Genomic DNA, 287,171 nt, shown 5'->3' on the forward strand with positions numbered 1-287,171 from the left:
CATCTTGTGATGTTTTAGAGAACAGGACATGATCTCACATGGCGAGGAGCTCTTTACTTTCTTAATCATTTCACGGTTCCTTCAGAGGCTTTTTTCCACCTAAAACGTTTAGTTTCAGCTCAGTGATCAGCTGCAAAAGCTCGGCGGGGAGCGGAAGAGTTGAATTATTCCAACCTGCGAGAGCTCCTTAAAAAAATAAAAAAAAAAAAAGAAAAAAGAAAATAAGAAGAAGAAAATAAAGAAAATAAAGAAGAATAAGAAAGAAAAGACGACAAGAAAGAAAAGACAGGAAAAGAGAAAATAAAAAAGGAAAAGAAAGGAAAAGAAAGAAAAAAGGTAAGAAAAAAGAAAAGGAGAAAACAAAACAAGGAAACACGAGGAGAAAAGAAACGAAGAGAAGAAGGAAAAAAGAAGGAAAGGGAAGGCTATAGCAACACGACGTGGAAACTTTTCTCGCTGCTCGTCTCCCCAAGCCCCGACAACCCGGGATGGAGTTGGAGAAAACCTACGGGACCCCCCGGGCTGGCCGCACAGGTGGGACGCGGGCTAGAGGCCGGGGGGGGGGGGGGGGGGGCCGTGGCGACGCCGAGACCAGCCGCCGCGGCCGGTTACGCGTGAGCCGCCGCCCGGGGCAGGGTCGGGCGCGGCGGGGCCGGGGCCGGCTGCCTCTGGGGCATTCGGGGCTGCGCGGGGGGGGGCTGCCGGGACCCGCCGTGTCCCGCGGAGGGGCCTCGCGCCGGCGGCGAGGGCCGCCTGGGTGTCCGCCCGCCGGCCCCGCGGCTGGGGCCGGGAGAGCGAGGGCGTCGGTATCGGAGACCGGCGAGAGGGCCGGGGAGAGCCTCGTCCCGGCGGGGAGCGCGGCGGCGGCGTGGCCGTGGGGCCGGCGGTGGGTGCGGGTGCCGAGGCGGCCTCGCGGCGCAGCGGCGAAATGCAATTCCGAAGCAATCGATGGGGACTTTTATTAGTTAAATCGCCTGAATAATCGTTTAATCGATAAAGCATTTCATGGCGGCGCGCCGCACGCCCCGCGCGGCGGGAGCGGCCGGGGGCGAAGAGGGGGGGCCGGGGGCGGCGGTACCGGCAGCTCAGCCCGGGGCGGGCAGCGCGGCGCCCTGAGGCCTCTCCCGCCGCGGGAACCGCCGGTGCCGCCGCATCCCCGCGGGGTGTCGGTCCGGGGGGAGGCTTCACCCGTGGTGCCCCGCGCGGGGGGAGAAGGAGGAGGGAGGCCGATGAAGACCAGGCGGGGGGGGTGCCGCGCCTCCCGCCCTCCTCGTTCCAGCCAGGCCGGCGCCCCCCCCCTAGCCCCCGCCCCAACCCCGACATCTCCCTCGGGTCGAGGCGTCGAGCTGCGGGGGGGGCGGGAGGGTCGACCCCCGACGGCTCCCGGCCCGGCCGGACCTCCACCCCCCACCCTGTCCCGTCCCGTCCCCGCGGCGGCGGCTGCGGCTGCACGGCCGCGCCCGGGAGTTTCGCGTTCAACGAAAACTCGCCCCTCGCTCACCCGCCCAGCGCCGCCGCCTAGGGGGGGCCCGGCCCGGCCCTGCCGCCGCCGGGGCCCCGAGGACGTGGGCCGTGGGTGCAGCGGCGGCGGGGGAAGGGGGCGGCGCTCCCCTGGGAGCGGCCGGCAGACAGCGCCTTCCACGGCCCCGGCCCTGCGGCGGCTGCCCGGGGAGACGGGACTCCGGCGCCCTCGGCGGGGCGGCAGGCCCCCGGCGGGGCCGAGGGTGGGGGATGTGGCTCGGCTGGACTCTGCCGTGCCCCCACGCTGACCCGCGGCGGGACAGACGCGGACAGGGGGAAGAGACCCTGAATTTCTGGCCCGGTCCGCAGCCACCGCAAGCGGAGGCCGGCGCAACCGGGTGTCAGGACCCGCGTTTCAGCGACCGGAGCGGCACACCTTCGGCCCCGGAGGCGGCGGTCTCCCCCTAGGGCCGTCGGGCCCCGCCGCGACGGCGGAGGGAGCGGGCGGGCGGAGACCGAGACCCCGACACCAGCCCCCGCCCGCGGCCTTCTGCGTCCTCACCCACTGCCCGGGCTGCCGGGGCCGGGGGCCATCGGGGACACACGGCCCCTGGACGCGCCGTCCGGCCGCCGGGGAGACCGACAGCCTCGGGAAGCTCCCTCGGGCTTGCCGGCTGACTCGCGTTCGCGGGACGCGCCGTCCCGCCGTCGAGGATCCCCCAGCCCTGGGATGCTCCATCCACCCGTCGGGGGTCCCGCGCCCACGGCCCCGGGAGGCGGGGCCCGCCCCCCCGGAGCCCTCCCCCTTCCCTCCACGGTCTCGCATGGCTGAGCCTCCGCCCTGCACCGCCCAGTGGGGGCGTGCAGCCACGCCCCCCGCCCCCATTGGCCCCTCTCCCGCCAATGGCCGTCGGCGCCGCCCGGCGGCCAATACGGGGCGCCGTCAAGTTAACTTTTGCGATTGGCCGGGGCGGTGAGTGACGGGCGGGCGCCGCCCGCTGCCGGCCCGCCGCTGTCCAGCCGGGCGGTGCTGAAGCGCCACCCGCCGCGCCGTCTCCGCGGGCGCGCTGAGCCGCGCAGTCCGGTCGCGGGGCGAGGCCGGGGGGCGGCGGGGCGCGGTCCCGGGGCGGTGCCCGCGGCAACCGGCGGAGCCCCCCGCCCCGCCCCCGCGCGCCCCCGCGCCGGCCCGCCCCCGCCCCCGCCCTCCTCGCCCGCCACAACCCCCGCCGCCCGCCGCGGGCCGGCAGCGCGCCGGGCGCACCGCCCGAGCCAGCCAGGCGCCGCGCCGCCCCGGCGAGCCCGGAGGCCGACGGCGAGCGGGGAGGGGCGGCGGCGGCGGCGGCCCCGCGGCCCGGCGGGCGGCGGCGGCGGCGATGGGGATGGGCGCGCCGCGCCGGCTCCCCAGGTCGGACGGCGGCCGCTGACGGGGCGCCTCGGTCCCGCGGGGCCGCGGCGAGGCGAGGCGAGCCCGGCCCCCGCCCCGCTCCCCGCCCTCTCGCACACCTTCCCCCGCCGCTCCCCTCGCACCACCGCCGCCCCGCCCGGCTCCGCGAGTTGCTGCGAGCGGCGCGGCGGGGGGCGGCACAGGCGGAGCGCACCGCCGCCGCCCCGGGACCGAGCCCCGCGGACGGGACGCCCGTCCCCGCTGCCGCCCGTCCAGGCCGCCGCGCAGCCGCTGGTGCCGCCAGCACAAAGAGCCGTCGGGCAGGGAGCGCCGGGCTCCCGGTCGCCGGACCGAGACGCCCGCCCCCTCCGCGCCCAGCACCGCCTCGGAGCCGGGAGGCGGGTGCTGCGGCTCGCCGGTGGCCGCCCGGGGAGCGGCCGGGGGCATAGGCGCAGTCCAGGGCGGCCGCTACTCGCCGCCCCCCCCTCCCTTTTCACCCCCCTCCCCTCCCGAGTCCCCGGACGTGGCGAGCGGCGCGGGGAGCCGCAGTCGGCCGGTGCTGTCGGATACCGCGACCCCGCTCCGGGCGGGACTCTTGGGGCTTTTTTTTTTGTATTTATTTTTGCCTTTTTGGGGGATTTTTTCTTTACTTTTTTCTTTTTTTTTCTTTTTTTTTCTTTTTTCTTCTTTTTTTTTTTTTTTCCGGTCTCCGGCTGTTTCCCCGCGCTTCCTACCCACCCCTCTCCCCAGCCCCAAACCCGAGCGCCGCCGGCGAATCGAAGTCTGCTCGGCGAGGCCGCCCCGGCCCGGACCGCTCCGATGGAAATACACTGTAAGCACGACCCGTTTGCAGCAATGCATAGTAAGTAGGCTGCTAGTTCAACTTCTCTGACACGGCTGCGACGGGCCCTGCGCGATCGCGGACGGGGCCACCGGGGCCACCTCTCCCCGCCTGCCCCGGGGCTCCGGACAAACGATGGTCCGAGGCTGATGCTGGCTCCGGGGCGCGGCGCTGCTCTGCCGCCTCCCCCCGGCCCCGGGTCACCCGCCTGCAGCCGCCGTGGCCCTTCGGGAAGGCCGGCGGGGTGTCGGGGGTGGCTTTGCCGGTGGATGGACGGCGGCGGGATGCTGAGGGGTTGTCCGAGGTTTATTTTCCCGTGCATAGATAGGTGCACACGCACGCTTAACTGCGTGTGTCTGTGTATATGCACGCATGCTTTTGTGTATATATATATATATATGTGTGTGTGTGTTTTGTTTGTGTGTTGATTTTTTTTATTGTTGTTGTTTGGGATTTTTTTTGTTTGTTTCCTCCTAAATCGAATATGTGGGAAGAAAGCCACCCGGTATTTCCGAGGAACGGAAAAGTTTGCTATACGATATGCTCTCTATTTCAACATTTTGATATTCGTTAATTAAAAAAAACAACAACAACAAAAGGCAAAAAAATGCGAAGAGCACGGAGCGGGGCTGGAGGGAAGAGTTTCTTTATTTCTTTCTTATTTTATTTTTGATTTTTTTTTTTAATCACCCAAAGAAAAGCGTAGCAATCCCGTGGCGAGCTCCGCGTCGGGCAGCGCGGTGGCAGACGAGCGGGCAGCAGAACTGGTTAACAGGTCGTGCGCGACGGGCTTGCCTGAGATTTGTTGTGCTTGAGAGGTCGGGGAAGACTTATCCATTAGCACAGTGTTATGCGAAATGACATCTTCTCTCACGGTGAGTTAAACGCTGCATTACGGCGAAAGATTGCGAGGAAATTTAAGGTAGAACTAACCTCATTTCCTGGTGCGCCGCAGCCTTTTAGCTAAAAGAAATTTGTTTGCGAGATAAACCAACCAGCATAAGGGCTGGAAATCTCCCTTCCTCCGTCTTCGCCTCGATCGCTGTTCATCCGGCCGCTGCCTTCTCCCTCCGTCCGTCACACGGTTTCGGGAGGTATCCGGGGCCGGGATAGCAGCCGGTAACGGGCATCTGCCGCCCCCGTGCAAACGGACTTTCCTCCCCGCGCAACACGGCGTTTTAAATCCGCGTTTATTTCTCTCCCGTCGTTGAACCCTATCACGGCTTTTTTTGTGTGTTGAATTTATGTATTTATTTTTTTTTTTTTAAAGGCGAACTTTACGGACGGCAAGCCCGCCGTGCGGGATGCGTGGGGGGGAGGGGGGGCGACGCGGGGCACTCGTTCCCGCCCGGTCGCGGGGGACGATCGGGACGCGGCGCTCTCGGACCCGGGGCCCGCGGGGGGCCGGACGCCCTGGGCGGGGGCTGCCGCGGGGGTTTCAGCGGCGCCCTGCATTATGGCCAGCCGTGGGAAATCGATACCTTCCGCAGAAATTTCGGGGCAAAACAGAAGGGAAAAAAAAAAAATCCCCAAACCAAAACGCCGGTCTTCGATCTGGGCCTCGGCCGCAGCGGGGGAACCCCCGGGGCCCTTCGCCGTCAAACGATCTCCGGAGCCGCGGCTCCCCGGGGGAGTCGGGGGTGGGGGGGGGAAGGGGGGAGGCGACCCCGGTGAAACGCGGCGGAGGAGGGCGGGGGAGCCGGGGAGCGGCGGGGGGCTGCCGCCGGCAGGGCGAGCGGGGCCGGCGGCGCAGCCCGGGGCACGGCGGCCGGTGCCCGGTCGGTCCCGAATGGGACCTTGGCCCCTTCTGGCACCCCCGCGGTCCCCGCGACTTCCTCGTCCCGCGTGGGCACAGCCCGGGCCCACCGCCGTCCCGGGCGCTGGCGGGGGGGGGGGGACACACGCAGCCGGGGCAGCCCTGACCCCTCCGCGGGCGGCTCCCCGGAACCGGCCGCCGTTCGGACACCCGCTTCCCTGCCCGCCGCAGCCCCGGGGCTCCGGCCCCTGCGCCCTCGGGCTCGCCCCCCGCCGGGAAGCGCCTCCGGCTCTCGCCCCGTCCCCGCTCTCCGCGGCGGGGCTCCGAGCTGCGGAGGGGGGAGCGGAGCAGCGCAACGACCGCGCTCCCCCGTCAGTGCGGCGGGCCGGGGGCTTGAGCCCCGTGCCCCCCGCCTCGCCTCTCGAAGTCCCCCGGCCTGACGGGGACTCCGGCGGCCGCAGTCGTCCGGGGAGCGCGGCAGCTGGTGAAGGGGACCCCGAGCGGGCGGGGAGCCGGCCCAGGCGCCGGGGCCGCTTTTCGAGACGGTGGCGGGTTTGTGGAGGGGTCCCCCGGCGGGAGGGGCGGCGGCGGCCCCGGTCTTTGTTCCCCCGGCGGCTGGAGGGTCAGATGCTCTCAGCCTGGGCAGGCCCGGGCTCCGCCGGCCTCCTGGGGGCTGAGAGCTACGGGGTGAGAATCGGCCCTTTCCCTAAGGAAAGACATGTCTTAATGCTTCCTTTCTTTTCTTTCCGTCTTTCCCTTTCCTTTCCTTTCTTTCTTTTGCTTTCTTCCACTTGCTTGCTCTTTCTCTCTTTCTTCTCTCCCCTTCCTTCCTTTCCCATCCCTTTCCTTCTTTCCTCCTCTTCTTCCCTCTCCCCTTCCCTGACCTCCACCACCGGACCTTGCCGGTCAGATTGAATGCGCTGTGCGTGATTTTGTACAATCAAAGCCACTAGTAGGGGAGAAGCCCGAGGTCTCGTTCACTGCAGCGTTTCGGGGCTGCTCCTCTTCGCCTCTGCCGTTGAGTTGTCCCGGCTCCAGCTGCAGCATCATCCCAGCCCCAGCGTGGCCTTGGGCAGGGTGGCTGAAGGCAGCCTCGGTGCCCGGGATCTGCTCCCCTGCTCTCTGGGACTGCAGGAGGGATGCACGAGCCTGGGGTCAGCTCAGCCACTGGCAGAGGTCTGCATCTCGCATTGATGAAGGCAGAGCAGACACTTGTCTGCTTGCCACAGGCTTTAGCTGGCTTTAGCAGTCATGTCCTTCATGTGGATTTCATTATGTGTTCTGACAGTTATAGAAGGTGTTTGCGAAGTTTGACAGCGGTTTATCAATGGTGAAATGACTGCATTTAAATAAAAATAGGTCTATATAGTAATTTTTCTTTTAAACACTGAGGCATTTGGCTTGCCAGCCTATTCAAGCCCTGTGCAGATAGATTTTCTGTATTATTTTTGTTTTGGAATTGGCATCCATATTTCCCCTATTGCTTGTTTTCAGCTTCTGCACTCCTCTGTAATCTAAGTAGTTTGAATGATTAACAACACGAGGGTTAATTAAATTACCTCACTTGGTATGTGGGATTATGGCGTGTTCATGAGTTTTACACAGTTTCACTCCTATTCAGGTGGGTCCCGTTTTCGCCAGATACTTGATTCACCTTGCTAAAGGTGAACAGTGCAAATCTGCTCAAAAAGGAATAATATACCGGGCTTGCCTGACTGTTCATGTTTCATTTGTGGGATCATAATATCTTCCAAGACTGCTGTAAATTGTAAGAGCGGAAATCATGCTTTTTTTTTTGTTGTTGGTTTTTTTTTTTTTCTCGATGAAGTCAAGGCATCTAGAAAAAAAAAAAAACCCACAACCCCTATGTATTTCATTTCAGGTAGTCTCCTTCTGTGCTCAGACATAAATAGCCTGGAGTCTGAGCGATCACCCAGCCTTATTTTCATCCGATTTCCTCACCAGAGGCTCCCAAGCAGCCTCATCTCCACGGGGCAGCACCAGGCCTGCCCCTGTGGAGCCCACAGTCGGGCCAGGGCAGCTGCTGGTTTTGGGATGCCCACGTGCGGGGAGCTGGGCATGGCTGCATGGTTCCCCATGGCCATTTTCTTTCCACTTGGGGCTCGATCTGCCTTCAGGCAGGAGAGTCCTCCCCTCCGGCGAGTGGCATTGCGGCGGCGCAGGCAGCGCGGCCATGACCACCTCTGCGCGTCGGGTCCTGCAGCGCCCGGGGAAAAGCAGCCGGAGGTCGGAGCAACGCTGGGGAAACGATGTCCAGCGCTGGGGAGTGCTGGGTCTGGGGGTTCTGCCCTGAAATTCTCACACAGCTCTTCTTCTCCTGCCCTTTTCCCCCCTCCCCTGTGTGTTTCAGGACATGGAGGCGTCAATCAGCTGGGGGGTGTTTTTGTGAATGGCCGCCCCCTCCCAGATGTGGTTCGCCAAAGGATCGTGGAGCTCGCCCACCAAGGGGTCCGACCGTGTGACATCTCCCGGCAGCTCCGTGTCAGCCATGGCTGCGTCAGCAAAATACTTGGCAGGTAAAGGGGGGATGATGAATCCTTCTGTGTCTGTCAAGAGAAAAAGTGTCAGTGCCGGTCCCTGAATTGAAGGCTGCAAAGAAATGGACAATAGTAGAAACCTCAGGAAACTGGTCCAGTGAGGAGAGGGGCTTCATGACCGCTCACGTGGTTTTATATGCCTGGTGTGGGAAAAAAGTGCCATCATTCATACGTCTGGTTTGCCCCTTTCAGGGTTTCTCATAGGTAATTGTAACAGAAAGTGCAAAATGCCATGTGGGGTATATTTGCTATATATATGGCGTATGTCCTGCACCTGTCTGTTCTGAAGAAGTAGAATAAATCTGGGAGTCATCTTTAGTAAAATGAAAAAAAAAAAAAAAGTTGTGGAAGTTGCTTGTTTTGCTTTCTGAAGAGGACTCTCTTTTTCGCAATAATACCTTTATATATTGCATCAGCATTGCCATGCATTCATTCCCACAGGCTGTTCTGCAATCTGTCCCACTGTTTAATTCAACATATTTTTGCACTCTTGTGCTGGAATATGTTCTTAATTAGAACACAGAACACCATGAGTAACTGTTAACCATCTTAATTCTGGCTATTTAGGGAGCAGCCCTCTGCTCAGGCTGCAGCTGCTCGAACCACTATGGCAACAGCAAATTAAACTCTAAATTCATGTATTTGCCTGATTTCATTTTAAAAAGTGACAGAGATTCAGGTAAAAAATGCCATGCTTGCTTCTTTGTATCTCGTGAACAAATCTGAACATATTTTTTGTAAAAAAATATATGTGTTAAAAGGGTTTTGGACCCCAGGTATTCTAAGGTACTTGGGCAAGTTATGTTAAGGAAAACATTTTTTTTTTTTTTGTTAGAATATCTTTTTCTTGATAATCCGGAAAAGTTAATTCCTGAACTATTTACTGAACTTTCACAGTTAACTTCATTGTTTGGCATTTTACTCTCGCTGTTTTCATTTTTACAATCTTTTTCTTTTCCAATTTTGACGCACTTCGCTTTCCTGGACATAGCATAGCTGCAAAGCCTGTTAAAGCAATTTTTTTGGGTAGTATCATGCAGAGGATCTGCTTGGGTTAGCAACATTTATGATCTTGCAATGGCCATTTAAGTGTTCAGCAGCAGACTGACTTGGCACAGCACAGGCCCCAGGTTTCGTAGCTCTTGGCACTCTTTTCTCCATAGCCCCCTCCTACCTGTACTTGCCCTAACTGGGAAATGGAAATCTGCCCGCACAGCCCCGCATGGCATGATTTTAGGGAGCCGCGTGGTCCAGCGTGCCGGTTGCTCTCAGTATCCCCGCTTTTTCTCTCAGGCCTTCATTTACAGGGGGATAACGTTCTGCCTGCAAGCTACATGCGTTCCTCCCGGCGTAGGTTTGAGGATGCTGATGCATTTGCTATTCTAGAGAGGAAAACTTTCCATATCTGAAACCTGCCTGCCCATCATGGGCTGTTTCACTGGGATATTGCTTTGCATCTGCTGCCGGCATGGGCTCCTGCTCGTGGCTGGCATGGCTTGGCTGGTGATTCTCTCTGCTGCACCAGAATTTCCACTGATCGCCGTCAGGACCAGCGCACAGCTAAGAAACAGGCAATTTATTTACCTACCAGGCAAATGTCTGATGGTTTTGCTTTTGGTAGTTTCCATAGGTTTACTGTTAGATATATTTGCACTATAGAGCTGGGAGTGAGGCTCCAGAGCTTTGTCATTAAAGTTGTCAACAATAAATTGGAATTTCATAGCTCATTATTTTCATAACTAATAATTACAGTGGGTAAAATGTCACTGTAATTGCAGCTCTGTGTGTGTGTGTGTTTTCGTGTGTGTGAAAAAATGAGAATCATAACAAATCCTTACGTTTGGAATGTTGTTGGTGGGAATTTTTCAGGTTTTGGTACAGCCTTAAAAAAACACTCAGGGGCAGGGAACCGGTAGTTGCAGTGCAAGCGAAACTCACCCCTCAGAAGAGGGTAACGCCGGGGTGCCCACTCTTCACCTGCACGGGGAACTGGCTGGGAGCAAAGGGTCGGGCCCTGATGTGCGTAAAATGAAGCCAACTGCGGCTGTCCTTGCCTTTAAAATGGAGACGGGAGTCAGGGATGCCCATGCTGTGCAGCCAGCGGGCCCTTCGACTGTGCCTAGGGTCATTGCTAGGGCGAAGAGGGGGGGGATGCCAGTGCCGTCGCTGGGTGACGGTTGTCCCCCCCTCATAGCGAGACCTCTTGGCTGCAGGGGATGAAGGGTCTGGGCCCGATCCTGCATCCTCCCGCTCAAGGCATGTCTCCCGCTGGTGTGCGCGTGCCTTTGCAGGGCTCAAGGTGGCGAGGACGGGTGCGTAGGCAGTGGTTAGAGGATTTGGGGGTGGAGGTCTTGCTGGCCAGAGGGTACCAAGGGCTTTGTGTCACCCCCCAGTGAGCTTGCCACTGCTGCGGCACGGTGGTGGCGAGGGATTTTGTCATCATGGCTTAACTACAGCAGTGAGTCAGCTGTGGAAAACACGCGGCCACAGCTTCCCGAGCTGCTGGCTGATGTGACGCTCAGCTGGGCTGTCCAGCATCGTGAGGCAGTTGCCACCATGTCACAGCGCAGTGAGGCCCTGTTGGAGAGAAGCACCCCAGAACACTTGCATGTTTTGACTGGAGCTAAGTAAATTGTGACTTTTTGTTTGGTAGCATTCCATGGTATTGTCTGGCGTCCTCCTACACCCTCCTCATGGGAGAGGTGCCAGCGGTGAAGGTTTTGAGGCCAGGGGTGCAAGTTTCTAGTAGGTTTACGGTTTGCGTTCACCATTGTTTTGTCGTGTCCTCAGGAAGCATGGGGGGAGCTGAATCCTGCCCTCAGGCTAGGCTGTGTTTGGGGACACCTAAATGACTGCACGATTCTGTACCGGGAGGGTTAATCCATCTCGGACACTTGATGCTTTCCATTACTAGTATTGCTTAAACGGCTTGTGGAGACTGGTGGAGTCCACACCTGCATCCAGAATATCTGAAAACACGCAAACGCCACGGTAGCGGTCTCTTTAAAAGGAATTTAAGGCCCTGCACACAGAGCTCTCCTGGAACAATTGAAAACTGGTAGCCTGGCAGGAATTTCATGAACGTGGTTGCATGTTACAATGCGACAGACTTTGGCTGCGCAGCCCGTTTGTGTTCTGCTCACGCTGGAAAGATTGGGGAATGAATGCTTTTTTTTCCCCATGTACTGGGCATGTCGAGTAGCTGTGGAGAAAATACGTTAATAAACAGTCTTTATGTTCTTCTTTGGGAGTCATTTCTGAGCTCCCGATTAGAAATACAGGCACAGAGTGTGGAGTGGACATGTTGAAGCTGCTGAGACTGTGCAGCTCAGTGGGTGTCTGGTTGAAAGGCTCACGGTCTGCGCTGTACAGAATGGATGTGCTGGGTCCGGGCAGGTGGGGCAGGTAGGCATGGGGTTTATTTTTCATGCGGTCATGCGAAAATTCACAAGATATAAAGAAGCGCCTGTCTGGGAGAGCGCCTCGTGTGCTGGGCTTCCTGACAGTGCCAAGGAGCACAATCTCATTTCTTGGTCTGCCTTCCGTCCCTCCAGGGATCAAAAATGACTTCTGCTCTTAGCAGCGTTTTCAAAGCTTTGTTTATTAAAAGGGGAGGTCGGTAGGACGTGGGATGTAGCTGGGACATACTGTTGCAATGCTATCCAAAGCAGTTCCTCCTGTGTGATTTACATGTGAAGAAGCCTGGCGGGTTGCTGTGGGTTCAGGGACCCAGGGCTCTGCCTTTCCTGGCGTGGTGGTCGGCAGAGCTGCTGGTGTGGGTAAGGATGCTGTTCCTGAGGAAGGGCCACGGAGTGGTCACATAAGCTGACCTGCACACCGTTGGGACCCCTCCAGAGCAAGGGCAGCACTCTTGTCCTTCAAATCTGTGCTTGAAACTACTAGAAATGTTAACGTTAGAAAGGATGCAGTTTGAGAAACACTTAACTCTCAAAACTGTGATATGCGTGCTAAAACCATAAAATGGGAAAAAGTTATGGCAGCATGTTTATCCCAGAGGTGCAAATAAAATACAGTACCTAACTTCATTTCGCTATGAAATGATAACAAGACGTAGATATTAATGACAGAGAGTTTCTGTAGAAACAGTAATTTGCTACAAAAGAGTCCAGCACAAAAAGTGGTCTTTGGTGTGATTTGTTTCTATTATTGCCGGTACTGCTGATTAATAACACACATTTTCAGTTAATTTTGGATCCTGGCATGCCCTTTAATCTTGCATTGTTTCTTTTGTCTTGCTATTACAGAAAAACATATATTGTATCTTGAGGCCCAATTCCAATTACTATAAGTTAATCTGTTAGGTGATAAAGCACTACATAGGCAGAAAATGTGTATGTGGAAGTGAAGATGTATCTTAGGATTTGCTGGGGTTTGGTTACCTTGAAATTATTTTCTCTATAAATCTCGAAGCATGTTCTCTGTCTATTTGTGATAACTAAAGCTTTGTTTTGGATGTTGTCCCAGGTATTATGAAACTGGGAGTATTAAGCCTGGAGTGATTGGAGGATCAAAACCAAAGGTCGCCACACCCAAAGTCGTTGAAAAAATTGCAGAATACAAACGCCAAAATCCCACCATGTTTGCCTGGGAGATCAGGGATAGACTCCTTGCTGAGCGAGTGTGTGACAACGACACCGTGCCCAGCGTCAGTTCAATTAACAGGTAAAGAGATCTGTCTGATCCCGGGGAGGGATGCTCCTCGGAAGCACTGTCACTGAACCCTCATTTAGAAGTGCAGCTTGCCTGGGTTTCCTGATGCATTTGGGGTTGGGGAGCAGCTGTGGGCTCACCTTGGCAGCCAAAGCGTTGCAGGTGATGGGCATTTCTTGGACTGGGCAGGTTCTGCAGCTGGCCTTTGCTTCTTTCCCATCCTTTTCTCGGTCTGTGAGTTGCAGTCCTTGCCAGTGATGATCCTGCGTGCTTGCTCTGAACGAGACCTTTGTTCTGCTTGATGGGGTGGGGGTTCAGCAGGATGTTCTTCCCCCGGGGAAAGCTCAGATGGCCGTTGGGTGGGCTAGCAGTCGCCTGGGGAAAGAGGGGGCCAGGGTGCCTGGAGGAGGGAACCCAAGGCACAGGTCTGAGGTACCACTTCTGTCTTCCTGATGCCTGCTCAGTGTTGCTGAAGGTGGCACCAGAACAGTGCTGGCCGTTACTGTCAGCATGAACATCACTGGGAGAATTGGGTTGGTAGCTTTCAAGTGCCTCAGCTGTCTGCTTGTTACATGGACGCACTTAAGTGGCCTTGAATTGCTTTTGTAAAAATGCAGGAGAATCTCATTTGGAGACTCAGTTCCACGTTTGGGAGTTTTGCCATGACCTCGCTGGGCAGGGGCTCACAGAGGGGTCTGGAGCTATAGTGACCTACTGCTATCCCAGTTACACCTGTCCTTGCCTGCTTCCTTCTGAGTCGAAGAATGTCTGAAGCCGGTGTTAAAAAAAGCCCCAGTGAAATACTCTGTTATGCCTCCAGCCCTGCCAGACTGATAATAAGGGATTAATACTTGGAAGGCAGAGCACTTGGGCAGCCTCATGCACACCCACACTCCTGGCAAGCAGAGTCCTTTCATTTTCGCAGAGGATGCTCTGCGCCGGGCTTCGACCTCACCACGCTGGTGAGATGGTTTTCACTTGTGCGATTGAATGCAAATTCCTTGAATGCAGCTAGCTATAAAGTCCCATCTGTGTCCATGGACGTGAAGTAAATTGATGCAATATTCTTTTATTGGCTATCCCAACCTGATTTGCATTCATGGAGTTGCCGCTTGAGTAGCCGGAGTGGCTTTCCCAGCCTTAGTGGAGAGTGGTGTCTCTGCCTTGTTGAACAGAATGTTGAGTCATACGTTTGCGTGTTTAAGAGCAAAAATGGGTCAGTTCACGTGGAGCCTTCGCTGCTGCCTGGGAGTCCCTGACTCACTGAGGCTCCGGATCAGCATGCGGTAACCCTACGGACATGGCATTTTCAGTTTTAAAAAGGATTTGAGAAATAATGTAGACAGCAGGAAAACCGAAGGAAAATACAACTCTGCCTGACCTCAGGTAACTGAGGGCAAGCTCTGCTTCCATAAAGTCAACTTGAGCCCTGCCGTGTGAGAAGCATCGCTCCTGTGAGCAGACCTGTGTTTGTGCAGTAGGGCTTCAAGCATCCTCCAAAAAACTACCAAAAAGGCAATCATAGCTCCAGGGAAAAGAGAGATCAAGTAACCTCCAGTCATGTTTTGACACAGTTTCCATATTCTGCCTCTTGCTGTGTCCTTGTGTGGTTCTGCACTGATAATGTCCACACACCCACTGCCACTGCATTAGAAACCTGTTTCTTAATTCGCCACAAAGTGGTTTTTTTTGGCCGGAAATCTCATCCTTTCTCATCTGCTTGTGGCCGTGGCTAAGATCTTTCAATTTTCTTAAAGGTGTGTAATCCCTTTTTAGAAATACAAGCAATCTTTTTGAGTCAGTCTCTTTACCTGGATAATTGTTTTGGCCAGCCCGGGAGCACATCCTGAAAACCCGGACCAAACTGTCATGACAAGAAAGCTGCAATTCACGTCGGAACACTTGGCTTTACTGCGAAATCCTGCCTGTTCCGTGTTGTAGTCCCTGTGTTTTTATCTTCACGGTTAAAATGAAGGGTATACTTCAAGGCTTTGCTGGTGGGGATGTCACACATCAAGGATGCAGACCCCTGCTCACGATGCCTGTATCCGCTGCCGAGATGCAAAGCCGGGGCTGCCCTGCCCCCATGGACCTGAACTCAACCGAAATCGCACAGCGTGGTTCCTGTCCCACAGCAAGGAGGGTGAACCCGAGGAGCTGGCGTTCCTGCGGCGGAGAGGGTGGAGTAGCCACCCTGCTACCCCGGCCCCAGCCTCCCTGCTGAGGAACAGGGACGCACTGGGGCTGAGCTCTTCCCTTCATGGGAGCTGTTCTGGAGAATGTCAGGACTACTGGGATGAAGTGCAGTCAACACATCCCTGCTGCTGAGGGTGCCTTTTAGCAGATGAATTTGAGCTGCTGCCCCCACATATGAGTGAATAATAACTATTATTATTAATTAATAACATTCATTAATATTAATAATAGGCCACTCTTCCACAGCAGGAGCAAGTCTGTGTGATTAAGGCTTAATTAATCATTGCGATTAGTTTTGCTCAAATAAGCTGAGAGCTGCCCAGCTGCTTCGAAGTGCTTCAGTTCTCCATCCCTCTAGAGATGAAGATGTTTATGTGTCAGAAGGCTCCGGACATACTGCCCTCGCCACGATGGCGATGAGGCCTTGTGCTGGGGCTTGTTTCCACCCCTGCTCACACAGGGTCTTATGCCTTCGGCTGCTTTTCCCCACCAAAGCTGCGTGCACAGCTCCCTCTGACCCCCATGCCAGGTTGGCTGCTGCAGCCCGTGGCCGGGGACCCATCCACTGAAGATAATCTGGTACCCAGCGGCTTTGCTCTGGGGCTGGCAGCTGGATGATGGCTTACTAACAGACCAAAATCCTGCCAGCCTCCATCATATTTGTCAGAGGGACAGCAGTGTGTCTTCTTCTGGGATGGGGCCAGGTGTCAGCAGTGGTCGTTCCCGTGGTAGCTCACAGGGTGACTTTTTTGTCCCTGTGAATGCACCCCCACGAGTGCACCCCCACACCAGCTCCGTCTCACGGTTCCCTTCCTTTCGCCACTTCCAAATCCACAGCAGGCAGAAATGGAAGAAGAGTTTGTTAGGCAAAGAGAGGAGACGTGTTTACTGCAGCATCACTGCTGCAAAAACAGGGCATCAGGCAAGGAGTTGTGCGGTGAGCAAGCAGCGTGCGTCAACGAAATACCTGTTTCAATTCTGCTGCAGTCGGTGGCAGAGCGGTGTTGTCTCTGGAGGTGCTTCAGACCCTGTCTTGTCTTTTTTTCACTGTGCATCGGCAGGCAAGCACTTGGTTTTGCATGTCCCCAGCTCTGCTTAGCGGCTGCCCTCTGTCCTGCAACACAACGCATGCCTTCTACTTTATCTGCATCTCTGAATTTTTCCTGGTTAACAGCACTGTCCCTCAGAGCAGAGGCTGTCCCCAGCGATGACGGTTCGTTTATTCAGCTTTTAAAATTTGCATTTAATCCAACGCATTTTTGTTTTAATAATAATTTGGGCAGGCAGGTCCTTTTCCCAGGCGTCCCATGTTCCGTGTGAGTACTGTACATGGGGTGGTCTAGGGACAGCCTTTTAAATGGATCCCAGCACCCAAGGGTGCACATCGCAGCCTGCTGGGACTCAGAAGTGTCCAGCCCCCTGAGGAGGGGGTGCTGGTCCCAGCAGGTGCCCAAATAGCTCTGGATGTCCTTTCCTGGGCGATAAGGACTAGGCCCTTAAAGGCACTGAAGCACCAAACACTGCAGCATCCTGAGGAGCACGCAGTCATCCCAGTATCCCTAATAACAGGGGTCGGGGACAAAAACATGGCCGTGAGTCGACCTGCCAAACTTTGATCTTGCAGCGGATGATGAAGGGATAATTAGCGGAAAGGCATTTTCGCGTTCATGCAGGTACCCTGAACTGAAAAAAAAAAAAAAAAAAAAAAAAAGTGTCTGATGCCCCCTGCAATTGCGTGCTTAATGCTAAGTAGTCATTTCTTTTCAACTGCGCACAGGATCATACGGACGAAGGTGCAGCAGCCACCCAATCAGCAGGTCCCAGCCTCCAGTCACAGCATAGGTAAGGAGAACTTATTTTTTTTTTTTTTTAAGATTAAAAAAATAGTGTAATGGATAACAAATATTCTAAAGAACTTTTAATCATTCTTATGGACAGATAATTCTGCATAAAACACTTCAGCACACGTGCTAATGCGCCTTCTTTGTCATTCTCCAAGGGCTGAACATAGTAAATGAATTTTATAAATACTGCTAAAAGGTTTTGAATTTTACTGATTATTATGATAAATAGCTTTCACCATGAGACAGAAAATTGAAATCTAAACCAAAAAACCCCCACTAATGGGGGTCTATAGAATGTCAGATAATTAAAGTAATAAATCAAGAAAGGGATACTTATTCATAACATTTTCTGCATCATTAGTCAGTAAGTAGTTTTGAATGTGTTTTTTTTCATCTATCAACCATTCCTTCCGTAATTCTTTGTGCACTTGCAGTCTTGAGTGAAGCAAAACTTTCCAAAACTTTATTTCAGCCACAGACCAGCAATGCTGTGCCCCGTGGCAGGCGATGCTGGCAGAGGGGGTCCCTGGGAGGGGTGGCCCGTCTGCTGCGGCATCTGCAGCCCTTCGTGAGTTTGACGGTGTCTTTCTGGGGGGACTGCTCTGCCGTACCGCAGCAGGGATGGAGGGGCTCAGTCTGGGCTCAGGGATACTTTCTAGTTCTGTGAAAGCTGCCAGGGCATGGGTAGGCAGAAGGGGGGGTGGGATGGGGGCCCTGGCTCCCCTCTGCTTTTACAGTGGCGCTTGTGAAATGGGGAAGTGCTTGCTGCTCCCTCCCTGGCGAGGGTGGGCTGGCACTGAGACCCAGAGCGTGGGCACAGAGCTGCATGAACTCTTCGGGCTTGTCAGAGAAATCACGCTGCAGCCCCATGTCCTGAGCCTTTCCCCCTGGGAAATGCCAAAAGACTCTCGGAGGGGAAAGCATCCCTCATTTCCCTGTGATGGCTTAAAGGCTGCCTCTCCTTGAGGAAAACGAAGGCAGAGAAGAGAAAACTTTCTCAGAAGTTGGGGTTGATAGAGGCAGCAGCGGTTCCAGACGCAGGTTTGCTCCCTGTGGGCTTTGGTTGGGGGTGTGGTGCTGCAGTGGACCCCAGCCCATGCTTTGGGGCTGGCGGGGCTGTGCCAGCGCAGGCTCAGCCTGTGAGCTATGGAGGTGAGAGCAGTGCTCCCTCCTCTGCCTGCTTCCGCGCAGCTTCGGGTTCCCGCAGCATCATGTGGACACAGCACCCCTGGCCAGCGCGTCCTGGCTTGTGCCAGCCGTGATGAGTGACCCCCACCTTGGCTGGGCACAGCTCGCACCCTTTCCTCAGGGCTCTGCCAAAGCGAAGTGGATTTAATTCCTATTTCGAGGAGCCTCAGGGCCTTTCCAGCTGTGTAGCACACAGCTGGCCATCCCTGGGCAACCCCAGATGTCTCTGGGGATCTTCGCTGGCTGGAGCCTGGTGGCTTGGGCCAGCAGGATGCAGGCAGCAAACCAAGCATAGCGAGCGCAGGCTGCTCTGCTCCCGCAAGGTTCCTGCCCCGGGACCTTGCTGGGGACGCTCCTCTCCCTGCTCCGTCTGCCTTGCTGCAGTGGCAAGGCTGGTGTGTTGTCTGCCAGCATCCACTGGCCCAAGCAACGCGCCTTCCCACCGTGCCACGCTCAGGATGGGGCGACCAACTGCTAAAGAAGAGCATCGCCCATCCCGCAGCGCATGGCCCCAGCCCCTTGTGAGAGGGGTGATGGGTGCCCATGCTCCTGCTCCCACCCCTGCACAGGGCTGCTGCAGCACGCGGCTAGGCTGGGCTGACTGGGGTCCTTCCAGAGCCGGGGGGGGCCACGGTGGCCGGCAGAGTCCCAGCCCACCTTGGTCATGCTGTGGGTGCTGCTGGCTTTTGGGTAGGCTCGCGCTCGTGTTGTCCTGCCCGCTGACCGCCTGGCCTTGCCTTGCAGCCTCCACGGGGTCCGTCACCCAGGTGTCCTCCGTCAGCACTGACTCCGCTGGCTCATCCTACTCCATCAGCGGGATCCTGGGAATCGCCTCCCCCGGCACTGAGAGCAACAAGCGCAAGCGGGATGAAGGTAGTGGGAGCTGTTTTCTAGTCAGGGGGGCATGCACCACTGCATGACCAAGAGGGGTGGGATGGGACCGGGGCAGATGCTCTGTGCATGTGATGCGATGGAACCGTGGATGTCCCCCATCACTGTCTGCTGCGGTGGGGTTTGGTCCTATTTTGGCTGGCCTTTAGCAAGGTCACAGCCAAGCTGGGGATGTTTGGCATGAACTGGTGGCCAGAGGCAGGACCTCTCCGAAGAGCAGGGGCTTGTCTGTGTGTTTCAGAAAGCGTAGGTTGTGTGTCAGTTTTGAACCAGACCCTCCTCCTGAGTGGGGAACATCTCCCTCCTGCCAGAGAAAAAGGGAAGAGTCACCAATGTGTTGACTCTGTGGCTACTTGAAACATAGAATGTCAGGGAGGCATCTCCATCCAAAAAGAGACAGACAATTGACAGCAGAGCTGTCTGCTGGTCTGCAGGTCCCCCTGGCACCAGGATGCTTTTTGTCGGTCCAGAGGTGGAAATGAGCATGGTCTGGTTGGGGTTGGGTATTGCCAGTGCTCCTCAGATCCTGCAGGGTTTCTGGTCCTGTTTTTGTTCTGCGTCCTGGGTAGTTTCCTGGTGGAAGCACTGCTTTGGAGAGAAGGGAAAAGAGGAAAAATTCTGTGTTGGTGCCTTATGAAAGCGCCTTTAACCTAGAGCTTCCCTTTTGTTTAGTAAGGGCTTATGGAGGCGAGTTGAGGCCGTGACCGTGGACACATTTGCAGTAGCAGAGGGGACACCGGAGCCTTGGTGGGGATGCTGTGGTTGGGGCTGTGGAGAGCACCTGGAGGAGGGATGGCTGCCCACCCTGTGGCAGCACCGGTGGGCTGGGGGTCCCATTTGTGCTTGGCAGGGGTGGTGCTGTCCTGCCTGCTTGGTCAAGCTCCTGCCCCTTGCTGTGAAGCAGCTGTGGTCCCTGGCTCCTGTGCTGTGCGTGTGGGTCCAGCGCCGTGCTGCAGCCAGCGTGGGGCTGCATCCCTGTGCTCCCTGTGCCCCGCCCCCCCCGCCACTGCCTGGCCACACAGGGATGGAGTCATGGGCAAGCAAGTGGGCAGAAGCCGTAGCGGCATTAATTGAAGCGGTGGGGAAGGCTGGCTGAAATGGGGCAAGCAGCCTGGCGCAGGAGCTGTGCAAACAGGGTTGGGTGTCTGGCTGCACTGGTGGAAGTGCCCAGTCAGGTCATGGAGCAGTGCTTGTTTTACTTCAACTGGGGGAAAAACTTCAAGAGGTTTGTGGGGCCAATTTCAACCTTGGGGGGACTGGACCGATGTTGGGCGTGGAAAACTCGCTCTGTTCAGGTACTTGCTGAGTATGCCGTTGTTGTTACTTAACTCTGCGATTGTACGTCTGGTATTTTTTTCCAAATCAAGGCCCCAGGTGCATAGATAAATACATGCGTTCAAACAGGTAGGGTAGAATTTTCTGTTTTATCAGCCAGTTCAGGAGAGAGGCCAATCTGTGTTGAAACCACATGGCTCTGTCACAGCCCTGTCCTGAGGCACTGGTTCCTGTGATTACAGAAGGCTCTGGTTTAATGGTAGAGCAAAGAATGAAATATTTCCTTGGGAAGAGCTGAAGCAGAGCTGAGAAATTCCCCAGCTTTTGCCAGTTCACATTGAGAAGGGAGCACGTGATTTCTAAAACAACCGCATTGTTTTGGCAGGATGACTCATGATTTTCGAGCGCATAAGCTGGACAGTAATGCTGTCCTCAGCAGACCATTTAAACTGCTTTTATAATAGGCTCAGGGCTACAGATTTGGAAAGGCGAAGTATTAAACAGATACTTCGACACCTTTGTCTGTTTGATGGGATCCCCGGGGGGGTCCATAACCCCTCCCTTCCTGCTCAGCACAAGGTGCCTCTGCATGGGTGGGCGCAAGGTGCCCACGGAGCCATCCCAAGCTCCAGTGCTGCAGGTGATGGAGAGGTGGGTCACACACGCTAGCCTCTAACGTGAGGAAGGGAAGCACGTCATCTAATTATGGCCTGTATCATGATGCAGATGCACAAGGGGGCAGAGTTAACTTTACCATTTGCCTGACTTTGGAGAGCTGATAAGAGACTACACCACCTCGCAGCGTCTCTTGCGATCTCGTGCTGTTTCTCGGTAGCTGTTGAAAGGTGCATGCCCGCTGCCGTACTTCCCTGTGTACATCTCTCGGAGCCCTGAGCGGTGCAGCGCTTGTCCTGTGGTCCTGGCTCCCCTTGGCCAGGGAGCGAAGTGGGGTGGACTTGCCCCGCTAGCTTCCAGCTGCATGCTCGGTGTGATTCATGACTTCGTTTTCGTTCTCCTCACTCTTGCCATTCTTTTAGCAGATGTCCCCAGTCTTTAACCCAGTGGGGAGCTCGCTGGGTAGCAACAGGGGCAAACCAAATCATACAGTCTTTATTGGTTTATATAGCTGAAGGTGTCATTTTTTTTTTTTTCCCCTGTTGTAATACGGACTTCGAGCAGATGTGCCTTCGTGGGGGATCGGTTCCTTTCGCTTGGGGTTAAAGGACATGCTACTGGAGACTGACATAAGAAGCAGGCTGCTCTGTAACAAGGCAGAGAGATACAGTCGGCCACTGCAGCCTCGAGCAGCAGAAGCTGCTGGGCAGCAATCGCCCTGTTTTGCAGAGCCCACCCCTCCTTCCCCCTTCGCTCCTCTCTCCCCAAGCCCTGTGGGCTGCAGAGCTCTGCAGGTACTGGGGAACTGGCAGAAGGGCTTAAGCCCAACAGAGCGATGCTCCTGGCATGTTCATGCCACCCCACCCGAGAGGGACCCTGGAACAAGCGCACGTGGCAGAGGCACAGGACGTGGCTCTCCCCCTGAGGTCTCATCGTAAGCTGGTGCTGTCCCTCCAGCGTCTCTCCATCAAAGCAAGGCAAAGCCCAGGGCTTGGCTTCCACGACAGCTCCGTGCTCTGGAAGAGGCACACTGTGTCCGCTGCTCCTTTCTAAGCCTTTTCACCCCCCCTGGAGCGAGGGGAGCATGTGTGTGGGGGTGATGCCAGCTGCTGCAGGGACAAGCGTGGGCACCGCTCCACTGCTCAGCTTGGGTGCAGCCACGATGGCACGGAGGGTAAGAGCATTTCCTCTAAGGGACACAGGCTTTGCTAGACCAGTCGGTCTGTTTTCCTTCCTCGTGGAGGTGCAGCTCGTTAGGGCAAAAGGCTGCGTGCAGCAAATACTGCAGACGGGCAGGAAACGCTGTCAGAAGCAAATCGAGCAGGACACCCTCCACAAAGCACCGTGCAGGACGTAAAGTGGCTGCTACCCACCCTTTCCTTCTTGCTGCAGAAGAGTTTTGGCAGATGGAGATACCTGCACCTAACAGCTGCACAGACCATATTTCAAATTCACTGCTGTGGAGTCTTCTCACTGGTGGAGGCTTTTGGGGAATTGAAACCGGACTAGCAATAGACCTTCACTCATACAGGTTGTTTTGTTTCCATCGTCACCAGTCATAACCCTGTGTTGCTGTTAGCATCTGGTGTGATGATGTAGGTGCTTGTGTTTTGTTTTCTCAACTGAACTCTTTGAAAAATGCCTTGCCTTTAAACGCAGACTTGGTATATTTAAAGGCTGTTTGTGTCACAGTCTTCTGCCTGGGAGGATCAGCCTCCAGCAGGGACAAGGAATGAGAAGAAACTGGGGGTGGCTGCAATCCAATGTCTTATAAAACCGCCTGGTGTTAGAAGCACCATGTTTTCACACAGTGATGCCCCAGGCTGGGCATGCCCTGGCCATCCCAGCAGTGCTGACCTGCACAGCCAGCTGGAACTGGTTTTCGGCTGACAAAGTGTTTTGCACTGGTGAAAGTGGGCATGAGCTTGCCAAGCCAGCGATGGGTCGGGGGGCAGAGAGACTGGGAAAAGCAAAGCAAGCACGACTAAACACGAGCGAGAACTAATAATACGGGTAGTGTTTCTGCCTTTTGTCTCTTGCCTCCACACCAGGCCCATGAACTGTGTTTTCCCAGTGGGACAGAAACAAGCTTCACTCACAGCTCGGTAGAGACTTGCTGGGCTGTGGGCACAAATGACCTGGAGGCTGCATGGCAGATGGTCAGCAGCCTCAACAGGGTGCTCAGTGCTGAGTAGGTGCTGCCAGGGTCTTGTGTCATCTCCCCTTGTGGCTGAGGGACAACGCGGCTTCCAGGAAATTTACTCGAGGAGGCTGCTGCTTGTAAAGTATTTTTTCCTGTTTTTACCTCCGCTTCTTTAAGCGTCGAACGCCAGAACCACAGCTGGTACCCAGCTCTGTGGAGTGTGGTCAGGTGCGACGTCCACAGCTCTGTCCCCATCTGAGGTCTGCCTTGTGACCTGCAGCTTATTCGTGCAGCGCATTAATCGTGTCTGGGGCTCCTGCTCTCCTCTTGTCTTCTTGTGGTGGAGGCAAACGTCTGACCATTCTGCCCTCTTGGTCCCGCTTGTCCTGCCCGTGCGCTCCATCCATCCTGCCAGCACAGAGCTCCTGCCTTGTCACCCAGCACCGTGCTATGGTGATGTCCTGGCTGGGCTGAAGCCCAGCATGGTGAGAGCTGCTGCGTCAGCCTGAAGCTCACCTGGAGGGGTTATAAGGAGACCCCTTCCAGCCAAGGGATTAGTTGGGAGTGTGTAAACCCCCTGTCCAGCCGTGGCTTTCCAAGTCTTTCCAATTTCCAATTTCCAAATGCAAAGTAGATCTCACTGTAGGTACCCTGACAATGGAGGATCTTTATTCTTCTGTCTTTTGACGGTTGGAGTTTGGGACTGCTCTGGCCACCCATGGGCCCCTCTTCCTAGCAGCCAGTGTCCTGGCTGTGCGGATGCTCTCAAGGGTACCACTCTTCCTGGGACACCTCTAGTGAGATACTGCTCCGGCGTGAAAGCCCTCTCCTCTCCTGAGTAGGGGTTGGGATCTTGTCCCACTCTGGACTTACTTCTTGGAGTTCCTTGAATAAGTTTAGGTGCTTTTTGTATGGTGGGTTTGAGTCTCCCAAGATTGGGAAGGACTTGCTGAATGAGAGGTCACAGCACGCTGGTCATTGGGCGGTCACTGGTGTGGGAGCGCAGGAGGTGAAGGAGCCCACAGACGTACTTGCACTGCCTGTCCATGCTCTGGGGCATTGTAGGAAAAGAATACGTGTTGCAGCTAGTGGGTGATGGAGTTCAGTGCAGAAATTAACCATTGGTGAGGTCCTGCGTGGACAGAAGTCCCCGTAAATCACCCCAGATAAGGTCCTGAGCCTGACAGTACATGGTGGGCATTGATATTGTCTTCTGCTGCTCTTCCTTGGGGTCTTTTGCACAGTGCAAGTGATGTGCAAAGGCCTGAAGCCTTCGGGGATCCGAACTGCAAGGGAAACAGTCAAAACTAGAAGGGCTGCGAGGGGGAAAAAGTAGAAGGTTATGGACAGAAAAAAACCCACCTGCCAACAAAAACTGGGACTTTATGGTGCTGAAGTAAGTTGTGGGGACTGACTGGGGAGGGGGTACAGAGCAGGACTGGCAAGCGAGGGGAGAGACGGGCTGGCCATGCCTCCTAGCTGTACTGCACGGCAGGGACAATGCCTGCCTGGACCCTGGGGGGCATGTGTCTGTGCAGAGGTTAAAGGGAAAGAAATCGCCTGCAGCATCCCGGGGAAGTGCTGTGGTTTACTTTCGTAATTTCTAAGCCCACTTCAGCGGCGCTTACCCACTGGAGTGGCCTTTACTCCTGGGGATAACTCCAGTGACTATAATGAGACGAAGCCTTTGCAGGGAATGAGGTTTCACAGGGTCAGCAAGTGCTGATTTGTATTTCTCCTGCTGGTTCAGATTGTCCTCTGAATTCAGGGATCCTTTCCTGGTGTTGCGAAGTGGGGTGAGCTGTTTGTCCCATTGGTTTGTTAGCTCTTCGAAAGCCGTGGTTTTCCCTCGCTGCACAGGCGCTGAAAGCATCCTTTTAAATAGAGTTGGATCTGGACTTTGCTAGTTACGTTGAGGTGGTGGCTTTATCTACGTTACATCCAGTGCAGTGTATTGTTTGGTGGAGATTTCAATTTTTTTTGTGTGTCATTGAAAGCTTTTTTTTTTTCCTGAGTCCTTGGATGTAATTTCCCACAACACGGAGGCCTTTGTTTTGTGTCACTCTTTGCACTCTTCGCACAAATTTACCTTTTGTGCACCTGGCACAGGCCATTCTGAATGGGCTGAAGTGGCAGCAGCCTCTGGCCATGCTGGCGGTTTGACACCAGCACAGACAATGTTACCTGTGGATGGTGGTGGTTTGACACAGGTAGTGACGGTGTCATCCGTGGATGGTGGTGGTTTGACACGAGCAGTGACAATGTCACCCGTGGGTGGTGGTGGATGTGTGGAGGAGGAGTTTGACTCCACCAAGGCGTGCGACTAAAATGCTTGGGTGTTCCCAAGAGCCACCCTCTGTCTGTGGGGCTATTGGTGCTGAGCTGGTCGTCCCAGACATTAGTAAGTGGAGCTCAGCTGGCACAGGATTTCTCTTTTAGAGGAAAAGAGAGTATTTTGACATTCATCATGAAATTCTAGGGAAAAAAGAATAAATGTACGTCAATTCAGATCTCAGCTACGGCAGCATTCAAAGGGCGTAATCTGGGCTTCTGAGAAACTTCTGCATGTCCAAATTAATGAAAACAAAATGAAAAGCCGTTTCAGCACCCAAACCAAGCTGTTCTGGCATATGAGGGCAGTGCATTCCCACCAGTGCTGCTGAGGCCGCACAGTGTTTGTGGGGAGGGAAGGACCTCTGCCTAGCCAGGTGATGGAGACTGCAGGCTGAGGTCTTCCTGGGACAGGTCCTTTCAGCTCTGTAGGACAGCGGAGCATCTTTTGCTCCTAGCCGTCCGTATGCTTCCCAGCTTCTCTGTGACCCCCTTGAGCTGTGAGCATGCTGAACAGCTGGGGCTGCCTGCATCCCTGTACTCTGGGGTACCAGTGCCAGCAGATGACCTCTTCAAGGTCCCTGGAGGTGGACATCCCCGTGCCCTCATGTCTGAGGGGTTTGGAGGGATGGGGTGGTTCTGCCCCGGCAGTCAGTGGGTGATGCTCGCCCATGGGTGGTTTTACATGTTCACAGCTCCATGTAGGAAAACTCCCCGCCAGAGCAGCTGCCCTTTCTGAGTGAGCAGGTTACCGTCTGTCTTGTGTGCACGTCAAGTGTGTTTGTCACTTTTCTCCTAATGCAGTCCCTGGGGCCCCTATTTTCTAGAGAGCTCTCTTCCAGCTCCAGGGTGAAGCCCTGCTGGTTTGCCACCGTCTCTGGCAGAGCAGGGATTTTCCTGGAGCTGTGTTAATGAAAAGCCCAGGCTTCCACTGCTCCTTACAGCCCTGCTGTAGCTCCAGCTGTTCTCATCAGGAGCTGTCGAGTGCTGGATGCTTTTCAAGGAATAACCTCTTCATACGCATTCAGCTAAAATCCAGTTTATGGGTAGATGTCTTGTCAGATTGTCTTGATGGTGCCAGTACCGGGGCTGGCCAGGATTCTGTTGTAGGAACGCATTTTCCAAAGAAAAAGCAGGTTTGTAGAAGAGCAGGACTTGCCAATTTTGGTGGATATTTGTTACAAATGCTAATATCAGATCAACTAGAAAGGTCATGAGCAAGATGAATCATTCTGATTTTATCAAGAAATTGGTAGAATCGAGAGGGGAGGAAATACTGAAGTGCAGTTGCAGTGTGTGTGTGTACGTATGTACTGCTGATGTATTTATTGCCTATGTATATCTACAGAGAGAGGTCACCCAAGTTTTGCCTTAGGATGGATATATTATATTATTCACAGACCTTCACAATTCGCTTTCCACATCATAAATGATGACAGGGATCTTGGAGAGGACTGAAGAACAAAACCAAGAAAAGATTGTTGTTTGGCTTTTCCTTGGCGTGCCGGTTATTTTTGTGATTTTCCTTGAAACGATGTGCTCAAGTGAGGTGTTTCTGTGCGAGGAGGACTGCGCACTTTGTGTCACGATGTGCGTGCTGGATTTCCCCCTTTTTCCCCCCTCTGCATAGATCTGCATCGCTTGGGTCTGTCAGAATATGTCCACATTGTTAAAATAAACGCTTCATTTGCAAGCGTGTAAGGGGAGCTCTGAGGAGCTGTGGCTGGCTCAGCCGGCGTTTACCCTGGAAGACAGAGGTTTGGCTTTTGCAGCCGGTGCTTGGAGATACACAAGGTCCATTCCCACACGAAGGATCTGATGCCAAAGCATTAAGTAAATGATTTGGCACCTCCACGGGAGCAGGAACTCCCTGTGTATCATGTATTTCTGTGTCAGGCTTCCCCATCGCCTTTGCTTCATGTTTGCTCTGCATGCCCCGACAACCACCTGTGCTGGGGCAGGGGTCATCCAGGGTCTCGGTCCCACCTCCTGGGTCTGCTTTTCTTCCTGGGGGAACAGTAAACTGTCCTGTGGGTTAACTGGGTTAGCTGCTTTCTCCATGGCTGCACAAAATGCAGTGATAGTACCAGGATTAGCATGGAGGACTTGCAATCTGCTTCTGGTGCCGTTGGCGCAAGATTTGATGCAAGTTTATTGGAACTGTAAGGTCGGAATTATTTTCTTGGCTGAAACGACAAATTCCTGAAATCCTGAATGATAGCCGCTTTTTTTGTTAGTGCTTTGGGGAGAGCCCGAGTTAATATTTTAAGCTGTGATTGCTGTAGTTGCCAGTTGGGAAGTTCCTGGTACGTCGGCAGCGTGAAATCGGAGAGACACAGAAAATGGAGGTGGCCTGAAAACTGGAGGTTTTCTCCAGTTCGGTTTTGGTCTGCCATGGGCTTTGTGTGTACTCTTTGCACCAAGGGTTATTTCTTGCTAGAGGTGGTTGTGCAGTATTGAGTGAATCCTACCGATTTGGGCCTCTCCTGGTATTTTCAGAATAGTCCCATTGTTTACAAATCCGTCACATTACCGAACAAAGGTTGGAAGGAAATGCAAGGCAAGCTAGGGATTATTTGCAGCAGACTTGGTGGCTTGTTTTTGCACTTTGTGTGGATTTTTAGCCAATTGCATGAGCAGCTGGTGATGCTGAGGTTGCAGAAGTATTGGACTCGTGCCTGCAGGCTCTCCGTATTGTCTGGATGTGCCTAAGTCAAGAAGAGCACTTTTACAAATTTGTCACGGCATAGCGACCAGGATACAGCAGAGCTCGGAGAGAACTGTAGTACTTAGAAAGGACAGCGGCTCTCTGGGGCCCCGGACACTCAGCAGCCCAGGCAGAGCACCATCAACCACCATCAGCCATCAGCAGGAGCTTTGAGCAGGTGGCAGGACATGGAGATGTGCTGCACAGCCAGCCAGATCCCTCTTTTTATTATTTTTTTTTTTTCCTGCTTGAGCAGACTTCGCAGATGGAGAAAGAAGACCTAATCGGGAAGAGCCAGAGATTTGTTTCCCTGCCGGCCCCGATAACATGTACATGTGTCTGTAGTATTCCACTGGTGTTTTGCTGAACTTTCACAAGAAGACGAATGTCAGCCTGTTTCCCCACTTCATGTTCAGCTAGGTTTTTTCTCTCCCTGTATCTCTGGGTAGTTGCCCCAGGTGGTCTGAGATTTGTTCCCCTTCACTCCAGCCCTCCTGTTGTGACAAGAGCGAACGCAGCACTGGTGCTGATGCCCTGCGCTGGTAGCTCTGGAGCAACTTTGCATAAGCTTCTGCTTGGAGGCAGTTTCACAGCCTTTCATTTATCTTGTTCGCTTCGTGAACCTCAGCTGTGGAGACTGGTGTGTAATGGAGGTGCCTGCACGGCTGCTTCCTTCTTTTTGTGTCTTCTTGCTTCTGGGGCAGTGACCATCCACCTAATGATGCCCATGGCTTCAGAGGTGGAAAGAGCAGTTGAAGTGCTTGGACTTCTGAAAGCAACCAACATCTTTTGTTCTGGCAGATGCCTGGAAAAATGGAGTGTGGAGCTTCCCCATGTTTCATCTCATCTGAGAAGCTGCTGAGAGATACTCGTAGTCAAAGTATACTTATGGCAATTACTTTAAGGTTACGGCTGTAGCAGGAGACTACTGATTTCTTTGTGCTGCTGCAGTTCCATGCTGCAGGTGGAGGTTAGAAACCAAGGATCTTTAAGCCAAGGTGCTTCATGTTGAAAGGAAATCCAGTTAAAATCTCCTATCAGCTGGGCACTGAGCTGGCGGATTTGTAGCATGGCAAAAGAGATGTCTACGGTGGAGGTCAGGGTATTGGAAATCTGTCAGGGACTAACATCAGCGAAAAGCGACGGCTTTCTGGTCACATGGACGTTTCATCTTCATAAAACATCCTCCCTGTAGCTGCGCCCCAGGGTGCTGAAGCACCGAAATGTCTGAAGGCTGCATCTGCTGCTCTCTGAATTTCTTTGGGCCCAGGCTGGGTAAGGATGTGTGGCTGTTGCCAGCACTTGGTTCGTTCAGAAACTTTCTGCAGCCCTGTCACGGTGGTACCGCACCATCTTACAGGTGGGCAGCTGAGCCAAGAGAAAATACTGTCCCTTGTAGGACTTCAGAGATGCTGATGAGCAGAGCAGGACAAGTGCTCTAGGGCTGCTCTTCTTGTTGGAATGGTGGCGTCACTGAGATAAGCTGCTTCTTTCAGATGCTTTTACACAAGTCCTGTCAATTACCAGTCAAAAAAGCGAAGAAAGCAAACTTGCAGTGAGGAAACATCTGGAAGAGCAACTTTGCTTGAGTGGTGGCCACCTCACACGGCAGAGCTTGGTTTGGCCTTGTTGCAGCACTAACTGGTGGGGCACTGTGTTTTGCCTGGTGGGCTGTTGCGTTGCCCTGTGGCAGCGGGTGCTTGTTTCACCTCCACACCACCACTTCTGCTGGCTGGGGTGCATCTCCTCTTCACCCGTTTCGGTTCATCGTGACAGAGAGAAGCTGCAGCCCCAAAGGAAAAAACTGTGAGATGGTTGGTGCACAAGTCTGCACATTGAAGGCTACAGGTTGGCTGAGGATTTTAGGTGGAGCCACCAGCATGTCTTAACACTGACTAAACACGTTTCAGTGCTTCCCCTTCCCTTGCAGTCCTCAGCAATTACTGAATTACTGTTGGGCTTTGCAGTCAAGGTATTCCTTCTTGTTTCACTTTCCTTGCAATATTATTTTCTGGAGCTGCTGTCTCTTGAGTCATTTACATGTCTGATTACTCTTCAGAAGGTCTCATAAGGAGCAGTTGTAGAGCATGGTGGTCTGCAGCTGCCTGACCGCCCTGAATTTGGTTCCTTTGAGTTGGAGGGATTTTGTGGTGGAAGCTTTGGAAAGATTCCTGTCCTTCAGACATGGCCCTGATTTCGTGACGGTCTGATACAAGGGCTCAAAGTGTGTGCCTGAAGGGAGGCAGCTGGAAACCTTTCAGCGATGCCCACTGGTTTGGGGTCAGAGCCTAGCGGTGCAGGGCTGGGTGCTGTCCTGCTCCCTCTGCTTGGCCCATCCTAGGCTGGGGGTGAAGGAAAGCCCCCAAACCAACGGAGTCATCTCCCTGGCTCATGCTAGCTCCTGCAGCTGGAGAGAGCTCAGGAGCCTCCCACCATGCCAACAGGGCTTCTCTGTGTTTCCTCCCATCCCGCCTGTAATAATGGATTTTACACGTGAGTGGTTATTTTTGGTGGTACAATTCCTACCTGTCCCAAATGGGACATTTTGTCTCTTGTTACAATTCACAGAGCTAGACGGGGCTGCTGGTTTCATGCTGTGCAGCATCGACACATGATGCCCTTGTAAACATTACTGTCAGCAGTGGCAATTCCATCTCTATTGTCCCAATAAGATTTCATGCTTGACAGTGCCTGACTTTTTTTTTTTTTTTTTTTTTTTTTTTTTCGCTAAGTCGACTAATAAGAAATAGTCACGTAGCGGGTTTTTTCTTCTGTGACTCCTCGGTTTTCCAGTTGCTTCCCTGAGAACTGGGACCCCGCTGTTCTCTCCCCTTTCTCACCCAGATTTCCTCCCAGGCAGGAGGAAGAGGGAGGCGGCGTGTCTGGAGGAGTGAAGTTTAGTGACACAGCAGAGCCTGTCTTCTCCTGCTTAGCCCCAGTCAGGAGGACAAATAACAGTCCCCATCCATCACGGCCTTGGCTGGCGATGGGGAGAGCGGCCACGGCCTGGTGCGGGTGGTGCAGGAGGGGAGGGAGATAATTACAGATGTGCCTGAATCCGAGAAAGGGGTTTTTTTGCAACTGTTCAGGTGTATAGCTGCGAGTTTTGAATTTGTGCAACTCTTCAGTTTACCTTTCCTCCCTCTTTTACACCCACATGGTCCTTGTTGCAGAGGGTCACACACTTAAGGTGTGTGACCACCGCAGCACCTTAGTGGGCCAGTTTACTTTAAAGAGGGAGGTCAGGGTGCGGGGATGCTGAGAAAATCTCTCCGTGGTTCCCCAGGAAGCTGGTGTCCAGTGTGTGAAATCAGTGTAAACCTCTGGGACCTCTTGGTCTTGTTCCTGTGTGCTGGGTCACTCTTCCAGAGCCTTGTCACGGCTGAGTTCCCGACTGTGCTCCCTCCTGGGATGTCATGGATGAAAATGGAGTTGTTGAGTTGGTGTCTTGGCTCTGGACCATGAAACTGGTGCCACTTCACCACTCTGTGACTGGAAAACTTGTTTGGCATTGGGATATCCATGCATGGCTCCCCTGGCAACTGCTGGGATGGGAACCCTGGCTGATGGTGGCCACCAAGGATGAGTTCTCACCAAGCTTCCCGAGATGCTCATGTCCTCTGTCCTGCCCCTGGGCCCTCTCCTGCAGACCAGTGTTTCTCCCCACAAAATGAGGGCTGTGGACACTGTGGGAGGAGCTGGTGCAGTGGCAGTGGTGGACAGGAGAAGGGGAGTGGGAAAGGGGGGGGGCTGCTCCCTGCACATTGCTGCCATGCAGAGTGGACCCCTTGGACAGCGGTGAGAGTGGGGATTGCTGACCAAACCAGTCTCACTACACTGAATTTGCCAGCGCTGTCCTCGCTTCAGGAGAGACACAAATCTTCCTGTGCAAACTGGGAGCTTCAGCATCGCCTTGCACCACCAGCCATGGCACCACGCCTGCTGTGTACCTGTTTGTCACCTTGGAGATGAAAACAAGCCAAAATCATCAATCTCTCTTCTGTCCCGTGGCTTGCCCAGCCGGGAGGCTCTCCTCGCCTCTGATATTTTAAAAAAAAGTAACAGTGCTGCTTGAATTTGCTTCCTGATGCCCGTGTTGAGTTTGTAAGCCGGTCACATCTAACCAGTTACCACAAAATTGAATCTGGAGTTTTCTGTTTAGAAGCCTGCAAGGTACATCCCAGGCAATCACGCTATCTCCCATCAGGCATGGAACGAACCGGTCAATAATCACCATTGCAGAGGGTGCAGAGGTCTTTCCTGTTACCCTGGGTATTTTTTTTTATGAGCATCTCTACGTAGGGAATAGCTGGATGGACGGACAGGTGGATGCCCTGCACGTGTATGCTTACCGTATGTGTATATGTGTAGAGGTAGTTCTAGGTATGTATGCGCCCACTGGTGTGTTCCTCATAGCTCATTCTTTTTTCTCTCTGAATACATCATTCAAATACATGGGCCCAGATTTTTAAACCAGCTGTAGCTAAACCCATACAGCTTTTCTGTCCAAAACCCTGTTCTGGAAATAATCTCGGTGATCAGTCTGGTAGCTGGCAAGCCCAGAATCAACACAACTGCGTTTCTTTAAGGTGCCAAAGAATTTTTGGATGTGCTACAGCCAATTTATAACGAGTAGGACTTCGCTGGTAGGAGATCCTTGCCATATTATGTATTCAGTTAGAGCGTCCTCACTTCGCCGGTGGGGAAACTGAGGTACCAGGGGCTGGAAGAGCCTGGCTGCAGGCTGCAGCAGCACTGTGGAAGAGCGAAGGCTCCGAGTCAGGTTTGTGAAAACCCAATTCAGGGCCGCCCTCACGAGCATGGCGCCATGCCGACTCCTCTCTGCGTGTTGCATCATACAAGGCAGCCGTAGCTGAATGTCTCCTGCCTGCTTGCAGGAAGGGCATCCCTCGCCCACATTGGCCCCGCACGAAGGAGAAGCGGTGGCCAGACAGGCAAACCTATGTCTGTTTTCAGATTGATACGATCCATTCCCTTTTGGCGAGCGTTGTGCTTAGCTGGGGGACCGCGTGCGCGCGTGGGGATGTGTTTGCTCTCGTGTTGTACCTCTGTGCGTCCTGTGCTCCCCACCCACTCACGGACCAAGCGGTGGAGATCTGTGTGTGAGGGGTCTCTCTGCATCCGGAGAAGTTGTAACTGGTTTTGTTGGGCCATTTGGACGGGCTTGCCCTCTGCCCAGCTTTTCTCTGGGTCATCTTACATCCTCTGTGGGAAGCTGAAGGTGGTGCGGGCATGGCAGGAGGCGTTTGGTCCTGTGCTGTGCCCATGGATTGGGTGCGCTCTGCATCTGAGGGACTTCATCTCTTCATTGCTGATGAGCGCCTGCCTCTTCATTCTGATTGCGCTCCTGCTCTGCTTTCCCTTCCCGATCACCCTCCAGATCCCCCCGTGGCTGTCGATCTGTGGCTGGCTGCTAGGGGCATTTGATTTTACTGCTGATGCTTATCTGCCAGCCTGCCGCTTATAACCTCCAGCAGCTCTGGCCACCCCATCACCTCCTGAAATACAGCTGTTAGGGAGCTGCAGCCCCAGCTGATGAGGGTCTCTGCCGGTGGGACGAGTGGAGATCTCCGTCAGCAGCTGATGAGCATCGTGGCCACCGTGGGAAGGAATAGGGTGGGCACGCCATGTGAGAACTGAAACCTGGCTGTCTGGTGCGTACCGGCAGCTATTCAAAACAAATCATAAATGGCAGTGCCAGATACAATTGTATTGAGATAGCAGAGGTCCTGAGGAGTCCCATTGCCTGCCGATAGTCAGTTGAAACAAATTGCCCAGTGCTGTGATACCTCAGCTCCCAATAACAGAGGGCAAATGGCCTTCCAGGGGGAGATATAGATTTTCCTTGGAGATACGGAAAGGGAAATAAATTAAATTATGTTCGAACATCAGGTTTTCTTTCTCTCTTTAAGAAAAAGAAGGGCAGAGAGGAAGGAGGAAGGGAAATGGGGGTAAAGAGAAAGACAGAAAACAAGCTTCAGCAGGTATTTGCAATTTAATTGATATTTGGCGGCAGGAAGCCAATCAGTATAAGTAAATTGACGTTATAAGATAAAAATAATCACCTAATGGGATGCATTCCCCCACGGCTGCGGCAGGCTGAATAAATACAGCATCGTGTGTCGAAGCAGCGTGGTGGCCGTTCCTGGGCACAGCCTGCTGCTGCTGCGCTGGCGGGGCTCGGCGCGGGCTGCGGATCATTTTTATGGCATCTGTCTCCACTCCCCGAGAGCAGGCAATGAGGGGTTGCGCATTGATTGCTGCTCCAGCCAACAGCGGCTGAGGGAGAGACTGTAATTAATGGCTTTATTTGCTGGAGCACCGCTGAGAACAATCAAGTGTGTTACGGTAACGACTGGTGCCCACGTTCCGGCGGCGTGGGGAGGCGGTAGAGCCCGGTGGACAGCCCTCGGCCATGGGGTCCAATGGTGGGCGACAGCCAGCGGTGCTGGAGGGGCTTGACTGGGGCAGGTGGGCAGCGAGGGGACGATGCCAGGCACAGGGGTACCAGCGGTATGCTCCTGGCTCTTCCCGGTGGTGGTGGTGGAGTAGCCGCTGGGTTGTTAGTCTGTCTGCAGCTTCGGGCAGGGATGCCATGCTGTCTTCAGGGAGAGGGAACTGGGCAGTGGATGCTGGTGCGCTGGCGGAGGGAACCCCTTGTTTCCTACCAGGTGGGGGTGACATCCCCACCCCCTGCTTTGCCACCTGCTCCCTGGCTACGGCCCTTGTGCCTGCTCTGCCGTGGTAGCAGCGTTAGCTTTGCACGTTACAGGTTTTCTTTCTTTCTTTTCTTACTCTAAAAAAAAAAAAAAAAAAAAGTCACTTTCAGAGACTCCACGCCGAAGCAGTGTTGCAAACCGGCCGTTTTTGTGAGCTCTATGTGGTTTTGCCTGGTTGGCACTGGCTTTAGCCGGGGTGCGAGAAGGTGGTAGGGGCTTTTGCAGAGCATGCCTTGAGAAGAAGCCGTGGCTATCATTAAATGTTGATGTATATACCTGTGTGCACATGCGAGGAAGAAAAACTTGAGGCAGCATGCATCCTGAGTTGCTTCCTTTCTTTCTAAAGGGAATAAAGTCAAGAAGAGAATTGGGGAGGTACGCCCGTGAAAAATTATAATGAACGCCTCCTAGAGATTCTGTAAATCTTTTTAAAAGAGAAGTCCTTCTCTTTTACTTAACTATTTGTTGTTCATCAAGTACAAAGGTGGACATATTTTCCTAATTTATCTTCAAAAGTTTGCCAACTCCCCCCCCCCTCCCCAATTTTTATGTTTTGTTTTAGACAAAAGCTACAACGAAGAATAATCATGCCTTGCACAAGCTGTGGAAAACAATTTTTAGAGTTTGCTTACAGCTTAAACCACTGATACTTCTTAAATACGTGTTTTGTTGCCCTGGTTGTACAGACTGGCTGTCCAGACTCTTGGTTTGTGTATGTGTGCACTGACAATGAGGAGAATGCCTCAGAAGGCATCCTGAGCTCCGTGCGATGCACTGCACCACAGGCACGGGCAGCAACGTTCAGGATTTTCCCCAGTAGGGCTTTGTGTGACAGAGTTTTTCAGAAATGGTCCCTGCTTGTGAGCAGGATTCAGTTTCAGTCAATCAGTGTTTTCCTATAGAAGAAAAAGTAAAAAAATTCCCCATCTGCACTGCAGTTTTGCAGGTTTGCAGTGCAGTCAGAATCACATCCCCTGCCCTTGGCTGCTGCAGCACTGAGCAAACCCAGAGAGGCAAGACCTGTGTTTGTGACACCAGGTGTCTGCTCTGAGAGCAGAATTACCGATTCATGGAAAGTATTGGTTTGCCAGCAGCAGCCTGTCGGGAACAGAGAGGGAACATTCAGATACGGGAGTCTCGAAAATTCATGTGCTAAGCTCTAGCCATATATATATTTTTATTATTATTTTTAATTTTCATTCCCCCCCCCCCCCCCCCCCCCCCCCCCGGAGGAGTCATCCCATTAGATCAGAGGGGAATAAGTGAGCTTAATGGAACTGTTGCAGGTATGAGTGAGAGGGCAGGCTCAGCTGGTGGCGTAGGGGGGATGTTCCCAGCATGTTTGTCTCAAGTGAAGCTGCAGGAACAGGCTCTCCCACTTGAGAAAGTGTTGGTAGAATTCCAATGGTGTAGCCCAAAAAGTGACCCACTTAAAAGCAGGTTTTGAAATAACAAAAATTAAGTGCAGTGAGATTCTCCCATGCTTGCTTAATAAGGGCATCTTGTGATAAGCAGTCAAGGGAGTCGTAGGGTGGATTGCTGAGTTTACTGCAGGATAAATAATTAATGTTTAGGTGGCACTGATTAATTATGGTAATTAGCAAAGAGCTACACTTTTTTCATTATAAGTAAAATCTTGGCTGATTCATTTTGTTCTGTGTCCAGTTTAAGGCAGAGCTGTAAAATACAAACATATACAGGGAGACGTTTTCATTGAGTCACTGACTGCCTTTTTCATAGAATAACAGAATGTCACGTTGGAAGGGACCTCAAGGGTCATCTGGTCCAACCTTTCTTGGCAAAAGCACAGTCTAGGCAAGATGTCCCAGCACCCTGTTCATCCAAAACTTAGAATTGCCCAGTGTTGGGAATCCACCACTTCCCTGGGGAAATTATTGCAATGGCTGCTTGTTCTCATTGTGAAAAATTTTCCTTTTGTGTCCAATCAGAACCTCGTCAGAGTAACTTTTACCCATTACCCCTCACCTTTTCCATGTGACTCCTTGTAAAAAGGGTCTCCATCTTCTTTGTAGCCACTTCTAAAATACTGGAACGTGGTGACAAGGTCTCTCCTAACCTTCCTTTTCTCAAGGGCAGACAAACCCAGTTCTGTCAGTTTTTCCTCACATGGCAGGTTTCCCAGTCCTTGGATCATCTTTGTGGCACTTCTCTGGACCCTCTCCAGCCTGTACAATATTTTTTTATGTAGCAGGGACCAAAACTGAACAGTGTTCCAGTTGTGGCCTGACAAGTGCTTAGTAGAGCGGGATAATGACTTTTTCATCACTGCTGGTGATGCCCCTTTTGATGCAGTCCAGCATCCCGTTGGCTTGCTTTGCCACAGCAGCACAGTGTCCACTCACATTGAGCTTGTCGTCCACCAGCAACCCCAGGTCCCTTTCCACGGAGCTGCTCCCCAGCCGGGTAGATTCCAACCTGTGCTGCCCTCCTGGACTGTGTTTTTCCAGGCGCAAGAACCTTCACTTGTCCTTACTGAATTTCATAAGGTTCTTGTTAATCCGCTCTTCCAGCCTATCCAGGTCTTCTTGCAGGGTGGCTCTCCTTTCCGAAGTGTCCACTTCCCCACTCAGGTTTGGTATCATCAGCAAACTTCAGGGTATGCTTGACTGCATCATACGCATCGCTTAGAAAGACAGCAAACAATTATGGGCCCGGTAGTGATCCTTGGGGGGCCCCACTTGTGACAGGCTGCCAGTTTGAAAAGGAGCTATGGTCCATGACCCTTGGTGTGCCTTTTCAACCAGTTCCCCACCCACTGCACAGACCACTTTTCTAGACCATAACACATCAGTTTCGCTAGGAAGAGTCTGTGTGGAATTGGTATCAAAAGCCTTGGAGAAATCTATGTGGACAGTGTCCACCACTCATCCCACATCAACTGAGCAGGGTACTTTGTCACAGAAGTCACTGAGGTCTGCCAAGCACAACTTGCCCTTGGTGAATCCATGCTGGCTTTTCCCAGTCATGTGCTTCATTTGAATTGCGATAGCTCCCAGGAAGTTTCGTTCGATAGGGATGTTTTCCCAGGGACTGCAAGGTGGGTCTATAATTTCCTGGATCATCCTCTAAGCAATTCTTGTAGATGGAGGTGGCATTAGCCTTCTTCCGGTCTTCTGGGATGTCCCCAGTTTCCATGACTCTCAAAGGGTATGGAGAGCAGCTGGCCAGCTCGGTGAGGCGGACTTGAAACTGCAGGACTTGTGGGGTGAGGTCCAAAGTGGCAACGCTCACACCATCACATCCAACTGGGAAATAAGCCAGGCCCAACCAGAGCAGTGACAGATGTTCCTCAGCTGCCTCCCAAGGTGAACACCAGAAGACCAGCTGCTTCAAGTGCATGTATACCAGTGCGTGCTTTTTGTTGTCTTCTGTTCAGCAATTTTAAAAAAGCCAAGAGTGTGGAGGAATGAATACATGCAGAAAGCTGAAACAGTGATAATAAAAGCAAACATGTTGTTTAATTGCTGCACTCCCTGTTGTGGTTTAACCCCAGCTGGCAGCTAAGTGCCGTGCAGCCACTCGCTCACCCTCCTTGCCACCCCCAGTGGGATGGGGAGGACAGCTGGAAAAAGGTAAAACCTGCGGGTTGAGGCAGGAACAGTTCAATAACTGACATAAAATAAATAACAATAACAATAACAAGAATTTTAATGAAAAGGAGGGGGAGAGAGAGGAATAAAACCCAAGGGAAAAAAGGAACGTTGCGCAGTACAGGTGCTCACCACCCGCTGACCAATGCCCAAGCCAGTCCCCCAGCAGCAAATGGCCTGGCCCGGCCAAATCCCCCCTGTTTATAATAAACATGACGTTCTGTGATATGGAATATCCCTTTGGCCACTTTGAGTCAGCTGTCCTGGCCATGCTCCCTCCTGGCTTCTTGTGCGCCCGCTCCCTGGCACGACATGAGAAACTGAAAAGTCCTTGCTTTAAAGTAAGCACAACTTCGCAACAACTACAGCATCAGTGTGTTTGTCAACATGATTTTCATCCTAAATCCAAAACACAGCACTGCGCCAGCTACTAGGAAGAAAATTAACTCTATCCCAGCTGAAACCAGGATGCTCCTGTCTCTGGCTAATAGCTGCAGATTACATCAGTGGGATCCAGAAACCGGCTCAGCATCTCCCCTTCGGGAGCTGGTTCAACGGACCTTTTCCATCATCCACCTCCACTTGGAGGGACAGAGCAGGGGGAAATGCCGTGCTCTGAAGGTGTTGCCGAGCTGAGTAGATGGATGCTGCACAGCTGGCGGTAACTGCAGCATGCCTGGCAGCACCCGTGTCCTGGCCTCTGTGCTGGATGCTGTTCAGGCACAGAATGGCACGGGGGACCCAAGCCCAGGGACGCCTGCAGTTTGTGGCCAGGGCAGGAAAGCGTAGCTGTGTTCAGGCAGACAGAAAGTGCAGCTGAAGGAAAATGGGTGCACAGATGCAGTTCCTGGACGTGAGATGTAAACAAGAAATTCTCAAGGCGTAGAATCCCACATTATGTAGATGTGGAGGATCTTGAAAAGTTAATTTATCCCAGCTAATGCTTGTGGATGATTTATATATAAATACTTTTTGCACTTTGTGTAACATGTAAAAATCTGTATGTGCATATTATACTTTTTATAATGGTGCTTTGTTAGTCTATTTTGCATTATGCCTGTAAACCATTACGCTGAAGTCGGTTGAGACATTTCTTTGCTTCATTGTGAGCGTGCACGTTTGCAGGCTTGAGACCACAGTTCTAGGTTTTGTAAAATGAGTCTGTATTTAATTTATGCACAGGAAAAGTCTGCAGGTATGAAGAGCTGTTTGTGAGTGCTGTTAAATCCGACCTTGCCACAGGTTGGTGGTACTGTCTGAATGTTTTGCTATGAGTCTGTGTTTTAGGAGGAGTAGCGTTGCTGCTGAGGAGTCTTCTGCACTTCTCAGGAGCTTTGTCAAGGTCTTTGTCAGCGCGGTGGAGGAAGGCTCTCCTCCCCAGCAAGAGCTTGCCTGGGGTTTGCCAGCAGTCAGCCTGCTGGGATGCGGCAGCGCTCTTGGTGCTTGTGAGTTCAGCTCATCGAGTGGGTAGGATGTGGGTGAGCTCTTCTCCACTTCTGTTTTCTCTGGGTAAGTTTCCCAGGTGGAGCTTCATGAAGAATCCAAGACGCTAGGGGGAAATTCTGCTTTGCTGTTTTAAGCTTGCATGGAAAGATTAGTTTTGACCGATGGCAATTTAATCGCCTGTATTTTTCTCATCAAACGTCCGTTCCCGTGGAGGGAAGAAGTTTGGCAATTTCTGCCAGGTCCACACTGGCTGTAGCTCTTGCAGGGTATGTAATGCAGCTGCTCGTGATGTGCCAGCCTCCTGGTGGCTCCTGCAGGTCCATTTTAAGCTGAAAGAGGGTCAGTTTAGATTAGCTATTCAGAAGAAATTCTTTACTGTGAGGCTGCCCAGAGCAGCTGTGGATGCCCCATCCCTGGCAGTGCTCAAGGCCAGGCTGGACGGGGCTGGTGGAAGGGGTCCTTGCCTGTGGCAGGGGGTTGGAACTAGATGGTCTTTAAGGTCCCTTCCCACCCAAACCATTCTAGGATTCTGTGATTCTGCTCTGGTGTATGTTGCATTTCACTCCACCAGAGTAACAAATGCCCCAGAGTTATCGTACCAAGTAGTCACCCCTTTTGGCACGGACCCTGTTGGGCTGTGCTTGCATGTCTGTTACCACTGCTTTTCCTTTGACTGTCAGATTTCAGACTGTCAGTATTTTTCAGAGCTGTAAATCCTCTCCCAGTTGGTCATAACCGGAGGCCAGTTTGGCTCTTCCAAAGCTATGCAGAGCACAATTTCATTTTCAACCTGCTTTAGTCCACGTCACCCAAGTATAGCTAGAAATGATTTTTTGGAAAGAAATGACAAAAGGATGTGTTATGGCATGGTATGGAAGTAGGTATAAACTATGTTAAAATTGCTTCAATGAGCTTTTAACAGCCATTTAAAAACACACTTTGAGCTGGGAGTGCATGACATAAAGTGCATGTCTCCACAGCTGGCTGCCGAAAACAGCTTACAAAAACACGATTAGGAAAAGAATCCGTTTCTTGCAATCATTTGTTAATAAACTTGTCATGACTTACACGCTGCAGTTACATCTCCCCTTAAATATCATAAAAGTCATGGAAATATAATTCCATTCCTACGTTACGCTGCAGCTGGCCAAGGGGTCCTCCTGCCCCAGGGGCTTTTCCAGGTGCCCACAGTCCCCCGAGGCCCTGGCTGCTGTGGTGGGCTTGCATGTGCCCACCATGTGTGAGCCAGGCTTGCTCCACCCCACTCCATCCCACTCAGTCTCTTCCTTTTAACCTTCTGGATTCCCCCTCCGAGGCAGGGGGGAGGGATCACTGACATGATTTTTTCCTGCTTTTTAAACACAAAATTGCATCAGAAGAGCAATCACAGCAGCTCCGTCACTCCCTTTAGCCATTCTTCTCAGGTGACCCCTGCCCTGTGGTGGGGCCAGCGGGCATAGACATGACCATGGCTCCTCGAGGGTGCCGCATGGAGGCTGGTGGGTCAGGTAGGACAACAATCCGTGCTGCTCAGAAGATTGCTGTCTCCCACATGCCGGGACACTTGCTGGGGTGGGCATGTCTGTGTGGTGAGCTTCGCCACTGCCCTGGAGTATCACGGGGGGGTCGTCCAGAGAGCCCCCAGGGTGCCTGGCTCCCCTCTGCCTCCACAGCCCTTGCTGGAGCTGCTGGGTGACAAAGTGGAACCCTAGGATGCTGTGACCTGGCTGGAAGCCCCTAGCACGGCAGGCAGGCGCAGTGGTGGGGTTGTGGCCTGTGCATGATCCAGCTCCACTCAGGGGCACCATTTGCACAAGCGTTTTCGTTCAGATGGGTTGGCTGTCAGGTTCACCAGTGTTAGGGTTGCTGAAGGTGCGAGGTCCCACCATGCCTTTGCTGAGCGTTCTAGAGGGAAGTGTGGGATGGAGGCAACTGCGGCACTTCCTGAACACAAACTTGGAGACACGTCTATAACATTTCCGTGGGGCTACTGCAGGATTACAATCGCTGTGGGAGGAGATGAGCTGTAATCTCATGAGGAATCCATTATGTTAAATAAAACTCCTTTTTCAATGATGCCTGTAACCAGCAGGGTGGTGCAGCTTTGCAGCTATGGAGTCGCAGCCCAGGTGTGAAGCAGCGCTGCAGCGTGGTACCTTGTGGGTGTACAGGCAGAGCTCCAGCTCATATACATCAGGGAGGACCTCCAGCTGTCCTGGAGAGCATTGACAAATGTTCTCACAGTGGAGAGGGGCTCCATCACTTCTCAGTAGAAGACCAGGGGTGGCTGGCTGATGATAAAAGCGCTAATTGCTGTGCTGCTGAGCGTTTTAGGAAGAGCAGCACTGACAGGCCAACGATGCAGCTCAGCTGCTTCTGTCTCGCTTCTTCCATTTCCCGGAGCCAGTGCAAACGCAGCGCTTGGGTTTACCGGCAGCTGCCTGCCAGACGTGCCTTGCACAGGTGCTGCTGGCAGTTGTGTGGCGCGGTGAGGGTTTGGCACCGGGAGCCAGGGAGATGCAGCCTGGTTTGCGAGACTGTGCATGGGATGCAGGCAACCTGCCAGGAGCTGGGGACCCCTCCTGGCATGCCTCACTGCTGGCAGTGGAGTCTGGACAGCCCTTGCTACAGTAGTGCCAGGTGACTGTGCAGCATAAAAATGCAGGCCGGGGGAGAGCAGGGCGCGCTCCCACTGGCCGTGCATTGAAATGGGAGGTGGGACATGACTGAAGAGCCCCCACCATCCAACGCTAGCCACCCGTGTGGTGACCCCCTGGCCAGCCCTGCTCGGGCGCACGGTCTGCTGATGTGCCGGACAGTGTCTGGCCAGGGCCGTCCCCGTCCTGATGGCGTGTGCAGAGGCCAGTTTGCAGCTTGTGCCGTACCCGAGGGCTTGGAGCACAGATGTGCCACAAACCCAGTGTTTTCCTTCCTTGTTAAGCTGGTGATCGTGTGGGGTGGATGGGAGGTGGCGGGAGGTGATGAGAGGGCGGGGGACTCGGGCCGCTCAGGCTCCTCGTGTCTTCACACCCATCCCAACTGCAAAATTGTTAAAATACCTGTAAAGACAGAATGCAAAGGTAGGAGTGTTCAGCAGCAACCCTCTCCCCTCCGCCGCCGAGTTTTTCCAAGCCTGGAGGCAGGATGATGCCCTACCATCAGCAGATGCTGGTCTCTGTGTCTCCAGGAGGAGCAGAGCTGGTCCGAGTGTATCTAACAGGTCAAGCCTTGAAATGGAGAAGCAATAAGCCACTGAAATGGTACTATCACCGAAACATGATTGATCAATTGAATTCTATCAGAGACAGTGGGCAGTGAGATTAACTCAGGCCTGATGGGTTCAATGAGTTAAAGCATGATGTTCATTTCAGCTTCATTTCACCAGTCTTTGCTTGTGAAATTGGTCAATCAATAGAGGTTGAAGATCATATATATATATATTGGTGACCATCTTATAGGGAATATAATCTAGCGTAGTCAGCTCCTGACTCGGGCTGCCTTCGGTGGGTAATGGAGACAGAGCAGAGACTCTATCAGTGCCATCGAAATGGCCTGATATCTTCTCCAAATGAAAAGTATTTTTGGACCTCTGATGATTTATCTTCCCTCCCCCCGCCCCCCCCCCCTTTGATCTATGGCAAAACCCATACGCATCTTTGTGAAATATAGTGATTTCTCTTGAAAATATTTGTGTGATCAGCAGCTATATGCACTTCAAAATATAAAGCTTCTTTTTAGTGATACTGTCCTTTGAAAAAATAAATAACAGTGCTTAGAAAACTCAGATATAGTGTAAATGCAAAGATCTCTCACCATGAATGGGGGCCCTGAAACTCAGTGTTCTTCTGGGAAGAGCATGAGGCTGCTGGCTGCCAAATGCACGCAGTCCCGAGAAGGTGGCAAGAAAATTCAGTTTACATTTTAAACAAAGCCTTCCAAATGGTAATTAAACAAAGTCTTTATCTTCTCTGGACTAATTTACAGGCATGATACAAGGAAACAAATCACCTTTTTGCCTCCTGGTAATATTTCATTTGCTTCATAATGTTTTAAATGTGGTGAATAACATCCTTCCTAATTAGTCTGCATTTCCCTATAAGGTGGAGTAATTAGGTATGATACCAGGTAATGAAGTTGGACAGTACAAATTAGAGACAGAAACCATGTCCTTTATGAATATGGGCTGTTGATGGTACTAGCTATTTACATCCTTGATTAACCCTGTAAAACCACGTTGCTTAGAAAAAAGGAACCTGAAAACCTGAAGCTGGAAAATTTTCTTTTTCTTCAGAAGAGTACTGCATCAGACAGATGCACTGTGGATGCGTGCGCTTCATGGTACATCATTTTTATTAATAACCCTGGAAATATTATTGCAGCTGAATTTGCGGATAGGACCCATTTCTCAGCTGCTGTCACCAGGCTGAGATCTTTGAGTGGAGCTGCACTCCCTCAGACCAGGGTAGGGTCCGTCCCGTGCTATTTCACAGTGGCACTTCATAATGCAGTAATTGCATTGTACTGTTGTCTGAAGTCATTTAAATGAAAAAGAAAAAAACAAGCACCAAGTGAGAAAAGACTGAATGCAGGCATTTCGTTGAAAAGAGTTTAGCCGCCTACAGCTGGTAGAAAGGCTGAGAAAGCCAGATCCTGATAAACAGCTGTGTGCAACTTCCTTAAAGAAATAGCCTATTTTACACTTTTTTTCATTAACTGCCCCCCTTAAAAGAGCAAGGTTCATATTTACTGATTTGCTGGTAGAGGTGGAAGAGAGAAAAATGGTCGCAAAGTAGTAACATTTTCAGTTTTTCACAGGGAAATCCTGTGTTTTCTCCTTGGGTTTCCGTGAATCCAAGGGAGTTCACTTCAGAGATCTAATAATGGATTTACCGTGCTTCTGTGTTAACGCAAGGTACTGTAAACGGTAGGAAGGTAAGTATAAATAAAGAAGTAAATAATAAAAAACCCCAAGGTGGAGCTGATCTTTTTCTTTATTTCGGTGGTTTTTTTACTGATGTGTTTTCGTATTTCGCTTTTTTTTTTTTTAATGCTGTGCTGCAGAAGAATGGCTGCAGAAGCGTGGCCTTAGAATCTCTGAAGATCTGCACAGTGCAGGCCTGGTATTAGAAGAGGCCTGTAATCAGAATTGTACTGAAGTTGCTGTGCTGAAGTTAACAAGAAAGGTAGCCTTGGGCTATTCTCGAATCCTGAGACCAAGTAATTATGTTGTGCCAACAGGCCGTGGCTGTAACAAGCTACAGCTGCTGGGAAAGCAGGTGCAGGGCCAAGAAAGATAGGGAGCAGCATGGGAAAATAGGGAGTAACAAACTACAAGGCTGAAGCACAGCAGCACAATTAGCTACATGGATAGAATGCTTATTTTAGTCATGATAATTAGGGGTGTGAGAACCGCGCGCGTTTAGAGACTACTAACCAGTTATATTTCTGCTTTACGAATGTGCATGTGTATCGGTTCTATGTAAGTAGTGTTAGAAACTAAAAAAGTTGAGCAAGATGCATAACTCATATTGAGCGTCTTCTTGACTCCGGCGAACGCTTCTTCCAACACTGTGCTTCAGAGCTTTTAAACATGCTCTAGCATTTTGTGGAGGCAGGGTCTAGGGTCCTTTGCTCTCCTTGTTTTGGCCCATAGTCTTAGAAATGTACAAGCCAAACACTATTTTAAATCAAGTGAGTTTCGTGGTATCACTAAAAATCTGTCTTAGGCTTATTTAACAATTTCAAATATTCTCCTACTGTTTCAGAAAATGTCACGGACCAGTAATCAACCGTAAAAGTATGCTAAAAACCGTGAGATCACAATTTATCAAATTCTTTAAACTGATTTTGCCATTTGCTTAGGTCCTCAGAAAATAACTTGCTCTTAATTAACAAAGATGTAATGTTTCTGGATGATACCCTTGTATGTAGGGAGCCTTTTGTCAGCGAGACCGTGCGTGGTACCTCTTCTCAGAGGTGGATCTGTTCCATGCCTAACTCTTCCTAGGCTGTTCAGACTTTGACTAGCTATACGGAATCTTTGCTAGCGTGTCAAATTATGTTCAAGTCTAGCCAGTTTCTTCAGAAAAGTGCCTGGCTTTTCTTGTGAAACCATGGGTCACCTTATCTGGGTGGGATGCAAACAGAGAAGAAGGTGTCCCGTGCAGTTCAGAGTGAGAAGTGGTTGCTGTTTTCTGCACCTAGCAAGTCCTTGCTAGTGGCTTTGGGTGCGGAGAGCTGTCACCGGGACTGTGCCCAACACAGCAAGTCCTACAGCTGCAGATTGCGAGTGGGATCACTCACCGAGCTTTGTGCACTTGAGAGGAGTGGAGTGGGGTGTCCGGATCAGGGCTGGATGCCTGGGAGGAATTCGGGAGGCAACCAGAGCAGGTCCGGTGCTTGCTGGAGCTTAGTGCCCGCACAACGGAGGCATGGGCTCTCCCTGGGGCATCGGGACAGGTCTGGGTGCAAGGGCTGCCAGCGCATCCCCAGGAGGCCTCGTGCAGGGAGGGAAGTGTTCAGGAATTGTGTTGGTCTAACGGCACCATCCTGTCCCATCTGTGTAATCTGCTAGAGATAAGGGATGACACATTTGGCTGAGAAGAATGTCCTCTTCTGCGTTAAGCAGAGTATTATATCTGTGCTCTTCATTAGCATTTCTGGAAAGATGCCATTGGACTGGGAACTAATTGTTTTGCAGAGTAGGTAGGTACACACGTAGTGCTACTGTCAACAAAACATAACCCTCCTAGGTGGATGCATTGATTATATGAAAAATGTTTTTACCACTCCCTGGAGCCTATTTATAACCCAAACTGTTTCAAACCTGCCAACAGTATTTTAATTACCGAAGATATTCTAGTGTATTCAAACAATGCATAATGCTAATGGTAATTATCTCACATTTATATAATGTCTAACAGCCAAATGCATCCTAGAGACCTTTCAGGTGTCATGTATAGTGTATAGAAAGTATTTTACTTGTGCAGTGAAATCCAGCATTTACTTGCAATTAGTCCAAGTTTGGGAAACCGACTGAAAAAGTACAGGTATCTTTTCATTCACAGAATGCAGAGAGGGAGTGATAACAAGAGCGAGCGAGGTTTGGGTGGTTCCCAGATGCTTTCCACAAAGGTGCTGGATTCTCTGGACAGTGACAGCCATCCCAGTGGTCCCAGCCCTGCCCCGTTCCTGCATGGGTCCCTACCCGGCAGCACCGTGCCAAATCACCATCCCTGAGGGTGTTTAGGAACTGTGTAGCTGTGGTGCTTAGGGACTGGTTTAGTGGTGGGCTTGGCAGTGCTGGGTTAACCGGTTGGACTTGACGATCTTAAAAGGCCTTTTCCAACTGGAGTGGTTCTATGATTCTATGAAATCCTCACCTTGAAACCAAACCCTTCCAGAGTCCCGCCCTCACCTCTGTGTGATTTCGTCCCCTGCCATATTGCCCAGCACCGTGCAGCAAGGCATCTCATCCACTGGCTCCCTCCGTGTTTCTCTGGTCTGGTGTTTGTCTGAGGATTTCCCATGTAGCCAGAGATCTCCTCCTCTTCCTTGTATTTCTTGGGATGCTTTGATGGCAACACCCAAAGGTGGTCTTCTGCCTCGCTGCCCTTGGAGGATGAGCAGCCGGGATGAAGGTGGCTGAGCCAGTGCCACAGGCACTCTGTGGTGTCTCTGTCTGTGCCCATCCCAAGCCCCTCGGGATACCAGGATCTGGGATCTGAGATGGGAGCCCAGCTCCCAGCATGGTGCTGCCCCAGCCCCAGCCAAGGCTGCTGCAGCAGGCTTCGCCTTTGGCTGGCTTATCTTCTCAAACGTATTCACCTCCCCCCAAAAATCCAGAGCTGCATGCTGTAATAAAAGTGCTGCTGGTGAAATGCAGGCCAGCAGCTCCGTATTTAAATATGATGGGGTCTCATTATACACCTGATCTCTGCGTGTATAAACAATGCACAAACTGCACTGATGTCGCCAAGAAATTTTCCAGGTCATGCCACATCTTGGATCATTTCACTGCTTTTCATCACCCCCTTTAGACCAAAACTGCATAAAGCTTTAACTTTGATGCCAAATAGTGAATAACATTAGTTTAACCTGAAATTTAAAGCCAGTGTTTCCGTGCTGCAGAAACAGGGTCTCCCTGGCCCTTTGCTACCATGCAGCTAGCAACCAGAATTTTAATTTTATAAGCCATGGTTGACTAAACCCAGCACTAGGTCTATTAGATATTATTTGATTTAGAATAGTAAAAAAAAAAGGAAAAGATTTAAAGATACACCGCTTTCTTATATTGCTTTGTGTTTTTTCACAGCTCTGTACACACGCTTAGACTTTCTATTCAGAGGACAGGCTGAAGGTATTTTTACTGTGTGGAATAAACTGATCCTTGCACTTTACAAAAGCCGACATTGTCTACTCTTGATTTAAGTTGCATGACTTTCTCTAAAAAGGTAAATATAAAGCTGCTGTTGCCTAAATTGCTGAACTAAAAGTTAGAAGGAGGTTTCCAGCATTAACTGCTAACATCAAATGCCTGTTCAGTGGAAGTGCTTTGTTGCAGAGAGTGACCTAGGCTGAAAAAGTATTCTTGTGCATCGGTCCCCCAGTTTGGGAGATCTCTCTTAAAACAGCCTGGTTTCCTGGATACATGGCATTTTCCACTAAATCCAGCTGCACTGAAGATGATCTCAAATCAGTAGTCCCTTGTGAAAAATCTTGTCTACAGTGCATCGCCCGTGTTACCGATGGCCAGCGCATGTCCATGGACAAAACTGGTGTGTACAGCAGCAGGGTGTCTTTGCACAGATTGCCTCTGTACTTGCCACCAAAAAAACTTGACGCAGAATCTACCAGAGAAGATCTGAGTGATGTTATTCCTCTGCAGGCTACTTGGACAGTAGGCCACTGCAATAGGCATGAAGATCTTGTTGTTAAGGATGCATTTGAATTCTGCTCCTCAAAACTATCTTGGCAGCAAGTTTCTATTTTTAAAACATTTCCTCCCTCTGTCTAGTGCAGTGTTGCCATCTGGAGAAATCTGATATTTACTGTTGTTCTTGGAGTTCCACCTCCTGGAGTCCTGGGAATACTGCAGACCTCAGCTTTCAGTGCATAAAAGATACATTTCTGGCACTGACAGGTGAAGGAAAAGTAGAAAACCACTGTGAATCTGCAGAAAGCAAATTGAAACAAGCCCCTGTATTGCAAGAGTCTTTTTGAACTGCCAATCTAAACATTTTTCAAACTTGTCTCAGGGCTTTTCAGCCATGGGCAGTCACTTATGACTTCTGCTAAAAATCTCTTCCAAAGCGGGGAGAGAGAAAAATGTGCCTCGGAGCCCAGGCTTTCATTGTGTCAATAAGCTTAAGAAATACAAAGTGAAATGGCAGTGCAAGGACGACACATCAGTTCAGGCCTTGCTGAGGGTGTTGCAGTGGTTGCTGAACCTCAGCGACATCCCATCTCGACACAGTGCAGGAAATGTCTGTGTTTTGGAGGTTGCCTGGCCAGCTGCTGCCAGGGGGACCTGGTGCTGGGTGGAGAGCCTCTGCTTCTCAAGATGGGACGTGCCATAGCTTGAAGCTCGGCACAGGATGGAGCTGAGAAGGACTTGCAGGACCTTGCATATGGGCGGTGACTGGGCAAAGCAGATCTACCGGAGGTAACCCAAGTTGATTGTGACTGTAGCATCAGGCGGTGTACTTAATCCTCCCATGTCCTCCTGCATCCAGACAGGTTTTCAGGTGGTGCAGTAAAAGAGGTGTGACCAAAGATGTGGCCATTATCCTTTGTCCTGCCTTTAAATTATGTGTGGGATCATTGATTGTGAATTGGATTGAGGGTTGGCTGGAATGGAAAGGAATGGAATGCAATGGTAATGTAATGGAAGACCAGTCGGTGCGTCTTCTGGGAATATTTATCTTGCTTGTAACCTCCTCTCAAAGAGTCTTCGTGGTGTCATGATACTGGTATCCACATATAATCAAGGGCTAAAATGAGCACTCCTCTGTAGGTGTCATGATTGCAATGACTACTTATTCTCCATCTTCTCTCTCCTCTTTAAGGTATTCAGGAATCTCCGGTACCAAATGGCCATTCTCTCCCAGGCAGAGATTTTCTTCGGAAACAGATGCGAGGAGACCTTTTCACCCAGCAACAGCTAGAAGTGTTGGATCGAGTCTTCGAGAGGCAACATTATTCTGACATTTTCACAACAACTGAGCCCATCAAACCAGAGCAGGTACTATTGCAAATGTTCGGTGTTTTCCTGATAATGCTTTCTGCTGGCAGTGATCTGTTTGGTGGACATCACCAAATGCTTCTCAGAGTCTCAGTAGAAAAAGATGGAGAAACAGCTGTCATGTAAGCTGATCTCAGCCAAAGTGCATGTTAGCCATAAAAGACCGAGTATTAAAAAATGAAGAAAAAACACTTGTTGTGTAAACATTAGCAAGTGTTTGCTTACGAAATTACACCTGGTCTGAACCAGTTGCATCAAATGAGTCCTTGAACATCACAGCTTTTGATGCTTTTGTTAGATCAAAAGCAGGCTATGTAACAAGAAGACCTGCAAAACCCGGTGCCTAATTTTGGTTCATAGTTAGCCTGATGGCGCACACAAATTGGATTTTGTATCCAGGAATGGCTTATTAGGCATGTAATTGGCCATTTGCTGAAAGAAACACCCAATTAGTATCTGAAAGTAAATTAGTTGCACCTACAGATTAGCAGCGTGTTTGAGAAGGACTTGGTACTAATTTTTTGGGAAAGTTCCATTTTTGTAGGCACAGTAGAGAAGCACACGCTAAAACTCGTGAACTGGGTCTCTCTGTGTTCTTCTCCTTGGGCAGCAGCCTTTAATTTAGCTGCTGAGAGGGAGGTAGAAATGAAGATATCACTTTCAGCACTGATACTGGTCTAGCTTGGATGTATTTGGCCATTAATCTTCAGTGTTCTTCATATCAGACCTGCTTTTTGTCAAGGTGGGTGGACTTCTCAGACTGCACACAAACACTGGATTTCTCTTGGGGAAATCTATACATTTGAAAGCCACTGGAGATTATCTTACGGTAGCCTACTACCGTCGTGGCTCCAGTTAAGTAATAGGTATCGGTGTAAAATTCTTGGGAAAAAAAAAATTAGTTACATGTGCTGAAAGTCTGTCATTTGGTATTTAATTCGTAGAGCCATTTGCTTTTCACCAGCTTCTGCTGATTTCGTGGTTTCCCTTGGTTTGTGTTTGCTGAGAAGCTCTGCGGATTGGAACTCCAGCGGGAAAAAGATGGAGAAGGTGCTGAGGTCAATTTGGTTTTTTGAAACGCTCCTTAGGAGTGCCCAAGTGTCTCTGCAAGGTGAAATGGCCTTCACGTACCACTAGATGGTGGCTGTCCCATCTGAACAGGGGTGACGCTGGGAGAGGACAAGCACTGTGTCCCACTCCTACAGCAAGCCTTTTCAGTGTCGGTCACTTAGAAGTTGTGCGGTGTTAGATCTGTCCCTGGGAAACTTTTCCATGCCAAAAAAAAAAAAAAAAAAAAAAAGCTTAATAAAGAGAGCAGTGAGGAAAGAGGATGGTTTATTCGTTTCTGTGTTCCGAAGTCTCTGAGTCATGCAGAACTGTAGCTCAAGGGAGGGAGTGCAGGAGCAAGTGAACGCTTATCCAGAGATGAATTTTTACCGGTTTAATTAGGAGAATGAGAGAATTGCAGAAGGATGTTTGCTGAAGTATTGTCCTGATGGTCAAATACGGGATATCTGGCTGTTGGTGGCGCAAGGATCTCCTTGGGTCCACGTAAGCAGCTGTGTCTAGGCTGGCTGTGCAGTCAGTTTATTGAGATCGGAGATACGGTGCTATTGATTTGGTTAACAGGCTACTCTCTCTGCATGCTCTGGGAAGTCAAATAGACGCTAAGAAATGTGATACTATGACGTAAAAAAGGTGCTTAGCAGAACTGCCTCGCTTAGGCATTTTTAAGTTTGATTACAAATGGATTTTGTAGCTATTGGCTTTCATATGGGTCAGAGCATTGTTTGCTTTTGGAAGGCTGGGCTATGGTTAAAGGCTCGTGGCAATTTGGGGTCGGCTTCTGCTTTTTGGTGTCATGTAGAGTGTGACCTTCAACGTGAGTGTCATGGTCTGTATGATTAGCTCTGGTTCACAGGGATGTGGTATGGTATGAGCTACACCCCTTATCGAAGCAGTCTTGTCTTACCTCTTTTGGTGACTCAAGCAAGGCTGTCATGATACTTAACCAAACTGGAGAAGCTATCTGGATCAATTCGTAAGGCCAAACAAATCAATGAGGACAAAATACTGAGGATGTGACTTGTAAGACCAGAGTTGTGTCCGCAATAGATTGTCACAGTCAACCAAGACCTGCCTCTGGCATCTGGTTGTCCAGAGTGCTGCAGAACCCAGATGCAGTGATTGAGGAACTCAGTCAGCTGTGGATGTATGGAGTCCCGAGTTCTTTCTGTAGAGGAAAATACGGAAAAGGTGCTTCTCCCTATAGAGACAACGTGTGGGGAGAAGTCTGGTAGGAGCTGCTGACCCACTGCTTATCTGTTTTACTAGAATCTTGGGCCAGTAGCAGCCAGATGAATATCCCTAGTCTTACCTGGGCACAGAAACTTGTTGGTGTCCCTGTGCTGCTCACCTAAGCAAGGCTCTGGATATTTTACCAGAAGAATTGCTATGCGCTAGCAATTTGTCTCCTTTTTCTCCCCGTTTTGTGGTGCCTGTCTAAGTCTTCCTCCTTGCTTGTGCACTGAGAACAGTCCCTTGGCCGTGGTGAGCTGTGACATGGGGGGACAGGTCTGCACAGCAAAGATTTTGCAACCTCAGCATGCTCTGTCCCCGCTGAAGGCTGGCCTCTGCCGCCCAAAGTCCTCGTAATAAATTTTCTGGACAAAACTTGGGCTTGCCTGTTGAAAAGCGTGCATTGCCCCTCCTGCAGGTATATGTTTTGATGGGATGTGTGGGGGTGCTTGCTCATCACTGCCAAACCCTTTACTTTTAAGTTCTTCCAATCTCTTTCCTTTACTTTTCCATCTTCAATGTTTCCCTCAGCTCACCTGTTTAAAATGGAGAGTTATTTCTCAGCTCGAAACATGTTGTGTTCTTGACAAGCATCACCTGAGTTTTCACAGCTGCTGTAAGCTGTGCCTTCTATAGAGAGACCCACAGGGAATGAATACTTGTCTTTGGGGAAGGGCTTATACGACGCTGAAAGAGAAGGCAACCACTGGACAATGACAGGAAAATAAAGTATCAGGCAGTCCTTTGTTCAAAAACAGTGCCCACTGCATGCACAGGGTGAGGCAGGGATTCCACCTCGTATTATTAAAGACTGCGTCATCCTGCGTGTATTGGGGGACAGAAATAAGGCATCTCCTATTACGTGCCTCATTTTGCAGCCGAATGTCCAGTGGTGCAGCTGTGCATGCATAGGTGTGTACTCTGCAGCGTGGGTATGTGATACCTGCACGTGCAGAGCATGAGAAACGTTGGATGGCAGGTGAGGTTGAGCAGCTGGGAGCTGGGAAGCCCGAAGCTGAGCCTTGCTGTGCAAACGGAGTCGAGTCCTCTCATGTCTTTACGTTACGGGGGAGTAACCAAGGCATATAGTCAGCACTTTAGAAGCGCCCTGGCCTGCTTCCCCTTGACAGAGCCCTGCTGCAAAAATGAATTCTTGTACGAAATGAATGCCTTTTCCCTGACGTTCATGCCCTTTTGTGCTCATTGTTTGCAAACAGCCTGTGATCGAATCGCACTGCCTGCTAATGTTCGCGGAAAACTGGTTTCATGTATTCGTGGGCATGGATTTGGAAATGCAGATAGCGGCATGTTTGCAGTGCTGCCATTGTGCAGCCGTTCTGCTTATGGCTGCTGGTCGCCAGCACCATGCAGCTCTTTCATCGGCCGGGACAAAGCTCACAGCTTGAAATGTCACATAATCCTCAGGTCTCAGAGAAGGAAAGCCGCCACAGCATCTGCCTCCTGGATGGGTAGCAGTTCCCTTCTCTCCGTGCATCCTGGTGCGTGGATCTGGTGCTCCTCCGTGCGTTAGCTCTGCAGTGCGGTTCCCTGTGCCCACGGGGAAGGCTGTGGGTGTTGCTTCCACAGCTGACATCCAGGCTTCCGTCGGAACAAAGCCACTACTGACACAAGGAGCGGCTTTTCCCTGCCTGCGATGGGGTTGTGCTGTACGGCTACGGCCGTGGCAGATCAACATGCTGCAGCCTGGCCCCTGCCAGGGGCAAAACCCCACCTATCGTGATCACTGCACTGGCAACTCAGATGTTATCCAGAACTGGCACTCATCCCATGCCCTTCCCGTGCACAGAGCTGCTGTGCCGAATGGTGGGATTTTCTGGTGCCTGGTCGTAGAATAGAATCATGGAATCATTGAGGTCGGAAAAGATGTTTAAGTTCATCAGATCCAACCGTTAACCCAGGACTGCCAAGTCCATCACTAAGCCGTGTCCCTAAGCGCTGTGTCTACGTGTTTTTTGAACATCGCCAGGGACAATGACTCCACCATTTCCCTGGGCAGCCTGTTCCAATGCCTGACCACTCTTTTGGTGAAGACATTTTTCCTAATACCCAATCTAAACCTCCCCTGGTGCAATTTGAGGCCGTTTCTTCTTGTCCTGGGAGAAGAGACCTACCACACCTTGCTACAGCCTCCTTTCAGGTAGTTGTGGAGAGCAGTAAGGTCCCCCCTGAAAGTCCAGTAGAAGCATCTAGCTGGAGGAACTGGAGGTGCTGGCTGTGCTCGGCAAGCCCCTCTACGTGGCCGTGAGGCTGACTGTCCTCTGCTGGTTTCCCACCGTTCCAGCCAGAGGGATGGAGGAGCTCTCCCCAGCTCTGTGAGGCAGCCATCCCGGGCTGGCCGAACCTGCGGGATCGGTCGTGTGAACCATGCGTTTACCAGTCAAAGCATGGACGGGAGATGTTCTTGGAGATCAAGACCTGGGAAACAGCCATGAGCTGGAGGGCTTCAGGCATGGGAGGCTGGACGGGTGCAGGAAACACCGGGGTTTGCAGGCTGACGTGCTTTTGCTGACTGTGAGAGCAGGATTAATGCTTGCACAGGGGAAAACCGGGGGGTGACGGATATACAGCAGGATCAGCTTGATAGGAGCAGCAGTGCATTAATTTCCTCCGAATAAAGAAGAGAATTATCTGTGCTCTATTTCTGTCCACAACAGAAATGGATTCTCTTGTATTTTCAGCTTCACACTTGGGTCCAATCGAATACTCATTGAAGCCAAGAGGAATATTTCCATTGACTTCAATAGACTTTAGATCAAGGCCATAATGAGGCATAACATGATGTGACCAGATTCAACACTTTGCAGGTCACCAACTTGGAAGAGAATTGCTTGCTGTTAATAGCAGATAATTCCCAGGCCGTTACTGATGCTTTCCCATTGCTTTTAGCTAGAGCTGAACTGAGTATCAGTTCTCGGATTAATTTCTGGGTACAATGTAGTTATTCTGGGCTTAGGTAGAAAACAGTAACCTGGCAAACTTATACTAGTGTATGTATTCATGATGTGCAGCGCAGCGAAGTCTGAGTCTGGAGATAAGCGTAGGCAGATGAAATGTGGATAACTAATGAACATGAAAAAAATTATTAGTGAATTGGTGGCAAAAAATTGCATGAAGTTGAAACCCGATTGCCCTCTATTTTGAAGAGTTGTGATGAAGGAGTTCTCTAAACTGACCAAGAGGGGGGGCGTGAAGTCCTTCAGAAAATCCTCAAGCTTTACTTTCTATCCAAGTGTGCTGCAGCTTTGAAAGAGGAATCTCTTTTTTTCCACTGTGAGGAGCTGTGTTGGATGGTGTGTTTGCAGGAATGCAGCCTCCTGAGAACACCCCTCCTTACAATATTGGAGTTTAATCTTCAGAAGTAACAAGGCAAGTCCTACTTCAAGCCAGAAAGTGTGACCCATTTGTGTGTTTTAAAGTGTGACTCGCTCACTCTCCGAGGGCAGTTGTTGGAGAGGCAGAGGGAAGGAATGAACTGCAGGAGTGTGTGCTCATCCTGCTCCCTGGAGCGTGAATAGTGTGTGGGTTTTTTTTTTTTTCTGGAGGGGCACTGCCTTTGGGTGGACAGAGGCTGCTGTATACTCTTGATCCTTGTGACGAGAAATGCAGAGCTAGTATTTATTTGCTTGTGGCTTCCCTAGTTGTGCAGTACCAGTAACAAGTCACCAGTAACAGTGGCAATGCTGGAACTATCTCATGGCTGTATGTGAACATCCAGAGTCAAATCTTTTCTTGATCTGCTACCTGAAGAAGTGATGTGAGCATGTAAACGCAAGCTCTTACGCAAAGGCTTGTGTGACAGGGTGCGGTAAATGAAGAGCAACTTAAAAAGGAAAACAAAAAACTGCACAGCTTGGCAAATGGATGCAAATGCTAAAATTGAGGGGGAAAAAAAAAAAAACAAACAGACGGACAGACAAAGGAAAAGGAAAAGCAGAAATCAGCATCGATCTGCCAGCTCTGCAGACAGGTCTGCTCCTCGTGTGCAGGAGTCTGGCAGAGCTGGGTGGGAAGGCATGTCCCTGCTGTGGGCACCCTGTGCCGCCGTGCACGGGGGTCCATGGTGCGGGATGAGTTTGTGGGCAGCTGTGTTACCCCGGTGCCGTCTCACGTATCCCACTCCCACCAGCAGCTGGTCCCTCATCCCATGCCGGTGGAAACTGGCCAGGGTGGGCAGCTGAATGGGGCTGCTGGCTTGCTCCCGTTTTGCCTGTGCCGTGAGCCCCTCCACCTGCAGAAACAGGCAGGTGAGGAGCCGGGGTGGCTCTGTGGTTTTTACAGCTGCGCCTCTCCCAGCTGAAACCTCCTCTGATCAGTCTGTGGCTTTATCGGTGGGAGGGGAAAAAAAAACAACTTTAAACCCCAGCATAAGAGAGCACATCAGGAGAGGAAAAACCTTCCCGTATTTACTCTCAGTAGACTATTAAACAACACTAGGCTATTAATTTGGCTTTTGAGTCTTCACTAAAGCCCATAAAAGCGCACAGTTGTCAAATGGAGTTCATTTTAATTTCCTTTCAATCACAGTAAATTATTCAGGTGATAAATCAGCTGGGGCAGCCTCCTGGCTGTAATAGAAACCCTAATTCCTGGCTAATTATCCAGCCCATTGCTGCCAGCAGATCAATACCCCTACCGAATGGAAAGGGCGCGGGGTCTGAGCGGGTAGGGTGGCGGAGGGACAGCAGCTGGGAGCGTGGGCGCCTGGGACCCCCGCCCCGTGTGGGGGCTGCAGGGGGTCAAGCTGTTTTCCGAAGGGAATTCTGAAGGGAATGCATCCCCACCCCGGGGCTGCAGCGTGGGCAAGGGCAGCCGTGGCTCAGCCACCCGCCTGCCTGTCCGCCCTCGCTGTGCTCAGGCCCGTGACGGGGCAGGAGCAGGATGCGGTACCTTGCGCTGGAGGTGGGTGACCCTGCCGTGCTCACACAGTGGGATGCGGTGCTGGCTGGTTCTGGGGATTGCCTGGCAGCGGGATTTTGCTGCCGGTTCCAAGACAAGCCGTGCTTGGGGGGGGTGGGAACGGGGGTGCTTGCATCCCAGGGGGCATGTGTATGTGCTGCGGAGATGTACTTGCTCCTGGTGCTGCCCGTCTCTGCTAGTGGTAAAAATGGGCAGAGACAGGGAGAGCATCAGTCAGAGGCTACTCAGAAGGAGCTTTCCGGCTGGTAATATTTTTTCTTCCCGAGTATTACCTTTCAACAATGGTGAAATTTAGAGGGACTGGAGAGTAGCAGTGCTCAGCCATAACAACAGAGCTTGTCCCTGGGAGGGAGCAGCAGCTCTTCGGAGACGACACCTGCGTGAGGTGGTTGTTCAAGCGGTGCTCCATGTGCAAAGCCCTTTGAGCTAAGGCTTGCTTTAACAGGATGCTGCCAACTGCAGCTTCTGGTTTCGTGGGGAGCCCCACCAGATGGTGGTCAAATAACGGGTTTTTCTGCAGAGGTGTTGGATAGAGCTCTGCCATCTTCCAGGACCCTCTGGCTGTTCCAGGGAGCTCATTGCTCTGAACTGCCCTTGGCTTCTGGAGGCTGAGCCTTCAGTATGCGAAACTTTGTGTAGGATTCCTATTTGTGTTCACTACCACTGCGACTGTCACTTACTTGCATTACAGTGGTACTGGGAAGACCCAGCAGGCAGCACAGGGCTAAGAGCTTTGGGCACTGGCTAGCTGGGGAGGACCAGTGTCCCCCAGGGTCATGCTGTCTGGATGGAGAAGACAAATAATGGCTGGGGAGGGGAAAGCAGTTCCACCAGCAGCGCAGATCAAGGTAGAGCAGCCACATGCAGTGACTTCTCTGCGGTGCCATGGAGGGGCTGTAGCCTCCTTGGGACAGAGTCTCTTCTCCCATCCCTCCATCCTTCCATTGCACTGCCAGGATGGGATGGAGACAATGCACCACCTTCTGCGCTGTTTTACAATCAAGAAGGAGAAAAGAAACCTGCCATGGTGTTTCTTCCTGCTGCAAATCAACTTTTATGAGTAGAAAGCCTTTTTCTTTACGAATAGCAGCAGAAAGCACAGTTCCTTGGGCCGACACCTCCCGTTTGCATCCTTGCCGCTCTGCCCTCCTGTACAGGCGTTTTTTTTATGCGTGAGCTTCTGAGCACTGCACAAAACTCACCATGTGCGCCGCCTTGTTGTGACATGTGTTGGGTGGTGACAGTCACAGCAGACTGTGTTGTATGACACCTGGTATTTTGCGTGACAGTGGGGCCATGGCAGCAGGGAGTTTGGTGGGGAAGCAGCATGACAGGAGCTGTGTATCCTTCTAACGTCTCTCTGCATCAGCATCATCCTTTTAAAAAGTGCCCTGCAGCTTGCGTGAATACCTGGGGGTGTCTGTCTGAGCAGGGCTGGAACTGAAATGTCTGGTCTTTGGGTAAGCAAAACAGGTGGGAAGAAACCCAGGTGGGATAACGCAAGGGATGCCCACTGTTCTGTCCAGGCAGAGAGCTGAAGATACCCTGTGTCCCCACCTGAGCTCAGTGTCCCTTCCTGTGGGTCCCTGCCAGCGGGAGCAGGCGGTGACTGGCTTTCCTGCTTTGGAAGCAACAGGCATCTTGGGGGGTCAGGATTTCTGCAGACTTTTCCAGAAGGTGGTAGGGAGCGTTTCCATGGGTCTGCAGTGCCTAGCGGGCAGTGCCCTGGGACTGGCGCTGGGGTTTCACCGCACTGACCCTGCTGTGCTGGCAAAGCGTGGAGGTGCTTGTTGTCACGTAAGGAAACCCACAAGCCGTTTCTTGTCTTTCTGGGTCTCTCCGTCTCAACTCAGCTGCAATGAGTCAGAACCTGAAGAAATGGACCAAAAGGAAAAAAAAAAAAAAAAGAGAGCCACTGGGCCATGCCTCCTTCTTCCCTCTCCTGCCAGCAACATGTGGCCAAATCGGTGCAACCAAACCAAGCTGGGGGAGGACAGCAGCGCACGGGTCCTGGGGATTTCAGGGTGTGTTTGAGCTCTCCCAGTGCATGTTACTTTGTTGGAGAAGCCCCAGTGACAGCCTGGGTTTACGCTGATGCTGCTTCCCTCTGCGTCTGCCGCATAGGGCTTGCTGGGGCTCATCCCCCTGCTCATGTGGCTTCACTGGGGACCATGTCTGGCTCTGGCAGGGCAGCGTGTCGGTCTGTCTCCTACTTGGAGGAGTCCAGTTTGTTGCCTCCTCCCCTTGCCCCAGCAGGGACTGAAGATCCCAAAATACAGAGGTAGATAACAGCTTCAGGAGTTGCAGTGAATTCCTGGTTTTTAACAACCCCTTTTTTTCCTCCTGACTGCTCTCAGATATGACCGTATGTGAAAATACAAATTCTGAAGTTAAGGGAAAGGCCAGCCTTGCTGTGTCTGCAGCGCTGACATCTCCTTTGTCCTTGTCTCTTTGCTCTTTGCTCTGTACAGATGCAGTGGGGGATGTTTCTTCCCCCAGGCAGGCTGCCCAGGTTGTGCACCGGCTCGTGCAGAGGGACTGTCGGTGACATGTGGTACAGTGACATGGCTGAGGCTCTGGCGTACATGCACGACTGAGCCTGCAGGAGCTGAGGTCCAGAGCCTGTGATGTCGAACTGGCTTCCTGGTGTTCAGACATGGCTGGGAGCTCCTCAGGGACTCGAAATGCCATCGAAGAGGAGTGTGGTGTGCTTTTTACTCAAGGGTCTGGGGAAACCGTGTTTGGAAATTGCAGCCTTAGCACTGTTTCTGTTGGGTAACACCACAAGGGGATGCTTTGCCAGTCATGGTTTCACCTTAGCACTTTACACCAGCTTTACACCTGCAGCTTAGTGACAACAGTGGAACACAGAGTCTGCAAAAGGCAGTGGGTGATCTCGCTGTGGTTTCCATGTGTGGTACAGAGGTGGGAAATTTAAGAAAAGCTTTCCCCTCTTGTTACCTTTCCAGAGTGTCCACATTTCTTTGCAGTTTGGGCACCGGCTTTGAGTGATTGTTCATCACGTGTTTTGCGGGAAATAGCTGATTTTTTTCAGTTCAGAGAGATAAACTAGGTCTAACATATCAGCAAGTTTTAAATAATACCCCTCATCTTTATCTTCAGTGGAGTCTTCCTTCCAAGGTTTCATGTCACCAGCAGATAGAGGGTCTGTCATTACAGAAAAAGTCACAGAAGGTAGCCAGTCAAACAGCAGATTCTGCCCAAGAGCTGACGGAGATGAGTGATTTACTGGCTGCCCATTAGATTTTCAATAAAACATCAAAGTGTAATATATCAGCAAGATGAGTAGACTTACAATTGCTCATGTAGTCTCTGTCCCTTTGAGAAACAGTAGGGGAGCCATCCGTGCACATTACAGCAGTAGGTGATGCTCCGCTTGCATAGGAAAATAGATTTGGGATTGTCCTGAAGCTGGTTTTCTCTGTGGAAGAAGATAACGTCATGCAACATGCAACAGTACTAGTCAGCCAAGATCATGTCATAGCAAAATTGAATGACCTCCTTATGTCTGTGTTAGCCCTGCAAGAGAGGGAGGGACAAATCTGTGAGTAAACACACTTGCACGTTGGTTTGTTTAATGCCTGGCATGCTCCTGTTGTATTTGAGGGGAAGGGCTTGCACCGGCATTTGAAGAATAGAACAAGACTTCTTATTCCCCAGTAAACGCCTGGATCCCTCAGGCTTGCTTTGCACAGTTGCAAACACAATGCCCACCCTTTGGTTCAGAAATTACTGCTGTTTGACACTCGTTCTGTAGGCTTTCCCTACGTTTGTCCATCACTTTAATCCACAAAGATGAGTTTCTCAAAGTACGTTCCCTACACGGCTAGTGAACACCCGGAGATCTTGATGGGCTGAAGCATCTTAGAAAGAGCCAAACGCGCACACAGTGCGAGTAGAGGAGACAGGGGCCATGAGCTGAGGCAGGAGAGGCTCTGCAGGGTCCAAGGGAGCCCTTCTCCCTGCCCCAAGGACAGGCAGGCAGGGCAGAGGTTACCCTCAGAAGTTACGCAGTCTCCATCCATGGTGGTTTTCAAGACCCAGCTGGATAAAATCCTGAGCGACCTGTCTGGGCCCAGTAGTTGGCCCTGCTTTGAGGGATCTCTGGAGCTTCCTTACAGCCTGGATTATCCTATGACCCTAATGTCCAGTTACCAGCTGTTCTTTCCAGCTGCTGTGACGCTGGGGAAACTTCCGTGTGGTTGCAATGGAAAATGTAAAAAGCACGGCTGGAGTGGGAAAGCAGGACCTGTTTCACACAGCGTGCAGGATGAGACGGAGACCCATCTGGGATGAAGTGGCCAGGAGCTGTGCAGCTTGCTCAGTGCAGATGCTGGCTTTTCGGAAGAATGCTGTAGTTTTGGGTTGTCATTTGTTTAGAGGGTCAGCGAATGAGACAACCTACAGAACCGGCTGTGTGACGACAAAAAGCCGTTGTGGAGATAAGCCAGAAAAAAGGGCTCATTTCATAATTCCTCTCCGCTCATATGAATAGCAGCTGCTTAAAAATCTGGTGGCGGCAGAATTCACTGAAATGAAAAAAAATAATTAAGTCTGAAAGGAAGGAAGCTCTTACACTAAGAGAGCATCTTAACGTGTGTGTGGGGGGGGGGGGTTACAGCCCTTCTCCTCCCACCTTGAAAATATAATCGAGTAAGGGCAACCTTGGAGAGGCAGGGGTTTCCTCTGCTCATTCTCCGTGCTCTAGAAGTTTCCTCCGGGCTGAGAGCTGACCTGAAGTATGAGTCAGTCCAGACAAGTCACGTCCAGAGACGTACCCGGCAGGCTGGGGGAGAAGGAGGTGCTGGAGGCGGCAGGTGCCTTTCCGAAATGGGGGCTGCAAAGTGGAGCCAGGCAGAAGAACTGCGCTCATCGTACGCTGCGTTTGGCTGAGAGCGTTGGACCGGTTATTAGGACCTGCCTAAATAACTAAAAGGCATTAAGTAACAGACAGAATTAAGGTACGCAAGAAATTGTCATAGGATTATGTGCCTGATGAGTGGTTTTCAAGCACTGCCAAGCTGGAAGGCTTCGCACCAGTGGGAGTTTTTGTTGAAGGCACAGCCCCCTGTCTGTGTTTCCCCTCAGGCAAACGGTTGCCCTCTGCTTCTTGTGGCTGTGGAGAAAAAAATTGAAAATTTAACCCCAAATACACTTCTGGCATAAGAACGGGGGCAGCTGTCAGGGTGGGGGGAGATGCTCGGCTCATACCTGCAGTGGGTTCCCTTCTGGTTGTCTGACGCTCTTTACTCATCGTGATGTTTTACTGCATGTGCTGTGCCGGGGTGTCTCCAGCTCAGCTGACGTTTGAGCGGCAAAATGATGGTTCTTGAGACAGCAGCGTGTCTGCCTGAACCTGTTTTTGATAAAACCTGAAATGTTTCACCGAAACTCGGGCTCTTTGATGGTTTTTCTGTGTAGAAGGTCCCTCGCTGGAGCCTTTCATGATAGGGAGGATGTCCAGAGCCTCCAGCAGCAGCAGGCTGTGGGTGTCATTAGACAGTCTCTTTACGTGGAACCACCACCCTGTAGGCACCCTGTAGGTACCATACTCATTGGTTAGCCTGCCCCTGTTTTGCTTCATTTTCTGTACCTATGTTCAGACAATTTCTGATGTTTCTAGGTGTTTTTTCTGAAGCTGAGGAGGCCTTTTCCCTTCCTCAGAAGAAGACAGAAAGGAGGAAGCATTCAGCTTCTCAATCATTGTCGCAGCAAAGAGAGCACCACGTAATTCCCCAGATTTTCCCATTTTGTCCTGCCTGGGGTTTTCACTCACACAAAGCATGCCTGCAGCGTGTGCGAAGGGGAAGGGTTGCCTCACACTTCTGTATCCTCCAAAGCCCTCCCTGGCACCCTTGTTTGCTGCACAAAATACCCTGTCCGAGCGATCCAAGCTGGGGGAGTTGCATTGCCCTCTGTTAGCGCATGGGTTGTTCCCCATGGAGATCAGTTCCTCCTGCCTCTGTAGCTCCACATCCCTGAGGACTTGTTACTAGAAAGTGCTTCGTAAATCTTCCAGGAACAATGTTTTTGTCCTTGTATTTTTGGCTTTTTTCGTAAACATGCCGTAATGAAAACTGGCTTGCAGTATTGTGGTCCTTGCCATTCCAGTCTTGGGTATAGGTGAAGACACGAAAGAAAAAGTTGTGCTGTTCGATTTGGTTGTTGTTTTTTGGTTTTTTTATTGAGCTCCTTTCCACGTTGGGGATTGGATGGGAAATTCACATCACATTGTAGGGAAAGTTGCCACCCCCAAGATAGAAGGCAGAAGACTCCTGACCCCCGTAGGGTCACCAGGCTCCCAGGGATGCCAACAGGAAAAGCGAGTCTTCTGGAAAATGAAGGACGTGTGTTTCTGTCAGTCTTTGAAAGTCCCTGAAATTTGGGAGTTTATGGGTTGATACGGATGTATTCAGCTTGAACTTTGCAACATGCCAGAAAGCACAGCAAAACTCCCTGGCTTGCTCTGTTGGCTTTCGCCTGGGTAGAGATTTGCGGCACCCAGAGCTGCAGCAACTGCAGAGGCGGTGGCCACTCGGGAGGCTTGGTCCATCGTAAATGCTGCCTGGGGTGCTCCTTTAAAACCAGTTTATTGTACACGATACATAATATGATACAGAGAGTGTTATCAAACAGTTCTTAGAAGGCGTTCGTGAAACACCTTCAGATAGTTGGTCTGAAAGAGTTACAGAAATACAAAAGTTCTTGCAAATTTGCACAAGACTTCTGAAGTCGTGGGAGCTGTCAGTAGGATGGATTGAAGGTTTGGCAGTATTGATGTAAACTTCATGCGTATTCCCAGCGTGCCTTCATATTTCTGCTTCATATTTCTCTGTAGGGAAATACTTGACCGGGCTGCTGGTTGTGTTTTTGTCCCTGCTTACCCGTGCCAGGTGCTTGGGTGGAAGCAGTGGAGCCACTTGTGATGGAGTATCATACATTTGCCCTCCTCCTGTGGCTGAAATTGTTAATGTTGCGGGTGGAAGTGTCCAGTTCCTCTCCTGAGAAGCAGAGGGTCTTAGCAATATCTTGTGGCAATGAGTGGCACAAAGGGGTTGTGCTGGGTTTACAAAAAGCAAACTGCTTTTTTCCACCAGGGTGGGATGCTCTGTTTCATTTTGCTGTATTTCAATTGGGTGTCTTATGCTTTGTTTTAATTGGGGTGCCCTTGTTTTTAGCGTTGCAGGTGGGATGGTGAAGGATGCCCACAGAGCATCAAGGTGATCGATCAGTTTGCGTTGGGGTGAGAAGAGCCATGGGAGGAGAGGGTGGGAAGGAGGGAAGAGAAGAAACGCCCTGTGCGAATCCGTGGGAAAAGCTGGAGAGGAGGAGGTGGGGGCTGTCCTGGGAGGAGGAGGAGGAGGTTTGGGAGAGGAGAGGTTGGAGGGGGGGCTGGGGGTAATGCCATTTCAGGGAGGAGACGCCTGTGTAGCCTGCTGTGGTGCTGCTGTCAGGATGGGGTGAGCACTACCGGCAGTGGGAGGAGGCTGCTGCAAAATGGATCGTGCAGTTTCTGTATTCCTCAGTAAACTGAACTGGGAGCTTCTGGCATGGAAACATTGGGGGAAGAGCCCATGCAGGGGTCAGCAGTGCTGACCAGGGTGGGTGGGAGCTGGGGTGCGTCGTCATTTCATTCCGTGGCCTGGAGGAAACAGAACAATATTGATGCTGAGAGGGGAAGGAGCTGTTGAGGATAAATGCGTGGATGATGAAACAAACTTGCAGATCCTGTCAAAACCAGAGGGCAGCTCTCACCACCATCATGCTGTTTCTGGTCATCCCAGGTCCTTGCTGGTGGCCTGGTGAGGCTGAAATCTGGAAACCCACCTCAGCTCCCCAGGATGTGTACCTCCCTTGGGATGGCCTTACCATGATTTTCTACGGAGGCTTCTGCTTAAAAACCAGAGGAAGAGAGGCCGCTGGCCTGCCCTGGCTCAGCCGAGCAACTGGGATTGCACTGGCTGGGGAGAGGCTTGGTTGGAAAACAACTGCAAGCGTCTGCGTGTCTCTGCTACCTTCCCACCAGACCTTCCAGGAGGGGTGCAGGGACTGACGGATACGAGGGACGGCCAGCCAGGGACTGGGCAGACTTACGGGGCCACTGTCCCTGTGTACACATCCCCGGATACCACGCAGGCTATTCAGCCGTTGCTCTCAGTGTACTAGCTCTGACTAAGGAATGCTAATACTACTACTACTACTACTACTAATTAAAAAAAAAGGACAACTGCAGCTGCAAGTGCAGGCTTTTTTCTGTGCTGCTGTTTCATGGGGTTTTGTTGTTTGCCACAGGCAGCCTCGCTGGAGCGTGCGTGTGTGTGCACACGGGTGTGATTTACTGTCCTGTGCAATGCCACATGTCTTTAAAATTGCAGTGCCCATTTCCCGCTGAAATAATTTCTACAAAGAGAGGCTCCTATTACAGCAAGAGAAGCGTGGACGTCATGATTTATTATTATTTATGGTCCCAGGGCCTTGTTTATGCGCGATGGGTTAGGTGCTCAGGATAGAAATGCCATTATGCAAATGACATTGAATGTCCTTACTGAGCCTAAATAATTTTTGTGTTGGACGATTAAACCTCATCTGTTATTGATATGGGCTGCAGTCGGGCTATTAAAGAGTCCCAACAGTACTTACTCCCAGTAATGGGAAAATTGAGAGGAAGAGGCTAAACAATTGCCTCAAGTGTGCCGTGATTGCCTGGTAGGAGTGGAACATAACGAACCCCCTGAATGGAAATCGTGTTTACTACTTAGGGATAAATAAAAAGGGAGAACATGCAATAAATTACGCTTTGCGATGTGAATCGGCGCACCAGAGAATTTGCGTACTTTCAATTTATTTATTTGAATATATATATATATATATATATTATTTTTGGAGGGGTGGAATGTAGATATGTGGAGCAGCCAGGAAGGATTCCCGCAGCGCGTGCCCCTGGCCGGGCGGCTGGGGAGAACCTTCCTCCTCGGGAGCTGCGCCGCCACCGCGCTGTCCGCTTTGACACAGCTGTGCGGTCACATTTTGATCAGTGTTGATAGCTTATGAATTCCAAAATTGACAAAATTTACAGAAAAATGAGGATAATCCATCTTCCTTAGCAGCCTGTCAGGAGCTGGCTATACTTCATAATCTTCAATTACAGATGCTATTTTCAGACATTTACATGCAGATATTAGAACAAAATGAAAATGAGAAACAAAGAGCGAATGGAAATGCAGCTATTTATATGTATAAAAGAAAAACAACAGGTAAATTCGAGGCATTTAGATTGGATTTGGGGGGGGGTGTCCCTTTGGAAAAATCTGAGATGCCTGCGTCCACTTACGGATCGCACTGTGGAAATGTAAAATGTAGCATGTTGTTTCCCACATGCAGATAATCTGAAGACTGGGTCAAAAACAGGTCAGTTATTCTGAAGCATGAGGGTAAATGTGTTCATGGCAGGGTGCCCTATCTGATACCTGCTATCTTCAGAGGAGTCTCTGGAGCTGTGCACAATCCTAATTGGATTTGGGCCAAAACAAAGCACAGCTGTTAATTTAAAAAAAAAAACAACAGACATGTTTTGTGAAAGGGAGATTCAGAAATAACTCCATTTAAGCCCAGGAAAAAAACATTGCACCACCAAAAACAAACTTCCATGCCACTGTGAGACAGCAAAGAGCCCAATGTTGCTGATAACAAAGAGAAACTGGGGTTTGGCCCACTTACCTGTGTAAATAGCTTTTACTCCAGAGCACAATTGGTTTCAGTGGCTGTGGTGGGCAGTGCAGGGGATGTCACGTAAATTAGGAAACGGAGGGGTTGCTGGCAGGTGGCAGCGGTGTGGCTTTTACATATAGGTTTTCGGATGCCTTTCCCATCCAGATCTGAGGCGGCTGAGGAGGAGGGCATTAGGATGGATTTTATGTTCCCATAAAATTTCAGGCAGAGCAGCACCGGTACCCATGCAGCTGCAAGTGGCGCTGGGTTTCTGAAAGCCTGGGGAGATTAATTAGAGCTGCTTTGGATTAAGCTCTTTGAACCATAGCTAATGTTACAAATTTCGTCCCTTTGTCAGTTTGAGGTGGGAGCTTCCCTAGACAGCCTGCCTGGTGCACACCTCTTCTGCCTTTACTTATTATTTTTGAAGTATTACGACACAATGACTTGGAGATATTACATATGAGGTGTGGCTCGCTGCTGCCGTGAGGGGCGAGCGGTGGGCTTGGTGGTCGTGACCTGGGGGACGGCACTGCACTTTCCGGAGACTTGAGGTTAACGGCTGGCTTAGAAGAGGAGAAGCGCTGTTTCTGGCAGCGAAGGCGCTCTGAGCACTGTGTCTGTCAGAAGGGAGGGCAGGCAGCACACGTGGTCGGTGTGGAGGCAGACCAAATCTCGGAGCCCCGACACTGCTCTGATGGTTTGAGCCCCTGTCGCGCCGCCGCCGCTGCTGCTGCATCCCGAGCAGTGCTGCGGGGCTGGGGCTGGCTGTGCCAGCAGCAGGAGGGCACAAGAGGTGTCACTTCATGCCTGCCTGGTGCTTTGCAGGTGTGATTTGGCAAACCGAGCAGATGCAAAAAAAGCAACACGTGTGATTCCCAAGTGGGCACCAGCTGGCTCCCTTTGATGACCGCTTGCCCAGCGCAGCAGACACTCTTTTCTGTCTTTGCTTTGTGTGGTCCCTCGAGAGGGGTGCAGGGTCTGTGCTCTGTAAAAGGGACAGAGCAGGAGTGGGGTGGATTTGCCTCGTGCTGGCTGGGTTGGGGTGCTGCCCAGGGCTCCCCTACACTGGCATCCCAGGACCAGGCTGTTTCAGGGAGCGGTCTTGTTCCCCACTGTGCGTCTGTCTTGCCTGCCACTTAGGGATAAAATTCCAGGTAAATGTCAAGGAGAAAATTGCTGTACATGTAGGGTGGGTTGACCTTTCGGTAGGTTATGGTCAAGCATCTTTGCTAGGAAAAGCGCAGGGTGAAGCCGGTGATGGGCTGTCTCACCGCTCGCTTCGCTGTAGTGCAGCCAGAGACGGCAGAGCCTGCCTCCTGCCACACCATGGAGATTGTTTGCAAATGGTACCCAAACACTCCTGCACTCCTTTCCCCTCCGTCTGCCCATCACCTGCCCTGCCCCAGGGGTTAATATTTAGAAATAAAGTTTTTTGTGGTAGAGGTGGATGTGAAACTTCACTCAGTGCAGAAACCTTCCCATTTGCTCCCTGCAGCGAAGGCTGGTGGGGGAAGGACCGTGCAGACCCCGCTGCCTGTGAGAGGGAGTGTGCTGCTGCCCATGGGCATGCAGAGACCACCCCTCTCCTCACCACCCCCCGCCAGGTGCTGTGCCTGCTGGGAGGCCCAGCCCCAGCCCCCTGCCAGGCCCCCTGGTCCCATCCACCTGAGCCGAGCGGGATGGGGCAGGGGGAACACACAAGACCCTGGCTTGCCCCTCCTTTTGGTTTGTCCTTCTCGGTCTCTCCTTTTTATATTCCTCGTTTCACGTGTCTTGTGTTTTCTCTCCTCCATGCTATGGCAGTGGTGCTCCATGCTGATGAGACAGTGCGTGGTACAACCGCAGGCAGTCATTTTTCAGGTAATTTCTAGGGTACTGAACACCCGACTCTTGCTTTTTCACCTACTGAGCAGCAGGTCAGGCTTCCCGCTGCGCGGGGAGGGACCTCTGGCCATGTCCATCCATCCCGGGCTGCTCCTCGCTGGCGGCAGTGCCGGCTCACCGGTGGAGGAGCCAGATCTGAGACCCCTTTCTGCTGCCCCTGCTGAGTGGCTAGAGAGGCTTCTGGGGAGGGTCGGCAGGAGGGTCTCGATGGGCCCACGAGGTGAGGAGCTGCTCCATGAGTGCTGCCTCCCCCCCGGGGTTTCTTCCCCTCTTCTGGATGGGGTGACTGGAAGGATGAGCTCTGTCTGGGGGGAGCGGGAAGAGGGGATGCCGCTGTGCCCCTCGCGAGCAGGGGAACACCCGGTGCTGCAGACCCATGGCACCAGCGAGGGTTGCTGCTTCTTCTTGGGGTGCTGTGGTCTCCCAGTCCTGACGCGGGGGTGAGGAGGGCTGCAGACAGTGCCCACTGGTCAGTTCAGGGGGTAGAGACTCTTCCGCTCTGCACCCCTGGCTCCCCACTCTTTGGGGGCCAGAAGGTGCCTTCTGCTGGCCCTCACCTCCCTGCCACCCCTCACTGTTGGCGGTTGGCGCGTGGTTGCTGTGGCTGCTGGTGGCTGGTCACTGGTGGCTCCGCGGAGGGATGCAGGCAGAGTTTTGCCTTGGGAAGAGGGAAGCAGCTGGAAAATCCCTGAAAACCGCTATTCTAACCTCTGGGAAGAGAGGTGCAGCTCCTGTTTGCAGCAGGCTACTGTGACTAAAAAGTGGGAAGGGAGCCTAAATCTCTGTTTCCCATGCATCTTGTCTTCTGGAGCCCTGCAGCAGTGCTGCCCAGCTGTGGACCCTCCCTCCGCACTGTGCTGGGCAGCTGTATCACTTCTAGTCCCTACGGCCTGCAGAAGTGGTTCTGCTTTTTGGGGCCATACCGCTGCATGTGCCTTCATCTCCTGGTAGCGAGGTGACATGGATGAACACGGGGTACCACCATCCTGGCCCCTGGTTGGGTGTGCTACACCTTAATAGCTGCTTGTTTCTGTTACTGAAATGGGTCGGTCCCTCTGAGCTTGAAGGGCCAAGCTCATGGTTTATTGACATAGTGCTTCCAGCTCGTCGCAGTTGAGAAGTGAGACCTGGTCCTGCTTCCTCCTAGGTCAGTTCCTCGGACCCCAGAAGGGAAGCAAGCGGTGGTGTTTTAACATCTGCAGCCTGCTCCAGACTCCCATGTCTGGGGTTTGCAGGCAAGGGCTTGCACTGGTTCCAGCTGGATTTTTGCAAGGAGTGGCAGCCCTAAAAGCCATTTTGGACTGTGGGTGCAGATGTGCACGCCCTGCACCAGCCCCAAATGTCACCCAGCCTGCAGCACAGCTGCATGCTCCCTCCCAAATCACAAGTGAGCAGCTGCCCCTTCGTAAGCTGGAAGCCACATTCGCACCCTGCCTGTGGGGAGTGGTGGATTGGGGTGCTGCGGGAGGATACAAAGAGGTTTTCTAGTCTGGATACGGTGTGGTTACAGCTTTCTTACAGCAGCAGAGGTGACATCAGGCATCCTTCCCCAGGGAGTGGTGTGTGCTCTTCTCCAGGCATCAGAAATACTGAACAGCAGCACGAAAGGGCAGCGTTTTCCTTTGCCGTGCTACAGTCCCATCCCATGCCACTCGTGCATCGCCAGCTGTCCGGGATGTCTCTGCAGGGCTGCAGCCATGCTGTTCCTCCAGTGTCTTTCAGATCAGGGCTTGGGGGAGTGAAAAAACCCCCAGTGGTGCCACTGCATGTGTGTATACCCAGCACAGGGGGAAGGTGCAGCATGGAGTGGTGTGGGAAGGCTGAAAAACGCACCTTGGTAGGCCGCAGAATGAGAAGAAGGAGCTTTGGTTGCACTTGTGGGAAGGAGGAAGGCTGGGACCATTGCTGGCATCCTCCACAGCGGAGGGATGCTCCAAGGGCTGTCCTTTCCAAGGTGCAGCAGTGGGGCTGAAGCAGAGGCATGCGTGTCTTTGAGGCAGCGCTGGTAGGAAAGGGGCTGGGTGCACGAAGGCCAGGGCTGCATGGAGGCATGGGCGGCACCGGAGGGGGAAGAAGCTGGAGTGGCTGAGGAATAGGTCAAGTTTAATGCAAAGGTTGGGCAGGAGCATGGGGGAGATGGGTTGTGGCTGAGAAACCTTTGACCGAGAGGACCCTGTAGTGCTGACCTGTGGGCCGGGTGAAGGGACAGCATGGCCAGCAACTGGTCTGTGGCAAAATCTATTTGATGTGTTCATCTGCAAGAGGTTTGTATGGGGGATCCTTCGAGGTCACAGGGTGTACTCATGCCTCTCGCAGGTTGCATCTTCAGAAGAAGTATGTGTACGAACACAGGCCTGCTAATACAGGGTTATCCACGTAAATTAACTTCTGATGGAGTGAGAACTGAGCAACAGAGACACGAACTGATATGTCTGACCTGAAGTGCTGAGCTTGTGGCAAATACCAGATCGTGTGCTGGGAAGAGCGAGAAAGATGTGTTCACTCAGACCAGCTTTTCTTTCTTTAAATACCCAACAAGTTACGTTTTTTATTTGGTCACTCAAAAAAAATCAGGGAGTCTGGGGTTCCCCTACATTGCTTCAGTCTGCACAGCTTCTGAATTGACTTTGCAGAAATGCAATGGGCATCAGCCTGGGAGCGCTTGTTCTTCAGTTTGTCTGTTCCTGTTACTGTTCTTCACTCGAAGTCGTCATCCTCCAGTTGTTACAGGCAGGACTACAATCTCACAAATAAGGGATTAAAACGTAAAGCGCACACAGCAACAGGGAAGGGAGAACTTTGAAAGGAAGAAGCTTCCCAGTTTTGTGTGAACGATCCTGACAATAAGAAATCATGGAAAAAGGCAAATGAAGATGAGCTTTGTGCCATGTATACGGGAGTCTTTTTGAATGTATGGATTGGCCTCACCTGCTGTAGACTGCCAGATCTACCTGGACTTTTACAGGGTTATAGGACAAAACTAGTCTGATTTCTGAGGACCTGTGCTCACTTACTGTAGCTTCAGCTAATGAGATTAGAACATTCCCATGTGAGATGGGAGAGCATCCTTAAACCAGTCAGGTGATTTTAGTTTTAAGTAATTTGGACATAGAAACAGTTGGCTAAAAATCCATCCATAAGCAAGCAAACACTCATTTATGTGAACTTTGTTTCTTGTGAAATGATGAGGAAATGCAGCATTCCCAAAAAAAGGGGGGAAATGGGACACCCTGTTTCCAACTGCTCATTAGTGCATGTCTGTTCAGGTGCCACCCCTGAAATCGGGAGGTTTCAGGTTAACCGGCATGAACATTTTTTCTCTAACAAGCAAGTAACGTGCACTCAGCAGTTACAGCGCCCAGTTACACGACAAAACTTCCTCTTTAAGGAAAGCCTTGTTACTTGTTCATGAGTTTGGCTTTGGTTTTATAAAGAAAGCCCATTTTGGTGTTCTCTGAGAACATTGGTGTTAACCACAGACCCACTTATTGAGCATTTTGAATGTTTAACAGCCCTGTGTAAATGTGTGTCACCTTTAAAGCTGACTGAGCAAAGGATTTTTGAGTACTACATTGCATCTACTTTTTCTCATACGGGCAAAAGCTCTTGAATAGCAAATTTGTTATTGCTAAAATGCCTGTTGTTTCCTTTTCTAGGCAACTGAATACTCAGCCATGGCATCATTAGCTGGTGGATTAGATGATATGAAGGCAAATATAACCAGCCCTACTTCTGCAGATTTGGGAGCGAGCGTTCCTGGGCCTCAGTCATATCCTATTGTCGCAGGTAAGCAATTTTACAACGCTGATAGGTGGTGTGAAGTGTGCGAGTGTGCTTAGTGCAGCGTGATGCCCTTCAGGGAGGAGTTCTATCAGCTGCACAGTCGTTTGCTCAGACAGACTCTTTTTAAGTGTGAGTTCATACAGCTCTATTGCAAGTCAGGTGTATGGCCTGTATAAACTAGTAGCCTTCACTTGGAGCTGACAGATGAAGCATCCATCCCTCTTGTGCAGGAAGGGACAGGTGCCTCCACCCCAAACTTGCGTCCTGAGTACCAACATGGAACCAAAAAGTGAAATGCCTGCCTCTGCTTTTGGGCTTTGTTGCTTGTTTTTCATAAAAGTGCCCGGCATGTTTGGCTGGATAGGGTTTTTATGACAGTTCAAACTAGCCTGATTTTTTTTTTTTTTTTGCTTTTGATTCCTACAAATGATTGTGTTTTCTACCGTTTCTGGAACTGTAATTGTGCAGCAAGGCCAAGTGTTTAAATGAAAAGCAAAGGTGGTTTGTTCAAGGAGTGCAGCATCATCTGCATTTATTTAGCAGGCATAGGGTGAGAGTTAAGGCACAGCTAGAATTTGATGAATGCTTTGCTCACCTAGTTAGTTGGGACTGACCCCAGTGCTTGGAAGCAGATTACCCAAACGGTAAGAAAATCACAATGTTGTGTCCCAGATGAATTGTGGGAATTGGAAAAAAAGGATTTTAAAATTTAAGGATGTAGGTTTCACGTATGTGTTTACTTCCATCCTTGTGTCTAACCTGTGCAGATTTCATCGTTGGATTTTCTCCATTTTGCCCAAGATTGGATATACTGGTTTATTTTGTTGCTAAAAGGGAAGGTGATGCTGTTTTTAGTATAGTACTATCATACCTTGAAAGCTTTACAATCTCAGCTAGCAGGAGAGCAGTTTTCAAAATGAATGTTAGAAAATTGATGTAACCCAACATGGTGTCAGTCTTTGGCTCTTCTTGCCAAAATGTTAAGACTATTGAAGAGAAATCGGAGAATGAACCGTAAGGAAATAGATATTTTTACCTTGAAGTGGGAGGGCAGAGATGTCGAGAAATTACCTGTCTGGTACTGGGTGGATGGTTCAAGTGGTAGGCTCATAGACAAGAAAGGTGTCTAGGGGTGGCTGGATGGACAGAAAGAGGGATTTCTGGACATGTGTGGCTTATAACAGGTAGGGAGATAGAGCATAGTTACAGAGATAGGGAATATAGATACGTATATAGATACAGAAAGCACAAAATAGAATCTAAAAGAAATACAAAAGCAGGAAGACGTTTAGGGTCATAAGCCACCCATACAGCCTGTGAAAATTCAAAAGAAATGTCTTTCTAAGGCAAATTACTCTGTAATTGTTTGCTTTGGAGCTCCTTGCATCTTTCTTTGAAGCCTGAAGTGCTGCTCATTGCAAAAGACCTAGGCTGCTTCAGCACATCACAAGTGGCCTGTTGCCCTTTGTTCATCTTCTGGGTGTTTGTCTCTTGCTCATCTGAGTCTGTGGCCCTGTGATAAAGCTGATGTCCTGCCAGAGACATTTGTGCTCTGCTGATGAGCACAGCCCAGCAGCACCTTGGACTGCACAAGCGGATGCTGTGGGCATCACTTTCTGGGGTTCTCCCGGCTGGGAGCATGCACAGATCACAGTGCAGGATTGGAACTGATGGGAGCTGTGTCTTGAGGGAGAGGCAAAATAGCAAGAAATTGCTGAGCTGCATTATCCTGGGGTGAAAGTTAGGAAGGCAAGAAGATGATTGAGAAGCTGAATGCTTCCTCCTTTCCGTGTTCCTCTAAAGAACTGCATATCCAAGATCTGCATCTGGCCAAAACGAGGTTCAGCCAAGAGCTCTTGTTTTGCAACAGTGCTCATTCTTTTTTGCTGGTTTAAGCACTTGTGCTTCTTATGTGACTACTTCCTTAGACTTCGGTGAGGTGACGGATCACATTCGTTAGAGCAAAACTGACTACAAAAGTGACGCTGTGGAGCTCAGTATAGGTTTTGCATAGGTTCTCCCTGTGATACTACCTACACTTTAGCAAAAGTTCCAAGTGTTCGATTTACTAGGGCTCTTCGAAAACATGGAGCAGACTTTATGAGTAGCAAGTCTAGAAAAAACCTGCCATTGGTCTTAAATGTGACACGGTGAGAGCTATAACAGAACACGTTTTTCAAGGCAGTAGGTATTTATATCTTTGATTTGATATTGCTGTAGAGTTTTCGAACGCCTGCATTCATAAAACAGATTTACACGAGAATATCAAAACCCTTTTAAAACCTATGCCTTTTGATGTATTTTCGGAGGACACTGACTGTGTTCTTCACTTTTCATGCCATAACACCCATAGCAACTCTTTAGTGCTGCTTGTGCTCTGGGAACGCCCAGGAGCCCCCGGCGTGATCTGGGCCCCAGGGTGCTGGGCACACACTATTTGTCCGTGTCATGCTTCCTACCCCGCGGCTTTCCTTAGGAGCTGAGGGGGTGTGCAGACCATCAAGGGCAGGAAACTTTTAGCAGCAAGCCGTATTTTATCATGTGCAAAGCATGTAAGAGACGGCACGCTAGGTGATGCACTTCTCGCCATAGAACCGGACGGACTTCTATCCAGAACGAACTCGTTTTTTCCGTCATGCCTCTTTTCTGACCCTGTTCCCTTGGTGGGACGGGGGATTTGGAAGAGGAGATGCATTTATTGACCCTTTTTCCTGTGTAACCAAGAGGTGCATATTGCTACAGGCCTTTCACCTGTAGTATCACTGAAAATCAGGAGCTGGGCAGTGATGCATGACAGTGGTTATGAGTGCGAGGTCCAGCAAACATTTGCTAACACTTCACACGCTCCTCCTGCTGGGAACTGTGTTGTTGCCTGTGGTCTAACCAAAGGTGTGGTAAAATCCAGTGGTTTAGTGTTCTTAAACCAGCGCTGGGTTGGGCGGGTGGGAGTAGATGGTAGGTAAGGAAGGCAACACCTGGAAGAAGGTTAGCTTTTTATCAGCCCAGCTTTGGTGGGCAGGCACTGACTGATAAGAGAAGTCCTGCCAGAGTTAGGTCCTGAACCTCAGCCCCTTGTCTGGCAGGCGGGAGCCTGAGCATCCATGATAGCATTTCTTCTGTGAACTGCTCCTCAGTTGGAGGAGGGATGGCCAACTTAAACTCCAGTCTTTTCTTGAGATTCATGAAGTTGGGTTGCTTTTAATTTCTGCACCCTTTTTGGAGGTTTCCATTATTCCTCACTCCATGCACTCTGTCCCATAGTGCATCCAGGCAAACTCAGAGCTGGGGACTGAAAGCCTTGGGGGACGACTTGTTTCAGTCATGCTACGTAGTGTATTTCCAACTGTCACAGTGAGGGGAGACTGGATAAAGCTCTGCAAAATGTCTGTGTCTGGTGGCTACCAGCCTCTACTGGCTTCAGAGGCTGACCTTGACTTCTCAGTTGACATTCCAGATCATAAACACTTTCGTAACAGCTTCACTGTAATGAGACCAAGAGCTGCTCAAAACACTGGCAAGCGAGGCGTAGTATCCAGAATGGTTTGTTGGTGGGAAATGTCATTTGTATCAGGAACTCTGCCAGTGTGTGTGAAGCAGAGCTGTGAACGTGTGGTTGTGTGACAGAGTGGGGCTGTTGGTGGGTGTAGGGAGGAAAAACCTTTTAGAGGCAGAGAACTTGAAATATGACATAGAGAAGTTGGAGCCAAGAACACTTAGGTCCTTTTGATAGCTGGTATCTGCTGTTCAAGCTTAATCAGTTTTTATGAGAAATTGTGGAGACTTTCTGGGCTGCCCTGCCGTATGCGAAGAAACCAAAGTCTAGTTCATCTTGTTAGCCTTAAGTCTGTAAGAGAGATTGTAAAAGAATTTAATGCAAATAAAGGTAAGAATGGAGGTCTTAAGGGAATTATTATCACGGTCTTCCATTGTTCTTGTTGCTGGGCTCTGGTGTGGGTGGCAAAGCAATGTTGAGGGTCGACATGCAAAAGAGCCTCTGTGCAGTTGTTGGTAGAAAGTGTTTCTATTTCTTAGCAAGCTGGTAGATCAAAACATTTGGAATATTTCTTGAAGGTGAAAGAATTGCTTAAATACTGGCAATTGTGCCAGTACTCGCTGCTAGAATACGCCTAAGGCGAAATTTAGTTACAATTTTTGGTACCGCTTCATCCACCAGCTCCAGCTAAACCTCTGATTAGAGAACCACTCGATTTCTCTGCATCATTTTTGTGCCACATTAAATATTAAGCTTTTTAAAAAAACAACCTTCCCTTACTGTTTGCTGCCACAGTCCATAAGTGCTCTCTCCATTTACAAGCCGATGACATGTGCCCAGCTCATTGCTGCTGTAGTCAGCAGTTTCCAAGCATCCCGTGATTGTTACTAATTACCTGCAGGTGCGTTTTCCCTGCTCCAGCTTGCTGATTTCAGCGTGGTCGGTATCACTTTGAGAGGACAAAGTCATGCTAAATTGACACCTTTGCGTGGCTCTCCGACACGGCGCTGAGGGCAGATTGACAAACCTGTGGGCAGCCCTGGCTGCGGCTGGCTGCAGAGTCAGTTTGCATTAGCAGAGCCAGCAGCAGCTGTCGGCCAGCCTTGCACAGCAGCCAGAGAAGCACGTTTCACCGGAGCAGGTGATCTGACGCGAACTCTGTATCGCTCTGTTAAAAGAAGCGGCGCAGAGCAAAGCGTTGGCAGCGGGCTTTGCTTTTGTTCCTCTGGCAAGTGTTGGGAGTGGCGGAGCCTGGTCCCCTCCCATGCTGGGGCATCTCCGTCATCCCTTGCTCACCCGCTGTTCCTCATTGCTGCCAGGGCACTCGCAGTGCATTTTGCAGCTTACACACCCGTGCAGGGAGAGGCTGAGGCTCTGCCAAATACGGGCAGGTTATTCTTCATCCTCTGCACTCAGCCTTGTAACCACGCCACACGAGGTGTGTTACCTTACGTGCTCCTTCACGAGGTCGGCCCTGGAGATGGTGCTCCTGTAGGGCCAAGTGCCTTGGCTTTTCCTGCACATTTCATGTTCCCATCAAAAAGGTGAGAAGAAACAGAATGAAACCAGGAGCAGGGTCAGTTTGTCATCTGGAGGGATGGGGAAGGAGGGACATTCTCAGTGGCTGTCACCTTAAGTTACCTGCTCTGGCTTGCATTGCTGGGCTCAGCCACTGGACATAATGGATCCCAGACTTCAGGCTGAACTGAACGTAGAGCAGGTGGGGCAAATGCATCTGGCTGAGCAGATTCCTCCACTCCTGGAAAGATCAGGTTGACTTTTTCCTCAGTGTGGATGCATCCAGCACCTTAGGTGCAGTGTATTATGCCCGGTAATTTCTTCACAGAAGGCACGGGTTTCTGGCTAATGCAGGCAACAGCAGTATGTTTAACCATCCATGTTCCTGCATATTCTCTGTATTTTACATATGTGCAAGGCCAGGCTGGATGTGGCTTTGAGCAACCTGGTCTAGTGGAAGATGTCCTTGCCCATGGCAGCGGGGGTGGATCTGGCTGCTCTTTAAGGTCCCTTCCAACCCAAACCACTCGATGGTTCTATGATGATTTGATGATTCTATGGTATTTTGTCAAGTTTGTGTAAGTTAGGAAAATGAAAATGCTGAAATCAGATAAAAGATGAGCTGTTTCTTGCTACTGTTCTGCTGTAATGCACGGTCCTCAGCTAGCCTCTCAGCATGTTTTTTCTTAGGAGTGCTCAGTCTGTTTCCTGACATCATCCTGCTTTGTTCCTTCCGTTGTGCTGTGACTGCTATTTGTGAGCTGCTGTTTCGCCGGGTTTTGTTGAATGGCAGATACTGTTGGTCACTTCCGAAGCTAAGCATGAGGTGGTGGCACTGCAGTCCTTGCAGTCCTCGATTAGGCAGGGTCAAGGCCTTTTTGAGCTGATGCTAAGGAGGGGTCTTTTGCAAGGGGCAGGACTGGAGTGCACCAAAGAGAAAGCAAGAGTGGGAGCAGCTGGCAGGTGCAGCAGTTTGTGCAGAAGGATGCAGAGAAGGGGGCCAGAAACTTCGTATGCATGCTTGGAAGTGGTGATGGCGTGCCCTGCGAGAGTTTGGAGTGTTTGGACTTAGGAAGGGGAGGTTCACAGAGGGAGCCTTCCGTGTGCATCAGTACGTGATGGAGGGCGAGCAAAGCAAATGGAAGCAAACTCTTCTTGATGGTGCACAGTGACTGGGCAGAAGGCCACAGGCGCAAACTGAAACATGGAAAACTCCTCTTACACATGAGAAGAAACCTTTCTTCCGTGAGGGTGGTCAAACACTGGCACAGGTTGCTCGGAGAGGCTGTGGAGCATCCATCCTTGGAGATGTGCAAAACCTGATTTGACATGGTCCTGGTGACCCTGCTCTGAGCAAGAGGGTTGGACTAGATGAACTCCAGAGCTGCGTTCTAACCTCAGAAACTCTTTCTGTGAGAGGCACGGTGCTTCCATATTGCTGGGTAGGAGCTGTGTGTCATCGTTTCTTTGGTGGCATTGTGCCCAGGTGGTTCTAGACCGTCTGCAGTCTATGGAGCTGGGACCACTGGTACCTTCTGAGGGTCTGCCTGTAGTGGGATGTGCCTGAAAGTGGAGTAGGTGGGGGAGGAAAGTTTCTCGTCCATTTATTTTGCTCTATCTGTACATGTGTTTAACAGAACATTCTTTAGATACCACAAAACATGGAAGAAAGGATGGATATTTTGCTGGTTTCATTTCATTTGGGATTTTTGGTGGTTGTTCCCCCCACCCCCCGCTCCCCCTGCCCTCTTTTTTTTTTTTTTTTTTTTTTCCCCTGTTCTTCCTCATCCCTGGCTCTCTACCCACCCAGCAAATATACCAGCTCGTGAAAGCTTTCCCTGGGATCCTTGACCTGACTGGATCTCTCTGATGAACGCTGTAAAGGCTGTGTCCCTCTGGGAATGGCTGAGAGAGTGTCAGGAGAAGAGGGGAGATCGGCGCTGTTTACGTGGCTTGGAATCTGGCCTATTTATTTTTGTGGCTTTGGATATTAAGTGTCTGAGGGGCGCGCTAGGGAAACCAAGAGTTTAGTCTTAGTAAGAAGCTGCAGGCGTGGTGTGTGGTGAGGTGTGTGTGTGTCTAGGTAGAGTATTTAATCAGTGTGGATAGTTAAGGTGGGAAACTGTCATGGGCTGAACCCTTTGGTGAAGGTCCACGTAGATCCTGAGGGAAGATGCTGCCCTCCTCAGCCGTGGCTTGGCAGGATTCTTGGGTGCTCGTCCCAGATCAAAACCAAGTCACCGCTTCTTTCGAAGTTTTACCTTCTCTTTGTTATTGCCAAGCTGAAGGCAGATGTTTAACTGATAAGCAGTGCTCTTCTGGTGCTGGAAGGAGCTAAGAAAGGGCTGCTTCTTTCGGCGTAGGCCTCGTTTGATCTGCCTTTCATGGACCAGTTTTGATGGTGATCTGAGACAACCAAGTACTTTTTTGTGTGCAATAGAAACAATAACCTGAAGCTCAGGAGCAAAAATAAGATTCCCAGTACATGCCTTTGAGGAATGTGCAGTGAAACAGGACTTTTCACTTTTACTTGCATGCCTGATGATCACTGTGAAGACAGCTATTTTAGAGATGAAGAAATGTAGTACAGGGTCAATGTTTCTTTCATCTGAAGTCCAAAAGTGCCTTAATAATGCTGGGAAATGCATTGTGAAATCTGCCATTGGCGATTCCTGGGGGAAAAAGAGGATGTTTATTTTATTTGTTTATTGCTGTGTATATATATATATATATGTATTCTTGCTGTATATATATATATATATAGTGTATATACATAGTGAAAAAAAAATTAAAAAATGAAGCCATCTGGTTGATTCTGCAGTTGTGGTTTGTTTATTGTTGTGAAGTTCCAGGTCTTGCTGACCACAATGAAAGAACCTGGTTTCATTAGGAAACCCTATTTGACCCTTAAATGCATTTGCTACTTTGCATTTTCAGAATGATGTGGCAGGGGACTCTCTTCACTGATTCCTCACCATTTTATGAGGTCAGTGGCTGGTCATCCCTAGAGCAAGATCTCCAGGTGGAAAGGAGAGTGCACCTGCAGGACATGACTTATTCCATGCATTTTTGGATATAAAATTAGGGATCTGCATCAGAGGGTACCTGTTTCTTTCCAAGGACTGTTGAGGGAGCAATGAGCACTTAGCTTAAGCCAGACAGACCCGCATGGGTGGGATGGACCTGCCCCACAGAGGGGAAGGAGGGTTGGATGAAAGTCCTGGAGGGAATCGTTATCCGGGTGATGTTTGCTGAAATATGGGTCAGCAACAGTTTTACAGCTGTGTTTTCACTAGCTGAATGAAAGGATTTTGATTATTTTTGTTTCCAAGTAAACAGTATTTGCAATTTTTTAATGAAAAGTAGTTTCAAAGTGAACAGTGTATACTACCAGTTCGAACTGTCTGAAATAGAGAGTAATGTAACATTTTCAGAATTCCTTCTTCCTTTTTCCCTCTCTTTTTTCCATAAAATCCACACAGTCTTGAAGAAAGTAAAGAAAGGGTTTGGTTTTGTTGGAATTGCTTTTTCTTCTGGAAAAATGCTTTGTTAAATTTTTTGTTGGCTAATCATAATAGCAATAACAAAAGGTCTTCTGAGGCTGTTATGTTTTGGTCATATAATCTCTTTACGTGGAAATGTTGTTCAGTGTTTAAACATTATCACCAAATTATACTTTTAATTTCTGTGGGTCTGTTTTGAAGTGCAAATTGGTGTTGGTAGATGGCTGGTTTCTAGTGCAGCATAATGCTAGATTTACAGCTTAGTCTCTACATTTAATAGATAAAAGTGCAGATGCATTTTCCAATAATCTATTCGTCACTCCCCATAGGGCCTGTCATGTTAAAGACTTGAAAAAAGGCCACATAAAGTCCCGTGGAAAGGCAGCCAATCTGAAAAACAAAAGTGTCATTTTTAATGATAGGACAGAGTCTAACTGAAAACACCATTGAATTTTTCCATTTTTATGAATTCTTATCTTGCCATTAAAAAAGAACAAGCGCATTTGAGAAAGCAAACGAGGCCACTTGTACCCCACTAAGACCCAAGCTATTAACTGCCTCTTTTGATGATGTACAGCCTGACTCTGTTGGGAGTTTGGCTGTGGATTTAAATGTTGAATTTAACTATGGTAAACATGTTTTGGTGCAAAGCATGTATAATAACAATTTGCATTTACATAGCATCTTTTACTTAAGGACTTTGCTATCTCTAATTAATTAAATCTGTTTCCCCCTGCCCCTAATACCACTGTGGTATGGATAATAAATACAATTTCAAATCGAGCAGCCGTGGCAGGAGGATTAAGACAAGAGGGTTCTGGTACCCCCGTGCTGGTCCTGATTGTGGCGGGGCTGGGGTTTGCTGTGCAAACACACCGAGCAGCCTCGTCTGGTGCTCACCCCCTCTGAAACACTCAGATAAGATCTGGACATCAAACCCACTGAGCACAGGTGGGTAGAAAATGCCCTGCCAGCTCCACCTGCGGCATCTCCCACTGGTGTGTGTGGGTCCTGGGGATACTCACCCACAGCTGTGCCGCCACCACCACGGCAGCCAGGGCTTTGGGTGCACGGAGCCGGCGGGGTGGCTCGCCGCCTCATTGCCTTGCTGCTTTTTAGGGCGTTAATGGCCAATTCAGGCCACAGGCAGCATTTTTCCTTGCCAGAGAAATGCTGTAAATCTGTCATAGATTTCCAAATAGGAAATTAAGAAGAAAAAAAAAGAAAAAGGAAAAAAAAGAGAAAGCAAACCACTCCAGTTAGCATAAATGCTTCCAGATTATTTTTTTTTTTTGGCCTGCAACAACAGCAAAACATCTGAGAGTGTCTGCGCAAGGCACCAGAATGATATTTCGAGGTGGGCAGAGCAATGTGTTGGTTTCTGTGCATATGCACGAACAAAAATAAAATCTAGTGGCAGTCTGAGTCAGGCTACAGATACATACCGTTTCTAGGATGAGGTAATTGGTTTGATGACAGTGGTTGAAGATACCTCCAAACTTGCTGCACCACCTTAGCTGGCCAAATATGAGTCACTTCTCATCTGATACCAAACCAGCTGGGAGATTCTGAATTGTCAGAGGGGCAGTTTGGGAAGTGAGCAGAGGGAATAGTAAACCAGAGACAATTTGGGGGCTGTGTGCACTGCCAGGTGATGGAGAGCGTGCCACGAGGATTCTTGCTGTCTGCTATCAGCTCCCACTGTCAAACTGTCACTTAGAAATCATGTCTTTTCTTTTTTTGGAAATCTCAGAAGAGAAACTTAGGAAGACTCAAGAAAGAAAAGCTGCAAAATATAAAGTGTCCAAAACTGCATGAACAGCAAGCCTGGTGGGTGATGCTACCTCCAGGTGCTGAGCAGCTTCCTGAAAGGCTTGGCTCCGAGGAGGGGCCCTCAAGGAGGCAGGCTCCCCAACTTCATGCCGTGGTCTCCAGGAGGCCAGCAGAGACAGCTTGGGTGTAGAGCCAGGACGGGGAATGAGTTGGTGCTGCCGGAGCTCTTCACAGCTCCATGCCACCGACAGCTCCTTGCTGTTCCCAGTCAGGAACTGGCAAAAGTGCCCATTGCTGAACCAGAGGAGAGGAAGCCAAAGGGCCTGGATGTTTTAGTAATGTTGCAGCATGTTTTGGGAGAAGGGGAATGTCTTCTGTTGCAGGGGAGGAAGGAAAGCTCTTGCTCATTTTTCCTACTCTCTGTGTTGAAAGAGCTCTTCCTGTGGTTCTGGCCCTGGAAAACACTGTGTAATCTATGAATAGAGATTTTATAAACCCATTTGGACCTTTTTTTATAGTGGACCATTGTTTCTTTATGACTTTGTATTACATGGGGCCAAAAATGTGTGAATTTCAGGTTTTGAAGTAATCTCTCGTAAAAATGTTGAACTGTAATAAAAAAAAAACCAAACAACAGAAAATACATAAAGCAAAATGCAGTGGAAAAAAGAAAATGTCACTGGCATTTCTTCAGAGTACAGGGTGCCTGGTTTTGAGCTGCTTGATGAAACTGGAACATCTACCAACAGCGAGGAATATCACTTGTGGAAATCCCACGAGAATCAGCAGGGACAGGGACTGCCTGTGCTGCCAGGGACTTGACACCTGACTTGTGATTTTTCCGTAGGTACGGCTGAAAAGTGAATACAGTGAGGGCGTGGAAGGAGGATCCGTGTCCCACTGGAGTTTTTCTTCTTTTCATCCTACATTCTTTGCAACAATTTAAATTCTTTGAGCTCAGCCCTGTGAGGACAATGTATCTTTTCTGAGCTAACTCCTAAAATAAGGCTTGTGCATCAGCAGTGTCGCTCTAAAGAGGGGGGGATATATGTGGGTTATCCCCTACCCAGCAGATTTCATTTCTGGTAGCTGTGGATCCAGACTTGGTGGCCTCACCAGAGGTGAGCATCCTCTGTGGGAAGGCTGGTCCTGGACCATCGGGGCTTGAGGATCTTCAGGTGAATGAAGGGTTTGGAAGTTTGAGGTGGGAAGCCATCAGATGCTGCTGCAGTTGCAATAATTGCGAAGTCTGTAAGAGAAGTGTGGGAGGTTGGGGGATGTGGATGAGGCTCCCTTTGTCAGCAGATCTGTTTCTTGGTGCTGAACAGAGGGCTTGCTTCTGCTCCTTCTGTCCTTAGTAGTATTGTAATCAGGATGGAATATGGACACAAACTGTTCCCAGGCACTGATGTAGACTTGAACAGGTGTGGTAGCAGTTTGCTGCGGAGCAAAATCGTGCCCTGTGCTGCCTGACCTGGCTTGGTCCCATGGTGGTCACCCAAGCTTGCGAGACAGGCACTGGATCAGAACTAAGTGAAGCTAGGACTTCACCCAGCCTAGCCTGGGTGGCAGAGCTTTGTCCGGACCCTGAGCTGGCTGAGGAGCATTGCCCTGTGTTGCCCTGCCGATCTCTCCCTGTGGAGCTGCACTGGCCGCTCCCCAGCAAGCAAGGGGCAGACACACGTGAACCAGCGATCACTGGTGATAAACTGTGTGCCAGGGATGCGTGGGACGAGTGTCACGTATGTCACACACCATACATACACGCGTGGTGTGCAGGGGTGCAGAGCCGTACTTCTGCTCTGCATGCCCTTGCCTATGGCTGTGGAGGTCACACCAGAAGATGCTCCACGCACCTCCCATGTCCTGCCCCAGAGCACCTCCATGGTTTCATCCACCCTGGAGTAGCCCGTGTTCACTCTGGAGTCAAACATTTGTGCAACCACCTCAGCATCGCCAAGCCCAGCTGCTTTCCCCAGTGCACAGGGGGTGCTAGCTGCTGCCATGGCTTCTTGCTGTGAGGATGCACAAGGCTGCAAGAGGCTCGTCAGGTCTTGCAGAGGTGTGCAGAGGTGGGATCACCACCTCACAGCCAGGCACACTGTTGTCCATTGTGTAAGAGTTCATTGCTGCTTAACAGGCTTGGGGCTGCACTGCTGCAGGCGGCTTTGTGCAGCTCACTGCTCAGGAGACAAATTTTGTCCGTGTTTTGTACTGGGTGTTTACCATCTGCAAGTCTCACCAGCCCAGGTTTTAATGAGGGAATCTTTTTAAGTTCATAGAATCACAGGATGGTATGGGTTTGAAGGGACCTTAAAGACCATCTAGTTCCAGTCCCTCTGCCACGGGCGGGGACACCTTCCACCAGCCCAGGTTGCTCCCAGCCCCGTCCAGCCTGGCCTTGAGCCCCCCCAGGGATGGGGCACCCACAGCTGCTCCGGGCAGCCTGGGCCAGCGCCTCACCACCCTCACAGTAAAGAATTTCTTCCTGATATCTAATCTACATCAGTCCTCTTTTCATTTAAAACCGTTAGCCCTTGTCCTATCGCTGTGTGCCCCTGTAAAGTTCTTAAGATAAGAGCGGGATATTGGTGGGCCCTTCTGTGACATGGATGAAGTCACTCTGTGATGCTCCTTGGGTGTGTTATGAGTGATGGCTTTGGTACTGAAGCAGCGGTGGCCTCATCGGTGTCTTTGAGCGTGGTGCGGACTCTGAGGAGCAGGAGGTGGCCCTGTGAGCCCTGACAGGTATGCCTGTGCTGAGCACTGCGCTGCCTTTCATCTCCGTCCACCAATGGGCTCATCCGCTTCTGGAAATGGACCCATCACCCATTCCCCGGGGGAGCTGCCTCCCCAGCCGCTCAGTTCCCTGTGGTGGGCAGTGGTGCCTGTCTCTGTGCTTGGCCCCTTGGAGTGATGCTCTGGTGCGTCGCATCATCTGAGGGTTCATAGACAGCAGGGTTACCTCTCTGCTTTCATCTGCAAGGTGTTGCCCGCAGACCCTCATTGAAGTGCTCCCTTTCTTCAGCTACTCTGAGAGGTCCCCTGGCTGCAGCAGACCTCAGGGGTGTGTGTGGGGTGTGTGTGTGTGGGGGGGCTGCACACCAGCCCCATCCTGCTGCGGGAATGCACGATGAACCTGCAGCCCTTGTGGCAGGGAAGGCACCATGACTGCTGCGAGACGGTGCTACAGGGCAGCGTCAGACCCTGGCACTCCTCACCCTTCCTCTGGCCCGGCTCTGGACCCGGCACCTCAGTTGTAGGCAGCGGGGACTGGCGGTGGCACCATGCAGGGGGCTGGAAAGGGGTAGCATAGCACTCGCTCACCCTTCCAGGACACGGTCCTGGCTTCTCCTCCCCCGTGGCCCCCTTGGGGTGGTGGGGATGCCCCGCAGCTTCGCTCAGCATCACACATGCCCTGTGGAGAGCCAGGCAGCTTTGCCCCATCATCAGAAGCACTGTCCTGAAGGGACTCTTTTCTCTGACCTTTGTAATTATTCCTGTCCAATCTTTCTTCGTGTTTTCTTTTAATTATTTTTCCCTTTCTTTTCTCCCTCTCTTTCCCCGCCCCCTAAAACTCTACCACTCCTCTCCAGTGTATTAAGGATGTGAGTGAAATTGATGGCTGGAACGTCTCAAGCCTTTATGATGATGAATGACTTTCACTGCCAAAGCTTTTATTGTCTGTGATTTGGGAAGAAGGGGAGCTGATTTATTGTGGCCGACTGTCACGCCATTTAATACAGTTATAAATCCTGACGCCGTGACGGGCGCTGTCGGCCAGAGACCTCCTCCGGCCACTCTCCCACCTTGCTTTTGTCTCCCCGCTTGCTGTCCTCAGTGGTGCTTCTGGGAGGGGAGCAGGCAGGGAGGAAAGGTGAACCTGGAGCTGCCACGTTGGAGGGTGGTGGCCAAGGGCTGGGCAAACCCTGAGCATCTCACCTAGAGACAGGCAGGCTGTGCAGCCCCCGGCTCTCATGGCGGGTGGAGATGCCCAACAGCCCAGCCCAGGGCACCATTGCAGCATCCCCCGGTCTGGGGGGCCAGCGCTGGTGGGGCTGCTCTGGTCCTGCTTCAACGTGGCAGGAGGGGAATCTCCCACTGGGACTTGGGAGCAAAATCCAGTTCCACATCTCGTTCTGTCCTCTGGTCAGAACTCACTGGACGACACTTTCCGTAAAGTAATCTGTACGCTTATTGTTTTCTGAACTACCTGGTGCATCAGTTGAGCTACACATCTGGCTACATTTACGGGAGATGCTATCTACCCACCGGGCAGCTAAGGAAGGACGTGGGACTTGGGAGTATGAACTCGGTCCTGCTGCTTCACAGGGCAGATGAAAAATCAATTGTGTCTTAAAGCGATTTCAAATGAGGTGTGCCAGGTTCTTTCAACTAAAGAGAATAAAATATTGTGATTTTAAAAATTAGAAGTATTTTGATGGAAAAATACTGCAACACAAGTATGTCATTTCCACAGCTTCACTTCTTCAATCACAGTATCCAGGTAAAACGCCTGATTTCATCTTTCCATCTTATTCCAGGATAAAAATAGTGTTATTGAAATATCAGAAAAAAACACACTTGTGTTGTTGATCTGGACTTTGTTGAGCCCTAATTAAGATGTTAAAATCTAGGGTGTAAATATTTCTCTTGTGAGGAGCAGAAAACTGCTGATGACATTAGCAATGATCCTTAGATTGGAAATGTCTCCATCTCAGATTAATTCCACATGCAGATCATAAATATTGATTCTTGTGAGATGGAAGATTTCAGCATGGGTTTAACCACTCTGCAAAACAGGCCTGTGAAAGCTGTTGTTTGGGTGGGTTTTTTTTCCCCCTCTGTGCTTATCTATCAAGCCAAATAACTGATTAGCAATATACTCCCTTCTTCCCATTCCTGGATGTGCTGCTGAGCTAACAGGGTTGTGCCCACTGTGTCAGTGCTCGCAGGGCTCCCGGGCACCGAGAAGTGTCTGTCTGTCTGGCAGCGGATGCGACAGTGAAGCCGTGGCTTGTCTGGCATCTCGCTGAGCTTTGGCAGTCCCCAGTATCCTGCTGCCATCGGGTGTTCCCAGCTGCAGTGGTGCCCTGGGCCAGGCTGGATGTGCCATGGCCCCGAGCGATGGTGAGACCTGCCAGCACATCACCCGTCTTTGCGGTGGGCATTGGTTTCAAGGGTCTGGCCTGGGGCAAGCAGGATTTGCACTGAGGCATAGCTCCTGGGTTTCTCCTGCTCTTACTGCTCCCAAAAGCCCTGTGGATGTCACTGCTGTCCTTTGCAAGGTGACTGGAAACCCGTGTCCTTCTCTTTCACCTGCTCACTTGGCTGGGTTCCTCCAGGCTGCTGCTGGACCACTGGCCTACTCTCCCGTGCCAGGCTGGGGAGCACAGAGCCCCTTCCCCCACAGTACTGCCCCAGCCCAGTGGGTCATGACAAGGACCCAGGGCCCTGCAGACCACCAGCAAAGGCTTGCCCGGCTTCTGGGACTGTCTACGGAGCCCCACGCACAGCCCTTGGACCTGGGCTGGCCAGAGGAGGTGGGCTGCCCTGCCTGCTGCCACTGGGGATGCTCTGGAACATGGGTACCAGCTGGCTTGTTTCGGGCAGGTGGCTCATGTCACAGCCTGGCATCCCCCAGGTAGCAGCAGCCCTGCTGCCGGTGGGGGCAGTACCAGGTGGCAGCAGGCAGTGGTGGCCACCACTGTCCTGCTCCTCAGGGAGCGGCAGTGGCAGCAGATGCTGGTGGAGATGCTGTCACCGTGCCTTTCCTGAAGCACTACTGCGGTGCCAGGGAAGGTTCTGGAGATGGCTGTTGGCTGCACTGCCCAGTAGTGGGTAAGGGAGCTGCCCGTGTGCTGTTCCACCTGAATTGCCTATGGACAGCAGGGTCTTCTGGCCAGGTCTCCGAAGTAAATCTGGCAGGTCCTCGCCCTAAAGGATGCTGTCCCTCGTGAGCAGCTCTGCCATCCTCAGGGCAGCTCCTGGCCTGAGCAAAGGCTTTTGACCCAAGCATTACATTGGAGGACACGAGGTATACGGGACCCCCCACCCTCCTCAGGGCTCAGGGCTGGCTCTGACGTGCGTGTCCTTTTTTGTTCACTGCTAAATACTTGCTAAATGGGCTTAACGTGAAAACATGCTGGGTTTTCATTTCTTGAAGAGGGCTAAGTTAGAGGCCAGCCACCTCTCCCCATACATTAGTTTTCAGGAGCATCCATGGCTCCACAGCGAAATGCTACCAATGCCCTTGTTTTCATCCCGTAGCTCCTAGCATTTTTTTCTTGTCGCTCCAGTGGCTGGACCCCTGTTACAGCTAGAGGAGTCTGTCGTTCTTCATAAACTGGTCCTAGTTTTCTAGTCCTCTTGGTTGCAAAAAAAAGGCTAGAAAATAGCTTCTGGGCGTATGCAAAAATCCAATCACTGGAAAAGAAACAAAAGGGAAAAATACTTTATTTAAATTTCTTGTGATAACTCAGTTCCACTTGCTATTTTGGTAGCGCATTGAACAGCTAGCCCTGAATTTGCAAGGACAGGGATCCCTCGGACCACAAACTTTTTGAGCTGCAGATCTTGGTCATCTTGCAGCTTTCCAGCAGCATAGCGATTACAGTAGAGACAGTCTCACAGAGCCTGCTGTGCTGCTCTTACTAGAAGTATTGCTGTGCTGCAGAAAGGAAACAACAATAAAGGGAATATGTTGCTTCTGCATGCGTTAAGAGCACTGATCAAACCACATGAGATCCCATTTCAGACATAATGTGCATTGGAGGGCAAAATTAGATTGAGAAGTAAATGGAGCCTAAAATTTCCATAGCTTTATTCGTCAGAAAGCTGTTTCATTGCGTGGTTTAATTCTCCTAGTTTTTTTCATTCATTGCATGTAGTGTGCTAGCTGGAGTACATTTTAGAAATAATGGGATGAAAAAAAACCCGTCTTTAATTTGGCAGTGGTTGTGAGGTGTGTAAGGGCTGTTCAGACCTGAGATGCAACGGGATATGAAATGCAGAAGCATGTTGCATGGCAGCAGAAAAACAGCCAGATTGGCACTTTCTGCATTTTAGCAGGAAGAGGCATTTTATTTGGGGAGTTTTTTGGTTTTGGGTTTGGTTTTTTTTTTTTTTTTTGTCGCTTTTAGTTTTGGTTTCTTTTGCGTTTATTTAAGTTCTGAACTATTTGAAGTTGTTTTTATGATTCCTATTTTAAAGCAAAGTATCATTTCATTGCTGCTTGTAAAATACACTGCACAATGAACTGCACTTGTCTGAAAAATATTTTCAAGGCTAAGACCTGCCATGGTGGTAAGCCCATTATTTTTATGTGAGATTTCTTTTCTCTCCCTTTTTAACATGTCTGTTTGACAGGAGGAGGCTAACTGGTCTCTCAGATAAGTAGACACATGGGGTTTTTTGCCTTTGAAGGCAACACTTGATGTCATTTCCAAACTAACGCAGATTGCCAAGCAGAGCAGTTGATGTGCAGCGAATGAATCCTTTTTTGAAACAGTGAAAACTGCAAATCGGTATAATTGACACCAGTGGTATGACCAGAGCTGGAGGAGAAGCCTGTGCACGTCTCTGTCCCGTGTACACCCTTGTGGATCCATGCTTCCAGGCTGCATTTACCTGCAGAGTTTTCCTTCCAGAGCCCGTGGAAGCTGGCTTGGCTTCCCTCACACTTCTTCATCAGTTCCCATGCAGTAATTGTCTGCAATGTTGCCTCTCCCCATCTTGCGTTATGAGCTGTGGAAGTGCAAATGGGGAGAGGTGTGCATTTGGGGCTGTTTTCAGCAAAGTCCCTGTGCCCTCCTTGTTGTCATCTGGGACAGAGGGATGCCAGTTCTCACCTTTATCCTTTGATCTCCACATAAAGAGAAGGTGTGACCAGGCACAAAACTTCTTTCAATATGCCCATCGGTTTTCGTGTTAAGTATGTTGTGGTCTTGTCTTTGAGATCTCATTTTGCCCAGCAGCAGACCCCGTCCTGTGGGGGCCGGCACAGGCCGCCTTCCCCTGCTTCTGAAACCTGGGGTCCAGGGAGATGCTTCTCCATGCTGGTGGAGGGACTGAGCCCTTGTCCAGGTGGGTGGTTGGGTCCTTCTGCCTCTGTAGCCCTTTTTGGGGTCCCCACCTCAGGCTGAGCACATGCAGGGCCCAATTCCCCTTGTCTGTGGCCGAGCCCAGTGGACCCAGCAGCTGCTGTTGTATGCTGAGGTGTACTCAGAACTATCGACTGCAGGGAGTGGGTTTTCCTGCCTTGTGAAGATATTCAACATTTTGACATTTTTCCTGGTCCCTGAAAGCAGCAAACAAGGTAATGACAGTCCAGAGGCAGTGTGCACCTCTTGTCTTCCCTTGGACCACTTCTTGTGTCTGTCCCCAGTAGCCTACATTTTACCAAGAAAAGTCATCCCCAACTTGAAAATTATTTTTTAAAAAACATTTTTGATTAAAAAAAATCAAGTTCAAAAATTTAAATTAAAAAATTCAAAAAATTTAGAAGAGATTAAAAAAAACTAAAGGAAAATCAAATATTCTAATATCTTCAAAGCTTTTCCCAAAAGCTTTCAGAGTTAAAATACCCAAATGAGCAGCCTCTCTGTACAGTCCACAGTTCAAGTGTGGTTTTGGCATTTCTGTCTCTTTAATGAAAAGGTTTCGTTAAAGAAGGTCTGGGCTGGCTCTGGCGTAAAGGTGAACTGGATGGCCGTGGTCTGCTGCGTACCCCTCACCGTATGCCAGAGGATGCCCCAGCGCCTGCCCAGCGCATCCCTGGTCCTGAGCTGCGCACCCCGGTATGCTGGCTTGTCTGCCTGACCGCGCTTGCTTGGCTTTCCTCATCTTTTTTCTTCCCTTAATTTTATTTAATGGGCCGACATCGCTGTCGTTAAAACCATGCAGGGACGAGCACCTGTGTGGGGCTTGCAGGCTGTGCCCCAGGGGACCCTCTCCTGTGGGGTTCTTCTCTGGCTGCAGCAGCGTGCCCCCTGTGCTGCTTGTGCCCTGCTGCTCTGCTGCTGTTCTGCACGTGGGTGTCGGAGGGGAAGGACCCCACAGAAGGGATTTAATGGCTGTGTTGGTAAAATGCCTCCAGACCGCTGCATGTCCTCCCACAAGGTCTCATCGTTACTGTGCTCACCTCCATCTGCCCTCTGTTCCTGTCAGTGCCCCCTTGATAGATGAAGCACCAGCAATAGCTGGTTGTCCCCTCTGAAGTCAGTGGTGCGTGTACCTTGAGTGTGGTGGGACCTTCTCCACCTGTCTCCCATGAATCCCCACATCCTTCCACATACGTAGCTGGGCACCTGAGACCCAACCGCGCCGTGCCTTGCTGCGCCTGGACCACCGGTGTGCCTGCTAGTCCTGTGCTGAGCTGGATGAAGAGAAAGGTTGTGCGAGGCATGAAAGTTTCATTTGCTAGGAGCCAGGGAGAGGTTAAATAACGCTGATGTGTCTTAGCATGTGGTTTATTGTTGGCCACAAGAATTAGGGTAGGGATGGGTTCTTGCAGAGATGCTGTCCACCTAGGGTATCTTTTTCTAGTCTCCACACGGATGTCCCTCCAATACTTTTTGTGTGTGTGCATTAAATGAGCGGGGTCAACCTGGGGAATTCTATCCTTGCACATGTTAGAGGAGCAGGGAGAGACCCAGGTAGACTTTGAAGATCAATTTGGATGATGGTGCAGCTCAGATCAAGTCTACAAACAAAGCCTTCTCATACTAGTAACCCTAAAGAGTATGTGAAAAGCTGGACTGTTGGGTTGCTCATTGGGGTGCAAGAGCTCCACAGCTGCAAGGGAGAAGGGACAGGAGATTTACACAGCAGCAGCTGGAAGAGATTGTCCAGAACAAATGAGGGTGAGAGCAGAGCTTGCTGCAGCTCCACGGCTCTTGCTTAGAAATTGCAGAGAAAAGAGACTGGAGTGTTCGTCTGTACTTCTGCACTGCTTTTTTCCTCTACCAGAAAGTACTGTTCTTTCTTCCTTTTTCTTTTTCCTGCCCTGCGTCTTTTTTAGGAGTGTGGTTGTGTCAATGGGAAGAGTAGCAGAGATGCCTGCTATGAAGGGCAGCTCTGGACTCCCTTCAGACATCTGCTGCTGCCTTGCTGATGAGGAGAAAAACAGACCCACATCTGCAACCCCTGTTTCAGCGCAGTGTGCTTAATCTGAATTTTATAGCTTTGATAGCAGATTACGGTGCCGCTGTCACAAGCCCTTGCAGCCCCAGTCACGGTGGACACTGCGCATTTCACTACCTCCTCCACTAATCTTTCCCCCACTGCTCCCATTCCCTGGCTGCTAATTTCACGCAGGCACTTAAACATGATGGATAATTGTGTTCTGCTTATCAATGTTTAATTTAAGGGCTGTTCCATCTGACCTGGATGCCCTCTGCAAGAGCTATGCCTCATTATTGATTTCATGGTCACACCTGTGACATTACCTGCTTTGTAGGAAGTAGACTTTGACATTCCTGTGAGGCTTTGGCAGCCAGAGCTAATTGTCAGAAGAATAATCGAGTCAGCAAAATCATTACAGGTGATCTGTGTGTTACCACTGTTTTATCTGCCTCTAATTAGGTGCAGGAGAGGTAACTCATTGCAGTAAGCATGCCGCACTAGGTTTGATGTCCACAAATAGAGCTAGATGAGCACAGGAGGGAAGTTATTCATTAACAGCGGCGTTTCAATGTGTCGGGGTCCTGCGCCAGGCACCGTATCCTTTCCCAGCGTAACGGGGTGAAATGCCATCCCACAGGCACTGGTGGGATGCATCGGCAGGATGCAAAGTCCTTGCTGTGTTCAGGCAGGACCACATGCCGGGGCACGTGTACAGCCGCTCCAGACCCAAGGCAGTAACAATGGAGGTGCTGCGCTGCTGTTGTGCCGAGCGTGGAGCAGTGTTTTGTATGTGATCAAACCAGATATTTTTATTTTTTTTTTTTAAGATGCGCTCATCTCTGGTTTGGGGTGCTCTGCTGCCCCATGCTGCTGCCCTGGGCAGACCCTGGGTGTGACATGTTTGTCCCCAGGTTGCAGGAGGAGCAGGAGGGAGCAGGATGATAGAACTCATCAGGTCCATATCCTGCTAACAGGGTTGTGTGTTTGGCTAAAACAATTCCTTTAGGGTAATGATTTAAACGACAGGGTTAGAATGGTCAAAATCTTCACCGGGCAAGGGAAGAGCTTTTCTAAGCAGGAGCTGAATTTTTTTCAGAAGAAAAGTCAGTTCTGTTAACAGGTTTGACTGAAATTGGCTGGAAATTGGGGTTTTCTTCCCAGAGATGAAGTGACTTCCAAAACGTCATCTCTGCCAATTAGTTGTTTATGCTTTCTCTGGTGTTAAGCAAATGCATCCCAGCGCTCCCTTACTTCTGGGACGGCTGGTGCCTGGCGTGGTGGGGAGGCTGCCAAAGCCCATCCATAGAGAGAGTGATGTATGCTGGCTCCTGGGAGCAGCAGAGTGGTCCCTGGGGTTCTGGTGGCAGAGGAGCACCAGTGCAGGTCCCTTCCTCTGCTACTGATGGTTGTGGGTGCTTGATGATGGCAGTGCCATGCTGTGGGACAGAATCATACAATCATTTAGGCTGGAAAAGGCCTCTACAATCGTCAAGTCCAACCATTAACCCAGCACTGCCAAGCTCACCGCTAAACCATGTCCCCACATGACACATCTATGTGTTTTTTGAACACCTCCAGGGATGGTGACTCCACCACTTCCCTGGGCAGCCTGTTCCAATGCCTGACCACCTTTTCTGTGAAGAAATTCTTCCTGATATCCAATCTAAACCTCTCCTGGTGCAACTTGAAGTCATTTCCTCTGGTCCTATTGCTTGTTGCTTGGGAGAAGAGACCAACCCCCACCTGCCTACAGCCCGTCAGGCAGCTGTAGGGAGCGATAAGGATCTCAAAGACTGTGCAGGGTCGTTTAGGAGGGAGCACAACTGAAAGCCAAGTCCCATCTGTCCAACTTGGCTGCCTTTTGGGATAGGTTTGCCCTTTCTGCTGGTGCACCTACGTGGTGTCCCTGCATGAAGTCAGCATTGGCTTTCCTGGTGTGCAGGGGCTGTTGGGTGAGGGACCACAGACCTGCAGACTGAATGGGACGGTGCTGGAAGCGCCTGCCCAGGTCCTCGCACAATCCTGTGGGCAGGTGACAGTGTGCCGGTGTGGTGGCATCTCTTCACCTCCATTTTGCTTAGTGTAAACCTGCATTTAAAACCAAAATTATTCTCTGGAAAGACATGAAGAGACAGGTGGGGCAGCAGCCCCTGTGTGGAGCCAGGGAGGCTCTGCCTTGGGCAGGCGGGCAGGTCTGGAGGGGGGCTGGTTTTGGGCAGGAGTGGAGAGGGTGCACGCACATGAGATGGACCCTGGGCGGATGCTGGTCTCTGCTGGCGGAGCACTCCGGTGCTGGACGTGACAGAGGGTGCATGCTGCCTTGGGTGGTCATTTCACCTTGCGGAGATGCTGGCGATGAGAGCGACCACGCACGGCAATAACGTCGGCACTGCCCAGCTGGCTTTCCCAACGCTGCAGGCCTGTTGGTGTTGAACCCCCGTCTCTAGAGAGGTGGGATTACCACGTGAACCCAACGCCCTGCCTGATTGGTGACCATGCTCCTGGGCTGATGGCAGTTTCATGTGTGCTGTAGGCATGGAGAGGTAGGCGAAGGCTCCGTTCCCCTCAGCACATCCCACAGCCCACCCACCGTGGAGAGGAAAATCACTGGCCCTGCTGTTGTAGAGGATAGTTCGGAGGCAGTGGCAAAGGGGGTGTGTGAGCCCCCTCCCCACCACCTGAACCCCCCGCATTTTCTAGTGTATCCTTTGCAGTAGTTAATTACCTGTCCAGTGGGTTCATTTCTTTCATACTGTTACTGGCAATCTGTTAGATAAAGGGGAAAAAAAACGTCTTGGTGCCCTGTGGTATTGAAAGTGAAGGGTTTTCACACTGTCAGGGTAATGAATTCTGCAAGGGTTTGAAGCACCTGAGCTTGGGGAAGTCCTCGTGTCATGTGTCTGGGAGTGACAACCCCCAGTGGTTAATTACTGCCATGGATGAGAGCTGAGCTGATCGCCGAATGAGATAATTTCATTAGTATTTAAATTTGAAGTTAATTGGATTCACGTTTACACGCAGTAGTATACAAAGACACACTTGGAAACGTTCTTTGCCACCTTTTAATTTTTTTTGTGGTAAAAAAAGGTAGATGGACTGAAGAGTGATCCGAAATGAGTCTTTCATCTTTTTTCACAACGGTTTGGAGCCAGGAGAGTCCTTTGCTGCCACATGCTGCTTTTTGCCCCAGCCAGCCTCAGGGCGCTTGTCCTGCAGAGGGGACGTTTGCTGATGCCCAAGCACTGCTTGCAACATCTGCTCAGCAGGGTGTTGCTGACCTCTCCTGCAGCTGGTTGCAAAATGATTTCCTTCACGGCAGAAAATTACTTATTTGCACTTTTTTTGAGAAATGATAGTTTGCTTTCAGTGTGAGCACTCTGCCAGCTCCTGGTGAATGGAGGGGTGGACATTTATTGCATACCTTCTCTGTGCAGAGCCAAGCACTCTGACATGTGGCTGCACCCTTTGGTCCCGCGGTGCCACTTGATACAGCTATTATTTGGCATCATCATATTCTGCTTTTTGGAGTAATGTGGGATAAATTCTGGCAGAGATACGCCTAAGACTGGAAGGGATGTGCAACTTTTCATCCCCTTGGTGAGCTTGCCATGCTTGTATATGTGCAGGAGCATCTGTAACAGAGGCATTTGCTCCCCTCCCCCCGATGCCAGCCAGGGTGGTGGTGCTCCCCCATCCCATGGGGTACTTTACTGTCCAGCTCCGTGGTCCCCAGCCCCTCCCCAGGTGGCTCCAGCTGGCACGGTAGCAGGGGTTTTCAGTTGGATGTGCTCCTTCAGCGTGGAGCCTGTCTGCAGGCAGCCCTGCCACGTACCTGCACTGTGGCATGCAGCAGGCACGGGAGCTCTGCTGCACTGGTCCTGCACTGGGAAACCCTGGGAGCTTTGCTGTGCTGGTTCTGCACTGGGAAGACCCAGAGGAGCATGTGATCCCAGTGGCACCGGCAGCTCCCTAAAGGGAGCAGTGGCTGCATCCAGACTTGCTGGGGCTTTGCAGAGAGCTGGGACTCCAGGCCGAGTGCTTTCCTTGGAGCAGGAGAACCGGGTGTTGTAACCCTTGTACTATTTCAGCGTGGGTGCGGTGCAGAGGCACCGTGTTGCAGACAAAGTGTTTTGGCTCCTTGGACCCTTGGGGGAGCCTTGGCTCCATGGCATGGACAGTTGGGAACTTCTTCATGGAAGTGTGGTGCCCATGCCCGGACCTGTGCCTGTTCCCGTGCTGTCCCCTCCTGTGCAGCTCGACACCATCTCAAGGCAACGCTGAGAATCGCTCCCTGCTAATTGCCCACTGGAGGGGCTGTGTAGCCAGGCTGTCCTCGTTGCACAATTGGGTGAGAAAAGTGTTCCAAGTATGACGTCTCTTTCCATGCTGCAGCACTTTCAAACCCTCAGACCCAACAGCAACTCGCCGAAGAAGCGGCGAACCTTCTTCTCCATTGGAGAGGTGCAAAGGCTGAGTGAGGCTTGGAGAGGGACAGCAGCTTGTCTGTAGCAGTACTTCAACCTTGTGCAGTCGTCTTGACCTCAGGTCTCTTCTGCGCTGCATCTTTGCTTTTCAAAGACGGGTTATCTGCTGCTATCTGTGTGATGCTGTGGCAAGTTGTGGAGTGCAGATAATCCTGTACTCCTGTTTTCTCTCCATAGCCCGCTTCTCATGTCATTACTATTTTTATCCTGTCTCCATCATCCAGGCTCTGGCTTAGTTGCTGTCCTGGTAAACGGTGCACTTTGGCTTGTTGAAGTAGGGTGCCGCAAGAAAGTGGTGTGCCATGTGGCACCAGCAGCCCACCACGTTCATGTGGTGGCAGCCCATCTCCTCAGCATCACACCTGACTGCTCAAATGCTCTTGGGAGCCTCCAGAGCACGTTGACTCCGGCTGAAGGCTCCAGGTACTCACCTGCTGGCCTTTGCAGCCAGGTGCTGCTGAAGGCAAAGGGATAGAGCTTTACTCTGTTGGTGTGATGGAAGCATCTATGTGGCAAGGTCACTTACGGAAGAGACAGTTTTATCAGGACCTGGTCGTGATGGGGGAAAGGACGTTCTTCCCATCCTGGGAAGGACACTGCCAGTCTCACCATATTGTGCTTGAAGAACGTGGACCTGCTCTGCCTTTGGTAGCACAAGCATGGTATATGGTGTGTGTTTTGAACAAAACCTCCCTTGCATCTCGACCCTCTCCCCTAAGACATTTCTCCTCTGGAGGCTGGACGAATGATGAGTCGGAGCTGCCTTGCTGATGCACACCTTGGGCGTGCTTTTCCTGGGGAGGAGCTCAGCGAAGTGGCCTGGAGGAGGTGGCAGGCTGAAGGACAAGCCAGGGTCTCCTTGGTCCCATCATGGAGGCATGCCAGCAGATACTACTGAAGGTACCAGTGCTGCTGGGGCTACCAGGCAAGACTCTGCAAGGTATTTGGGTACCTGAAGCTTTAAGCCATGGCCTCATAGTGTTGGCAGAGGTTCTTGGGAAATCATGCTATACTGTGCTCCAGCTGAGCTTCTCCGTAGGCTGGAGCTGGCAGCTGAGCTGCTCTGTCCCACACAACACCAGCCCAGCAAGGCAAGGAGGGAGGCAGCTCTGCCTGCAGCCACTTGTGCCCCATCTCCAACTTTACACATTTAAAATAACCTTAAAAAGCCCAGACCAAAGAAAGTGTGTCTGGAAGGACCTTGGTCTCCATGTCTCCGTGGCTCACTGCTGAAACAAAGATGTTCATGACCTCTTGGCTGCTTTCCCTGCATGAGTAGAGTGGGAGCACCTTGGCATGGATACTGCTTCTCATCCTCTCTTTGTGCCAGGGTTATTATTGTTTCTCTGAAATAATTATTTCGGTGCAATTGAAGCTTGCCAATATTGGAGGGAAATCTCATAGAGGATGGGGGTGCTCCACTCCTTTTTTTAGGGAAAGCACATTGGATACAATTGAGAGGACGAGGTGGGGTTGCAGCACTTGCAGCTGTGCCCTTGGTCACCTTTGGCCCAAACATTTGTCGGCAGGTTCCAGAATGTTTAATTTGAAAATGGGGTGTGATGGAAACCAGACCAGACCTGTGGAAAGACCATGAGTGATGTTGAACTTGATTTATGGAGGAGCTGAGATCCTACGTTCCTTGGTGTCTCCAGTGGTGGCTACACAGCTCAGTGCCCTCGGCTGTGCTGGATGTGACAGTGGCTTTGGAGAAAGCGAAAAATGTTGTAATATTTCAGTACATTGAAAAAAATTGCAGGGCAATGTGTTTTTTGGTTTTTTTAATAGCTATTGGAAAGTGAGGAATGGTCAGTGTGGGACAAGTCAGGAGCGGGGGGAGCTTGCCCACTGACTTTGGCATCTTTGGGTGACAAGGCGTTCGGCTTTCCACAGTGACACCGGCCACTGAGGAAGGGCAGAACGGTGGTGTCCCTTCTTGGTCTCCCGGGTGGGGTACCAGCGCGGAGGTCAGGCTCTGAGATGCTCTTCTGCGTCAGAGGCAGCCCTTTGTCAAGGACTCCCTGCCAGAGCTGGGGATGAACATTGCTTCTGTGGTCAACTTGAAGTAGATGGCAGATACTTTTGCCATCCCCAGGCTGTAGAGGTGACATACTCAGAGTTTAATTTTGTGTGGGAGGAAAAGAAGCAGGGCAGTGATGAGGGGAGAACATTTTAATCTAAAAGAGCCATTTTCTGCCTGCGTTGAATAATTAGAATTCATGATGCCCTTCCGTAAGGGATCTGGCTTCCCCCCAGAACTGGAGAGCAAATTAATCAATTGTTTTGAACCTTAAATTCTTTCAGGATGTGGATGCACCATAAATATTCTGTAGGAAGGGCCTGAGAGGAACGGCACACATCCCAATTTGTGGATGAAGAGCGCCAAGGAAAGTGGGGCATGTGCTGAGAGATCACGGCAGCGATGCCTGTGTGCCAGACGCTGCCGGAGCATTTCGGCATGGACCTCTTCATCTGATGGGGGCAGTGGGGAAAGCGGCCTTCGTGGCCATGACCCGGGGGTGGTGAGCAGCAATTTGCAGTAACTCGCATTTCTGTCTCTTGTCTCATCAGATGAGGTCTCATTTCTTTGATGATAACGAAAAAAAAAGTTAAAATTTTATTTTTAGATCAGTTCAAAATGAAATCACGGCTCAAAATCTCTGCCAACCAAAACAGTTAAAAAGTGGGTTTTGCTTGTGGGAAAACATTTAGTTTCAACTCCTCCAAGCTCTAGAGACTTGAAAAAAACCACTAGCATAAAATCCAGTGCCTACAGAAAACAATTGTCCTGGTTTCGGCTGGGATGGAGTTAACTTTCTTCTTACTAGCTAGTACAGTGCTGCGTTTTGGTTCTGATGTGAGAACAGTGTGGATAATGTGCTGATGTTTTTAATTGTTGCTGGGTGACGTTTATACTACTAAGTCAAGGACTTTTTGGTTTCTTGGGCCCTGCCAGCCAGAGGACTGGGGGGGCACAGGGAGGGGACACAGCCAGGACAGGTGACCTGAACCAGCCAAAGGGATGTTCCACACCATGGGACATCGTGCTTGGTGTATGGACTTGGAGGGTTACTGGGGTGGGGGGGATTGTTGCTTGGGAACTGGCTGGTCATCTGTCAGCGGGTGGTGAGCAGTTGTCCTGTGCATCACTTGTTTTCCTTTCTCCCTTCTCCTTTGGATTTTACCCTCTTCACCTTTCCGTCATAATCGTTGTTGTTACTGTTATTATTGTTATTGTTATTATTGTTGTTCTTACCTTTTTATTCTGTTTAAATTACTGAATTGTTCTTATCTCAACCCGCGAGTTTTACATTCCTTTCTGATTCTCCTCCCCACCCCTCCAGGTCGGGGGCAGCGAGCAAGCTGCTGCATGGTGCTTGGTTGCTGGCCGGGGTTAAACCACGACAGCAATTTAATTGCAAGAATCTGTGCGTTTCTTCTTGTCGCTGGTGTTAAAATCAACAGTCACATAACTTTTATTGTTGATCTGACATGCCGCGTTTTGGTGAAGGAACCTGCGCTCACAGTGATTTTTTTTGCCAGGCTGACGAGCTGTTTTGGGCCAACAGCATTCCAGGACAGCAGCCTGAGTGGTCCCTGCCATGCAGGGGACAGAGGAGCAGGGATGCATCCTTCGGGCAAGGGCCGGGGGCTCCCTGCAGCTCAGAGTCCCTTTCTCTTACCTGATGTGCACACCCACCTTTTCAGAGCTTGGTGCTGCTGCTGTGCCTCTGCCTCTGAGCCTGCGGTTTAGCCAGGGAGGGCCATACCCTGTCATGAGGGTCCCCTCCCTCCTCCTGGCCTCTGGAGCAGCCGCTTGGCAGGAGGACAGAGGTGCTGGCAGCACCGTTCCCTTGCCAGGCGGTGGCTCAGGCAGATCCCCGTAGCAAAGCAGTGGCCTGGGCACTGTGTGTGGTTCTCACCAGGAGGGGTTAGCAGTGCCTGCATCCAGCTGCAAACCCAGCCGTGGTGTCCCGGAGCAGATTCTCTGGTGCCCTTTGAAGGCAGCTTGTCCTTAGATAAGGGATCTTCCCAAGGATGCTCTGGGAGGCCGTGAGTGGGCTGTAGGATTCCTCCTGTGATGAGGGATGGATCCTCCCTGATGGGATCGCAGGAGCATCCCTTTCTCCTGCTGGGTCATCTGTGGCCACAGAAGACAGCAGTTTCCCCAAAATCATGCTGCGGCAGCGGCAGTCTGTGGGGACAGTGGCTATCGTGGGACCCCCCCCGCGGGACCAGGGTCCAGACAGCGTCAGGATGTTACTTCTGCCCCCCTTTGCAGTTTGCACCGTCTGCATCTCTTGTTTTTGCTCCGCTGGCAGCGATGTGTCGTGGACGGTGCTGGGAGCTGTGCCTGAGGGAGGGGTGAAGAGAGGGCACCCCAGACCCCCGGCCCAGGGTCAGAGGGAGACGGGGGCACCCCACTGCCTGCTTTCTGCAGGAATATTTCTATGGAAGACCTGTGGGTACTTGAGTAAAAATACATGTTTGCGGGGTCTTAAGTAAAGGCTTACTGTGGCTGTGTCTACAGATCTGACCCTTCTGCTGGCACCACTGGCACCACAGCAAACTGTATTTGAAACTGTCTTTGCATCTCAGTGTCCTGTGTTTGTTCTTTTTTGTTAATTGCTTTAGTAAGAGATAAAAACACTTATGTCGTGCACTGCATTTAGATCTCTGCCAAACATCAGCCCATGCACTGTGATTTTCTGGAGAGTTTTCTAGGGAAGTGTCATTAAGATCAGTGTTACTGCACATTTTGCTGTTTCTGACTTTATAAATCTGAGCTTTGGAGGAACTTGGGAATAGGGGCGAGCAGCCGGAGTTCAGGCCGGCACATTCCTCTCCCTGCAGAGCTCTGCTCTTCCCCTTCCCATCTCTCACTTCGTCAGAGCTTTGTGGCAGCTCGTAGAGAAAGCAAAACTGCCTGCCCTCCCTGCCAGGCTGGAAATCCCATGCTGGTCCTCACAGAGCAGTGATGACAAATGCATGGCTGTGTTCTGGGCGCTCGGGGAGATGTAAAACCATGTCCGCTCGTCGTGATGCTCACGTGGTGATTTGTTGGTTTGATTCCTCAGGTCGTGAGCTGGCAAGCACAACCCTCCCAGGATACCCTCCGCACGTCCCTCCTGCCGGACAGGGCAGCTATTCCGCTCCAGCGCTGACAGGAATGGTGCCTGGTGAGTCTTCAAAACAGGAGTGGGGGAAAGAAAAAAAAAAAAAAAAAAAGGGAAAAGAAAAAATTTTCAACAGCATTTCAGGAGGAGAGCGTGGCATGCTGTGGATGCTCTGCGCTGAGGTGAGCACGAGGCAGAAGCCACAGTGCAAGAGGGGAAGGGAAGGTGCAAAGCAGGCCTGAAGGAAGGAAAACCAGGCTCCCCAGCACCGGAGGTTATCCAGCCTGGAGACAGCCAAGGCAAATCTTCTGCACTGGGATGCTGAAGGAGCCCCCAGCCTCCCCTGGGGTTTGCTCCCTTTTGGACCATGCCTGGCTCTTCCTGTTTGACACAGGCTTTGCTCTAACCTACCTGTTTCTCCAACCATGCTGTGTGGCTCCGTGCTGTCCCCCTGCTCAGGTCGCTGGCCCATGGGGGGTGGACTTGTCCTAATCTCCGCGTTTCTCTGTGCAAAACTGCGCCCACCCACCTGACTCCTGGCGAACACTTGAGTTGTCCTCAGGACAACTGTATTTCTGTGATTTCCTTCCCCTTTTGGAGCCCCGCAGTCAGAAGTGCCACATGGCATGAGCCGGCTGGTGGCCAGCAGGAGCAGAGGGTGTGCAGGCACAGCGGGGTCTGCTGGCACCACGGAACAGCATCGGTGCAAGCTTCATCGGTGTCTGCTGTGGATCTGCATGCAGCCCAGGGTGGGACGGCAACATCAAGGTGGTGGTGGGAGCACTGAGCGGGGCTTGCTCCTGCCTGGGTGCTGGAGGTCAGGTACTACTGGAAATCAGCAGATTTATTTCAGCTTGAAAGAACCGCTGGGCTTTGTCCCCAAGCTTTGCCACCTTTGGTTTAGACGTGACAGGCACTGCTGGCTGTGAGGGAGGGCAGTATTCTGATGTCAAAAGTCATGGATCTGGCCCCCTAAGTATCAGATGATTTGAAAAGTGGTGATAACTTGGGGATACTCTTTTCTTTTCCCTTGTTGCTTTCCAAACCCTTCAGGACATTTGAGCCAGCTCTTTGGAGTCAGCGAGGTCAGAGGAGTACTGAGGAGAATCCTCCAAAGGGGGATTTCAGTTGTAATTGCATGGCTCCAGGAGTTGGTGATTTAGAGGAAAGTACTCAGCAAAGTGGGTGATGGTGGTTCGGTGTCCAGGCTCTTTCAGGGTTGACCTTTGCTACCAGTCTTGATTATGTTCCGCAAATGGAGTTCTACCAGTTTGCTAAGAAGTTAAGAAAAAAACCCCAGCTATTTTATGTGTGTATTAGAGTTAGAAACTGGCTACAGAAGTTCCATCAAAGGTTGTATTGAAACCAGTTTTTACCCATAAAATGTAACATCATTTGGAGCCGCTGAAAGGGTATCAGATGCAGTTGGTGAGACGTGAGAATAATAAGTGAAAACCTGAAAGCAAGCCTTGTTTGAAAAGAGCATGAGGTTTGGTCCTGGTTTCATGCCATTTCTCGTGGACACACACATACAGACACCGGGACTGGTACAATCTTTCCGCCCTTGGCCAGGCCTGCCTGACTGTGATGGCACATCTAACTTCTCGTGCCAGGTGAAGAACTGGACTTGCATGAACTCTTTAGCGTGACCACAAGCTGTGATCATACCTTAAAGCATGAGGAGCAGCAGGCTTGGTTGGTCGTGTCTGTGTCCTGGGGAGGGACAGATGTCCCACTCCCTCCTCTTCCACCCACCCCGGTCCCTCCTGGGCTTGTCCTTCACCGATGCCCTGAACCCTCCGTCTCTCCAGGGGCATCCTCCTGCTGAGAGTGAACACCTGGAAGCGTTGGACACATCATTCCTGACAAAGGTGGAGATTCAGAGGCTTGTATAAACCTTGCGGGAATCTACCGCCTTCCTTCAGAGCACCTTTCACTGAAAATACGGCTGTGAGCCCCAGGCCCTTCCCCAGCTAAGGGGAATATTTGCTCTTGCTTCTTTTTTTGGGGTGGGATGGCAAAACTGCAGGATGTGGGGTTTGGCAGTGCTCAGGCAGAGGAGGTGCAGTGAAGGTTCGGTGATGCAGAGTCATCTGAGCCGATTTTCCCGGGTAATAGATTTTATTTTTAACTACACATAGGCTTGTGTGACCCATTATATTGAATAACTGCACTGTTCCTCTCACTGGTTCCTTTAATAACAACCTTCTGCTCCAGCTAGTGTGAAGGTCAGCTGCAATTCCTGTAGGTTCTTCTTCTCATTTAAGTGAGAATTTGCTAACTAGCATCCAAAATACCTTCTCCATCCTTCTTTGACTCCTGTCCTTTGCAGGACCAGTTTCAGAGCCTTGCTAGGGAAAGCACACAGTCCTTCAGGGACTGGCTGTGAAGCTGGTGACAGATCCAGTCTGGTGCCGTTGGCACATCCTTACTTGTTCCAAAATCACCGTGCCTGAGCAAGGGTGCGCGTTTGTCGTACCGGGTCTCAGGGATTTGTTTCACAACCTACTGCTGCCTTGTCAATAGTTTTTGGAGCTTCTTGCTGGAAGTGTGCTTCCTTGATAAGATTCTTAATCATTAGCCATAAATTTCTGCTCGTAATTAAGTGATTGTGTGAGTTAAGTGCTCGGAGACATGGGAGAAATGTATACATGGTAAGACATAGGCAGTGTTTTGTTGCGTGCTTGTTGCTGCTGCCATTGCTTGTGCTTCAGCGAGCAAACCTGTCCCTTGCCATGCTGCTGCTGTTTGTCCCACATTTGCTGGGGATCTGCTGCATGCCGGCAGGGCAGGGGACACCATCCAGCTCCCTGACATCTCCAAGCTGGAAGTGGGAGCTGTGTGGATTCAGCGTGTTGCTCTGTGCTTATCCCTTCTCCAACCCCCCTGCTGTTCTGTGCGAACAGGAGAGGCTTCTCCCCCAGCCAGCCCTGGGTCCTTCCCTGCCTCTCCTACAGGCAAAGACATGCCCCAGGACCTGTCCCCGCTGCATCTGGGGGCACCTGGTCCATGCTGTTGTGTCTCCTCCCTTCCTTCCCTGCAAGAACAGGGACTTGCATATCAACAAGAATTTTCTTGGGGGGTTTTTTTTTTGGTTTTTTTTTTGTAGTTTGTGGATGTCTGCCCTGTCCCAGAGAATAAATTAATCAACTACTTTTCTCTGAAGGAACCAACTAAACAAACAGTGTGGGTTTGAGTGCAGTCCAGAGCTTTACAAACTGAGAGCTTGAGGCTCCCGTAAACTTATTCCCTCTGCTGGTCACTGACCCTGCACGCTTCTCCTGCCACCTTTTGGTGGCTGTCACCCCTTAAAGGTGACTGGAGAGGAGCTCTCCAAGGATGCGCTGTGGTTCCCACAGACCACAGTCCTCTGACAGCACAGGGCACAAGTGAAATGCGGCGGTGGGGATGCATGGGCACATAGATGGGAAAACAACTGGTTGGGAGATCGGGCTTGGAGGTGGTGGTCAATGCCATGCTCCCAGCTGGATGTGGGTGGCACGTGTGGCTCTGCAGGGTATGGTCAGGGGCCTCTCCTGGCAGCTGGACCCGGTAGAAGATCGGTGACTGTTGGTAAATACTCCTGGACGTGTTGAGAGCAGGCAGGAGATGGACAACATCATGTGGCATCTGTCATGTGAATCCGTGAGGGTCCTGGTAACAGCCACTGCTGCCCACCGTCATCACCTGGCCTGTGGCTAGGGATGCAGCAGGTCCTGGAGCATCTTGCCCAAAGTAGAAACTTTACTACTCGTCATGTAGTGGCTTATGCCTTGAAGCATGAGTGTCTGTATCCCTTGTAAATGTTTATTTTGTCTAGTGTAGCTCTCTGTATGTTCTCATTATCTATTTACAGGTTTAATGCACTATTGATTCCTGCTAGGTTTGTGGTCTCAGTACCACCTCAGTGCACAGGATCCCACAGGTTAATGAGACGCTGTATATGGAAAATTATCTCCAATAATTTGGTATTATTATTATTTCTTCGCACTGTGATTGTGCCCCTAAGGTTCTGTCTCTTTAGAAACACAGAGCAGTGTTTTCCCAGCAGCCTTCCCTTTGTCTCCTGGGAAGAGCGGGCAGGTGCAAACTGCATCTTCTCATCCCATCCAGTACTTGCAGCCCGGAGCCTAGTGCCACTAGGTTTTGCTTACTCCTTTCCAAACAGGTGTCCCAGGGCTCTTTGGCTCTTCTAACGGAGGTGATGCTCTCTTCTGCTTGCAGCTTCTGCTCTCTTCGCTCCCTGTACCACCTCATATCTGCAGATTTGGCTTTAGGAGCCTAGCAGCAGCCACTTGGGAGCGCATCGCTGGGAAACGCAGTATTTGCAGGGATTGTGCTCCGTGGCCTACGTGAGTGACCCAGCTTTTGAAGCATTTGAAAGGGAGCACAGCTGCTAGAGTGACGGTCTGCTAGTCATGGATAGAACGCCATTACCATATTTCTCTTGCCTTTGGGAGGCCAGACCTTCTTTCCAGCATTGCTTCTCCTCCTGCCTAGGCTCTGTGCATTGCTGGCTGGGGCTGGCATGGTGATGGGGACCGGCGCTGCTTGCCTGGGGTCTTTTCTTGGTCCTCTGTTGTTCCGCACACCACCAGCCTATTTCCAGTGCCAAGTCAAGTCTTGCTCCGTGGATCACTATTTGTTGGGAGTGCTCCTGAAAATGTCTGAAGGTCTGTGTCCTGCCGTGTGTTGGGAAGATGGTGTCCATTGGCAAGGGCACAGAGGGGAAGACAGGAGGAGTGGTGCTGGAGCTGCAGCTTGCATGCTTGCTCTGCGGACCACTGTCTCGGCAGCTGTGTCTTGTTTGGGTCCCTGCTAAGGGTCGGCGCAGCGGGGGGGCTTATGGTGGTTCCCACAGCTGAGAGACCTTGGGCAAACCATGCCCCTGTCAGGCTCCAGCATCTGCTTGCCCTCTCCGTCAGGCTCACGGTGCCGCAACTGAACTGGAAAAAGGTTGTGCTCAAGGAGCCATTATCGTTCACTTAAATACTTAATTTCATTTCTTGTGTTAGATGTGCTGGGATGGACAGCAGCCCCTGCTGCCTGTTGGTTTGTTTTCCCCCTTCTTCCTTCTCCCTGTCTCTAGGGATGGAGCCCCCACCCTGCCACTCATTCTCCCCTCCCAGGGACTGTCACTTGCCCTGTCCCCTCCTCTCCTGGCAGGCCCTGCTTGCTGGGTGACAGGAAAGGGTAGACTGTCCGGAATAGTGATGCTGAAAATATAGTCATTAATGGGACTCTCGAAACCCAGATGTCCTTTCTGAACACCGGTAATTTGTTTTTAATGAAAAACCATGCAGTGACCCTGAACAAATGAATTTCCTTTATATGAAGTCTATGTGCAATTACCCGACTAAAGGGACCTGAAAACAGTGACATTCAAAACTGGGCTTTGAAAAGAAAAGCATAAAAGAAAGCAACGGTGTCATTAGCAATCTTTTGTCTAGGAGGAGATGGTAGTTCTAACGTGCAAAGCAGGAGATGATGTTGGGAAACAAACGTGGTTTTCAAATGCATTTTTTTCCCCTTGTGGCTAGCAGGTATTAATGCGGAGGAGAAGTGAAGTTGCGTGACCTCTCCCTGTTGGGGCTGTTCCTCCCACCAGAGCCAGCAAGGGCCAGCACTCTCCCTCAGCCTGCTTGAGAACCAGCCTGCAGCAAGAGGTGCAGGGGGGGCAGAAACGTGAGCCTGGTGTCGTGGTGGGAGTCTGGAGGCAGCAGTTAGACTGTGGGACATCCCAAACAAAGCCTGTAGGGATTGGTGGGATTCAGTTCCCCTGGCACACCAAAAACTTCATTCATGATTACTGTGGTGCATTTCTGTTGTTTATTCTGACTCTCCCAAAGTTTTGCAACAGTGTTTTGTAATCTGCTGATCTACAAATTGCTGATGTGCAGCAGCGTGGTAACCGAAAGCGAGGCAGCTGGGAGGTAAACCGCTTCAAAACAGTGGCAGAGAAAGCAAATCGCAGTACGTGGGGTGACGGAGGGCACCAGTGGTGCAGCCCAAACCGGGTCGTCCTCCGACGTACAGCGTAAAGCCGGAACCACTTGGTTACTTGCACAGTGATGCCATTGTGGCCACTGAAAGGGAAAGGAGAATCAGGCCTTTTATGCTAGGAGCTAAAGCAAGTGAGAGAGAAACTGTTACATTTCGTTGGTGAAGTGGAAGGTTTGCAAGTTACCTCCTTGGAGCCTGGAGGTGCTTCCTCGGTCCATTTGCCATCTGTTCTGCCTGCTTCATGCTGCTGTTATGGCAGGGATGTCCATCTCTGCTGGGATTATGGGCACTGACTTTTTTTGTGCCAGTATCACCACCCAGTGCCCCTAAAATGCCTTCACCCTCCAGAGATGGACACAAAAGCACCCATGGCTTCCACCAGCACAGCCAGAAGACCTGCTGCCAAAGGCAGAAACAGTGACATTTGGCGTTCTCTGGTTAAGCAGATTTGCTGCTTTTTCCACAGGTCTAGGGCTGCTCCACAAAGGTGCCTCCCCACCCTCCTGTAATCTTGGAAGGCAAATCCTGGAGAAGTTTCATCACATATGATGGAGCAAGTGAATATCTGGGGGCAATACCACATTGCAGATCAACTGACAAATGATTCCCTTAATTAATAATGAAGCAGTTAAGTAAATGGTATGCATTTATCCACTGCTCATGTACATTTTGAATGAGGCTCTGCTGGCATCTTGGAAGCCTGGAGAAATGTTTTGCTGTTCATCTCTCTGGAATGTAATTACCATGCTCACGCAGAATATAGATAAAATTTATATTGTTTTCAATATGATGCTGTCAGCTATTATTTCATTAAATTGATTTAGAAATTACACTAGAGAGGGCAAGAAGGTGAAATGTTGGGAAGCCAACAGACTCTGGATCTTCTGTTCCCAAACCCGCCTTCCTCTTACAACCCGATCCTCAACTGGGGTCAGTTAGCCCTGACCCCCGACTGCCATGGCTCTGTGCTGCTGAGGATTTTACACCAGCTTTACACCAGCTGAGGATGCAGTCCCAAGTGTCCCGTGCGCAGCAAAGCCAGTCCGGTCTGCTCTGCAGGCTCCCTCTGCTCCAGCCACAATTTCTGCCTCCTCCTGTCGAGGTGAGATGCTGTGCCTATCTAAACATAAGTAAGCAAGGCAAAGTGTGTATAAACAAAAGGGTCTGTATTTAGGAGTGAGGAGGAGGAGAGAAAACATATTGTATTGCTCCACTCTTTGGAAATTTCTATGCATTTGTAATAACAAAATTACCATAATTTGCTCGTTAACGCAGCTAGATCAGTCAAGCATTGTTCCAAACATGCAGAGGCTGCTTCTCGCTCTAGGTCTGCCAGTGAGTTAAGCACGGTGGAAATTAGCATGCAAATAGCCCTAATTCGGCCGAGCTGTCAGATCCGCATTCAGCCGCTTGTTCCCTTTGAAATCCCTGACAGGAGCGGCTCCGGCAAGCCCACCCTCAAGTAGATCCATCCAGAAGAGGTACCAAGGGGGCACCTCCTGAGTGACAGTTTGGCTACCTTCAGTCAAATCAATCAGTCGCGTCAGCCGGCAGCGGCGCGTGGCAATGCCGGGGGGGCGGGGTGGGGGGGGGTGGGGGGGCAGTTTCCAGCCAGACCTCGATGCTGAAACCATCCCCTCCCCACCCCAGGACAGCACTGGGGGCTGAGGCTCTGGCAGCTGAGCGATGCTGTCCACGGTGGGACAGGGCAGTGCCCTGCTGAGATGCTGATTCTCAGGTCTGACCTGTGGTTTGTGGCAAAAAGTGCCACTTTTCGGGGGGGGGCGGGGGGTGTTTAATGCCGAGGGGTGGAAGCCGGGGCTGTTCGGTCATTTCTTTTGGAGCCCTGCCCAGGACTTCTGGCTTGGCTGCGGTTACGGAGCTCGCAGAGCATCGTTGTGGAGGGTGTCGCACCGTGCGAAGAGCACGCTGTTGGCACCAGGAGGTTGCTGCCTGCAGCGCTGTGTCCGTCCCTGAAAAGAGGGCTGGGGTGCCCAGCCGACGGCACAGGGCACCATCCTGCGTCTCTGAGGGGGGAAATCGCAGGACCTTGCCAGTACCCACAAGGAGACTGGCAGCAGCTTAAAAGACAGGCTGTTTCCTTGTTGACGGTTCATTCAGTGTTACATGTCTGATGTGCTGCCCAGCTTTTAAGCAGTCGCAGTGATTATAAAAGAAACAGCAAGAGTTTAAAAAGCCTTTTTCAGCTGTTTTGGGGGATTTTTTTTAATGTTACCAAACGTTCTTCTGTGCCCTGTAAGCCAGTTGTTTTGAGTCCCGTCATGCTGGCAGCAGCAACAAGCATGAGTCTCTGCCCCAAAACATCCAGAGCCAGAAAATTAAAGCTGAGGCGCTTGTACATGAAATATGCTAAAAGCTCGCCCTCTGATCGCTAATTGCGTTAGCCCTGTAGTTAGTGCCTGGCATTGGGAACCGACCAGCATGGGGCCGGTTGGCAAAGCTCACCCTACGCAGGGTCCATTCCCCCCCCCCAGGGCAGCTCCTAAGGTCTCCTCTGGGCCCACCAGATGTCCCCTCTGTGTGCGGGGGGCCGCAGGCTGCACCACCGTCCTCTTCCTCCAGGAAGGCAGGAACAGCTTTACAAAGGAATTCCTCATAGATCATTGCCTGCCTGGCTCTCAAAACCCACGGTGACAGTGGCTCCCCAGATGATGTGCCCCCAGTGAGCTGGCCATGAGAACGTGGTGTCCAGCCAGGGCACAGTGTGCCACAGGTGAGGCACGCTGCTGCATCCTCTACCCTCTGTGGGTCCCCTCCTGTTCGCTCTGCTTTTTTGTTGTTATTGACATCTGTCCGTTGGTGGAAACACAATAAGAAAAAGCTAATTGTAATTAGAAAGCTGGGAGGTCTAAGTTAGTTCTGGTTTGGGGAAGGTTTGGATTAGTGAAGCAGAGCATTGAAAAGCCAGTTAAAGGTGCCTGATGTCCTGAGCCATTGCCGCTGAGACGGGAAAGCATGATCAGAGCTGGCCTGGATCAGCTTGTGCTTGCAGGGCTGAACTCAGCCCACTTGCTTATGATGAGGTTTCTCAGACCGGAGTAGCAACGCCGTGGGAGCACACAAAATGCTTTGTCATTTCTAAGCCTTCAGCTTTTTTACACTTGTGCCTCCTTGTGTTACGTCAGTGCCCAGAGTTTAAAAAACTTGGAGATTACAAAAGCATCGCGGTTCCAAAGAGCAAGTTGCCGGAGCTTTGAGCACAGTGGCGTGTTCAGCATCCGTCACAGCTGCCGGAGGCAGTTCAGGTGCTGGAGCAGCTCTGTGCCTCACATGCTGGGGGCTGAACCCAACCACCAGAATCAAATCAGGCAGTTTCCTGACAAACTGTGTTTGGCTACGAGCGAGCGCTGAGATCCCCAAAGTAAGCAGAGTGGAAAGCAGCTCGAGCAGGAGTGTGATGTGGCTGCTGTATTCCTGCTGCACTGGAGCGCGTGGTGTCACCCCAAAGGCAGCAGCTGGTGGCAGTGATGGGGGAGCAGAGTCTCTGTTCCCGTCACATCCGAGCTCTACAGCCCAGCTGCCTGGCGGTTAGTTGCATGGTGGGTGCTGCGGAGGATGCAGTTTCTTTTCTCCTGGGTGTTAGACCTGCTGCCCACGCTGAGCACCCCGTGGAAGGGTGGCTTCTCCTGCGTCACCCCAAGCCTGGATTTCTGCTTATACTGGAAGATGTCTCTGGCTCAGGGCAGTATCTGCCCAGCCTCATGGTGTTAGGAAGCACTTTCCAAGTTGCCCTGCAATGAACTGGATGTCTTCTGCTTCCAGCATTTATGTAGCCACGGGAACACTGGAGATGACATCCCGCAGACAGGCGCTGCCCGCTCCCTGCAGCCTCCCCTTTGCTGCTGCGGGATGACCTGTGCAGAAGTCTTTTTGCAGGGGTTTGCTCCTGCATAGCATTATTTATGAATTCAGGCTGTAGACTTGTTTTCTGACGCTTGCTTTCTGTGTGATGGTTGCTGGAGGGAGTTTGCTTGCAGTTCGGACAGTATGAACATCGAACATCTGCCCTGCGGTAAACTCCCAGTGCTCAGAACAGTCTACGGCACAAATTGAAATGAAATATTCTGAGAATTAAGTATTCTCTTTCCAGGAGTTTCTGGACACATTGAGACTTCATCAAAACAAGTGAAGATTCCAAGACAATTGCAAGCAGATTGCAATGCAGTGCGGTGCAATGTAATGCAGGCAGTGCAAAAGGAAATAAAATGCGGTAATGGAAAGAAAACCAAATCAAGTGAAAATTTTTAGGCAAAATGGTGTGCCTTTAGTAAAAGTGAAGGAAGGTGCTCAAAGGACTGCCTCATTTCCATGGCAGAACTTTCCTCTGAAAACACATTTTAAAGTGGAGGCTGTCAAAGTGTAGGAAGCAGTGCAGGCGTTGGGAAACTCGTGTGTGGACCCATGTCGGGCAGGTGTAAATCCCTGCCCAGAGGGGTGTGGGTTGGAAAGCCTCCAAGGACGTGTCTTCTGTGTGCTCTGCTCATGGGCTATCTGGCTGTGCCAGGAGAAGAGGGACAGCCCAGACGGGGCAGTGAGAAGTCTCCAGAAAGAAAGATACATTCACTTATTTCAAGCGGCAGATAAGGCACTGGAACGCTTTCTTTGCGAACGAGTCATCTGTCAGCTATGACTGCAGAAGATTCGGGATCGGGCTCTGCACTGGCTGCAGAGTAAGCTGGGAAATTTAAATATAACCCACTTAATTCCTACGTAAAAAGACTAAAAGCAGCACTCTGGTCCTGACTCAAGGTCTGTTTAGGAGCAGATGCACCAAGTCCCATCAGTCTCAGCTAGCAGCGGCAAAACTTGGTTTGCTACGTGGACGGTTTGTCATAGAATTAATGACTTCCAAGCATCCATGGACATTTTACTTACATGGAGAGGTGTGCATGGACTCCACAGTGAGATAAGCAGTGCCCACATGGGAGAAGGGCTGCCTGCTGTGCCAGTGAGAGGCATGGGCATAGGGTGAGGATGCCGGCCCTGTCTTCTCTTCCTCCTACCAGCCTCCTTCAGCCCTAGAAGTCTTTGATCTTGCACATTTACTGAAGGGAGCCCGCTCCCTGGAGGTGTGCCCTGGGCTATCGGGATGTGTGGGGAACCGTGGGTACCCCCTGGGCACATGCCACGGCAGCCACAGTGTCATCAAGCATCCACTTGGGATCCACGTGTGGGAGGAGATGCTCCATCCTTCACCCCTTCCCCATCATGTGTTTTCTTCCTCAGCGCAATTTTTGACCAATTCAGCTGAATCAGGACAGGCTAAGCAGCTGCCTGCATTACTTGGAAATGACTTTGGCTACAAAATGTTTGCCAGCAGAGCATCCGTCCTGCCAGAGGATTGAACTGCCGCACTCCTGGAGATTGACCTGAGACTGGCTGACATGTTTTTTCTCTGCATTAAAAGGATGACTGTAACGTGGATGCGGTGTAAAACCAAAGCAGTGCTGTGAAAATCAAGTGAGAAATTATCTGTCTTCTGTCACTCAGGCATTCATTTGCATTGTGTTTGGTGTCAGAAAGAAGAAGTGACATCTCTGCTGGGGCTGTCTCTGTACTTCAGAGCTTGCGCAAGCTCCCCAGGGCAGAAGGAACCAGAGGGGGAAAGCAGACCCTGCTGACATGCTAAAGCCCCAGTCCAGAGGTGGCTGAATCCTAGAGTCCAGCTGAAAAACGGGTCTTGCAGGCAGAAGAGCTGAGATGCTGAGGTTTCGAGCAGCTCAGCCAGAAGTGCTCATCCACACAGGGGGTTTACACAAGGACAAGAGACTTCTCCATCTGTCGAAGGTGCTGACACCTCAGCAGAAAGGGCAGGACCTGGCTGTCACCCAGCATAGCTGGAGCTGTGGCGTCGTCTGACACAGTCACCGAGGATGGGGACACCAGCAGGATGCCTGAGAAGATGCCAGTGTGGGAGGATGCTCCTTCATCCATGCAGACACTTTCCTACCTTTGTTCACACCTGTGTTTGCACATAATTGAAGACTGCTTCCACATCAGCAGCAAAGTACGTTTATCAATCTACCAAAATGCTTAATTTCCAGACTTCACAATTTCCACGTTGTAGCTATCTTATTATGGCTCATAATGTTGTATCTACTTCTTCTACTGGCTAAATCGCTTGTGTAATTCGTGGAAGTAACTACACGTTACATTATGATGATGAAGGCTGAACTTACAAAAGAGGCTAAAGTCAGGATGAAGCACAGAGTGCAATATTTTCATCTGAAACAAATGCAACAGTTCCATTACGTAGTTTGGAGAATTTAATCGCACAAGGTACTTCTTGGCACTTTTTACATCAATTTGGGATGAAACTGCATTGTCAAGCTTGGTATTTTCTGCAGGACAGTTTTCCTTTTAGTCCCACCTGCGCTACCAACTGGTCAGCCCACAGCAGACAGGATGAAATGACGCCCTCCCGGGGCACAGGGTGAGATGGGGCTTTGCAAAGGTCACGGGCAGCCATGCAGACTGCGTTTGGGGACAGCAGCGAGCTGGGCTGGGACGAGCACTGGCAGCAAGCGACAGATCGGTGCCACTCACCATCTCTGTGGCCGTCAGCGCTGGCGGTGGGGCTGTGCACATGGCGACCGTGTCTGGCGGGGCTTGGCATTGCCGGCGGCGCAGCTTCTTGCTGCCAGGTCTGCCCAGGGTCCCAACAGGTTGCATGCCAGCGGCTGGTAGAGGCGGTAGATGGCTCCTGGAGGGGGGAGCTGGGAGAGGGAAGGGGCAAATTCCTCATCGTATTAATTGCGATGCCATCTCCTGTGCAGATGAGTCGGGCAGTTGTCCTCCTGGTCCAGGGAGATAAATCTCTCCTAATGCAGTTCCAATATGGTTGCTTGGTGGCACCACCTACCTTTGTTGTATTAAAGTTAAATACCTTTGTGTACAAAAGTTTAAAGTGCATAGCTAAAACCTATGTGCTTGCAGTAATTGTGGATGTAAATCTTTTTTGTCACCCTGCGAAGACTAGGTGAGGTATTTCATAAATATGTCAGAAGCAGCATTAAAATTTTATGGCAGGCAGCACGGGTCGAGAATAGTACAGTGACTTCACAGCAAGGTACGTCCACCTTAACCCACAACTCATTAGTCATTGATGGGATTTCTGTGCCTTGTAGCTTCTTGGAAATGAGGTAGCGTTACAAAAATCTGCATGTTACGGTTTTCTTAAAATATGACAACTTAGAAATGTTTAAAACAAAATTGCCCATCTTTGAGCGGGTGCTAGTTAATATAAAGGTAAAATAAGGGGGAAATACTGTCCAGTCTGGGTGATCATAGGATTATATACAGCCTTCATTAGAAGTTAATTGGCAGTCTCGACGGGACTGGGAGCTTTGGAGAGATATCTGAATGTGACCAAGTGCCTTCCAGCTGCAACTGCAATAAACTTCTGCTTGGCTGATGTGCAGGAAAAATTAGCCAGTGCACGGGCTAGTTTTCATTTTGACCTCACACACATGAAAGTGTGGGTGATGGTTGCAGCTGGAGTGTTCACCGAAGGGTTAATCGGTGACTCAGGATGTTACAGACAGAAGTGGGATGTGCCTTTGGTGAGTTAAGTGTACTGGTGGAAGGGGTCATCGATGATGATAATAACTGATCTATTGATCCGCTGAATTCTTCCAGTGGATTTACTGGGGGATTTGCAAGCCTGCTTTTCCTTACAGGTGTAAAGAGCATGCACACGCCTGTGCATGGGCAGATCTCTGTGTCGGTGTGTGTCTGTCCGTGCACACGGGCTGTATTTCTGCCTGTGCAACCTTGGTGCTCCCAAGAAGGAAGATGCTGCTGACAGTGCAGTTCCCTGACATCCTGGGGAAACGCTGCCCGAGCGTGCTGGTGGCAGCAGGCTCCCTGGTGCCCTTGCTGGGGGTCCGTGTGTGATACCCCACCCGCTAACAGAGCAGACACCCTGCCCCGGCTTGCAGCTGGAGTTTGTCCCCAGCATCACTTCGGCTGTCCAGGCAGGTTGCTGTGATGGTGCCTGTAGATAATTGAACAGGGAGGTTCTAGGAAGCATTTTGGGGTTACAGCCAGCTGATTGTTCCTCCTGAATTAAGGAGAGAAATGAGCTTTAAGGAGGAAAAGTTATTTCACTGTTTGTTCAGGTTTATTTGAGGAGGGTGTTGCAGGTGCTTAGCTGCAGAAGCAGAGTGCTGCTCACACTGCTGGCCATGGTTAATTAAGAGTTGCTGCCACGTTTCCTGGCTGTTCTTTCAGTGAGCATTCCAGACCCTTTGTAATTAATTATATGGCTTTAATAGGACTACCTGAGATCCTGTGAGTGCCCATGTACTCATGGTTGGCTGGACTTTTGCAATACATTTCCAGGCCCAGGGACTCTGTCTTGGCTACAGCTGGATGAAATTTGTGACAAAATTTTATTGTATTGTGTTTGAACAACATGGGCAGAGGGCTTAGTGCTCTAAGAACTCGCTGTTTGTTCTTTTTTGGTTTGGTTTTTTTTTTTAAATATCAAGAAGTGAAGATTTTGTGTAAGTTTTGCTTGAAAATCATTTGTGAGGGCTGTCTGTTGCTGAAATCTATCACTTCCACTTCGATTCTTAAAAAAAAAAAAAAAAAAAAAAAGGAAAAAAAAAAGAGGGGAAATATTCATTGTACTACAGAAAGCATTTCCCCATTTCCACTTATTAATGCTTTATTTGCTTCTTTCCTGTGGGAGTAGGTAAATTGTTGGATGCAACACCAGGTAAGCGAGGGACCACAGACAGGGAACGGCATCCCATTTTGATGCAGAGGATCTCAGGTGCATTCGAAAAGCAGTACCCTGTTTTTTGAAACCTTCTCATTGAAGAGCTTTCCAAAACGGCCTTTTTCAGTCCCCCTTGGGAAACATTTCCTGGCAGGAGCCAGGCTTGAGGGGTGGGCATCCACAGCTGAGACACACGTATGGCCTCCCCAGCGAGGCTGCCACCCCCTTCCAGGGGGATCTCATGGCAACAGTGATCGTCCTCACGGGCTGGACCCGTGACTTGTGCTGGCACGGTTTCTGAGAATCCAATCTTGACAAAATTTCCCAAGACCGGCCTTTGAATCCTGCGTTTTTAGCTGGTTATCACCCTGGTATTTTCATGGAAATAAATTGGGTAGAACATGGGAGGCTTTCGCTATATATAGTGTATTTTCCTGCTTGGCTTCTTCCCAGGGGGGACATTGTTCCTGAACTACATGTTGTATTTCAGTAGGGCTGTACGTTGGCAGTTTTTCCCTTTTAGTGCCTTTTTTTTTTTTTTTTTTTTTTTGTAGCACGTGGACTGCTTGATCTAGAGCAGGCAAATTAACAACCAAGTGTGCTTGGTCCGTGGAGCAGAAGGCAGTTATCATTGTCCTGGGACTTTTGTGGGCGAAGAAGACATGAGGGTCTGGGATAAGACCTGGCAGATCACTGGTGGTCAACCCATGGTGTGCCCTGGGTTTCTAGTTCCCCAGGTTAAATGCAGCTAATGTTACAGATTAGGACAGAATAACCCACTGATCCTGTTTGCCAATGATTGTTGAAATTGCAAGAAAGTCCAAAGTTCAGTCAAAACAAAAATGACAATAAAAATTACTTAGGACAGTTTGCTTTCCACTTGAGTTTTTCGGTTGGTTTTTTTTTTTTTAGCCTCACTGAACTCAATTTGAAAACTTACCATCTCTCTGAATTTAACAGAAAAAGAAGATATTTCTTTGGAAAACAACAGATGAAAAAGAATTAGTTTAAACCCAGGGCTCTTTTTAACGGAAGAATTTTGACAAAATTGTCACAGATTTGCAGAAGTGTGTTAGTGGTGTGAAATGACTTTTTTGTGTGAAAGCAAGTTTTCACTGAGAGGTGTTTCCCAGCTCCCCTGTACATGGGGAAGACTTCGAAGGGAGTGAGTTTTGTGAGCTGCAGACTCCTTTCTCTCTTGCCCTGAGCTGCTGCAGCGCGTGGTGTGGAGAGGCAAGTTTGCTTTACTGAGGGGAAGATAGGCCATTCTTCTCTGCAGAGAGGCCAGAGCATCTCCCTTCTTTTATAAGGTCTCTCACAGTTGTTTGTCACTCCGACTTCACATGGGATGCTGCTCAGGGATGCTGGGTCACAAAACAATCCCTCAGGCTGTGTTTGGCGTATGGTGAGAAGTGACTTCTGCTGCTCTCCTTTGGCTTATGCCGACCTCCAGCACAGATGACGCCTGGCCCCACTGCACACCTGACTTCCATGTAACATCTTTCAAGGCTGCGTTTGGATAGCTGCTCCTCCGTGGTGTTAAGTCAGCGGTACGCAGGCCGCCTGGGTGCAGTTGTGTGGCTCAGCGCAGCGTTTAGCCCTGCTCCTCATGCAGTCAGGCATATCTTTGCTATCAGGGTAACGATTGTTATTGGAATTTGCGGAAGAAATTTGTGATCCATTTGATTCCTTCCACAAAAGGAAATGCTCGAGAACAAATAAAAGCCATGAGAATGTTAAAAAAGTTACAGTAAGGTCCTTTGCTGCAAAGGAAAGGTAGAGACACCTGTAGCCTGTGACAAGAGGTCAGGCTGGGGGGGGAGGGGTTCATCTGCAGGAACTCAACTTAGGGACAGGTACATCAGGTTGTTTTTAAATTTACCTGGGACCCTAACGAGGAATGGGCACGGTGCTGCTGTTCCTGTCCAGACTGATTTTTGTCTCACAGCTTCCCATTCTTGTACCTTATGTAGCTGCGTTTATCGAACGCCATTTCTCCTGGTTTGTTTGAATGTTCTGCCAAATAGAAGGGTAAATAAGACACTGTCCTAAACCTGGAGCTTGGATAGCAAAATGACCCCGCAAATGGGGACTGGTGGAGAAGACCAGCAGCTGGGACAAGTCCGGCAGGAGGGACGGCACAGCCACGGGGTCGTGGTTGCTCTCCCTGTTGGGTGGCAGCCGGTGCTCACCAGGAGCTGTCGCATGGTGGTTGTAGAAGGCATGTTTGATCACCTGCACCCTTGATTACCTGCAGCTGTCATGTGGATACAGCCATTCACCTCCAGGGTCCCAGTGGCTTCTCCCTGTCCCAAATACAGCTGCAAAAACCTGATATGTGACAAAATGCAGTGAAAAGTGTATAAACAGGTCTGCCTTCATGTAGCTGGCTCTGGTTGAGCTATACTGGCTCTGGAGCTTGTGATTCATGTGATTTTCTGAGACTGTGGGGACCGGAGCAACGTGTTGAACTTGGAAGTGACATATAAAACCTCTGTGTTGAGTATTTATTTGAATTTGCATTTCAGTCCAGAAGTACCACCAGCAGCTGGGTAACAAACATGTTCTGTGTTTGACTAGGCTGCTGGTTTCTGCCAGTGTTAAATGCCACACAGTCCTAAGAAGACAAGGCTAAAGGACATGGTTGTTAGTGCTGTCCTACCTGGTGGGATCACAGCTGGATGCTCTGTGCCGTGAACAGTGGTAGTGCAATGACAGTGGTTAGGCTTTGTCCGTGGGAGCTTTCTGTGCCTTGGCTGGACATGGTCTATGTCAAAACTGGCCTTGCTTTGAGCATCTGCCCCATCCTTCTGGCTTTTAGCAGGTGAGGAAGTGTCCCAGCAGCCTCCAGTCCCAAGTCCAGCACCGTTGCACAGAAGCATCTTCCCCCATTTTCCTCAGGGGCACTTCTCTAAAGCCATGGCAGTCTGAAAGACACCGTGAAGTCTCTTTCTTCATTTCTTGGTTCCTGAGGTTTTTCAGCTCATGCTTTTCAGTTTCTGTGCACATCACAAAGGAGACATGCAGGAAGCTTACCTTAAAACCAGTCTGGTAAACATGAGTTGATAACCCCCAGAGGAAATGCTGTAGAATGGACAGTGCAGTGCTGCAGAATGGGGTATCTGCTGTTTGCCTGCAGCGGGGGGGTCAATCCACTACTGTCAGACTCTGTCTGCAGCCCCCCCTGGGGCTCTCCCTGTGGGCAAGGGGCCTCTGCCTCTATCCCACCAGCTCAGGGTGGAGGGCATCTCCTGGGGCTTGCTGCTGTGTTGTAGCAGCAGCAATACAGGGAATTGTTCTCTCTCCTTCTGCATCTCTTACCTTCGGGGGTGACGGAAGGGCCTGACCCCGTTTGGGCTGTGGCCACGTAAAGCATTGTGGCAGTGTGGAGTCCGGTCTGGTGGCGAGAGGTGGGCTAACTCTTGCAGAAGCCCTTGGTTTGGTGTCTTTGTGTCTCAGCCACGCGGGAATTATTGAGGAGGGGGCTTACCATTTCACATGAAGGACGGATGGGTCCCATTGCCACCTTGCGGTGCGGGCAGGCGCTGTGCAAGTGTGTGCAACGCTCTGCACGTGTGCGCGTGCCCCTGGGTAGCTGATGCGTTGCGTTTTCGAATGGGACGAGGGCTGGCTACTAAGCAGTGCTGTCAAGAAGTGTAGCTGATGGACCTTGGGATATCAGCTGGAAATCACGAGGTATTCATGCAGCGTTCTTTCCTCTAGCTTAGTTTCACTTACGGCTGTACCATTTGTCTGCCCGAGTGCTGTGATGGTAGTAGCAGGGCTTGAGACTTTCTCCCCCACTTCTTCATTTCCCCTCCCCTCTCCCATATTTCTTTTCTCTCATTTTCCTTCCTGCCCCCCTTCTCTCTTTCCCTCTTTCTTTTTTTTTTTTTTTTTTTTTTTCCTTTTCCCTCAGCAGGGCTGATGGATATGCAGAGTATGTTAAGAAGCAAGCAATACTGTCACCGAGCTGATGGTGCTCAGTGACTCCTCGAGCTCCTGGCTGGTCTGTACTGCAGGAGCTTGACACCCTGACCACTGAGGCATAAAAAACAGAGAATTGGAAGCCTCAGCCTGACAGGCACTGGAGCATCCCCCAGAGAGGGTCCACGATGTGTGTCTGTGTGTGAGTGTGGGGAGGAGGGCAGTGGGGATGGTGGGGGAGGAGAGCAAGGCAGGAGAGGATGAAACAATGAAATGTCAGCCGGTTCCCACCCGCAGCCCTGCCGCAGCACTGATGAGCATTTAGAAAGCGCTGCCGCCTGCTCAGCGGTGTGCACGCTATCGGCATGGGACAGACTGGGACTCTGCAGCCTCAGGGGGATGGGAGAGGGGAGCGGTGGGTGCAAAGAGGAGAGAGGGAGGGTGGCGGGACGGCTGAAAATGGAGGTTGTCCGGATCTAGGGTGGGTATGTGTGCCCTGCCCCAGGGTGCAGCTCTGGCAGGCACACAGCAGCTCGCCATGAGCTTCATTCAAAGCCTGGGGGGTTCCTGATGCACAGAGGAGCTGGGCAGCCTCCTCTGCACACCCTGTGCAAACAGCCCACGGCAGGGGTTGGGAACTGTGCTGTCTGCTCTGTCCCTCTGTCCATGCACTGCACAGCTCCAGGCGAGGATGTGGCAGCGAGACTCGTGGCCATCAGCTTTCGTGTGTCATGTCGGTCAGCCAGTGCAACCGTTTCGTGCAACTAAACCAAGGCTAAATCTCCGTGTTTCTCACTGCCCTGTGGAAAGGGAGAAGTGAAAACAGTGGGGAAGGTGGTGTGCGAGCTGCTCCCCATCAAAGAGGCAGCCACAGGATGAAGGGATTTTTGTGTGGTGCAATGCTGGAAGAAGGACCTGGCCATGAGCCTTCAGGGACTGGGGAAGGTCTTAACCGCTCACCCATGAAGTTACCAGCCACTTTGCTGCCCGCACACTTTGCAGGCTTGGGCAAACACTGTTAGGACAGAGCTGGGTGAGGGACTTACTGGAAGGTGAGGGGCTTTGGGAACAGGGAGGGGAGCAGAGAGGGCTCTGCCTGAGCAGGCAGCCACAAGTGTGGCAGTGAGGAGGCAGAAGAAAGGACCAGAGAGAAGCTGCTGCGTTGTACAGGAGGGAACTTGCTCCCTAGCTGGCGGAGGGTGATGTGGATGCCTTTGCCAGTGGCTCTGGTACCTTGTGTGGCTTCTGACATCTCTTCTGGCTTCTCCGTCTTCACCATGCTTCACTGTAGAAGAGTGAGCACAGTAATGGAGGTAACCTTTGGTTACTCGAGTCATTTATCACCCATAAGGTCAGGGAACAGAGATAAAATGTAGATAGGATGTACTTCACCCACAAGAAAGGTTTGGGAACAGCTTCATTTTCCATGGCTTATGGTTCATTAATACCATTCCTTAGAGGCAGTAATGAAAATCTGCTCTGAGCTTGTGAAGAAATGTGGTCAACACAGCAAGGTGTGCTGAGCGTGGAAGCATTTGCTGCTTCTGGCTTCAGAGCTCATCTTACTGCCCTGTCTGTGAGCACTAAGTCAGGGAGAGAGACAGCTGGTCAAGGCTGGTGGGTTCAGTCCTGTGGGTCTCAAGGGCTAAGGGGTATTAATTACCCCCCTGGAGCGGACCAGTGGTGGGCAGCTCTTGCTGTCAGCATGTTCAGTGTGTTTGCTGGCATCCTTTGGTATAGGCTGAGAGGCAGCTTATTTTTACTGAAGCAGCACGATGTGGAGACTGAGCTACCCTGGGCCCCAGCCTGTTTTTTGACACCGATCTGTGTTACTTCTGTATTGGCAGAAGCTACCTTTGCAGGTGGCCACAGTGGCTGCTAGGAACCGCACAGCCATTGCAGCCCACCGTACAGCCAAGCCAAGAGCTCCCCCTGCCAGGCAGCATGATCCCACCGGTCACTGTAGCATCATCCCCTCTCCCCTGGGGCCAGCATCTCGCCTCAGTGGTCCCAGGGACCCAGACAAGGTCCCCAGGACAGGTCTGTGGACCGTACCGGCTGGCGGTGCTGAGCCCCAGGAGAGCTGCAGATCTGGCATCAAGGGTGTGCTGCTCAGCTGGGGTAGTCAGCCCCCCGAGTATGGGGCAGGGGAGATGCCGGCGCCGAGGACCAGAACAGGCAAATGTCGCAGTGAGCATTTTCTGCTGTGTGGCAGCCCTCTCCTCTTGCCGTAGGAGACCTGCTCTTCTCTCCTGCCGTGCTGTGTTGTGCGTGCGTGTATTTCTGTATTGCAGAGGGAGAAGGACAGGAGGAAGAACGAGGAGAGCAGGAAACCGTCATTTGTGGAAAATTTCCTAATAAATCAGCAACAGTGTTGGTATTTGCATGGTGGTGGAACCGCATGCCCTGCCCAGGGTCAGAGCCCCATGGTGCAAGGCCCTGTCCTGAAGAGCTTGCAGATGAAGTATGAAAAAGGAGGTGATGGGAAGAGAGCAAACAGATGGGGAGAGCAGGAGCTTGCGAGGAGATAAACAGCAGCAACTCTTTGAGCCTTTTTTGTGCCTTTGTCTGGAGGGTTTAAAAACCATCTGAAACTTCCACAAGCATCCCTTTTCCTTGGGTTGCAGTGATGGATGGATGTCTGGGACCAAGACCATGTTCTCATGGAGAGCCTGTAAGGGTACCCAGTATCTAGAAGATGAGCTGGTTCATCTTCTCCTGCCAGCAGAGAGGCTGGCTGAGCAGCCCTGTCCTCATATTATGTTTCTTGCCCCGAGTGCTGTAGGGCCAGAGAGGCAAAGTCCAGCCCCGTGGGTGTGTCCCGGAGTCTTCTCCATCCCTCCTCACTGTCTCGCTCCTGCAGCATGGGCTGCCTGAGGAAATCCAACCTGCTCGGCAGGCCTGAGATACAGCACGAAAAGGACATGTAAAAGATGGCTGCCCCTATTTATTTAATAAATTGCCCACCCGTCTTGCCCTTGCTCAAAGAGAGTGGCCATCACTAGAGCACAGCATGCACTGATGAGCCCCTTTCCCCCACAGTGGTAATTGCAGTCTCAGATCAAATAATCTTTCATTTTGTCTCTTTCTCTTTACCTTAGGGAGTGAGTTTTCTGGGAGCCCATACAGCCACCCACAATATTCAACATACAATGACTCCTGGAGGTTTCCCAACCCTGGACTCCTGGGTAAGTTGCTGTCTCCTCTGAACCTTAGGGGCTCGGTGCAAGCCGTGCCTTGTTTGTAACCCACTGGCCATCATCCACTGCTGGGGTGGGCAGGATGCACGTCCTGGTGTGGTCCCGAGTCCCTGTGCTTGGAGGACTGGAGGTCTCTACTGAGGTGCACAGATGCTCTTGGCTTCCTTTGCCAGCACGAAACCCGTGCCCAAACCTCTTGTCTTCCAATTTCTGCCCCATAAAATCCTTCCAGAGACATGATCCCCCTTTTTTTTTTTGAGGGTGAGGAATCCTGTTCAGACAAAACTTGGGATGCCAGGTTGCTTACGGTTGAATGCAAGCCCCATTGTTCCCCGTGCTGTTGTTCCTTGCTCATTCAAGCACTTTGCATTTCTCCCTGACCTCACGTTGTGTTTGCTCCCCAGTTGTGTGTTTGCCTGATTCATCCCTCCTCTGCAAGGGACCGCTGTGCCCGCGCAGCCTCACTGATGCCGGCATGGTCCCTACAAGCAGTGGGAGGCAGAAGCCCTGTGGCTCATGCAGGATCATGGCCCTCATGTGAAGGATAAACATAATCCATTTTACACCACTGTCAAAAATCTGGCCCACTTTGACCTTATATACATGTAGCATGCAGTAATTAGAATTTTTCCCTGCATAATTTGCATGGATGAGGTAAGTAAAATACCAATTAATTGTCATCTCTCAACACATGAGTAGCATGCCTTAGAGATTTCCAGATTTATGGATGACAGGGCTGTTATATGTGACCTCCAGCAGCGAAATAATTTTGAATTTTTGTCATACTTTTTTCATCCAGTTTCTTTGTTTTAAGTAATTGAGTCCCCATGTAATTGAGCCACCCAGGCTGTATTCATCATGGTTCTTGTCCTTAAACAAATCCTCAGGGAGCAATACACAGCCTCTGCCTCTCATGCCCTGGTGCTGGTATAATGCTGCTATTTGCCGTGCCACATTTAAGGGTTTGTTAGCGCTTCCATCATAAATCAGCAGACAGATCTCCAGCTAATATGGATGAGCATAGCTGCACAAAGCCAGGGGAGTCCCTGTGCTTAAACCCGCAGTTTCCATGGCCACAGCTGGCAGCGCCTGTGGGATTTTGGCTTAGCCATGTGGGGAGGATGCTTTAGCCAGGGTAAGAGTGTGAGCCATGCTTTACCTTCATTTCTAATTTTGCAGCTCCTTTGGAAGCAGGAGAGCTGCTGTAGCAAAGCTCTGCCTGGACAGGCCTGGGAAGCCAGGTTTTGGGTAGCTTTTCAGATTTTGCTTGCAAACGAGCAAAAAACCAGTCATGATATTAAAAATAAATGAAAACCCAGCCCCAACCCTGCCCTTCCCCATGGAGGAAAGAGCTTTTGGCGAGGCTCCTGGGCCGCACGCCATGCTCCTGCCCTGGGGGTGCACACCTCCACAGGGGAGGACTTGCACACCAGCGCTGCACTGGAGCCAGCCTGGAGCTCCGCGCCGCCCTGCAGGGACAGGCAGTTGCTCTTCGACTCTGGCGGCAGCAGGTTGCACCAAGACCTGCTTGGCTCTTCATTTGAGATGATGGGCATGCTGGCAGAGCTTGCTCTGCAAGGTGCAGGGCAGGGTATGTCCCTGTGGTGGCCTGAAGCCAGCGGAGATGGACAGGTCTGGGTCAGGAGAAGACTTTAAGACAGAGGCTGGTCAGAAGCCAGCCACTTGCTGCCAGGACACCCTTTCCCTGTGCCATTCCCTTTTTTTCCTATTCTTCCTCTTTTTCTCCTTTCCATTTTGAGGGGAAATTGTGTCTCATCTTCGACTGTGTGGGAGGCATGCGGTATGAGCGAAGATGAAGGGTTGGTGTACTGCCTACTGTGGCAAGGCTCACGCCTTGGGCTGGAGAGGATTTCTACAGCAGTATTTACTCAGCAGCATGCTGTGAGCATGTGTTTAAGTGAGGCAAGGACAACAAGATTTGGATGCTACCATTTTCCTTCAGAAACTGCAGCTTTATTGACATTGAAATGTTTCACAATATAATGACAACAATGCTGGCATTTTTTGCTGGCGGGAGTTGTCAAAATCTATACTCTTGGCTTTCTGGGTTTTATCCTTTCTAAATACTTTTTTTTCAATATTTTCAGAGTCTTGTGTTACAGTAGGCACCAACTGGGTCACTGCACAGGTAACATTATATTGCTTTGACTGTACAATGACACACTGATTTGGAGTTACAGGACTGGAAGTTTTGATGCATCAAAAAGAAAAATAAATTGGACTTTTTTGTTCTGCAGCAAGTACTGAGGATGAATTTACCATTCCAGTTCAGCCTGGTCTCAAAACTGGGAGTGATGGAGTTTCCTGAAGGGGTAGTTGTAGAAATGCCTGTTCTGCTCTGTTCCTGTCCTTACTGCAAGAACTGCTGAGCTGGTCAAGAGCTGGTGCAGCCTGTAACTGTACCTCCTTGTGCTGCTCGAATGCACCGTGGCCACCATGTAAGAGCTGGGCAGTGAGGTTTCAGCGAGCTGAACCTTGGGATTCCCTTTCTTTGCAAACCTCTCTGTCCATGAAGCACCAAAAGGAAAACGGTGGACTGTTTGGAAAGGCAGTTATTAGAAGTCAGCATCGTACCACACTGATGCTGCAAAGGTCCATGATTTCCTAGTCCCCATTTCCCCAGATCTTCTTGATTGGGATCGGTTTTCTGTGCCTTTGGCTTTTCTGCCATAATTTTCCTCAGCATGGCTGATGAGATCCTTTTCTCTTACAGTACTGGAGACCTATGATCGGTTTTATAGTTGATCTTTTCATTGATTATTTCCTTGTTTTGCCGCGACTGGCAACTATCTTGCTGATCAAGGATGCTGTGTTTTGGTTGGAAACCCACTGAAGCCTAAGGGCTCCTGTTGCCAGCCTTGTGCCTGCCTTTACCACCACCAATGTTGGAGAGCCCAGGAGTGTTCCTTCCGTCAGAATTTCCAAAATCTGCCCTGGGAGTTTCCTCAGATTGTCCTTCTGAGTCTTCTGGAAGAGGGATGACTCACTGAACCAGAAACTGAAAAGGAAGATAAATGTTCTGCAATGGTGGTGAGGCACACTTGGGCACGTGGTGGCACTAGGTGCCTGGCAAAACAAGACCAGCTTTCCCCAGGTTGGTCCTAGCTGCCCACTACCTCGTGTCTGCATCTCCGATTGAAAAGGCAAAAGCCCGAGTACTGCATGGCAAGACAAAGTAAGAAATCTAGGTTGCCAATAGGATGTCTGGGAATAATTTTTTAGTGAGTGTCTTCCTCCACAGGAAGCCCAGACTGCTTGCCTGTGGGACACAGTGCTGGGGGGCAAGAGCATTGACCTGGTGCTCCAGGAGACACTGCCAGGTCCGAGTACAGCTGTAGGACCTGAGCAAGAGCATCTCTATGTTTGGTTGTAGGCTGCGTGTCAGACACATCTCTTGTGCCCTGTGGAGATCCTGCTTATCCACAGCTCTCCCTTTCTCCCTGCGAGCCTGATCCCGTACTCGCTTCTCCCAGGGTGCCTGCTAACCCCACTGATAATTCAGGGCAAGTAGGAGCCTGTGGCAGAGCCTTAAAAACCTGCTCCAGGTCTCCTTGAACACCCAGAAGGCGCTGTGTGACATGTCTGAGCACCCACAGTGGTGAGGAGGTTAATTTAAACCATATCCAGGATGCTTCCACTCTTCTCAGGAGTATACGTGAGTGCATTTAGTAATTCTCTCCTGAGAGGAAGCTCTGGCACTATCAGCCTCAAAGTAGAAACCTTGACAAAATTAATCAGGACTGGTACATGGACTGACAGAGTTTGTTTTACTAAGTCCCGCTCCCTTCACTGAGATGAAGGTGTAATACTGTAAGCACTTAACAGTGCCTACATTCAATTAATTCCCTGTGCTGGCAAGAACGAACAGCAATCACACCAGGCTGAGACCTGTGAAAGAGGAGCTAAAAGGAGAGATGCTGTGATTTGCAAGTGGCAGGAAGAAAGAATACTTGGGTTGAAAAATTATTTTTATGGGGAATAAAGAGAATACGAATGGAGAGAGATGAGAATGGTGAAAAGGTGTTGGTAGTTGGTCCCTGGCCTTTGCCCCGTGAGTGCGGAGTGAGAGATGTGAGCCGTGTCTCCATGGGAAGGCAGGACCATGCTCTCAGCATGCGGGTGGTGGGAGCTGTCCGGTCCCAGCAGAGCACCGGCTGCTGCCCATCGCCCCGGTACCTGCTCTGCCCTTGCTCTGGTGCTCCCCACTCCTCTGCACTGGGCAACCCATCCACGTCTCCCCCAGGTGACCATGATCCCTCCTCGCCAGGGCAGTCCTGAATGCTGTGCCCCACAGCTCTTGTGGAAGGGGGGACAGCCAAGCTGCAGTCCTCCAGGTGGTCAACAGAAGCATGGGCAGAAGAAGCAGTCAGCTACCTGCTGCAGCTCTGCGGCATCTGCCTGCTCTCCCATCCCATTGTCGGCCGTGGTGGCACCCACAGCCAGCTCTGCAGCAGAGGCTTGATGGACTTGGCTGCGTGGGGTGGCTCAATCCCACCCCAGCCATGGCTGGAGTGCAGACAGACCCCAAGATTACAGAGGGGTGATGCTGGGAAGAGGACACAAACCCCAGCTGCTCGCATGGTGTCTGGCTTGGTGGCTGTAGCAGGTGTCCCCATCTCAAAGCTGGAAGAGAAGGTGGAAAGGGGCTTACTTTTTCTTTCTTTTTTTTTTTTTCTTTTTTTTTCCCCCCAATGTGCTGTGAATGACCTGCAGGTGGTACAGTACAGGGATGCACAGGGAGGCACGTGCACGAGCGCAGGGGAAGCAAGCTCTGTCACTGTCAGCGTGTCCTGGCGAGCACCAGCACAGAGTTGGCTCAATGCGTACGTGCCAAGAGTGGCTAATGGCCACACCATCTAATGAAGAAAAACGATTCAATTTCATGCTGACTTGTTGCAGTAACTTCTTTACCTCTTTCGCTCATTGCAGTCAGCTTGACGCTGCTGGCAGCAGGTTTCTGGTGACACGGTGTCTCCACTGCTGCCAGGACATGGTCCCTGCACGCTGGCTGGGAGGGTTTGCCTGCACTGTTGTGGTGCCATGGCTGCTGGTGCCAGCTTGGCAGCAGGTGAAGGCAGGGCTTGGAGCCGGTCAATTAGGATTAGATTCTGTTCTTCTGTGGGTTCCTGTAAAAAGATTAGAGAACAAGTAGGTGCCAGAAATGACTGTGTCAAGAAATAAATTGATGGTAGTATGAATTAGAAAGGAAAAATGGCAGAAGGACAGAGAAGGCTGTTCTGAATGGGGGTATGGTGACAGGAAGAGTAAATGCTTTGTGATGTGATGTTTTCATTTTTCACTTTAAATACAAGCTTTTTTGATTTCACTGCTGAAAGGCAAACTGGAAAAATCAAAATTGAGAGAAGCATGAGGCCTTCGGAAAACATGAGAGAAATATTGGGCTTCAGTAGTTGCACTGAGTCAGAACAGCAGCGGAGGAAGAGGGAGGGGGAAAGCCACGGCCCTGATCCCAGAAAGACCCTTTACCTTCAAACCTACAGAAGCAGCGCATCCAGCTCTGGTGAGATGCACATGCTGCTCTGTGAGTCAGGGTGAAATTGTTTGGTGCTACTGGATCACTTCCCTGCATTTTCCATCCCTCTGCCTGAGCTGACCTGCCTTGTCCCATGCTGGTGCTGGTGGGGACTGGGGTCTTTGCTGCGCACCAGTGTCCCCTGCTCACCATCGACCTTCTGGTGCGGCAGTGGGTGAGGACATTGGTTTCATCTGGCCCTTTGTGGGCCTGTGAAGTGTTTTACTCTGAGATGCTGCCTGCCCTGCAGCGGCAGATGATCCCCAGGGACTCCCAGGCAGCAGAACTGGCTGTGAGGGGACACAGACTGACAAAATGGGCACCCCAGGAGGGTGGCCCCCAGTTCAGTGGGTACAGAGAACATCCCCAAAACGCCAGCTATACAGGGCATGCACATTTTGAAGTCTGGTGAACTGTTAAGTTTCCCTTTGCCCATTCAAGACTGCCTCGTTTGGCCAAGAAAGGCTTCCATGCTTTTAATTGCTTGCATTTGGCTGGGACACACAGTACATACAGCAGCTTATTTTAGGCTACCCATGAGAACGATGTTTGCTGTCCTTGTGAAACTTTCCAGTGTTCTCCTCCATGAAACATGGTTCCTGAGGCTCGGGCTTGTTAACCTGATATCAGCTATCTGGAAGAGGAGCATCCGTCCAGCCCAGGACAGCGGTTGTGGTGCCCTCAGCAGATAGCGCAAGGCTGTCAGCTCTGCACTTACACAGATGTAAATGAGAAGATGACCCTCTGAGGTGGTCTACTTTGCCTCTTGATTATGGCTTAAAATACTTAATGTCTTAGTTCGTAAACCTAAGTGAGATGGGGTCCTGCCTAAAAGTTCCGCAGACGTGTTTGCAAATGCTTAGCCTGGCCAGTGATTTCACAGACTGTATTGATTTACTGTTGTGTATGGGAGGACTACCATTCTAGAGAACCGGGACCACAGTTCTGAAGCTTGGTTTATCTGCTTTAAACCCAGCCCTTTGCACAAGCCCAGGTTTGCACAATATTTGGATTTAGCACGAAAACAGTGTTGAAAACACACTGATGTTTTAAGTTGCTGCTAATTTGTACTTACTCTAAATCAAGGACTTTTCAGTTTCCCGTGCTGTGACCAACAAGGAGGTGCACAAGAAGGTGTGAGGGAATAGGGCCAGGACAGCTGCCTCGGACCAGCCAAAGAGATATTTTATACCATAGTATGTCATGCTCAGTATATAGCTGAAGGGAGTTGGCCGGGGGATGCCAGTCTGCTGCTGAGGGTCTGGCTGGGCATTGGGCACCCGAGAGGTGAGCAATTATGTTGTGCATCACTTGTTTTTTTTCCCCTTGGGTTTATTCCTTTCTTTCTCTCTCCTTTTCATTACAATTGTTGTTCATATTTTATTTCAATTACTAAACTTTCTTATTCCAACTGATGACTCTTACCTTTTTCTGATTCTTCTCCCCATCCCACTGGAGGTGGCGGGGATGGAGCAAGTGAGCAGCTGCATGGTACTTAGTTGCTGTTGGGGGTTAAACCACGACAGAAGGTTTTTAATAGCTAGTTCTGTCTGGACAGATTGGTATGTCTCCAGGTATGTCTGTAGTCAAAGACTCTTCTTCATCCAAGCAAACAGCCCAGGTTCCAGGTGATCCTCTGGTGATCACCCAGTCTACTGCTGCTTAGCCCTGTGGGGCAGAAAATTGTCACCAATATCTTTCAGGCCTTTTCTTGGTAAACAAGTGCTTCAGCATTCATCAATCTGCAAAGCGCTAAGTCCGGCCCGCTAGTTTATTCAGATGTGCGACACGTATTCAATGAAAACGGAGACCATAAATTTGATCCGTTTGAGACTTTTAAGTGTCCATTTCAAGAGCTGTGATTTGGAGCATCAGATACTTCATCGGATGAGGCATTATTCACTGGAGGTAGTTGTAAACTACTTTCCGAGTTCAAATTCGTTACCAAGTGAAGGTCACCAATGTTTTCTAAAGGCAGTTTCTCCCCTCAACAAATGTATTGGATGCCGAAGGACTCTCCCTGGCCAGGCAGAGCCCAGTGTGGTGGGGTGATCACAAGGCAGATCTGGGAGCACAAACTTGGCCACTCTTTTCTGGAGCTCTGAGGCCACAGATGGGAGCTAAGCAAAATCCAGGGGGTTATTCCCTGACAGGAGTTTGAGAAAAGGGGGAATTATTGTTGAGTCCCAGTGAAATATGTTAAATGCTTTGGGGTTCAACCTCCTCCTCCCCAGAGGAGAGAAAAAGTAAATCAGAGAAGCCAGAGTGTGGTAATGTGTTGGGGCAGGAGCATTTCGACCTTCCATTCTGAAAAGTAATTCACTTCTTTTTGGCAAGTACTACTGTTTTGAGTGGAGGAAGGGAACCAGGTACCCTACAGCCAGCAGAAGTGCAAAGCAATGGTAGCAACGTTCTCATGCAGGATGCATGAATGTGATTTTTATTCTAATTACCCTGCCTTTACTGCTGTGAGCCTGAGCTCAGGCAGGAGAGCTCTCTGCAGCCCGTGTCGGCATGCTGCAAGCTGGCATCTGTCCACCTTTGTCTTCCTCACAGTCATCCCTTCTCTTGCAGGCTCCCCGTACTACTACAGCGCTGCAGCCCGTGGGGCAGCCCCGCCAGCGGCTGCCGCTGCCTATGACCGCCACTGACGCTGGGGCCTGGGGCACTAGCACTGACTGCATGCACCGCCTGGGACAACTGTGACAAGACACCTTGCTGCAACCACACCAGCCATGCTGCAAGGGAAGGAGAAAATACCTAGTAGGAACATGCTAATTGGAATTTTGCTCTGTAAACCTGGTGAACTGATTATTGTTGTGTTCTTTAAATCTGGTCATGTTGGCTGGGTCTCAACTCAAACAAAGAAACAGGAGGAAGCGTTCTCCTGACGCTCTGTGTGATCAAAAACGCGCAGTAGCTTCATGTCTTCTGCAGCCATCTGGCTACTGCTTTAATCGCCTGTGGGTGCCACGGCTGTATCTGGGGATAAGGAAGAGGTGTGAGCAGCTCCCTTTGGGGTGGCTTCCTCTTGCTGCACACTGAAACAGGCTGTGAGACTCAAGGCAATTTTCTTATTTTCGTTTCTTCTTTTTCTTTTTTTCTTTTTTCTTTTTTTTCTTTTTTTCCTTTTTTTTTTTTTTTTTTTTTGTGGCAAAGAGAAAATCAGTCTGCTCAACTTTACCCAAGCACCACTGTAAATACCTGCTTGTTTGTATTACTGTAAGAGTGGCTTAAGCATAAGCAACAACATTGTACAAATACGAACTCAAAGCGAATCTGAAAATGCATTTTGAAACTGGTGCACTGATTCAAAGAATTCAGTAAGCTTTAAGCAACTTTGAACCACGTTAACACTCATTGTGGCTATATTTTGGGCTGATGTTATTTCTGTATAGAGCATCCTATCTGACAGTCGTGTGCGATCATGCTATGTGCTGGTATCAAACACATGGGCAACTGAAAGACATGGGCAGTTTTGTGACATTTTACTGCTTAATATTCATTTATGTTCATTTGTCATCATAATGAGCACTGAAACAAATTCTCTGGTTTCAAGTTAAGCTGCATCCAAGAAGGAATTCCTAAATAATAGTTGACACCTTATGTACATCTCAATAGTTTGTATGCTAAAACCTAATTATGAATACCCTGAGAGGAAGGGGGAGAAGTATCACTGTAATGATTTTTGTTAGACGGACATACTGAGTGGGGCGTACTGAGCGTGGGGGCGGCCACATGGGCTTTCCAAGGCAAATGGGAAGGGAGGGCACTTGTTTTGGTGGAGGAGGGTCTGTGCATTCCGGTGAAGGCATTTCAAATTTAAGCTGCCGTAGTCCAGACATGTGCCAGAAGGAATTTTGCCCTGTTAATTCCATCATTCTTCCCTCCCACTCGCAGAGGCAGCACTAATAGTGACATGTCCTTCAATGTGCAGCTTCCTGGGGCTAATGAAGAGAGGAGAGTGGCTACAAATGACCGGCTTAGCAGCTGCACCAATCACTGCCACTTAGTGGAGCCAGGAGAGCTGCTGATTTCTCCCTGCAGCCTCCCCCTGCCCCAGGCTGAGGGGCAGCCAACCTCATTCATGGATGGATGATGGGCATGACCCATCCATCCCACCTCCTGAGGGCAATTGAGAAGCTCCTTAGCCCTGGTGAGATGAAGATCTGGCTGTAGCCTCCTTACTGCTGACCATCATCATCCACCCAGAGCAGCACAGGCACTGCAGAGGGGTCCTCCTAGCACTTGCCTGTGTATGTCCCAGGGCGTTGCTCATATTGATCGTGAGATGCGTTCCCATGGGTGAACGAACGTTCAAGTACAAATACCTGCTTCCAGTATTATTCTGAAATGGCAGCTCCTGAGTTAGCACTGTCCTCTCTCTTCCCTCCCCACCTCATTGCTTGTGCTGCGTGTCTGGTGTCCTTCGTGGCCACTGACCTGTTGATAAGCTCCCTCTCCGATTCCAGTGGCATCCTCTCACACCATGGAAACACAGCTATCACTTCCAAGTTTCCAGGGCAGATGTGTTCAGATCTTTGAAAGCCATGGAGGCACACAGGTCCCACAAGTTCAATGACATTTCAGTGAGCTGTTCACAGAGCCCATGAGGGATCTTGGCCAGAGTCCTTCAAACCTTGTCCGTAACCCAGGATTAAATTTCGTGACAAACTTACCAGTGAGAAGAGTACTGCTTTTCATCTTTCAGCAATTAATAGCTGATACATACTTTTAACTGAAGACAAACAACAACAGCATGGACAATTTACACAGGGAGCCTTCTGAAGCACTGCTTTGCTGTTGTCCCTTTCTGGGCACACTGTGATGGCTTGGACCCTGCTGACAAAGCTGCAAAGGGTGTTTCTGTCCCTGGCTGTTGGTTGCAGGGGGATTCCATCCAAGCCCCTGGCTGAGGGGTGCGCATTGCCTGCACCCTGAGCACACACACCTTCTCTGTGAGTTTGGGAAGGGATGAAGCTGTTTGCTGCATTGGCTGAAGAGAAGAGAAATGAGGGTTTGACCACAGGTGGTGAGGATGCAGGGGATGGCTCTGGAGCAGAGGTGGGCTGAGCTACACCAGCTATGGAGACACCACCCCTTGGTGACCAGACTGGGCTGAAACGAGCCTTTCTGTCTACCCAGTGAAGGAACAGCAGCTCCTGTTGATGGCATGTGGGTTCTTCACCCACTCTGTGTACTGCCGGGCAAACACGTTTCTTCTATTTGTTTCCTCAGCGGCACGGTTTGTGTGATGTACGCAAATTCAGGTAACATTGGGAAGATGAAACATGAGACTGGCAGATGTTAGTATGCTCAGGCTGACAGTGCTTGTCATTGGGCTGGGGACTTAGGCACAGTGGGTTTAGCATCTCTGAAGGATGCATGGATGCCACTGGATGAAGTGACCCGAGGTGCTTAGACATGGATAGCCCTAAGGCTTTCATCAGGACTTCCTGAGGAGGGAGACCCTTGGCTGGAGGCACCCTGCTGGGCAACAGCAGTGGGCTCCACCCTGCCAGCTGTGGAGCTAGGCAGGGGTGGTGTGGGTGCACAGGCAGCATACAGGTCCTGGTCAGAGCTGCAGAGGCGAACCCCCAAACTCCCACCCTCGTTTGCACAAGGCAGGTGCCTGCGTCCAGCCCACCTCCCAAAATGTGGCAGCCATGGCTTGCTCGTATCTGCTGGGACCTTGCTGGCAGCAGAGGGCAGTAAAAGTTGGCACATTGAGTATGCACGCCATGCTTCTGGAAAAGACACTTCTTGACAGTACTTGCTGGTGTTGAGAATACTTCACCGGGGATTTACAAAATGCTTTCCTCAGGAGGTCTGAACTTTCTGTCCATTTCCATTGGGGGAATCCTCCTCCTCCTTGGGGAGCATCTTTGGAAGGTGCCTCTGGCAAATGATGGTCCTCTGGGGATGATGGAGAGTTGCTGGCTGCAGCCCCTTCCTCCACAGCCCCTCCATATCATCAGGGATCCCTGGGTGAGGTGGGAGCTGGAAGCCAGTGAACCCTTGGGGCTGTAAGGAGGGGAGAGAGCAAGACCAGCATGGAGGTTTGGGGTGCTCTGCCTACCCTTTGCTCTGGTGGGATGCCCTGTAGTGTCATGTATCATTACTACGACCCTTGCAGAAATCAGCCCCATAAAGTGCCTTCAGGCACTTTAAACACTAAACTCTGTGATACGCTCAGCTAGATGGAGGGTTTTCCAGTAGTATGCGCTCCAGCAATAAATGTATTAAGTGCATTGCCAACATAGGCTGAGAAATGAAATCTGAGAGATGGAGTGGGAAAATGCTGCCAATAAGACTAAATCAACAGAGGCCATGAGCTAAGATTACCTGAACTGACTTGTGGAGGAAACCCTTAGACAAAAGCTGTGAGAATATGACTATAAAGAAGACATAAAACACTGTGGACATCGTGTTTGCTTAGCATCTGTGTCCAAAGGTTCTGTTACGGGGGCATTATTGTTGGGCAGTTCCACTAACTTCAGAGCTCAGGATGTCTCTGGACCCAATCTGCAGACCAAAAGCATTGGTTTTTTTCTGACAAATGAGAAAAATGCTCTAGGTTCTGGGAGCATGGGGCCAGAGAGTGCATGTTGACTCGGAGATGTCCGAACAGTGCTCTGATTCTGTGCTGGCACTGCAGGTGTTCGGGCAGCATTGGTCCTTGAGGCACTTGGGAAGGAGATAGCAAGGGAAGAAATGGCAACAGGAAGAGAAAAAAGGAAGAAGAGGAAAAATAAAGTCTGAGAGGTGGTTTTTGGAAGAAAGCCTTTCTGACCAGGGAGGGAAGGTCTGTGGAGCTCACAACAGTGGAGTGGCTGGGGCACCCGTCGTCCCTCCTCAGCTCCCTGTGGCCAAGTCCCCTTGGTGCTGAGTGCGAGGACAGCATGGTGGGCTCGCTGCACCAGTTGATGGCAGCTGCTGGCTGGTGATAACTGCTCTGCCATGCCTGGTCTTAACTAATGGGGTTGTATCCCTTTTCTTATTTTCTTCACTTTATCTATTCTTCATATCCTTCAGCATGGGGGAGAAAGGAAGCCATGCTTCGGTGTCGCTTATTTCCAGCCACAAGTACCCGTAGCTTCAAAGAGCCGTGGCCCGTAGTGGAGTTAAATTGTGTGGCTGCTGCTGGCAGCTACACGGCTGCAACCCAGTGTCCTCCCCAGTGCCGTGCTCTTTTCTGCATGTATGTGCCCATGCACGTGCCACCAGGACATGTGAGGCCACAGCCACAACAGGCAGCACAGCATTAAACTGACCCACCACCACCCTGTGACTTTTTGTCCCAGCAAATGCTGGGAAAATCTGCTTTTTCTTCTGGATTCACTGAGAAAATGATGTCAGAGGGCCAACAGTTCTTGGGTAACGTGCCTTGCTGTATCTTGCAGAGCATGCAGGTGATGGTCACACATGGGACCATCACGTAGAGCCAGGTCGGGCGGCTTGCACCGACACAGGTGCCAGATGCACGTCCCGAGCCGTGGCCACCACAGGCCTGGGGAGGCCAGCTGGGGAGCCCTGTTGTGTCCCTCAAACTGAAACCTGCTCCTGTCACAGGTACGCATTACTGCAGCATGAGAAACAAAATGATCTGAAAGGATCAAAAACAGTTAGCGTTGCTTTTCTGGTGGAGCTAATGAGACTTGACGTGCAAACACTTGAGTGAAAAGCACGTCAAAGAGGTGCCTGGTGCCAGGATTGCTTGCTTTGGCATCACAGCTGGCGTCACTGTCAGCTCCAAGCTGGTCCTGCGAGAGGGCTGGTGCAGCCCAGGAGCTGCAGGGCAGGAGCCAGGCTGAAGGGGCTTTGCAGGACACCGCCACAGCACTGCAGTGTGGGTGGACGTGCACGTTGGGCTGGACGTGCACGCACACGCGTGTGTGTGTGTAGACATGCTTGAGTCTCTTAAACCGTGGCAGGGGTCGTGGAGGGGTGGACCAGAGTCCTACGATAGCCCTGGCTACCACCCAGCTGGACCCCTCTGTCCAGGGTTTCCTGCTCTTGCCCTGTCAAAGCGAGATGGGAAAATGGCTGGTGATCATTAGGCCTGCCTTTTGCTTTGCTCAGCCTCGTGTAGAAAGAAACCTTGTCCTGGTTTTTCACTTTGTAGTGGCCTTTGTACATTTTGAAATTACAGAAACTCATTTCATTGCAAATGGAATTCCTTTCCAAGAAAAAAAAAAGAACAGGCTTTTTTTTTTTTTTCCTGGAGACAAACTACTTTGTATTAGGGACTTCTAGCATCAAAGAAATACATATCTATTGTATCCACCAAAGTCTGCAATGCCTGCATTGAAGCTTAAGTCTTAAAAAAAAGAGAGGAAAAAGGAAAAGAGAGGGAGAGAAATAAAAGCCTCCTCCCCTTGAAAAATACATACAAACAACAACAACAAAAACTTACAAAAAAAAAACCACATAAAAATAACTGTTGAATTGCCTTTGAAAGTAGGGGATAACATCTGTTGCAAAACAGATGAAAAAATGCTTCTTAAAATGTGTATGTTTTGTATTCTTTTTTTCTAGTAGGAAAAGAACAGACTTGAAATCTTGGTGTTTTTTCCTTAGTGCTGTGTGTTGCTTTTGTGTGTTTTAATATTTGAATGTAATTACAGCAGTGCCAATTTGCCAAAGATGTCGAACATTATTTTGGGGTTTTGTTTTGGGTTTTGTTTTGGGAAGCAAAAAGGGAGGTGGGCTGGGGAATGGGGGTGCTAAGGCATGGGTCAAAAGGGAGGGGCCGTTTGAAGGTTTTTTTCCTTTATTTGGTTTTTTTCAATTCTTTTTCTTGTCAATTCTGAAATTTGTGATTTTATTCTAAGTTAAATGGTTGACTGCAACACTTTTTATTTTTAGATTAGTTGAAGAAACATGCAATAAGATTGGCGTAGTTCAATATCTGTGTGTCTTTTCATGAGAGTGACTGTTACTTGTGGACATTTGGTTTTATGTAACCTTTATGTGAGATAATTATTTGTAAATATTTACCATAATTTTATTGGTTCCTAAAATAAAAGTAATTTTTTTAAGTTCAAAACCCCACTTTCACTCTTGTTTCCACTGTGTGTCCTTGATCCCTTGGAAAAAAACCCAAACAACCCAGAACAAACGGTTGCATTTGAAGCAGGATTTGGGGGGCCTTTGTGAAAACGCATCCATCAGGCAGGGCCAGCCACTGCAGCCGAACCCACCTCACCAGCTGGCAGCACCATTGGACCCAGCAAAGCCCCAGTTACCAGGCAAATGGTAAGGTTTGTGTTGGTGAGGGATGTCCAGATCCTCAGATGTCCTCATTCCTGCAGGCAGGTTGGTCTCCTGATGAGGGAGAAGCAACCTCTAAGCCAACTCCAGATGCAAACTGGAACAGTTTGCTGGGGACTGGAGTCAACAGCTGTTTAGGGGTGCCTAAAGAGCAGCTCTTGTTCTCGGAAGATGGTGGTGGTTTTGCTGAGACTGTCCCTGCTTTAGAGCAGGTCTCTGCTGTCCTGCCCTGCCACCCAGCTCCTCTGCTGTGGGAGAAGGTGTCTTCTGGCTACACAGGCAGAAGGGAAGGGGTCTCCCAGGTACAGGGATTTTCTCCCCAGCTTCCTTCTTGTTCCATACAAAAATCTCTTGTCCATTGTGAGACAGGTAGAAAGACCCCAAACATCTGCCCATGTCACAGCTAGCCACCAGCAGACAGAGGGCTGCAGCCAGTCAGGAGAGTACCAAGCCCTCCCACCCCCTGCCCTGGACTCCCATCCCAGCTGTGTCTTGAGATGCACATACCCACGTGTATGTGCCACTTCAATCTTGCTGAATACTACTACTGTAAAACCCCTTTTATTAAAAGGAGCCGTAGCTAATGACTTACTAATTATTTGTTCTCAATGAGTTATTTATGAATGCATCTACATTTGGATGCATAAGCGCATGTGGGGGTTTATTTTTGGTGCTACTGACATTCCTTTAAGGTCGCCTGTGTCTCCATCTGCCATCTCGGCAGCAGCTCTGTGCCCCTCCAAATGCATCCATGTGCTTGGGACTGCTCAGAGCCAAACCTCCTGTGTAGCCTTGAGTTGTGAGAAATTTACTGGGTTTGTTACCACACATGTCCTGCTTGTGCTGGCCAGTGCTGCCACAGTACTCCAAACACCCGGTTTGTGAAACAGTGGTAAAGGAATACCCATTTGATTAGACATAAGATGTATTTGGACTGAGCTGCCGTATTCTCTGTCTTAATTTTAACAGTATTCTCACAACTGAGATACTGCAAATTTTAATGAGCAAATAATGGTGAATGTGTCCAGAACTTCTGTCTTCACCCTTTCGGAATTCCTAGTGTTCTACTAATGATGTTTATACCGTGTCTGTCTGGGATGGAGTTCATTTTCTTCATAAATATGGTGTGTGCTCTGGATTTGTGGCTAAAACAGTGTTGATAACACACCAATGTTTAGCTCTGAATGAGCAGTCTTGCTCAGCATCAAGGCTTTCTCTGCTTTTCTCCCAAAGGGTAGGCTTGGGGTGTGCAACAGGCAGGCAGGGATGCAGCCAGGATAGCTAACCCCAGCTGACCAAAGGGTTATCTGTACTGTGCGGTGTTGTCCTCAGCAATAAAACTGGGGGAGAGAGGTTTTCCAAAACAGCTGTTGCTCAGGGACTGTCTGGGCACCATCAGTCTACTTGTGGGAGGTGCTGAGTGGTTACCCTTGCGTCACTTTTTTTTTTTTTCTTTTTTTTTTTTTTAGTTTTGTTTTCCCTTGTCCTTCACTTAGTAAACTTTATGTCAACCCATGAGTTTTCTCACTTTTGCTTTTCCTATTTTCTGCCCCATCCTGTTGTGGGGGGAGTGAGCAAGTGGCTAGGTGGATGCTGAGCTGTTGTCCGTGTTAAACCCACCACAGCAATGTACTCCTTATAATAAACATTAATATCGATTCTGACAGTCAGTATCCTCCAGGGAGTTCAGGAGAATGGGTGCAATGCCGTTTTATTTCTGTGTCCCAATACCGTACATTTCAATCTTAAACGTGAGAAACTCACGGAACTTTCCACCATTCAGGAAGTAATTGTAGATAAATAAAATCACAGTCTAATCACAGACAATAGGCAGACAGAGGCAGAATTTAGTCAACCAGCAGCTTGCATCTAGTATTTACTCGGTCCCCAGCAGGCTCCGCTTTCTGGAGAAGCCTGCACTCTCTGTCCAGGCAGCACAAAGCCGGGATGCTTTCATGCAATAGTATTTCAGAGTGGAGTGGGTGTTCTTGCACTTGAGCCTGCAGTATCATGGAGCAGGCTTAAGAACAAGTGCTCAAAAATAATTTTTCTGTAATAGCCCCGTTCATCCTGCATCACTTGTCCAGCTTCCCCCCCTGCTCCTCTCCTGCAGTCTGACACCAGCTGTTCTCTATGCACCATGGTCTCTGGAAAGTATGGCCTCGGAACAGCCCTTCACACCCCATGCCCTGTGCAGACTGAAGTGACATTGCCCACCTCATTGCTGCACGCTGGCATTTGCTGTCCTCCAGCCTCCATCAAGGCACAGGTGCCTTGAGCAATCAGGTGTCACCAGAGGGGCAGGTATCTCCTGTGCTGCCCTCTGAGCCCTGGGAGACTCAACTTCTTGTAGGCAATGTCCACTGGTGGTGATGCCTCTTGGGGAGGAAGAAAAGCCCTCAGCCCTTCAGAGCCCACTGCATTGACATGGACGGCTCACCTCCCAGGCAGCAGGATTCCAGAACGCATCTGGTGCTCGGAGACCACACTCATCAGGCGTCCTACAGCAGGGTATGTTCAAGTGCAGCTTTCAGCACGTTGTGAGGAGGGCAGAGAGTGGATGAACCCAAGCCCCTTTCCCTCCCAGAGCCCGTGCTGATGCCTGGGCAGCCTTCAGGGGAGATTCATGGCACTGCAGCGAAGGGACTTTGCAGGAGAGCTATCAGGTGGTGACACCAGGAGCCATGTTGTGGCTGTCCTCTCCTTGCAGCGAGGTGCTGATGGCAGGGAATGCCATTCCTGACTCTGTTTTTGTACTTTTTGTACTTCTGCTGTCTTTCAGCCATGCTAAGTTAAGAGAGGAGCAAATCGCCTGTCCTGCAGCAGGCAAACAGTACCCATTACTCATGAAGCCCTCCCACTGGATGGGAAGCTGGATGTGAAATGCCACGTCAGCCTGCTGGCAGCAAAACAGTGGGATTAGAAATGACAAAATTGCGGTGAGAGGCGTGGGATGTTCCTGGCTCTCCAGGTGTGAGGCCCCATACTGCTTCATTCAGTGAGAATGCCCTTCAAGGATGCAAATATGATTTTAGCTCAAGCCTCCATACAAATGCCCATTGTTTAAGATGCCTGGGAATTGTCATTTAAACTTTTAATGAATAGGAAATGAAGACCCTTGTTTAAGCAAAAGTATGTCCCTGTATTGTAATAGATTTTGCAGACAAGGACAATATGCAGTCCAGCCAGGAAAGTCAGCAGCAGAGATGGTGGGTACACGGGAGCTGGTACAAAGAGATCAAAGTGACAGCCCCTTTGCCAGGTTTCCTGCAGTGGACCATGATAGCTATGAGCAGGAACATCTGGAAATAATGTCACAGACAGCTGGTAAAAACTTGTGGCTTCTGCCTGAGGATTTCATGACCTATTTTCATTCTCCGTGAAAAATCAAACTCTTGAAGAGCCCTAGGGAGAAAAGAAAATGCATTGTCTGTGTATGCACTGTCTTGGAGCCATTAGGAAGTGTCCTTCAGGACAGTGTTTCCAAAACAGTGGGGCTACTGACTGTACCTGAACTGAAAAACATGCTCCAGCAGCCATCCAGCTGGATGGACTTCTCTCTGCCTGCAAACCTGTGGTGATTCTCACTCATTCGCTCCTCCAAAGACTTGCTGGCCAAGAGGTTTTGAGCACACCTGAAACTGATCCCATGCCCTTGCTTCAAACTGAGAAGTAGGCATTGAAAGTGTAGCCAAAACTGCAGAGCCAAAGCTTGTCACCATACGCGTGAGGAACTGGCCCACCCACAACAAAACAGGTAAAATTTGGCAGACTGCAGCAACTTCAAACTCAAATAAAGGCTAGAAGCATGAATTATCAATGGGGCATATTTTGCAGAAGCATCAAAAGATTATGAAGAAATGGATTCCCCAGAGAACTTCCAGAAGATACATATTTATGCATCATGCTGCATTATCTCATCCATCTGTGCAACCAAACTGACACAGCTGCTCTGAAAGGACTTAAGAGGAAACCTTTCTTTCAGGATGATTTTCCTAGAAAGGACTTGAAGTTTGGGCCATTTACACAATGCTTCCAGCCACAAAGGTAGAGGTGTTGTCAGTGTTTCAGAGTGGACCCTTCTCTCCTTCCAAGGCTGCCCCATCTCACTGTCATGCACTGCAGGGAAACACCAGTACACAGAGTGAGTACCCACCACATCCCTCTCCTCCACCATCTGAGTTTGAATGCTTTCAAACAAAGGAGAAATCCTGCACTGGGGGAAACAGGGTTGAGGGAAGATGAAGATCGTTTCCTCCAGGACACCTGTAAGGTGTCCACAGTTTTAAAGCACAGTAAGAGAACGAGACCCTTGAAAGTAAAGCAGCAGAAAATACTATGTTTGAGTCAATGGGACCTTAGTTTGAGAAAGATACTATCTTTCGATGAGAGGCCAAAAGAAGGTTTTGCCAACACTCAGCAGCAGGAGAGCAGCTGCTCCGAGAATCACCCACCACAGAGCTGAGCCAGGACAGGTGGGAGAAGTACCAGAACTTGGAAGCAGACCAGCCGGATTCTGGTATCACCAATGGAGTCCATATGAGCCTTCTTGCTGGTCATAGCCCCGTAGTCTCTCCCTGGGTGTGGTAGGCTGACCCTGCCAACAGCCATGCCCCCACCTAGCTGCTTGCTCACAACTCCTGCAGCAGGACGGAGGAGGGAATCAGAAGGGCAAAAGTGAGGAAAACTTGTGGGTTGTGACGAAGACAGTTTAATAAGAGAAGGAAAGCTGTGTGCACAAGCAAAGCAAAATAAGGGTTTTTTGCCTTGCTCCCCATTGGGTTTTCACGCCCTGCTCCCCATTGGCATGCAGACATCCGGCCACTCCTGGAGAGCAGAACTTCAGCACGCATAGCCATAGAAGACCAATGCCATAAACATGAATGTCCCCCTTTCCTCCTTCTTTCCCCAAGATTTTATTGCTGCGTGTGACATCATATAGAGCAGGATATCCCCTTGGTCATCTGGGGCCAGCTGTACCCTGCCAGCCCCCGGGCCCACTTGCTTGTGGGGCAGTGTAGGGGAAAGGTAAGCCACCGATGTTGTGCAAGTACTGCTCAGCTGGAGCTGATCAGCAGCAACACAAAACACAACCCCTCAGGGACTGCTATGAAGAAAATGAACCACGTCCCAGCCAGACCCAGTGCAGCAGGTAACACATGTGCATTGGGCTGAGAGGGATGCTCCAGCCACTCCTGCCATCTGATGTCCCTATTAAGCCTCTGCCACCTCACAGTGCTAGAAAAATCACACCTGATGGGAGACCGCAGAATTCTGGCTTCTAACTCTATTAGACCCATTGTAAACAGTCCCTGATAACACTTTAAAATAATGGTCTATTACGGCAGCAATGCTTAATTAGAGTGGAACTGACAAATGGAGTCATCATGATTAATGTTATTATAATGGATACATCTGCAATTTGGTATAACACACAGAAATGTCTGGCTTCCCAGGCAACCCCCAGTTACAGAGGATGCCTTTTATATTCATACGGATATAATAATTCCTCTGAAGGAATCTCATTGTAATTTAGCATGAATTAATGCCCATTTATCACACTGTGTTACCCTGTGCAGCAATTTATCTAAATCCTATATATGCAATGTAGACTCTTGTCTAAGAACACCCGATAATGGAGAAATCCTTTGAAGAAATACATTTACTGTAGATCATTAATGCTCAATGTGCTAAGTGGCCTTTAAATTAAACTAAGTTAAATAAATTCTTCTTTAATATACCAGTGTAACTTTTTCATTAACAAACACATTAAGGCCTTTTTAATTTACATACAGCTGATGCAAGCATATGATACTAAAACGTTCAATTAGAGGAGCAAAATGTAATTCATAGTGTCTATATGGTGAGAAAAGGCAGGAAAAGACAGGGGTTTGGCACACCAGCCTCATGTCCGTGGGTAGCTGCATGCTGGTCCTGCAGGAACTTTGTCTGTATAGCTTGGCTCGGGGGCTTGCTTGAAAGGTTGTTCCGTGTGGGCAGCAATAGCTCCCAGGAAGGGGTAAGGCCCCACAGAGGAGGTTGCAGGCTGTCCCAGGGATGCACCATTTTCTATATGGGCAGAAGCTGTCAGAGCTGTGGTGCTCGCCTCCATCCACACACCCTCTGGGACCAACATGACCTGCTGCAGGTTCTTCTCATTAAGTCATCATCTGCCTCCGCATTTGGGCTCCAGTTCAGGTTGCAAACTGGTTTTAGCATGGCTCCACTCATTTCCTGGGGAGGGGAACTGGAGCTGCACACCCAGCATGTTCCATTCCCAATGGGCACATGGACATCCTGGAGGAGAAGGACTGTGGCCACATATGGCTCCCACTGAGGAGCACTTATGATGGCATGAGGGCTCCTGCTCATGTGCCAGCTCCATTGTCTGCACAAGGACTGTGGGGAACACTGGCAAGAGTCCTGCAGGTCAGAGCTAGAGTGGGTGTCCTCCGTCCCTGCAGCAAGTCCCCAGAGCAGCACATTGCTGGTGTCTCCCTAGCAAACTTCTGAGACTTGGCTTGCAAGATGTTCTTGAAATAGACTCCTACAAAACTTCTACCATGGTGTTTATCTTGATCTTCATGTTAATACTGTATTTACACTAGAGTCTGTCCATCACCAGCTCCCAGAGATGGGGACAATGCATGCTCTAAACTAGCCCTTTCTCTTTTGGTCCTTCCTTTAGTGTCCAATGCCAGCTGCTGCATAGAGAGGTTACAACTCAGTGCAGGTGTTTATTTAGCATGGCTGCTAACCCCTTGCAATCATCCACTTCATACCCTTCATATGGCAATAACAGCTAGCAAAAGTCACGGGTTGCCCTAACCCTCTTCTGGAAACAGGTACCTCTATATACCTGATCCAGAAAAGATCATGCCAGAATTAAACTTCAGACAGAGGACATGCCATTTCCAAGGGGATGAAGGGAAACAGCAAGCAGGTTTAAAATTTCACGTTCACTCCATCACTCCTGCAAGCACCTGATAGAAGAAGAGCAGCACAGTGCAAACAAAATTACTTGCTCAAACTTTGCAGTCTGGGACAGGAGCAAGCAAAGCAGGGAGACACCATGCTGGATTGCCCCCCAGGTTATCATCACATAACAGATTTAGTCTGAAACAGAAGCATCTCTGATGGATGGAGGTGATACCGACCCACAGTCCTAAAGACACTAAAACCCCAGTGGAGATTTATCTTTTCATTCTAAGCAATATTTGAGTAAGTATAACAGGGATGGGGTGATGCCTTCTCAGTCATCCAAGCCATAGCGCATGTTTCAGATGCAAGCAGACGTTCAGTTCAGGTCATTCCTTCTCATGCTGTTATCAAGGATGCGCTCCTAAAGGCCAGCAGCTGTAGCACGGAGCAGGGCAGTGAGTCACGAGAGTGACCCTTGGGCATCAGCAAGTCAAGGCAGCTCGTCTGCAGGTTGATGTCTTCATCTCTTAACTGCAGTGATGCTACCAGCTATTGATAGATGACAGACAAGAACTTTGTCTATGTTAACAAGTCCTGGTTAGTGGCTGGAAGACAGAAATAACAAGAGAAGATTAATTTAAAAACTAATGTGATGATCAAGGCAAATACTAAAAGGAGCCTTTTTCTTTCTTTTTCTTTTTCTTCTCCTTCTCTTTGTCATTAGACAGAGACTGTAGGGCTCAGACAAGCAGGCCACTGCTAATATTCCTGAATCACATAGTGTTGGAAATGGGAGAGCACAGGTGGAAAGAAAGGGAAATGCCTTAGGGTTTGCAGAATAGGTACAGGTAGAAGATATAGAATGGCCTGAATTTGGGGTTTAAATCCTTCTTTTTCTCATCTCATTCCAGAAAACAGTCAACCAGATCAGGTGTGAAGGATGAATGAGAAGCAGGGGAATGTATGGATTTTGTGTAAAGCTGCTGTATTTGGAGAACAACCAGAGAGTTCTGGGGTCCTAGATGAAGGCCTGCGATACAGTTTTCCCTTCAAGCAGAGGAGATGATACAGTATAATAGGAACCATGGTCTAAACTGTGGCAGGGACAGCGACATTTCATACTAGGGACTCTGTGAGGTAAAAATTGCTGGATTTAATTTGGATGCTGGAGATCCCAGAACCTGTGTGATATCTTAGAGACGGGTGGGAAGGAGCAGGAGTCACATCTCCACACTTCCATTTCTTCTTATACTCCTTGTCCAATATGAAGACTGATAGCAGGGTGCATGTCTGTTTCTGTACATCCTATAGCGGGGTCTTCACTGTGGCTGAGCTTCTAGAGCTCCTGAAACACAGCAGATAGAAGGAAATTCTGGTTTTGGAGCTGGTTTGGCATGGCTTTGTGCCAACACCATCATCCTACCATCTTGTTTCATTCTTTGTCCTCTCATTTTATTTATTTCAGTTCTATTTTTACTAGCAAAAGCATCAAGACCAGGAGGTGTCCATTATGTGGCTGTGTAAACGAAGAGCAGTGATTCAGTGGTAAAGACACATGTGTTACATACAAGCCCTCAGTACAGAGAAGGTAATGCATTGCTTCAGTAGTCACCGTCACAACTTGCATCTCACAGGTTCTTTATAGAGGAACTGGGCTAGCTGGCACATGCCAAACCAAAGACACCAAGCTAAATCCATGTTGACAAATACCTGCTCACTTGACTAGATCCAGACAGGACCAGAGCACCTGAGCAGCTCAGATATGCGGCAAATCTTCATTTTATACTGATGCATTTCTTACTACTAGGAGAACTGAGGACTAGAAAGACCTACTAAATTCAATGACATCTATATTCATAGGCAGCAAACAGTTCAGATTCCCCGCTGTCCAGGACACCTGACTTGTGGCTACTTACATCGCCAAAGACAAAAAGATACTGCCAAAGAAGTGTCTGAGAGGGGCTCGGGAGGCACACAGATGATGCTCTGAGACACTCTGACCTACAGATCATCACCTTTTATAGATGGGCTGAAGGCTGCTCTTATGTCTGTCCTGCGACTGTGCAGAGCCATGGCCACCATGGACTCAGCTAACTCACTTGAATATCAATACCAGAATAGGTCCCAGGAGAAGGTCTGAAAACATCTGAGACATTCATAGAATCACAGAGTGGTTGAGGTTTGAAGGGACTTCTGGAGGCCATATGGTACAACCAGCCTGCTCAAGGAGGGCTACCTATAGCAGGTTGCCCAGGATCACATCCTGGCAGCTTTTGGGTACGTCCAAGGATGGAGACTGCACATTCTCTCTGGGCAACTTGTGCCAGGTCATGCTCACAGTGGAAAATTGTTTCCTGATGTTCAGGGGGAACATCTTGTGTTTCAGTATGTGCCTGTGGCCTCTGGTCCTGTCACTGGGCACCACTGGAAAAAGCCTGGCTCCCTCATCTTCATTCCACCCATGAAATATTGGCATGCATTGATGAGATCCCTCTGAGCCTTCTCTTCTCCAGGCTGAACAGTCCCAGTTGTCTCAGCCTTTCCTCATGAGAGAAATGCTCCAGACCCTTCAGCATCTTAGTTGCCTTTCACTGGACTCCCTACAGTATGTCTATGTCTCTCTGGTATTGGGAGGCCCAGAGCTGGACACAGAAGAAATCACTACAGAGCTCAGATCTCTAGACCCATCACGGAAACTGTCACTCCCTCACACAAAATCTCTGCTGACTGGTTTTGGTGGATTTCTCTCTCAGCAGTTATTTAGCTGTAAGCAGGTGCCAACATGTGGATGATTTTTCAATATATCATCACCTGTTTGTATGATCAATAAAAATTTAAATGAGACCGTGGCTGATTCTTTAAATTCTATTATACCCAGACAACAATATGTACAACCCTGTAAAAATATGCATTTTAGGACAAAACCAAAGCATAATAGGATTTGCAAGATGCTTTCTTTTTTTTTTATTATTTTTTGCTGTTGATGTGTTTTTAAATACTCTTCTTGCAGTTTTCTGTATCATGCCATACATTTCACAAATGCATGACATGATACAGAAAACTGCAAATGGACTATTTAAAAACAAATCACACCAACAAAAAAATGTATATGCATCTTCCTTGCTGGTTACAGCCAGTTCTTCCTGGTTTGTGTCACTTCTTTGGACTGTAAGCGTTATAATCACAGCTAACAAATCATTCTCTACCGTATTCATCTATTTCACATTTATAAAAGGAAGTCTCAAAACTGCCACATGCGTGTTGCTTACTAATTCCAAACTAATGTGACCAATATGAAATATTGACTTCGTATATCACATACTGTCTTTGGAAGAGTAGCACTGAGCATGCAGTGGAGGTTTTCATGCTGTATGGGGAAAAAATATGTAAATGTAACAATCAACTCCAACGTAGCAACTAAAATAACTTTTAATTGTTTTCCCTTCACTTATATTTTCTGCTTGGCTGACTCTGCTTATGGCTGCTGGAAAGGCCAGCTCATCAGTTTTTGTTGTTAATCAAGAACAGTAATTGTGTAAGTTATAAAGACACAAGATGATTCTTTGCTGAATAGGATAACAACTTTGAGAAAATGCAAAGTAGTTTTTTTAATGTTTTTTGATTAGTAATTTGTAAGACTGCTATCTGAGTAAACAAGGTCCCCAAGAGGCACTGGAAACCCAGACTCGAGGAGGGGTTTTCCCTCATGTTCCTGCTGCAGTGGTTGCTGTTTCAGAAGCAGGGCTCTCATGGGGCACCGCTGGCTCAGGGCATCATGGCTGCTCTAGCTCTGCCTCAGTTCAGGATCAGCAAACACCCTGCAAACATGGCAAATGAAGGGAAAATGACCTACCTACCTTTGATACCATGGTAAGCATCATGACGAGCACCATGAGAGTAGCATGGACACCCTTTAGGGTGCTACTGGTCCTTGAATGCTGGGCAGAAAGTGGGTGCACATCACAAGTCCAGCTGACCTGAATCATTAATTCCTGGATTGTTGTCCAGCGTGTAGCCCATAGCCCACCCAGTCATGCTGCTAGGGCACAGCACCAGAGCCAGCCCTGCCAGATCCCACAATGTACTTCACCTTCCCTACCAAAAGTCTGGGTGGCAGGACATGGCTTGACAACAGGAACCAGCTGCGGGGACATAAGAAGAGGACATCTTTCCAAGGAGATTTGCACCAAAGTGTTCAACTTTCTATGGAAATGGGTGAGGAGCTGTCTCACAGCCCATGGTAGGTACCAGAGATGCCTTGCAGCCCATCATGGGTACTGGAGCTGCCTTGCAGCCTGCCATGGGTACCAGAGATGCTTCACAGCCTACCACCGTACCAGCTGCTTCCCACAGCCTTGCAACGACTTGTTTGAAGATCAGACAGGCTGCTTTCTGGTTTGGTGGGGCAAGAGGCTTATTCAGCCCCTCAGCAGAATGAGATGAGGATAAACAAACGCTGACATAAGTGTGCATGCCATCACCCTCTCCTCCATGATGCATCCCTGTGAGCTGCTCCAGCCTCATCTGTCCATGGCCTTTCTACCTGGTGGGGAAGCATTTGCATGTGGGTGGGCTTTTCTTGTCCAGCTGAGGTAGAAAAGGACCTCAAAGAGGTGAAGGCTGGGAGTGGTGTGAAGAGGGGAGAGAGGCCAGCGATGGAGAGAGAAAGGCTGAAGCACCCTACCATGGTGCCAGGAGCTGGGCTGCAGTGCAGCTGGGGAGAGATGAGATCAAGGTGGGACATGGACAAAGTGTGACTGCTGAAACGACTCCTTATCGTGCTGATTGTGCTTAAAGCCTTCCTATTGTGAGCTTGGTCTACTGCACTCATCACACCATACTTTTGCAATACACTGTCAAGGAAACGAAATGCAAAAAACAGTGGCTGATCACAAGACAGCTAGCATTTGACAAGGAACAGCTAAGAGAAAACTCTGGAGGAGCTTGGGTGAGGTAACCCCAACTACACAGCAGAACAAAGCTGTTTCCTGATAAGAATTGGAAATACTCAACACAAGAGCATACAAATTGCTGGAGGAAATGGAATGGGACAGACCACTTCAAATATCAGGTCTGATTTCAATTTCGTTATTATCACCGATTCTAATCTCTAACCAGAAAACTTTGAGGGAGGGCATGGCTTAGTTTTATTTAACACAGCTAGTTATGTACTACTGTACCTTGAAATCCTTCTGTTGTATATCCACTGAGTTATGAAATGGATTTAAGTGGATGAGCTCTGGCGCAGCCTGCTCAGCAATGCATGAAGAAAAGAGTTGGAGGTGTGAAAAATGTCAAATTGCTTTCTCATATGCATTAAACTATTAATAAAGATAAAATGATCTTTATGTTTTCAGTTTGTAATGTCTCTTTTATGAAAGTGTCATTGATTCACAATTCGTTGGTTTCACCGCTTTGTGTCATTACTGGGAACAAGTCAAGAATTACACCCAGAGCAGACACTAGGTTGAGAGGAAAAGGTGGCAAACAGAAAAGAAAAATTTCTGCTTTTTGAAGCCAGAGCACTGCTTCTGGGGGGATCTCCTGCCTGCTCCATGTGTGGCCCAGCGCATCACACACAGGGTCTGGGGGAAGGAGAGGGGAATGTCACTTGATGGAAATTCCCAGAGCTGAAAGGAAGAGAAACTCATGGTGTTCCCGGGGCTGGGTTGCACCCTGGCCCTGATGGCACTGAGTGTTCTGAATAAACTCATTAAATAGAAATAAATAAATAAACAATCTCTTAAATAAAGTGAGGTTTTTCATATCCATTTCTAACTTGTAATTAAGGAGTCCTGAATTGCTAGATCAGTGGTCCTCAAACTTTTTAAACAGGGGGCCGGCGCGGATGAAGTGGCAGGCAGTCATCTGCAGCTGCTTGGTTTCCCCCCCAGCCCCCAGCTGGGGGGGGCGGGGGGGGGTGTTCTGTAAATACCGGGGGCTGGATTGAGGATGCAGGGGGGCTGTATCCAGCCTGCGTGCCGTAGTTTGAGGACCCCTGTGTTAGATGAATGGGAACCAGGATGCCAAAACTTTGTACCCTAGGGCTCATGCCATTCACAAGCCCCAGTGAGTGTCCTGATTTCTGTAGATCTGAGCACTTGGAATAACTCATGGAGTAGTTTCATTAAGACAGACAGTAACATGAACCACAAACACCATGCGCTCTCCGAATCCAAAATAGAACCCTAAATTTGGGAAAGTCTGAAGATCCAGCCCAGAATGTCAGGCACACACCAAACCCATCCCTGAAGAAAGTGTGAAAAACCTTTAATCTGGCATTGCTCTTGGTACAGCTGCAAGTACAGAAGGACAGTAGGAACCGTGGGCTGGTCCATGGTTATATAACCCCACTGGTGAACTGTCATTGTTTGTCCCCAGCTGGTAATTAAGTACCACACGGCCACTCATTCATTTCCCCCTCACCCAGAGCGGTGGGGAGGAAAGTTGGAAAGGAATGTAAAACTCAAGGGTTGAGGTAAAAACAATTTGATAATTGAAGTAGAATAAAAATGAAAGAACAATAATAACGATGATAATAAGAGTTATAATGAAAAAGAGGACGAAAAGAATAAAATCCAGAAAGAAAGGAAGAAGAAACATGTGCTGCACAATGCAACTGCTCATCACCTGCTGACCAATGTCCAGCCAGCCCCCGAGCAACGACATACCCACGACAGCCAACTCCCAGGTGCATATACCAGGCGTGACGTCCCATGGTAGGGAATACCTCTCTGGCCAGTTGGGGTCAGCTGGCCTGGCTGTGTCCCCTCCCAGCTCCCTGTGCCCCTCCGGCCTTCTTGCTAGCCAGGCCTGAGGAACTGGAAAGTCTGACACCAAAGCCAAAACACAGCACTGTGCTAGCTCCTAGGAAGATAATTAACTGCATCCCAGCTGAAACCAGGACATGAACCTCTGTCCTACTCAGCAAGAGAAGGAGCAGAATGAGGCCAACAGTGCTGCCTGTGTTCATGTGTGCATTCCGTGCATTTGTGTCAATTGGTGTAGCTGGCCGTGCTCGCACGTATGTATGTGTTACAAACATGTGTGTCTGCGTGCGTCTGCTGGGACCGCGTGCTCAGCTGTGCTGCTGGCTGGACATGGGCCATGGACACCTGCTGAGGTGCTGGATCCAGCACCTGACACCACTCTCCTTCACCACCTGCCAACTTGTGAGCCATGTCCTGTATTTCAATGAAACAGTGCTTCATAACCAAAATGTGTGACCCCTCCACAGCAACACTTGCCTTGAATACACAGGTGTGCAAAGTTTATTTCTCCACCATTTGTCTTGCCTGTTGTTAAAACTGCACTGTGGACAGTTTTTCTACAGCTGGCAGCAAGTTGGACCAGTTCAATCATGGGCAGCTCTCTGGGGGAAAATTACTGTTTTTTCCTGGGGATGTACCTCAGCCCATGCAGATACTGTGCCCTTTTTCCAAAGTTGCTAACAGCTGAGAAAAACTTCTCAACAAGAAGTGGAGGAATGAGGGTCACATGCCCAGTGAGCAAGGCAGGAGGTCACAGAGCATGCCCCTGCTGCAAGCAAAGGCTGTGGCATGGGTACGCTGCTCCATTCTCCCTCACTGCAGGACTTAAAGCATTTAATCTTGAAATATTTCTCTGTCCCTCTGTGTGGCAGACCCTAGGTTTCAGTCCTTCATGCGGCGATTTTTGGGTTTTTTTGAAAGGCAGCGCTCCCCAGAAATACTCGACCTACATTTATATTAGATGTATTAAATACACTTACGTACATGTATAGAAATGTGTCCCTGCTGTGAGACGAGGCAGTCATCCTCACTTCACAATGAGGAAAAGAGGATCCCAGGACTTGGTCAAGTCCACGAGGAACACCCTCCACAGAGTGAAGACTTTAAATCGTCCTTTCCAGGTCCTACGTTAATGTTGTAATTACTGCATCCTCACGTGATGATCAGTGTGGGCAGCTCTCTGTCTGCCTGCTGTACAGAACCACAGATAATTACAGAATTAAACCAATTAACTTACTTTAATGTTAACTTATTAATTAAGTTAAATTAATTATACAGTTAAAACAACAAATGCTGTGGGTGGCTGTTGCTAGACAGAGGTAGAGGTAGCCAAGCTAATTTGCTAACCTGTCTCGTCTGTGAATAAAAGTTGCAATAAATCAGTTTGTATTTGAAACACTTACACTGTTTCAATGGATTTTACTCTTCTGTACATGCACGTCTTGCGGGTGAAAGGGGGTCAGGGCAGGACAAAAATCTGGAACATTCAAAATCAGACTCCTTATAGGGCTGGGAAAAAGGCTCATCAATTCACCCTGTTAATCTTGGGTCTAGCTGGGGGGCCTGACATTCCACTGGACAGAGGGCAGTACCTGCTCACTGAAACCTCTCCTACTGCATAACATGAATAGCTTATTTTCTGACTATCAAATTCATTTAACAGGGAGGTGAAATATGCAATTAGTATCATAGAAACAAGCTTCAGTTCATGATACATCTTAATTAGCTATGTAATTTTATTTATGTTCCATTTGTAAAGTCCAGTCATAATTACTGCTTGAATGTTGAGTGAAGGATTTTATTTTTTTTTTTTTTTTTTTTTGCTTGGCCTTGAAGCATAAAGGAAAGAGAAATATTTGACAAATGGTGAGGCTAGTCCCTTGAGGTTAAATGAAGTTTTAGCAGATACACATCCTCCACATCTCAAATGGCTGTGGATTATGTGTTGGCTTTTGGGCCTCAAATCTAAACAGTCAAAGAAACTGAAAACCACGATGCATTCAAACAGCCATTCTGGTGGGATCTGTTCACATTTCATCATTTCTGGTGGGAGCTATTCACATTTCACTTCAGGGAAAAGGGAAGTCCTGCTTACTGGGGTTTGGGTTATTGTTTGCATGGAAATCTGTTTCCCAAGACAGGAAATCACTCTTTATCCACAAACCTTCAGGAAGCATGATAGTTGAAACACTGGTGTTTGGCCAGGAAAAGTCTCCTTTCCAGATGCATTTATTTCTCTAGTATTTTTCTACTTATTCAGAAAAAGCATCCATTGCTGAACACCTGGCAAATGAACCATTCTTGCTGAAGCATCCCCATGGGTGATCATGAATTTTCTGGATTGGATTTGACAGCAGCAACACGCCATCCTCAGCAGACCTCACACACCCTTAAAATCAGATCCCCAAATGCACCCCGCTCTGTAGAGCGTGTTTTGCAAAGGGTGAGCAGAGGCAAACACTGGGGCAAATACCAAACCCTTTCGAAAACACCATTATTTCAAAGTAGGGGAGCAAGGGTCGTACCTCCAGGCAAGGCAGGTGCTGGTACCACTGGCACATGATGTGAAATCACTTTTTGACAAGTACCTGAAAGCAGTGCTCAGCTCAGCCCCTGCAACCCAGCTATGTGCTAGCTTGGAGAGAAGTGAAGAAGCTGCATGGGAACCAGAGGATGCAAGTTTGAGGAATCACTGGCATTTGACAGGCTAAAAAACTTCCCCAGACTTGTTGACAGTTGGTGGAAAATTGGTACATTATTATTCAGTAGGTTTTTTTAAAGAAAAGAAGTCATTGAAGGGAGTCAGCATGTTACCTTGGGGTTTATTCCCCACCTTTTCAGACCATGTGTCACATAGGTGTTTTTATTCAGAGAGGCATTTCACTGGACATCAGAAAACACTTTCATTTAAAAGAGCTTCTTGAAAAATTCATGAGCATGTAAGGCCTTCTAAAACTATTTTTGGTCACTTAATAGTTAATTAATTATTAGCTAATAGCTTATAATTAATTACAATAAGGACAACAATTCCTAGCTCTCCTGTGACGCAGAAGGGCCACACTGCAAGTGACTGCAAAACTGCCATCAGATCGTGGTGCCTCTGGCCAAACTCCTCAGTTCTCTACTTGATCTGCAAATGCCCTTCTTCTGGGCTGCAAGCACATTCTGGAAAGGTAGCAAAAAATTGTTGGTGATGGGAGCTTCAAGACTTTCAGACTTGTCAGGTGGGTGGTGAGGATCCCGATGACTGCCAGAAAATAACTTCCTGGAAGTGTTCTGGGCCAGACTGGGTGAGGCTCTGAGCAACCTGATCTGCTGGAATGTGTCCCTGTCCATGGCAGGAAGGTTTTAACTAGATGGTCTTTAAGGCCCCTTCCAACCCAAACCATTCAAAGATTCTATGATCCTGAGGTATTGACCAGATATACATTACCAAAGCTGGGCTTTTCTCAGGATGCAGTCACTGTAACCAAGGTTCCTAGGCATGCATGGGATTCAAATTCATCAGAGCCCAGGAACTTAATGGTTTCTAACAGACAGTAATGATGAACAGTCTTCTGCTGAACCTTCTTGAAGAGACAACCATGCGGACAATGGCACCAGTGCCTTGGAGAATCCGTTTTACCCTACTTGAAAATCACAGGCATCCCAGCAAAGGTGGCATCCAAAGGAGTCTGACTATGAAACCAGCTCGTCAGAGCTGTCTTCTGGCCAAAATAGTGCTGCGGAAAGTAGGAGACAGGTGATTTATCCCCTACTTCCTACGCCCTGTACCCCAACAGATATTTTTGGGCACAGGCTGGGAGGATGGATTTCTAGTAGTGACATGGGTCAGAAACCACAGGAGCTCAGGTGTGTTCAACCAATGGTTGGCTGCAACATCCCTGTCCCAGGTGATGTGGCTTCGAATCAGTTATTCTTTTCCATGTGTGCAGTAATGAAGGGAAGAAGCTGCCTGTGATGGCCCAGCCTGAGAGCAGAGACACTGACTACGCTGATGGGGAAGCAGCTGAAGCAGGTAGCGCTCTACACGGAGGAACAAGCATGCCAGAGAACCTTAAATCAACATATTTGCTCCTGTTCTCTGGAGACTGCAGTCCCTGAGCTCTGAGAGTGGCTGGGGCTGACCCATCCCAGCAGGGCAGGAGTGCACAGCTGGCTAGGGAACTCCAGCTCAGCTGGGGAATCTCAGGGATGTCCTCACTATTGCAAAGCAGTGATTTTCCAAGCTCGGACAGGGAGACAAGCACCCATTAATCACTCCCATTGCCTGTTCCTGCCTCCCCCTCACACCCACTCCGCCGCCCCCCACCCCCCACCCCCACCCCCTCTTTTATTTCTCTCCTTCTGGCTTTTTTTCTGGAATAATTCCTCATCCCACTGACGCTGGATCTCCTGCAGAATTCCCTGAATGACAGGAAGATCTGGTCTCCTGTTGCACCCCTGGAGCTCTACAGGGCTGGAATAGGACACAGAAGAGAAGAAATACTTAAGGGGCTTTGCGGAGCCAAACCAGGGGCACAAGCCTGAGATTCCTACCGGAGTCCAGCCAGGACCTTCCTCTTTGTCCCAGTCATGTTGATGGGGGAATGGGAAGGTGTCTGGGTGCTGTGCCTTGGCTTGTTGCTGACGAAAGAAAATCAGCTGCCTTTGATCTGATCTGCCACTAGGCTTGACACGGACCTGTGAGCTGTTTTCATTAAAGAAGACACCAGCTGCTGAGGCCCTCAGGGGAGTCCCAGAGCTGCAGAGTGAGGGATAAATGAATTGTGTCACTTCGCAGTGGCTTGGAAAGGGATAACAACATATCACAAGCTGCACCTTGGAGATCTTACTGTGCAGATAGGGGAAGCGATGGAAGATGTACAGAGCGAACCATGGTGATACCAGCTATCACATCCAAACCCAGAGCTGCCAGCATGTTTCTTGCAAGAGGGACACCACCATAATTGCAGTTCCAGAGACAAATAGCACATGCATCTTTCACTCCAGGGAATTTAGGCAACTTCCATTTGACTGTTTTCTCATTACACGTTCCAGTGTCTTCAAATGGATTAAACCACAAAAAAAATATCTGAAGAATTTCCTGAATTTTAATGCTCAAGTGTGGACAGGGGTGCTGAATGACCAGAATTCCCCAGAGCAGAATTTCTAAATTCCACTTAGCTCTATGAGGAACAAGGAAGAAAATCCCAAGCCCACAGTGGCAAAGTCTGCAGACACCACAGGTTAGTGAAGTGTCTGGCTTGGTAGATCACTTGAATCTGTAAAGTGTGCTGGTTTTACTTGAACAACACATCCTTCACATGATGAAATGCAAAGTCTTGCAGGTGCAAGCATGGAATATTGTGAGATTTATAGGAAGGAGGGAAGTGGTGGAGTCAGCATCCCTGGAGGGATTTAAAAGACATGTAGACGTGGTGCTTAGTGACATGGCTTAGTGGTGGGCTTAGTAGTGCTGGGTTGATGGTTGGATGCCATGACCTTAAAGGTCTTTTTCCAACCGAAACGATTATATGGTTTTATGATTGTATGTCTGGGAAGGAGTGACAGAGAAAGGGCAGTGGCACATGGCAGTGGCAAGAGTTAAGGTGCAAAACCAGCTGACCAAGAGCTCCCAGGGCCTGGCTGATCAGGGAAGGACCAGGGAGTAAGGATGGCAGAATAGACAGGAACACTATTCCTGCATACAACACCTTTCTTTGTACATTGGGGACATTGGTCTGCCTTGACCCCTGCAGTGCAAAAACAACATGGTGGGCAAAAGCCTTTAAAATGGAGGCTGGCAGGGCTGATTAAACTTGCCACATTGCCCTATCACAACACCTCAGATGGCTTCCACCATAGGGAACAGACCCCTTCTGGGAAGGTCCAGTTTCAGAATCCATAGGTGTATCTGGCTGGCAGAGACTGACCTTCAGCAGCTCCTAGGGAGAGGGCTGGGTGTGCACAGACCTCAGACCCCTGGACACCAGTATAATTTCTATAAACCTTCTCTTTGGGTCAATAATACCAACTATTTTCTAAAAAGGGGTGTACACAGGTGACAAACTGCTTACAATAGAAATAATGCGAATATTAAGTTAATCAAAGCACTCGCACTGGAAGGGATTAAAAGAGGGGAGGGGAAAAAAACCCCACAGCTTGTAACAAGCAATCCATGTCACTTTTTTCCCTCCTGTGTACTCTTGCTCTGTCCCATTTGTCTAGCAGTAATCTACATTTCAAATGATTACATGGGAAGCTGAAGTGGTAGTGACAGGGATAAACGAAGCTTGTTAAACTAATAGCTGCACTAATGCCCAAATATGTGAACTTCCAGAGTCAGGCAGCATCCAAGGCTGCCGGAGCTGTCAGCCCCACTCCCCCTGGGCTCGTCCGCCAGCCGCTGCCACATGATGAATGGCCCTGTCGAGTAAATTCATCCGGGGCCCAATTAAATAGGCAGAAATGAACTAGAGCCGTCAACTAGGGAGAGAGAGAGGGAGAGGGAGGGAGAGAGGGAGGAAGAAAGAGAAAAGATTTAAAAAAAAAAAAAAAAAAAGGGTGGGAGGAGGGGAGAAATATTCCTCACAAAGTCAAGGAAGCTCCGACGCAGTGAAGTCATTCTGTCAGAAAATGGCCATTTAATGCTTTGCCGAGCCCACGACAGATAAGTCATCTGAGGAAGCTTTAGTGGAGTCCCAGGGCATTTCATTTATTAATTATCAGCTTTGAGCAGGGATTGCAGCCAGCCTCTCCCTCTTTCCCATCCCTTTTTCTCTGCCGAGCGCTGTCAGCACCTCGCCTTTTCCCTGTCAGGCGGGAGGGTGGCTGGGTACATGGCGGGGAGAAGGAGTTGCGAGCTCTTCGTGAACCCTTCTTCTTCACCTTCCTCAAAAAATCCCAGCCATGGTGCTTCACCCCAGCCCCGGTCTCCTCCTCTCTCTTCTGGCTGGGCCTAGAGCTCCCCAGCTCCCTGGGAGGGACAGGTCGGGCCCCACACCACAGCCTGGCCTGCCCCACCATGTCCCCTCCTGACACTCCGTTGCTCCCCTCACGCCAAGCCAAGCCCTGAGGAGAGGTGCCCCCTGCCACAACGGAGTGGGGGCTGGCCCCAGGGGTAAAGCAGCCATTAGAGGCCATGTTTTCCTTCAGGAAGCCCAAAGGTGGGTCAGGTGGCTTTGGATGAGCACTTCACCTGCTACACACAGGACCTTGTGTCGCTCAGGGCCCTCACTCCACCCGGCCCGCCTCTGCCGGCTCATTGCTGTTCCCTGCCCACTGAGGTGAGATCCCAGGCAGCGTGTCCATCGCCAGGAGGAGCAAGCAGGGCCAGGGCAGATGAAGGCAGGCAAGGCAGGGCTGCTGAGCTGTGTGAGACCTCAGCCCAGTGTTGCTGGTGGGCTCCAGCACAGGCGGTGACAGCCAGTGGTGCACGCAGCCTGTGTCTACGCTGGACTGGGAGATGCTGCTGGAGGTGGATAGATCAGAAAATCACCGAATCATAGCATGGTCAGGGTTGCAGGGGACCTCTGGAGGCCATCTAGCCCAAGCCCCTGCCAAAGCAAGCTTTTCTAAAGCAGGTCACACAGGCTTGTGTCCAGGCAGGTTTCAAATGTCTCCAGAGAAGGAGATGCCACAGCCTCTCTGGGCAGCCTCTTACACTTCTCAGTCACTATTAGAGCTCTTCCTCCTATTCAGATGGAACCTCCTGTGTTCCAGATCCCCTCCTCACCTTGTTCGCTCTGCAGAGAGCAGCACTGCTTTCCCTGGCCAAGGAATGTCAGCAAGCAGAAGGTAAATGGCTCCTAATGGGAGGGAGATGAGGAGAAGGGGTGGCAGTTGCAATACCCAAGGTGGAAGAGCTCAGGAGCTGTTGGACTCCAACAGAGTGAAGAGTAGGCTGCAAGTGGACCCAGTTATGAAGGAGCTGACAGTAGCTGAGTCCATGGGACTTCAGAAGGACCAGAAATCGTGGAGTGGATGCTCATAAACCCCTCCTGATCAGGGCTAATTTCTTCTCCTCTCTCCTTATTGCCTGAGGCACAAATGTTTCAGGAGAAAGGCTGCCTAAGGCAGCATTGACCATCTGGCCAGGCTCAGGCACGTGCTGCCAGGGACCAGGCATCTTGGATTGGATAGTCTTCCTGGTGCCTTCTCCAAAGTCAGGGTTCCTCTCCTGCACTCCACACACACACATCACCAGACACATCTCAAGAAAAACCTGGCACTGCTTGTGATGGAACAGCTCTTTCCCTCAGCTCCAGCCCCTAGGATGGTATGAGTTCTTGCTAAAACACCAGACTGGTGAAAACCAAAGGCTGTTACTCAGCACTGCTGCATTCACATCACAGAGCACTTGCCCCATCTCTCCTTTGGCCCCACTCTTAAAATAAATCGTAAAAATAACGGAGTAGTTATTTTTTGACAGGGGGCATGACATGATGTTCAGCTAAAGCACATGAAGTAATGCAAGAACTCCCGCCCAGTCCAGCAGAGTGATACTTACCTAGCAAGAAGCTAGGAAAATGTGTTGCAGTTCATGGTGTTCATACAAAGTGAGATAGGTGAAGGATGCACAACCTGGTGGGGTGGTGCTGGAGTGGGTCTGTCAGCCCATGCAGGCTGTAGTCTCATCCATTCTAACTCCTGGTCCTGGTCCCTGAGCTCTTGAGGCTGCAGGGATTGTGGCAGAGGCACAGTGACTGTTTAGCCATGTGGAGGATCATGGCTTGCTGCTAAGCTCAGTCCTGGCTCTGTTTCATTGGGCAGTTCCCCTTCTCCGGAGAGACCCTCCGTAGCACTGCAATTTTTACTCACCTCTGTGGGGTTTCCGTGGTCCTGCAAACACAATCCAGGGGCATCATTCGGCCATGGAGGGCTTGAAGACTTCCTCTCCCTTGCCTTGCCTTCCCTTCCTGTAGTCTACATATTTGGCTCTACAGCTTGTAATCATACAATCATTTAGGCTGGAAAAGATCTTTAAGATCAAGTCCAACCATTAACCCAGGACTGCCAAGTCCATCACTAAACCATGTCCCCAAGTGCCACATTTACGTGTGTTTTAAATACCCCAGGGAAGGTCACTTCACCACCTCCCTGGGCAGCCGGTTCCAATGCCTGACCACCCTTTCCGTGAAGAAATTTCCCCTAATACCCAATTTAAGCCTCCCCTGGTGCAAATGAAGCCCACCCCCTGTGGCCGCTCCCTCTTGCCCTATTGCTTGTTACTTGGGACAAGAAGCTGACCCCCACCTGCCTACACCGTCCTGTCAGGCAGCTGTAGAGAGCAGTAAGGTCCTCCTTAGCATCCTTTTCTCCAGCCTAAATGCCCCGATTCCTCTCAGCCACTCCTCGTAGGACTGGCGCTCCAGCCCCTTCCCCAGCCCCGTTGCCCTTCTCTGGACACGCTCCAGCACCTCTACGTCCCTCCTGCCGTGAGGGGCCCAAAACTGAACCCACAATTTGAGGTGTGGCCTAACCAGTGCCGAGCACAGGGAAACAGTCACTGCCCTGGTCCCACTGGTCATGCTGTTTCTGACAGGAGCCAGGGTGCTGTTGGCCTTCTTGGCCACCTGGGCACACTGCTGGATCATGTGCAGCCAGCCGCTGACCAGCACCCCCAGGTCCTGTCCCACCGGGCAGCTTTCCAGCCAGTCTGCCCCAGCTCTGCAGATTGCGTGGGGTAGTCGTGACCCATGTGCAGGACCTGGCACTGAACCTTGTTGGACCTCATACGATGGGCCTTGGCCCATCAGCACAGCCTGCCCCAATCCCTCTGCAGAGCCTTCTGCCCTCAAGCTTGAAACAACCAAAGCTTTCTCCTCAGAAGTTGCTGTGGTGTGTGTGTTTGCCAGTAGTATCCTTAACCTGGGGTCCCACCTGCTCTGCTCAGGTCTCCAGTGCTATCAGGCTGCAGTGCAATGGCATTGGCATAGCTCAGCTGCTGCGAGGTCCACCAGAAGTGCTGGTGTGCCCTTTACAATGGGAACCCACCCCCTGCCTCACTGCTGTGCACAGCAGAAGACATATCATACAGTGCAGTTATATGTAAGTGATGGTGTAAAGTTTCAGCATAGTGACAGCACTTGCTGCCAGAGCACCATACCCCCTTGCTAGGGCACAACAGGAATATTCACTGCAGTACCCAATGCCTGGAGCAGAGGTAAAGGAATAATTAAAAGAGAAGTCCTGTTTGCACTAAAAATGTCAGGATCTTTTTTCACAGGGCAAAGATTTTTCTTATCAAAAATCTATTCACTAAAATGCTAATGATAGTCAGTGATTAGAAACTGCTGCTCAAATTTTGAAAGTTCCCAGTGGGAACTACACACACGGCATGTAGCTTGTCAGTTCAGGAAATGCTTTCAACAAATCAGACTTGAGGGTATGCATTTTTAAAAAATGTTTCATTTCCTTAATGCTTCACTGTGCTAAAGCCGATAGGGACTTTTGAGTTAAGTGACGAAGACCACATTATTAGTTGCAAAGTCGGTTCTGATAGTAGTCTCTCATGGCAAGATGTTCTTGGATAGGCATAGAGGAACTGCTAGAAAATGTATGTGATGCTTATCTTAATTAAAAAGAATAATTGTTTTATTAAAATGAATTATGAACTTCTTTTTATTTTTTAGTGTGGGAGAAGTAATCTGCCAACCAGATGAAGCTGTTCCAAACAAGAAAGGCAGACCTTTGAGAAATGCAGGCCTAAGCTTCCTCCAACTCCACTAGGAGTCAAGCAAACAAATCTGGTTGCAGGTAAACCCATATTAATCTTTATTAACTCCAGCACCTGATGTTCAGCGTAGAAGCATTCAGGTCTGGCTGTGGAGCCTTTGGAGATTTCCAAAGCACCATTCTGGCTGGTGCTGCAAGTTTTGAGAAGAATACATGACATGGCTGTTAAGTCTGCAGTTGGATCCTGGACCCCTAGCATGCACACTCTCATGGGCTGCCCTGTTGCCCCAAGAGCAGCACTCCTCCAGCCAGCTGCAGGTGCTGGAGGTCCCTCTTCTTGAAGAAACTTTTTTAAGCTTGTAGCCCAGTTTTCATGGAAGAGTTGCAGTCAGGTGAGGTTGTTCCCCACATACCTGGGGAACTTTGGAGCCCCAGGTTATTGTTTTCCAGTGAAACTGAGGTCCAGAAAAAAACACTACCTGATGGCTTCTGTCAAGTAAGGCATGTGCAAAGTGGACACCTATGGCAGGACTAATTGATGTCCCATCAAATGAAGTCTGTTGAGCAATGTCAACAGCTGAACTGAAGAAGCTATTGTGTGTGACAAGTGCATGTTTCAGTGTGGTTGCCCCATGGCACAGAGCTCTGCAAAGGACAGGTCCCTAGACTAGCCACTCCGGCTTGATGAATCCAGCCTTCATGAGGAGACTAGTACAACCAAGATGGTGTCCTTCATTGCTTGCCAAAGAAAGGCAGGAAGCACCATGCATACATTTAAATCTGATTGGAAGACAGGAGTGCATAGACTGACAGAACTGCTGGGGGGCATGACTAGTGGTCATGATGAAGAGCTGGAGAACTGCTGGGTGTATCTCAAGTTGCTTTTTCTGCACAGGGCTTGCAGATTAGGGGACTCATGCCAGCTCTTGACGGACCTCAAAGTAGGGAAATAGAGTAAATTAACTGTTTTGATGCCTTTTAAGTTTCTCAGGTCTGCTCCAGTTTCTTCACTGAATTAGGCAAGGAGGAGGGTTTAAAATCTTGGGGGGAGGGAAAAAGGACAAATGGTTTCTCTGCTGGCTAAGGAAGAATGAACCCAACATACTTTGTCAGAAATTGATTATATTACCTATTAAATGTCCCCAATCTTGCTGAAGTACAGACTATTGTAGAAATAAAAAAATTAGCTGGAAGGTGTGGGTAGAAGGCTTTCTTTGCCATTGTAAAACAGCAAGAGGCAGCAAAGAAGTTGGGAGATAAGGTAGCGTGTCTGGAGGTATATGTTGTATGTACATACCTCCACAAATGAACAGGCTGCAGAGGCCCAACACTCTCCAGGATTGCCCTGACAGACCTGTCCTCACCCAGTAGTCCCAGCCTCCACTCTCTTACTGGCTCCAGGGTGGCCAGGTCCTCACCCACCCAGCAGAAGCCTGCCCTTTCCCAGCTCCTGCCCCCTCTCTGCCCCTACAGTATCCATCTCTCTTCCAGGGTGGACAAGCATTCCCCCGGTGTGAGGCTTTACACTGCACTGCAAACAGCTCATCTGATGTCTGAGTGGGAGGACAATCCATCATTTTTAGTGCCTTGCCTGTCTCTGGGGGTGGGGGAGGTGAGGAGAAGCATCGTCACGAGACCCTTCCTGTACAGGCACTTTGATTGAATGGTTGATGGCCCTTAAAGAAAAGGAAACGAAATAAAGAAATAGACTGAAAAGCCTTTTCTTGCCGTCCTTCACCCTGCAAGTGTCTTTATGAGACAAGATGCCCTCTGAAATTCATAATCCTGGTTCAGATCAAAAGAAGTGTCTGAAATCAGGAGGAAGGCACGATGTGTGACCACAGGCAGGGTGAAAGGGAGCCATACCTCCTCTGCATCCCTGCAGTCAGCTGGCTGGATCACCGTTTGCATCTGCCCATCACTGCTCTGCAGCAACACAGTCCTACGAACCCTGCCAGAGCCTCCGCATACCATCCCTGGAGAAATGGAGGGAAAATGTAGGGTGACAACACCTGAAATCAAAGGATGAAGAGAAGGACAGACTGGTCACAGCCAGTGGTCTGTCTGATTCAATATCCTCTGGCAATGGTCAGCAAAGGGGCTTTCCAACACTGGAAGGGATTTTCTGGGTTAGTCAAAAGCCTTAGCTCTAAAACTGGCTAGTTTTTGCTCAAACAAATTAAAGATTCAACATTACAGATCAAGTAAAAATTATAATAATTATGTAATATTTTTGGTAAATATTACAATGCTTAATAAAAAAATTGGGTTTTGGAGGAAGAAATGTAGGATATCAATAAGGCTTAAATGAATCTATCTGCCAGTTTGAATTTATTTTATTTTTTTTTATAGAGAGCAAATAAACGCTTTTCAAAATTTTTACACTGAAACTAAACCAGAAAGTTAAAATCAGGCACAGGTCTTTCTCTTTGCTTAGTTTCTCATAGATGGAGAACTGGTTTTGCAGACCATCCCATAGCTTCCAGGCAATTCACTTTAAAATTAAGCCATAACCTGACCTTTCATCAGGATTTGGGATAGAGTTTTCCTGCTTTGCTGGGGAAGCCAATCCATACGTAGGGCTATTAAAAGTGCTGACACAGGCAAGTAAACAGCTGTGTATGAATCTCCCCTGGACTGAACTTCGACATAGCACCTTGCTTACACTGTTTTTAATTTTCAGCAAAAGGAATAACAGGGATCATCCAACCCAGCAACAAGGCATTTACACACCAGAAGTACGAGAGCACCTTCATTTATCTGAGGAAGGATGGTGAAAATTTGGACCAACAGACAGAACTGCATCTTGTGTCAGATGGGTAACATACCTCAGCTGTGTTGCACTGATAGTGCTGCAGGTTTGCTGATGAGGAGGGACTTGGAAGCCTCCAGACACCATGGGCTCAAGACATCTTAGGAGATGGCTACTTCATCCCATGAACATGAACTAGAGGATGGATGGAGGTTTTGACCCTGGCTCTGGTCAGGAGCTGCCCGTGACCAGGTGAGCTCAGCACAGCCACACACAGACGGAGGTTTGGTCCTTGTCTACAGCTTCAATACTCACCAGCCCACTGCTGTGTGCATCCCCTAAAGTTGTATTTTCCTTTGCAAGCTCCCCAGCACAGATCTTTTCCCTCTGCTGTTGAAACTGGCAAACTTAAGCAAATGCCAATAATTCCATTTCATCCCTAAATTTCTTTTGTCATCATCATTGAACTTGGCTTACTAATGATTTCTTAGAGTTTCAGCTTGAATGGGCATCCATAGATTTTCCTTCTTTTTGGGTTAAACCTGGAGTTATCGTCGGGTGTGTTTCTGTCAGCTCTTAACCAGTTCTTTTGCTTGCCTGTGGCCAAGCCACTGCATAAATCTGAGGATGCAGAAGGGATTCACTGGGGAAGGGAAAGGGCTTTATATCAAGGCCACATCGTTGCATGCATTATGCTGCAGCACTGCAACACTTCATCAAGTTCTAATTACGCCTGGTTGACAAATTCCTAGCCCTTTCAACTGAAGATAGAGTGTCTTCGACTGAGTCCATTAGGGCTCGTAATTTTTGATACTTGAGTTTGCCAGTTGTCTGCTTACACTGATTTCCTCCCCCCGCCCCGCCCCCCCCCCCCCCCCCCCCAACCAACTTTTATATAACTACAAGTCTGGGTTCATTTACTTTATGTACAGGTCCCCTAAGAGGCAGAGAAGTGAATTATCTTCTCCCTCTTGGTCTTGTGCAGTTACTAAATTACATTTTTAGCACCTGAAATTAACAGCTAACTGGAGACAGGCTAGGGAGAGAGTAAAGTTAATGAATTGACTAAATATGATAGCAGAGGAAAGTAAAGAGCTGAGTTTTTTCTACTTGTTTTTCCAAATTTTACTGAAGCAATAAACCAGGAATTACACATTAGTCCCAGGGTGTCCATGAACCAAAGGAGCCAAAGCACCTGCTGTGGGTGCCAACACGCCTGTCACCAAGCAGGCAGCACTATTTCAGAAAGCAAGACTTGTGGGAGCCAGCCAGACCTCGTGCTGGTGGGCAGGCAGACTGGGCAGGCGATGCTCTGCCCAGCAGGGCTGGAGGACCCTGGCAGTGGGCAGGCCTCCAGACTGGCAGCAGATTTCCTCACCTCTGTGCCTTCTTTGACATTGGTGAAGATTAGGATCACAGTGCTGGTCTGTGGAGAAGGAATATTATGCATTGTGAGCACAAGGCTGCAGGTCAACCTCAGACTGATTTTGCTTTTCCACTCCATGTGCCCAGCAGATTGGAGCTACCAGTTGTGTTGAAGACACTCTCTTGGGCTTCGAGCAGAAAGCACAAGAGAGTTGTACAGACATATTTCATTTCAGCCTCCTAAAAGTATGTACAACAGTTAGTTCAGCCAATTGAAAGCTGTCTCTTTTTATTTTTCCCTCTCTCTGTTTTTTCTCTCTATTGTGCACAAGTCTCCCCCTCAGCCAGAACCCCATGCCTGCACTCTGCAGCTTACTTTTGGCCAGGTCTCAGCGATGCTGAGCAGCCCTGTGTCCTGCCAAAGCTTGGCTCCCTCCATGCCTGAGCATCCCGGCCCTCGGGCACTGCAAACCTGGGCACCAGCTGCAGGTGTGAGACCCCACTGGAGATGGGGAGTATCCACTGGAGAGGGGTGCTCATTGGAGAGGGATGCTCACCGGAGAGCAGTACCCACCAGAGAAGGGTGCTTATTGGATAGAGGTGCCCACCAGACAGGGGTGCTCACCAGAGAGGAGAGCCCACTGGTGAGGGGTGCCCACTGGACATGGGTGCTCATTAGAGAGTGGTGCCCACCAGAGATGGGTGCTCACTGGAAAGGGATGCTTACCAGACAGGGGTGGCCACTAAAGTAGGGTGCTTTCTGCAGGGGTTGCAAGAGTGATGGATCCAGGGACAGGCAGATTTGCAGGTCCCTACCTGCATCACAGCTTAGGAAGGCAAAGCTGGTCTTTAGCTGCGAGCACCATCACCTTGGTGCATCTCACACAGCTGTTACCCTGGCTGAAAGCACAACGTTTTGCAGCCAGATTATGAACTATTTGGTTTGTAATTTTGAGTCACTCAGATATCTTTCCTGCTGTCCTTGGCATGGGCATTTCAATGCCACAGCTTCTCTTGGTTTGGGAATAGAGCTGCAGCAGTGAGTTCATGCTCCTGCACACTGTGCAGCGCTGCTGGCTTTTGTGCCACTTGTCAGGGGGTTTCCCTAGCACAAAGTCTATGAAGTCAGGCTGCCGTGTGCAATTAATTTGGCCTTTTTTTGTAGATATGCAAGAGAGAAGCCAAACTAATACTTGCTTTGTTTCCCAGCACCTAGGTCCTTTACTATCACATGAAGAGAGAAGAGCTTGGCTGATGGTCAGCGAGTTAAATTAAAAACTCCCTGTCTCAGAGTTAAAAGTTTTCAAGCACTTACTATTTTCCTGGATGTCCAAAGGTGTCCCCTGTTTCTCACCTGGTTTTGCATCATAAATTGTAACTGCATTTTGAAAAAGATAATACCAATCTGTATCCTTACATGAAATAATAAATTTAATATTTATAGTTAACAGAATTTCCTCCTGGATTGGCACTCTATGCCAAACGTTTCTGTGTAGTACACTGGAGCTGTGATAACAAAGACTCAGTGAAGTGTCCCATGAAGGGGAGAACAACTTTATTTGAAGCAAACAGCCCCAAAAAACCACAGAGCACCCTGCTGCGGGTCCAGGCCTGCTTAGCAGAAGACTGGGAATCAGCTGGGTATCTTGAATTTGGGCTCACAGCAGTAGCAAGGGGCTGCTGCAGGAGATCAGCTCTTTAAAAGAGGAAATCTTGAGACAATGTAAGAAAATGTAGAAATTTAAATGGTAATGCGACCTCTTTGAAGTGGGAGAAGTGTTTTCTTGTGCAGCCCCTTGCCAGCTCCTCTCTGGTGAAGGCTGTGATCAGCATTGCTGCAAACATGTCCCTGGCAGGTGGTGCATGGCAAGTTGCACAGCCGGGAAAACTCTGGAATTTCTGATTTAAGAGAAATGTCTGGGTTTTGAAACCTGTCATTCTCCTGAATCAGAGTGAAATTAAGTATTTCTAGTGGTGCCATGCAGAGCCATTGGTTTAGGAAGGTTGGCATTCTACAGCCATGGCATTTCATGGGGGAACTGAAGCCCTTTCAAATAGAATTATTTTGTAATTCTTGGTATCACTTCACAACATCTCATGAGCTTATGTGGCAAGCATGAAAATAATGTAACTAGAGGCACCAGGCTCTTTTAAAGGAGACACCTGAAGGAGCAGCAAATGGTTTCCATGTCCCATGCCTCTGGCTGGAAACACACACACTGCACTTCTTTGGGTGGGAGTGTTTTTTCCTCAGGAAGAGTGGTGCTGCGGTGGAGCATAGTCCTGTGGCAAGTCCTGTGGCGTGGACCATGAGGAGCCATGCTGGTGCTGCTAGCTTCTCCCCACGGAGTTCATCCCTGTCCCAGGTGGAGACATGGCTGTTTCACGTGGGGTGGCTCCCACTACCCCTCGCTACGACTGCTGCTCCTGCTCCAACTACAGAACGTCCACGGTGGTCCCTTATGTATGGCATAAACTTGCTTAAGATGCACCTTGGTCCCCGAATTTCCAACTGCCCAACTCCGTTGTATTAAGAAAACCTCTGAGTACACACAGGTTCCAATCCTCATAAAGGTTTTGGCCCAGCACTCCCTGTCACTCTATGTGTTCTGGGCAGCTTTAACACACACGTTTGAATGAAATGGGAACTGACAGTCTTGAGGTACTGTAAGCGCTTGGCTACAAAGGACTCATGCAATTATCTTTTGTCGGAATTCATCTTGTCATCCCTGCATGGTGCTAACATCTTTAGAAACTCTGAAGATGAAAAACTGAGAAAAAAACCTGCCAGTTAGTGCAGTCTCTGGTCATGACAGCATTTTTTGGGCTAGGAGAAATGACAGCTAGGGAAAATGGTGATCCCATGAACAAGCACAGGGCTGGGAAACTGGCTGCTCGAGCCATGGGAGGCAGGTGCAACCATGGATCTCTGGGAATTAAAGCTTGCCAGCTGTCCACAGCTGCCTAGGCATGTCAGTGGGTGAAATCTCTCCAGCTGGATGGCTGGTTCAGGCAGGGTGTGTAAAAGGCTTATAAAAAATGGCTCAGCCATCACTAGTCACAAATTAGGAGAAGGAGAATTTGGTAAATTGCACACATGTTTATTTGCTGCCCACCCCCAAAAGGGACTCACTGTGCTCACACGACATGGTACTCATGGGGAAGTTGCTGCTAGGCTGACTCCAGGGCCAAACCTGCTGAAAATCTCTGGAAATATTGCTAAAGTGGATTCCTCTAAAGAATACTGATCCTGGTGTGCAGAGACATTGTCAAAGGTGTGTCCTGTAGTTGGAGAAAAATGTGTCATCACACCTTTTCATAATTCGCTAAAGTTTCACAGATGGCTTAATTTGGAATGGCTTGTAAACAGTAGTAATTTTGGGGAAAAAATTATCTTTTGTGTCCATCAATTTTTAGTAAATTAATTTCACTTTTCATGCACTTTTTCTTTCAAGATTCCAAAACTTTATTTCAGCAATTTTCATTGGTTTGGGTGTTTTCCAGTAGAGTGCAAAAAAATTGTTTCATTTTATATCTCTAAAAATACTGCTTAGTTGATCCAATCAAAGGAAAAGTATTACTTTTCACTTTGGCAATAGAATCTTGACTTTTTGAAGAAGGAGCATTCCCTTATTCAATAATGTTTTATTACTCCTGCCCCAATAATGTTTTATTGCTCCTACCCTGCTGTGGTGCAGGCAAAGGCAGAACCTATGTCTTGTCAGGGGTAGGTGCTGTCTCTGCGACTGAAAGCTGGGTGCTTTGTCTGGTCCCTGATGGTCATCTGGGCTTGGATGTGGCACCAGGCTCCATGGGACTGAATACGTGGACATCTGTTGACTGGACACAATTTCCTCAGCCTGCTAACAGAGATTTTCATGTAGCTGAAGTGATTAAAGCATGGGAATTGAGACACAAAGGATCGCAGCTCTTATTTGTCATCAGGAAGGGCCTTATTAGGGAACACACGTATCTTTCTGATGCTCAGGTTGTGCGTACAAAGCCTATTAAAAGGACATTAATGAGCTGCTTGTAACTTGGAAAGATCTCTTGGTTTTGAATATTTAGGGCTATGTTTTACTGGCAACAAAATTTATTTCAGAATTGCTCAATTAGATTAAAACCTTACTGTGCAAGGTTTTAAAAAACACTTTAAAATACCTTCTGTTTCAAAACATTTGCAGAATCTGAGATATTGTTGACTCTCCCAAGCCTCAGACAATCCCACAGTCCGTGATGGAAGAAAACATTACATTTACCTCCCATGAAGGCAGAGGCAGTGTCCAAAACCAAGAACTGTAAAATACCCCATAATTCAGCTTTATCCAGAAGCAGGGAAGCTGAAATGCTGAGCTGGGAGACAGCCCTGAGCCTGCCTGCCTGTGGTGCTTTTCTGGAAAAGCTCTTCTCCCAGCCTTGCTGAGGGAGAAACCCATGAGGCATGGAGCAATGCTCAAACATCAAGGAGAGAGACAGTTTTGCAAGAGAGAGCCTTTGGAGAAAGCTATCATCTTCTGGCCTTTGAGCATCAGAGCAGAGTTACAGAAAAAGTCCAGGTGTCCTTCATGCAATTCAGTCTGAGCTTCTGCGGGCCCAGGGTCTCACCTGAAGGCTCCAAAGTCAGTAAGAATGTGCCTGGGATGCACAGTGGCCACAGATTTTTGCTGGCAGGAAAAAAAATCTGATCCTTTGTGGCGGGGGTGCTGCAAACCCAGCACTGACTTGAGATTTGAGAAAGTGACGCTTCATATCACAAAAGGAAAAGTAATAGATTAAAACAGAAAAAGACTTTGGAGAAAAGCTGGAGTGAGAGGAATTGGGAAAAGGGACTGAGGCATAATGCTGTGGGCTTGGGAAGTTTAACCTCACACGTCTTCCTCAAGTGACATCCTCTCTGACACAAGGGACTAAGTACCTGCAGACACAGAACCAATCCGTTGATCTGAAAAAAATGGAAGTTCTTTGACCTGGCCCTTGCTTCCAGTGGGTTTCTTACAGACTGACATCCCATCATTTTGTCTGCAGTAGCAATGAATGTGGTTAGCTAGAAGAACGTTTGTCAGGAAACAGAGATTTAAAAAAAGCAGTAATGACATGACCTTGTTGTAATTAGAACCATACAGTTCAGCATCCATCACAAATAGCTTCACAAAATGCTTTCACTTGTCAACAGTATTAAAATCCAGAGCTTTATTCAAAAAGAAGGACTAAGAAATACATATTTGTCTCTGCTAGCTCCTGCAATATCTGATATGTCTGTAGCCCTTGGAAAGTTAGTAAGTTCATCAAGGCACCCAGCTACCATCAAACTATCACTGTTTAAGTAACTTTTCAGAAGCCAAAGGTTGGTGTTGGAAAGGAAAGGAAAGATAGAAATTCATCTTACTTATCATGACCTGCCTTAGTGGAGGTTTGAATTACACTCCAGGTGGGCTATGGAAATCTTTCATGTCTCTCGCTCCATTAGTTGGTACACTTACAAAGGCTGGGTAATAACTAGACATACTCTTCTCGTCATGAGCAAGACACGGCTACACGTTTGCTCTGGTAATTTCTGCAGTATCCCCTTCTCTGGGTGACTGGCATCATCCAGTTCAGTCCCTGCTGGTACAGCCCAGGGCAGATGGAGGCAGCCGGGCTGTAGCCCCGAGGTCTGGCAGCATGGCATGGGACTCCAGTTCACCCATCACTTCCAGCAGCATGAAATAGAGGGAGCTTCTTTGGAGAATGCCCTAGCACCACCTTTGAGGGCAAAGATAAGACATCCAAAACATCCAGAAGCAGGCACTGATAGATCTGGGAGGAGCACTCAGGCAGCAGTTGTAGAGTCACTAAAACACATTGCTTCCTTGCTCTTGCAATAGAAGGGTTAGAAAATGAATTGCTTAAAAGGGCATCAGCAATACTGGTATTGCTTTTAGTGTTTTGCTTAAATTTGTATGCTAGTGTTTCACTTAAACTTGTATGTCTTATAATAACAAGGGCAAATCAAAAGGGCAGTTTTGTTTTAGAGCTTAAGGGAGAAACTCCTCCCCCTAGCAGAAAAGAGTATTTCAAGAACTAGAAAACAAATCAAGAGAAAACTCAGTGAATTTATTTTCTTTCATAAAGCTCTGTGTACAGGGTGCGGTGCCCCAGTAATGGAGTGGAGATTAGAAACTGGCACATGCAGCGGCTGCTGCGTGTTTGGTTTGCAATCGCTGCAGAGCCAGGCAGAAAGTGGGAGAAAAGCAGAAACCTCCCCCAATGGGACACCACCCTCGTTCAGACACGAGGCAGGTACCCACAGCATCAGGGCTGCGGGAGTCCTGTTCAGAGCCTTACCTTTCATTGACGACTTTGACATGCAGCCCTATCCCCTCATTAGAGAGGCCTCCTCATTTGACACTGATGGACATTGGCATTGGTCTGGCAGCTCTGCTGAACAAGGACTTCCCTGCTGCACAACCAGCCTTGGCGTGAGGACTGCTACCTCTCTGCCCTAAGTCATCATGTGCCCACCAAAGGTCGTCTGTGAGTGTCCTTCTGGGCACTTTCCCATGGGGAACCAGCGTGCAGTGGATGGCGTGGCGAAACCCTGCATTTCAGTTTGCCATGTTACCAGCTCCTCTGAGCAGAGAAAGATCTGTGGCTCATTTGAGGCTCCAAACTGCATCTGTCAAAGTCAGGGATGGAGTTGAAAGGACGGTCCCTTTCCATGGCCTCCTGCCACTCACCACAAAGCGGGTGTGCAGTGTAAGAATATAGGGCTTGGCCTGGGTACCATGTTTTTTAGGCAGCTGAGGACTGGTGAGGTGAAACCCCTTCCAAGTGTGCACTGCCTCTGGGATTTGATTTACATGTGATTTTTTATCTTAAAAGTTGTGAAAATGCCTGGGGGGAAGGCCAGCATGTGCTTGTAAAACATCTTCACAGAGAAGCAAAAGTGACTTTTCTTAAACTTTATTATTTCAGTCTAATTGTTGTAACATTTAAGGTAAACGAACTCCACAGACTAGAGTGGACATGCTCTTGTAAGAACAACGCGCTCACCATGTGTGGGAATGGCAGCATCTGACCCTAAACCAGCAAAAAATTAAAGCGAGGATGAAGAAGATAACTAAAGCCAAATAATTCAAGGAGAGCAATTTAAACTCATATTGGCAATAATAATGTGCACTGGTCCAAATCTGATCTTCAGCTATTTCTAAATTACACAGAGATAATCAAGAAGAAAGAGGATCTGCTACACATTCCTGTGCAGAACAAGACTGCAATTAGTAAGCCAAGTTCTATGGTTGATCAATAGTGACCCTCCCTGGTAGCTCTGGGTGTTTGTACAAGAGAAAGGTCATTTCTACTGTTCCAGCTGCAAGCAGAAGAGGACTTCCCTCAGATGAGAAAGGCTTTACCCTGTCACTGCTGGCCATTTCTGGTGCAGGATTGTGCCCACAAAGATTTTTTTCTGAAGTTCCCATCTTATGGCACTGTAGTCAGCAGGATTATCAGGTCTTCTGACTTCTGTTTTTCAGGAAGATCCCAGGATCACAGTGTGGCTGAGGTTGGCAGGGATCTCTGGAGGTCATCTTTTCCAGCCCCCTTGGTTCAACTTGGGGTCATCTGCAGCAGGTTGCTCAGGACCATATCCAGTCAGGTTTTGAGTACCTCCAAGGATGGAGGCTCCACGACCTCTCTGAACAACCTGTCATTATGTTTGACCAACTTCATGGTAACAAGTTTTTGTCTTATATTTAAATGAAATTTATTTTCTTTCAACTTCTGCCCATCGTCTCTCAGCTGTTCACTAGACACCCCTGAGAAATGCCTAGCTCTGGCTTCTTTACTCCTCCCCATCAGGTTACTTATACATGTTGACAAGATCCTGCCTGAACCTCCCTTTCCCCATGCTGGAAAGCCCCAGCTCTCTCAGCCTTTCCTCATATGACTATATAGTGCAGTGCCTTCATCATTTTAGTGTCCCTGCACTGGACTTCCTCCAGGCAGTCCATGTCTTTTGTACAGGGGAGCCAAGAGTTAGACCAAGCACTCCAGATGTGTCTCAGCAACACTGAGAAGAGGGCAGGATCACCTCCCTTGACCACTGGTGGCATGTCTCTTAATGCAGACCAGGGACCATCAGCCTTCTTTGCTGCGAGGGCATGCTGCTGACTCATGTTCAACTTCTGCCCACCAGGATGTCAATCTCCTGGTCTGCAAAGCTGCTTTCCAGCCCACTGTTCCCCGGCTTGTCCTGGTTGTGGTTATTCCTCTCCAGATCACGGTCTTCACATTGCCTTTTGTTGGACTTCATGAGATATCTCTCTGCCCAGTTCTCTAGCCTGCCCAGATCCCTCTAAAGGGCAGCAGATCCACCTTCTTTATTACCCACCCCTCGCGCTTTTTCATCACCTGTGAACTTGCTGCGGATGGGCTCTGCCCCATCATCCAGGCCAGTAACAAATATGTTAAATGATACTGGCCATGGTATCAACTCCTGGGGTGCACCACTGGTCACTGGCCACCAGCAGGACTTCTTTCTTGCCCCCTGGGCCTGGTTGTTTAGTCATCTCTCAGTTCACCTCACTGTTCATTTAACGACTCTGTCAGTTTGTCTATGAATATTTTATGGAAGGCAACACTGGAAGCCTTGTTAGAGTCAAGACCAACACCCGTTTCTTTCCCCTTCTCCACTTTTCATCACAGAAGCTATCAGGTTGGTCAGCCGTGATGTTCTCTTTGTCAATCTATGCTGAATACTCACAGTCATCTTTTTCTTCTTCATGCGTTTGGAAATGGCTTCCTGGACTATGCGCTCCATCACCTTCCCACAGATCACTGTGAGGTTGGCAGGCCTGTAGTTCCCAGGATCTTCCTTTCTGCCTCTCTGGAAAATAGGAGTGACGTTTGCTTTCTGCCAGCCCTCAGGGACCTTTTCCTATCACCACAGCCTTTCAAAGATAGTCAAAAGAGGTACTGCAATGACACCACCCAGCTCCCTTAGCTCTGACACGTGCATCCCATCAGACACCACAGACTTAGATATGTTTATTCCCTAACCTGATCCTCCTCTACCAAGGATAAGTACACCGTGCCCTGGCTGTCACACTGGCCTCATTACCCATCTCAAGACAGACTCCTGCTGCTCTCACATCTCACCCTCCTTGCCTTCCCAGCTTGTCCTTCCTATAGAGCTACACTGGTACTCACCCAGTGTAGCAGACCAGTTGTGTGAGCTATCCCTCCACCTTTCTGTGGCCCCAATGACATTGCAACTCCGCAGTGGCACACAGACCCCTCATTCCTCCTGCTTGTACCCCATGTGGTGTGTGTTAGTGTACAGGCATTTCAGAGAGGGACCCCCACATGCTGGCTTCCCAGAAAGGGTATGACCTTATAACTGTCTGGTAGGGTCTTCCTTCTTTATGTGGATACCCTTGGGGCAGAGACACTTTAGCTCTGTTTTGTTGATCATAGAATCACAGAATCATAGAATCATTTAAGTTGGAAAGGACCCTTAAGATTAGTGAGTCCAACTATTAACCCAGCACTGCCAAGCTTACCACTAAACCATGTCCCTAAGCGCCACATCCACATGCCTTTTAAATACCTCCAGGGATGATAAGCTCCCTCCTGTTCACTGTACCCCACGCCCTTTGTTTGCCATCCTGGTCTACCACTTCCTCACCTGGTTTTGGTGATCCTCTTTCCACCCTGCATATTCTAGTTTAAAGCTCTCTGTACCAGTCCGGTCAGCCTGTTGGCAAATCCTTTTGCCATGCTCAGTCAGGTGGATCCCATGTCTTCCAAGCAAGCCTAAGTCCCCTGAGAAGGTCTCATGGCCATAAATACCAAAACCCTGTTGCCAGCACCAGGGACATAACCAACTGTCAACTGCAAGATTTACCTACTCCTCCTTCGCCCCTTGTCCCTCACTGATAGTTTTAAGGAGAAAACCACCCAGGTTCCCATTGACCATCAGCCCAGAGCCACATAGTCACCCTTGATACTTTCCAGGTCACCCTGGCAGTAACTTTGGTGCCAGTTCCTTGTCCAGGCTGGAGCAAGTGTATGGAGGACAAGAGCTGAGCTGTCCACAAAGATGAGCTGGGGCAGGAGAGCTCCCAAGGGGCTGAGGAACACTTGCACACCACAGCATGTCCAGGGGACTTCACAGTAGCCTGTTCAGCAGTACTAGACCCTCTGCACACTGCTGCAGCAGTGGACTGCTCTTCCAGAGAACTACTTTTGCAATCCAAACAATTTCTAAAGGATCTCAATTTTTAATTTTTTTTTTTTACTGTTTAGAAGGTAAGGGAACTTTTTGAAAGTTTCAGGAGTCTGGATAGGAGTTGTCAACCAGAAAATGCAGTTGTTCCAGCAGGGCTGATTCATTATTAAAAAAACCTTATAAACAGCAAGAGAGAGTTGAACTGAATCAATTGGATTTATGTAATTTAAAGGAGGTAAAAACTATTTTCACTTCTTCAGTTTCATTCACATTGTTCAGGATTTCTTCTGTTAAGCCATTTATTATGCTGTACTGCAACTTTCTGATAGAATCATAGAATCACGTAATAGTTTGGGTTGGAAGGGACCTTTAAAGGTCTTCTATTCCAGCCCCCCTGCAGTGAGCAGGGACATCTTCAACAAGATGCTATTGGACTTTCACAGGGTTTTAAATGGATTATTTTTTTTTCCTGTCAAAGTTGTAGCTTGTATTTCACTCTCTGTAAGGCATTTTTTTTTTTTTTTAATTGCAGCAAACCAGAAATCCTCATCCCAATTTGCTCCATCATGTGTTTCTTCAAGCTGCCAGAATCTCTGTGGGCACAGGAACACATCAGCACTGACAGGGGTTTTGTGAACATGAGTCCATGGGTCTGTCCCAGGTTAGCAGCAGTAACACTAAACCTTGTTTATGCCCCTGGACTGGCCTTTTGACTTTATGGCAACTAACACAGAGCAGTAACGACTGACTAGATTTGACATGGCTCAGCTGTCAGCAGCTACCATGGGAGTGCAGGGCAGATACATAAATGTTTGCTACAAAGTGGGAGCTTTGCAGTGTAAATCAGCATAGATTTGCCTAGCTGTAAAATCCAGAATGCAATGTATTCCAATTGCAGGAAATGAGAGAAAATGCTGCAGGAAGTATTTAAAGAGTGGAGAGCAGTTTTCCACGTTAAAACTGAAAAAAAAAACCACAACAAAAAAACCACAAAAAATTGGAGAAAACAGACTGCAAAGCAGGATGACTGTGAGCTGTCAGTAAGGTGCTGGTAAAACTGGCTAAAGGCAACTCTGCAGCCTTGCCAGCCAGTTTTAACACTGGGTTCATCCACATCACTGTTGCTGCCAGCACTGGGCAGCCCACCCCAGAGAACCTCCCTTCTCCTCTTCAAAAATCTTGATTTCAGTGTCCATGGCAGAGGGTAGATGTAGGGTGCGAGCGCAGCCCCTCCAGCCAACATGGGGGCCGAAGAGATGAGGCTGCAGCAGTGCATCCCCAACTGTCAAGCTAGGATAGAGTTTGAAGCCAGAGCTTTCAAACCCACAGCAGGAAGCCTTGCCACTACACGAGGGTAATAAATAGGTGTGAACGCGCACTGCCTCCGTCACGGCCATGTGCACTGGCCCCGTCTACAGTCTACAGCGAGCCCTCTGCTCCGTGTGCTGGTTCCATCACATTAACTCGTCCTGTGTAGCCATGGCAACGTGTGTGAAAAACACTGTCAGCGGGTCCGGATCCAGGACTGAAGACACTGGCACCACTGAGCTCAACCCTGGCATGCATGACGCCGGGGAAGAAAACCATTAACAAGAGGCCCCTTAATTCTGTTCATCATGAGCACCTCTGCCCACAGACTGTCAGTTTGAGAGGTCTGGAACAAAATTCCCAGAACCAAGTAGAAGAAAGGAAAAATAAGCTAATATCTTCAGCTGAACAGAGAGACTTTGGGCAAGCACCAAACTGCTTCGTTGTCTGCAGGGAAGGAGCACTGATGCTGTGTGGCTGCCAGGTCTGCAGCTGGCAAGCATCCAATACCTGTGTGTGTGACCAGCAAAGTTCCCCTCCATGGGCAGGGACCCACAGCTCTCCAGCAGCACCTGTACCCTCCCAGAGCCTGTGAACTGGTGATCTTGTGGGGCTACAGATGAGGGTCTCTGGGGAGCTGGCAGCAGAGGAAGGAGAATGATCTGACAAGAGGCAGAACATAAAATTAAAAAGACAATGCTGGTGGCATCAAGAGCATGGGGAAGGGGGGAGGGAGTGGAAGGAAAGCATAAAATCCATAAAACCTGTATTTGTCTCATTAAAAGTATTTTTAATTTATAATGTCCTGGAATGCAGTTGTCACCCAGCTGTGCAGCCATCACCATGCCGCCTCTTTTTTTTCTTTTTTTTCCCCCAGCTCCTTTCTCCCACCTCAGTGGGGCTGCCATCAATTTCTTCCCATCAGCAGCAGTTACAGTAAATATTCATTTGTGGGCAATGGGAGCTGAGAGACAAAGGTGACAATATAATTAAGGTTTTTAATTCTATGCCTGAACAGTTAAGTCCAGAACTCATGATAATTAGCTGGCTGCAATGAAAGATCTTTAGTTGTGATTTTCCCTTTGTTTCATATAATTGTTCACTTTGGCCAACTACATTTGTCCTTTAATCTGAATCCTTGCTGAACGATGCTCTGCCTTTCCATCTTTTCCCAGGGGCTGCAGGAAGTCTATTAGTAGTACAGGAATGTATGAATAGTGAACATGGACACCAGGCAGCATACCTGGTAGTACACCATGGCTGGTCCCTCTTGCACACGTGGCAGGGGAAGGGAGCCCTGCTAGAGGAAGGTGTCCACATTGTGGGAGTAGCTGAGGAGCAAGTGGATGGAGAAGCAAGTATGAAGGAAGAAGGGAAGGCTCCTGATACCACAGAACTTAAAACAAACAAAGCAGTTGCTGCTTTCAGCACCATGGACCTGCATATACCTAGCATGTGGCCCATAGCTGCTGTTGATACTCATAGAGGAATGATTATAAAAAAAATAGTTCTCCTCACATTTTTTTTTTCTTTTTAAAAATGGACAGGATTGGTAATTCTCTGGTTAATCTTCTAGTTGTCTTTATGTTTTTGCGTTCAATAACCTACACAACATGCATGGCTGACCCACCACACTGGGTGAACAGAGCAGTCTTATCAATGGCAATACCACCAGAAGGCTGTCTTGCAAGGCAACGAGGCAAAAAACTTCTCTAAGAACATCTCCATTAGAAGGAAGAAGAAGGAAATGGCAAAAAGAGTGTTTTTTTATTACTGGGTAATGAAGATACCTCAGGGTCTGCCTCCTCCTCACTGGTTACACTGTTGGAGTCCTGATGCTGCTGGCAGAAAACTTTCACACCTATGTGAGCCAGATCACAAGAGCTGCCACCACACACACTGGCTCCACCTTTCTCCAGGATAAATCAGCTCACAGTTCCCCAGCATGGTTCTTCCAAATGCAGAGGGGTGTCCTTCAACACAATCCTATTTATTCTTGGCTTTTCGGTGCATGGGAGCTGCACCTATGCACACCTTACCATTTCCCCACAGTCTAGTCCTAGGCATGTGCACTCCATCAAGACCTCCAGAGATGGGTCCTGCAGGCTGTAGAATTTTAGCTCAGTCTCTTGGCTCAGTAATTGTCAGTCAAAATATCTCACCCTTTTTAGGGGTTTCAGAGTGACTTTTCTGTGATCCAAAGATCTAAAGAGCTGTAAATTCAGTGAGCATAAGCAAGACACTCTTCTATTGAACCTGCATTTACTCATAACTCAGAGGAACGTCATCAACTGAAAGCAGGCATGTGTTTGGCACAAAGGCAGGAACGAGAAGCAGGAATCATCAAGCAATAAGCTAACACGTGTATTTGGAAAGTTTCAGCAGGAATAAAACAGCAGCAGCATTGCAGAAAAGTGAATCACTCTACTGCAGAAATGGTTACAAGAAGTACTGGCAGAATGTTATGCAACACTAACTTTGACTTATCACATAACTTAGCACATAACACCAATAAGACCCTGCAGAGAGACTATTTTGGCAAGTAATTTGCCCTTTCTGACCTGCCTGTAATCTGTGATACACTCTCATTGCTTCAGCGCTGAGTGGACTGGAAAAGAGACAGAAAAAAATGTCTTTTGAAAAAGAGAAAAAGGAAAAAGTCAGTCCTACAAAGGAATATCAAACACTGACAAGTCACGTAATGAGTAAGTAGAAATGTTTCTGTCTACCTGCTCCTTTGTTATCTCTGGTTATGCTGTTCCACCCTGACCCCCCTTGCACCAGTTCCTTTGCTTTAGGATAAAATTTCAGCCAGGCGCATAGAGCCATGTTTCGGAGGAGTGCCTGTTTTGGTTACCTCCTTCTCCTAGGGATTGCACAAAGGTTTTCCTGAAGCTCAGAAAGCACGCATGCAGCATTGCACAGCTTGCATGAGCTGGACAAAACTGGCAAACAAGGGTGGAGGTGCCATTCAGGGGCTTGATTTCACACAGGGCTCAGTCATGCCAAAAATCACGTTAGCCCCAGGCTAGTGATGGACAAAGTGAACTACCTAGGAAAAGCAGCATTGTCTTATGTGAAAAGTATTTAAACCTGGAAAACTAGCCCCTAATCGCTACTGGCATCGCTGTCCATGCCAGCAACCGGTCTGGCAGTGTCTGCAGCTTTGTCTGGTACTTGAGTGTTGGCTTTGAATGAGCAGAGGGAGGACCAGAGGAACTCCAGCTTTGCAAGCCAAAACAACCCTTAAAATCTGTACATGTAGGTCTTAACATGCCAAAAATATAATTTTAGCCCTCAGTTCCCCTTCTCTCCCTCCCCAGTGGCATGATTTAAACCCAGCCAGCAACTAAGTACCACACAGCCACTCGCTAACTCCTCCTGCAAGATAGATGGTGAGGAGATTCATGAAAAATGTAAAACTCATGGGTTGAGATAAGAACAATTTAGTAATTATTATATTATTAATAATATTATTAATAGTAATTATTATTGTTATGTTGTTATTGTTGTAATGAGAAGGAGAAAGGAATAAAAACCAAAAGGGGAAAAAAACCCCAAGTGATGCATGATACAGTTGCTCATTCCTTCCTGACCAGTGCCCAAGCAGTGATCAGCCATACTGGACCAACCTCCCCCCTCCCCCATGCTGCCCTCCGGTTTATATAATGAGCCTGATGCTCTGTGGTGTGGAATAGCCCTTTTGGGTAGTTTGAGTCAGATGCTCTGGCCCTGCTCTGTCCTGGCTTCTTGTGCCCCTCCAGCCTTCTCGCTGGCAGGGCCCTAGAAACTGAAAAGTCCTTTATTTAATATAAACATTTGTCAGCAACAACTGAAAACATCAGTCTGTAATCAACATTGTTCTCATCCTGAGTCCAAAGCACAGCACTGGAGCAGCTACTAGGAAGTAGGAACCTAATAAGTTTTTACTAAGAACCTCAGTAAGTTTGCAGATGACACCAAGCTGGGGGGCAAAGTTGATGTTCTGCAGGGCAGAAGGCTCTGCAGAGGGATTGGGGCAGGCTGTGCTGATGGGCCAAGGCCCATCGTATGAGGTCCAACAAGGTTCAGTGCCAGGTCCTGCACATGGGTCACGACTACCCCACGCAATCTGCAGAGCTGGGGCAGACTGGCTGGAAAGCTGCCCGGTGGGACAGGACCTGGGGGTGCTGGTCAGCGGCTGGCTGCACATGATCCAGCAGTGTGCCCAGGTGGCCAAGAAGGCCAACAGCACCCTGGCTCCTGTCAGAAACAGCATGACCAGTGGGACCAGGGCAGTGACTGTTTCCCTGTGCTCGGCACTGGTTAGGCCACACCTCAAATTGTGGGTTCAGTTTTGGGCCCCTCACGGCAGGAGGGACGTAGAGGTGCTGGAGCGTGTCCAGAGAAGGGCAACGGGGCTGGGGAAGGGGCTGGAGCGCCAGTCCTACGAGGAGTGGCTGAGAGGAATCGGGGCATTTAGGCTGGAGAAAAGGATGCTAAGGAGGACCTTACTGCTCTCTACAGCTGCCTGACAGGACGGTGTAGGCAGGTGGGGGTCAGCTTCTTGTCCCAAGTAACAAGCAATAGGGCAAGAGGGAGCGGCCACAGGGGGTGGGCTTCATTTGCACCAGGGGAGGCTTAAATTGGGTATTAGGGGAAATTTCTTCACGGAAAGGGTGGTCAGGCATTGGAACCGGCTGCCCAGGGAGGTGGTGAAGTGACCTTCCCTGGGGTATTTAAAACACACGTAAATGTGGCACTTGGGGACATGGTTTAGTGATGGACTTGGCAGTCCTGGGTTAATGGTTGGACTTGATCTTAAAGATCTTTTCCAACCTAAATGATTCTATGTTTCTAACAACACTAACACTGATCCAGAAAAAAACAGGACACCTGGATGCATTTTTCAGGAAGTGAGCATCTCCTGGGAAAGTGTGCGCTCTTGTTAAGAGGAATTTATTTTGATGTGGAGGCTCAGCTCAGCTCTTGCTACAGATCTCACTTCAAATCTGTACAACTTATTCTCCTAAGCCAGGATAGCACATCTGCCCAGGGGTTTTGAGCCCTTGGACTTTGGGCTGGCAGTTTTTTTCCCATTAAGCTTACATTAGGGTAACCTCACAAGCCATCCCTGCAAAGCCACAGGGCAGCAGAGGCAACCACCTCATTAATGCCACCAACGGGTCTCCCAGGTGGTAGCTGGGAAAGGATGTGGAAAGCACACATCACGCCATTGGCTGCAGATTTCATAATGTATAACATAATTTTTACAGCTGACTTCAGTACTTACGTTTGTACACACACGTGGTGAGCAAACCCATTGCTGGCAGCACTTCCCATTGCAACCAAAGCCTCTGACAACTTGATCTCTGTGTCCCTCAGGGTCTTTCAGCAGGGGTCTATGGGGGCAACATTTCACCGCGGTGCAGAACATCAAACTGAAGACTGATCACTGAAAGGGAGGGTCACCAGAGGGGAACTACAGGAGACTTTTCCCCCTACACCTTATGAGCTACTGAGACTGGTGGCACCATCTAAACCCATGGCACACAGCCCTGGCACACTTGCCCCACTGGTTGCTGGGATGGGTTTAATTCCCCATTAGGCAGTGCATCCACAAAGGCAAGGTTTCTAATGCTGCATGAGCTAGCAGTGCCTTGCCCGTAGTTAGGACATCTACCAAGCAGTAGCACAGAAAGCATGCTACATGCTCTCTTTCTGGAGGAATTCCCTTAGTTTTGTTACTGTCGTTCTGCTCCCCTCCTTCCCCACCGGCCTGGTCCAGCTCTGCCTTGCATCCCTCTGCACCGACTGCTGTCTGCCAGTCCTTGCAGGGCTGAAAGATGTTTCCAGACCAATACTTGGAAACCCTGGTGTCCAACAGACACAGGTGCTTGCACACCCTCTCCCCAGAGTTTTCATCCCAAATGCTTACTTACACCTTTGCTTTTTCCTGCCTCCTGAGCACACTCTCAAAAGCTGCAGCAGGAGCTCATGTACACGTTCCTGTGCCCTTGAATCCATTAACGGTGGCAAAGTGATTAATTATTTTAGCCTCTTTATGGCATCACTGTTAACTTACTGCACATTCATACTTCTAGTCCTATAAATGATAGTCTTAAAATAAGGAGGACATGTGTTATTGGACTATTTATAATCGGGGCTGTCTGGAGCAGAAAAAGATCCAAGTGGGCATAAGAAAGCAACAAAAGTTAATGATTCAGAGATAAAATACTATGTTTTAATCTACAGGGTGTGTGACAAATCCAAGAAATTAGAAGCTAAAAGGGTACATGACCAAGGCAAAAGCCTCAGGACATATCTTCAGCTGCTGTAAAATTAGCACCGTCTTGAAGGGAACATTGCTGTGGCTCAAACACACAGTGAAAACACGGAGGCTCACCATGCCCACAGCATTTACCCTCACAGCAGCCTTGTAGGAGGACCAGGGGCTGGCTGAGACCAAAACCTGCACCTGCCCCCCCCAGCTGAGAAGGGGGATGCCAGCACAGGGGTCCTACCTCACTGGCCATGGAGCCAGGGGAGCCCCACGAGGGCTCAACATCATGGGGTGGGTGTGGGTGTGTGTGTGTGTGCTGACAGATCCATGCCCCAGGGGCTCTGCCTTGGCCAGGTGTTTTTTTTCCCAGTCTTGCAGCCTGCGAGGTTCACCTGTTGGGGTTTTGTTCTCTATTCTGTCTCCCCCTGCCTATGCTGAACTGCCCATCTTGATGGCAATTAAAATCTTGCATCAAAAATAATTACCCTTTGTGCACATTTCCACCGGCATGCCTTCCTCCCACATGCTGTTACTGAACACTTGTACTATGGACAAGGACATAGACCTACTGGGTCATTCCCTGGAGGTCTCCTGGACAACCATGTATCATGTCCTTACCCACCACCACATCTGCTGCTCTCCACAAGAGCTAGACCAGAAGCCTCTCTGCCACGTCAGCATAGTGGGACAGTTCTGTGTGGAGATGCTATGATCAGAGGCAGTACATGAGATCCTGCCCTCCTGCTGCCACCCCATCCCCTCCTTGTACCCTCAGTGCAGCGTAGACTTGATTTTTCCTGATCATGCATTTTTTTGCTTAGTTTTCAGATGTATCAAAGTCTAGTGCAGTTCCAAATATCACAAAGTTGTAAAGGGAACTAGTGGTTATCACAAGGTATGTATCTGCTCACATGCTGCAAAACCACAGCGGCATTTAGACAGGTGGATTGAATCGGTTATAGTTGAGTGAAGAAAAGCCTGAAGGATGTGGGCTTTCTGGGAGGGCCCAGGTAACTGTTCCTCCTTTTTCTTTCTTGAAGTAATAGTTATGAGAGATCACCTGCAACTTAAAGCTGAGAAGTGATGCTATTGTCATTCTTAATTTCTTATGCTCTCCCAGGTCCCTCTCAGCCTCCACATTCCCTCTATGTGAAGTCTCTTGAAGGGCTCCAAGATGAAGCTGAATGGCGGAATGACCCTTACTTTCCCTCTCTGAACCATGCTACAGCAGCTCTGGCAATCCCAGTTTTGCAAATAAAGCGCCCGATCCAGGATGGATTTGGAGTTGGTCCTCCTGAATTCATTTACTAAGATGAGATGAAAGATTAGCAGCTGCCTGCTGTTAGGCAGCTTGAATCAACTCAGACTTTTCCCTTCTTAGAGCGACATGCCAATCAACAGCAAACCCATAAAACTGGGATTTTACAGCCTGTTCTAGCTGTTCCATATTGTTGCCTGTTCCTCACCACACCACTCACACAGACAGTTAAAGGCAATTGAAAGCCCAGAAAAAAACAGACTTTGTGGATATACAGAGTGCTCTGCTTTTGTCAAGTCCCTTCCAGGGAAGTCATCACTTGTCGCACAAGTGCTGGCTCCTGCAAGTCCCCTGAGCACTGTCACTGCTCTCATCCATCATAATCAATGATGTCCACTTGCTTCAAGGTGGATGTCTCAAATGTACTGATAGCTTGATTGCTTTTATTTATGGATGCTGCAAGGGTCCAAATGCATGCTCTTTATTCCTGAAGATTCAGTGCCTGCCCTTTGGTGATGGTGCTTGCTGCAGGGAAGGTTATTGGACACCATGTCCCCAGTCTGATCTGTCTTTCCTTCCTAGTCTTATCCTTACAGCTGTCTCTGCTGGCAGGGGGAAAGTGTGACCTGGCTGAATGCCTCTCATGTCCCCAAGGCAAATGACAGTATTTCCACTCTGCATTTGGACATACAAACTGAAGATTTTCTCCACAGTAGGTGTCACATTTAACCTCTAAAGCCCGTGTTTCAGACAAGTGAGTTAGCAATTTGGTTTATCGCTGACTTTACAAAACCAGAAAGCATATAAAGCCAATTGGATTGTCCCCATAAAATGTCATGTTTTCAAGCCAGACTGCAGTCTCAGGGTCTGCCTTGCTCTGGCATGCCAGAATCACATTGTTTTACCTCCCATTAAGAAATAACGTCTTGGAAAACAGAACTTATACAAAGTGGATTTGTAATTGGACCTTGCTGTCCTATCCCTCCCTGGGATTTCACCAACCTTTACTTCTCCATTTGCCTCTTCGCACAGCACTGAAACTACATTCTTGAAAGGTTCCCACCCCACTTTTCCAGAACAGCATACAAAATGAAGTTTTAAAACATCTCAGGATGTATTTTCATTAGTTGAACTGTTTGGATTAGATTTGCAAAGATGCTGCTGTCAAGGCACTTCTGGAGATGCTCTTCATTGCAGGATTTCTGTCCCACCCCAGCTGTTTAAGAGGCCAGTGTTCAGTCAAAGGCAGTGGCCTGGCCACTGTTCAGTCAATGAAGAGGCAGACCACCTACCAGGGGGAACACCAAGCCCTCAGGAGCTGGCTCAGAGCAAACACACCCATGGGTGGTGAGATGGCATTCATCCCATCTTCAGAGATCTTGAGATGGGTGCCAAAGTATCGGTCCTTTCTTTGGCAGGCAACACCAGCGTTACCTGTGCTAATGCTTGTTGTGTGCACATTACATGCTGGTAGAGATGAAAATCAAGTTAGACCAGGTGCTCCTGACGCCTGCCCCATGGAAAATAAACCGTGTCCTGCTTTAACGCTTGTCTGAGGACATCCCACCTGCACAGCTCCCTTGCTTATGTGTCAGTTTCCATCCTACTAGTATAGACCGCCATGACAACAGCAGGTAGGTGACTTCAGAAGCTGAATTGGAGCAGTCCCCAAAAATGTTTGGGGCACTGGCCCAATGATTGCAAGCACACAGCCCGTGTCACTCCCAGACAGTGTTTTCCACTGCAATGCAATACTGGCAGCAGGCAGCAACATGCCTACACGCACCATGCATTTTCTGCACAGCTTTGCATGCTTTGGGAAAATTCTGCATCCCATTTAGAGCCCTAGATCCTGTGCCCTCTGAGTGGACTTCTATATCTCCCCTTAGGCAGCTCTGAAAATATCCCAGGGAGCCTGAATCCCACAGACCTGCATACTTGAGTTGCTCTATAAAGAAAAGGGAAAACTGGGAACATTCTCCTTTTCTCTATGCCTGCTTTTCCTAGCAGCTTATATGTTGGGAATTACATATTAAAAAAAAGACAATGAGTTATGTAAAAAGCCTGTAACTTTACCATGTGTAACACCTGGAAAGTGACAGTGCACTACCCTATAGCAACATTGTGCTATGGCAATTGGCGTTTTTTTTACTTTCTTCCTTTCCCCCCAAGACAGCTGAATCCCTTCAGGACACCGTAAGGATAAAGATGTCTAGATCTCTTACTTTGTGTCTTCACAACTAGTGGAGAAATGCATAGTATTTTCATTTCTCCTTTTCTCCCCTGAACACCACTTATCCAAAACTGAAGTTCTGTAATACAATCCTCAAATGCAAGTAGACAGTAAAAAATGAGTTGTACTTGATATGTACTACATGATATAACCAATGGAAAATTAATTGCTGGAGTAAAACTAGACAAAACTCGGTTCTTAGGCTGTGCACAGATAGGCAGTGTTAATTAAGGTCTACACAGGTCCTCTGAGGCAGCACTAGGTCTTCCCAAGCGGGGACCCGGCAGCATGGAGGGTGGGGGTCCTCTCCAAGGATCATGGTGGTGGCCTCTGGCACTGCTGGCGGCAGTGAGGCTTGCGCTCATGCCACACAGTGAGGATGTTTGTCACCAGGCTCCTGAACCACTGGCAGATCCTCCCTGTGAGGACCTGGTGAAAGGAGTGAAGGTAAGGTGAGGAGAAAGGAAAGCAGCACAGACACACACCCCACAAGCCAAAACCCCTCAGGCACCAGCAAGCCGGGTGGGCTGCAGGGTCAGCCACCTTGCAATTTGTGGTAACCCTAAAGCTCCCTTTTGGCAAGAATTTGTCAGGAAAATCTGGGAAAAGGGCTTGTTGGTGGGGCTTTGCTGCTGGTGCTCTGGAGAGCTTGGCCTTCTGTTTTGGCCATTCTCACATCATACCTGTTTTTCCCATAATAGGTTTACGGGAGTGCCAAACCTGACATCAAATGCAGTGGAATTCAGTCAAAAATTACTGGTTATAAACAAAGACACTGCCTAGTTCAAGCCAGAGGACAGCGTTAAAACACGTCCTTGTCCTGTTGGGCATTACGTTTTTTGAATGCGGTGCTGCACCGCTCATAAAGTTTGAGCATCCTTGTTTCAGCTGAGATGGAGTTAATTTCCTTTTCAATAGCTGGTGCAGTGCTGTGTTCTGGATTTGAGTGAGAACAATGTTATGACACATAGATGTTGCTGATAGGTAATGTTTATACTAAGACAAGGACTTTTCAGTTTCTCAGGCCCTACCAGCAAGAAGGCTGGGGGCTGGGGGCGTGGGGGCACAAAAATTTAGGAGGGGACAGAGCTAGGACAGATGACCCAAACTGGCCAAAGGGATATCCCATACCACAGAATGTCATGGTCAGTACAGAAACTGGGGGGCGGCTGGCCAGCGTAGTGGATACCGCTGCTCAGGGACTGGCTGGTCGAGGCTCAGCAGAGCTCAAGCGATTGTATTGTGCATTGCTTGGGTTGTTTCCTTGAGTTTTATTTCTCTTTCTCTTTTTGTGTCTCCCTTTTACCATTACAATAACTATGAATAGTATTAGTAGGTTATTTTATTTTATTTTATTTTCATTACTAAATTGCTTTCATCTCAATCCACTGGTTTTACCTTTTTTTGATTCTCCTCCCCATCCCACCAGGGACAGGGTGGGGGATGGACTGGCTGTGTGGTACTTAGTTGCTGCCTGGGGTTAAACCACTACAGAGAGCTACACTTTATTTTGTGAAGCTGTTTATTTCTTGAAAGCCTACCATTTTTGACTGCTTCTTATATGCCTAAAAGTAGAATTGTATTAATAAATGACCTCCAAAAAAGTAGAATGTAAACGTGTTATTTTCTGTCTGGCTTGGGGCAGAGGGAGTGTTTAGGACCAGTGGAGACACTTCTGATTGATTGATGAGTTGATGCTCCTAATTTGCAAAATGATACAAATCCACGTAAGCAAGTGGGGAATGCTAGGTGAAGAGATGTGTTTTCTGGGAAGCTGTTCTTGGTCCTCCCCCTTCCAGCTCCAGGTGCTAAAGATTTTGACAATGCAAAAATAAAAATGAGGAAACTGAGGGGACGGTGCCTGACACAAGCTGACGAGCAATTAATGCACAAGGCAAAAAGCACATCTGTTGTCATAAAAAGTGTCCATGAGTCTACAGGCATTCTCATCTCTGTACAGCAATGTAACATTCCTTTAATTGTCTTCAGACGTGGGCTCCTTAATTAGACCAGAGGAACAACATGGGCAGCAGAGAAGTGCCAAGTATTATGTATGACTGAGGTGTTCAGGTTTTAATTATGAAAGCCCAAACCAGTTAAAGCAGGTCTTCCAGCAATTGCTCTGATTTTTGCATCAGGTCCTGCTGAAGAGGGTCCCTGCATTCCCGTGAGACTGATGAGCTGCGGTGCTGGCACCACTCCCCTCCATCCAGGGGGATCTCTGGCCAGTCCTAGGAGGAGCCTGCTCAGCAGGACAGGCTGGGGGAAGGCAATATGGCTTGCTGAAGGCATGTGGTGTGGACAGAGTAGTGTCATGCTAGCAAACACAGTCAGAATAATGAAGATGTGTTTCTGTGTACAAAATCCCTGTGGAGGTTAGCTACAGAGGTTAGCAGCAAGTGCTCCCACACAGCTGTTCCAGAGCAAAGTGCTGTAGAGCCCTGTACATCAGCACTGCCACAGCATTCTGTTTCAGGTAGCTCAGCATCCCTGCATCACAGTGGCCGTTAAGTCCTACTTGCAACTTCCACCCAGACAGCCTGGAGAGCATGCCACCACACCAGAGTGCAGCAGCATCCTTCTTCGTTCATACAACAAGGCTCATACAAGTCCCAGCTGCACCTACCATACACTCCGCCTCACCCCCACCCCCCCCTACACTGCCCACGCCCTTCTAAAATCTCAGCAAAACGCATGAAACTGTAAAGTATGCAAATGTGAGAAGAGCGAAGTCTTGTGAAGTCTGTTAGACACTGTAGGATCGCTTACCAAAGCCCTCTGTGCAAGGGGTGTGCACACAAAGGTAAAAATGAGATATCTCAAGGAGCAGAGGCAGAAGCAGTACTGGCTGACTTCCACTTAGCAGGTTCATATGCTCTAAAGCTTGGAATTACGTAAAGAACACCCCTGGGCTTCTACTGTAAATTACAGAGTATCTAGGTATCTCTAGTATCCTTCAGAATTTTACTTGACTTCTGCTGAACTTCCCATAAAGTCAATTTGCCTGTACAATGGATTTTGCCACTTGCAGTGTTGGAGAGTCACTTTATTTAGTTGGAAGCACCATTAATTGATGCATATTACTGTTTACCCAGATTAATATTGCTACATCGGTCAGTTGTATTACTTGAACATGTACTTGAACAACTACCTAGTGCTAGCACAAGGTTCACCCTTGGGTGTGAATACAGGGGATCAGAACAGGAACAGACCTCCAAGAAGTTGCTTTCTGTTCTTGCAGAGACCATGACAAGGTTCTTTATAACTGTGGAACGTAAATTGCAGGTGAACCATGTTCCTGGAGTCAGCATGCTGCATTGCATCACGAGCCTTTGAAAAAGGCCAGTGATGTTGCTTTCAAGAACAGTTCAAGCAAGAATTTTTATGGTGTAAGTGGAAATATTATCCCAGCCATGTTAAAAATTGTCCCCTTGGTCAAAAAATGTTAGTGGCCACTAGAAAGAAAAAAAGCAATACTGCTCGCATGTTCTGGGAAGGTCTCTAGCAGATAGGGAGAAGAGAGTCATTAATCCTGTTTAAATTTGCAGAAGTCATGTACACTTGCACACATAAAATATAACGACTTGTGGTTTTCTTTAATGAACCAGGAAGCAAAACATTGGAAATGATCATTCACTAGTAAGAGAGTAACTAACTGCTGTTGGCATACATTGGGCTTCTGATCTTCTCAGAAAAATAACAGATTCACATGTTCAATTGCTAATTATTGAACAGAAATTGTGTAAAATTATGCAGGTTTTGGATTTATTTTAAGGAAAACTTTAATTTTATTCTAAGAAAATTCTATTTTTTTCTGAGCTGTGTAGTATTTTCTAGGCAGAGGTTTTATCCTACATAATTTGTACCCCAAAGTTATCTATTGGACCCAGTAAAATAGTATATGTAATGTCCTGTCTACCCAGTCATAGCTAATTTAAGAGTCCTTATTTAGATACTCAGCAGATGCAGAGGGTGAGAGAGCAAGACAGTTCCTGATTTTCAGGGTATAACAGAACTGCCTTGCCCAGGGTCACCCAAGCTTGCAGCAGGGCTAGAAACCATGATGTCTGCAACCCCACGTCACAGTCTCTGTCCAGCCTCTTCGTTTTGCACTTGCAGCCGTGGCATGTTTCGCCATGGGTGGATGCTGTGAAAACATCAAAGCGTAAAACAACTTTGCCACAGAGACATTTGGCAAAGAATGAAAAGTAAGAAATCAGGTGATGGCGGGGAGCACCAGAATGGCAGGGCAGCGGATAGGTAGTTTCAAGGTGCAGAGCAAGTGCAGAGCAGCAGTGGCAGTTGGTGGTGGAGGAACACGAGGAGTTCCTGTGCCCCAGGATAGCCCAGGGCTGAGTGTCCCTGTGAGGGGAGCTCTGCCACCTGGGTGCTCACGTGTACCTGGTGTGCTCCAGCCTTTCACACCAGTGCATCCTTGCAGGGGGCTCAAGGCCTGCCAAGCTCCAGAGCATCCGTGCTGCAGTCAGGGTGTTCCCAGCAGCAGGCCAGGCAGGTGTGCCCAACTTCTGCCTGCCTGGGCACTGGCACTCAAAACGCAGGGATCAGAATTCCTGAAAACCCCACCGCAACTGCGATCTAACCTCTGCCAAATTGTCTCACTACCAACTTCAAAACTTGCTAAGCAAGGAGGACCCTCCAGACCCTCCACCCAACATGTTGTCCTGGAGTTATTCCAGCACAAAAGACCAACTTTTTGCACTCACAGTGCTCCTTGTCAGCTGTGAGTGTTTTGAGCATGCCAGACCTCACCAGCAACAGCAGGGCTGAGGCTGTCTGACATCGCACCTGTGCAGTGCAGAGAGGTTGGACAGCCTGGAGAGCTGACAGTGCAGCTGTCCCTGCTTCAGGAGTTCGGTGAAGGTGACGGCAACCCTCCTGTACTGATGGAAGGAGAAGCCCATGGAGAGACTATCACAAAAACTGGGGACTGGAGCCACAGAGGTAGAGCACACAGTAATGGGAAACATCCCCAGAGCTCAAACTGATGTGCCCTGCCTCCATAGACCACTTCAGAATGAAGTGGTAGGATGGGGAGGCAAAAGGGGAGCAGATTTGCTGCCGAGGCTGTCTGATGCTTCTCTCCCGGCAGAAGAGCCACTGTGGGATAGAGCCACTGTGTGCCTAAGCAGTGGTCACAAATTGGCAGGGACCTGTCACCTGCCTACTCTGTAACAAAGACTGTGTCCCTGTGTTCCCAGGTAGTTTTCTTATATCCCAGAGTGAGGTGGATTTAGCCACACAGCTAGTAAAACCCTGAAATGCACATGCCAAGCTTGGGCACAAGCCACCCTCATTGGTGCTGCTGCCACCATTCCCCTTCATCTCACCGTCTCCTGCGAAGCTGCTGGTGTGGCAGCACCTTGCTCCTGGCTGGACCCCACAGTGCTCCCACTGCTGTCCCTGCCATCCCTCCCAGCTCTGAGGAAATACAGGTTCTCACCTGCATGTGGCTAGCCATGCTTGTTTGTGCAGATTTTCAAAAGAGGCTTTGTTTCTGCACAAAACATTTCCACAGGTATATGGAAGAAACCCGGCACTTGCCATTACAAACTGTTACTGTGGCTGCTTTAGTGTTTTGGGGTTGTTTTTTGTTTTATGGCACAGATAGCTCTGTACCTTGCATCTTTCAACTTTTCAGTGTTTAGATCTGCAATTTAAGTGCCTTTCTCTTAATATCTTTTCCCATTTGTTTATTGTCCTTACCATCACACCTGGAAGAAGGTAAAAGGGGACCATGCAGACCAAGAAGGAAAGCATCTGAGGTGGCAGCCCTTGCAGCTACAAACACTTCAATATTTCATGTTTCAGCATCTGTTTTGAAAGCCTCATAGTAATAAGGGACTGGAAATATACATATAGATATGTGTGTACGTACACATTTTTACCCTCTAATGACTGTAATTAAGGTTATTCCTAGCACTTGCGAACCGAAGAGTTCCTTTTTCAATTCAGATTTGTTTGCCACTGGAGTCTTCCCAGTCTTCTGTGGGAAAGCCATCCCAATGCTTGCACAGTGCAACATCTGAACTGTGCAGACAGGCCTACTTTGTCCCAGAAAACCTGAGCAAACCTGTGGGTTGTGAGAATATTCTTTGTCCTCCTCAAGCGAAAATCATAAATCTTCAGCCTTTTCTGTGAAGCAGAGCCATCTCTTTCTGGTCATCTTCATTAGTAAGAGCCTGAAATGGCCACCACTGAAATTAAAACAATTTTCTACTAAGTTTAAGGAGTTCTGGATACTTGAGCAGCTCTTCTTGGCTGCGTTGTGTAAAAACATCAGCAAAACAAAACATGCATGTAGTATCAATTTCTTTACAAAAAGCTTCAACAGACCCCAGGGGAGGCAATCCAAGTCATCAGCTCTGAATACACTAATACTCTTTTGGACATGTTTTTGAGCCCCACCAGGTCATTGCCTTGGTGGAAAAGCCTAAGAAAAATCACCAAAATGCCTCAGGGAGGTTTAGTTGCGCCTATACGAGGTTTTCACAGTGAGCCTGAGTGGGGTCTGACATGTACATGGAAGTAGTGGCTCTCAGGGGAGCAAAGGTCTGAGTGTGGCTTTAGCTGTGACACCTCCTCTGCAGGATGGGGACCCCCAAGACCCCGGCCAGGGCAGCACTTGGGGGTGACTGGCAAGGGGGTCCACAGCAGGGCACTCCCCAGAGGTGCGGTGGCCGGGAGATGCAGAGCAGTCCCCTCTGACAGGTAGCTGATTGGATTAAGAGTCCTGCCTGACAGCGTGTCTGCTCATCAGCCTCCCCGTCCTGCCTGCTAATAAATCTGGCATCAGGGACCATTCTGCTTGATGATCTCTCCTTGGGGAGTTTTTAAGGCTTCGGTCTGCGAAAACTACTTGGAGTCTATTAAAATTGCAAGTCTGCTGTTGTCATGTCGTCCTGGAGAATCATGGGAGGTGCCTGTCACCCAGGTGGAGGTAGCTATTACATATTCAAGTGAAAAGATAGCCCCTGCTTTGGGAAGACAGGCATGCCCACCAGCAAAGGGAATGCAAGGACCCTTGCTCATCTCCCAACCTGTAACGTTAAGGGATGAGCCTGAGGAAAGGACAAATGATGCCATATCGCAGGTGCTGTGCCATAGCTCTGCCGCTGAACACACACGCATTGCCTTTGCTGAAAGGATTAAGCAAAAGGGTAACTATCATCCCTGGGCTTTCCACCCTCAGCCTGGCCCTGCTGCTTCTGCTTCTCAGACACGCACACTGCCAGCTGGTTTTCTGGGCTGCAAGGATGCAGCGGTGGCCTGCCCCAGCCCGTGATGGGCACTGCCTCGGCTACAGCTTCATAATTCAACCATGCCAGAGTTTGCATTGCTCTGCTTGTAGGACAGGCTTCTGCTCTGATACATCTGCTTGCAATAGCATCAGCATAATACATCTACAGCAGATCAGTAAAAGACACTGCCTGAGTAAGTTAGAAGACAGCAGTTGTGGAATCTTTAATGTCTGTACAGAAGATGTATAAATAAATTACACTTTTCATTCTTTTTGTGGATTCACTTTTGGACAGCTAAGGGGAAGCAGCCTGACAAGGGCTGAATGCAGTAAGACAATGAAAAATCTTCCAGGTTGTTAAGCTGCTGTGGCTTTTGACATCACCACCACACAAAAGGACCATAAGAACCAATATTCTTTGTTGTTTAAGATGAAAGTCAACATGCCAAGTTGCTGCAAAATATTACTGTGAGATTTTAGCTTTTGTTTTCACTGGGCAGCTTGCAGAGACAAAGTCTGAATCTGTGTCAGGCTCACGAGAACCTTCCAGCATCCTGGTATTGATGACACACCAGAAACACTCAGTCTGTTTGAATTCTGGCGCGTTCATAATGCACTTGTAAATGGCTCAGAAGGAATGAAATGCATGTCTGATTAACTAGATTAGATCATATAAATACCAAATAATTTATAATGATGGACAAGCAGTCTCAGCAGCTAGAGAGACCTGTTCTTCCCAAAGTAAAGATCCCTCTGTTACTTCCCCACACCAAGCCACCCTAACAGAAAGTGCCTCAAAAACACAATGCTGTCTGGAGATCTGGAGTTGTGCCTGGGTGCTGACCCTGCGTGTGTGCTTTCACACACAGACTTTGCAGTCTGTAGTCCCCTTGAAGGCAAGTTTGTAAGCTGGGACTCTGGAGGTGCTAAGCATTGGGTGGTGACCCAGGAGGAAGGGAAGTTTGAGTTTCTGTACTCTTTGACGCACCTGAGTTGTGCCTGTGGCTAAGAGGATAAGGAAAAAAGGAAGCAGTAGAGACATTTTCTGTATCTCCGGTGGTTCTATCCATGCTGTAGGCTTGGGACAACTGGGTTTCTTCTACTGGTAGGCCTGCTGCTGCTCTGCTGTAGGTTTTTTCTTAACAGTTTCATTTTTGGCAGGTGGAAAGTGCAAGCCCCTCCCTCGCTGCCCCCCCGCAAGATGTCAATAACAGCCCTGCACACTGCAGTTTAAAATGCTGTGGATGCCCATGACAACCAATTGCTCCACATCAGAGGCATCTGCACTCTGGAGTCCTTGGTGTGCTAAGCAAAATCTCTCTTTCTCTTAGTTTACTACAATGGCAGAGAGAGAAGTGCCAGAAAGTCTCGTTGTTGATGAGTTTTAGCAGTTCTGGAATAGCAACAGAGAACAACAAATACATGTAAGCTTTCTGTGTACCATTTTGCAGTGTTCCTCCTCAAATGCATCAGATGCTTAGGCTAAAAATCAAAAGGCCAAGGGCTGTCTGTCATTGCATTATTACAAATTTTCAGCGGTTCAAGTTTCATCAGTTTTCATCAGGAGCATGCTGAGCTCAGCTCCCTTGCAGTGCAGGTGCAAGGCTTCTGTGCACATTGTGCATAGCTCAGCCTGAATTTAGAATTCAGGTCCCTTTGCATGTTGGACCCTGTAGTTGCCTTGTGATTGTGACAACTGTGACCACTAAGAGGAAGTGTTCATCACCAATGTTATTTCAACCTTAAAATTAACACCTATTCATAACCATTGTATGATTTTGTAGGCATCCTTACACACAGCAGTACTAAAGTAAATGCCAAGTGGGAAAAAAGCACAAATTCTGTCATGAAGTCATTTTTTTCACTGATTGGCAGAAGTGGAAAACATAATCATGGAAGATATCACATTTTGATTCAAAACCTTGACTGAGACATGGACAAGCTGGCCACAACTTGCGTACTGCCTGTTTTCCCCATTTGCTTTAAATATATATATATATATATATATATATTTCTGTGTCCTGGGATATGGAAAATGGTGGGATCCTAGAAGCCCACAGTACCGTAGCAGTGGTGGAGGCTGCAAGTTGCAGTGATTTGGGAACTCAAGTGAGTGACCTCTGCTTGTAAAGCATGCCTTGACTGAGGTGGTGAGTGAACACCGGTCAGTGGAGTCAGGGTGGCCAGAGACACATCAGCAGCACATACAGGAGCTAACTGCAGCTTGCTCATGAGATTGCATCTCACCAAGTGTAAGCACAACAGCTTCATCTGGTCAGCAACAGTGGCCGTTAAAATGGTGGAATGTACAAATTAATCACAATATTTAGAAGACAGCATTCAGCTAATCCATCACAGCCTTTTGATTTCATGTACTACAATTGGCTTTCTAAGAAGAGTTAGAGCTAGTACAAAATCAAATCGCTGCATGACTGCAGAGCTGGTTGTAGCCGTACTGTGTGGTACTTTGGTAACTCTTTCAAAGGAATTGCCTTTCAGGGATATTTGTTCTGCTCTTTGATGTCATGATATTATATACCACCCCTATTATTTGGCGTAAGATCAACACAGTTAGTATTCCACACCCAGATCACCTCTGAATTTTAGTAAAAAAAACCAAAGCAAATTCCCAACATCTTTTGTTATTTTCCAGTAAGAGCTTGGCCTCTGGGAAGGGTAACCTGGTGGCAACTAAACCTGCCCCAAAGACTGAGGTTTTTACTCATGGCCCAAGCTCTTTTTTGGGAGGAAAATACACGTTACTATTACTGCCGTGCTGGCATTGGCAGTGCAAACATATAATGTCTAAAGGGTCATTACATAGATAGCTGTCTGCTAAGCAACCACTTTTAAGGACACTAATTCCTCTAACAAATTAGCATGGAGACAGTAATAACTTTCAGGGACTAGTGCCATAGACTGGGCTTGAGCACGTTGCCCAGGGGTTAAGTGGTTTATTTCTTTTTACTGCTCCCCGGAACTATTCAGCCCAGCATTCTTGGGAATAATTAAATGTAGAGTCAAAACAAAGTGTTCCCTGTGAACATAATCTCCAGCTCTATGTCTTCCCTCCCATTACACGTGCGAGCCTCTGCCACCAAGCTGTGAGGGCTTCACCCACCTGGGGCATTTGTTCTCCCTCTCCTTCCATTGCAGCAGATAGTATCTTGGTGCGGCAACCAGAAGCGGTCTGTCAAATGCCACCCCTGCATGGAAGGCATGCGGGCTTTCAGGGGGGTTTCCAGCATACCCTGGTGCCTTCAGACTAAAGCAGCTTTTCTGTTACTCTGCTTTGGCCATGCAAGGACGCTTCTTCTCACAGGTATGTCATAGCTTAGCCCCAGCAAACTATGTGGACTGGAGGAGAGGAAGAGTAATTGGACTGACTGCTGCCAGTCCTGTCCCTGCAGGTGTTCTGTCCTGCCAAATCAACTGTAGGAATCATGTGCCATGCTCTGGGTAAGGGTGAGGTCTGCAGATTCTCAGGGCTCACCACCAATTACAAGAGGCTGCGAGTTTGCTGCTGTGGTCCATTATACAGTTAAAAGAAATCTCAGCCCTATCGATCATTAGTTCTATAAGAACATGCCATCCTCACCGCGGTCTCCTCAATGATCAAACGGGTATCCTCAAGGTCTCTACAGTTCTCTGCATGCCAACAGCTAACAGAGGCAGCAGATGGTGCAGCAGACCCTGAGCTCTGCTCTGAGAGCTCCTGGACCTTCTGGGAACAAGGTTGAGGATATTTGAGGGATGCCTGGGGACCACCTGAGAAACTCAAGGGTGCCTGCTGCTGTCAGGCAGGGACGAGATATAAGGGGGGCCACAGGGCTGTGGGCCTAAGGGAGCTCTATTAGTTTCTGAAGAGCTGGCCTTGACCCAGGGTGCCGGGAGCCTGTGTTGCAGCTGCCCCTGATTAGGGAGGTTCCATCACCCTTCTGCTGGTGGTTGGGAGAGGCTTGTGTAAGAGCCAGACCCAGAGCACAGCTCTGACAGGCAGCAGCTTGTGCAAAGGAGTGTAAAGAAGGGGTCTTCAGCAGAATTCATACTAGCATAACCCATTTCAGATATGGTAGCAATGCACCACAGGGCAGTTTCCCCATCAGATGCTGGCCAAGTTGCTCCAGTCAGGGCAGAGGCTTTGATGCAGGTGGAGATTCAGATGCTGGATGCAGCCCTCCTGGTCCCAGGCTGCAGGGAGAGCCTGGAGCTTGCTCTGGGGCCAGGAGCAATGTCCCTCTGTCCTGCAGGAGGTATGCCATCTTAGCGGACCTGTGCTGCCAAATGGTGGAGTTATGGGAGCTATGAGCAGGCTGCCCTGCATCACAAGGAGATAAACAGCGTCTGCTCTAAGACAAAACACCTTGAAGATCCTCAGTTCCCACCTGCAATAGAAGATCAGGCAGTGTCTACCCCAACTCAAAGATCAGTGAAACCTCTGAACAAGGGGAAGGATGGAGGTTTCTGGCACCAAGAGGAAAGTTCCTGCCCCACCTAACAGTATACAACTGCAAAACACATTTACCACTCTCCAAGTTGAAGAGGAGCCAGATGTGCTTTCAAACAAAGGATCTGGACCACCTAACCCTAAACTGTGCAACACCACCGGGAAGAAGCAGTGAGTGACAGTGGTGGGTGATTCCCTGCTTTTTGGGACAGAAGCAGTCTTGATCTATCATTTAAAGAGCTTTGCTGCCTGCAATGGGGCCTGGATCTAAGGTGTTGTGAAGGGATTGCCAAAACTCGTTTGACCCTCTGGCTATTACCCCACAATATTCTTCCACGTGGCCACCAAAGACTGCCAGGAGCAACCTAGACAGTATCAAAAATGACTACATAGCTCTAGGGGAGGTAGTCAAGGACACAGGGGCCCAGGTGATGATATACCATCTGGTGGTGAGGTACCAGTGAGGAAAAGGGCTGTCTGAGGGGCATTAATAGGACAAATCAGTACTTGGCTGTGGAACTGGTGCTGGTGACGTTTTGGGTTCTGTGATCCTGGGACATTATTTACAAGCCAATATCTATTGGGGAGAGATGGGATCCACCTCAAAAATGCCTTTGCCAGCAGGAAGCCTGACCTGGTAAGGAAGGCTTGTAACTAGAGTTGATGGGGGAGTGAGAGAATAACCAGCAGCTCTGTGAGGGAGTGATAGACTAGGTTGATGAGAAAAGATCATGGGTTGATGTGACAGGAACAGAACACAAACCAAATGGAGCTCACGCTGGGTCACCTCCATCACTTGCATGCAAACAATGAAGTGCCTACAAGGCACTGCTATGGAGAAACACCTCAACCCCCTTCTGGGACATTAGCATGCTGGGGTGCCTCTCTAAATTGCAGGTGCTATAATGCTTGTGGTATGGGTAATAAACCTAGTAACAAACTGCCCAGTGCTTTACATTGCGGCAAGGAGATGCCAGATAACCCTCGAAGGAAACACCCTGTTCCCTCTGGCTTCAGCTTATTTCATTACAGAAGCCCCACACAAGTGGACAACAGCCTGTACTGGCAAAACCCCACCAGTTCTGAAATTCAGTTCCCGTTTCCTATCAAATGCAGTCACATGAAGAGCAAGACAAACAGGGCAGCATTTATTTATGCAGAAATCTTGTAAGCTCTTGATCTGTAATGTAACTTTCTACACCAGATGTCTTAATTGTATGTTAAAGATATGTGTGAAGCTGCAGGGTTCTGATCTTGCTGGGGTCACAGAGGCATGGTGGGATAGGTCCCATGACCTGAGTGTTGCAATGGAGGAACACAGGGTCTTCAGGAAGGACAAACTGTGAAGATGAGCAGAGGTTGCCAATTATGTGAGAGACCAGCTGGAGCTCTGCCTGAGGAGCTGTGGGAAAATCACCTTGGGGGGGGAATTAGAGAAAATTGGGTCCTAACAGATGCTTAGTATTATAGAAAGCTTTTTTAGGGTAAAATACAGCTATCACCTTCACGATGGTTGGCATGCACGGAATCTACATCACCACAGTTCCCTAAGCACCACATCCTGCCAGCTCAGCCAATGCTGTTAGGCGTGGCAGAGGATGGAGCAGAGTTGAGACGCTGTGGCCACGCTCTGTTGTGCTCCCTGCAGGAATGGGAACTCGATGGCACCATACAGCTGATCAGCTGCACAGCAGTTGTCGCACAAAGAATCCATGAGATATCTGTGGCTGAGCCTACCACTGTGGAGAAATTACTTTCCTGAGATGAAATAATCTCATACTAAGGCACACCTCCATCTCAAAGTTACCTGCCTCCAAGGTACTAGTAGACCTCATTGGGCACACTGTAACAGCTAGTAACAATATGTATGACTAGAATCACTCAAGCTCCACCTAAATGTGATGGAAATGGACTAGTTCTGGGCTGAAATAAGTCCAAAGGGGGGAAATCATCTGAATTCCCAGATTACCCAACTCTGATTCAGTGTTCGCAATGCTAGGTCAAGCTGACTCACTCTCTAAAGTTGTTACGAAGGGACTTCTAACCAAGGTAGTCAGCCTTGGGGAGCATGAGAATAGATAGTGAAAAAGAACACCATTATCTAAGTTACGCAGAAAGAAGCCTTCAAGTGAGGAAAGTTCTGTCTACAAGAGGGGACAGGCTGATAAGGTGTTGCAATCCACAGACATCAACAGAAAATTAGTTAAAAATAGGACAAAGATAATAGTGGTAGTGGGACATCATGACCTCCAACTCAAATAGCCCCCCAAAAGAGGGTAAAACCCAGCTTGAGGAGCATACATAGTTAGTAGAGAACTTCAGTAGTGCTGAGATGTGTTCTAATTTGCATTAGAAATGAGAAACTTGTAACCAATCCTGTGTAAGATGAATGAATATGCAAGGTACTTTGAAGTATAAAAAGTGGACAGATGAGAGAAGTTAGAGAAGACTCCATCATAACTTCTGGGGTCAGTCGATGGGCTGAACCTGTCTTCTACCCCATAGGGACAACTGCTGGGTAAAAATTTTGACTTACACATGCTAAATAACTCACACTAGCTGTTATTAGTGATTATAATTTACTTGTATGTAGTTTGGCTGTATATCATTTCAAGCAGACAGCCTCTATCACTGGCAATCATGAATCTTTATTTGCCATGATTTTATATTAATAAAGAGTGTTATTCCATAAACTGTTAGTGTGAGTCCTTTTTGGGCACTAGCAGCTGCCAGCAGTGGGTAACACATTTGACCAAAGTGGGCAGACCCACCGGGGGGTCCCCTAATGTTGCTGGCGTGTTTCCCTGAACGAGTCAGTCGAATCGCCCTCCGATCCAGCGGGACCGTTCAGTGAAGGGTCCCTATAACGGGACACTGACAGACTGGTCGGGCACAAGGGTCTCAGCTTTCCTGGGGTGCTAACAGACAGATCAAACACCTGGGGTTGAGAGGATTTACATACACACATACACCCCGACATCCCCCCGCCCCCACCTTCATGTGACAGAAGCTTACTGAGAGTTTATAGGTTAGGATTAAAGAGAAGACAGGTACAGGGGACATTATAGTGGGTGTCCACAACAAGCCATGTGGCCAGGAAGGACAAGCTGATGAGGCCCTCTACAGACAGATGAGAGCAACCTTGCATTTGCAGGCCCTGGTCCTCAACACAGAAGGATGTAAGCCATTCAGAAGCTTCCTGGACAGAAGGAAGAACAATTATTTCTTCCTCCAGGTAACAGAGGAACCAACAAGGACCTCTGCTGGACCACTTGCCCAGAGAGGTTGTAGAGCCTCCACCTTTGGATCTTTTCAAGACCAAACTGGATCCTGAGTAACCTGCTCCATTCTCATAGCTGACCCTGCCTTGAACAGAATGTTGGACGTCTGGTGGGTTGACCTTGGCTGGCTGCCAGGTGCCCACCAAGCTGCTCTGTCACTTCCCCTCCTCAAATGGACAGGGGAGAGAAAACAAGGTGAAAGGTCGAGGTAAGGACGAGGAGAGATCACTCAACAATTACAGTCATGGGCAAAACAGACTCCACTTGGGGAAAATTAATTGAATTTATTGCCAATATGAATCACAACAGAATAGTGATAAATAAGAGCAACCTCAAAACACGTTACCCCAACCCCTTCCATCTTCCCAGCCTCAGCTTCACTCCTGACTTCACTGCCTCCTCCCACTGAGCAGTGCTGGGGACAGGAAATAGGGATTGCAGTCAGTTCATCACATGTTGTCTTTGCTGCTCCTTGCTCCTCACACTCATCTCTTGCTCCAGCGTGAGGTCCCATCCCTGGAAGACAGTCCTCCATGAACTTGTCCAACATGGATCCTTTCCATGGGTACAGTCCTTCAGGAACAGACTGGCCCAGTGTGGATCCCCCGCAGGGACACATGTCCTGCCAGGAGCCTGCTCCAGCACAGGCTTCCCATGGGTCACAGCCTCCTTTGGGTATCCCTCTGCTCTCACTTGGGGGCCTCCATGGGCTGCAGGTGGATATTTGCTCTACTGTGGACCTCCATAGACTAAGGAGGACAGCCTGCTTCACTAGGGGCTTCCCCACAGTCTGCCAGGGAATGTCTGCTCTGGTACCTGGAGCACCTCCTGCACTGGCCTTGGGATCTGCAGAGTTGTTTCTCCCACACAGTCTCACTCCTTTCTCCAACTGCAGTTGCTGTTGCATAGTTTTTCACCCTTTCTTGAATATGCTATTCCAGAGGCACTACCACCATTGCTGAGGGGCTTGGCATTGGCCAGTGGGGGTTCCATCTTGAAGCTGGCAGGTGTTGGCTCTGTCAGACATGGGGGAAGCTTCTGGCATCTTCCAGAAGCCGCATATGTAGCCCCCGCAGTACCAAAACTTTGCCTTGTAAACCAAATAAAACTAGAAAACTTCTGAGGTCCCTTCTGACCTGAACCATCCTGGGAAATAGATCAGTTCTGAAGAACCTTCCACAGGAACACGGGCATATCGATAGCTGTCATGCTACTTGGCTGAACACACAGGGCAACACTGACACGTAAGACTGAAGGACGCTACTTACCTGACTAAGGTTTGTTGCAGTGAAGGACTATTTCCCTACAAGAATGGAAGCATGCTGGAGGTCCACTTGGTTTCATTCCTGGATTAATTTCCTACCATTATAGGCAGAGATAGCATCCACATGGTGAAAAGAGCACCACGCTTGCTTCTACAGTCAGAGGTACTAGACTCTGGGCTTCTTAGAGGTTCTGTGTCACTGTGAAGATCTATAATACCTGCATACCCTCTCCTGACCTTGCTTCTAGAGAAACATCTAAAGATGTAGCTTAGGAACAACCACAAACACTCCTGTCCAAGCAGCTGTTGGTGGGATCTGCAAGAGACTGTTCCTGACCACAGTTCCCAAATACACCTCCCATGTCTCACACGCATCTGTCAGAGAGACACAATGGAGCCAAGAGGACACATCTTTCCTTACATCTGCATCCTATAGCATATCTGCTGGTGCACAGACTGGGGTAGGAGCAGCAGGCAAACCCATTATGCCCATGAGCATTCCCTGGCTGTCCTGGCTCTGGTGTAGCGGGGTGTAGCTGCCAAAAGGCAGCTCTGCTGGCCCATTACACCCAAGCTGGTCTGGACATGTGCAAATGTGCCACTAACATTTTGTGTCATCAGCACAAGTCACTTTGCTAGTTTCTAATGGGTGTCAGATGCAAGTCTAGTTATTGTTTTTAATTACCAAATACATAACACCTTCAGATGGAAACAGGCATTCTTGAAAGACTGAAAATGAACTGTTTCACAGCTAAGCACACAACAGCTGCATGACAGCAATCTGAGCAGAAGATGTAGGTAAAACTTCTGCATTTTTTTTCTCTGTGAAGACCTTCATGATACCATGTGGTGGCTTATTACCACAGGAGCACTTTCTGAAAAGCCTGGCCAGGATGGACACAGTGATGTCTGTAACCTGCTCTCCTCTTGCTGGGAATGGCACAGGCTGAGCAGCCAGCAGTGGGTGGCTGATTGGGATCTGCTGCCTTTGTCATGTGCTGTCACAGTAGGTTGTGCAGACCATGTGTCCTGTGGCATGTCCTGGTGGGTGATAACAGTGTATGCCTTTGACAGCAGCACTGTGCATAGGGCTTGTGTGCACCTTTCCCTTTTTTTGTGGCTACACCGAGCTGCAGGTCCAGTGCAGTGCACAGCAAGCTGCAAACAATCCATGCATCTGCCAGCAGCGCCAGAGACTTGGTGTCTTGCTGTCATTCCATAATGCTAAGACGCTGCTGGGCTGGGACAGGGATCCATGTTTGCTAATCTGACCTTGCATAGCCTATATCCTGAAAGGAGCAGAGCCCGACACAGCAGGCAGGTTTGCAAAATTTATTTCCAAAGCCAGTGTTTTGGGGGAGAAGGAAAGGTGTTTTCATCTTTTGGTGCTACTGTGTGCAAGTTCCAGGGAAGAAACTTGTCATTGTGTTGGGTTGCTGGTTTTGCTGCATATGGACATTGATTTTTGCAAAAGTTTCAACTTCCTTCAAACCCACTGGCATCTCTGGCATTTTAATGGAAGAGTGTGTAGTGACCAAAGTCAGGACATGAATGGTAGATGCCACAGCTGAGCGCAGGGTGCCCTGCTAGACCGAAGCTTCAGACAAGAAAAATGCCCCTTCATGCTTGACCTGCTCAAGCCAGCTGAGGAGGTTGTTGTGTTAAAGGGGATGGAGTAATTCACCAGGAAATATCCCCCGCCCCTGCCTTCCCACTTTCCTCACCGAGGTGGGAGGTTAGGTGTGGCTAGGTTTAAATTCTAAGTGATGTCCAATTTACCACTATCAGTCCAGTCGCATTTAATACGTGTATTAAACTACTGCAGGCCTGGATACACTGATAGCGGCCTGCACTGCCAGTCCAGCCGCACTTGTGAACTAGCACGGCCATACTCCAGGGTTTGGTCGCGTTCCATGAGAAACTGTGACAATCAGCTACTTAACAGGGCAGTTTTATTTGTGCAACAGATACACAGGTTCTTGGATTGCCAGTGATAGTGACTGTTTGCAAAAAGGCACATGCAAATGAGATGTTATAAAGTATGAAACGTGTGGAAAAGTTACAACAATACAGCCTCACTACAAATGTTGAAAAGTGATTCTCTAGAGATATTTCTAAGTGTCCCGAAGAAGTGCTTAATTTCAGTCTCACCCAAGGCGTCCCAAGGAGGGGAGAAGCAAGGCTCAGCCCCTTGGCCAGTCCCAGGAGTCCGTCTCAGTGGCATCTTCCCTTAACTTGTACTCGGTGGTGTTTTCCCCACTTGTCCCCTCATTCATCGACTTTTTATGTTTTTCTTTACTCTCAGGTGGAGCCTGAGTGACTCCAGTCATACATTCCTTCATTATGATGGGTGTAAAGTTCCCTTGCTTTCATTTAAAGGCACAGTTCATTCTAAATTTACTGCACATGCTCCCTGAGTGGGGATTCACTCTCTTCAGGGGGGCCATTTGAGTAGGAGGTTGTGATCTCCCACTGCCACAATTATTTCACCCTAGCATCCTTGAGTCTTATCACTTCAGTAGTTTGTTTTCTTTTAGTGGTTAACGTGTCCTGGTCAGAAGGCTCTGAAGTGCTGAGGGGGCCTAGTTCAGGACCTTCTCTCACAGATCATGAGGTTTTGCTTGGTCTTTGCCACAGCTGTTGGCCCAGCAACAGACACCTTCTCATATATTTTGCAGCCACTATGCAGCTTATGGGCTGTGTGGTACCATCGTGTGCCCAGCCCTGCAGGGACCACAGCAGAACCCGGCCGTGGTGGCTCCGCTCCGCTCCACCTTCCACTGCTCCTCCAGGACAGCAGGCTGTGTGCCTTGGGGAACCGCGGTGATGGAGATCCTGTGCATGCCAACCATCCTGAAGGCGATAGCTGTATTTTACTCTAAAAAGCTTTCTGTAATACTATGCTTCTATTAGGACCCAATTTTTCTCTGATTTCCCCCTCAATGTGATTTTCCCACAGAGGTGATGCTGATGTTTGCTGTTGATGGCTGTGCTCAGTTACCATAGCTGCTGTCAGGGGACGTGATGGGGGTGGCACAGCACAAGGCGATCACACAGAGAATGCACAGACGGAGCTCATGAGCCACAGTGCAGTCCAGCCCCTGTAACTCATGGGAGCAGGAAGCAAAAGGTGTTCAATTCCATACCGTTCCCCTCCCTGGAGTAATGAATTCCAGCATTAAAAGGAATCCTGAATAGTATCAAGCGAACCTGAGACCTGGAGCGAGGAAGGCCCTGCCTCTGTCCGTTGCTTCTCTGAGCTTGGGACTAGAAGCAGGGAAGAGCTACAACCAGCCTAAGACACACAGAGAAAGGGGAGACGTGTGTCCCAAATACATCAGTGCACACTCGTGCTGGCCTGCTTGCTGCCAAGGGTCCCTCTCCTGGAGAACCAAGCATGTCCAGCCGCCGCAGAGGCAGAACAAAGTGGAAAATTGCTGCTCTCAGCTCATATGGTAAAGCCTTTTTTGTCTCTGCAGGGGATAAGCCTGGGCTGGGGCAGGGGAGAGGCGAGGGAAAGGCTTAGAGGGAAAGGGGGTCTCCTGGATATGTCAGATGCACTGTTGTGCACTGGAAACAACTTGGGGTGCTTAGTGTTGGACTGCAATTTCCAGTCTTTAGCACTGAGGTTACACAGGTGACTCAGGGCTTAGCTCACAGTACTAGGCAAATATTTTCTGAGATTTATGTCTGAAAAGGAATAAGCACAAGTGCTTCTTCACTAGCTATAATGCTGATTGGGAACAGATCTTCTCCCCTTTTGTTTCCTCACCTATGCTGAAATTCAAATTGTAGCTGGAATAGAAAGATGATAGATTTTCTTTACAAATTCCCTTGGGAATGGAGAAGAACTCTCCCATGACTTTTTCAGTGCATGTATTAGCAGGTTTTTCCTAAGGAGAAAGCATTGAAAGTCTGTCCCATCAATGCTGCCAGAGACCTCGTGGCTGTCAGCTTGTCCTCACCCTGTTTCCCTCCATCCTCAGCTTTTCTCGTAGGATGCTCAGGGCTCTCCTCCTGCCCAGGAGGCTGGTCAGGCACAGGAGACTGCTGGCTCTCCTGCCATGGGCTGTGCCATGCCACAATGTCAGCAGGGCAGCCCTAGTATGTGCTTTGTTGTGTCCTGTACAACCTTTCAGCTCCCCTCCCAAATAAACAATTTATCCCCATTTACTCTTTCCACATTGGTCCCTGTTTTGCTGATTTTACACCCTATTATGGTCATTTTGGTCCAAATGCCACCACAACTCCATTTTGATCTCTTTCCTTGGAGGGGTGATCCCGCTGCCTCCCCTGGACCTTCCATCACGCCTGCTGTTTTTTGCCTTGCTAGTTTAGCCCCTGGAGCAGGGAGCCCCTGGAGCAGGCCAACCTTTCCCCCTTTCATCGCCCGCAAATTCCAGTGGTTTCTTGCCTAGTTTAGTCCCAGGCAGAGGCTGGCAATTTGTGCATGTGCCTTCATACTTCAACCCTCCTCTCAACGAAGTCAGTGCTGTTTTAGATTTTAGCTGGGATGGGGGTGGTGACAGTGGGCTGTGTTCAAAACCAAGTTCCCTAAGTGCAGTGCAGGGTGCTCATGCATTTGCGCATCCGCACCGTAGTCCTCAGCAGGGAATTCAAAACCAGACCCAAAACTCGCAGAGGCAGGCATATGGCAGCTCAGGCTGCATGGGAGAAGGGGCGTATGGGAGAAAGTTACAAGACTCATAACCAGCTGTTTGTCATTTAACATAAATATTTATGTTTTACAAATATAGAATCTGGTAATTATTTAGGTAGAAAAAGACCTTTAATATCATTATATGATATTATAATATCAGATATATGTATTTATATGAATATTTGTATGTTAATATCTGTGTGTGTGTTTTCCAGCACACAGACAATACACATTCTCCTGTTGTTAACATTATTTTGCTAATCAACGGTCTATGCTGTCCTTGTTTATACAACAATATTTTCTAATGCACTCCTTGCTGGCTAAAAATCCCTGGGGCCAGCACTGCATGCTGTCCCTCCCACCCCCACCCCCCTCAGTCTGCCTTGGGCAGAGGTAAGTCACCCACAGAGCAGCTCTTAGAAGGGCACCTCAGCATCCACCAGACAGCTGTGGAGAGAGCCCAGACCCAGGTGACAACTGGGAAAAAGGCTTCTCAGTGCTTAGATCTGTCTGGGAAAGATTTCACCATTAATGAGAGATGCTGAGGTTGTTCTTCTGGAATGCTGATGGGAGAAGAGGGCTCACAGCAAACAGGGATGCTGTGCAAATATCTTCTGGGAGACTAAACTGCAGACAGCCTCCATCCTCCCAGAGCCTCAATCTGTTCCTGTTCCTGAGCCACCTCTGTTCCCTGCCTCCCTCCTGATCTGACTCCAGGCTGGAGGCAGCGCCAGTGACCCGCTTTCCTTCCGTCACCGCCTGCCTGAGGAGCAGGACACATCTTCTGCACTGGGCAGGGGTCCCGAGCACCAGAGGCACATGCTGAGGCTCCTGGGGTCTAGCTCCCCCATGCAGCTCCTGCCCCGTGGTCCAGTGCAAACCCTCCGTGCCAGGAAGCTGCTGGCCTCTGGGGTGCTACCTACCGCCTGCAGGTCTGGCACTTTTATCATGCACACTAAGAGGAGACATAATCAATTCCCCAGTTGGCACTTTGCACTGAATACCCACTTTTTCAGTCTGATAGCAGGACTAAATTAGTTATTTAGCAATGAGACCCTAATTTAAAGTGAGCAACTGCCCTGACAAGGATCATTGTTCAAGGCTGTCCCCCCTTTGCTTTCAGATGAGAGGCCCACCAATCCCTGGAAGGTGATAAATAGACAATTAGAAAATAGATATATTTTGTTAGTTCTACAAAGCTCCCTGGTGCTGTCAGGCTCACAATAAAGGGGGCTCCGGTAAATTGGTGGGCAATGAAAGCCAGCTGTACGGTCATCACTCCTACAGACACAAAGCCATATGTGGCCATTTACAGGACATCCCTGAGAATAGATGGAGCCAATAAGACCAGAGGGAACTAAAAATACTTGACAAAGTTGGCTGCTCTTCATTTAACAAGAATAAAATATCTAATGGAGTGTAATGGAAGCCATCAATCACCCCTGCATAAAGCACTGCTTTAATACTCTACTTTTAACTATTAATGCAAGTTTTTATTCATCTGTAATAAGTCAGAAATGAGTATCTCCCATGTGCAGCACGGCAATGTTGTGCAAGGGCTAACAAATGGTGTGGGCCCAGCAGCACCATCACAAAGCAAATCCAGACCTAAAAACTGTGTGTGTGTGTGCGTGCACGTGTGTGCGTGTGCGCATGCATGTGTGCATGTGGGGGGGCTGTGTGGGTGTGTGTGTGGGGGGGGGTGTGTGTAGAACACGAACAAAGAGGACTGAAGGCGAGAGCAACCACCTCTTCAAAGATAATGAGAGATCTGTGAGCCCTGCCTAGGAAATATTCCATTTAGGCTTTGAGCAAGGTCCTGTTTCTTCTTTTCACTTACCAGGCTCTTTCTGGGCAAGGAGACAGCAGTAGGTGTCAGGGGAAGTCCTTCAGTTACTTGCTTATTAGGGGAAAGTATTTGAAGTGCTTCTCCTGGAGGCAAGAATCAAAAAGTCGGAAGTTCCTAGCGATTCTGCGAGCAGGACCGTGGCACAGAGCTGAGCGCTGGACCTGTGCAACATCATGCAAATGTCAAGTGTGAGATGGGGCCAGGTCACACCACAGCACTCGCCTTCAAGGCATTCATGGCACATGTATACAACTATGTAGTGCATACCACTATGTAGTACATACCACAGTGTAGTAAACACAACCATTTTAAGAATCTGCTTCTTAATGTAAGCCACCTGCCAACCAAACGCCAAATTTCATCTAAACAAACCCAAAAGATTTTGCCTGGTGTTAACACTGCTATAAAATGGGAATGATCTCTCCATCTCTCGTTTGTGTGCCAGAGGCAGGCAAACAAAGCTGCTACAATGTGTGGAAACTGGTATTTATTAACCATGGAGCCATGGCCCCCTCACGAGATAAAACCATGCATCAGCAAGTCAGAAAGCGCTGGCCGTAAACATGAATGTTCAGACTCACCCCCTCATCAAGTCGGGGTCTTTGCCTGCATTTAAAGATGGCATATGCTGCAAGGTAACTGTCTGCTCTCTCTTCCTATTTTTAGCTGCTTTCACAGGACAAGAATTGTAATTTATTTTGCAGAACACCAAATGTCACATCCTATGAGTACTTTGTTGTACAAAATGCAATATAGTAGCGGCAGAAAAGTGACCTTCCATAATGGAAGTGTCCTATAGAACTAATAGAAAATGATAACCAATAGGTTTTACCAGATAATTATATCCCTCTTCTAGAACAGTTTTAAAAGCAAGGACATCTCTCTCCATAACACTGTGCAGTGCAGGCTTGTTTGATGTGGGCATTTTTTTCCCCAATCTCCATTTTGTTAGAACCAAATTTGTTTAATCTCTGGCCATGTCTAAGAAAGTTCACATTGGTGTTGTCAGGGGTTCAGCTGCAAGGCTTAAGCATTTGACTCTGATCAACTAGACCATCCTTTCTGTGCGTACCACAGTCTTACAAGATCTATGCAGTCTTCCAAATCTAGTGTAACTGATTTAGAATCTAGCATGTTTTATTTTCATGGGAATTCCTGGCTGGGTAACAAGTACGGACTTCTTTGTATATGGCTACAGCCACATGCAAACACAGACTTTTTACCTCTCCTGCCTCTGCAGGATGCCATCCTGAACCATAACCTCTTTCGTGATGTCTTTTTAGTCTTTTTTTGAAAGATTTTAGCAGCTGCATCTGGTAACAACATTGACTGAAGTATGCTCCTCCTGATGCATGATTATGTCAGAGCAGACTAATAATTTATTCTGCAGGAATGTACAAAACAGCTTTAGGGGGGAAAAAAACCCACTGTTTAATACACATCCGCTGTGCAGTTCCACTACATCTTACTTAAACAGCAAACATGCCCTCATGTTGCAACAGAATGAGGACAGAAACACGAACATGCTCATGGCATCGTGACTGAAATAGGCACTCTTGTTTCAACAAGCTTAGCCAGGAGATAGAAACAAATTCCCATCTAGACCTCACTGAAAATGTTTGAACAGCTTCCAAATAAAGGCCATAATAACAAAACACCACACGTGCCAACAGTTTTTTTCCCGCACAAAAGATGTGTGTGTCCGCGAGCACAAGACGTGGAACACCTCGAGCTTTCTGCTCCAGATTTTGAGGTTTTTCATGATACCTGTTAGTACTTTGTTTTGGAGGCAAAAGCATTGTTTTCATAAAGCTACAAAGTATAGTGCAAATATACTTTCTGTCAGCAGTCTCAGTTACCCACAAGCTGCCCCATTCCTGTCTGAATCAAAGTTTTTCCATTGCCCTATAATATACCTTGTGTATACCAGTCATGTTATTGCCTCTGTTGTATAAAAAGGTAAAAGTTTCCCTAAATTGCACTTTCTGTGAAAATCCAGGGCAGGATCCCAGAATGCTGGAGGCTGGAAGGGACTCCTGGAGATGGCCCGGTCCAACTGCTTGCTCAAGCGGAGTCACCTAGAGCTGGTGAGCAGAACTATGGCCAGTTTTGGTCATCCTCAAGGATGGAGACTTCACAGCCTCCCTGGCCCACTGCTAGGTCACCCTCACAGTGAAAAAGTGTTTGCTGATGATGTTCAGGAGGAACACTGGGTCACTGGGCACCACTGGGAAGAGGCTGGCTCCCTCACCTTCATTCCTCCCATTATGTATCTATACGTATGGATAAGATCCCCTGTGAGCCTTCTTTTCTCCAGGCTGAACAGTCCTAGCTGCCTCAGCCTGTTCTTGTAGGAGAGATGTCCCTGTCCCTTCATCACCTCTGTGGTTCTGGGAGGCACAGCACTAGGCACAACACTCCAGATGTGTCTCACCAGCACTGCAGAGAGACGAAGGCTCACCTCCCCCAAACTTCTGGACAACGTCCAGGATGCCACTGGCCTTCTTTTCTGGCTTATGGTCACCTTTGTGTTCACCAGGAACCCCAGGGCTATTTCTGTCATCTGCTTTCCAGCTGGGTCATCCCCAGCGTATGCTGGTCCTTGCGGTTGTTCCTTTTTGGGGGCAGCACTTGGCATTTCCCTGTGTTGAACTTCATGAGGTTCCTCCCTGCCTATTTGTCCAGCTTGTTGATATCTAGACAGAGTAAAAAAAAAAAAAAATCTCTGGAGAAGGAGTTCATAATTGGAACTTGTGTTTGTAGCAGCCAGCTACACAGAGATGGTCTTACCTGAGGTGCAGCGCTTGTAAGGATAGGATGAGAAGCATCAATTTGTCAGAGACACGCAGCGGGCATGTACCAGCGTGTGCCCATATCGACAGTATATGGCCAGTGCCTTGTCACAGTCTCTCACTGTGCCTACTTGATACAGGCTTTATGTGTACGCGCTCTGCCCTCCGTCAGTGCTGGATGGCAACCGAGCCGGCCCAGTTCCATGGGAAAGAGTTATGCAGGGATGGGAGGTGCTGGTGCCATCATCTGTGTGGGGAGCCAAGGCTGTGGGGTTGAGTAGAGTCTCTCTGGCCACCAAGGAAGAGCATGAACCTCTTCTGGCATGTGTGTACTATCAGCAGGGCGCGAAGCAGGCAGCTTCAGCATTTTACTATGCTTTACACCCAGAGGGATGCCAGATCTTTGTGTTTCCCAACAACTAACGTGTCTGGAGATGTGGTCTGCCCCAAACGGTCACCTTGAGTGGGGTCACCAGCCACAGACCTGGCTCAAACCATCTCTGCTTTGCTTGCTTCAGGGCTGAAACCTGGGACAGTTCCTGGTGCCAAGAAATGCTAAGAGGGCTGGTCTTTCAGGAGTGGTCCAATAGAAGCCCATACCACCCCTAGCTAACATCAAAGGAACAGAGAAATATTTCTAAAAATAAATAGAAGTTATGCTGCAGGAGAAGAGTTTGCAAAGGACGTAGGAGCTGCATTATTTGTGGGGTCCTGGCAGAGATACAACTTCTGGAAGCAAGAGACCATTGCTGACCATTTGCACAGGGGACAGACTTTTTAGCAGAGCCTGTAGAGATAGGACAAAGGGGAATGGCTTTAAAATGAAAGATTTAGATTAGATATTAGGAAGAAACCCTTCACTGTGAGGGTGGCAAGGCACTGGAAGAGGTTGCCCAGAGAAGCTGTGGGTGCCCCCTCCTTGGAATTGTTCAAGGCCAGGTTGGATGGGGCTTTGAGCAACCTGGTCTAGTGGATGGTGTCCCTGCCCATGGACTAGATGATCTTTAAAGTCCCTTCCACCCCAAACCATTCTGTGATTCTGTGATTTGCATGGAGAAAACCTGCAACTTCTGCTCTTCTGGAAACCATGGGGTTTTGCAGTCCTGTCCCAGCAACCTCCAGCCAACGCATAGGAGGGAAATAGACTCAGAGAAGATGCCCAGCTCCATGCAAAGGGCAAGATGGGTGGTGAGTGTGAGAATTTCGCACAACAGTCGGTGCTGCAGAAGGCTTCCTGCAGCACTGGGAGAGAGACACCTCTGAATGAAAAGGGAATGGAAGGTGAAAGGAGGGAAAAAAACAAGATACAATGTAGACAGAAGAAAAAGTCTGAAAGGGAATCTCGGGCATGTGTCATCCTGCTCACAGGAGAGCTCGGTGTCAGGGTCCTGAGGGCACTTGCAGCCCTGAACAGCCCCTTTGAAGCCCACCCCAAACCCTGCCTGTGGTGCGGGACCCAATCCCAGACCCCCAGGCCATGAGCCCCTGCCCCAGTGAGTGCTATTGCCTGGTCCTGCACCCTCAGTCTTGGGAGAAATCACAAGCCATGGGCTGGTGGGAGGTGTTCGAAAAGAGCCAGGTGTGCTTCTAGGAGAACCACAGCTAGCAGAGCGGTGGAGAAAGGGAAGTCATCCGTCATCCCCCTGCACACCATGGTGGTCCCCAGGCGACCAGGAGCATTTCCAGCCTTGACCTTCCCCAGGTGCTGCTCAATGGGGAGAAGGCCACAAAGGAGGACAGGCATGTCTCACACCTCCAAGGCATGGTCTGCTTGGCCAGGAAGAGACAGAGCACGCAGAGATGTTGGTTTGCTCTTACTAAAACTGTAAAAAACCTACAGAAAATTTAAATCCATTGTAACTTCAAATGTGACATCCTGGTTTGCTCCTTTCAGCAGAGGGCTCAACACTAGGGCTAGAGAAGCTGCATCCAAAGCAATATTCAGATCGCTTGTTGCAGAAAATACAACATACTGCTCAGCGTCCTTTGGGGGAAAGGTCTGGCACACTGCTGTTAAATGGAGTTCTACTAATTATTTACAAGGCATATCCTCAAAGATTCATTCTATGATTAAATTAACATAAAATGTATTAATACATGAAAATCACTGAACAGGATGTATTTGCAAGGGATCCTTTTTATTTATTTATTTTGTTTACATTTGATAGGACATAATGAGGCCATCTTGGTGCTAATTGTGTCTCTGCTAGAGACATGATTCAAGAGCACAGCCTACCACTGTTGAATGAAATTGCCCAGAAAAGTAATTGCTTTTCAGGATGAGCTTGTGCTCATTTATATGATTATGATTTGTTGATTAACCTTCTTTTCTTTCTTTCTGTTCTGTGCATAGTAAGCAGGATCTTCTCCTGTTGTAACTTTATCATTTTAATAAACCTTGGTGTGCCAGCAGCAACCCAGAGATCATCGTGACCTGCCCATGACCACCTGAGCCCTACTTAATCAATTTAATTAATTTACCTTACACAATCCTTGATATCAAGTTTAATAAATTCCATTTGATATACCAGAAACTTACTAGCCATTCTTGTTACATTTGAGGGGTGGGGGTTGGGGGTGGTTGTTGGGCTGGGCAGTAAAATCTTTTGAGTTTGTCTTTTTGAGAAGAAATTAGCTTTTTCTCTAAGGCCATTGCTAAGTGAAACCATATACATGATAAGCAGTTAGAATAACTTCTCTAAGCAAAGGAAAAAAATAAGAGCAACCACACAGGTCTGTTCAGCCCATCTGGCTGTGACCAGCACGGGATGTCCAAGGAAGAGTATAGCAAGATGGCTTTAAGATTTTACTTGAATATTCTCCACTAAGTAATGATTTACAGCTCATCAGCCTCGGTCACCTCATTTTTATCAAGGCATCCAACTCAGGAACATGAGAAGGGGATAGGGGTACCCCACCAATCCTAGAGTTTATAAACTGGTTGCAGAAAAATTATAGGAAAAAAAAAAAAAAGAAAAAAAAAGGAAGAGAAGTTGACTATACAGCTTAAAATATGGTCAAAATTGCAAAGTTGCAGCACACTGGGAAAAAAACACACACAGAGGGACACGAGACTTGAAAGCAACCCAAACGACGGAGGCACTGCCCCTGGCAGCCCATGACACATTGGCGTCTGAGTGTCACAGCAGCCCCTCCAAGGTGGAGACCTGCCGTGGAGGTCACAGCCATCGCTGGAGCCAGCGCAGGTCTGCAAGGTGCTCTGTTGCAGAAAGGATTTCTTCAAAATGTTAGGGTGGTTTGACTTGTTTTTTGGTGTTTGGGTTCTTTTCAAATCATCCACTGTAGGTACATTTAAATTATTTCTCTCCCCTGCTACTGTGTCAGCTCCTTTCTGAGGGAGATCTGCCTGGAAGTCAAGATATGCATTTTGCTTCAGGTTGAACAAAACGTCTCCCCTGACCCTGAAAACAAAGTCAAGAAGAACGATGTTCTGCTTCCACCCAGAATGATCTGTGGTGGCTCCCGGCTAGCTTTTCATGGGGAAGGGAGACCAGCAGACAAAGCACTCATCAGCTGTGTGGAGCTGCTCCTGCCCCAGGGAGGACGTGCTCAGTCTGCAGTAGGACACAGGGAAAACCCCTGCCAAGGAGTGAGTGCAGGAACTGGAGGAGCCTAGTGACCTGCAGACTTGCTCACCTCTGCTTGCCATGTTGCTTTCTCACACCCCCCACCCCACCAGAGCCGGAGTGACCAGCATGTAGGCAACATCCCTGGCTGCTGCATCCCCAGGCTCAGCAGGGACAGGAGCAAGCTCCATGTTAATAACCATGCATCTGAGCCCCATCCTCATGCTAGCTCTTGGCAGCTCTGCCCATTGCAGCCCATGCACTGGCATGGCTGGGTGGCCGTGGGCTGACAGCATTCGGGTACAAGGATTCCGGGGCTGGGGATACTGCAATCACTCTGCACCCTGAGCGCGTTTGCAGCTCCTTTCCCCCGCCTCCCAATTCACAGCCCAGAGACCCCTCATGGTATGAACAGGCAGGTGCTGAGCCCACACCAGACCACGCATGCAGCATTAGCCCGAAGTGCAGCTGCTGCCGGAGGGGCTGCCAGCCCCTTCTTCAGTGCTCTGCCCAGCAGCAGCACCTTTTCTCCCCAGCCCCAGGGACCCTCACCAGCCTGGGGGCTCCAGCAGCAGCACAAGCACTTTCCATCCAAGCAATGAGGGAGAGCATGGCATCGTGCATGGCACCGGTGAGCAGAAAAACAGCAACCTGCTCCCAGCTGCAGGGCATCCGCTTCCCCAGTTGCCCTCCCTGAAACACCTGTCATCCCCCAAGCAAGGAGGAAACCCACAAAACACCCTCTCCAGCACAAGTTCCCACGAAGAGGCTTTTGTCTCTAAAACTGATTATGTCTGTGTAGTGGCGCTCTTTTGCTTTTTGCTTTAAGGTTTCATTACGTAGGTCTGTACTGAAGAGGATTTTATCTAAGCAGCCCAGATCCTAACGCTAAACTTCTGTTTTATCCCACAAGTTAAACAAAACTGAAAATCTATTACTACACAATTAATTAAAAATGAATGAGTTTCTAACTGCTGAGCTTTTAATTAAAAGAGAACCTGTATCACCCTGAACATTTGTATTAGGAAGATGTAAAGTATCACTGCACAGTGATACTGAGAGACTTTGGAAGATGTGACTGCAGATCCCCATGTTTCAAAATGAAGATGCTGCTACCAGCAGCAGCAAGTGACTTTACTGTTCCCCATTTAGGAGCTTTGCTTTATCTTAGCTAAATTTCCCCTTGCTAGCACTCAAGGCCAGCACATTCCGCAACTCAGTTTTACATTTTCACAGCTGGCCTGTGAAGCTGAAACCCTGCAAATGACTGCTGGAGCATGGCTGGATATATTTTCCCCTACTTCCTCCTTTCCCAGATAGCTACAGGTTTTCAGGAAAGTCAGTTTTGATGGGGAATTTCAAATTCGAAATGAAAACTTGATTGTCACAATGGTTAGCACCATTTTGCAAGGCAAATCCTTATCATCTTTCACCCTGAGAAAAAGTATATTGCTTTTTCTTCTGTTGCAGGGGCATATTTACCCAATTGTGACAGTTTCTGTGCTTGCTGCTGTACTCCTCCTCAAGCTCATGAAACTCCTCAGAACTTTACTGGTGTTTTCTGAGCCCTGGGAACTCCCTGCCCTGCACTGACAGGCAACTTCTCTGAGACCCAACATGGGACTTCCTCCCTCTGGCCAGACCTTCACAGGGACACCTGGGTCCTGCACTCCAGGCAAAGGCCTGATGTAGGCCAAGAGAGGTCCCAGTATTGGAGATCCCAAACCTGCTGCTGTACCTTAGCTTGTCAGTTCCACTAGCGTTCCCCTCCCACTCATATGAGCAAGCTGCATCCTGTCCTGGGATAGACAGTACTGTTCACACATGGTTTATGAGTATGGTGGCACATACCACAAAATAAAGCTTTAATACTGGCTGGCGTCAGCTGTGTGACATGGAAATTGTCTCCTCTAGCAAATCTTGGGGTATTTGGTTTTCTGTTTACAGCTTCTTATGACATAATTCTTCTGTGGGATTGTGATGTCTTCTGATGATCTGAATGTTCAACCTCATCTTGCTATTAAAGACAACAGTCTGTCTCTGACAGAAATTTGTCTTCCTACCAGAAGATAAACCTGAGATTTTTGCCCAAGAAATGGAGGTCATTCTCTCACTTTGTTTGTATTGTCTTCAGGAAAGGTGGCAAGAACTTCAGAAGACTCAAGCCTGGACCAAGGATATGGACAAGGGAGAAGCAGCAGAAGACCCAGAGGGCATATAGGATGTAAAGAGTACCTGGGGAAGGGATGCCAAGAGCATACCCTCCATGGGGAGGCTTTGGGTAGAAGGCAAAGGTGCTCAGAGCTGCCATGGACCGGGAAGGTCAAAGACTTCTGGAGGAAAGAGAACTGGTGGCATAGGTGGGGAGGAGGGAGAAGGTCATATAAGTAAGAAGGGTCTTAAGGTTGCAGGGTAGGATGCGTGCAGATAGGGTAGGATGTGTAGGAAATAGTGCTGGGGATAGAGAGAGGCAGACTGTATACTTTCCAGGGCTGTGATGAATGAAGATACCTCAACCGCAAGAGCTAATGCTGAGGACAAGGCTTTGCAGGTGTGTGTCTCAGACATTGAAAACCAAGGTAACCCTGTGTGAAGCAGGGGCAGACACCTTCCCTTGGAGGTGTCAGGCTGGGATGAGTGCCACCTCCCTGGAGGCAGGAGTTGGCCCTTGGTCCTTCCTCTCTGTCTCTTGGGGAAGCCCAAGTTGAATAAGAACATGGGTGATGCAAAAGGCAAACTACTTGATTGCTTTTTGAGTGGTTGTTGTGTAAAGATTTATTTTATGTCATGATGACCCAAGGCAGTCAGCAGGAAGGGCTAAAGAAGAGCTGCTTGCTCAAGCACGATTATTGCTCCTCTGCTATGGAAACACAACAAAATCTGCCCATTATGCTCAGTAAGGCAGTTTTCTCCTTCCCTTTCCTTCTGCAGAAGGATGTTCCTTGAATTAACATCATCTCAAAATACAAACACACTTTATTTTCCCAACACTTGAATAGGCTTATTGTTTCCACCATTTATATTTAACATTAAAGTTTAATCATGAAGTTGTTAACCATAAAAAACTATTAAATGAGTACAGAACATTAAAAAAATTAGTAAGTGTTTCAGAATGAGCACTTGAAAAGAAAATTTATGCATAGAAACAATAGAGAGTTACAATTAAGACCTCTAGGGAACAGAGAATGATTTGTCCAGCCATTACACAGTCATTTCAATTTAAATTAAAACTGTAACTATTTTCTAGTCTACTAAAAATATGTGGTGTCACATTAAGAGTTTTAATGGAGCTTTCTCTAGGGAATGCAGAAAAGCTAGTTAGTAGCACATAAATAAGTATATATTGGAAACTGTATAAATTCTCTGCCAAAAACCTAATATGATAAAACCAAAAATGACAGTGGATTATTCTATTTTCTCTAAAGAAGTGCAGCCCTCATATTAAACCAAAGAATGTTCACAGCATGTCTGAGTCTACATGGTTTTGCCAGAGCTGACCGACAAAAATAAGTAAATGTCTGCCTGATATTTTTTTAACTTGACAAAACCCTGTGTGAATTATGCTGTGTACAGTGTTCACAAACTATGACAGTGTTATCTAACAGTAAAATCCTTCTTATACTAGAAACATAGAATCATTTAGGTTGGAAAAGACCTTTAAGGTCATCAAGTCCAACTATTAACCCAGCACCGCCAAGCCCATCACTAAACCCCATCACTAAGCACCACATCTACACATCTTTTAAATACTTCCAGGGACGGTGACTCCCCAACCTGCTATCTATCCAGTCTCCCTGACTCTGGGGAAACTGGCTTAGTCTAAGTTTTAACCACTGCAAAAACATTTTCAGAAATAGGGTTTTTTAGTTGCTTTATGGAAGTCTACTTAAACACAAAGATCTGACCAAAATGTGCCCATGCACCAAGTCCAAAGGAGCTTTCGTGTGGACCTGGGTGGCTTTTGCAGTTCAGAAGGTACTTGAGATCTGGGAGCGCCATGCCGCTGTGCTGGAAGTGAAAGCCAACTTGGATTAAGAATAGGACAATATCTTTTGTCTGCTTTGGTCACTGGCACCATACTTGGGTTTGAGAGAAACACAACAAATCTGGAGCTTGTCTCATCTGACCCCAGTGCTCCAGGTGGCACTCAGGGACAGAACAAGTCCCATCCCTTGAGCTGCTCCTCTGAGTAGGCCCAGAGAGAGGTGCTGCCTGCCTTTGCTCCCCAAAAGAAGGATCTCCCTCCCACTCCTGTGCCCAAAACCTAAAGGAATCCATCCAGTTCTCTGTATAATGTCCCCTCCAGATTTCTTGTGCGCCCCCCCCCCCCCAGCAACTGCTCATTGGCAGGGCCCCAGAAACTGAAAAGTCCTTGGCTTTGAATAAACATTACCTAGCAACAGCTAAACATCAGTATGTTATCAACATTATTGTCATCCTAAATCCAAAACACAGCACTGCACCAGCTACCAGGAAGAAAACTAACTCCATCCCAGCCAAAAGCAGGACAATAACGAATATAAATTTAGACTCTCAAAGAGGCTCCTAGCAAACGGAATGAAGTTGTACCACTGTGCAACTGGTGTAGCATACCGGTTGATTTCAAGACTGACTGATACACATAACTTTATACAGCCTGACTGCCTGTAAGAAGAGTAGTCTGAACACAGAGAAGCAAGACAAACCTTCTGGTCCTGTGTTTCTCTGTGCAGAGGCTTCCACCAGCTCCTCGTTATTCAACAGCTCCTTTATTTGTTAACCCTTGTTCTTGCCTCCCTTTGCATTCCACCTAAGATCAGCTGAAACAGACTTCCAGCAATCTCAGTTAAAAAAAATAATTAAAAAAATTACTGACATAATTTTTATGTCATATATGTCAATTTTTAAGCATAGCAGCAGTTTGGTTTCAAAAAAAGCACAAATGAATCTTGCTTCTTGCCCATTCTCCGATTCTTATCACCAGATGTCATTCATTCACAGCAAGAATATTACAAAAATAAGTCAGGATGGTAGCCTATGAAGAAGAACCTTATTTCACACATCAGAGCTTGTAAGAGAACTCGAATTATCTCCCAGTTGTTTTTAGCTTAAAAAGAAGGAAGGAACAAAACTTCTTGATTACTGTTTGTCCTTTCATGAATTCAGTCTTGCCACCACAGCGAGGAAATAGTTACTCACACAGAATGTGCTTCTGAACTGTGGCCAGTTCAGGTAACTCAGGATAATTCTGTAGACATTCCTGAAATTAAAACTCAGGGAATGCAAAAGAAAGTGAATGTTTCAATTCTTCAGCCCTTGGGCTTTGCAGTTGTGACTGGGGATATAAAACATTCATCACGCCATACATCAGCTAGATTGTTATCAATATGCCTCCTTCAGTCGGCCCTTCCACCTTCTACCCTTATTTCAATTCAGATCAAGTTCCAGGCAGAAGCCAAATTCTGGGGGAAAAGTTTGCATTCAAACAACAAGCAAGCAAGCAAAAAACAGCTTGCACGATACTGCAGCCCTCCAGATACATATCAGCTACAGCCCTTGGCTGCACTGTCCGCATTTTTAGATGTTTTCCAGCTGATATTTAGCAAACTTAAACTTCAACATCCAAAAAGCGAACAGGAATCTAATATTGTAGCTAGAGGAGTCTGGTACAGGAAGTATTTAGGTGCCGTTATGAAGCTTTAAGCCCTAATTTGTTAGAACAATAGGGTTATCAATGCAAACCCTTAATTCAAGTGGGGGTCACATACTGTTTTAAGATCCTGTGCTATGTGTGCATCACCATTTACATTTCTGTATTAGCTGTTAAGGGATGTCAAGAGTGTGGCTGCTGCCTCCAGCAGGGACACAGCTCTGTGCCCTGCAGCACGCCTGCCCAGCCCCTGGGCCTCTGACCCCTCATGGGTCCCTTGCTTACAGGCTGGTCGAGCTCTGTGCTCGCTACAACCACACAGCACTTGTACCCTCTTCTCACAGGCAACCCACGCTTGTGGGTTACCCCAAAACCAGCACGGACCCTCCACCCACCTGACACCCCTGCCCAGACCTGGGACCTCCTTTTCACACACTGGTCCAGCTTCACATCTGCAGGTGCATATACCCCGCACCCGCTCCCAGTGGGGGGAGGACACAGGCACTCACCCTGCCAGCAGCCAGCACTGGGCTGGGACACACACACACACACACCACCCCACCAGTGGGCACCATCCCACTGAACCCACACACACCATGGGCCCCCGGGCTGCCAGCCTCACCAGCTGCAAAAGCCTGGGTGTGCTACATCTTCTTGAAAGCCTGTCTGCTGCTGTGACTCGCCAGGCTTGTTTGTTGTCTTTCTGTCTGTCAGGCTTTGTTTTTCATTTCTGACTTCCCCCTTTACCTTTAGTATCCAATTTGACAAGGTCCTCAATCAGATAACCCTTCCAAAACAAGAATTACCATGTTCCACTCACCCTTATCAATTAAGTGACTGACCAGGGGTCTGGTTGTCGTTAGCACCTCTCATACCATCTGTCAGTCACATTTTTGTTATTGTGTGTTCTTGCTCACATCGTCCCTCTTTTCTTATTATCCCCGTCCACATCTGGAAGGTTTTTGACCAGAACTGTTTCACGGAGCAGGAGCTTTCCCCTTCCACCTACCTTTGCAAACATTCCTGCTTTGTCTTGAAATTCACTAAAAACGTCCCTATTGCTTTACATGTCTAAAAAGAAGAGACAACTTGGCATTAGAAAAAAAAAACCACAAAAGAATAGACACTTCTACTTCGGTCAGTAACCGCTTCAACAAAAAATCCCTCTAGTTACTGCATTCAGGGTCATGGATAGTAAGCAGACAGTTTTAATTAGTAGCCATATCTTATGTCTGTTACTGGAAGCTTCTAACAACACTCAACTATATCCAACTACCCAACCCTTTGATAAGTGAGCCTCAGGCTTTAGTTAAGGGGCAATAACATGAGGTTTACTTACAGCACATGCCACACTGTAGCACACTGCCAACTTGTTTCAATATTACCAGGTATCTGCATAGAGAGAGGCTTCAATGTATGTCTTCCCACTGCTTCTCCTTGGCTTTATCCTGGTGTGGTTGTGTGCTACAGGGCAGACAACACAAGTGCTTGGGAGACACATACCTTGGTCTAAGCTGATACCTGTCCTGGTTTCAGCTGGGATGGAGTTAATTTTCTTCTCAGTAGTTGGAACAGTGCTGTGTTTTGGCTCTGATGTGAGAACAGCGTTGACAGGACAGTGACAGTTTTAGTTGTTGCTGGGTGATGTTTCTACTAAATCAAGGACTTCTCGGTTCCTTGGGCCCTGCCAGCCAGAGGGCTGGGGGGGCACGGGACATGGGGAGGGGACACAGCCAGGACAGGTGAGCCAAGCCAGCCAGAGAGGGATTCCATACCGTGGGACGTCATGCTGAGTATATACCCTGGGGGAAGGAGGAGGAAGGGGGGACATTTGGCATTATGGCGTTTGTCTTCCCAAGTACCCGTTACGTGATGGAGCCCGGCTGCCCTGGGATGGCTGAGCCTGCCTGCCCGTGGGGAGTGGGGGAGCAATTCCTTGCTTTCGTGGCTTTTGCTTTACCTATTAAATTGTTCTTACCTCAACCCTTGAGTTTTACATTCCTTTCCAATGCTCCTTCCACTCCTCTGGGGGGGGGGGGGACGGGGAAGGGGGAGGTAGTGAGCAAGCAGCTGCATGGTGCTGGGTTGCTGGCCCCAACTCATGTGTATACTTATTAGTTCCATATATTTCTCATGCCCAAGTTCTGCACTGTTAAAGGTGCTGCTCTGAACTGCATGTAGACAGGGTTACAAATGCCTTCTCCCTTCACAACAGTTCAAAGGTGCTACTGTTCTTGACACAATGATCTCATGAGCACTTAACACAAGAGCATCAGAAAGTACATACACTTTTTAAGTGTCACCAAGGCTTAGTAATGAGATGCAGTTATGTTTTATATGGGATCATAGTTTAAATCCTAGCAATCTTGACTTCAGAGTTATTAAAGACAGTCCCATTTTGTACAACATTGAGTATGTAGTGTAACTCTTGGAAACACAGCTGTGACTTAGTTAATGATCTCAATAAATCCTACTTAAGCAGAGACAAGAAGAGAATTATGCAAATGACTTTCTGTACCACATGTACTTGATAACTGTACAAAATAAACTTCAGCACAAACACCAATACTTTAATCCATGTACATGTAAAATATGCAGGAGACAGGGAAAAACTTACATAACATCTCCATTATTGTAAAACTTGTAATAAACGTTCTGTAAATAAAAGTTAAAAACAAGGAAGATTAGTTTTGCAGCATTCATAGCTGTATTTGGAAAATCTTTTACTTTTCTGAACAGACCTTTCTAAAATATTTGACTAAAACTTTGGTGCAAACCTGCTACTTTCTCAGTACATACATCAGCCCATCACAGCTGGCAGCTAGATAAGATGCCTTCCAATACTCTCTTGTAGACACAGGCATCACCTTTAAGCCGTTGTTGCCGGAGACCTGTTACTCCGAGTTTACTCAGTATGCATACTTCTAACTCAAACTTGACAGACAGTGTTTCACATTTCAGGCAATAACTGTACAAAACAAAGAACATAATTATTGAACTGTTTAATGTTCAGTAATTGATTTATATATATAAAATAGAAGTAATTTAATGTTTTGTAATTCAGTTTTGAGTTAAAGGCACTTGACAGAAATTGCCCCATTGCTATTCAGAATATTGGGAAGCCACCCAGAATTTAGTGGACTAAAAGCTGTGAATATTTTAGCCCTAGAACACTCTTATGCTCAAGTACCCATGTGTAGCACCAACAGCCTACCCAACCACAGGCACCACCCCCAGCCACAGATCCCCATTCTCAGAGCTGGAAGGACGGAGATGTTCTCACTTTCATTACAGCTCAGCTGGTGTGAAAAGTGGAAAAACTGAATGCAAAGTTTAAATCATTAAAATTGGAGAAGGTTCTTCTATACAATTCAGTATCCTTCCAGACTTTGAGCTTGGAAATGTAGCACAGGTTGAAGTATACCCTGACAATCTACAATGACTCCCATTTAATTGGTCAAGAACTTTAGATAAAATGCATATTCTTGAGCACATTTCTTTCATGCACTGGGAAATTAGAAAACTGACATAAAGCTTTGATCAGAACTAGGAACCAATCCTATTCTCAGTAACTTAGTCTAGTTAGTAAATTCTACAAATTAAAGTAATCCACATAATGCGTGTGGATTCCGTGCAGTTTTGAAAATATATGAATCTTTTTGCTAAATGCTTATGTCTTATCTGCCAAAAAGAAGGATTAAAAGGTATCCAACATGTCACAAAGTTGTCCAGTTCGGTCATGTGACTGCACCCTAACCAACCTTTTGTATTTACAGTTTCACAAGAGAGACAAAATTCAGCTCAGCCTAAGGGCTACCTAACTATTATCAATTCATCTCTATCAACGAGCTCTGTTAGAGCTCATTTAACACTGTTCTGCATTGTGTGTACAAGTTTTATTGCACACATTCATTTAGTGGCCCGTACACTTTACAGAAAGTTGCTGCAATTTACAGAGCAGGGCTCAGAAAGTAAGTTTACATACTCTGCTTTATCAAGGATTGGAATACTGACTAGACAAATACAAGCTGAAGTCATTTTACACTTACCCCTTTTGAACATATTCCACATGATTCTTTGTAAGCGCAGTGATTATTTCACTCAACAGTTGGTCTGGATTCAGTAGCTGAGTGGTGGTAACATTACTGCATGCCTAAAAGTAGTCAGCTCATTAAAAAAAATTGTTCTTCTAAAACTGAAGACATCATGAAAAATTTTCATCAAGAACAGCTAAAATGCTTCAGTTTCCCAATATTATCATAATCAACACATTGTCATAACAACAGGAACACTAAACAACAACTGCTGGACAATTAATATTAAAGCATGCCCAATCATAAAATCCAAAGTAGCAGTGATGGGCCAGGACAGCACAGAGGCAAGAGAAATCTTGCACGTAGCCAGAGGCGATTCCTGGAAAGGACTGCAGAAGGCAGCCTCACAGCTGTGCTTGGAGCACCCTACAGCATGCTCCACCTCTAGAAGATTGCCTACAGTGTGTTGCCCAGCTGTGAGTCAGCACTTTGATGCCACAGAACACACGTGACACCATGTGTCTTGTGCTAGATGCTAAAGCATCACTCTGCTTAAAGAAAAAAGGTAACTATTTCTAAGTTTACTGTTATAGAGGTTTTGTATGACACCTAATATTGGGTGAGTCTGTTCCATCTAGTAAGCGTCTTCTTGAACAGCTTTCAGACATCCCTGTGTAACGGGAGAAAGTGTATGCCAACTGTATAATATGCCACAAAGGCTCTATGTGGCTTCTGAAGTCACAGAAGCAGGTGAGAGAAGACAAGACCATAAAATAGCTTAAGAAATGAATGTAGGTTGAGGATCCAAAGTCAGAGTAAAAGATTGGTTCTTACAGTTCTTTTTCAGCCTAAAGCATATGCAGCTCCTTGCAACAACTGCTGTAACACTGAGATAAAGTTCTGTCTTCCCCTATCGTGCTCCAGTGTACCTAGACATGCATCAGTAATTTTGCATACACTATGGACAAGGGAGACTGATGCAGAAGGATAAAAGCTTTTTGAGACAGAAGATCTAGCTTTTGTTTCCAATTGCTTAGGTTCCTGAATTATTTGCAGTCTGGACTCCTGTCTGATGAGTTGGTCAGGTTTGGAGCCCAACATACGTCCTGAACTTGTAAGACTGAAAACCTTTCCTCTGACAAAAGCCCCTGAGAAAAGCTTCCAACTGGAATACAGTAGCTGAATTCCATTTACACTGGCTGCAAAACACAGAGTGGTCCTTTTACTGACAGACAGCTCTTACTGTACAGTAGGTGTCCTAACAGCCACAGCTCCAGCAGCCAGTCAGCTGAAGGTATACATCACTCATTTCTATGGAACCATTTATGCCTTATAACAGCCTTGTCTCGTTCATGTTGATCATGTCTTTCCAACGTGTTACCTACAGATTCAAGTATAAATTCCTTCTTGTGTAACTGTTAAAGTATTATTTAGTTGCTTCTGAGCCATCCGTACAATTCTGTTCACGACACTGGTATTATATTATGCCAATGCCATTTGATGCATATTCCACAAAGCTAATCCCAACCTCGTCACTCTACTCTGGCAGTTAAAAATTATTAATTTTTAAGTGCTGTGCCATGCATTGAGGAACTGCTACTTAGACAAAAATAAGTAGCCAACTGGCTCAGATGCAGTGACATCAAAACAATGCTGACAGTGTTCAGAAATTTTTTCATAAGGTGTAGTTATTTAGGCTTTAAGTTTAATCTCAGGTTCTCTTGACAACTAAAGACTATCATGGAACAGACATATCACTCCTGGACCACAGAAACCTAAGCCAGGAACGTTATCAAAGTAATATACGTATATTATTTTTTTTTTAGTGTGAGAGCTAGCAGTATCTCAATACAAATAACAAGATCAAAAATTTTCATCTAGGGTTCCTTAAACCAACCTGCTTCCCTCACATTTGGTTTAGATGGGATATGAAAAGCAATAACCAAACTCCTCCCTTGATCTGCTGGTGACTTGTCTGAGCCCAGATTAACATGACATCTCTTGGTGATAACTGGGACATCATCATGTTAACAGAGATGCAGTAAGAGCAACTGCCCCTCACTATAGAATGCAGGCAAGTCAGATCACAGAAGTTTTCACAGAGCATTTCTAAGGGTGTTTGATGTTTTCAATAATTATACTTCTTTCCATGTTAGACTTTTTCCAGAAACCATACCTTCACTTTCCTCGGGCAATCTCTAGTGAATAGTTTCTTTTTGTTTGGTGTAAGCATATTGGTCATTCTATCTAGGCCTCTTTCAAGATTTTCAAGTAGTTTGGCTTTCCTCTTCTTTTGTCTGGTAACCATCTGAGTTAAGTCGGGATCCAACTCCCCTGAACACCTGTTACATGAACAAATTAACCTGTTATTTTTCCTCAGTGAGAAATTAGTCATTTCAGGTACATCACTAAAATATTAACAGACCTGACAGAATGGAGAAAACCAAAGCAAGTGCAGCGCTTTATGAGAGTTTCTGTTGGGAATTCAGTTGAGATTTAAACCCAGAAATGTAAATAGAAACTGCAGCTCTATGGGGAACTAGAATAAGAAGGAACTTACATTATGAAAAATAGGAATATATTCTGAAAAGTCAAGTCACATAGTTTTAAAACTTCTCTGCCTTCACTGTTTTCTAGTGAATGTAGAAAGAGGTTTTAGCAAGTTTTCTACCAAAAGAATGAAAACAACATCTTGCTGTTGTAACAAGGCTTCCCAGGCAGTACATGGATTAAGGTTGTCCTGCTCCAAGTCAGAAATGCACACGAATAACTGGACGTTTACCTTCTTTCTGTAAGAGCCTCAGCTGCTGACAATTCGTCTGTGTTTGTGGGTTTCTTAGTTGCGGTGACTACAGGGAGTGGATTCTCTGAAAGAAAGCCAAAGCAGGTATGTTTTTGCATAACTGATTTTCTTTTCTTCAGCAAGGATTTCTCATTATTAGCAATTTATTTCTAAAACCAGCCCTCTTTTCTATCTTAGGTCTGTATCTTCAGAATGAAAAAATAAGTTTTTAATATAACAACAATACTACCCCTACTCTGCAAATTAAAACTGTGACTGATTTCCCCAGGGCTCTACAAATCAAGCCTTAGAGCAACCAATCCAGTTCAATATTAGAAATTTGGAAAGGAAAAGGATTAGATTTGCATTCTTGCTTTGCCACTGGTCCCAGAATAAATACTGAGCAATTTACTGTGTTGAATAGTTGTGTTACTCACCAAGCCATTTCCCTTGTATGAAGGGTGTAAATTTATATAGCTATGTTTAATAATACACACTATATAATAGCCTAAAAAGTTCTATTACCCACACATTGACAGAGGTCTGTGGAGCATAGTTTGAATGTGCACAAGCAAACACCAAGTGAGACAGCCAGAAAATGAGTTGTTACAATTAAACCCAACTTTAACACTTGAAACTTCAGCTCCCTACAGAACTGCACCTGGCCCTAGACAATGATGACTTCAAAATTTCCAGTGGATACTTCCACATTTTTTTTTTCTCTGTGAAAGCATTAATACTACCCTTCCTGAATCAAAAGTCTTTCAATGAAACAAAAAGTTAGCTTTTAGTTGTTCAATCCTCGGAAATATCTCACTAACATGAGCTGAAACAGTGTTCCTGCATTTCCTATTTCATAAAAAGGACCTACTTTTGCTTTTTAAACTTACCACAAAGTCTAACTTCACAAGTCTGCAAAGTACCATATACAATCTTAAGACAAAAACCAGACTCATATAAACAACTAGTCTTTATAGTGCACTTCATTAAATCCTTTACAAAGGATGTCATTGAACAACAGTATGCCCAAGATGCCTTTAGCTTGAATCAGCCTGCAAAGACTGAACTGCTACCAAACAATGTCCCTCAGTACCTGGAACGACAGGCTGAGGGAGCTGGGGTTGTTCAGCCTGGAGAAAGCTCCAGGGACACCTTATAGGAGCCTTCTAGTACCTAAAGCAGTCAGCAGTAAAACTGGAGAGGTACTTCTTACCAGGCCATGCACTGATAGGACAAGGGGGAATGGCTATAAACTGAGAGAGGGTAGATTTAGATAACTTATTAGGAAGAAATTCCTCACTGTAAGAGTGGCAAGGCATGGGAAGAGGTTGCCCAGAGAAGCTGTGGATGCCTCATACCTGGAAGCCTTCAAGGCCAGATTGGACAGGGCTGTGAGCAATCTGGTCTAGTGGGAATTATCCCTACTCATGGCAGCCGGGTGGGAACTAGATGGTCTTTAAGGTCCCTTCCAACCCAAACCATTCTGTGATTTTTACTGCCACACTAGATTGTTACTGTGAAAGTGCCCATATGCTACCATGAGAAATTCAAAAGTTAGATTTCTCTTAGAGGCAGCAATAATAGCACACTTGACTAAAAGCATATCTTTATTTTCACTTGAGGTAATAACAAAGAAAAAACGGTGAGTAAATTGTGTTCAACCTTCATGGAAGAGTGGAACCAGATACAAGTTTTAGGAACACAGCACTGGACTCCATGTCATATGTGCCAAAAGGCATGTACACGCAATACTGTAAGTAGCAATGACTTCAGTAATTAATGTACAGTTAACATGTCCTTTTAACTCATAATTTAAAATTACCTCTTGCAGCACCTTACTAGATTGTACTAGAATGACCAGGCTTGCCAGTACAGCAAAAAAAGTTAAGTCTTCCCGAAACAGATGTCTCAGATACACAAATATCATGTTCATATTTGAATTTACAATAATTCCTAAGCAACATATGTGTTCTAAGTTTTCATTAGTTACAATCAACATACCTTTGAAGGCAGGTGTGGTTTGTACTTGTATCTCAATTTGACTCTTTGCAGGAAGTGCAAAGGGCATTTCATTTCTTGAAGCTGACTCTGGACTAACATTCTCTTTGTTTTTATGCTTCTCTGGTGCCCCTTTTCTTGTCACTGAAGTTGACGTTGTGAATTTTGTATCATCCAGTTGAGCATCATGCCTTGAATGCTACAAGAGATGTAACAAAAAAAAAGACATCCTTTGCTGTATTCTGATCACATTCAGGAATGTTACAGACAAGGAAATTCTAGAACTGAAGCAGGTTAAAAATACAATACAATGCTTGCCTTTTGAGCAAAATAGTTAAAAACTCTTCAATACTATATTTTGATATCTCTAATCTGCTATATATCGCCATAATTTGCTAATAAACATCTCATGTCATTTGCCATTTATTTATATTTCCTTCTAAATTCTTCAGCTTGCACATTTAAGACTATTCCTCCCCAGCTCATCTAAACACAGCTAAGATTTTTCATTTAGTTTATCTGTATAATTTTAATTGCTTCATTGGATTTTCTTGTTCAATACAGACAGGCTGAACCTCTTTAAAAACTTGCCAAGCTCTAGCCTAGATCCAAGATCTTGTTTGCTGTACCTTAACTTTTTTCCATCAGTTTTAAAACTCTCATTGCCTCATTTACTTATTCCCTAGATGCTGGTTTTATGCAAATCAAATGTCAAAGCTCAAGTTCTCATCAAATGAATCATGACTTACAGTTAGAGAAAGCCATAATTTATGTTCAGCTATATATTTAAAGCATTTCTTCACCCAGTTTGTAACTCCCCTTGGCCAGGGTCCACCAAACATTTAAATATGTAATAAGTTTTATGTACAATTAGAATAAGATTTTTTGGATTAAGAACAGTGGGTTTTTTTAAGGATTTAGTATTTGTTCTTCAAGCACCTGCTGTGTTCTGCAAGTATTTAGAACAATTTCTTCTAATGCAGATTCTTCAAACAGTGAAGCTGAATCAGAAAACTCCAAATACATGTGGCATTTCACTGCAGTCTGGCCTATCTTCATATCTAATGTTTTTTTCAGACTGAAAAGAAAAATTCAGTTGAGATTTCACTGCACAATTAAAAGTAAGACTTTGTCAGAAAAGTGTCACTGAGATCTAAATCTTATTTCTTTCTAAGTTTCTAATTATGGCTAACAGCTAATGGAAGATACCATGCTGGTGACCTAAGTTTTATCATATGACTAATCATTTGTATCAAAAGCAGATGTGAACTTATTCTTGAAGCACCATTATCAAGTCATCTGTCATGACCTGTGTCAAGAAAAGAAGCAATTCACAAGAGATATCTGCCTTTGATTTTGAAACTTAGACCATAACCTCTTTTTACTGAAAGCCAAATAAGCTGGAAAGAACCCAAGAAAAGAATGCAGTAAAGTCTGAAAGGGAGGCTGGATAAAGGTAAACAAGTTACATCCAAAACGTATGATTATGCAATCTTCAAGAGTACTTGAACTAACATTCAGCACCCTCCATCTAATTGCTACCTGTGAAAAATGTTGTAATTTATTAAATCACAGGGTTCATAACTTCAGCCCAGATTGTATGCAGTCTGAGCCGTGAAGGTTAGCAATCAGATGTATATCACAGTATCCCAAATTTTGAACACCTTTTGTTATTGTCAAGAAACCCTCTGCAAGCACCCATTTCATACAATTTGGTGAAATTGCATACAGTTATTTTAAATCATGAGTTCATTTTAGGAAGCTAAGTTCTGCTGGTAGCTAAGTTTCTCGGCCCATGATCAAGGATATTGCAATGATCAGATCTCTCATTACTACTGGAATAGAAACAGACCTTCCTAGTATGCCATCTGATCTGCTATGATGACTTACTAAAAAGCCCTTACCAGAGGGCTGCTAGCTACAGCCAAGAAGCTAACAGGCTGATACTGCATTTGAACTCACATTCCATTACAATACAAATGCCTGAATACAATTTGTCAGCTGCTGTGCTCCAGATGAAACTCATGCCATGGTGAATTTTTTTGAATATCCTATCCTTCTACATGAAGCTGCTTGAAATAAGGCAGCATTATGTACAAACTTGTGCCACTAAATTCAGAAACTGGCTAAGCTGAATGTTCTGTTTGCTTGCTCGTGTTCACATTAGACCCGCTCTAGCCAGAGAGCTTTGCCAGTTGGGTATTTCAGCAAATTCAGTTGATGTTCACTCACAGTATCTACATGCAGGTAAGTTGTGTCCCGAGTGCTGTAGGGTGACTAAGGGATTGTTGTGTTGTGTAGACATGATTTTCAATCACATACAAAGGCATAATGCAAATGTTAAATAGTAGCATTAGCCAGATAAATTTATCTGGGACTCCACTAGACATGAAGTAATTCATAGCATCAGCACTACTGAACCTAGAGATCCTCCACCTTATCACAGTGTAGAACACTAACCCACCACAATCATGGAAATCACATTATGCACATTCAGCAACACTTATGATTCATGATATGATATCCAGCACTGGCAATCTTAGAATTCTCCTCACCTGTATTTCAAAGCAGTTGTACGAGTGAACTGAAATGATTTACATGCAATTGAGTCAAACATAAGAAAATATTTGAGTGCTTGCCTCTATGCAGAGAACAGCACATTCAGATAGCTAGTTAACAATTTTACACAGATATCTACAGTTCAAGGGGGAATGGATAACAGGAAGGTGTGCAGTTTTACTGAATGCTTTTGAGTTTGTCAAACAGACAAGTATCATTGACATCACATGTAGCTGCATATTATATATGACATTGCAAGGAATTTAGCAACTTTAGACAAGTTCTGAAATACTCCATTTGCACTTTGCTACCAAAGCAGAGGAACAGAAATTACTCTAAGATACACAAAACCACCTGAGAATCAAATTCATCAGAAAAACATCAGCAATGTGTTTGCTTTATTCAAAATTAGGAGCCCTCTCTGGGAGTGGGTATTTCTGCTTTGACCACTGGCTTATGTAGTGTCCATGTCATCCCAAAGTAGGCTGCCCAGGTGGCATGCCAGGATGTTTCAGAAGACTTTCCTTGCTAATCCATATTAAATGCAACCAGCTAGGTACAAAAATACTTAAGAGACAAACACGAAAGAGCACAGCAAGGAGTTGGGCATCACACAGAAAGATCTGGAATGATCATGTAGGCCAGACAATGGGCAATTTTAGTACGTTTACATGAGTAGCCAAGGGGAGATTCTGCATCATGCTTATAAAGCACCATGTTGTCCCAGACAGTTATTCTAGTAATATCAATTCATAGAAGCAGCCCAACTTGCTAAAACATGTTAATAAGGAGACTGAACTGTTTAATGACCAAGACTATGGCTGACTGCACTCATGCTCTCTTACTGATTTTTAGGGCACTAGCCTGTTTTCCCAGGCAGAGTTTTTTTAATGCAGAGCAGCATTTTAATCAGTATGTCATCCTGTTGAATTTGAAAACTTACCTTGAAGCCTACTGGTTGCATTGTACTGGCATGCCCCATTAGATATGGAGCCCTTAAGCTAATAGGCTTGCCACGAGCCTTCTTGGATTGAAGCAAGAGATACGTTGCGGACATTTCATCATATTTCCACTGTGGGAGGGACGACAGGGACGAAAAAAAGAGCATTTTAATCTCCTCAGTGAAAACATTGTAAGTACAAAGCAAGCTCGACCTTTGGAAAATTTCTACATTTCAGGTTTTTCTACCTGATGTGCATCCCTGATGTTTGATCACCCTAAGTGTAATTTCAGACTTCAGTTGAATCACAGTTTGAGATCAAGAAATGAATGGCAAAGCTATGAATTTGCTTTAGCCAATATTTCAACCAAAGTCTCAATTTTTTTGGAAGTCGTCTGCTCCCTCCCCGCCCCCCATTCCTCCTCAAGTGACACCAACTTTTTGCATGACTTTCAGCAACTCTGCTTCTGTAAGGAACAGCGGTACAATGCTTGACAGGTTTGCAGCATAGTACGGTTAGTCTGAAATAGCTATAAGGGATTGTAAGTCCTCCAGTAAAGGACTATGCAAACTCCACAAACCCATTTGGAAGGACTTTTCCCCATATAGACAGATTACTCAGATTATTTCCTAGAACTGAAGAACAAGTAGCATTAGCTCTACAAATCCATCTTAAGTACTGCAAGCATTTAAAAAAAATCTGTTTCTACTACAGGTACATGGAAAACCTAAAAGTTTTTTTCCAAAGCAAAGAACTATGTCAATGCTATTACGTAGAAAGAAGCAAAAAAAATTCAATTTCAAGGGAGAATTTTCAGACTCAGGTCAAAACATGACATGTACTCCAGCTTTAAGTCTCTTCTATAGCCTGCAATGTCATTGCTAACATTTGTACAGTTCTTGCAGTGGTAGCCCATTCAACTTCTGTCATTTGTATTCAAAACTGACAAACACATTCACTTCTGTAAAAACTAAACACTAACTCCAAAAAGATGATTTTTATAGTCTGGGTGATGCTCTGGTATTTTTCTCTTAACTCTATTTTTCCCCTTAATTATTGAGCCATTTCAAAGCAAAGAGTTAACCCAGCAAATGGCATCTGTTGTTCAGCTATAAATTTTTTTAAGTCTATTTTGACTTTAAGAGATTCAGAAGGTTTTTTTAGCATGGTGGGAAGTTACAGTAAGGTTGCGGAAACATCAAGAGCACAATTAAAGGAGAAAAATAAAAAAACCCCAACAAATTCAAACTTCAGAACTATAGATATAAGGTATAGCTAGATTCTGGAGCTCTGCAAGGGCTCCTTAAATCTGAAGAGTATTAAGAAGTGTCATACTTGAGACTAGTCTGATAATACAGTAAGTTTATTTACTGTATTAGTGTTCAATTAAAGTACCGATGCATACTTCTTACCTCTGATATTAAATCCAATATAGTCTCCTTGCTTTGTTTATAAAACACAGAAAGCTCTGCTATACACTCTTCATCAAGTTGTACCAGCTGCAAGAACATAATGGATATTGAAGCATGAGGCTCTCAAGTTGTCTCATATCATATATTGTTTCACAATAGTGAAATGCAGTGTGCAGAGTCAATAACAAACCATGATTTTAAATTTTAGACTTGTGTTTTACATGGTTAGAACCACGTTGTAGGGAACAGACCAAGAAAGTCATACAACTTCAACAACTTCCCAGTCTGGCCACTTCTTGGCGAGAGCCTGTGAATTCAAAGAAGAAAGCCTGACAAGGTGATTTTTTTTTTTACTAGAACGGAAGCTACACTTCCATCTCTCCATAAATATTCAGTTACCAGACACGCACTTCTTTTCCAGAGCCAGTTAGAACTGATGCTGCAGGCACGCCAACGCTGCTGTTTAGCTAGTGAAATAGTGACATCAGGTGGCCAATGGGAAGCATTGGCTGCAAACATGCAGGAACTTCTCAGTACTTACTGCCGGACAGCTAGGTTATTTCCCCCCCCCCCCCGCTCTGCATACTACCTTAGTATCTATCTATCTATCTCTATCTACTACACAAGAGTAGTGATAGAGAGACAGGACAAATACCTTCAGTGAGGTCAAATTGACATTAGCAATTTTCAGTGAGGACTAAATACAAGATAAACCATAACCATGTCTACCACACTCTCCAGAACATTTGCCTTTTGCACTTTAAAGCATTGACCAAGCAGCCTGGAGAATAAACAGGTCATCCACGTGCGGAAATATTTCACATTTTGATGAGAATTCAGTTATTTTGCTAATTGGCCATCAGCTGCAGAATACAACAAAAAGACATTTGGAATTCTTCCTCAAGAGAAACAGAGAAAAGAACACCATCTTGACAGCAAGAAGAATCAGAAACAAACCATGGCCATCTCAAAGTTCATCTTTAGAGAAATGTCTTCACACCCTCATACTATAAGAACATTAGTATGCCAGTAAAGATGACATTAAGTACTCTAGTGTTCATCCAACAAGTGCACTTACCGGGTAGTCAGTTTGCCACTTAACAGAACGAGAATAACCTTCCATGAGCCAGGGGTGATGTAACAGCTGCTTAACCGTAATGCGCTTCTTTGGGTCCACCTAGTGGGGAACAAAACCGCAGCTGAAATCCTTGGGACGAGCTGACAGAACAATTTGCATTCTACTCAGAATGTTAGGGTGGTTACAAGCCAAAGTGGAAACCAACGCTGTTTCATAGCTTTGCCAAAAGGATGGTCAAACACGTGAGCTGCAAAGAGCAGTTCCAGAATCTGTTACAATAATTGTTCCAGGAATGTTTAGCATTGGCTAGATGGCCTAAGTGTGGCCCAAATGCATGTACAGTACATTTAGCTTCATTTATTTTTATTATTCATTAGCTGTTGTTTCTATAGCAAAATCAAAAACACCCAAATGCAGGCTGCTTGAAGACTTTGTTTAATCACCTAAACTTTGCTTTAATTTCTATACCAAATCCTTCTTCTCAAAGAATTTTCAGCAGAAGAAAAATTATTCTTTTCTTAAAAAAATTGTAAGAATTAAAGTCCTTGTTTAAACATTGCATAGCTTTTAAGTATTTCATTGATGCAGTGTTCTGACCTGTACAACAGTACTTTATAGGCCTATTGAATAGAAGCAACACCTATACCTGAAGCATCTGGTTAAGTAGCAGCATACTGCTAGGAGAGAGCCAGTCTGGAATATTGTATTGTCCGTTCTGCAGAAAAGAGGATTTAGAACAAACCTTGAACAGCCAGCTCAACAGGAATTGCTAAAATACTTGGACGATAGTAACATCTGTATTCAGTCAAAAAGAACAGCAGGCACACGCAAACTTAGCTTTAAGAATGACTCAACTAAATTTAATGGTAGTAATAAACCCCAGCTGTATTAGTAATGAAAATGCCATTGCCTAAACTATCAGCTGCAGTTTTCACCCACCCAGCTTGTGTGACATTTCCATCTTGGTCCACTTGGGCAGCTAACCCGCTCTTTAGCGGCAGCACTGTTTCCTCATATCAACTCAATACTGAGGTTTCAGAAATAAACATGTTGGAGTATGAATGTCAAGAGTAGCACTTTGAAATGTGAATATGCCTTGAAATCCCTCCTTTGTAGAACAAAAATAAACCATTATCAACATTAAGCTATTCTTTTTCTTTTTCCTTTCTTACATGTTACATCTAGTACCAGAGTTTTGATCTCTGTTCATACTGCAGACAGCAAAAAGGTTACAGATCTAACAGATAAGTTTTTCAATTAAGTTATTTACTTTTAAAATTTTTGATTAGAAGAAAATGGAAAACAGCTTTCAGACTTGAGATACAACAACAGTAGCTAAAAAACAAACCAGATTCACCATCAAGGATCATTTACTTCTCCATGGAGGAAAAAACCCAAAGAGTAAAGATCCATTGTGAAATAACATCACTATCCTTCTGCCATGGAAGACTTCCTTCTGCAAACAAACGCTTCCATAACAAAACAGTTGGTATTATATGCAACACGTGTTTAAGCAGAGTATGTATAGCTTTCCCATCACAGGTTACAGCACTGAAGTTCCATCTTTACAGACACTGCTAATAAGATACTTATAAATAGTTTGTAGCCTGTTTCACAATGCAGCTTTACTCCGAAACTAAGCCAAGTCAAATAACACATGTAATCTGCATTTTATTTTTATATAGTGCTACAAGACAAGGAAAAAAAATTAGCACCTCCTTGACTGAGGGCAGGGCTAGAAGGAAAAAATAGATTGCAATAGCTACAAAATGCATTAATATCACTAGAAATAAGTTTGGAGGGTTTTTGGTTTGGGTTAGGTTTTTTGTTGTTGTGCTTTTTGTGGAGTTTGGGGTTTTTGTTTTGGTTTTTTTTTTTTACAAGAGTCACATCGCATGCTTGATTTTTCATTTAAAAAGTAAAAACATTTATTCAAGTATTCCCAAATGAATAGATGTGGAACATTCTGGGCAGGTCATATGATCCTAATTAGATTCAAGCAGCAGATTATTACATTGACTTGGAACAATAGTTCTGAGTCAAGATTACAGTAAGTTTCAGGACCTATAATGTGTGAAATTGAATTCCACAATAGTGTGTAAGTGTCTTCATTTCAAGCAATTTTCAGTTCACAACCACATAAAATTGAAACAAATTTAAAGTGGAAATTGCAAGCCTGCATCTTGACACCTGTGATGTTACTGGTCTTCAACCCCATCCAGATGGAGCTGTAAAACCTGGTTGTCTCAGTTCACTCAGAGTTTCACTGGCCAACATTCTGTCAGTCATATAGCTCAGCTGTTATTTCCTGTGCATGTCAGTTAGCTGTAACTATGCAGAAATCATTTTTGATGATCTTAAGATCTCCATTCCACATCTAAGCTCTCTGCTTAAGTTGCAACTACTGACAAGTTTAGGGGCATTAATACCTTACACAGATCATTTACCAGGTTCTGCATCTTGGTGTAATGACCAGCATAAAGGATTTTCTGTCATCCTACAAAAGATGCATATAAATGGGCAAGTTCTCAATGTATACTAACTATATGGATAAACAACACAGTTCACACCACAAGAAGAGAGGGAAAAGTAGCTCAAGTCTGACTGATGACCTGTAACATCAATTTTACTGATAACTTGCCAATGCTTGCTAACATTATCTGGACAACATTTTAGTCTCATTGTTTAGTTTCAGGTAGCCAAGGAGCAAGGAGTTGGACTCAGTGATCTTTATGGGTCCTTTCCAAGGTGGGAGATCCTGTGATTATGCAAGTAGGAAAGCCATATCATTTTAATGGTGATTCATGTGAATATAAAAGTAAAAAAAGGTAGTAGTGGTGCTTAAGTCTTTACAACAAATTAAACTAAGCTCACTGCAGATCTCCTGTCAAGGTATTCAAGTCAATTCCAATTTCAGACTGAAAAGCTCTGCCATTTGAGGAAATAACCCTGCACTTTATAGAGCTCTGACTGTTCTGCACCCCTGCACAGACCAGCTGTAGCCCTTCAACACCTTGAGGAGGTTTTTGGGGTTTTTTTGTTTGACAGACTCTGGGCGAGAGAAGGAAAAAGAGGTAGAGGAAGGAAAAGCCCTTAATGCAACACAGCAGCTCCTCACTCCACTCGCTTACTGGAAGCTTTATTGACATAAGTTTTGTGGCAGCTTGGAAGTGGTTGGTACAGGTGTGTGTATGAAGAGGAACACCAGCCATTTAGCTGCACAAGTCAAACAGAACCAATTACTGAATGACATGACTTACTATTTATTCAACTTTTTCTGTTATTATGGTGTCTTACATTTCCTTCTCTTTTTGGAGGAGGAAAGCATAATAGCAGATGCAGAATCCAGCTTTTTCTGGAAATGAGAACAGCTAACATTTCAAAACATTCATTTTGGTAAATCAAGTGACAGACTTGCAATTCCATCCCATACAACAGTGAGAAGCCAGATAAAGGCTCAGATAAAAACCTCCAGTCCACCAGCAAGAAAATGTTTCTCCTGAAACTCAATTTCCTATCATATTACAGGACCAAGCTAGAGTACTGCAAAGGCCCACCAAAGAGGGCAACAATATCCAAAATAGCAGTAGGAAAAGTAGCAAAGCATAACAAAATTCTGCAGATATGCCTTTTTACTCCAGGCATAGCTCACCAGGTTCTGCCATCAGAAAAGAAAAGGCCTCTCATAATGCTTAGCAATATCTGTTCCCAGTGTATTCTAGCACCAGCAATACCTACCAGTACCCTCCTGTAGACAGACACGATGGTATTATCACCAGCAGCATCAAAGGGGTGAACGCCACACAGTAGAGTATACAGCAGTACTCCCATGCTCCAAACATCTACCTAAAAAAAAGATATAGAAGTGAGTGGCAAAAGAAGTTTTAGGGCTTAGATCATTTTGGCAAAGCCCACATACAACTCATGAAAAGTAGGCTCCTTTATTCTCGACAGAACTCTTTCTATGCCAAGTGAAAGCATACAGCCCAAATTCAATTTTTAATTCACTCAAGCTAGAGCACTTGTTAAACCAATATCCTCTCCTTTGGTTGCCAAATTGCTGCATTACCTTCAACCTACAAGGATTTCACTGGCAAAAATGAAATAAGCCTCATCACAAGGGATTTTATATGGTAATGTATTACTGATTACAAGAGCTCTCACCAGTTACAATCAACTTTAAAGCCCTACTGCTTCTTCTCTGGATAGGCATGACAAGGTCCATGTGCCTTGTACCACCTTGTACTGGTATTTCCATTTAGACATAAAGAAAAAGGAGGCTTGGAAAGCACTGGACTTTACAGAATTCAAAACTAAAAAAAAGAAAGCAGGAGTTAAAGGCCAAGGACAGTGGCGTGAAGGTATGCAAAAGGAAAAAAACCTGATGTCATTTAACAGCAGAGCTGTTCAGGAAGTTTGAGGGGGATTGTAGTTACAGCATTTTGGATCGATTGAGAAAGGCAGGTCCTGGTGTTCTGGACACGGAATCCAAGCTGAATAAACACATTCTTTCTTCTCTCAAATTTTATTACATTGTGAGGTACAAAGAACAGGTTTTCCTACATGAATTTCAAGCTAAAGACAGGCCTGGTAAAGCATACAAGATACTGAGACCACACAAAGACCTGCAACAAGAGCTGGATAAACCAAAAGAACAAATTGTTGCTTGAAAGAACATGCAGTAGAAGGGAGGAGTTCAAGTTACTGTGTTGTAGGGCACTAGAACATGGAGCAGCAAATGGAGACAGCAAAAGATTAGTCAGAGACAAAATAGCCAGCTACATGATCCATGGCCAAGGGCACCATGTGCTGTTTCAGGCTGTGACCATTGAGGTTAGTTGCATAGCTTCTGAGAACTACCTAAGGTGATATTACCAAGCAGTATTCGAGAGCAAAACCAAGTCAGCCTATATGAACTTCACCCTCTTTAAATACATGAAGTTGGAGGTGGGGGGCATGGGGATGACCCTAACAAAACTGTGCTACTTACCTCTGAGCCAATATATGGTTTGCCCTGAATCACCTCTGGTGCTGCATAAGCTGGGCTTCCACAGCGTGCATGCAGGGGTTTATCAAGGCCACCCTAGAATAACAAAAAAAAAAAATCACACAGAAGCATTGGCTTTAATGCAGTTTAAGTCTTCTTTGGCATATTAGAGGCCTCAGAGGATTCATTTTCCTCTGCTGTGCATATACATTCAACTTATATTTTGCTTTGTTGCAATAAGAGCTTCACTAGGTAAAAATTGTGTGAGGCCATGAGTATCCTCTAAACATTTAGATCCCAAGCTGTTCATTCATCCATTATCCTAAACAGTCTTTCCACAGCTCCTTCTCCAATAAGAATACTTCCCTTTGAGACTGCAAAGAGAGATGGAACTTTGGAAGAAGTGATCAAAGAACTACTGGCAGGAGGCTAGCTTGTTATTTATACCAATATTTAAAGCAATAACTTTGTGAAGAACCACTAAAAATGCTTTCTTATTAAAACCACGTTAGTACTTTGCCTGGGCTTTGTCCTAATATCAGAATAGGGTGACATTATACCGTCAATATGATGGTATAATTGTCTATCACCTGTAAGATGTTCCTTCTAACCCGAGTCAAATAAAATGATCTGAAGACAAGTAGCTGACATTCAATCAGTAAGACTTTCTTCCCATTAGTTTGCTTTCTAACAGCGACTACCTCGCATATTAAAAGCTGACAAATATAAAGGGCTCTCAGGAACTAATTTTAAAACCATGAAACAACTCAGCACAAGCATATGGAACCAGAGGATTTTTAAATGGAACTGGAATAAACTATTTGATTCTGTCCATGATATCCACACACATACAAGTCTTTTTTCAAAAGAAGACATACCCACTGAAACTTAACAGGGAAAAAATGCACACCAGAATAAGCTTTGTATTACAGGCCTTTATATGTGACAGCAGATCATATACATATAGGACGATCTCTGCCTTAGATTTTGGTAAAAGATATAAAAGTATAAGAAGAAAACGACCCAACAGTCTAGTCATAACATGCAGTTACCTGCTCTCTCATGCATTTAAGGCCTTACCAAGTAATTAGCCATCAGATGACAGCTTGGATGCAAACAGCCTGAATTTAGGGTCTGTGGGCAAGTCTCTGCATTACACTCTGAAGTCAGATATCATTTTGTATGTGTGTGCAGCAGCTGATTTAGCTCTGCTCTGGAAAGCAACCAATACTCTTACCTTTGGTTTTGCACAAAGTCCAAAGTCTGTCAGCTTCAAATTATGTTCCTCATCAACCAGTACATTTTCCTGATAAAAGAGAAAATGGTCATGAATGCTTCTATAACCTAAGTGTCCAAGAAATTATGCTTTCCCTCCCCTTACTTTTTCCTATCATTAGCAGCTAGAATCTACCGAAAGCTCTCCTCTGGAGCTTTTGAATGGTTGCAGATGAGGACATCCCATACTCCGGATGGGGAATACTAATTCCTATCTGCTGAGAGGGGCCTGGGAAGGACAGGAGGGATGTCACACAGCAAGCTGAGCAAGAGGCAGCAGTCTGTCCTGGCAGAAGAGGTGGCCATCAATATCAAGGCCTGTATGAGAAGAAGCACAGCTAGGAGACTGGAAGTTATTCCTAGTCCTCTGCTTAGCACAGCTATTATAGAGTGCCTAGTTTCTGTCCCCCAGTACAGTAAAGACAAACTGAGGTAAGCTCAGTGGACAGCTATCCGTCTGCTCAGGGTGCTGGAGCACTTGCACAATGAGGAGAGGCTGAGGGAGACATGTTTGTTCAGCCTTTATATGAGAAAGCTTCAGTAGAAACTTATAATAACTACGAGGGCAGGAAGACTCTCTCCACAGCAGCAGCAGGATAATCACAGACAACAGGCATGCAAGAGACACTCAAAGGGGATATCAGGAAAAGCCCTTCTCCTTATAAGGACAGTGAAGAGCAGAACAGATTGCCCAGAGAGATTGCACTGTCTCATCCTTGGGACAGGTCAAAGATGTGACTGGATAAAGACCCAGGAAGCTTGGTCTGACACTGCTTTAGCAGGAGGTTCAAGCAGAAGCCTCTAGAAGTCACTTCCCACCCAAGTTATTACATGACCCTATGAATCTGCCAGCTCTCCAGCTACAAGCCAACTCCTTCCACAAACCTTTGGAGACAAAGGTTTCATGAGCTGCATAGGAAAATGCTGGTGCACTAAGAATTTGCTTTTCTCAGAGCATCCCTAAAAATGTTAATTCCTAACCCCTTCAAGAAGAAATGCACTCAAGTCTTCCATTCCCTAAACCTATGCTTAAACTCTGCAATGACAGCAAAGCTACAGGATGGGTCCCATAACATGCATCTCCCCCACCATCCTCTGTCTAGCCATGCTTGTTTAAACCATCAGTGTCACTTTTCCCTTTGGGGATGAAAACAGAATCGTTTTGTAGGAGAGCAGCACCATGAAGACTCTCCAGATACAAACTGGAATAACAGGGATAGAAAAACACCTAAGGAACATTTAAAGTCAGATCCATGTCTCTGCTCCACTCCCAGCTAGGGCATGTTGTTCTGCTCTTTCAGAGAAAGCTCCTTTCTCAGGTATAGCCGCATCCAGCTCAGCTGAGGAATGCACTAGCGTGTAGAAACAATGCTCTTTTAGAAGACATTTGCTAGATAAAGAGCTCTAAGCACAAGAGAAAGGAGAAGGCATAACTTACTCCAGCTCCCAAAGAAATAAAAGTGGGTGATCATTATTATTTATGCAAATCTGATTCCTATTCATACTTACTGGTTTGACATCCCTGTGGGCATATCCCTGACTGTGAACATAAGCAATTGCTGAAACAATCTGCCGAAAAAATGCTCGACTTCTCTCTTCAGAAAGACGGCATTTGGAGGTTACATAACTATATAGCTCTCCTCCAGAACAGTACTGCATGAAGACAGGAAGAAAAGAATGTATTTAGAACACAGCAATGAAATCAAAACAACAGCAGCACTGGACAGCAACTAGAGGATGCTAGTCCACTCCCTCTGCTTTATTGCAGTAGTGCCCAAGCATGCCCTGGGTCAGCACTGCAGCACACCAAACATACTGAAAAGTCAGACTGTTGCCTGACATGTTGCAACAGATGCATCACGTTATCATCACAGGCAATACAAATTGCCAAGGAGGTGACAAACACACAGGAGTTCTGGGGTCCTGTGTGTCCTGCTGGTGCTATTTTAAAACAGCTGAAGTGCAAGGTAGGAATTAGAGTTATTCTACTCACTGTACAACAGTGAGGAGCAGCTTTTAGAAGAAAAGAAACCATGGAACACATTACAAGCTTAATTCTTAAACGAAAGTATCTTGAACATGGTCATCATTGAGATGTAACCATTCTTTAAAAAGTTATTTAAGTTGTTGTCATCTACTACTACAGCTAAACCCAGGAACCTTCACCACTGTAGAAACACCACTTCTTACCTCTAAGACCAGGAATATATTCTTGGATGTCTCTATCACATGATACAACCGGCAAATATGCTGGTGACTTAAGTTTTTCATGGCATCAATTTCTAGTTTGATGGAAGACAAGCTATCCTAAAAGACCACAACAGCAAGCTATGAAATTACCAACTCTTTTGACAGCCTTTACTTCACAGTAAACATCAGACTACTGCTCAACACAGTTTCGCAGCATGTAGCTGAGAGCATACAGCTCAACTGCTCAAATTCAATGCAGCAACAGCTCTGCCGTTACCCCCCTGCAATTCTGCTGTACCGATCAGCAAAACCAGAGGGGTAGATGTAAAATAGTATTCTCATCAGCATTCTCTTTGAATTCCTGTCATAATCTTTAGCTTCCTCAACTTCACAGCCAGCAAGCGTTGCACTCCCCATAAAAGGGTGCAAGATCTGTGGTCTTCTGTTACAATTCTTTCAAGTCTACAGCATTCATCAATAGTCAACAGGACAAGCAGGCACTTTGACGTGCTGCATCCCTGTGTTCCTGCCACAAGAACAACAGAAGATTCTGCCAACTTTTAAGTATCTTTCAGCTTACCCCTAGAGCAAGTTTGTCCATGATCTTTATTGCAACTTTTTCACCAGTGAGGAGGTGTCGCGCAAGTTTTACCTTTGCGAACCCACCTAGAATTAAAAGAAAAAACAAAAAAACCAAAAGAGATGTTTACAGCTCAGAGTGATGACATGCTTTCTTGCCTGTAATATCACAGTTATGCTGGACTACATAGCATGCACAGTGTACAGCGTCTTCATTCGAGGAAGAAGTGATCACTGCCACCAACTTCCCACTGCATTTTCAGAATTCCATCCCCCAAAACGCATGCAACAGCCTATAGATTTTGCAGTAAGTTATTCTAGAAAGGCTCAGAGAAACACTGAAGCAGTTAAACAGATTGCACACAGGCATTCACAGATTATGCTTACCAGATCCAATTGTTTCGTATAAATCGTAGTACTGGAGAACTTCCTGATAGTCAGCTGAAGCCATTCTGGGACGAAAACGGGCAGTGCAATTCTTTTCAGCACCTGCAAGGAGAAAGCGTAGCCAGTGTCCACACGCCTCCACTCAGAGCAGACCCACAGGAACCGAAAGCACAGCTGTTGCAGCTCCGGTGCTGCACAACCAGCAATAAAGTCACCGGGCAAGTAAGCCCGGACGCCCGCAGGCTGAGGGCACAAGGCGCTGGCCTCTTTCAGGGGCTCCTGGCTAACGCCGGGCAGCGAGAGCGGGCTCCGCCACAGCCTCCTCCGCAGGGCAGCGACCGGGACCCCCGAGGATGCTGCAGCGGCCGCTTCCTCCCGCGGGCTGCGCCTGGGAGGCAGCGCAGGGAAGAGGCAGCAGGGAGCACTGCGCTCACGACGACATCAGCACAGCTCCGCTGCGGGCCGGAGTCCCCTCGACACCAACGCACCGACGAGACGCCAGCCAGCTGGGACGAGAACCCAAGGCAAGAGCAGCACTCACTGAGCCGGGTGCTGCCGTTTAAATCTCGCTGCCACGGCGGCCCGCCTCCGGCCGGGGCGGCCCAGCGGCCAATCACCGCGCAGGGCGTCACCGGAGAGGCGGGAGCGCGCAGTGCATGACGGGAGGGAGGTGGGGCGGGGCGGAGCTGGGCGGGCGGGCGCCGCTATGGCGGGAGAGTCTCCGCTGCCGTCTCGTTGCCCACGGCCCGGTCCCGACAGAGACGGGAGCCAGCGCGCGCTCCCGTCGGGAAGGCTGCCGCCTCCTCCAGCCCGCGGGGAGCGGCGCGGGACGGGCGCCGCCGGGTCTGCCGGCGCGCACAAGGTGGCCGCTCCGGGGAGACTACGCTTCCCAGCATGCTCCGCGGCCCCTCCGTGTTGTGCGGCCCGGCCCCCGGCCCGGGACCGCCCTGCCCCGGGCACCGCGGGGCGCGGGCATCCCCCGGCTGCTGCTCCGCGTTGCAGCAGCCCGGGGCAGGGGGGGAGGCCCTCAGAGATGCAGGCTTTGCTCTGGTACGGCGGGCATAACGCGCCACAAGCAAATAAAGGGGGGGATATCCCCCCAGCTTTGGTGTAGCATCTTACTTCTATAAACTGCTTCTCCCCTGGAACCCTCTCTGACATATTAAAGCTGTCCAGAGCAAAGAGAAAGACCCACATTTCCAAGAGTAAGGTTCAGGTCTCTCCAGAATAAAAAAAAAGGTGTTTCAGGGAGAGACGGTAGGGCCGTTCCCTTTCGGCAAAGCAAATGTGTTTTGCTTTCCTGGAGCTGTCTCTTCCAGGTAGGGTGTCACCTTGTGTATCAGCCAATTAGCAGCTCCTTGCCTCCCGGTTACTACAGTCTCCTGTTACAAACCCCATGGATTAATTTCAATGTCATGTTCTCAGCCATTCCCTGCGGGACTCACACACTAAAGACAAGGAATGATCAGGTTGGCGTGCAGCTCATCACTGATGCGGACTAAACCAAGGCAGGATACCATGGTGCTGAGGGTTAACCCCGGGCAGGCTGCAAAGCTACACACAGCTGCTTGTTTGGGTGGGGGAAGAAAAAAGGGAGAGTAAAAGCGAGCAGCTTGGTGACTCAAGATGAAAACTGTTTCATCATATGCAAAGAGGAAGTGGAAGAGGACAGACTAAAACAAATACTCGTTTTTATTTCACTTGGGTGAATAAATAAAAACAAAGCAAGCAATCTGAAGGCAAGGGGCAAGCACCTACCACCACGTAAGGGAGATTTATGCCCAACCAGCTGCCAAGCAAAAGTGGGATAACCTCTGGAACCTTCAACTTACCCATTAGTGATGTGGATGAAGGCACTGGGCACACCCCCAGCAAGTTTGCTGATGATACAAAATGGGGAGAAGTGGCTGCCATGGCATGCAGAATCAGACTCCAAAGTCTTACAAGATTGTATTATAGCTATGTTTATTCAGCGCTGGGCAGCACCGGGGGTAGTCCCACCAGTCGTGCACGCTAAGGGCAACAACTTGCCTCCATGTATATAATCAAATGCTGCATATACGTAAGAGTTCCAAATACACCTATACTTATTCATAACCTAGCCCCACTTCATATTAAAATTAGCTCCAATAAGTTATTTTCATAAGTCCCTCCCAGCTGCCCTTGCCTCTTGGTGGGGGTCTTGGGGATGAAGGCTTGGTAGTCTCCCTCACTCGGAACTTTTTTGTGTGTCTGAATCAGACACACTAGACAGCTGCACTGCTCTTCAGCCAGACCTGGCCAGGCTGGGTGGTTGGGTGCAGAGGAACCTCATGAAGGTCAGCCAAGGCAAGTGTGCAGTCCCACACCTGGGGAGGAGCAGCCCTGTGCACCAGCACAAGCTGGGGCTGACGGGCTTGGAGGCAGCTCTGCAGAGAAGGGCCTGGAAGTGCTGGTGGGCAGCAAGATGCCCATGGGCCACCAGTGTGATCTTGGTGCCAGCTGTCTCTTGCTCTCAGTTGTTCCTGCCATTCACTGTGTGTTTCCCCTCCTGGCCAGGCCACCAGGCAGAATGTGAGGATACAGAGCTACTAGTGGAGAAGGAAATTGCAAGGACCTGGTGGGCCAAGGAGCCCACTGATGGGGTAGCGGTAATGAGCACCTCCCTGGCTGGGGATCTTGGCCATGGGGCTGGCAGGGAGACTGGCATGAACCAGTGCATCAGCCATCACAGGGGGTGGCACAGACTCGTGCTGATCAGGGTGCTGTGGCTGTGATCCCTCCAGATCCTGCTTGCAACTGCTGTGCTACTGGCTCTGGAGGGCAAGGAGGAGGAGGACCCCTGCCCTGGGAGACTGCTGGCTGTGCTGCTGGAGCTGTGTGCAGAGCTGATGTGTGATGCTCTGCACACTGGCACCACCTGAGCAGCCGGACCTGCCTCCTTGCCCTGCAGGACACACCAAACCCTGTGTCGTGGCCCCAAGGTGCCAGCTGCTCTGCTGGGCTGCAAAACCAAGAGGAAAGGTGCAGGAAAGATTTTGCTTGCCCTGCCCTCTCCAGGGACATCCCAGCCTGAATGGGTGCATGCTTTCTGCAACGCTTCCATTTCCTGGGGCAGGGGATGGGCGGCAGTGGCCCACAGCTCCAGTGGGTGTACTGCCTGTGAAGCCTGAAGCAGCAGCCAAGTGCTGTGTCAGGGCAGTGAGAGGAACGCTTGGGATGGCAGCCCAGGAAGGAACCGGGCATCCTGCAGGCCAGAAACAGAGGCCTTGGCACAGCTGGCCTGCCTGTGTCTCCCTGCCATTGATAAGATGACTGTGGAACTTCACATGCGTTTGAGCTCTTCATCCCCCTCCTGCCTGGCCCTGCTGTCCACCGGTTCCCCAGGGGAGCTCTGTTGGGGGGCCCCCCACGCACCTCTGCAGAGCCTTGCCACCCCCCCAGACAGCTGTAGGGGCCACATCAGGTCCTGCATGTGCCCCTGGGAAGCCCTGCTGTCCACTAAGGCCCCCAGGCACTAGCGCCCCCCCCCAAGGCTCCCAGACGTGACCCTGTGGAGCCTTGCTCTTCCCCAGACAGGACCCTGTGGAGCCTTGCTGATCCGCAGACAGCTGGAGGGGCTCTGCTGGGCCACACACGGAGCCCCGAGTGTGACAGAACATTTCCCACCCTGGGCCACTCTGCACCTCAGGGATCCATGTTAGCCTTGGCCTCTGTGTAATGAATTGGGCAGTAAAGCATCTCTTGACCATACCAGCAAATCTTGCACAGCTGAAGGAGAGGAAACTGTGCTAGCTGTACCAGAAACAATCCTTTATCTGCACAATAACAACACCTGATAGCCTTGGGGCAGTCCTTAGCTGGAATAGGACAATAGAAACTTAGAAACTGTTATGACTCTTTTTTTTTGTTATCAACCCTGTTTTGAACCTTTGCACCACTGTCAGCCCTTGAAACTAATGGCAGGCCACCAAAAAAGGAACATAAAAGTTTGGAAAGGCTAACTATTGCATACATGGCTCTCCTGCCAAACATGGTTTCTTTAACAGGGTTTCTTGAAAGCTGAGTGGAGGCCAGTGTTTTAGTGTATTACCGTTAACATGAGAAATGCAATGGGAGGAGGCCAGAGCAAGATGCGTCAGTAAAAAAGGTTCCTTAAAAGTCATTAACATAGAATAAATATAGTTTCATACAGGTTAGAATACAGCAACCTTTGTGATAAATTGTGTATTTAAATTCAGGAATTATTCTTTTTTACCCCCAGTGGCTTGGCAACCTTGTTACCATGGAGTGGTGGGATGATCTGTAGTTAAATGAAGGGTTTGCGACCTTTATGGTGTATGTGTCCATCAACGTTACCCATCCAGAACTGAGTGCTGTTAAGCAGCCCCTACTGTATTTTTTGTAACTGCCTTCTAAATCCACTAATTAGTAAGGACAAACATAGAGCAGATTTGTGCTGGGAGCCACTTCTAAATTTCTGTTTGAGAGGATTATCTGATATGAATGCTGAAGGGTAGGAATATTGATTTAACTGTATGTAAATATTTTCAGGAATTTATGATGGAAATTAAGGATTGCAGTGAAAGTGTATTTTTTTAAAAGTCATTTAGGCTTCCAAAAATGTAAAGAAATTATTATATCTTATTTCATCAAATAGGGTCAGACCTGAAAACACTAAAACCTTTCCTAGCTTTAGCAGAGGTCTGATATAAGAAATTTTCTACCAAAGTGAGATGAACAATGCATCTGAGCAGTATTTAGCCATAGCACTACAGTGGCATGGTAATACAGAAATTCACCTTTTTGTTGTTTTTTTTTTTTTTTAAGATTTATTTTATGGCAACTGACTGCTCTGTCACCAAACCATTGGAATGTGTGGGGGTCTTTTTGAAGTTATTTTTAAGTCTTACTAGCTTGACTGTTTTAAGAGTCATAGAATCATAGAATAGATCACTGAACAGTTTGGGTTGACCTTTTTTCCTGGTTTCAGCTGGGATAGAGTTAATTTTCTTCTTAGCTGGTGCAGTGCTTGTTTTGGATTTGGTGTGAGAACAGCGTTGACAGGACAGTGACGGTTTTAGTTGTTGCTGGGTGATGTTTCTACTAAATCAAGGACTTCTCGGTTCCTTGGGCCCTGCCAGCCAGAGGGCTGGGGGGGCACGGGACATGGGGAGGGGACACAGCCAGGACAGGTGAGCCAAGCCAGCCAGAGAGGGATTCCATACCGTGGGACGTCATGCTGAGTATATACCCTGGGGGAAAGAGGAGGAAGGGGGGACATTTGGCATTATGGTGTTTGTCTTCCCGAGTAACTTTTATGCTTGATGGAGCCCGGCTGCCCTGGGATGGCTGAACACCTGCCTGCCCGTGGGAAGCAGGGAAGAAATTCCCTTCTTTGCTTTGCTTGTGTGTGCAGCTTTTGCTTTACCTATTAAATTGTTTTCATCTCAACCCCTGAGTTTTACATTCCTTTCCCATTCTTTTCCCTGTCCCTCTGGGTGAGGAGGAGAGACCGAGTGGCTGTGTGGTTGCCGGCAGGGATTAAACCATGACACCTTTAAAGGTCATCTAGTCCAATCCCCCTGCAATGGGCAGAGACATCTTCAACTACATCAACTGTTGAAGTTACTTCTAACTCATTTGGCTGTCTGTATTACATACTTTTTTTGTTGTTTTTTTTTTTATATGCTCTGGAATAAAAAGGAAGATCTTTTGCTTTCTTTCAGTCCATGTGGATTGGACTGAAAAGTGAATGAATAGGGACCCAGTGGTCACTGAGAACAATATAGTAGTAGTACTTGGTTTTGCCTCCTGTTAGGAAAACTGTTTCTTAAGGAGATGTGTTAATGGCAGTGAATGCATTAAATTCATCACATCCTGTATCTACTCCTGTGGAAGCTCCAGCTCAAATTTTAGAAATGTTTGATAGTGTTTCTTATCAGAAGGTAAAATACCTAATTGCTATTGATTTCAGTTGTACTGCTTGTACAATTGTATTTTACTGATTTCATCCCTACATATAAGACAACCCTGACACATGGTGTTAATGGTTTTATGACTGGAATAGTTTTTTGTCCAAAACATCTGAGCGGATTAAAGTGGCAGTTGCTTCCATTTTTAAAATGTTTCCTCTGTATCAATGTATTCTTAAACCATGGAACATTTTTCACTGGAGCATTATATGGTGCTGCCTTGTGTAGTAATTAAAAAAAATAATTAAAACAAATATCGTAACTTATTCAATCAGTAATATTGTTAAGACCAGTGATCACCAAAAAACAACGTACTGTTTCAATATACACAAAACCTGACTTTTTTTAATCAGAGGGACATACAAAAGTGAAGTGTTATGTAGATCAGTGGCATGCTGAAAATCTTCTGAAACAAGCATCTTGCCAGCTAATGAGTAATTTTGTAGAAACTTTGTCACTCTTTTTGCAGGGATCCTGTATATTAAATATGCTGAAGCACTACCTGACTGATATGTTTAAAGCTAAAGTCGTGCAGTACCTGCAAATGAAGATTTGTGGTACAGCATGACAACTGCAAGTATTCCTTATTGTCTTGGGGTTTTTTCCAATTTAATAACTTCTTGTGAATAACATGTCTCTGTAACATAGTACTGAAGACTGTGACCAGTACTATTGATTATGACATCAAAGAGAGATGACCAAAATATTTTTTTTTCCTTTCAGATTTGCCCTACAGTACTGACAAAAATGAACTAAAAGGGGAGGTGGGTTTTGCAGAAGAAGCCAAAAATCTGCCATTTAGTGGGGGTGACAGCATGGGACACAGATTTAGCTGTGTTCAGGTATCACCTGGGACATACCTTAGCTGTTTGATTACTCATTTATTCTTGCATTGCACTGCGGTTTGGACACTGTAGCCATGAGCAGCACTTGCAAGTCTAAATTTTCCACTTACGCTTAGTGTAGAACAAATACCTTTCTTACAGGAGGAGTAGTGAAGTTCATATTAATTTTGAAATTTTGAGTAGGAGCAAAATGTAGCCTTGTTGTTATCCTTTATATTCAGAATACAGGTCTGCCAAATAACTGTAACGTGAAAGTAACAGAAATGGGAAAGATGGATGTGGCTGAGGAGTCTGTTGTGAAAAGTTGGAAGTAACCAAGCAGAAATGATATGTCAGGACTTGTAGAAACGTGAACTCTCAACCACAGTACCAAATACTAAGGGAATGGTAATTCGTCAGCTTTATCTATTGGTCTAAACGGCTTCCATTTCTGTTATTAATTCTTAGGTTAATGGATCAAGATCTGCATGGTGACATAAGAACTCAGGATCTTCTGCATATTATTCTATGTGTTGCCAAAAATCCACCCGGCTATCATCTAGCTTGGACATTTTTAAAAGAAAATTGGGTGAAATTTAAGAAACATAAGTTGTTTTACTGCTCTCTCAACCCAATTGTACTTTAAAAACTCTACTTTCTACAAAAATAGACATTTTCTGAATATAAGTGATTTTTTTTGCCAGGTTTGAACTCCGTTCGAATTCCATAGCAAGCACTGTCACTGGCATGACAAGTTGGTACTTAACGAGGTCACAGCTTGCACAGGTAAGCCATTCAGATTCTGGTTTTAAAAAAAGAGTTGTAGTATAACTGAAAGGAAAATCTGGATTAAATCTTAACATGTTACAAGCATGACCAGTTATGAGGCGTCAGGGCCTGCTGTTCCCTTGAAAAAAGACGATAGTGGTAATGAATTAGATTACTTGAGGGAGAGGATTAACTCAATGGCAAGGAGAAAGACGTTCATTCTTTAAGCAGTGGACTTTGCTGCAGAGTATGCATATTTGTCTGCCAAAGTGTTCATGGTTTACCTGCCTCTAGTAATATCTCCTACCCACTCTGCAAAGTACTGAGAAAAAATATAAAGATCAGGTTTTTTTCTCTGAGCAGACAGAAGAAAAATGCTGAAGAACAGTGAGAAATACACCACTGTTCTACATCTTCTATTCTGGGAAAAATTCTCCATGCTCCTGGATGTCATGTATGATAATAATTTCTCCTACTTATTCCACAATCTCTGTTGTTTGTAAAAAACTCAGACTGCTTAGTGTGTAGTTTTAATGGCTCTGACAATTTCTTTTCATCTGACATGACAGCTCCTTCAACTGTGTTTTGTGTAATTTGATTTGAAATGTAATCTTCCTCAGCTGGTGAGATCCAGCCACTATGAAACCTTTATTAAAAACTGGTCTTGGGGTGGAGGGTGAGTGGGAAGAGGGGTGGAAGACCCAAGACCAGCTTTGAGATTCACAAATTTCTTGGTAGTCTTTCTGTGCAACTAAAAGACATTACTGTCTCTTCATCAAATGTTCTTTCACACTTTTCTCAACAGGTGAAAGAATTCTTCAGTTCTCTGGAGGAAAAAAGCACATGACTTTGCTGTGTCCAGCAATGAAACCATTGAAGACAATAGAAATGGATGGATAGAAATTTTGAGACTGTCAAGACATGGTTGCAAAACAGCCACCTGTAAATTAAGGGACCTTGCTTACGGTTGTCAGAAGTAACTGAAGAGCACTGAAAAACTGTGAAAACTCAAGGATGGAGGGACAGCACAACTAGTCCCTTTGGAAGGAGCTGTAAGGCAGTCTGATGCTGCTGCTTGGTATTTTTCTCTCTCATGGTTGTGTTTTGCTGGGAACAGAACTAGGCCATTCATTGCTGCCTTTCACCAAGCAACACCTCTACAAGGAACATGGAACAGTGCATGGAGGTGCAGGAGAGGCTGACTACTAGAAATCTGAAATACACTGCTTCTGGAAAAGCAGAAAGAGCTGGGAGACAAAGAACCAAGGTAAGCTTTCCACCTGCAAATGTTGAGCCTTCCTCTGCCTTTCCTGCAAAGATACAACTGGCAGCTCCTTTTAACCTCTAAGTGTAGTAAATCTCTGGAGCAATCTTACCATGTCTTTATTTTTATGCTTCCAGGAGAATAACTTTTTACAAACATGTACCTCAGATCAAGCACCACATCATTAAAAAAAAAAAAACAACCACGTACCAACTGTAATTAAAATTGTGTCTGTCGAAGTAAATATGAGGACTGTGTCTCTACGTGCTGCACGTAGTCTGTCAGGGGGCTGCAGGTGGCTGTGGTGGCATGGGTGCTGCACAGGGGTGATGCCGAATCCCTGCTGCGCTTCTGCCCCCCCGCTGGGCCTGTAACACCAACCTCTCCCAGGAGTCCTGCCCGACCCTTTTTGCTGCAGACATGAATGCTCTGTCTGCACTGGACAGGTTCTTGCGCTTTTAGGTAACACTGAGGAAATGAGTACGTGTATCTTTGGGGGGAGGGGGGGCGGCGGGAAGCAGGGAAGTGGGTGAATTTTACTTTAGATGATTAAACATCAGTTTGTTTTGGCTAATTATCCCTTTTTCACCTAACTGAAACGCAGCTATTGTCACCTGTACTCACAGTCAGTCAGTCCTAATGGTCTTTATATCTTTCTGTACAGTAATTATAAGCATTGTGAGCTAACTGCTCTAAAGAGATAAATTACTATGTGTTTGGAAGGGGCAGTTACTTATAAAAGCTAAGATGAAATCTTGGAGGTGGATTTTTTTTTGTGGAGCATTGTTTTTTTTAACAGGTGGTTGTGAATGACTGTCTCCGCCTGCAGAAAACTTTTATTTCTGTACTAAACTTAAAAATAAAAAATCCAACCGATTACCATACATGCTTAAATGCCCTTGATTTCTTTGCTGTTGCAACCATGCCCTTGCCATGATTCTATAGTGTTTATTTCTTCTGCAGTTACGAGTGGTCTCAGTTTCCTCACTGATATGCTGAAGCAGCCAGAAACTTTAACAAAGATAAAGATGTAGAGAAAAGTGCATGATCTGGAACTAACCATAAGTTTTTTCCTGTGCCTTGCTCTTCTCTCAGCTAGAAATTATATCTGCCCAAGCAATGGAAACCTACCTCACCGGAGTTCAGAAAGGCTGTTGGATTCTGCTATTGAGAGTGAAAAGCTCTGCCACAATGTTGTAGCAAACATCATTTTCTTTTGCTCACTGTATCCTTTCATATATGAGGGGCATCTTGTGCCTCAACTCATTAAGGGAAACAGGAATTCTGAGTTGGCTGTGCATCATGTGTACATTTTCTGGTATTATGGGTATTGTTTGCTTTAAAATGTCTTCAGATCTGAAAACGGAATGCAGCAAAAAATGTGTTTACGTGATTCTAGATTAAGCACCTGTGTCATTTTGCACATTCATTTCTTTTGCTGCGGTGAGCAGTAATTTGTGCTCCTGTTTTCTGCTTGAACTGCTTCATCTTCAGTTTCTCAACTTCAGGGAAAATTAAGTAGTATTCCTAGTATACCACAGCCCCCTTCTTGCTCCACACTCCATTTTTTTTTTTTTTAATTATTATTATTTGAGGAAAGCACCAGTTAGCCAGAGTGCATCTAGATGCATTGCAGACCTCTTCAGCATAAAGGGAGCATCACAGACAGGGATGTTGGTGTGTCATTATCTCAACACAATAAATGTCATTGATAGAACTGTATGAGCTGATGCTAATGAACACTTCAGACTTGGTGCTGTGATGGCAGTGTGCTCACAAAACCAGAGGCACACCCAGAGAGAATCTGGATGAGTACAGGGATGCTGGGCAGGGTTCACCTGATTCATGAAAACACAGTGTTTCTTCTGATGCCTGAGAATGCCTGTTAATCATTTATGTATCATACTTTTCAATAGAAATTCTAACTGGATTTTTTCAGAAAAGTAATTGCTTCCTTTCTGAAAACTCTTGTGCTTATGTCTTAATTGTTTAGCTGCTTCCCTAAACAGTGGAAGTCCACAGGTTAAATTTGGTCCTAGTTAACTGCGATACAGCTTTGAAAACCAAAGGAAAGGGGAAAAAACTGTAGTTGGATCTTGATCAGATTGTGAGGGCCTTCATGAAGTATCACTGATGTATTTTGCAGGTGGTTTTTTTAAACACATTCAGTTTTAATATGACCTTTGGGGTTTTTTTTTTCATTATTTCTAGGGTTTCTTTTGTCTTACAGTAGCTATTCAGATAACAGCAATCATGAATGAAAAGTTATGATCATCATCATGCACTCATAAAAACTTTTATTAGTGTGAACAGAGGTTCTGAGTACAGACTATGGAATATAGTCAGAAGTCTAAATATCCCCAACTTAAATCTCCGGGCTGTCTCTGTCTGCAAGGCTACATACTAGAGTCAGATTTTGGCATCGGTACAAACACTGGTATGTCCTTCCTCAGCAAGCTAATGGTGAAGCAGTACTTGTCTAAGGATGTGCAAAAAGATGTTTCTGCAGGTTATGAAGACAGACAAAAATACACGGAGGCACTTGGCACACCTCTGTCGCAACAGCCCTGTCTGCAGCAGCCTAATGAGAGGTGCCTGCTCTTGCCTGTTCTCTTGCAGAGCAGGTTGAATGCGACATTGGTCCTCACGGCATTAATTTCTGCCCTGTTTTCTGTGTTCCCTTCTAGAGTGCCAGGAACAGAAGCAAAGATTAGAAACAGTGCAAAATAAAATAAGAAAGTGCCTGTTGACCTGACCTTCTCAGATCTCTGCTAAGGCTCACATGCCTTCTTTATCTCCTCTTCTGTGATTGTAACAGTGTGGTTATTACGATAGGATTTGTATCTGTTCAGGCCAAGAGACTCCTACATTAACGATGTAACAGTACAGATAGGACTGGAAATAAAACAAACCCACTAAAATCCTTATCTGACTACTAGATGCCCTTGAAGCAGTTAATCCTCAGTTTTTCATTCTTTAGCTACCCACAGCTTGCCTATGGTGTTATCAGCAGGAACTGGCTTGAGAAAAGCTGCACAGCCAGGCTGAGGTGGGCTGAGGGTAGCTAAAGCTTATTATATTCCAGAATACTTAATGCATTCATTCACTACTATGTTAAAAATGCTAGCACATAGAAAATCTTGAGATTTACAGGCACTATGTGATTATGTGCAAAAGTCTGAAGAATCTTATTAATTTTTTTTTAGATTTTAAAAATTTTTAGAAGTTTTTTTTTGGCATTGCTATTGATTTATGAAATATTTTCTTGCAAATATAAAGCATTCTTTCTCTTTGAAAACTGAAGAAATTACATGAAAATCAAAGTATATGAATATAATAAAATGAATGGCTATGGAAAAAGAAAAAAGCCATCTTAGTGTACTACTGGAGAAAAAAAAATATGAACAAAGTCCATCAAGTACCACTGTACAAACCCCACCCAAAATAACCACCTGCTTTTTGCATCAGCTTTAGTTCACCAAGAATAATTATCCACCAACAGGAAGATGCCAAGATCCTGAGAGGAAGAGAAAGTAAAACAGTTAAGAGTGTTTATCTTCTTTAACTTGAAAAAAACCTCACAAAATACATCTGCAATCCTAAGTCTATAGTGACAGAAAGAAATCCTGAAATACCTAATACCACAAAGCATTTGCTATTGTTTGAAAGCAACACCGCAGTAAGGGTAGAAGCCCACTGCAGATGTAGGGTAATGATGCATCTCTGTCTTGTCCATTTGAAGCCAGCTGCCAAATCTTCACAGGGGATTTTGCTGCATATGGTTACTCATAGCCTCAGAGGAGCCAGGACCACCTCGGCAGTCGGAGAAGAGTGGCTCCTCTACAGGTTGTTTAGAATGACAGAACTTGGACCCTCCTGGCTGGCATGTGGGTGGACAGAGCCCAGCACTGGATGCACTCTTGCCTCTCTCCACACCCCAGGAAACCCTCCAGCCTGAAGCACTTGGACCAAGCACCAAAGTCTAGTTACATGAATACTTCCATGATAATGACAAAAGACTTTAATTACTTACTCTGACATTAAGCATGTGATCGAGCTAAGTACAAAGAAGTACATGGTGGCAGTGGAACATGTGCACAGAACCAGGCTGTGTTTGTGCCAGGAAAGCTGAGAGCAGAACACTGAAACCTGCTATACCTGCCAGCTTAGCTGTGGGACTTTCTGTATCTGTTCTGGACGCTGTTCCAAAATTAGCCTGGTGCAGAAATAATGACATAAACTCACTGTCCTAAAGATAAAAACAATTGAGATGTGCTTGGTTTCATTGTTTTGTAAAAAGGGTCTTACTAGGGAAGCAGTATGTCATGCCTTGGAATCTTCCGTTACATTAACCTGAAAAAATTTACCTATGTGAAGCAATTCTTACAAACTGTACCAAGGGTGTGACAAAAAAAAAAAAAAAGAAAAAAGAAAATAAAAGAAAAATAAAAGGCCCTTTCTGCTGCGATAGAGAAACGGGACGCTGCTTGATGCAAGCAAGATGTCGATTTATTGTACACAATCACAAGTTTATATATGTGTTCAGAAGCTCCGCTCTTTAAACAGATTGGTTCTTTAAGCTAAGCATTACATACTAGGCAATCCCTAATTGGTTAACTACAAACAAAGGACACTTTAAGTAAGTTTTTACAGTCATCAATTAACAGCAACCTGTTACTTTTCCTTGGCGCCATCTGTTCCTCATCTCCTTATTTTTTCTTGGCATGACTCACCCTGTTGGTTGTTACCTATTCACCCTCCTTGTCCTCCCAGGGTTTGTGGCCTACAAGCTCGAGCACGTTCCTTTCAGCTAACTGATTGGTACTTATGGTCCTGATTTCCAGGCCCCCTCCTGCATCTCCCCCTTCTTGGTTTTGAGCAATCCAAATCCCATTTGTTTTAAACATGCGTTCGGTCAAGTTACTCATTACTCATTGTAAGCATTGAAACAAACAAGGAACACATAATACTGAAACCAGCAATACTGTCAATACCATCAATGCTCCTTTGATTATATTTTGTAACCAAGCCCCTAACCCAAGGCCTGAAAGCCAGTCCATTAACCCGTTCTCAACCTTTATGGCCTGTACATTTTTTCTTAACTGAGCAAGCTGCTTATGAATAGAGTTCGAGTGATCAGTCAAATTCATGTGACACTTTCCTTAGCACTCTTCACTCTAGGCTACTCTCTACTGTTCATGCTGTTTCCTTATCTTCTAGAGGTGAGACCACATTCCTCCTTTGTTTCTGTTGCATCCTAGTTTCTTCTCATACTCCCTTAAATTTATTTACCTCTTTGCTGCAGGATCTCAGCTGCACATCGCCAAAGCAAGGCCACAGCTGCACATTATCAATGTCAAAACAACCCACTGTCCCTGTTCCGTACAATTTTACAATTTCTCCTTTTTGTTTTTGAACAGCTAGTACCAGGTTTATCATGTTCTGCAGGGCCCTTGCAAACATGACGGCAACCAAGGCAATAGCAAACAAACGATACTGACAGTTGAGTGAATTGATGACAAAAAGGCTGACATTTTCTCAGATTTTGGTAACATGTTGCTGCAATCAGGTCCCTAAAATCCGTTCAGCACATACTATCAAAATCCTCACAGCCATGTCCTTGAGCCAGCAACAAAAAGCAGTGGCAAATTTGACTCACATCCTTAACTGCCTAACAAACAAGGTGATTTAACTCTTTAATGCTTTCCCTGCTGTTACTCCGGATAAGAGAAGAACTGCTGCAATACGTTCCCATCATAGCCTCCTACTACATTAGCATCTACATAAAAACAATTATTGACACTCAAAGTGCAAACAATATTAACTTCTTTTGGATTAACATTATACAGAGGTAATCAATTATCCCAAATATCAAGGCTTTCAATAAGATTCTTCATTCCCCACATACATTCACTTTTTTGCAACAATGTCTGCCAGTCAGTTTCAAGGAAGGGCACACCAAACAAGAACTGGTTCAGTCAAAAAGTTCAAAACATAGCATGCTTTCTCTGAACGTGCCTCTGGGCTCATTCCCTTCATTCCCTCTTTCTTTTTTTTTCTTTTACATATACATATACGTATACTTATATATATATATGCAACCAGAGACACTTTACCGTAACAGAGAAGCCCCTATTTACATCTCTGAGCCCGGACACAAACCGCAGCTGTATGCGCCACCAGGCTCAGGGCAGAAATCATTCATGCAGTTACATAGCTATATATCACTACAAGCGTGCAGACACCTATTAAACACTAGACAACCATGTTTATCTTTCCTAGTCTCCTTCACAATGCCTAGCTCCTGTTTTTTGCTTGTTAACTGTGATGAGGCAAAGGCTGTGTGTAGCTGGGTTATCATGACCTGATTAATGTTGCAATCAACTAAACACTGAATACAGGAAAAAAGGCATGGGAGACATAAGGCAAACATCAATAAGGTGGTTAAAGATAATTATAATAAATCCTGTAATACTTTTGACTCATGGCCCAAAGTTTCCCAGCCGTGAGAAGAGACCAAAGGCATCCCCCCCCCTGGCTCTGCTGCCAATCTTTGTTTAAGGCTTTTAAGTTTTGTATACTTTTGTGAATTAATTCAGAGTGGTCACTCAGATTCACATAACGCATCCTATGAAAGTCTTCACACTTGTGTCCCTGTGCTAATAATAAAAATCAATAGCAACTGGGTTCTGTAGCAACATATGATGGACAGAATCAACATCTGTCAATAAGCCAGAGAAAAAAAAATAATAGCCTTTGTAGTATTACTTTGTTTAGCAAGCTAGCAGCCTAATTTACTAAGCAAATTAAGAGCGTGTACTATTCTTACAGAAGAGATTAGAGAAGCAAAAATGTGTTACGCTGCATTCCAGAACTCAGCCTGAGAGTTACAGTCTGCTGTGAGTTCTGCGTTATACTTATATATAAACATGTTGGGGTTGCGATTGTGAAAGTTGCCCGTTTACGATTTTCATTGGCATTATCACAGCTAGTTGTTTTAAAAGCAACCCTTGAGCTTCCACATGCTCAACTTATTGCAAAATATTCTGAAGCCAATCAATAAAGTTAGTATTAAAGTTAGTGACTCTCTAGGACCCTGCAAGACTGTGGCGAACGACTCACTAGAGGCTTGCCCAAACTCCTGCATCCGGACTGCCTTAATAGCCATCTCCTTCATTTGAAAATCATTCTCCCTGGGATACCTTGCCTGAGTCACAGAATCAGCACAATTATTTTCTCCAGCCAACAGCTCATAGTTAACAGCAGTTCCCCGATTAAGGTTTTCAGTCAAGGCCACTACACATAGCCCACAAAAATCAGATAACCACATCATATACTGTATCAGTTAGTACCATACAAAGCAATAACTTCCAGTCACGCAGTGTGAGTGTATAAGGCTCTGCCATCACTTTACGAAGGGACAAATAACAAATGTATTATGAATCCTCCCTTCCCGCACTGCTTTGCTTAACTCTTTAACAGCCTCGTATTGCACAGGCTGCCACTCTCGAGGTTGATTTGTCTGACAAAATACTGAACATGCCATAGTGACTCCCAAAACCCCTCACTTAAGTGTTTCCCACTTGCATTCCTGCCACCGATCCCTCAGACCCCCTTTCACCCTCCCCGAAAATACAGTCAATGCATCGAGAGAGGTGGGCGGCAGGGGGGGGGGGCGGGAAAGGTCTAGCTCCTTTTCTGAATCTATAGGACCTGGATCAAAAGGTTTATCAGTGTCAATGGAATCATTGTCCAAGTTGTCCTGTTCCCGTGCTTGGTCCTGTGTTGTGACGGTCGCTGCAATCAGTGACAGAAGCTTTGGGGGCAGAGGAGGTGTGGACAGAATCGCCATCGTTGACAGTGTGCTGAGAAGAGTCGCGCTGTCGGTGGAATTTACAGCCTCCTCCAGTTCAGTGCTTACACTGTTTGTGGAATTTACAGCTTCCTCTGGTTTAGCACCATTAGCAGAATTAGTCCACACTTGGTGAAGAGTAGTCAGAATTTGCCACCAAGGTGCTAAATGCATTCCCGACATGGAGTTCCCCTCCGCGGCAGCATCATACAATTGGCTGCTGTCTGTACACACTTTCATTCTTTCAAAGTCTCTAAAGTTTCTTGGCTGCTCACCTGTCTCGATGCATACAGGTGTTATCCTTGGGGTTTAGGTTGTCTGCCTGGCCCACCCAGCAAGACGATCGTTCAGCCAAGACGTCTCCTCCGGAACGCAGCCCTCTTCCACGAGCTGTCTTTTTATCGACCAGTTCTGTCCTTATTCTTCCAAGGCTTCGGGACACCACCATAGGGGTCACCATTTGAGGAGATTGAGGCACCGACTCCCGGATCTGACCAGAAGACCCTTTATGAGTCCATATACGTCTCTCATAGGGGAAGACGCATGTTTCATAGGGGATTTTGCATGTTTCCCACAGCTCACCTCTCAATTCCAGAGGGACTTCTTGCCGGCTCCTGCTTCCTTTCAGCAGCTCATTCAATGTTCTGTGGGACTCGCAGCCTGCCGCTCAGCCTGGCAGTTCATAAACCCATCATGTCGGGGTCACCAGTTTGCTGCGATGGAGAAACGGGACGCAGCTTGATGCAAGCAAGATGTCGATTTATTGTACACAATCACGAGTTGCTATATGTTTTCAGAAGCTGCGCGCTTTAAACAGATTGGTTCTTTAAGCTAAGCATTACATACTAGGCAATCCCTGGTTGGTGGTTAACTACAAACAAAGGACACTTTAAGTAAGTTTTTACAGTCATCAATTAACAGCAACCTGTTACTTTTCCTTGGCGCCATCTGTTCCTCATCTCCTTGGCATGACTCACCCTGTTGGTTGTTACCTATTCACCCTCCTTGTCCTCCCAGGGTTTGTGGCCTACAAGCTCGAGCACGTTCCTTTCAGCTAACTGATTGGTACTTATGGTCCTGATTTCCAGGCCCCCTCCTGCACCTTTCGTGCCTAGGAACACTGACGTTCAAAGTCATTCCAAGTGGTGTGTCTAACAGCATCCCTAACCATGTCTTGGTTCAGTTAAAAGACAAGTCACCAAAACTCAGCTTTAATAGCACTAGCATGAGTTGTCTTTGAGGTAGTTCAGAGAATAAGAAGGAAGAAAATTCACCCAGTGAAGTCAATGTTTATTTTGTTTTCTGCTTCTCAGATTTGCTGCTGGAGGACTGTCCCTTCCTCTAAAGAGCAAGAGAAGCAAGAGATAATAAGAAACTGTGAACTAAGCTAAAATCTGAAATAAAACAGTGACAGATACTCCTCAGAAGTCACAGTTCAGACATAAATATGATCTGCAATTGAAATACAGAAAGTTTAGCAACAGTATTTGTAACTTCTGTTGTGTATATATATTTTCATTTCTCCACCATCACTTACTTTGTTTCAGGTAAAGAGGGCTGTGGCTGACCTCTTTCATACCTATTTCTCAATGTCCTTTTACCTGTGCTAGTGATCCAGTCACAACTCAAACATTAATGAAAAAATCCTTCAAGAGAAGAGTTAAAAGATGCACACCCCCAGTTTTAGATTAAAAAATCTTAGGACAGTTCTGGTGTTAACACAAAAGGCATGTATGGCAATTTCATAATGAAGAGATATCCCATCAATTGAAACACGAAACACAAAATTTCCAGACCAGATGTCACCTTCTGATTCAGGCATCTACCTGGATGTATCCTGTGAGAAAACAATGTGATGGGGAAGTTTCATCCTTGCCTAAAGCCATTTTCTGGATTTCTGGATTATAAAAGCCAAACAAACTTTTCTTTTTTTTACAAATAGAAACTGCCTTCCTTTTCCCACCAGATTCATTCTGCATACTTATTTATGAATGTATGTAGGTTTTCATTCCATTTTTAAAATAGATTATAATGACTTGAGAACCAAATGTGTGGTTGAAGGAATATAGTCGAATCACTTTTAGAACGCTGTTACTTAAAACTGTCAAGCAAAGAGAAGTGATGGGGATCCCGAGGCTGCTGTAGGCATATGAAATGTGACTCTTAGGTCAGCAAATACAGGAAGGAGAAGCCTGTAGAGCATGCACTGAGCCCCGCACAGAAGACCACACTCTCTCTGAAAGCAACATATTTCAGCTGCCATTTACTGAAAATTTCCCTTGAAATAGACTGATGCTCTTCTCCTATGTACGTGCTTACAAAAATGGATCAAGTTCAACCTATTGATGCAACATTCTCCCCGAAGTAATACCATGTAATATGAAACCAAAATGCGGTTCCCCATCTTTCATGTTTACAGCGTTTGGTTACCATGACTATCCGTATTATAATATGTAATGTACACATTTACTAAGTTAAACATATATATTCACTGCAGCATCACAACATAAATATAAGTTATGTCAACTTTCATTTCTGCTTTACAACAGTATGACTAGAAGGAACCATTCCATACTTCCACATCGAACCTCATCCATGCACTTTTTTTAACATGCATTTTTTTAACACAAAACCTATGTTCCTGCAATGTCTTCCTTGTGAAGGTCATTACCTTTAGCAGAACCTAGGGCACCTATCTACCTCACACCTGGACTGATCAAGATGGGCCTACACGTCTCATCATGCTTAGAAGCCAAAGTCAGGTTCAAATCCAACACAACTAGAAGGCAGAGCACCACAAGCTCCTGAAAACTCTATCAAGGAGGGAACCGTTCCTTCTGCTATGTTCATCTTTCAATTTAAGCTGTTTTGATTACTGGCAAACACACCAGACCCATGCTGAACAAAACACTTGGTTTAGCTGCAAGTAGGTTTTAAGGCATATTGCTGAAGAATATTTTTGTATTTGTCAATGCAGACATTTTTAAGGATGTCTTCTTTTTTTTTTCTTTTTTTTTTTAGTATTTTGAATATTAAAAGGCATTGTCTGTGCCTGTGTACAAAACCATACATGAAGAAAGCTAGGCTCCTCCAGCTCCAATGAAGCACAGGAGTTGCTGAGGTCTTGCACATCAGGATTCACCCCCTTGCTACGGCACTACCCAGGCTATACAAATCTGTTTTGAAGGCAGACAACAACCTCCACACAAGAGCCTGGTCTGAGATTAGAATCTCCTTCTAGATTCCAGCCTACATTTATCCATGGGCAGCTTCTGGTCATTTTTTCCCCCAGTTATGTCCTTTACCTGAAGTATCTCAGTTGCCAATTTACTATTACTACTACTATTATGCAGAAATGTGTCTTATTTTCTATTAGCAGAAAAGTCTTCATGCAATTATATGAAGAAAGACTGAATGCTGACAAAACAAGCAGAAACAGGCAAGTTAAAAATGGGACTGATGAACACGTTCATCAATGAACTTGGCATTTGTGGGGTTAAAAAAATCAAAGTTTGACAAAAAGAAGGCCACAAAATTAATTTTAGAAACAAAGGCCAGAGAAGACACCTGCAAAATAGTTAGAATTACTTGATTTCAATGTCTTTTACTGATATTATTCTAAATATTTTGCAGGTGTCTTCTCTTTGTAATTTTGTAAATTTCCTGTAATATTTCAACACTCACATCGAAGTGAATTAATTAAGATACAAATTCAACATTTTTCACAAAACACACAAGCAATACATCTGATTGAAGAGTGGTTGATATGTTATGTAGGACAACTTAAAGAGTATAGGTTTTTTTTTCTAGTAACCATAGCAATATATTTTATATATATATATATACACACACATTTAAATACAGAAAGCCATATACTTCTGCAAGTATGTAAGTGGTATTGCAGTATACCATTAAAAAATCTGAAAACAAACTTCTTAAGATTTTTATCTTCATACTATGTACTGTTTTTTGTTAATTCATATCAGTTTTATTCAAAAACGGATTAGAAAAAGAGCCCTTAAAACCAACTGAAACCCAGCATAGAGCTTCAAATCCCGCTTTCAAACCAGTCTGGAAACACTAGATGGAGGTCCCGCTGCACAGATCAACATGGAGAAAACCTCATAAATCTCGAAGTTAAATATCTCAAGAGATTGTGGGGAGGTTTTTTGCTTGGTTTATTTTTTTTTTATCCCCAGACTGCACAAGCCTCAGAATGTGTTTTGTTACCTTTACTTTTTCAACAACCAGTTTGTTATCATCAGGGTCAGGTTCCCTCTGTCCTAGGGAGTAAGACAGGAGATCCAGGGCTTCATCCATCTCCTTTCCGCCCAAACAAAGTATAAACACATTCATTAAAGCAAATCGTCACTAAAAATAATATAATTCATCAAACCAATATAAGTATTGGCTAATGAACTGCCAACTTCAGTTAACAATGAACCATCAGCTCTCCCTTTGTAATTACAATGCTACGTGACAGCCAGGGGGAAAGAATTACAGACTGTTTAGACCTACAGAAAACATAATTTCACGAAGGGTCTATGGAATGTATTTTAATGGCTTTCTTTTGTTACACAAAAGATTAACTGATCTAATGTGAACAGTTCTATGAAATTACTGGGTTTTGGTAATTGCTATTCATTTTGCAAATATCACTATCACTGCAGATTAGCTGCTAAGGAAGTGTCAATCTGAAAACAAACTTCTTAAGATTTTAGCTTCATACTATGTACGGTTTTTTGTTAATTCATATCAGTTTTATTCAAAAACGGATTAGAAAAAGAGCCCTTAAAACCAACTGAAACCCAGCACAGAGCTTCAAATCCCGCTTTCAAACCAGTCTGGGAACACTAGATGGAGCTCCCGCTGCACAGATCAACATGGAGAAACAGGCCAGGCAGCATCACCACTGAACCCCAGGAAGGGAAGTTCTGGTATTAAAAGGAGGTCTTGGCACTGCCTCTCACTCCATTAACCCTAAACTCCTTTTACAAGCTTAACAGATGACTTTGGCGCTATGGTAATGACTACACTGTTGTTACTTCAAATGTTCTCATTACATAACCAGGGCAAGAAAAGTGTGGTTTGGCTAAGGGCCCAAACCTAAAAATGAAAACACCTGCACGCAGGTAACCCACACCGACCCACAGAAGGGAAATGCACACGTGCTCTGATGTCCCCAGGAACTCTGGAGGAGTCAGCACAGGACGGGGCACATCCTTTCCCAAGTGCAGGTGAGGAGGTGTCGAAGGCAGGCTGGACCTTGGCAGTGAGCGGAGCTCTGGCAAGACAGGCAGTGGAACATGAAGGGTCTGGAAACTCACTTTTTTTCCCCCAGAAGAAACATTTTCTTCCCCCCCCCCCCCTTCCCCCCCCCCCCCCCCCCCCCAACAGCTAGTATTAGCAATGAATTATTTAACTCTGCAACAGCCTATGTTGCTAAAACTGTCTGGATCATGCTCTGGTCTGTCCCCATTAGCCAGTTCTTAGTTTGAGATAAGGATCCACAGAAGCGGTTGCTTACTGAGGTAGAGGCTAGAGGAGCTGCTGAGCGCACTGAAGGAACTGTAGCAGCAGCGATAAGATCCAAGGAATCTGCAGGCGTTTCATCTTTCTTGATTTTCTGAAACAAGACACAGCCTCATTACTAACCAAGGACTGAGAGAAAGATATACATCAAATTCCATGCATCTAAAATGCAATGCCCACACAGTTTATTTCTAGGACTTTCATTTTTCTTAGAAGCTCTACTTAGTTCAGATTAAAACCTCTTCGTGGGAAGCACTATGAAACTGTTTTGCACCTCAGTTTGTTCAACTTCAATCTTCCATCTCAACTACGGGGTTAAACCCTGGCATAGCTTTAGTCAGAGACAGGTTTAATGTGCCTTCAGAGGAGCTAAATTTCACCAAGCCCATCTATATTCCCAAGTAACACTTGTAAAATTATCAACTGCACAGCATTACTTATGCAAGCAACTGATAAAAAGATAGAGCAGCTAACTTAACTAATTTTTTTTCTTATTATTAGTCCCACCCTATTAGTTTATTGAAAAAAATATTTCAAAATTTTAGTTACTGAATTCTACTTTTAAAAGTTTGCATAAACTTTAAATGAAACAAAATATCAAGATTATTGAAGCAATTTGAAAATAAAACAAATTTTCAGAAATCAAATATACACACCTTCAATACAGTCGGTGTACGCAATGGTGAAGATGGTGGAGAACAGGAAAATCCTTCTGTCAAACCCAGTAAAAGATCATCTTCACTCACAGGCTATCACTAAAAAGAAAAAAAAAAAAAAAGAGGCTTTTAAGCCTTTTCATACACTAAGAATTGATCAGATAACACAATCTATCTCCACTTTTAAACTGAAGACTGGGAAACATTACTGACATTAGGGTAAGTAATTAATGAATGAACATTTATCTGAATATTCACGTTTTTACCTGGGGCTTTTCTTCTGGTTTTGGTAAGAGTGGTTTTCCATCTTTATCCTATAAAGAAAAATCCCCTTATATTAAACCGAGTACTCCTTAAATGACCACACAACACGAGAGCACTCTGAGAGCATTCACTGAATGACAGATAGGATAACACAAGAGAATGATCTATCTAGTAACCGCTAGCATCTACTGCTGTTACTCAAGGTGCCACTCAAAAAAAAAATTTAAAATACTATAATTTAAAAACATCTGAGTGCTGAAAATGGATTCATTGTGGGATCCTGAGCTTCCTTGCTTCATGTTCCAATCTCCATGGAAATAACATAATAAATAAAAGTTCCCAGCTTCCAGATTGTTAGCAGTAGTCCTGGATGCAAAGTCCGGAAAGGTTGTATCTTTTCACAATGGCAAGTGTTGTGCAAGTCTTGGCTATACCTTAGCAACCCGTTTATGTCAAATGAGTTGTGTGGTGATGTCTGTGAAAACACCACCTTGAAGCATTGGGGGTTTTTAACAGCTTTGACCAATTACAATTCATTAAATTCTAAAATACTAAAAGCTAATGAGAGATTCCAGTGCACTAATCTCAGCCAAAATTATTCATGTGTAGGTACTTACATCTAAGCCACTTCTGTGCCTACGTATGCATCTAACGATAGATGACAGATACTCAGAAACTACAACCAGAATGTTTATATACTATAAAAATGGGTGAACTAAACATCAATGTCTCAAAATGAAATGGCATTTCAGTTTCATCCACATATTCTGAAGAATGAAAGTAAGACTAAGCACATTAAATAAATTACTTTTTCTTCTGTTAATCTGCAATCTGGAGGAATTGTTTCTACATCTTCACCCAGTTTTTTTGCGTTGTTCCTGTTTGTTTGTCTCCTATGCAGGCAAAATAAAAACAGTATTAAGACAAACAAATAACTACATCCCAACAGAAATGCATATGAGCAAGCTTTCAAAGTCTTCATTCTCCTCATTCAAATTAGTCTTTCTGGTCCAATCCAACTACCAGACAAAAATTTCATTAAAATCAAATGAGAGTCTTTTCTCTTGAGAAGGAGGGTTGGAAGGGACCTCTGGAGATCACCCCGCCCAACCCCCTGCTAAAGCAGGTCCACCTAGAGCAGGTTGCACAGAATCGCATCCAGGCAGGTTCTGAATGTCTCCAGAGAAGGAGACCCAACCAACCCTCTGGGCAGCCTGTGCCAGGGCCATGTCACCCTCAACGTAAAGATGTTTTTCCTCACATTTGGATGAAACTCGCTGGGTTCCAGTTTGTGCCCGTTGACCCTCATGCTGTCACTGGGCACCACTGAAAAAGAGCCTGGCCCCATCCTTTTGACACATGCCCTTAAGATATTTGCAGTCATGGATACGATCCCCTCTCAGCCTTCTCTTCTCCAGCTACACAGGCCCAGCTCTCTCAGCCTGTCCTCAGCAGGGAGATGCTCTGACCCCTCATCAGCTTCCTACCCCTCTGCTGGACCTTCTCCAGTAGGTCCCTGTCTCGCTTGAACTGGGCAGCCCAGAACTGGGCACAGTACTCACATTAGAATTAAGTGTTCTGTATTTCTTCTCTCAGCTGCTTACTTTGCATTGTAACACGCTGCTATTTCATACGCTTTTCATCCCCCAGGCAGGCACAGGTGAATCCTGCCTGCAAGTATCACTGAGCAAAGGTTTCTGAAAGCTAAACCAAAAAATTATTTACTGCTTTCTATACAACTCTATTCGCACACTGTTTTGCAAATCAGTTTCCTTACGCCACCAACTCCACCAAATAATGTGTCAAGAGGTCTGCACTGATCCCAGGATATGACGACTTTTCAGTAGGGAGCTACTGTGGAAGTTTTCTTTTGGCAGCCTCCCCGAGTTCCCTGCAGACCCTTGCACCCAGCATCTAGACGCGTACAGACAGGAATGAATATTCCTTAAGGAAGTAAAAGGTATTAGCCAATTACGGGAGCATTAGGCAAGTTGCTGCATTCACAATCAGTTAAATTTGTGCCTCTTCTTCTGAGTGCTGGGAGGTGTGTGGAGGGCTTGATAATAAATGTGAGGCTCTTTCAAGGCAATTACTACAAATAAAAAAACTTGCAGCAGCAGAATACTTTCAAGGAGAACCTATACCTACCTGATACAAGAAGTGAGATGTCAGAAACTGACACAGCAAATTATGACAAATTGAGAGTCAGAGGATGAAATGAGTGATGAAATTAGTAAATATCCTCCATTAGCTTGCCTATTTAGGAAGGATACACCTCGGTAAAAAATAAACTGCCAAACCACAGTAATGTAAAAACGTGAATGCCTGTGCCAGAGATGTGTGTCACCTTACACCAGATTAGACACATGAACAATAAGTAGGGGAGAAGCAGATTAGCAGAACAGGGAGAGAAAGCAGCTCTAATTTCCCTTTTTGACATGGTAAAAAAAAAAATAATCGAAGGCACATATTGCTTATGATAGCAGGTGAAAACGATATTGTAATACAAACAGACATGCACTGCAAAAGCAAAACCTAGCCACAAATAATTAAGTCATCTAATTACTTTTTAAAAAAAAAATATTTTGGATGACACTCCTTTGCAGCACTTTGACCTTCCAAGGGAAAAAAAAAAAAAAAAGCAATTAGAGTAGAGCTGAAGGGAAAAGTTGATTCTGATTTTCTGACAAAGGGCTTTCCAAAGCCCTTAGCTGTTACCCAAGCATCTTTCTGATGCCACCAGTGGTGGATGCTACCTGTCTGTGAGTTACCTGTGGTGAGCAGAAGTTTGAATGAGGATTAATCAGAACAGTAATGTGCCTTGAAGGAGGATCTTTTGAAGGAAATTGCCCATGAAAGAGAGAAGTAGAACAAACAGGGAGCAATGGGAAACAGGCAGGGCAGGTCATATGCAGTTACTTCCTAGCCTCAGGTCTGTGTTTTTATAAAACCAGACATGCTTTTGCTTATTTGCAGAAAATGTGTGGAGAAAAGCAAAAGCCTTTGCTTGACTGCAGGTTGGGGAAATTGCCTGTGAAGGTAATTCTTAGTATTTTAGCCATTACTGGCCAAGTGGATGAAGGAGAGTCCTGTGGCGAGGCTACAGCAGTAGGCAAAGGGATCTTTGTTCTCTGGCTAGATCTAGTCAAACAAGTTGTTGCAGTCTTCCCCACTACCTTACACCTCCCAGTGACTCGGTCTCTTAGAGGAGAACAGTATTAACAGCGAAGAGTGGGTGAGATTTACATAGCGTCATTGTAGTACACTCAGCCCATATTGTAGGAAACAACAGCATTCCAGGCTGTGGCTGTACTGCCACTTAGCTGGGGGTTTGACTCAGTGTCTCAGCTCCACTCCACTCCTTACACTTTGCTTTAGCAGAGTCTAGCCCAGGCAGCTGCCTTCAGGCCTGAGGTTTGCCTGCGTATCAGCTGCACAGAGAGGGTGAAGGCATGGCTGCTGATAGTCGGTCCAAGGGTTTCATTTCAAATGCTCCTCTCACAATGAGTTGTGGAGGAATGAGCTTCTATCAAGCCAAATACGTTAAACTTTAGAAAGCGTGGAGGGGTCTTTGAAATGGAAGTCCCACTCACCTGGCAAAGGAGTGTTGTTATTTCCACATTGCTGTTTGATGAGTGTCTATAAAAATTCAGAAACAGTTGTGGTCCTGCTTTGGAAGGGAAGAAGATGCAGGAAGGACAGGGTTGCACAGTGGCATGCCATGTTTGTAGTCATTTAATGAAGAGCGTGGCTACCACATCGGGTTGCTAACAGAGGATCATGTTCACCTTCTGATGGCTTGGGCATAGCTCTACAAATGGGAGCAGAGTGCCTTGGATAGCAGGTGTGTTTTGTACTAGCAGGTTACGCAAAGTTCCCATGGACAGAGCTCTAGGAAAGTATCCCATCACTGACAGCTAATGACAGCCCTCTGGTCCTGTGCTGGGCTTTGTAACATAAGCGAGCGGTGGGGCTGAGGCTGCCCATCCACTAGGGCAACGTGGTGATTCCTCAGGAGTAATAGTGCTGATTCAGCCTGGTCTTAAAAACAGGAAGGTGTGTTGTGGGGTGATGCTGTGCTTTTGAAGCATGCATATGCAGAGACTATGTGGTGTTTCCATGGTCAAAAGGGGCAGAAGATTGCATATCCTTTGTTTCGAATCTTCCTGACATCCAGTGCAGCATCTGCATTAAATTCTTGACTCGTTGAACTGGGTCTGACAGCCTATGATTTAATTTCGCTGCAGACTGAATATTGACAGCCTGGAGGCGTTACTTGCTGCTGACACCTTGATAGATGTTTATGGCTTGATGTGTAGAATGTGGCATCGGCTGCCTTCCTTAACATTACTTTGAAAACAGAAAATAAACTGTTGTGAAGAAGATTATGGTGAACAAGCATACCACTGTGAACGTTGCCACATTGTACTAAGTAGATATGGAAACTGTAATGCTTTCTGTGATACATATAATTATTTTTTATGCCTTTCAAAGCTTTTGAGGAACAGATATCCTGCTGAGATTAAGCCATTAGCACAAAATACAGAACAAAATACCTTGCTCTGTTTTTCTTTTTGCAGTATTGAAAGTTAATCAGGCACCTTTGCATAGCATTGGGAAAAAAAAAAAAATCTCAGATGCATTTTGCTGGATTAAAGAGCAAATCCAACCCTTGGCATGAACACGTGGACTCATAGTATAAATTAGCATTCCGCTAACTGCAGTGGTGTTATGCAGATGGTTAATATAATGTCAAACACAGCCAAGGGTTGAGGGATCAAATTCCCATGGGAGGAATGACAAGGAAATAAACAACCCTCAAGTAAAGTGTCTTGTCTTGAGAGCTGTTCTCCAGCCTGTACAAAGAGGAGAATGATAATTTTATTTGGGTACTCAGATTTTCGCATGTTCCTGGGAGTGTTGGAAAAGGTGTGTGACTGCTGCTTTGAAGACAAACTCTAATGAAGTTGCAGAGGAAGGAGAAGATCCATGCTCTGCCAGAAGGCAGCTCCCTTGATCTGGCACCAGCTGTCGCCTGTCTGACCAGATCTTGTCATCTTCAACGTCAGGTGTAATAAAGAAGTCATACTGGAAAGCGTGAACATTTTCAAATAAAAGCTGAAGTTTAAAATTTTGTTGTGCAAGGAGCAACATGCAAGAGTATCAGTCTCCAAACGTGATCTATAACTGCTAAGCTCGCTAGCTGAGGGGTAAGTCACTGCTATGGCTCACTCTTGTGAATGGCACAGGTGGTGCTGGTACAGGATATGAAGAAGGGGGCATAATCAGTGCCTAGTCTGTTGCTGATTGGCCGGGGTGTGGAGAAGAGATCAGAGAGACATCGCTTTCACTGTGGTAACCTTACACAGGCACAAGTTCTTTGGACCAGAATAAGTAATGAAAACAGAGCAAAACAGAGCCATAGAACCATAGAACTGTTTAGGTTGGAAAAGATCATCAAATCAAACTGTTAACCCAGCACGGCCAAGTCCATCACTAAGCCATGTTGCTAAGCACCGCATCTATGCCTTTTTTAAAGACCTCCAGGGATGGTGATTCCAGCACCTCCCTGGGCAGCCTGTTCCAATGCTTGACCACCTTTTCAGTGAAGAAAATTTTCTTAATATTTAATCTAAACCTGCCCTGGCATAATGTGAGGCCATTGCCTCTTGTCCTGCTGCTTTTTACTTGGGAGACAGGACTGACCCCCACCAGCCTACAACCTTCTTCCAGGTAGCTGTAGAGAGCAATAAGGTCCCCCCCGAGTGTCCTCCTCTCCAGACTAAACAAGCCCAGTTCCCTCAGCTGCTCCTCATGAGATTTGTTCTCTAGACCCTTCACCAGTTTCACTGCCCGGCTCTGGACACACTGCAGCACCTCTATGTCCCTCTTGAAGTGAGGGGCCCAAAACTGAACACAACATTCAAGATGCAGCCTCACCAGTGCCGAGTACAGGGGGATGATCACTGCCCTGGTCCTGCTGGCCACACCGTTTCAGACACAAGCCAGGATGCTCTTGGCTGCCTTAGCCACCTGGGCACACTGCTGGCTCATGCCCAGCCGGCCGTCACCCAGCACCCCCAGGCCCTTTTCCACCAAGCAGCTTTCTAACCACTCTCCCCCAAGCCCGTAGTGTTGCGTGGGGTTGTTGTGACCCAAGTGCAGGACCCGTCACTTCTCCTTGTTGAAATTCATACAATCAGCCTCAGCCCATAGGTCCAGCTGGCCCAGATCCCTCTGCAGAGCCTTGCTGCCCTCCAGCAGATCAACAGTCCTGCCCCAGCTTGGTGTCATCTGCAGACTTACTGAGGATGCACTGAATCCCCTCATCCAGATTGTTGATAAAGCTACTAAATAGGACCGACCCCCATACTGAGCCCTGGGGAACACCACTTGTGACTGGCCAACAGCTGGAGGTAACTCCATTTACTATCAATCGTTGGGCTCGGCTGTCCATCCAGCTTTTAACCCAGCGTGGAGTACACCCGTTCAAGTCCTGAGCAGCCAGTAGCTCCAGAAGAATGCTGTGGGAGATGGTGTCGAGGCCTTTACTAAGGTTCAGGTAGACAACTGTGGTGATGCAGGTTGAGGCAGACTGAAAAAACATTATGTCTGCATGGCTGGGTTCGGACAAAATGGCCTTTATTGTTTATACAAATTATTTATATACCTTAGACAGTACATGTGTCAGACCCTGACAGATGTTTGTGTTCTTCCTCTTGCTTGCTATTTGCTGTTGCTGTAGGTGCCCGTATGCTGCGGTTCTAAATTCCAGTTCTTCACACCCTGTTTACACACCTGACAATTTGTGGCTGTCTTAAAGGTACATGGCTAAGTCTTTGAAGTCAACTAACCTGTCTGCAGACCCGCTGCAGACCCCAACAGACAATATCCACAGACTTTCGCTCATCCACTAGCAGTGTCGTCTTGTCATAGAAGGAGATGAGTTTCTCCAAGCAGGACCTGCCTTTATGAACTCATGCTGACTGGGCCTGATCCCCTGATTGTCCTGCATGTGCTGCGTGGTGGCACTCAGGGTGATATGCTCCTTAACCTTCCCCGGCACCGAGGTCAGGCTGATGGTCCTGTAGTTTCCCAGATCCTCCTTCCTGCCCTTCTCATGGATGAGCGTCACACTGGCTAACCTCCATGTTTCTGAGACCTCTCCAGTTTGCCAGGACTGCTGATAAATGATGGGGAGTGGCTTGGTGAGCCCCTCGACCAGCTCCCTCAGTACCCTGGGGTGGAGGCCATCTGGCCCCATAGACTTGTGAGTGTCTAATCGGAGGAGCAGGTCACTAACCATTTCCTCCTGGGCTGTGAGGATTGCATTCAGCTCCTAGTCTCTGTCTTCCAGCTCAGGGGGCTGAGTACCCTGAGGGTAACTGCTCTTGCTGTTAAAGACTGAGGGAAAGAAAGCATTAAGTACAGCAGCCTTTTCCTTACATGCCTTGTAACGAACTGGCACATGTACAGTTTGTTCCGCAGACTGCAGGGCACAAAACAGCTGGCAGAAGGGGCTTTTGCAAGACACATTTCAGCCCACAGCAGCTGATGCGAGAAGTGCTTGCCTAGTGGAGAAAAATGACAGAAAGATGCGCTTTGGGGTTCTGCACATAAAAGCCGATCCTGATTCAGTGCTTGAAAGATGTGAAACCCTTGCTTCTCTAGCTGTTCACAGGTTATTTTTCTTTTCCTAATCTTTTCCAAGGAGTTCACTGAGTGCCGTTTCTGTATGGCAGAGTCGCACAGTCAGTGGGGATTTCATAGGACACACTTTTCAAAAGCATTTGCTGTTGGCCTGACCTTGTCCTCACTGGCACCACTGAGAATTTTACCATTGACTTCCAAATAGGATGGAGTCTGGCTGCTGAAATTTTGCCAGTGGTTGCTTCTTTTGAAATCATCAGTGCCTCTATTTATATGTATCATTTGTTCATGAAAATGATTTTAGCACATCTCTGAAGATTTTAATTAGAATTCTGCACAACACTGAAGTAATTTTCTTCTTTCATGGATTAACTTATTATGTTGAGAAGATAAAAAGCTCATCCCTCAGCTTTAGTGTTGCTAAGTGCTCAAGCATCTTTCTTAAGGTGCCCTCAAGCAGACATTTCACTGGAATGAGGCTGTGGCAGAAAGATGCCCATTACTAGCAAAAATACTATCTTCAGAATGGAATATTTCCTCCATTTATGTTAAAGTTTCTCTCAGATTTCAAAGTTGGAGAAGCTGAAGCTTTTTGGTTAAAAGGAAATCCAAAGCTCGTGTTCAAAAGACAAGCATTTTTGCATCTTAGAGGTGTTCCCTTGTCCTGCACTCCTGTGAGTGTGTCTGTGATTCTGCCCTTTGAATCCAGCCGACTGACCCAGATGTTAGAGCTGTGATCAGAAATACTAAACCCGGGTGTGGATCCTGGCTTCCTGTGCAGTTAATCTTGCTCAAGCCAGGAAATATGGGTAGCATTTATGAGAGCTCTGTAAGTGTCCATGCTGTCCAAACCTGCCTATTCCACTTAGAACAGAAATTTGTGTGGTTCTTGAATGCTGTAAAGATTTAGGATTCCAGAAAAAAGATGTTTTCCTGTATTGACAACCAAATTAGACCCAAGATGATGGTCCAATTACTTCAGTGTCCAAATTTCTGGATACTTTTCTGGTGTATCAACTCGAAGTTTGAGAACCTCCATCATTACATTGCCTATAAAGGCCTTAATTACAGTATTCAATACAGGGTGTCCATAGTCGGGATTCAGTTAGCCAGTCAATTTTCTTTCCATAATCCCGTATGTCTTCCCACAGGTTTCCTAAATTCCTTTAGTCAGAGGCTATATAGGAGATTAATCAGCGGATCTACAACTCCTCTATTACTGTCTTCTATTATTGCTTAAGTCAAATATACATTTAAACCATGGATGCTTGAGAATTAAATTAATCGTGACTTAGGTATGGGAAAAGACCATTAATCAGCAGGCTTCCAGGGATCCTCTGATCATCCTCTCACTTTCTTCTTTCTTGCTGAAACATAGCTTGGCCATTTTATTAATTCAAAGATTTGCAAAACTAGGACACATTTACCTAGTTCTCATTGGAAATAACCTTTGATATCCTTATCCTGATTGGCCATCTAATAACTTCGTCATATGCAGAATTGTGTAACTCCTGTCCTCTCTCGGGGCGGCGGGGGGGGACACGACACACCAGTAACGCTGGGAAGGTATCGATCACAGAGTAAATTTGAGACTTCAGAAGCCAGGAAAATAAAATAATCTCATTTTCTTATACTTATGAGCTTTTTTTATTTTATCAGTCAATTAATTTGTAAAAACTATATGATCAGTGAACTGAGAAAAAAATCATAAAACATGGTTATTCATGCAATGCTGCTATTTCACATGTTTGGGTGATTAATATTTCAATTATTTGGTATTTTTTACTTAAAGAAAATACATGAAAATGATATATTAATTGAAGACATAAAAGGACATTAAAAAGCTGTGGTTTGAGCAGACTCTTTTCCTAGAACAGAACTGCAGTTTATAGCAATCCCTAGAAATAAAGTTAACAGCGGTGTTCCTTTTTTCTGCACACTTCCAAACCTCAGCAGAAGAATAGAGCTTTAGAGGCTTGTTACATTAAACTCATCTTCTGATTCTTTCTTTTTTTTTTTTTCCACTGTGCTACAAAGGTATTCCAAGGTTTTGTGGATAATGATTACTCAGGGAAAGAAAGAAATATTTGAGGAAAACAATGGAGTAATTTATACTGTAGTGTCTTCCTTTTTGAGTTTTGAAGAAAATGAGAAGGAAATTGAAAGGACCCAGATAAAAAAATCCTGAAGAACTGAGTCAGAAAGATCAAGGAAGGCAATGCTGTTTCGGAGTGTAGGTGATGTGGTGTAATGCCAGCATGTTCCTGTCAAAATCTAATGGCTCCATTACCTGATTCTGCCCTTTACAGTAACATTATACCACCATTAAAGTGATATTCCTCAGCATGTTTGCCCTATTGCTATTTTCAAATACAGTGCACATTTATCAAACACTATCAAATATTCAAAGAAATAATTGAGCAATTTTGTTTTGCATGGCATTTGATTTCAGAACTCTTGGGGAGTCACTATATGTGCTATATCCACATTTTAGTAAATGAAGCTGTACCCTAGAGACTGCTAATGATACAACAGTGTGCAACCAAAGCAAATACGTACCTCTATAAAGCAAAGTATTTTTTAGGTACCTGATAGTGCTGCGCTTTTAAACTATATCTTTAATGGTGTCAATATTTGATAAGGTAATTGTCAGGCCTGTGCCACGAAGAAGGTACTTACATTTCCTTCCATTTTAGTCAATGTAGAAGATTTCCTTCAATATCCTATAAGATGAACATTTCAGAAGGTCAGCCTTGCAAGAAGGTACCCTTCAGTCACATCAATAGAAGCACAGCTGGCTGAGTACTTTTCACATTACTTTTCCAGAGGAGAATACTTGAGTCATTAAAACACAAGCTGATTGGGCATAAAGGGCCCTTTCAATAAGATTGCCATTACCAAAAAAAAAGTGTAAAAGCAAAGATTCCAGTTTAAAGAGCAGTGTTCAGAGTACGCAGAACAAACACCTATTTGGAGCTGAAACATGATCTATAGCAAGTACTGCAGATGAAATACATCAAGTCTTCAGGATTATTGAAACCAAGTATTTGTTGGCTCACTTTGATTTGAACAAGACTTTTGCTTTTCAAGCTTCTTTGAAGGTTTGAAATTTTGGCTTGTCAAAAATTCTTGCAGGTGGGGAAAATGTTTTCATTCCCCTTTTAAACAGTCTGTTCTGAATGCAAAGGAGAAAAACTTTTCTATGCATAGCTTTGAAAGCCTTTTGCTCATTTGTACCGCAGACACCATGTACAAGCTCTAACCTCGATGCATAGGGCACTAAGTGAACTTATTTCCAGTTTTCCTTCTGATAAAACAGTGCTTGACTGCCTGAGCTATTGAAGGGTCCCTATTAGCTATTACTGATGACAGAACCTAATTGATAAGATAGATACAAATACTGAAGTTGGCCTAATTGCCTCCAGCAAAATGTAGCGGTGCACATATTGGAACTTTCTAAAGTAACCTTCCTATAGACTATCCATAAGGATGCTTATGCTTCATTTTCCTTCATCTGCTGTTGATAACTGATGGTTTTCTATCATAAGGGGTCTTGCATGCCTGCAGGAAGTTGAATGCAGAAAATGATGCTATGAAAAACAAGATAAAGGACACCATTTTGTGTGTGGTTATTCTGGCAGTAAGTTTCAGAAATGCTTTTTGTTATTTTTAATATATTGTCAGGTGAAGCATGTCTTGATTGGGGAAAAAGAAAGTTTTCTTACAGTTTACCTTGCACAGATTGGATGAGAATCACAGCAGAGTGGTTCTTCTGGGTCTAATCCTCTTGACCATGCCCTTTTAAGTACTTCAGCTGCAAGGCTTCCTCACTGTGTGTTTTATTTTTCAGTCTGCCATGCCCACATACCAGCCTGGGTTGCTGATGGGCTTAAAGGTTTCTCTTGCCATGTAGCAATTGTTTCTTTCTTGTTTCAAAATTATACCTCCTAGGGTAGCTGGCTTTTGAGACTTCTTTTCTAGCTCCGCAGCAGCAGAAGGGGAAGAAAACATGCCCTGTTCTGATTTGTAGCATTCTGCCCTTGATGAATTGTGGTAGTGACCTGATTAATATCACTGCCTGCCTTGGGAAATCACCAGCCTCAACAGCATGACATTGTATTGGAACAGGCTTCTGAACTGCTGGAAAGTGCAGGGATGAGGGGAGACATTTCTGCCTTGACTTCCATTTCTAAGTTAATCTCTAGGTGTCCTGTACACAGGCAGATTTCTGGCTGATTTCCTGCAGTGGAGTGTGTGTAATTATTTGAGATCAGCCAGTTGTGGCGGTGCATTTCACCCCCTTCCCAGGGAGGTGCCACTCTATGACCTCAGGAGTCCCAGTTAGGCCTTGGTGTTTGAGTAAAGAGCTGGATGGTTAGGCGCCCCTTGATTGTACCAACAACACTTGCATGACTAAGGTGGGGAGCAGAATTCCCGTTGCCTGGCCAAGGTGGAAGCAAGAACCATAATCGGTCATCCCTTGACAGCCTTGGGACATTGTTGACCTGAACCATAGCCTGAGTGGAACGGTACCTTTGTCATTGACAATTGACCAACGCAGATCAAGGCCAGGATGGAAATTTATGGATGACCAAAGCAAATCATCTCCAACCCTATAAAGAGTGGTCCAAGTCAGACCCTTTGAGCGGTCCTGGAGCACAGCAGGCTGCAGCCAGCACCTCCCTCCAAGTGGGATGGTGCTCAGACCTTGTGAACTCCCAAGGCTGCCGTACTAGGGGCACTGTTGCTGAAAGCTGACAACAGAGCCCGGGCTGATACTCCTGCTCCTCAAGGCTCAACCCTTCGCCAGTAAGAAATGCAAAGGCATTCATCGTGAGTATTTCACTGAACTCAAGTGGGACTATCAATAGGTAAACCTTTGTACATTTATACATGTATTTCTATACACCTATTCCTTTTTGTCTGTGTGCATGTGTCCGAGCGTTCAAATTGATTTAGATACCTCATAACCGATACTGTATTGCCATTTCAGATCTGTAATTAAATCATTGTTATAATTGAAACAAATCCTATTGAACTGCTCTGTAAATGTTAAATGAATTGATGATTAAGTGCTGTGACAATTTTGTGACCAACTTCAAACTGTGAATAAAATCTTACTCCCTGTATACCCTCTAGATACAACCCGTTGTCCAAGTCTGAGACTAGGATTCAATCTGGCCACACCTAAAATCTATAAAGAGTGTAGAAAGCCAGGGGGTCCATTCTGAACCTCATGACTTTCTTTTACTCTTTTGTCCTACCCTTTATACCTTTTCTATTAAACATAAACCGTTGACCAAGTCTGAGACTAAGATCAGATCTAGCTGCACTAAAACTCTATGGAAGCATTAAGAAAGCAAGGGGGTCCACTCTGAACCTTGTGACTCAATGATAGGGTCTCCTTTACCCTTTATGCCTTAAACCTCTGTATATATCATTTTGGCTTAATTTGAACTGGATTTGATTTTTCTTTTAACTTGATTTTTAATTTGATTTCCCTTTGTGTGTTCTATCCGTGTAATAAGTAATATAGTGAAACTTGCCATCCAACTTTGTGAAGTCACACTCCCACAAACTCGGATTAAAACTATTTCACTCATACCTTTGATGGTGATTCTTTAAGGACCTTAACATAAGCCAAGCATTCGTGACACAAGTATATATGAAAATAAGGACTAAACCTGCAACATCTTAAAATTTGAGTCTTGCTCACAGCTCGCTGCCTCCATGGGGTGTTTTAATCACCTGCTTCACTATTTCTCCCCTCTCCCAAGTCAACAAAACAGAAAGGTAGTATATGTGTAAATAAAAGAGATTCTCAGATTTCCTTTCTGATTTTTTTGAATCGGCATCCTGTTTGTTAGCGTGCTTTCCACATTAGACTGAAAGTTAAGTTCTGCCTTGAATGTGAAGTTCTCCTCTGAACGAAGCAGTTAGAATTTGGAGGTGCTTCCTGGGACTGGCCTGAAAGGTAACACAAGTCAGGGCTGCAGCTGAGCTGTTACGAGTGCACCCCAGCAACTGGGCCCTGATGGGGCTGTGAAGAGGACCTTGCCTTATGTCCACTTCGGAACAAGAAGCAATCCCCACTCTTGGGTTGGATGGCTTCTTGTTGCCTTCCACAGCAATTAATCATCAGGATCTCTTCCAGAGCTGAACAACTGGTCTTTCCCATAGCGTCCTTCTGTGTCAGGAAATAACCTGCCATAGTGATGGAGTCATCTTTATAAAAGATTTTAACAAAACAGGCATCTAGAGCTTACCTGTAAACTGTTCCAGTTAAAAGTGCTTACCAGTGATGAGTTAACTAAGCACGGCTTCTCTGGAGGTGTCTGGCAACAAGGAACTCTTTCTAGCAATACCGATGCTTTTTTGGTAGATCTTGAAGGTTGGCAGCTCCTTGAAAGGGGATTCAGTCTCTTTCTCTCCCTGAAATCCTTAGAACTAAGCCCAAGAGTCTGGAATTCCCCTTAGTGCTGAGATCGTCTTAATATCAATAAAATATCTTTTTGCAAGTGAAGGTATGAGATACCTGTGTGCTGTGTTTCCAGTAGGGGTTTTAGCAATTGCATTTTCATAGCCTGGCTTCTCACCATGGTTACTTTAGATGTTCCTGGTGAAGCAACTGGATAATCAGGCTAGTTCTCCAAAGATGGCAAAAAGACAATCAGAACAGATGGTCCGCAATGATTGCTTGCAGGATGTTCTAAGTATAAGCCTGCTGCATACTGTATCTGCACAACCGACTGCAGGGAGGACAAGAAGGAATAGATTTCTAGCTGGAAGATCAAGAAAAATAACATGTTATCACACCCGAATAATTCTAGGCCATGCCTACCAGTAAGATACCCAAAACACCCTCTTTCCCACCACCAGCGGGAAGGAGTGACCAGTATTTTGTACCTCGACAGTTAAAAGCTGGCTGCCTTGTTGGATGGTCCTGTCTCACAGCTATGGATTCCCTGTTAACGGAAACAAGGACAGACAGTGAATGTGGACACAGGGAGAGATTCAAGAGTGTCCTTGTCCAGTTCCTTTCACCCTCCTTGGAGATGATGCAGTTAGTTGCAAGGACAGTTGTGAACTGCCACTTGGAGGAAATCCAAAGAAGTAAAGAAGAAAAATAACTTCTAAACCACCAAATGTACAAACTGTGCTCCTTAGGGTATGTGACATATACTACTGCTGGTTTGGGCATAAAAAATCCAATGCTATCACACTAATGAATGCCTAAGCATTATATAATTTTTGCATTCACAGTGTAATGCATTCTGTAAAAAGCAGTCTCACGGAAATCAGCGGCACCACCCTGTGAGAACAAATGCAGTTTTCTGTCCCATTTATGATTCTCTTGCATTTTAAACACCACAATAACATTGCCAGGGAAGCAGTCTGGTCCAAAAGGAGATGGATTCTCATTGTTTTAATTCATGGAGCAATTATTGTTTCATGTATGATACATAGTGAAAACTCTTTGAAGTTAACTTATAAAATGTGGGTCACTTTGAAGAAGCAGAATGTGAAGCTACTTTGCTTCAAAGCCACGATGCTCTGTTTTCATTCCTGTCTTTTGGTTTCTCAGCTGCACCTTGATAATGGAAAAAGGGAGAACACTTGAGAGAGATACTGTTCTGGGAAGATGAAGAAAAGAAGAAAATGGGGCAGCAATGAGGGTGCCTTCTTCTGTACTCAGGACAGATTAGAAATAATTCAACAAATTTATCTTATTGATAGTACATTTCCTTTGCAATGTTCCCATCAGAGGCAAGAACGAAGCTGTTACCATCTTTAAGGGTACAATTTCGGCTCCATAGAGAAGGACAGCATCCGGTGATTGCCTGCCATTTCAACTGGCCCATGCAGAGGAGGAAGAGTAAGGTGGAAGAAGAGAAAACTGGTCAAGGAGAGGGGCAAGAATTAATAAATGAGAGACAGTAAGTATTTTAATGAGTTGTCATTTTGAACAGCGTCATTTGTGAGTCCAACACAGAGACGTCTGCCTTTGTAGGAAACCATTTCAAAAATCTCGTCCATTTTTTACACTGACTGTGGAAAACATATACCCAGCTTAAATAGGTTTGATATTATGAGCTGAAACATTGTGGGCAGGAGGAGCAGTTCCTTTCTGAATACCTCTGAGAACTCACAAAAGTGGGGGTTTTTGTGTGTGTGGTCATAAATACATGCATTCCTGTATTTCTCATACAAAATACTGATGTAATTGACTTTGTATTTGGATTGATATTGTGAACGGAATGTGACTGAGAACACGTGAGGAAGAATTAGGCAGAGGTTGGACATTTTAGCCATCAACAACCCCTCCTTATTTCCTTGATTCCTCTCCTACCTATTTGCATGCCAAAATACTATTGTGTTCCCACCACATTCATTGTGATCCCACAATGCAATCCAGGCACCCAGCAAGGAG

At 47.6% G+C, this 287,171-nt stretch overlaps 2 protein-coding genes and 1 long non-coding RNA gene across 10 annotated transcripts; 1 reads left to right on the top strand and 2 right to left on the bottom strand.

The window, feature by feature from the left end:
* Positions 1–482: 482 nt before the first annotated feature.
* On the top strand, positions 483–132,731 carry PAX5 (paired box 5). 7 transcript variants are annotated; one of them, XM_037373763.1, is made up of 11 exons: positions 483–534; positions 7,814–7,979; positions 12,486–12,683; positions 16,645–16,709; positions 18,644–18,772; positions 49,726–49,901; positions 68,673–68,729; positions 72,410–72,539; positions 102,511–102,612; positions 124,327–124,413; positions 132,554–132,731. In XM_037373763.1, exons 1-11 carry the CDS (start codon positions 489–491, stop codon positions 132,628–132,630), a joined length of 1,233 nt encoding a protein of 410 aa, XP_037229660.1. In that variant the 5' UTR covers positions 483–488; the 3' UTR covers positions 132,631–132,731. The 7 variants fall into 7 exon arrangements, with proteins under 7 accessions (XP_037229660.1, XP_037229661.1, XP_037229663.1 ...); XM_037373764.1 differs by lacking the exon at positions 68,673–68,729; XM_037373762.1 differs by lacking the exons at positions 483–534; positions 68,673–68,729 and adding an exon at positions 3,665–3,707.
* A 93,572-nt stretch (positions 132,732–226,303) lies between these two features.
* On the bottom strand, positions 226,304–248,566 carry MELK (maternal embryonic leucine zipper kinase). Of its 2 annotated transcripts, XM_037374555.1 has the most exons (17): positions 248,518–248,566; positions 247,977–248,078; positions 247,591–247,676; positions 247,011–247,127; positions 246,330–246,473; positions 244,783–244,851; positions 243,549–243,641; positions 242,297–242,404; positions 239,205–239,273; positions 238,559–238,657; positions 237,481–237,567; positions 236,071–236,199; positions 232,572–232,767; positions 230,571–230,655; positions 229,965–230,130; positions 227,804–227,907; positions 226,304–226,722 (listed from the first exon to the last, which is right to left on the bottom strand). In XM_037374555.1, exons 2-17 carry the CDS (start codon positions 248,038–248,040, stop codon positions 226,563–226,565), a joined length of 1,776 nt encoding a protein of 591 aa, XP_037230452.1. In that variant the 5' UTR covers positions 248,041–248,078; positions 248,518–248,566; the 3' UTR covers positions 226,304–226,562. The 2 variants fall into 2 exon arrangements, with proteins under 2 accessions (XP_037230452.1, XP_037230453.1); XM_037374556.1 differs by lacking the exon at positions 239,205–239,273 and having other exon boundaries at positions 247,977–248,544.
* A 22,340-nt stretch (positions 248,567–270,906) lies between these two features.
* LOC119141036 lies at positions 270,907–271,985 on the bottom strand. Its single transcript, XR_005101809.1, has 3 exons — positions 271,899–271,985; positions 271,093–271,140; positions 270,907–270,919 (listed from the first exon to the last, which is right to left on the bottom strand). It is a non-coding gene; the product is annotated as an uncharacterized LOC119141036 (long non-coding RNA).
* Positions 271,986–287,171: the final 15,186 nt, after the last annotated feature.

Source organism: Falco rusticolus, chromosome Z, assembly GCF_015220075.1.
Source record: "Falco rusticolus isolate bFalRus1 chromosome Z, bFalRus1.pri, whole genome shotgun sequence".
NCBI classification, from domain to species: domain Eukaryota; kingdom Metazoa; phylum Chordata; class Aves; order Falconiformes; family Falconidae; genus Falco; species Falco rusticolus.

Bases quoted from the DNA above. Each gene is read 5' to 3' on its own strand.
- PAX5 (XM_037373763.1), top strand. From the start codon at position 489: ATGGAGTTGGAGAAAACCTACGGGACCCCCCGGGCTGGCCGCACAG. The intron at 535-7,813 runs GTGGGACGCGGG...TGTGTGTTTCAG, and splicing joins CCCCCGGGCTGGCCGCACAG to GACATGGAGGCGTCAATCAG. The intron at 102,613-124,326 runs GTGAGTCTTCAA...TCTTTACCTTAG, and splicing joins GCTGACAGGAATGGTGCCTG to GGAGTGAGTTTTCTGGGAGC.
- MELK (XM_037374555.1), bottom strand. From the start codon at position 248,040: ATGGCTTCAGCTGACTATCAGGAAGTTCTCCAGTACTACGATTTATAC. The intron at 236,200-237,480 runs GTAAGAAGTATG...TCCCTCCCACAG, and splicing joins TATTGGATTTAATATCAGAG to TGGAAATATGATGAAATGTC. The intron at 227,908-229,964 runs GTATGGTTTCTG...GACTACTTTTAG, and splicing joins ATTGCCCGAGGAAAGTGAAG to GCATGCAGTAATGTTACCAC.